The following is a 258,346-nucleotide window of genomic DNA, read 5'->3' as shown; positions in this document are numbered from 1 at the left end:
TTGATCCTCCTATATCCTTTTGGTTCTACCAAGATGATCGATGCTCTTCGGCAATTTGACACCCCTCCTAAAAATACAATTCTCCGTCCGATTCTGTAAATTTATGTAAGTATTCAAAATTTCATTGTAAATCTTGTGGTCTTTCTTTCTGTAACTCGTGATATGATACATCATTAATTATAACATACTCAATCATCAAGATGCTCCCTATATACAAAGTAGATTAACGCCATATATGCATCTAGCACGTGGATGATGACGAATGAGTGACGGTAAACTTGAACACGAGACGTTCTGATTCTAATACTATGGTAAATTTTTATTTCTCATGTATCTTATCATTTCACATAAGTTACAATTTTATTACTATCTTACCACTAAAATACTTTTGTACAAGTAAGCACCGGCAAGAATCTCTTGGACTGTGTATTTTTGGTTGAGTTTGAGAAAATTTTGTTTGAATTTGGTATTAAAATAATATTTGATTGGATAATTTGTGAGAAAATAAATGTATTTTTTTCGAAAAACGCAAAATTCAAATAGTAAAATTTGAAAAAATTTGATTAAAGAAACAAAGACCATTGTGGTTGGGCTTTCTAGTGTTCTTTTTATTTGGTATTCCGTCCTTAGAGTTCACATTTTTATTGCATAACCGCGCTACCAGATACTACGAGTCCTATGTACCATGCATCTAACCAGCTTGCGTGTCTATTCCAGGTCGTATATCGTCATAAATGGGAGCTTGAAGTAGGAGTCCCGAAAGAGGAATCAACAACAAAAAATAGAATCACATCGAAAAAGATAATAGAATATGTGCAGAAAGAAAAAAAGTACAAAAGAATAATAAATAGGAGCACACCGTAGAAAAAGAAAAAAAATACAAAAAACTAATAAACTGAGCACACCACTGAAAGATTTTAAATATTGTAAATTTGTAAAAATCTTCTTAAATACTTTCATTTAAAAATAAAATTTTATTAACCGATTTAAGAAAAATTAAATATAAAAATAAAAGTGAGACGGAGTGAAATAATATACTGATTTGAAATAAATTGTGGCATGATTTTTATTTTTTTATTGTTGGGTTCTTACAAATGAAACAATTATTTACCGTTGATAAACGGTTGAAATTGTTTGAATTATTCTGAGGTAAAATAGTTGAGATTGTTTGGTTTGACTTGTATCATAATAATTTGAGTATTTTAAGTTTGTAAAAAAAAAATAATATTATCTTTGTCCGGTTCTAAGGTTTTATTTACTCTTTGTGTTGATCTTTGAATAATAATTATTATATCAAAATGTAGTACAAATTAAGAAAAAATTGTAAAAATATTTTCACTATTGTCTCATAATATTGATAGAAATATATTTGTACAAAAAAATTATACAAATATCAAATTGTACTCGTAATAATAAATGTATTTTTGTAAATTTTTCTCGCCATATATTGTATTTTGTGTATTTGGTTGAGGATTTGAAGTTTGTGTTTATGGTTTGAATAATAAAAGAATAATAAAAGATTTGAAGTTAAATAATTGTATAATGTGATATAAATATATGTTAACTTAATATTTTGAATATAAAATTAATATTTAGTATAATATAAAAAATAAATAATAGGTATTTAATTCAATATTTTTAAAATGAAAAAAATTAGTGAATAATAAAATTCGGAGTAAAATCCCCAACAAAACACTTTTGATTCAGTTTTATTTTATTTTATTTTATTTTATTTTTCTAGCAATTACCCAATTTTTGATAAATATATATTTATAAAATATTATATTTAAATTACTATTCAAAATCAAATTCAAAGTTGATTTGGTTTTTATTTAAGTTTAGAATTTTGCATTGAATTTTAATTTAAATAATATTTTAAATGTGATATTTTTATAATATAAAATAATATATTTTGATAGAAAATTGCACCAGTAAATAATGTTGAAATGATAACGAATTAAACACATCCAAATACCAAAAAATTAAAGGTATGTTTCTTTTTGTCAGATTTGACCAAAATTATTGTGCAGTTACTATGCACATGCACAGCAGTTTAGGGCGCAAGACCAAGATAATTTTTGGTTCCCAGGATACAGGTAACTGACATATTGATTTTTTAAAAAAAAATTAAAAAAATGGCTTGCAAAGTTTTGCCTCTGTTTACCTATAAGTTTTTGAAATTTAATTTAATTACTAATTAAAAAAAATTAGTTATTTGATAAAATATTTTGTGAGAAAATAATAAGTATTATAATATTTGTTAAAAAAATTAACATTGATTAATAGTGCCAAAAATTCAAAAGTATCTATGTAGACAAAATTTATTATAACTTTCAGTATCTGTAATTCAGTTTACCAATGTTTGTTTTCTTCATTGTATATTTCAGTTTACCAATGTTTGTTTTCTTCATTGTGGACATGTGTTTTAAAAGGACCAATATTCAAAGGGATTTTGATTATTTAGTAACACATTCACATTGATTCTCATGTTTTTCTTATTACATTTTTTTTTTCGAATTTCTACTATCATTATTGTTTGGTACAATGTGTTTTTTTTAGTTTGAACTTGTGAAATTGAAATGAATGATCTTTGTTTATTAAATGACAATAGTTCAATATAAAATATATTAATAATTTAAAAGAATCACTGATAGATGGTCATAATAAGTAATGTTCTTTTAACTTCAGTTAATCTTATTTTACTTATTATATATATATATGAATGTAAATTATAAATAAGATATATTTTTTAATAACATTTTTTTTAAAAAAATAAATAAATTCATAGGTATTTTTGTCAAACCAAATTGTTATTGTTATTATTATTATTATTGAAATTTGAAACTTTATCACTTGTTTTTAAACAAAAAGAAAAGATGATGTGATATGGTGTACATAGTTTTATATTTTAATACAAGACCACTTAAATTACTTGTAACATTTATTTTTAAGGTATAATTATATTAGAATTAGAATTAAATAAAAAGAAATTTGTAGTGTAAGAGAAGTCAAAAAGAAGGGATAATTTCGAGGGATAGATAATATGAGGAATAAACAATTGAGTGTAAATTAAAGTTCAAATTCCAAAGAGTAAGAAAGTATGGTAAGCTTGTCCTCTGTGTGTTTTATTTTTAATAAATTAAATAAAAATTTTAAAAATATTCTTTCTTAACTATTTTCAATCATTCATACATAAAATATCTCTAAAATTTATACTTAATTTTTTTTAACATAAGCTTTAATATGTAAGATTTTGATTCATTAATGTCTTTTGTCTTTCATAATAATAATAAATTGTATAAAAATTAGTATTTTTAATTAAATAAATAAATAAATGAACATAATTTTAAGAAAATATATTTATCTACACAAAATCAAATACAAAATTAAAATTATTTTAGATAAAAAAATATACTATCAATTTAATTAAAATATAATATTTATGAAATATTATTTCAAAAAGATTAAATTGCACAAAATTTACCTCTGGTTTCACCAAGTTGCGCCAAATCCCCCATACTTAAAAAACTGCGTCAAATTCCCTCGTGTTTTCATAAACTCTGCGTCAAACCCCCTCGACGCTCCTTATTTAACGGTATTTGACCTAAATGCGCTCAAACTGCGAATATATTTTAGAATCTCAATTTCTAAACCCCTAAAATTACAAATATATTTATTTTTCTTATATTTAGCCTCAAAATATAGTAAATATACTCAAAATTAGCTATTTTTCTTAGATTTTAAGAGTTTATTTTTACTGTTTTCTAAGCTAAATATAAGATAATTAAATATATTTGTAATTTTAGGGGTTTAGAAATTGAGATTTTAAAATTTATTAGCAGTTTAAGCACATTTAGGTCAAATACTGTTAAATAAGGAGCGTCGAGGAGGTTAAACGCAGAGTTTATGAAACCACGAGGGAGTTTGACACAGTTTTTTAAGTACGGAGAATTTCGCGAAATTTTGTGAAATTATAAGTAAATTTTGTGAAATTATAAGTAAATGCCTTTCAAAAAATATAAACAATTATATTAAAAATATATACAATATTTTAAATATAATAATAATTTTAAAAACACAAACAACTACACGCAATACTGTTTGAGCGGCTGCATGCTTGCCATTATCTACAAGTACTTCGTGTCTATTCTCTTTTATAATTAATTAAATATTCTCTATATTTAAATATTTATAAATAATACAATAAATATATTTACATATTTATTTTGAAGTTTTGATTTAATAGCATTTTGATTTGATATTTTATAATATTTTTTTTTTATTAAAAATCATATTAATTAAATAGTAGTGATTTGAGCTTGAAATTTAAATTAAATACACTAATTATTTTTTTTAGCCATATAAAAGCAATGTGAATTTCTCTATATTACAACAACATTTTATTATTCTAATATTGAATTAATGGTGAAGTTGTTCACCTAATTTATTTATGCATGGTAGAGTTTAAAATTATTCGGGCTCCGGTGCTAATAGGGCATGTTCGAAGTTGAAATTGAATATTTAGGATGAGTTATGAGTCTTAAAAATTTTAATTTGGCTGAATTCACAATGGATTATGAATTTGATAGAAAAAAAAAAAAACTCTGCTCCGTCTCAAATCTCATTAAATTAATGATTTAAAAAAAATAAGATTATACATGTATATAATTATGCATATTATTGTATTTATAATTTATACTTCTCGTTTTCATTATTGTTTATTTTTCAGTTTTCATAATTTTCAACGTGTTTATATTTCATCTTACAATTCTTTCACAGCTCAATCATCGATGTCAGCACTTGAAAATATACTATTGATATTGTTGGTTAAAATTGTTAAATTTAAATATTTGAAATTAGAAATTTTTATTATATTATATAAAATATCACATAAAAAATTATATACATTTTACTAAACAAGACGGGGTTTAAGACGGGGTGAGGTTGAGGTGAGCGGCGCGGATTTTAGGACTTAAGAGTTTCATACAGTAAATTTTGGTGACGGAAAAATCTATTCCGTTGTCATCCGTAAACCTGTCCATCCATTTCGTCGTAGAACTTGTCGCAAATTATGAAAGATTTTTAATTCTTTGTCTTGAAATTAGTTCAAATTCCAAACCAATTTTATGAGGTTTATCCATAATCTTTGTTAGCGTTTGATTGTCATATAACAATACATATCCACACATAAATTGGTCCTACATGAACTGTTTGAATAAATTATAGACATCAAAAGCCAACCAAACATGTCATAATTTACCTAATTTCAACTGTTGTTCAAATTTCACATAACATCAAACATATATATGGGACCCAAAAATGTTTCATTAATTTGATAGAAAATTGTCTTAACACATACATACATATACATGTATCGAAATTGACTTTATTGAAATAAAAGTATTTATATAAGTAAGTAGAAAAATATAATAGAACCGAAAAAAGTTCTAATAATAATAAAAAAAATATAAATATTTGATTTAGTGTTTGGTGAGATAATATAGATGTTTAAACAAAGTAAATTTAAAAAATAAATGTTTATTTAATCTTTTATGAGATAATATTGATATTTGATATAATATAGTTTTTAAAAAATTATTATTAATTAATAGTGTTAAAACTTTTGACAATATATATGTTAATGAAACAGTAAGTTTCATCGACTTGACACAAATCATTCTAATTTAACTAAAAGAGTTTGAATAGATCAATTTATATTATAGGTATTATAAATTGTCTAAATCAAGTCAAAATAAATTTGGATTGAAGGGATCTAATTTATCATTTTAGAATCATAAGTGAACTTAAATTAATTTTACAATTTCAAAATTGTGGTAAAAATAATTATCCAATGCCATACTTGCATATACGGCAATGGGTCTAGTTATAAAAAATTATATATTAAAATCAAAATAATTATTTAGTTTAATTAAAAATAAGATAATTATAAATTATAAATTTTAAAATATAATTAAATTGTGTAATTTATTTTAAAAGGGGAATGAAACATGATACATGAGACCGACTAAAACAGAAATATGAATCGGAGATGTGGAATGGAGGAAGTAACATAAAGAAATTTGGGGAAAATATTTAGAAGGTTTATTTCACATGAATTTTTTAAGATGTTGGAATGTTTTGAATTTTGTGTTTCGACGTTGGTTTGCTACTTCGTTGAGTCATATTGGAATTTCGCTGATCGGGGGCACAGTGTGGCGCTCGATATATAAACTATCTCTATAATCTATTTTGATTGTTGAACTTATTTTCGGGTAGAGTCAACTAGATTTGATTTGAGTTATTATAAGTACTTATGATAATGTAACATTATATGTGCCGTATTATGGAACCTTAACAATATATATATTTTTTCTACCGTGGATGTAACCAACGCTTCTTGTTGATGAATCACGTAATTATATTTGTCAATTCTTTTCGTTCTTGATTATATATACTTGTATTTTCTTTGAAATTAAGATACATATATAAAACATTGCCTTAGATGTAGATCTTTAGAACAAAGTTACAAATGTTTTTTTTATAAAAAAAATGATTTATGTTTTATCCAGGTTTTTTTTATGTTATCATAATTTATGTTATTATGGATTGAACAACGCAGTTTAATAAAATTTACCAAAAAAACTAGATATTTATAAAATAAGAAACCCTAAAGCCAATTGCAACAATTTTAAAGATCGAAAAAAGTAGAAAATTACTCTTTTGAAGCTCTAAACGATTTTGGATGACGAAGCATGACTTTGACTCTTTGGGCCATTTTGGATGAACAAAATGAATTTAGTCAATTTTTAATCACGAACAAAAAAATATGAACTCAACAAGAATAAATTAACAACGTTTGACAATAGTTACTTTCTTTAAAGTGATAGTAAAACATCGAAAATAGTAATCTTTTCATGACTATTGCAATCTATTGTAATTTGTATCATACATTTAATGCATTATCCAATCACAATTCTTATCATAGAAAAAAGAATTTTCTAATATTAAACAGTAAAAATTATATTTTCTAAACAGTAATGACCAAATTCTAATGTTCCATTGGGACCAACTTCATTGCATAAATATCACTTTCATTCTACAATTTGTTTGACATCAAATGACTTTAGGAAACATTTTTCTTTCTTGCATAAATATCACTTTCATCCTACAATTTATTCTGAATTATTATAAGATTTTCTTAGATATTTATGTACTATAGTATTGTAATTGTTCATCTGAATTGACATTATGACACAAACAAACATAGCTATAACTATATATCCATAATGTTTTCGCATGTAACACGCATCCAAATTCGTCATACTTAATTTAGCTTTATTGAGTTGAAATTTTATCATAAAGATTCATGGCTGAGAAAATGAATTGCATTCGAACAATATATTAAATTTTACTATTACATTAACTTTAAAATATTATAATTAATCAGCAGTGCAATAATTTATCGTTTAGACTAATACAGGTACATGTATAGCTAATTATAATTGTACTTAATAAAAACACATCACACATTCAAATTTTAAATGAGAGTAGATCATGAGTTTAATCAATCATTTTATAATTATATTATTGAACGGTATAAAAAAGTTGTTGAATTACATAAGAGCTCGTATTAATTACACACAAAACAAATTGAACCGTGCAATTTAATACTTGATCTTATTTGAATTTTAATATATATATATATATATACATCATGCATCCTTTTTCATAACTTTACTAATTCTTTACAGATCTTCCATAATTGTTAGATTGAAGAGTCTTGATTTTCACATCTTATGTTGAGAGTTTTTTAAAGCATTTTTCTTCATGTTCATGGATTGATCAATCATTTTGCAACAATTTATTCATTATTCACTCTTTTAAATTTAATTCATCCGTACATCAATCGCTACAATTTTAGCATTTCGACGTTACATTTTAATTATGGAGCATCCTTGATCTTAACCAGAGCAAAGATGTAGGGCTATCTCAAAGAATTGTTCTCGTCGTGAGCTTTGAGATGGTACGATGTCTTAGACATATTTCCATGCTAATACGTTGTCTCCACTAAATGATAAAATAGATCAATGACGACTTTTTGTGGAAATTATCTTAAAACTATGTTATTTCTAAGATCATGTAATGTTATGTTCTTTTAATAAAATTTTTATATTATATTATTAAGCAATTCATATATTTATAAATATATATATATATATATATATTTCATTCAAAATATCATATTTTATTTCATTTTTATTAAAAGCATTTCATTTTAAAAAACAATATGTGTGTTTCTTTGGGTTTGGATTGAAAATATTTGATTTAAATTTTAAATTTAAATAATATTTAGTTGATATAATATTTTATAAATATATATATATTTTAAATATATATATATAATTAAAATAGTAAAATTTGAAGAAAAAATACTCCCTCCGTCCCGCAGCAAGGTTGTCATTTAGTTTTTGCGTCATTATACTTGACATTAAAAATATTCTTATATTTGAATAATTTACTCTAAAAATGTCATTTACTGGTATTATAAGAAACTAATAAACATATTCTTGTCTTTTTTTTTTTTTTCTCAATTTGTACTATGTCTTGATATAATAACTAATATTCAAATATCAATATGCAAAAAGCCATTGCAACCTTGCAGCGGGACGAAGGAAGTATATATATATATTTTAAATCACAAAGAAACACGCTATAATATCCAAAAACACAAACACATCCCCTTAAAATAAATAATTTAATTTAGAATAATGAAAATCATTTAAGTTAATAATTGCATGTCTCGGATTTGTATTGCCAATCACTTCAGGTTTAAGTTAAAGATTGAAAACTCAACCCCTTTAATATGTTGTCTCAATTTTCAACTTCCATCTGTAAAAGTAAAAAGTTATATATATATATATATATAAAACCACCCACACTTACATATTCCTCCTAGAACTGAAAAAATGAAGATGTATAAAAAACAAAAAAAAAACAAAAAGAAAAGGTAAAAAGAAAAAAGTTCAAATGTATCAAGAAAAATAAAAAATTATAGCCACTTTCATGATTTTTTTTTTCCTTTTTTCCTAATAATATAGAAACTCGCTATTTTTTTTTTGAATATGTACGAACTATTGGACGAAACAAAAATGTCTACAAATCATGTTAATAGGGAAAATCACGTGAAATATGACAGATTCGACCAAGAAGACGTTAGCATGTTATGTTCATCAAAGCATTTTGATTAATTACATTGAGGTCATTTTTACTTATAGCTTAGGAATAAAATCAAAATAGACCCACAAATAGTTGGCATTGGAATTGGATGATAATACAAACATTAAATGAGGGATGGAATGGATAGATGAGAATTAGGTTTATAATTTTATTTTATTTTTTTTTATTTATTTTGGTCTCTTCAATTCATTCCATTATTATCATGACAAAGGTGGTCTTGACTAAGACATACACACTGGCATTTGTCCTCTTGAAAAAACTTAAGAATATATATATATATATTTATTTATTTATGGGGCTATAAAAGTTGGATGCAACTAATTATAATCCTTTTGGGGCAGGTAAATGTACTCATCACTACTACTACCATTCTTCATATCCTAACTAAATCAATGTACCAAAAATGTATTTTTCTTCATGTTTGATTTTATATATTTTTAGTTTAAATAATAATTTTGATGTGTTGTTTTATTAAAAAAAAAAATTATAAAAAAAAAAATCATAATATTTCAATTGTAAATAAAAAGGAAAAAAAAAATCAAATTTCAACGGAACGTAATAAATATTTTATACACTCCTCTATAACTTGTTATATTGCAATTTATGGCATTTTCGACCATTTTGTAATTGTACTCATTCTTGATTGTCATCAAGAAATTTACGAACAATAATATATATTTTACTTTGTTACAAAATATTAATATATAATATGAAATATTATTTTTTATATTAATGATATTATTTTTTATATTTCATATTAAAATATACTTTAAGTATATGTTATTCGAGTTAAAATGGTAGCTTAACTGCGAGTTGAACTTGCAAGACTTGAACTTAAATTCGAAATTGATTCAAATTTCATATATTTCAATACATAAATTAAATATACTTATTACTATACACAATTTATTATAATCAAATATTCATATTTCAGTCAACAAAGGTAAGTTTTGATGCAACAACTTATATACAAATATTTTACTTTTACAAATCTACATTAAGTAAATTTCTAAACTGAGGACGATAGTCTATAAATCGAGTTAGACAAATATATATATATATATATATATTTAAATTCAGCAAAAATATATATATATATATATCCATTGAAAATTTGCTCTCATTCAACTGCTAAAATTACGTCATTATTGGTTTTTTTTTAATTGTCTATTAAGTTTATATTTATTTTATTTATAGTAAATAATTTTATTATTTATATTTTAATAGTTAATAATTAATTTATTATTATTTTTTCTATTCATATTATCTCATCATATTTAACCAATTTTTTAATATATTTTTCCAAATATCTTTAATTTTTTTTTACCTACTCATTTTACGTTGAAATACTATTGTTTTGTAGTCTTAGCCTCTAAGTAAATTTAAGTAAGTTTGACTAATCGAACGAGTATAAGAAATATTTATTTTTAGCACGTAATTTTAAAAAATATTATATTTCAATTATAGTGAGTTATAGTTTTTATATGAAAAAACAAATATACCTTTATTAAAAAGGTGGGTTGTGATGGTATTTATTAAAATAGTATAAAAATAATGATATGTATAATGTGGGGTGGAGTCTACATTTATTTTTAAAAAATAATTATTGTATAATTGGAAAATTAAAAATAAAAATATGTATATTTTGTAAATTGATGGAAAAAATATATATTATGTGTGTCTAATGCAATTTTTTAAAAATCTTGTCATCCAAACACGCCCTAACGGTTTGTAATCGCTGTGTTCGTCCTCATGTCAACGTACAACACTTCGAAGCGAGAAGTACAAGGGTCGCTGGGCCCCCTTTATCTCCTTGGACCAATAAGAAGGGCTGAAACTGACGGTAGCATGTGGTGCGTCGTACTGGATCACTCCTCTTGACGCCGTTTTCAACGGACAAGACCGGACTAAGACCACCCGTACCGGAAGTGTCAACGCCGTTAACTGTCTCCTATTTTTAAACCTTAGTATTAGTCTAATTATTGCAAATATAAATTAATATTCAGATATTGTATTGAACCACAAGATTCAACAAAGTATAAGCATCTAAATTTTGGCTGCGGTGGGGGGGGGGGTGATGTTATAATTTATTTAATCAAATAAATTTATATAAATAATAATAACAAAATTATATATGAATTTAGATAATTTTGAGGGGACAAATTGTATATAAATACATAAAAATTAATATTTTGAATACTAAAAAAATCATAAAATAATTGACTTGGAGGGTCAATTGACCCCCAAGTCCTAACGTAGTTCCGTCCCAGTATATAAGTATTCAATATATTTACATATTACATTTCAATATTATTTAAAATAAATTCAACAAATGATCCCAAACGCTAAGCCAATTATTCATTTGTATATAAGTTGCTAGCCTGTCTTTGCCATAATTATTGGGTACTATTATACATTATTATTTTATTGGAAATTAAAAAACTAAAATAAAATGAAGAATTTAGAAAATTATTACACATGAAAACCTTGTACGGACACAATACTACGGTGAGTACATTAATTGGGTAATAGATTCCAACATATGTATTATTCACAAATAGGCCCCTAGCACATTTATTTCCACAATAACTAATTCTTACATTTTACTACCTCCATTTGACAAGTAATTGTTTACTTTTTATATAAAGTTTTAATATATAAATTTGATGATACTTTCTTCTTTCTTATCTAATACTCCATATGTCCTAATACAATAATTTTTGTTTATTATTTTTGTCCGTTCCAAAACAATAGTATCATTTCCATAAATACTCATATTACCATAAAACTATCATCATTTTTTTATTATTATTACACAAATGCCACTACTTTTTACACTAATACACTCATAAGGGCAAATAAGTCTTTTACTTGTATTTTTTACCGACTATCAATATAATATCAATATTTCTTAAATCTCGTGCCCAACTTAAATAAGATCATAATTTTGGGTTCGGAGAGAATATATTATTTTTATCATTTTTTTTTTTTGTCTCACTAATTTTGTTTTTTACTTTCTTCACAATCTAATTTATCATTTTTACTATATTTTGCTTGTTTCACCCATCATCATCATCATCATCATCATCATGCTAAAAATACTTATGTATTAATACCAAAAAAAATTAATTTTTACATAAATTATAACATACAGTTATGCATAATTTATACTATAGTATAAAGTTTAAATGAAAAAATATGTAAAAATTTTTATATACGCTAACCAACAAATACTATCATTTTAAATTTACTAACAAAGTAAAAATAGTATTTTCTCTATTTCAACTTAACGGATCTATTCTACTATTTTTGCATATCTTATTCAAAAATATCAATTTACTATTATAATAAAGTAATCCATATGTAGATACAAAAAAAATAATAATAATAATTTTTACAAATTTTTTTTTTCCTTTATATATAAATTTATATGAAATTATTGCTCTCACATTGTGAGTCGGGCATTATTATATATTCCCTCCGTCCATATATATATATATATATATTATGTATCGTTAATGAAAATTACTATTTTGCGTGATGATTGGTGTGTGGACTATATTTAGTAAATTAGAAAATTAATAAGTATATATATTGATTGTAGATGTGAAATTAGAATGTATAATTATAAACAAATGTAATTTTGATTGTTATATTTTAATTTTATAATTTCAATTTCTTCTTTATTATTTTTATTTTTTTTATTATATTAGAATAAAAATATTATGAATTATTAACAAAGAGTCACAGATAAATCATCTCTATTATAATAAGAACAAGAAGGTGGGCTAATTGTGTTTATTTATTTTAGATTTGATGTCGGTTTTCTTATTTAAACAATGATTTCAATGTTATATTTTATTAAAAAAAAATTATAACAAATATAAAAATACAATCGATTCATTTATTTGTACTCTTTCTAAAGTAAAATTTAATCATAATAAAAGATAATTTTTAATTATATCGTCGAAAGAAATTGATAGCAAAAAAAAAGAGGTGGATAAACTCAAATGGCTTCGGATAAATATTGTATTATGAGCAATATCCCGAAAATGTACTTAGTTTTACTTCTTTAAAAAAATGAATTTGATAAATTTCAATAGAGAACGACGAGCAATTTTGAATATGATATAAAAATACAAAGTTTTTTTACTTAAATTATAAATTATATATATTTTTAATTAGGATTTTGTATATCATTCTAATTGCATTAAACCAATAACAAAATTTCAAATATATTTTGTGTTAACTGGATTGAAGAAAAGATAAATCAATTTAAATAGAAATTTTGGATTAAAAAAAAAAAAAATCATGCTTATATTTTATTTATATATATATATTACTTTATTTTAATTTAACCCAACTAAGAATTTATACTTTTTAAGGGTCGTACATATATAGTAATGGACAAGTGAGTAGTGTTACTTGCAATACTATTGGAGGGGCCCATTTGCAAAATGGTCTGACTTAGTTATAGGGGACTGAAATATTCTGTATTTACAAACAAGTACAGTCTCACATGCATGGATTTGCCACCAATAATACATATACATATATATACATGTATAGGCTAGGGTGGGGGTGGCCACTCTTCATCAATGAGTGGGCCCAATGTTTTTTGGATTAATATTTTTTTTAAAATTGAATTTTGCAATTGGGCCCTACACATGTCCATAATTTGCATCACACCCTTGGTTGGAGGATAATTCAAGAATTTCTCAAATTTCAAGACTTTATTATTAAAAAAAATATAAAATAAAAAAATAAGGGACAAAATGGGCAATGTAAGTCAAATCCCCTTTTGATTTTATTTCTGTCGATATAAACATTCCCATATCTGATTGTCTCACTAACAGCTCTTCTTTCTTTAATATTTAAATATAAATATATTATTATTATTATTAAATTATTATTATTATATATCTATCACATACTTCCTAATCTAAGACTTAGGAATTAATTCGAAGGGGGCAACAAAGTTTTTTTTTAAAGAAAAAAAAGAAAATGAAAATTGAAGCAGGTATAATATGGCGGCACGAACTGGACTTCTCTGAAACTGACTGTAATTGACTGGTGGTCGGTAATGGCGGACGGCGGCGGCTGCGGCGGCGGGAGGCGGCGGATCACATGACGGTGCAGCTGGAGGTGTTCTCGTCACTGAACATTGTGTAGCTGTCGGGGATTGACAGGTATGGGTATGGCTGCGGCGGCGCTTGCGGTGGCAGTGGCTGATTTGGCATGTAGCTCACGGCGGCGGGCTGGCGGTTGTACATCATCGGCTGGAAGCGGTCGTTGCCGGCCGCCGCCGCAGGCGGCGGCAGCGGCGGCGGCTGGTGGTGGATCATCATTCCCGCCATTTGATTCTGGTAGAATTGGTTGGGGTTGGGGTTGGGGTTAGGGTTGGGGACCATGGGCTTATTGCCGCCAGGATAATAACCAGCGCCGCCGTGGACGGCGGCCGGAAAGTTGGGCATTGGGCCCATCGGCATATTCATGGGGCCCACATTGGGGGCAGCATTCATTGGCATCATGTTGGGCATGCCGTAGAATCCATCATTCATTCCACCTCCTTGACCAGTAATAAAGTTATTTGGATTAACCGCTGCCGGCGGCGGCGCCGGCGGTGCGCCGCCGCCGTTCTTGTTCGGAGCGCCGCCATTCCTTCCGGCCTTGCCTGGATTGTTATGCGGCGGCGGGGGGTGAGCAGCACCACCGCCTTTGTTGCCGTGATTATTTCCGGCGGCGGCGGCGGGGGGCTTCTTCATATTTCCGGCGTGAGGCGGAGGCGGCGGCGGCCCGCCGCCGCCGGGCTTCATCATCGGCGGCGCATTCATCATAATCGGCATCTGGCCGCCGTTCCCCCTGGCGGCGCCGGCGGGAGGCGGATTCATCCTATTCGCCGGCGGCGGCATCTGCAGGGTCTCGTCGTCGTCATCCTCGAAATCCTCGTCATCGATCTCGTCGTCATCTTCGTCATCAAATTCATCCTCGTAATCGTCGCTCTCCTCAGCCGCCGGAGGCAAATTGAATTTCACCGCCTTCTGCTGCGGCGGCGCGCCACGCGCCGCCGCCGCCGGCACCTTATTCCCATTCCCCACCACCGCCGGCGGCGGCAGCGGCGGCGGCATTTTCAGATCCTGCATACCCTTCATCTGCTGCTGCAATTGCCCCCCAATTCTCGGCTGCCCGTTGTTCCCTCCTCCACCGCCGCCGTTCTTCTGAACAATCTGTCCTCCGCCGCCGCCCTTATTGTTTCCGTTTCCATTCCCACGTTTCCCGGCGGCGGCGCCGTTCCCAATCTGCAGATTCCTGAACTGGTTGTTAACCGGATTGGGATTGGGGTTAGCCACCGGATTCGGGTTCGGGTTCGGAGCGGGTTTCGGCCCGCCCCAAATCTGAGCCCATTTTCCATGCTTGCCAAGCTTCTTGATAATCTCCTCAGGACCGACATTGCCAGAAACAGTCACCTTCCCAACCTCAGCATCAATGGTGGAAGTGTAAACCCCTGAACCCAAAATAAAAAATAAAAAATCCCCAAAATTCCAAATTAGGGTAAAATTCAATCAAACAGATTGACAGTAAATTAAATCACAATCGAATCATCATCATCATCAATCTGAAAAAAATAAAAAAAAATAAAAAGAAATTACCATCAATCTTCTGCAAGATCCTCTTAACTTTATGTTTGCAGCCTTCACAGTGGATATTGACTTTGAGAACACAAGTCTGCAAACACAAGCAATGCCACAATACACAGACAGGATGAAAAACAAAAGCCCAAAATAACTTTATTACACAAAATCAATCAAAACCCAAATTTCAAAATCAGTTCTTCATACATATAAAATTCCCCAGGGAATTCAATTCCACATCAAAATTAAGATCATCAAAACCCCACATTCATTACCTTGATCTTCAAGAACTCTTCTTTGCTCGACATTATCACAACCTTAAACTCAAACAATCAAAAGGGACAGATCTCAAATACAAGAAACACAAAATGCCCCAATCCCTCACCACCAAAATAAGACACCAAACCCCTCTTCTCAATTTAGAGAGAGAGAGAGAGAGCGAGCGGGAGATTTAGGACAGAAAGAGAGAGATAGAGGTAGAGAGAGAAAGATTAAAAAAAACAAAACAAAAACACCGAAGGGACAAAGTGCAGACTGAGAAAGAAAGTAGAGAGAGAGAGAGAGAAAGAGGAGAGAGAGAGGGTGTGACAGCTTCCTTGGTATTGAGGCTGTTTTTATTTAAAGACCAGATATGTGCTTCTCATCAAAGCATGGGATTTGTCTCAATTTTAGCGTAGCCCCAAACTCCATTATAGAGTGAGAAACCAAGAAAACAAGAAAAAAGAGAGAGAAACTAACAGAAACTGATTATTCCACCGCTGTAAAAAAAAAAAAAAAAAATTTAAAAAAAGAACCCAATTTTCTGCAATACGAATACCATCGAAGCCTCAAATTATTATAAATTATTTGTAGTTTTGCTGTTTTGTGATGGTGAAATTTTGGGGCCTCCCCTCCCACCCCTTATATAGCCCCCCAGAATTCCACGGCTCGGCTCGAGCCGACCTCGGCTCGGCTCACTTTAACCGCGGTCAAACCCGGACAAAATCTGATTAAATTTTCTACATTTATTGCGGCGAGTTGTTGTCAGATTTTCACACACTAGAAACCGGTTGGTGAATTCAATTTTTACTGTTTTTATTTTTATTGTAACAAAATATTCCATTTTTTTATTAAAATAATTATCGTAATTTCACCATTTTATTACAAATTTTCTAGTGTAATATAAAATCCCTATCATTGTAATAATTATATTATTATATGTTACAAACACAATATTTTCCATTTTTTGACATTGTAATTTTGTAATATGTTCTTGTAATATTGTAATATATTACAATATTACTTCATTGTAATATTATTTCCCTTTTTGTGAAAATTATTCAATGCTTGCCTTAAATTATAAGAAACCTTTTTTTAAAAAATAAAAATCTTTTTTTTTTTATTTTTTATTTTTAGAGTTGAATATTAATTAAAATTTGAAAATTTTGACAATGGACTAATCTAGAATGGATTTTTTTAGATGAGCCTTGTGGTAATGAGATAAAGAAATTTTTATTGCTGAGATATGACTAATTTAATACTAAATTTAATTTTGGAAAATTTAAAGGAAATTGGTTTCTGGTTCGAGGATATGAATGAGTTGATGAGTAAATAATCCACTTATAATTTGGGGAAACTTTATTAATTTTTTATTGCAATATTAACACTTGGATATTTAAAAATTAAATGGCACAAATTTTGGATAGAGGCTATCCAACTAAGTGAAAAAAAAAAAAATTATTCATGATAAATGAACTAATAATTGTTCGAAGAATTCAAAAAAAAAAAAGAAAAATTAAAATAAAATATTAAACACGAGGGTGATGAAGTAAAGAAGACTTAATTAAACAAATTTTAAATTATAGACACATACAAATTAATCTAATTTAAATAAATGAGAAATGACTTACTTATTGAATTAGTTCCCTTCTCAAAGACCATCTTCAAATATATTAATCCTTCCCTGCATAATAATAATAATAATAATAATAATAATAATAATAATAATAATAATAATAATAATAATAATAATTGTTGCAAAAATGGAATTAATTTTGCTAGAAAAAGAAAATAATCGATTTATTTCGATATGAGATCTCGAGGAAGACGAGGTAGCTCAACACTTTGCTATTATCGCCCTCCATAGAAAATGTAAGAATGGTCGAAATGTGAAATACGGACAGATATATATAGCGGAGAAAAAAAAGGCAATAAAAAAATAATAAATACGCCGCGTTGTATAAACGCAACCCCAAACGGTTACAAAAATATTATCTCAATGTAATTGAAGAATATTACAATAAATGCTAGCGATAAAATATTATTTAAATCGATTATACGAATTTTATTTTAATTGAAATTTTTAAAATTAAAACGTGACATGTATTACGTCATTGCATGAATCATGCGTACGTAAGCAAATAGTAATTTTTAAATTAATTCTTTTATTGAATAATGATTTAATAAGATGAAAATAATAAAAAAATTTCAAAATATAGGAAAAACGTGTTAGAGGATTTTTTTTCTATAAAATATTATCGAAATGTAATAAAAGAAAATACAATTTATAATGCAAGCGGTGAAATATATTTAAAATGATTATGCAAACGTTATTTAAATTAAAAATTAAACGTAACATATATTACGTCATTGCATGGATCATGCGTACGTAAGCAATTAGTAAATTTTGAATTAATTATTATATCAATTTACGATTTTGAAAATAAAGAAACGATTTATCTTTACACAAAATAGAAAAATTGTATGAAATATATTTTTCAATAAAATATTATCAAATATAATCGAAGAATATTACAATTAATGCAAGCGGTAAAATATTATTCAAATTAATTAAAAATATATATTATTTAAAAAAATGATTTATAATACGCCATTGCATGAATCATGCGTACGTAAGCTATTACCCGTTTTTAAATTAATTATTATCTCGATGAGCGATTTGCTGAAGTAAATATAAAGAAGCAAATTACTTCATCTTTTCACAAAATAAAATTAAAAAAAAAAACTTGTATGGATCGTTATTTTCTACAAAATAATATTGAGATATATCGAAGAATGATATAATTAACATGAACTATAAAAGATTATTTAAATTGATTATATAATTTTGTAATTTAAAATGAAAATTAATTGTGGCATATATTTTTCTTGAAATGTAATTGAGGAACATTAGTATTTATGCCAATGACCAAATATTTCTAAAATCAATTTTATGAATTTCATTTCAATTAAGGATAAAAATTAAATGTGACAAAATGATATGTTGATGCAAAAAAATTCATTGAAGAAATTAAAGTTACTTAGGTCTTGGAGAAATAACAAGATGAATGTAACGACTAATTCTCAAAAACGAAATATTCATCTTAGTCACTACAGTCGTATTTGTCCAATTATTACATTTGAGGGAATCAATGTTAAACTTATTGGATTCTTAAGAATTCGTAGGTAGATAATGATTTTTAAATTATTTATTTTATTTAACGACTTAATAAGATGAACATAATGAACCAAATTATCTGGTGACAAAATAGGAAAAAGAAAAATGTATAAATAATTTTTCTACATAATTCAATTGAAATGTAAGTGAAGATTATTACGAATAATGTGAGCGATTAAATATTTTTTAAATCAATTATATGAATTTTTCATTTTAAGAAGTAAATTAAATTTGAGATATATTCATTATATTCTTTAATACTATTTTTCAATTGTAATTTTTTTAAAATAATACTCATAAGCAATACAATATATTTTTCACAAAAATCAAAAAACCTTTCAAATTCGCATCAGGTAAAGTCAAAAAGTTAAATATTTAACTTAAAATAATATTATATTGTATATTTTTGAAATAATTACTCATATCATACATAAAAAAAAAAAAAAAAGCAATCTATCTAAAAAGATTGAGTGTACGAAGTTTTTTAAGTAGAACTATTCTCCATAAATATATTTAAGTTTTTTGTTTATATAGTTTTCAGTTAATTATAAACAAATAAATAAATTTTTATTTATTTGCATTATACTCCATCCGTCCAAATATAAAGTAAACATTTACTTTTGGCGCGATGTTTAAGAAATAATAGTATTTTAATTAGAAGGTGGTTAAAAATAGTAAATAATATTTTTGCCCTTACTTTTTGGTTTAAAAGTAACGATGTGATGTAAAGTAAGGGGTATTTTTGAAAAAAAAAAAAGAGTAATTTAATGAAATGTTTACTTTGTAATTGGACGTCCCAAAATAGAAATATGTATACTTTCTAACTTGACGGAGAAAGTATAAAATTATGATATTCATATTATATATATTTTTATTGAGATATAATGTTAAAAATATTTAAAATACCAAAAATATTATTCATATAAAAAATAATAAAATAATATCATAACTTATTATTAATAATTACTAATTTACACTATCTAAAATATCATGTCCTAACTAAATGAATAGGACTGAAGGGAATATTATTTATTATTTATTATTATAAGTAAAATATTGCCAATATTATAGCCATATATAACCTATAAATATATTAGACATAAAATATATTATTTTCATAATATTACTTATTCATATAGTATTATATTGTAGTATATTTTACGTTTGAGATGAAATTTATGTATATATATATGGATTATAAAATAATCCTTCCGTCCCAGATACCGTGTCTGCTATATCGTAGACACAGTATTTTAGGAGGAGTGTAATTAGTAGATAATTAAGAATGTATTAGTGAAAATAATTATCCTATAATATAAATAATTATAAATTAAGATTAACATAACTAATTAGTTTAATTAAAATTTAAAAAAAAAATAAAAATAAAAAATTTAAAATGAGATTAAAATGTGTAATTATTTTTCAAAAAAGGAAAGTAATATACTATGTGTGACGGACAGAAACGGCAACGTGGACACGGTATCTGGGACGGAGGGAGTAGTACTCTTTCATTTTTACATACCATGCGATATTTTTTATTTTGGTTTATTCTATATATTTTGTAATATTTTTATAATAGAAACTAACTAGTACATTTTATCTTATTACGTCATTCAAATAAAAAAAAAAATACAATTTCTTTTTTTGTCACATTACATAATCTCTATTTTATTCTACTCACCTAAATTTTTGTACTGGAATCAAAATATTGTTTCTTATATTGGACGAAAAAATTACTACTTTTATCCCTTAATAAAATATCTATTTTTTATTTTTTATTTTAACTAATTCAAATTAATGTATTTCTTTCAATTTTTTTTTTCAATTGTATTACATATTAATATTAATTTTTTTTAACAATTTACAATTATATTATATAAATTGCATTACCTCTATTTAACACATTACAAAACTACTACATAATACTATAGGGATATAATTATTATTATCTCCATTTATACTGTGTGGATATATAATATTAATATTAAAAAAAATTATAAAGAAAATATAAATAAGTATATATTTTTTTTTATAAAATATCATATTTGAATTATAGTTTAAACAAAAATACAAAATCATATATTAAACAAACCCAACGGGTGAGTTTGTTTATTATTTTGATTTGATATCTAATTTAAATAATATTTTAATATAATATGTTGTGATAGAAAATAATATATTTTTATTAAGAATCGTGTTGATTGAATAGTGTAGATTTGAATTTTGAAAAAAAAAAACAAACAAATATTTTATTCTTTTTGTATATTTTTATGCATTAATTTTTGTTTTTTAGATGAAATAATTACAGAGTGCTATTATATATGAAATTTTGATATTTTTAATTATGAAATACAATCATTTATATGAAATTTGATAGTATTTTTATAAGAATATAACTTTCAAACTATGGTCTTATTTAAATTATTACATTCAATTCTATTTCAATTAAATAAATATTTTTTAAAAAAAAACACTCAAAACAAATACAACAATTGAGAAATAAAATAAGAATTGTCTCGTTCTACTTTTAGTTCTTTCGTAAAATAAGAATTTTCAAATTTTGAAAAAATAAAATAAAATGACAATCAATCTAAAAAATACAATTCCAAATATATATATGTAATTTATGATTTGGGGAAAGGGGTGACGGGATTTTAATAAAATATAATTAATAAGTGATTAAAAAAATATATATTAGTAAAAATAATTATTGTATAATAAAAATAATGATAGATTAAAAATTATAAAATTTAAAATGTGATTAAAATATATAATTATATTTTTAAAAAAGAAAAGTACAAATTATATGAGACAGATAAAAATGAAAAATATGGATATTTTATGTGGGGACGAAGGGAGTATAATTCTTGATAATCTTTATGAGTTTATATATATTAGAGCCGGCAATGGGTCGATTCGTGTCGGGTTGAATACTTTAAACGGATTAAATTACTCAACCCTAACTCGACTCGTTTATTATCGTATCGGATTCGTGTTAATCCATTCATTATCGTGTCTGGTTTGGGTTGACTCGTGTTGACCCGTATACATAATTAAGTCTAATTTCTTGATTCAAATTAAATAATTTTTTGTTTTGTTGTCGTGTTATGTTAGTTTTTATTGGTTTGAGCGTAAATTAGGTTGAATTATTTCAAATTGAACTAAGTTTAAATTAATTTATGAAAAAATTATTAAATTATGATTATTTTTTATATATATAATAAATATATTAATCATTATTAATATATTATAATCGTGTTGTCACGTTGGATTCGAGTTGAGAGCCTCAACTATAATCCGATCCGTTTATTATCGTGTTGAATTTGTGTCAACCCATATATATAATCGAGTTGAAATCTTTGACCCAAATCTAATTATTTTGTATCAAATTATCGTATCGGGTCAGTTTTTGCCGGCTCATATATATATATATATATATATTCTTGGTTTGAAATTAAGACACACTTTGGGAGTGTGTGGGGCATTTTTATCTACGAAGGGAATATGGAAATCACAAGAAAAGAAATCCCAAACAACTTTTCTTTCCAACTATAATAATACATTTCCATTTTATTATTATTATTATTATTATTATTATTATTATTATTATTCCAAGATTTTACTAAATCAATGGACTATCATTTTCATTTTATTTATAATTAAATAAAAAAAAAATTGTTGTAATTCACCCCTTAAAAATTGTGGGCTATTTCCCTTTTAATTTAATTTGAATAAATAATTAAAGGGTTATTTGATTATGTTACTAATCATCATATTGATTAATTACATTTTTAATTTAATGATAAATCGATTAAAAGAAGACAATCATGTAATGTTTTAGAATTATCATTGACATATTTGATTGATAATTGTATGATTAATACTACACACAATACATTATTGTGATTAAAATAAAAATACTTTTTTGCTGATTATTAATATATATATATTGTCGGTATATATCATATATTGAAATCAACTATATTATGTACTATTACTATATATATTGTATTATTGGTAGTTTTATAATAAAAATTAACATATATATATATAGTTAAAATAAATTTAGAAGATATGTTTAAATATTTATACTCCATTCGTCTCAATACAATAATCTTTTTTACTATTTTTGTTCGTCCCAAAACAATCGTCTTATTTCCATAAATAATCATATCGCTATATAACTACTGTTACTCTTTCATTATTATTACACAATTGCTACTACTTTTTACACTAATATACTCACAAGGGCAAAAATGTCTTTTACCTATATTTTTTTTATCCACTATCAATATAATATCAATATTCTCTAAATTCTGTGTCCAACACAATTAAAACTATAGTTTCGGAACGAAGAAAATATGTAATATAAATATAATTTTTTAGAGAATAAAATTTTATATTATACAAATAAATAAATAAGTAATTAAGATAAACTAATTTTATATAAAAAAATGGAAGTTTTAAATGTAAATAAAATATTTGTTTATTAAAAATAGATAGATTTATGATGTTATACATTATGAAATTAATTAAATTAATTAATATTTATTAATTATATTTATAAATAAAAACCTATCAAATTGGAAAAAATATGTCATTTGAAATGTAACCGGGGGAGATGCAATTAGATGGAGAAAGTATTTGTATAGGGAAAAAAAAAAAATAATAATAAACAAAAATAAATAAATAATAAATAAAGCAGGTAAATGCGGCGGTTTGGCTTTGAATTGGGCTCACATGTGAATCCATATGCCGATTTTGCGTACGGACAATTTCATAAAATATATCTTGTCTAAAAGGGAAAAAAAAATTATTTTAACATTTTAATTTGTTCAAATAAATAAAAAAAGAAAATTAAAAAATGTAACTCTTACCTAAATACTTTATTTTTACTATCTAAAGCGTCGGAGGTTTGAATTTATGACTTTGAGATTACAAATTCACCCTCACATTATTAAATCATCCCATGTCTTTTTTATATTTATTTATCCGGATACAAATTTAAAAAAATATATTATTATATTGATTAATTGTAACATAATTTTCTTATATAAATTGAATGTGTTATGATATTTTTATAAATCAATATGATATTTAAAAATATAAATTAAAATTATTTATTATAAACGAATGAAGTATTTCTTATGATCCAATAGTCACACACATTTAGCAAGAAAAAAATATATACTTCCTCTCTCCCGTTGAAAGGTTACCATTTTCCATTTTTGTCCGTTTCAAAACAAGGTTACCATTTCCTAATTTAATGATTGTACTATTTACTTCACATAATAAATATCATTTCAATTTACAATATATTACACAAATGTCATTACTTTTATATTACACCATACTAATAGGGGTACTTTTGTCTTTTTACTACAATCCAATATAATACTAATATTAAAAAATCTACGTGCAAAAAGCAAACGCCACCCTTCCAACGGGACGGAGGGAGTATATAAATTATCTTTGTGTTCACTTATTTAAACTACCGCTTCCTTTGTCTCAATATAATAGTCTTGTTTACTATTTTTGTACGTCCCAAAACAATAGTCTTATTTTCATAAATAACCATATCACTATAAAATTACCCTTACTTTTTTATTATTATTACACAATTGATACTACTTTTTATACTAATCTATTCACAAGGGCAAAAAATTTTTTTACCCACTATCAATATAATATTAATATTCCTTAAATTCTGTGTCAAATACAACCCAAACTATAGTTTTGGGACTGTGAATATGATATGATGGTGTGGGATGAACTTATGACCGTTGAGATCATAGTTCATCTGTGACGATTTTTAATGTTAAATATAAATATGCAAAAAAGCTCACATATCTCACCACAAAAATATATAAAATAATGAGAACCTGATCAAGCACTTGGCTAGCAGGGAGGAGGTGGCAGCGTGCCGTCTCGAGTGTATTCACTTTATATGTTTTTGAATGTTTGCATTTTTTACTTTGGGTATGAATAATTGTATAAATGTGATTAAAACATAGTACTTTCACTGTCCATCTCTAAGGATTTCATTTATCTTTTGTTGCATTGTATTTAATATTAAAAATATTTTTATATTTGTATAATTTTTTGCACAAATGTCATTATAATAGTATTATAAAACACTAATAGAAGTATTATGGTCACTTTCTCTTAATTTCTATTATGTTTTTATTTAATAATTAATATTTAAATATTAACACAAAAAGTAAATGAGACTCTTATTATTGGATGAAAATAGTACATTATATTTTTTATATTCAATTTGTCATTCAATTGTGTGCTCAAATACCTGAGCACAAATATTAAGAAAAAATAATTAATAATAATTATTTTTTATCTTTTATAGTAAAAATATAAAATATAATATATATTTTTACTTAAAAAAAATAAGAATATTGTTTAATGATATTTTTTTTGAAAAAATAAATTTAAATTTAAATAATAAAGAAAATAATACTCACTCCGTCCCAAATATCGTGTCTGCTACACTGTAGACACGGTATTTTAACAGGGGTGTAATTAGTAGATAATTAAGAATATATCAGTGAAAATAATTATCCTATAATATAAATAATTATAAATTAAGATTAAGATAACTAATTAATTTAATTAAAATTAAAAAAATAAAATTTAAAAATTTAAAATGAGATTAAAGCGTGTAATCATTTTTCAAAAAAGGAAAGTGACATGGTATGTGGGACAGATAGAAACGGCAACGTGGATATGGTATCTGGGACGGAGGGAGTATTTATTTAAAATTATCTCAAAAACTATGAAATTTTTCCGTCACATTGAAAGGTTGTCATTTCTTTTTGCATCCGTCTCAAAACAATGTTATCATTTTCTAATTTAGTAATTGTACTATCAATCTAGCATAATAGACGTTCTTCCAATTTATAATATATTACACAAATGTCATTAATTTTATATTATACAATACTAACAAGGGTATTTCTATACTCCCTCTGTTCCAACACAATAATCTTGTTTGTTATTTTTGTCCGTCCCAAAACAATGGTCTCATTTCCATAAATACTCATGTCACCATAAAATTATCCCTATTTTTTCATTATTATTACACAAATGTCACTACTTTTTATATTATACATTCACAAGGGTAAAAAACAATTTTACTCATACTTTTTACCAACTATCAATATAATATAAATATTTCTTAAATTATGTGCCTAACCCAAATAAGACCATAGTTTTAGGACGGATGAAGTATTTTTTACTATAACTTAATATAATACTAATATTAAAAAATATATGTGCAAAAAGTAAACGATAATCTTTCACAGATGAAGTATATTGAATGAAACACAAAGCTATATATTTGGAGTCTAGGAAGAAAAATGTTATTCCCTCTGTCCCAATTAATTTGTTCATTTTAATTTAGACATAGAGTTTTACATATTATGTAATTATTAAATAATAAAAAAATGTATTAATAAAAATAATTAAATAATTTAATTAAAATAAAAAATTATAAATTATGAATTTTAATATGTAATTAAATTGTATAATTATATTTTAAAAAATAAATTATATAAAATAAATGAAAATAAAAATATGGGACAAAATAAGTTGGACGGAGATGGAATAAAAATTGGCATAACATAGTGATGTTGTAAGAATGGAAGGGAAGGGAAAATGCTAAAATATTTATAAATGTGATGACATGAGATGTAGCAGTGATTGTTGCAGAGAGGAATCTGCAGACACTCAATTCACAGACATTATTGGACTTTGCAGTGACTGCGTGTCTCTCTCTCTATGTGAGAGAGAGAGAGGAGTGAGAAACGCACAACAAACCAAAATCATCATAAAATAAAAATAGTATTCACTCTGTTTACAAATATTTTTTACAATATATATATATATTTTTTGGGTATGTCTTAAATACTTATCAATATTTTTAAAATAGAAAACAATTAATTATATTTAACGTCTATCTCACATTTTATTCTATCATATTATTCAAATAAAAAATAAAATATATATTATTTTTTTTTATCATATCACTTGATTTTTAAATTATCATATTTAATACTCCTTTCGTCTTGTCTGCTACACTGTAGACAATATTTTAGGAGGAGTGTAATTAGTAGATAATTAAGAATGTATTAGTGAAAATAATTATCCTATAATATAAATAATTATAAATTAAGATTAAGATAACTAATTAGTTTAATTAAAAAATTTAAAATGAAATTAAAGTGTGTAATTATTTTCCAAAACATGAAAGTGACATTGTATGTGGGACGGACAGAAACGGTAACATGATATCTAGGATCGAGGGAGTACTACCCACCTAAAAATTCTTACCTAAAACAAATATTGTATATTGTTTAGAACCTTTTCTTTTTTATATAAATTCAATTCTTTTTTATTTTGATCCGTTTTACATAAAAAAAAAAATAATAATAATAATAATTATACATTTTAATTATATTTTAAAATTTATAATATTTTAATTTAGTTAAACTATTTAGTTATTTTAATATTAATTTATAATTATTTTTATAATACAATAATTAGTATTTTTACTAATATATTTTTTAATTATGTATTAATTATACTTTATTTAAATTCTCGTATATACAGAAAACTGACAATTTATCTGAGACGAAGAGCTACGTGGATTTGATTAGGTACAAAAACTAAAAATAATACTACTAATATTTTAATAGTAAAATAAAATACTACTTTCGTCCCCTTTAAAATGAGTCATTTAATATTTTGTAATAATAGTATACAATTCATCTTCTTTTTTTTTTCTTTTTTTACGGTCTATCTATTTTAAATGAACGGTGGAGAATTATTTGTTCTACGAGCGAGCATAAGTGTTCCGTCTCGGGAATGCTCGCTCAAGACGATGGCGACGAAGACTTTACGATAGAGAGTGATTTTCGGGGGCGCCATGGATCCCAACTCCCGAGTGTACAAGTGACGAAGATTTGATGTAAGAAGTTGGATCCCGAGATTTTGTCAAGGTTCATCGGTCGTTGTCCGAGTGGTCCATTTCGTGTGTATGTGTGCTTATTTTATCTCGACTAGGGCTCGGAAAACATGGATTGTCCTCTCGTAATTCTAATAAGAACGAATAAAATGGTCCCCTATTGGCCTGAAAGAACAAAATTTTTATCTACATTTTCCGAGAGTCGGATTTTGTACTTTTTGTCGAAAACAAATATGATTTTTGAGTCGCAACTCGGCCAATTTATGGTCTTTGGAAACATTTTTTGAATGACCAAATAACACAATCTTTTTGTTTTCTTATGTATTTTATTTAATATTATGTCTGGATTCAAATTATCAAATCAAATAATTATTTCTAGAATCTTAAAAAAATAAAGTACATGCACATAACACAAAATGTTAATATTAATGGAAATAAATTAAACCAATATTAATAGATGTTACTTTCTAGCCATTTTTGTTGTTATTTTTCATTTAAAATGCCTATCTTAATTTTAAAATTATTATCTAACACATTAAAAAATATATATTTCCGAAACATGCAATCGCAAGTGTGTTTACTCGCGAGGTTTGGATTTTGAGCTTTGATTTTGAATAGTAAAATTTTGAATTAAAATAGTTGTTTAATGTGATATAAATATGTATTGATGTAATATTTTGAATATAAAATTAGATTTTAATGTAATAAAATAAATAAAAATTGTGTATTTGATTTGATATTTTTAGAACTAAAAGAAAATTAGAATAGTAAAATGAAAGATAAAATCTTCCAAATAAACACACATAATATTAAGATAAAATGGATATACAAAATCAAATAATTTGGTGAGCCAAGTATTTTTACTATATTTTAGGGTTTGTTTCTTTAGACAATTTTTTTTAAATTTTTATTATTTGAACTCTGCAATTTTAAAAAAAAAAATCATTATTTTAATATAAGATTGAAACCAAATTTTTTCAAATTCATGTTAGAAAATAAACATACGATCAAATATATTAGCGGAAGCGGAATTTAAACAAACCCCCAATCATTGCTAAAAATTAAATTTATTCTCAATACTCTCTTTTTCAAGCAAATGGTAGATTGAAACCGTGGGAAGATGGTGTTGCCAAACTCTGTATCTGGAACCCTAAGATGATGTTGCCAAACGATGGCTCTCAATTAGCTATGGTGTATTCTGATTTTCTAACACTTCTCACGTATATTTTGAATGTCATAGACTTAATGGGAGAAAAATGGGTCACAATTTAAGGTCAGTTTAATTATATAAAACTATTAAGATTAATATATAAGACATCAAAATTCTATCAATCTTACTTAATCTGCAAACAAGCGGATTGTCAAGCATGTAAAATTTTTTAAAAATTACGTAATAAACACAATTATTAAAATTAAAATAATTTCAAAAAAATTAAAATAACAAAATAGATAAATATATTTAAAATATTAAAGATATAATCTAATTAGAACATAAAAAATGATTTCATAAACCAATTCCAAAGGTTTATGTATGATTTAAAGCACAAAAGCACACATTTAAGGAATTCGATCAAACAAAGCTGCTGCATATGGGAGTTTGCCAATATCTCATCCAAGAGGGAACCAATCAACGATTTCGAGACTATTTCAATGGCTGATTCGATCCACAAATTAGGTCTGATTTCTCGACAAAATTTACAAAAACACAGAACGATAAGACATCTCAAAAAAAACATCTTACCTTAAATTCATCATCAACCAATTGGATTCAAAGAGCCCTCCGGAAGAGATGATTGACACAATCAAACGAATTACAGACGTTAAAATCGCATGAATGATTCATTCGGAAAGAAATTAGGGTTTTACAGAAATCCCCAATTTGGGGGAAAGATGACAGCGTAATTCTTACTGGATTAAAAGGTTTATAGGCCCGTTTAATATTTTTAAGAAATTTTGAGTTAATTTGAAAATAATAAATTTTTAAAATATTATACTTCATTGTCCCAAAAGTACAGTCTTAATAATAATAATATTATATTATCATTAGTGTAAAAAATAATGACAATTATGTAATAATAATGAAAAAGTAGGATAGTTTATGGTGATATGATTATTTATGGAAATGAAACTATTGTTTTAGGACGGACAAAAATGATAAATAAGATCATTGTATTGGGACAGAAAAAATATTATTTTTAATTAGTATTTTATATAAACAATAGTTTTTGTTAAAATTATTACACCAAATATTTATTTTTATAATATTGAATGATTATTTAAAAAATTTTATTATGTTCAAAAGCATGCCAAAATATCAGAATATTTCAATCAAACAAATTCACTTAGATGTTATATAAATATAAATATTTATTTAATATAATATTTTGAAAATTTATATTCTTTTTACTTATACTTTTAAATTACTTTTTTATATTATTCACCGATAGTTCATTATATATATATATATATATTACACCCTTAAAATGATATTTAATGTAATATCATTTTTTATTTGATATTTTAAATAAAAATATATATTAATCTTTTTAAAAAGAATTGTTGATGGTGCTAAAATAAAATTAAAAATATATAGTTTAATTTGGGTTCCTTTGTTAGTTGATTTGGAGTTAGGTTTAGAGATTTAAAATTGTGACATTTTAAATTAAAATAAATTTATGAATAATGTAAATAAATATTCGAATATCATTTTTTAACTAAAATTTTCAAATTGTTTAATATAAAAAAAAATAAAAATTAATACTTATTTTAATGATCTAAACAAACTCAAGGGGTTAGAGAGCCTAGGGAAGTAGAAATCAAGATTTGTTTACTTGTTTTCATTTTTCATAGTATTATTTAGATTAAAATTTATTTAAAAATTGAAATTTTCCATAATAATATATAAAATATATATACATATATATAGACAAAAAATCGATAATTGAAAAACTATTTATTCAGTGTTCGATCCTCGCTTAAATTCTTAACAACTTCAAAACATTTTTGCACGAAGATCAAATTACAACAAAACGACTCTGAAAAATCGATAACCAAATGCTAGAAAAGATAGCGATTACGAACCTCAACAAAAGTCGGGCCTCGACTTCTTACGAACCGTAATGCACCCTCTTTGATGATCCCTAAAAACTCTAATCTCCGAGCACTCTTTCAATTCCTCGAGACTGATATACTGTTGTTTAACCATTCTCGAAAAATCGCACCCCGTGTCATGAATCCAAATGTAAGGATGACACGTTTCGTCGTAATAATAAATTAGGCTCGAAATTCCGTCGCCCCCCTTGGCTTTTCCGGGCATATACGCTTTGTAAATTTTCTTGCCCTTGAGCCTTTTCGACGATCCGGGCTTCAAAGTGTGCGCCTTTTTAAGGATCGATCCGACTCTTACTTGAAGCTCGATTGGCCGGTCGCTAAAGTTCCAAATTCTCGTCCCGGGACCGGAGACTTTGGTGTGATCCTTGCAACCATTGAAGCATCTTGTAATTGAAATTAGGCTTAGGACAATCATTTTAGCGACAGCCGGTGGGTGAACCCTTTTTTTTTCTTGTAACGAAAAGAACATAAATGAAACTAACTTCTTGATGTCCTAAAGGGCACTTAAATAAAGAAGAGGGGAATGAGTATGGTTGTGTTCCTTTAATGTTTGGAGTCTGATAATAATAAAAATTTAAATTGAAACAGTATTTGATATGGTTGTGTGTTTAGATAGATTTATTTTTTTGTATGATATAGAAAATTGTGTCAAAATTATAAATATATTGTTTTAAATTGAATATATTGATTTTTTTTTAAAGAATATTTGAAGTTTTTTTTTTCTTTTTTTTTTTTTTACTATTGTAAAAATTATTTTTCGAAAATCACAATTGGAAAATAATATTGAGAGAACAGATCGATAGTTTTGAATAAAAAATATGTATTTAATTTGATAGTTTAACGAAGAAAAGATGATAAATAATACGCAACTAAAATCAGATCTAAGAATTTGGTGTCATGAAGGTGATGGAATAAATAATTCACACCACCAACTTTGGCTCCGTTAAATAAAGATTTTTGAAATTTTGACAAATTTTAAAAATAATGAAAAAATTAAAATGTTATATGATTCTGTAAAAATAAATAGATACTATTTAGTATAATTGTTTTTTTTTTTCAGAAATTACTATTTATAAATAATATTAAAATTTTCTTTAGAATATATAGGTTATTTATTTATTTATTTATTACAGGAAAAGGGAAATTAAGTGCAGTGGGCACCAAAGCACTCAAATACAAGCATATGATTTTGCTTCATGTATAATCATTGCATTGTTGTTGGCTCTCTCTTCACTTTTCTTGCAAGGCCTTGACCAAAATTAGGTCATGTTTGGAAGAGTTTTTGACTTTTATTTCTAAAAAAATATATATATATATATATATCGAAATGATTTATATACTGAAGATTTATCAATATATCAAAAATATTTAAAAAAACCGCATAAAACACCGTTGTACTAACATATACACAAAATATTACACTTTACTCTATAGAAAACCTATGAAATAATATTACGGTGTGTTTGTTCGGGGTGGTGTGGATTTTGAGTTGAGATTTTAATAGTAAAAATTTTAAATTTGAATAGTTGTATGATGTGATATAAATAGGTGTTGATGTGATGTTTTAAATATAAAATTGATTTTTAGTATAATATAAAAAATAAAAAATAGGTGTTTGATTTGATATTTTTGGGAGAAAAAAATAGGATGAACAGTGGATTTAAAATCCAATCCCCCAAACAAACACACCCTTAATGTCTTATATTATTCGGTCACAAAAAGTTAACAATTCAACATAATAGTATTTTTATATTACCATCACAATTTTTAATACTCTTTCTGTCCACTTTAAGGGCTACATTTACTTTTTTGCGTGATTGTAATTAACATTAAAAATATTTTTATATTTGTATAATTTTTTTATACAAATATTCTTCTATTAGTATTATAAGACATTAATGAAAGTATTTTTGCAATTTTTTCTCAATTTGCACTATATTTTGATATAATAATTAATATTCTAATATCGACACGTAAAAAGTAAATAAGACCCTTAAAGCCGGAACAGAGATGATACTTTTTTGGCACAATATCAAAACAATATACTTCCTCCGTCCTATTGAAAGGTTGTCATTTTCTATTTTTATCCGTCTAAAAACAAGGTTACAATTTTCTGATTTAGTAATTGTATTATCTATCTAATATAATAAATATTCTTCCAACTTACACTATATTACATAAATGTCATTACTTTTATATTAAACAATACTAGTACGGGTATATTCTTTTTTTTTACTACAATTTATTATAATATTAATATTAAAATATCTACGTATAAAAAATAAACGACAACTTTGTATTGGACGGAGGAATACCGTATTTTCGATAATTGTTTTCCGGGCCTACTCTTAACAGCTCGACCAATTTGGGCTTCGTTAATGTTAATGTGGTCCAAATCAGAGCCACCAAAGTTGTTGGTGGAAGCCGCAACAAATTAAAGTTAGTGGATTCGGGTGCGTCTGTAAAATACAACATTTCTGGTCTGCCAAGTTTCTCGCAATACAAAGTAAAAAAATTATACTCCCGAAAATGGTAAAATAGATACTTTGAGTTGAGATGGTGATAAATCTAGTAAGGGATGACCAGTGGTATGGGATGACTTATCATAGGTGGCCTCCAGGTCACTTATAGGACCTAGTTTGCAGGATCGATCGAAAGTTTACGTGGTGCGGATTTTCGGTAACGATTGCGGATTTTAACGTCATAAAAAAAAAAAAAAAAAAAAAAAAAGTAAAATAATAATAATAAAAAAATAAAATTACAAAAAGATGTCCAATCTTTTTGTAAACTGTGATGTTTCTTGCAATTCAAAATAAATAAATAAATAAAATTACAAAAAATGTCTGATTTATATATATATATATGTTTATATATATATGTTTTGAGTTCAAGTAGTTAAGAATTTGAGCTCAACTCTGCGTTCAATTGTTAAAAGAGCCAAGCTGAGATTTTTGTTAGAGCTCAATACAAATTGAACAGTGCTAATTTGATCGAGCTTATATCTGTGTTCGACTCGTTTAGTTTAACAAACAATTTATAGCTGTATTCTTCAATTAAAATTGTCGTGATCGATTAATCTCAACAGCAATTCTCGCAAATTTTCATCATCGATACCCGCCGGGTTCCTAATAAATTTTGTAGTCGAGCATTTTGAATTCAGCGAACTTTAGAACCGGCTAATTATAGATCGTCTTACCAAGCGCGCTATCTTCCCTTTACGTCGCAAGATTAAACGAATCTACATAACGAGAGTATTGAAACAATATATACACTTGAAAAAACCTATATAAAGTCGAGTCTCCGATTTTACGTCTGATTATTTTACTGTAAGAACAATAGTTCGACGCGAAGAAATTTATCATATATTTGGCTGTACAGAAAAATACCGAAAGCAAAGTGGCGAGCTTACACGTAAAATGAGCTATTTTTCGTGATTTGCGTCTCGATTGTTGTCGTCGATCTTGATTATCAGCGGATTTTCGAGATCTGTGGAGACCGGTAGCTGTTGGTCGAAAATATCGACGTTTTCATCCTCGTTTTCTGCCAACGCTTTATCTAAAGCAGCCTTTGCGACTCTCGTCACACAATACAGCAACAGCACTGCAAGCGTGAGTAGGCGCGACAAAGTCAGATAAAAACAATTCGAATCGAGAATCAGGTTCGCTATTTTAATTTCGAAATAACATTGTTACGAAGTCACTCGAAACTTACCCGACATGACGAAACCCAACACGATAAACGCCTGCATCAAAATAGCACACAAAAATTAACGACAAGAGAATTGTCACCGAGTAGCGACGAAGAGCTCAAACATGCATACCCATCGGGTTTTCGAGAAATCATGCCATCCGTGCGTTACGTCTGAAAGATCCTTCAAGGTTGTCCCGACGTAGACCAAGGCAAAGGTAATCGGCTAAGGAAAGAAGATCAAAAGGAGCAATATAAGCCCGGTACAATTTTCGAAAGCATTCTTTTTCACTCCAAAAATATCAAATCAAATACAAAATTTTTTATTTTTTATGTTACACTAAAAATCAATTGTACCTTTAAAACATCGCCATCAACGTCAGCCATTCAAATTCAAATTTTTTACTGTTCTAAACTCAAATCGAAACCTAAATCCCCAAACAAGCACACCTCAAAATCTTTGAAATCACAAACACGTAACATGCCATCGAACAGCTAGTCAAATTCAAGTTTTTACTATTTAAAACTCAAACCAAAACCCGAATCCCCAAACAAACACACCCTCGGAATCTTCAAAATCACAAAAAATACGTAAGGATGATTGAAGTTTCGTACCATCATGCCCAACCACGAGGCGAGCATGTATTGAGCTATAGGCACCGGAGTCACGGACAGGAGATAGTTCATCATGTTAAAGGGGAGTAAAGGAACGAGCCGGAGCAACAACACTATCTGCTCAAAGGTGAATTGTGGTAAGTTCGATTTTACATAAGCATAAAATGGATTTGAAATATCGCGCAGAAGATAAATAAGAAAAATATCCCAATCGAACTACCTATAAGCAACAGGCTCACATACCTTGAATCCTGATCTCCGAATTGCAATGGCAACCGCACGGAACTTCGGATAGTCTTTTAACTTGGATATAACGTATGACCTCCCGATCTGTTCATCGTTAGAAAATAAATGATAACAATAAATATTTGATGAAAGATATTTAATCTTAACGTATAAGTAAGAAACTTACCGTTCGCCCAACGAGGAATGCAGCTCCAGCACCTATAGTTGCACCAATTGAATCGGCGAAAAATCCAACAGGCAATCCGAAGAGATAGCCACCACCTAGCTGAAAATGACAAAAAAAAAAAAAAAAAAAAAAAAAATGACGAGATAAAGATATAACGTGCATGTTAAACTATCCACACTTTAGATCAACATAAATAAAATTTTTAAGATATCTTCATTTCTTAACAGGGTAATTAGTACTGCCGATGCTTTGATTTAGAACATTCGATGATTTGGAGTATCAAGATAATCGGAAACCAGATTTTGAATTTAAAATTGGAAATCAAAAAGGATGAAATTGCATCTAAAAACACGTTAATCCATACCGTCAATACTGAAGCTGGAACAGCCAACACCGTTAAAGGAATGTAAGCAATGGCTCTGCAAGATTTACAATCCATTAGAACTCGAAACAACATTCCAATTTTACTAGAACACGAGTACATTAATCAACCTAATCTACCATACATTGTATAGACATAGGGATTGTTCACTTGGTATGTGTTTTGAATTTTGTTATTTTTGAAGTGAAATAACGGCCAGATATGATGTTTTCAGAAATAAATTGGGAGACTAAATAGTAAAAAATTGGGGGAAAAAAATCGATCGAATATGACATTTATTATTTAGAGCAAAGCTTTCAATCATTTTACAATTTACACATATCTCGGAAACAAATATATTTAATCCTATAAAAAATCTTCAGTTTAAACCATACTAATTGAACAGAAAATCAAGGCCGAATCTCCAAAAATATGTTTCCACATGAAGATGTTCAATTAGGAAGTAAAAAATGAAAAGCAAACATAACAAAAATTTAAGACACTAAGGTCGAGAATAATCAAGAAAGGGATAAATTTCAACCTAATTTGAACTTCCAAAAACACGTCGACATAAAAATACCCAATCTTTATGCATAATCTAAGATTTACTTTTGCCAGTCCATCTTAATTTCAATTTTGCTTAAGGTTAAGGTCATATTTGCGCTTTCCGAACTTCTCATTGTATATATGTTTGGTTTTCATGTACTTTATTTTACATCTTGAAACACGGAAGCTTAACAGTGTCTAACATTAGGCACAGAAATAAAAATATAAAATAAAAAGATTGATTAGTATAAGCTCAAAAAACCACACTTACAGCACAAGAGGGCCCCAAGGACCAAGATCTTGCTCTATCCATACTAAGAAATCTTTGAGTATCTGCCGAAAACAAAGGTTTAGATTAAATAATCAAACAAACAGAAATCTTTTTCACTACCTTTATACCATAATGCAGCGCCGCAGCTATACAAGGATGCTTATATTACCCAAAACTACGATCATCCAACGAAAAATAACAAATGTTGTTTCCTTCCAATGCCTCTTTTTTGCTAAAAACTCACAAATTAGAAATACATTATCTAATTGTGTTTATGTTTTCATTTCGAACTTTCCAAACACCTCCGTTTACTCATGTTTTCAAACTTGTTTTCGCAATATCTACACTCACTAAAAAACATCGCATCCGAAATTTATATTTGTTGAACATATTATATCCAAAACCAATTCTCTCCTCAAAACATCACATCTTACACCTGATTACATCACATCAAACACATACTATTCAACCTTTTACTATTCCTAAACCAAACCAGAACACCAAAATGCTTCCAAAGCATATCTAAATGCAATTTTATCATTCGAACCACCACATCTAATACATGTTTATGTCGCATCAAACACGTGCTATGAAACCTTTTATTATTCCTAAACCAAACCAAAACACTCCCAAAACATACAGACGTGATTTTTCCATCCAAACCATCACATCAAACACCTATTTAAGTCGCATCTATTAACTTTTAACTAATCCTAAACCAAAACCAAAAATCCAAAATGCTTATCTAATTGCAACTTTTCCATTCAAACCACCATCTCCACCACAAAATTTTCAATACCCAAAGCAATCAGAAACCCGAAAACAAAACCAAAACACAATCCAATAAGTTTAATTGTTCCACAAAACACAGTCAAGAACCAATCAATATCACTCCAATTAAACCAAAATCAGCCATAAGCATAGTAAAACCACAAGTAGCCAAAGCAATAGCAGAAACAAATAAACAAAAATAAACTCAAATCAGTCCAATAAACCTCATCAAACCACCATAATGAAATCAAAAAAATTCCCAAATTACAAAACCTAATCTAACCTTTTCAACAGGCAGAGTAAAGCAAGCAAACACAATTCCCCCAATCAACACCATAAGCAAGATCACTTTCAGCAGAGAACCCCAACTGAATTTGAAAGCCATTTTCGCAGAATGCGGGAAGAAAAAGAAGATCTTTTTGCGCCAAGGCCTACACTCTTCGTCTTCTGGATCCTCTGGTAAAGCTTGCTTCAACGACAAGCGAGGCCTCAAATTTATTCCTCCTAAATTTGCCAGATTGAATTTTTCCGAGACGTATGTATAACAAAACCACCAGTTCCGAGGGAAATCCCCTTTTCAGAAGGAACAAAAAAAAAAGAAAAAAAATGTCGAAGATTTTAACCTAATCGATCGAAGGACAACAAATCCCCACAGACCGATCCTCCCCTACGTTCTGTAGAATTTGTCGAATTAAAACGCGGCGTAAATTATTAATTACCTCAATTGGGAATTTTTTTTCTTACTCTTCAATTTTCCCCCAAGCCTCTCTTGCAGCAGAAGTAATATATATATATAGATCAATGATTACTCTGCAGTGAATAGTGATTGCGGCTGTAAGATTTGTTTGTTTGGAGACGACGACACGACAGATGCGAAAATAAATGAAAATCAAGAAAAGCCCTAATCCAGCTTCTTCTCAAGCCACGCTTCATTTCCACATATTCTTGGCTCAAATGTTTCTCATTATCGTATTTTAATTAAAAGAACTATAAATAATTATCGTATTTCTGTTTGTTCCGCATTATTTCTTTCGCTATTTTTAATTATAATTAAATATTTTAATTTTATTTTAAAATTTATAATTTATAAATAATTTATTTTTAATTTATAATTATTTTTATTAAATCATAATTATTTTTACTTGGACTGAAAAAGTATTTAGTAGGGTGTCACAATACAAATATTTAATAAATTATTAACCGGTATTGTTTGTAACTATAGCATATAGCATGTTCAAATTATGCTGCAAAATCTTCGAATTATTAAAATAACCACTCATAGTAAACACATTATTACAATCTATATACAACCTCGATCATTTGAGGCACATTACGTTAAGCAACACATGACACAACATAAGATCGACGAAATATTGATGCCCAATTTTGCCATCCTTCCATCTCATCTTCCACGGCGCGCGACCGTAGTGAATGCCATCGTTGCACCGGTTGTCGTAGTGCCACGGGAACGTCATGTCGAACCCGTCCACAATTCTATCTACAATCCCATGTCGCTTCAGTTTGTCCATCAGTATCCCACTAAAAGCCTCCATTTTCTGAGGATTGTATCCGAGTCTTCGGGCTGGGCCCGCTGTAGCCACAGTCGTCCTATACACAACTTCGGGCCGGGCCACCCCTCGCCCCTCGACACTTTTCAATACTTCGGCCCAAAATGCAGCAGCGTAGTCAGATCCTTTGACGTAACTCGTAATGTTAGGCCAATAGTACCCGTCGTGCAAGCCCGAGTTCATAATGACCATGTCGGGGACAATGAGGCCCGAAAAGAACCCCTTGAGCAACCGTCGATACTTCACGTCCGTCAACGAATTCAACCCATGATAATTCCCCGTCAAGTTAGGATGCCCGTTGAAAACGCTCGTGAATCGCACCGTCTCGAAGGGGTTCTTTGGATTCGCGACGGTTCGATCGAACATTCGAGGCACAACGTTCATATCCGATATGCCGAGAATGAAGTGGAGGATGTTCCGGATCGTGTCGCAATGGTTCGAATCTCCCCACCAAAAAATCCACCGGTTTTTTAAACACCTCCACGCCTCGTCGCCGGAGAAAATCTTGAACGAACAATGCGCCGAATAGACCCACCCGTTGCTTTCCAACGCGCCTAATCGACCGTCACACCATGGATTCCGGCAAGGAAAGCTTGGCTCGTGGCATCGATATCTACCGTCGTCACTAATCGAGCACGTATCGTTTCTTGCAAGACGAGTCCATCGACCGGACCAAATGTCCTTCCGGTAGTCGAACTTACAACATTGTCTTAAAGACGGTGGCTCGGATGCGGACTCATGGAATTTGATTCGAAAAACCCGAAGAACTTTGTCCATGGATAATTTCTCAGGCGACGGCTTGAACCCTTCCCAATTCCCGAACAATAAGATTATCGTCAAGTTATATTCGCCGGGAAAATCGGGATGAACTTGAAGCGAAAACGTGTATGTTCCGTTGCCGGTGTCGTTAATCGGAGGTCGAGCCTTCCATATTTCACCCGAAAGATCAGTTTCGAAATAATCGCCTCCAGAACAAATGGGTTCGCCCGACTCGTCGATTGCTCGGAAAACGAAGCCATGGATGTCGCCGCTCGATAGCTCAATTTTTTTAATACCGTCAAGACCGGGAACTTCGATATCGACCGTTTTAAAAAACTTACAACTTTTGTTGCGCGAAGCTAACCACTTATCAACAATAGCGGATGAATAATTCGCCTCAAGCTCGGAGGAAATCCACGCCGTCGATGAATTTAAATCTTTCTTCATCGCCGTTTCTCGAGGAAATTCCAAATACGATTCGAAAGAACTACTTGGAAAGTAGAAGTCTTTCGAAGATCGATTTAAATCTCGGGAGGCATTGAGGTTGATATCAACGGGATTCTTTCGAAGAGTTAGGAAGTTTAGTCGATCGATCATCCAAGAAATGAAGATCCCGAAGAGCGCTCCGAGCATAACGAACTTGATGAACCATCGAACGAGAATAATCCATTTGATGTTCGACGTAGTTTTGTCGCGCATCGTAGACACAATCATTAGAACAAGATTATCGAAAACTCGATTGTAATGAGGCGAGTATTTGCATACTCGGGTGTTGATAGTCGAGAGGGGATGGTCGAACATTCGAAGACATTGTAAGAACTATATATATATATATATATATATAAAAGAATGTTCGAATTTGCACATGATTAAATTCAATTCATGGTTTGAAATCGAGATGGATGCAATGTAATGTATGTGGCAATAAATAGACTACTATTATAGTAGACAAAACATTCGGCATACAAAACATGTTGTGTCGACATTAAAGTGACTTCAAATCTAAATATGTTTTGATATTTGATTCTAAATAAAAATTTAAATTATATAAATAAAAAATAAAATATTTTAAATATTTGATTCTATCAATAATTTATTTAAAAAAATTAATCAATTATTTATTTATTTATTTCATTTAAAAAATTATTTAAGATACCTTGTATCTTTTTTTTTTATTGTATTAAATTTGCTTAATTGAGGTGTTTATTTAGAATAAACTATTGGACAAGGATGATTGTTTCGTACAAATTTTACATAAAACAAAAGGTGGACACAATAAATAAAATATATAGTGTTTTATGTATTTTACTAAAATAATAATTTATCTATTATTTACAGAGAAAGTATTTTAAATAAATAATAATTACAAAAATCTGAAAAAAATAAATAAAACAAAAACAAAAAGAACTGAACAATCGTTTTCCAAAAATAAAGAAACGGACAATCATTTTCCAAAATCTTGTTTTTTTTTTTTTGTTTTTTCGGAACAAGCCAAACACGTCCTTACCGCAACTTGTGAATCAAATCCCATTTTTATAAGTAACGGGGGAGTCACGTTGGGGGAGAAACCATCGTTGCATCATCGTCGGAAGACGACGACAACATTATGCATCTGATGAACGCGGTGGCGCTCGCGTCCATGGCCGCCGTCAGGAATGGTGGCGGTGGCGTGGACGGCTCTGCGGGCGCCGAGATCGAATTCGGCACGGTTTTGTGGTTCGCCTACGCTGGCTTTTCCTGCATATTGGTTCTGTTTGCGGGGATAATGTCGGGCCTCACGCTGGGATTAATGTCGCTAAGCCGTGTCGACCTCGAGATCCTCGAGCGCAGTGGCTCCTCGTCGGAAAAGAAACAAGCTGGTTCGCACGTTTTTTTTTTTTTTTTTTTTTTTTTTAATTTCGTTTCATGTGGAATTGTAGTTTGACTTGCAGATTGTTGATGTTTGATTGTTTATGCGATAATTTCTTTGTTTGGCTTCGCGTTCTGATCACAATGCGATGAAGATTTATATATATATATACTGGTATGTAATCGGATGTTTTGACAGGACCATGGATGTGAGATTTTTGTTTCATATATATATATATATGTATATATTATCTTGGTTAGAATTTGAAGCAGTTTGATGATAAAAAGGAGAAAATGAAATTTGCAAAGACCAAATTCACCTATTGCAATCAACATTACTAGCTTTGTTATAGCAGTTTACAATGCTCGAATTAGTAGTAATTGGGATTTGTAATTATCAGAATGTGTGTTTTAACTTATGCTACCGAAATTTGAGGAACAATTTTCTTTCCCTTGTGTCTTTTACGATTCTAATCTCAAATCAAAAGCATTCTTCTAAAGTTTCTCATTAGTCTTTGACAAGAAGAATTTTCTGTTTACCCATTGAGTTTGATGTTTTCAGCAAAAATACTTCCTGTGGTTCAGAAGCAGCATCAGCTTCTTGTGACATTGCTTTTGTGTAATGCTGCTGCCATGGAGGTTAATTCTGTTACTTCCATCTGACTTTTGAAATATGCATAAATGCACTGTGTGTAAATAACGATGAATTCACCGATAATCACTGTAAGTTCCACAATTTTGTCACTTTTGCATCTTGCAGGCACTTCCAATATATCTGGACAGAATTTTCAATCAATATGTTGCCATTATACTCTCTGTGACTTTCGTTTTATTTTTTGGGGAGGTACTTATTGAAGTCTTTGTTTGAAGTGTTTATCAGATATATACACAGTTAGTATTGCTCCGATTGTTACTTTTGTATTATGCAATATTGTCAGGTTATTCCTCAAGCCATATGCAGTAGATATGGACTTGCAGTAGGTGCAAATTTAGTTTGGCTTGTACAGATTCTGATGGTTATCTGCTACCCCGTTTCATACCCTATTGGAAAGGTAATATCAGTACATTCCCAAGGTAAAATCATGGCAAAGAAGCTCTGAGTTTTTATTTATTGTCTAGATCTGATCTGGTTTGATATTCAAGAGAAGTATATCAATGCTTATTTGTAGAAGTCATGAATTCTTAGATGGTTAAGTTTTTAAAACCAGATTCTCGACTTTGTTTTGGGACATGATGAAGCACTGTTTCGACGAGCGCAGCTGAAAGCCCTTGTCTCTATCCACAGCCAGGAGGTAATATTTTAAACTAATAAGAGAATGCCTTAGATGCAGTTACAATAGTGAACAATGAAACAAAATCAATGTATATTAGGTGACAGTACATACGTATAGTTTTATTTTTTTCCCAATTCTTTAATATGCAGGAAATGCCAGCATTGAAATTTTCCTTAAATGTCTTGAATGATTCATTGCATTTGTAGGCTGGCAAAGGCGGGGAACTCACTCGTGATGAGACAACAATTATCAGTGGGGCATTAGATTTGACTGAGAAGGTATGTGTGAGAATCTTTACGTGCATACTTGAGGATGCATTGGTTATGCTCTTTTTTGTGGAACTTAATTACGTCTTGTTGAATTGTTATTGAAGCTGATATCATATCTTGACTTAAACATTTCATGCTCTTTTCCCCCCCTTTTCTTTAACTCCAAATAGACAGCTGAAGAGGCCATGACACCAATTGAGTCCACATTCTCTTTGGATGTCAATTCAAAGTTGAACTGGTAAGAAATCCTAATTGGCTGATCCATGTTGAAATCCAATACTTCAATGTATATTTATTATTGTTAAATGCTGTAATTAGCAGTCACTTGGTAGATTCTTTCAAATTTATCTCCTCTACAATTAGATGAACTATGTAAGGTAGAATTGACATTAAAAGTGTGTCCTCTCAGGGAAGCAATGGGAAAAATATTGGCACGTGGACATAGCCGAGTTCCTGTCTACTCAGGGAACCCAAAGAACATTATTGGACTTCTATTGGTAGCCTTCTGGAAAGTGTACATTTCTTACCATGTATGTTTTTATGACACTTGAAACATTGTAATAATAGGTAAAGAGTCTTCTGACGGTGAGAGCAGAAACAGAGACTCCAGTGAGTTCAGTTTCCATTCGAAGGATTCCACGGTATAGAATTTATTTATTGATTTATTTATGGATCATATTCTTAAGCTGAAGTATTCATTTAAACAGTTTCTTCCCAGTGTCCCAGCAGACATGCCCCTGTATGACATACTCAACGAGTTTCAGAAAGGCAGCAGTCATATGGCAGCTGTGGTGAAGTCCAAAGGAAAACACAGAAGACCCCTGTCTATATCCGAGAAGCCCGTGGAAAGAAAATCTGAAAATGGAGATTCAGACATAACTGTTCCATTGCTGTCAAATATAGAAGAAACACTGGATACTGTTGTTGTTGATGTCGAAAGGACCCCAAGACATGCCACTAAAACACATAATGATGCAGTTGTTGATGGATTCGCCCCTTCAGCAGAAGAATCCGTAGATGGTGAAGTTATTGGTATTATCACCTTGGAAGATGTATTTGAAGAACTTTTGCAGGTGAGTTTGTTCAGCCCCTACTTTAGCTTTTCCATACCATGCTGATGGACTTCCATTCCAACCTTTTTCTGTCAATGCAGGAGGAAATCGTCGATGAAACAGATGAATTTGTTGATGTCCACAATAGGTATGCAAAATTGGACCTCCAAACTGCAACGTTTTGGTTACTGAAAATGTAATCACGTTACATGTTGTCATGATGCAGGATACGTGTGGCAGCAGCTGCTGCTGCTGCTTCATCAATAGCTCGTGCACCATCAAGTCGAAGGCTAAATTATGTCCATAAAGGAGTTGTAAGTAAACTTATCTACTGGTTCTTTTAGTAAATTTCTTCGAGAAAACTATTCTACTTCTTTATGTGTGCTGATCAAAATAACGTGCAATAAAATATCTTCAAAGAGATGCAGTAATAGAAGTACATGACAATAGCTTCCTGCCATTGTAGGAGTAGGACCTTATTTTATTTGGTCATTCATTTTTCTCTCCTGATTAATTGTTCAAACTTCATAAATGCTTTTCTTATATTCTTTCAGGGAGGCCCGAATAAATCAGGACAAACCCCCAGGAAATTCAACGAGGATGATTCTGCATTTAATAGGATTGTAAAGAATGAAGACATCCAGATTCTGCAGAGAAGTACTATAACTACGAGTAAGGAATGATGATTGAATGTTGTGCAGTTTTTCAGACCCACCTCTGATATATGTAAATTATTTTTGTTTCTGTTTTTACCCATTTTTTTTTTGGCTGCAATAAAGTAGAATCAGATTTTTCTGGAGAAGACTTTCTTGAGCCACCTTTGTTAGTTAGAAGCCTAAGTTATGTTCTACTTAAACTCATTTGTATTCAATATATACCATAACTCATTTGTTTCAATATATACCATAACTCATTTGTGATTGATTGCGTCGACAAGGCTGCAAATCTTGCATATCATTAAGCTTTTCTTTGTTTGTTTTCCCATTTTACATTTATGTCTGACTGCTTATTTGCTATTTCACTGCAATATTGAATTTCATATAACATAGCTTCCTAATGTCGAAACTCGTAAAGAAAAATGCATATATCAAAATCTTGTTTCAATCTACTCTCACTATTAATGTACACTCCAAACTACCCCAAAGCTAATACTACAGACAACTGGGTATGTATATATCGAACTACTTGCATATATATATATGTGTGTGTGCTCAAACCTTAGCCTTGATTTGCCAGACACTTTAGAGTTTCTGTCTATTAGGCCTTAAGCTGCAGTATACACACACACACCCTACATGCCCCAATCCCTCGATCTCCTTGTGCATGTGCAATGTGCTATTCCTTCTTCCTTTATCAGTCTTTAGAGCCCACCCCATCCAGCTTCCATCGTATGAGAATAATAGTGCACCTCCATACAATGTATAGGCGTGTCCTTTGCTCTTGAATGCAACTAGCAACCTTCTTCCATACCCGGAACTTCTGACCTCTTGTCAAGCCCATGTCACTAAACTGAAAGCTTTGGGTTTCAAGATACTGGCAAAACTTTTTAGGGTATATATATGGAGAGAGATTATATGATCAGTGGCAATTCTACACTGGGATCTTTCACTCGGAGTCTTAGTATCAAGAATTGACAAAGAAATGGACAATGTCTGTAAGCTAAATTATTGTAGAATGAATGTGCAATGGTGCAGAAAGATAGGATAGTGAAAGACTGGTATATATAGAGGTAATAAGAGTCTTGTTTGTATGAGTGCTGTATATGTAGTGGTTGAGAGATGTTGGGGACTCTGATGCCAACTTGCAAAAGGGCCCCATTGTCTGTACAAGATAGAATATGCATAGTCATTAGTTTTTGTCTCCCTGCATAATTCCATCGAAAAATGACTCGTCTGAATTTAATAAAACCTTATTCTTATTTCCTTGTCTCAACCTAAAGGATTAGCAATGTCCTCACTTTCATGGATAACTTAAATTTTTCTATACATGTTGGTGACATTTGTGATAATGTACAGTAGGGCTATTGCATATGCATTTATTGCTCATGTCTTGAAGAACCCTGTTAAAAAATACTAATAATAAAGGTCATCTGCAGTTCTATTTGTTAATAGAGGAATTGCTGACTTTTGGGTCGGGGAAAAGTTAAAATAGTATTCAATTCTATTCATGTGTTATTACACAAGGAGCATAAGGTGATTTCTACTCTGATGAATGATGATGTTCTTAATCACTCCAGAATCTCACCTGTTTCCCTTTTCTATTGCTTGTAACTTATTAGATTGTAAGATTTAAGTGACGGAAACATCTGCTCGGTATGGATAAATTCTCAAGAAACCTTAAAAAGAGGTAGAACCAGCTGAGTTTTATTCACATTAAGCTTGAACTATTGGCGTCATTTATGTAGATACATTTATGCATATTCTACCTGGATTCAAAAACATCTATACATCTTCAAATTTTGCTACATATACATTACATTCTATGCATGTAGATACATTTATGCCTAGTTTACTGCACAGCTTCGTCACTCGATCATCTTTCATGTTGCCCTGGCTGGATCACTGATCGGCTGTTGTGTTCAAAGTGCATGTATAGGGAAGAAGGGAGAAACCAGAATCGGAAGAACTTAACTAGATATCTAGTGCTGTCCTAAAACTCTCACTACCAAATTAACTTTCATTAGTATCCCCCAAAAAACTCACCAATAGTCACAACTCTTCTTGAGACTATATAATCATCTAGTCGAGAGTCTCCACCTATCTGACAAACCTGCAGGCTGTATATGAGAAAAGGGGGCTAATATATGAAGAAGAAGAGGAAGACCAAGGATCTCAAGACATCGATCAAAAGGTATATATACATGTATATATATATATATATATATATTTAACTTCAAGAATACTTGTCCCAGCAGATAAGCATAGTAATGCAAACTCTAATGATATACAGTCTTCCCCTCATCTGTTTCAGCATTCTTTTCCACTTTGTGAGTGTCTTCTTCATCGTGGTTTCAGATCACACACCACTCGTAGTTCTTAATCAGATTCGCTATTTATTGACTTTGTTGCAGCCAACTGTTGCAGGAAAATTGAAGTGCCTGAGTTTGGATCTACATGCAGGCTTTGATGAGGGCTGAGTTGTGGGGACATGTTGTGCCCTCACAATACACAGCCGTCACGTGCACTAACCCTATCTTAATCCACATTAAATCACTTAACTAATCAACAAGTTTCTTAGACACATTCATTTTCAGGTTCAGACTTCTATTGGCGACGAAACTATCTTGGGGTTCCTCCAGTACTTCATCCTCAGTTAACTGCAGCCTCAGGTTAGTTCAAAAATCTGATGAAAGGGCCCCTTCTATTTGGACCGTAGCTATAATCTTGAGGCCACAGTCATGGAAAGTTTTTGGATGCTTACAGTTTCCATTTTGTAATGATCATATGTGGCATAATATCACTCACACCATTTTATTCGTTTTCCTCTTTACCATTATAAAAAAACCATCAAATTCTGAAGATTCGGCACCCTAATGATGTCTTAATTATTCTTTACCTAAGTCTACATATATTCTTAGGTTGCTTAGTGTTGTCCATGTATGTCTATAACTATGCGTGCATGGCTAAAAGTCACACAATTATGCTTCCATTCATGCATTATCTACTTACTGTAGTTACGTAAAATATGAGATGATAATATTTTTTCAATTACATATTTTAAAAGTAGATATGTTATATACTGAATGATGTCTTGATTATTCCTTCCCTGAACTCTACGTACATTGCTAGGTTGCTTTGCATCATACATGTATGTGTATACACTACACACGCGTATGCATATATATATATACTTGTCAAAATCACCTATCGATTTCATATGCCAAAAATAGTGTTCTTGTGCCAAGAAAAAGAGTGGCAGAGGGAGTTTTCACAGTAAGATATCTTATCTTGAGTTAAAGCAAAAGAATCAAAGATAAGATCTTGATCAACAGAATGTGATCCAAGGTGGACCTTGTGATAAAAAAGAAACTTAAAAATTCCATCAGTGATAATACATCCAGCTAATATAAGCTCAAAATCTCCTGGTTGTGATAATTACCTGTGGCCCCTCTCTCTCTCTCTCTGAGAGAGAGAGATTGTTGAGGTAGGGAGAGTTTGGTTAGTGTCCAATAAGAAGAACACAAGTGGCTAGGCAGGCAACATTGGGACATAAGTATGGTGTTGTTTTCTACCATTGGAATGCTGTTTGAACTCAAGAAAAGACTTGGGGGGTAGGGGTAGAGGAGTGGTGGGGGGAGGGGAGGTGGGGGGGTCTGATTACCCTGTGGCATTTTGTTTACAAATAAAAGGGCTTTGGTAAAGTACAATAATGGGATCAAATAAAGTTGCTCTATCTCTAAATTAGGATGTGACTAACTGAAACACCTCATTCACAATATTCCTCTTTTGAGTAGCAATCAGTTCTAATTGGGTTATGAGATTGAAAATTGGTGGGGGTGCTTCTTACTGTTGTTGATATTGTTTCTTGTTTCCTTCTCTCTTTCTTTTCGATAAAGTATATGCTTTTATCTTGAATTATGATGATGATGATGATGCTTTGAGGAACAGATGGATTGCTGGAAACTACCGAGTAACTAGTAAACGATGTTTGTGGGACAGATCGACCTGTGTCTTGACTGGGAACACAGTTTCAAGAACCATCTTTGAAGGTTTGCCATTGATTGGCAAGTTTTTGCACAAGGTAAGAACTTTTCAAATTTGATCTACAAGAATTTGCAATCTTTTACCTTAAAATTTTTTGGCTAAATTGCAGAAAACTTACATGTGATTTTATGAAATTGCTTCAAATGTGCCAAATTCTCATCCCCTGTATTTCTAAAATTGTTGGTTTCATGAACTTTGCGTCTAACCCTTATTTAATGATATTTGACTTAAATGCCCCAAAACTGCGAATAAATTTTAGAATCTCAATTTCTAAATCCCTAAAATTACAAATATATTCATTTTTCTTATATTTAGTCTTAAAAAATAGTAAATATACTAAAAAAAATAGTTGTTTTTCTCATGTTTTAATAGTTTATTTTTACTATTTTTTAAGGGTAAATATAAGAAAAATAAATATGTTTGTAATTTTAGGGTTTAGAAATTGAGATTTTAAAATTTATTCGCAGTTTCGGCGCATTTAGGTCAAATACCATTAAATAAGAACCGTCGATGGAGTTAGATGCAGAGTTTATAAAATCACGAAAAAGTTTGCCTCTGTTTTAAAAAGATAGAAATTTGAAGCAATTTCATTAAACAACTAGCATACAATTTAGCCATAAAAAATTTAGTGGTCTTACGATTCTTTTATATATATATATATAAATATGAGTGTCTTTTTGGTTTATTTAGAATCAAGAATCAGTGATGATTGCAATTTTAATATTTTACCATGTTAGGCTACATTAAAAAAAAATTCCATAGTTTATCTCTAAAATCTTGATTTGCACAAAATAGAGAAGTCCCATAGCATACTAAAGATTGGGCCTTTACTGTGTTTTCTTGACTGACTATATATGATTTGGGATGGATTTATTAGGCTCATGAAAATCCCTCAACATCCCATGATAAGTCTTAAGTCTTTTCTAAACATATTCCCAATGTCTAGTTTAATATATATATATATATATATATATACATAGAGAGAGAGAGAGAGCTGTTTGGAATTTAATTTCAGTTTGAAATACAAATCTTCAATATATTATTAATAAGAGAACTATTTATTCTTTTTACTAAATATTATATTCAAATATTATTTAAATAAAAAAATCAAATAAATTATTTTGTTCAAATGATAATGATATTTATTGTTTATTTTGATACAAATTTAAAAATTCAGATGTCGCCCGATGAACAATAACTTCTTCAATAAATGCATTTTAAACAAATATAAATTTTCAAGTTTACAAAGGTTGCCTTTGTTTATAAAATTTAATCAAATTTTTATTATTCATCAATTTATTTTTTCAAAAATATCAGATAAAACACTTATTTCTCATATTATATTAAAAATTAATTCTATATTGAAAACATCAAATTAATACTTACATATTTGATAAAAATATAAATATATTATTTTTTTTAAAAAAAATACATGACAAATATAGAAAAGGAGAGAGCATAATATAATTATTAATGTTGTACAAACTTACTGAATGTAATGTTTCTTTTTTTTTTTTTTTTTTTTTTAAATTTGCTCTTAAGAGATTAAATAAGATATTAGATAGAACGATTACATTCTTTTATTTTAATTATTTGTACAATTGAAATTATTGTTAGAAAAAAATTAAAGCTAAATATTTAATTTTTTATTAAAAAAAAACATATTTAATAAGCACAAGGCTAAGTTTTTTTTATTTTATTTAAAAAAAAATCCAATAGGTCCACAGTTTCAACTTTGAATCGTCGATTGATAATCGCAATTCCAATCCCAAGCCTCTATCTGCCCCAAAGTTCATCTTCATCGATCACCATCGACGAACTGAGAGATCGAAACGATGTCGTGTTTGGCCTCCTGTTGCGCGTCCATGACGTGCGGACTCTGCACCTCGGTGACGTCCGGCATCGCGAACCGTTCTGCAAGAATTGGCTACTGCCTCTTGTTTGGTGCCTCGCTGATTGTGTCTTGGGTTCTCCGGGAAGTCGCTGCGCCTCTCCTCAAAAATTTCTCTTGTAAGTGATTCGACAAACAAACCTATTAGGGATTTGATTTCAAATTTTCGAGATTCGTGACCTTATAGGATGGATTTCTGTATAATTGGGGATTTAGGTTTTCAGGAGATTTTCTGAACTGGCCTTCGTTTTAATTACTTTTAACTTACTGTGCGAACCTGAACTTTATTTTCCTGTTCTTTGATGTCACTTATTTTGTGTATTATCTTGAAATTGAGTATGGAATATACTTGCTGCTTTAGTTAGTTGCTTTCTTGTATTGTATATTGTGGATTGATTTGAGTTCTTTTGTTTGAATTTTTTTTTATTGATTAACACGCACTGGTTCGATGTTTTGAATGAAAAATGTGTTTCGATATGACTTTTTAGGTCAATTTATGTTTCCCTTTCTTGACAAAGTAACAACTTTATTATTAAGCATCTCTTTTGTTTAGATACTCACCACAAACTATGGTTCCGATTAGATTGAAGTTTCAAAAGTTTTGGAAAATTTTGGGAAAGGTATAAGGTATTTGATGCCGTGTTTTTGGAAAAAATTACTGATGAAGTATTGCAGAAAGTTCAAAAAATGTTTATGTAAACAGAGCCTATATGTTTTTTAGAAATTGGGCTTGTGTTTTTTGTATTTTATTTGAGGATTTTGCTGTTAAAAATATGGCTTTGTTTAGTCATGTCGAATCCGCTAGCCGCTTGCACGATTGATAATCATATGTTAATGTCGAAGCATTGTTTGATTGTTTAGTTTGGTGTGATCATTAATTTTTCCGGCTTTGATTGCGTAGGATCGATTGTAAATTTTGGTGGTGTGATTCGATAGAATGTGGAATGGAAATGATGGATTGTTGAGGGATAGTTTTCGGCTCATTGACCCGGACAAGATTAGTGTTAGTGGAGCCGTATATGCGCGAATTTTTATGCAATTATATGATGATCATAGCTTGAGGATGTCATGTTCTTTTCGAACTTGATTAGTGTTTAATTGAACTTGTTGAATGTGATTCAATTTTTGGTGAATGAAAATTGATCTTCATTGGATCCGCTCTACAGGGATAAATACTGAGGAAAACCTAACGGATGAGTGGTTTCAGATGCAAGCAGTTCTTCGTGTCAGCTTGGCGAATTTCGTGTTCTTTGGAGTACTTGCTCTAATAATGATTGGAGTCAAGGATCAAAACGACAGGCGGGATTCATGGCACCATGGCGGATGGATGGTTAAAATAATTGTTTGGATTTTGCTCATTGTCCTCATGTTTTTCCTTCCAAACGTTGTTGTTGATGTATACGGTCAGTGTTCTTCCCCTTAGTACTTTTAGCAGTTATATCTGTCATATGTGAAAAAAATTGCCGAGAATCATCATTCATGCTCATTGAGTCTCTGGTAAATCAATTTATGCTTATGGAAAAACTTATGTTGAGGTTTCTTGCGCCGTCTAATGTCATATTTCGTGTATGTTGAAAACTGATAATTTTTTTTTTTTTTTTTTCTGTTCATAATGTTGTTTTGATATTATGCTGCGTAGGATTTGTTTCGAAATTCGGTGCTGGTCTATTCTTGTTGGTCCAAGTTCTAATTTTATTAGATGCGACACACTCATTGAACGATTCCTTGGTTGCTAAAGACGAGCAGAAATGGTGAGTTCCCGAGTATCATGTCCCTGTTTTTTCTTCAAGGCAATTAACCACTTAATCTCAATGTCTGTGGTACTTTCAGGTATGTTTTGCTGCTCGTTGTGTCTGTGGTTTGCTATCTTGCGACATACGGCTTCTCCATAGTTTTATTCCTCTGGTTTAATCCATCCGGGCAAGACTGTGGCCTCAACGTCTTTTTCATCGTGATGACGATGATTCTTGCTTTCTCCTTCGCCATTATTGCATTGCATCCCAAGGTAAGTTTTATTTACGGTCAAGACCTTCTTTTTGATTGTGTTATCATCTAGAAACTTGGCTCTGCTTAGACATAAGTTTTTTAGTTTTAGAAAATTTTGAAAATAGTAAAAAATTGTATTGGATGCTGAACATTTGTGAAAATAAAAAGGCATTTCATGCGATGCTTTTTAAAAAAATTACGGTGAACGAATAGTGTCAATTTTTTTTCTTAACTGGCAATTTGAACAGGTCAATGGCAGCCTCCTGCCGGCATCCGTGATTTCCGTTTACTGTGCTTACGTCTGCTACACGGGTCTTTCTAGCGAGCCTCGGGGCTACGCTTGCAACGGCCTCCACAAGTCGACTGCCATCTCCACCAGCACTCTCATCCTCGGAATGCTCACGACTGTCCTATCCATTTTGTACTCCGCCCTCCGCGCCGGATCATCGACAACATTTTTATCTCCTCCCTCTTCTCCTCGAGCAGGTACTGTAAACTTTCTTATAATCCACTTGTTGTTTGAAAAGTTTGCACCATATTCTTTCGTGATTTAGAAGTTATGTTTTATAAAATATTGTTAAGAATTTCTTAGAAATTGCATGATGTTCTCTCGTGTTTTCGAAAATATTGCAAAAATCTCGTATAAAAGGAATTTTGTGCTATGTTTTTTAAATATTTGGAGTCTTCATATAGTTTCTGAACTCTCCATTTGTATTCTGGAGAGTTTGCACTATACTCTTTCATGATTTAGAAATTGTACGGAATTTTTTTAAATTTACATAAGTCACTGTCGTGTTTTAAAAATTTTGCACAGAATCCATAAAAATGAAATCTTGGTTGCAAAAATATGAGTAAGAACAATAGCGTTGGGCAAAATAATCGAATCGAACTGAACCGAATCGGATTTTTGGTTAACCGAGTAAATTCTGTTTGAATATAAATACTGCATGTTTGGTATTTGTTTTGTTCGATTTGGTTTCGGTTTTTAATATTTTATTCGGTTCGGTTTTGCTTCGGATATTTAAAATATTTGCAAATAGTTTTATTTAATTAGAATTTTAATTATGTTTTAATATATTTTTTCTTAATTTCGGTTCAGTTCGAGTTATTTACAAATATTGCAAATATTTTCGGTTAATCAAAATTTTTGATTCGGATACGATTTGCGATTTCGGGTATTTGTTCGGTTTATATATCAAGTACATGCACATTTGCAAATAATCGAACTGTGTCCTCCCTTACAAAACAATACAGACCTTTGAACCTACAAATAGGTTATAAACAATTTTGCCGAATATCTTCGGTATTATTCTCTCTCACTTGTTCGCTCGCTACACGAGCTAGCTTATCGTGAAATATTTGGTCGCAGGCGACAAGAAACCGCTTCTGGAGTCGGCCGATATGGAATCGGGGAATGGCAAGAAAGACGCGACAGCGCAACCGGTGAGCTACTCGTACTCGTTCTTCCACCTGATATTTACGCTGGCGAGCATGTACTCGGCGATGCTCCTGTCGGGATGGACGAGCTCGTCCGAAACGCCCCACCTTATCGATGTCGGCTGGACGTCCGTCTGGGTTCGTATGTGCACCGAATGGGTCACGGCCGGGCTCTACATTTGGTCCCTCGTCGCGCCTCTTATCCTCCCGGATCGTGAATTTTATTGATCGTCCGGGGTCGTCGCTGCGTACCACTTGTAATAAAGCCACGTGTCTTAACGAGCCGAACAGGTCGTGGGGAACGTATGTTTATATCTGCTTGGTTATGTCTGAATGACGTTCGTCGATGTTTGTATCTAATAGGTTTAGTATTTGGCTAAGTTTATCCTTCTTGTGTATGTCTTTGGAGAATTGATTTATAACTTTCATATGTGGCTAGAAATGGAGTGTTTAGGCTATGTGTTTTATTTAAATAATTTTTTATATAAAAATAATAATACTCTATTTTACTTTATGCGTTACTGTATTTAATATAAAAAAATATTTTTATATTTGTACAAATACTAATAAAAGTATTTTTGTAATTTTTTTTTAATTTGTACATTTTGTAAGATTTAACATATTTTTATTTGAAATATTAAATAGTAGAAAAAAAATTAAAATACATCTCCTTTGAATTAAAAAAGCCTTAATTTATTCACTATAGATAATTTAGTAAATTTTAATTTCATCATAAAAAAATAACAAACGGGATCAAATATAGACTAAACACATGTAAATTTTGTTTCCAATTAAAATTAAAGATATTTTTAAATATTTTAAAATTAATATTATATTAAAGTACAATTATTGTATAATTATATTTTGTAAAAACCAAAAAATTATGAGTAGGATCTATGTTTTTTTTTTTTTTTTAAAAAAAGAAAAGATTATAAGTAAGCTGTGTTTTAATATATACCGTAATTTAAATCTAATTATTTATAGAGAATAATACGTGACTGTAGTAAAAATACTTTAAAATCAAATTTACCAAAAATTAAAATAAAATAAAATATAGATGTCAAATACTTTCACTTTAATTTCTTCAATTACTTTATAAATGCTATTTTAATCGCACGAATACCGTTCCTAAAAAAAATTAATATTTATACCATTTTTTATTCAATGTAAAAAAACAGTATCTATTTAAACGCTTCGTATCATTTATTAGTAATATATTTTTAAATTATTAAATAAAAAAAACATATTTTTTTTTAAAAAAATATTTAGTCAAATTCTATTTTAATTCAAATTTTTAATACGAAATCCAAATACAAACATTAAATAAGACAAAAAATCTTCTTCAGTTACTCACAGCTGAATTATCCAAAACGCAGTAAATGAACAAAATTCTGTAATTTACTCATTAATTAGCAAAGATTTTTGTACTTGCACTAACGTGCGCACTACCACAGTCTGCCGCCACGCTAACATGCGCACCTCCGCGTCGCCACCTGAAATACCTTCTCCCCTCTGAAAAAATCTCACTCCTCCGGCCACTTTCTCTCACTAACATGCGCCATCTCCTCCTCCGGTCCACCATCGCCATGGCTCCTTCCTCCTCCCTCAGAAAACCCTCTTCCTCCTCCTCCGCCGCCGCCGCCCACCACCACCAGAGTTCACCGAGCTTCCCTTCCTCCGCCTGCAGACACTCCCCCTCCGCCACGCTCGACATCCTCATCTTCATCCTCGTTCTCTGCTCCGGAACTTTCCTAATCGTCTCCTATTTCTCGTACCTCTTCCAATCCCTAACCCTAATTTTGCCCCCTTTCTCAACTGTAATCTCACACCTCCATTACCATCTAATTTCCAACCCTGAATCGCAGCTGATTTTCTTCTCCTCATTCGTTGTCCTCTTCGCAACTTTCGTAGTTTCCTTTGAGATCTGCTGCGGCCATAGATCGCGAAGGTGTGGGAAGAAAGACTGCAAAGGATTGAAGAAGGAGATGGAGTTCGATTTGCAGCTGCAGGGGGAGGATTTGCTGCGAATTGGGAATGGGAATAAGTCTGTTCGGGATGTGAATGAGCTGCCATGGAAGGGGGGAACTGAGGACAATCCAGATTACGAATGTCTGCGCGCTGAATTGAGGAAGATGGCTCCTCCTAATGGCCGCGCCGTGCTGCTGTTTCGGGACAAATGCGGCTGCCCGATTTCGAAGCTCGAAGGTTGGGGCCCCAAGCGGAGTCGCCGCCACAAGAAGTGAGTGTACTTTTGGTTCAATTTTGTCGGAATTTGTAGTTTATCGAATTCGCTAACTGGTTGCATTATCGATGATCGCATTTTGATGTCGAAGCATTGCTTGGTTGTTTAGTTTGTTATGATCGTTTGATTTTATATGGCTTTGATAATGTAGGATTATTTGTAGTTTTGGTTCGATTTCGTTGCTTGATTGCCATAATTTGTAGGTTATTTGTGCTGCCGAATCCGCTAGCCTTGATCGATGATCGTATTTTAATGTCGAAGCATTGCTTGGTTGCTTAGTTTGTTGCGATCGTTTGATTTTTTATGGCTTTGATAGTGTAGGATTGATTGTAGTTTTGGTTTAATTTTGCTGCTTGATTGCCATAATTTGTAGTTTATTTGCGCTGTCGAATCCGCCAGCCATGATCGATGATGGTCGTATTTTAATGTCGAAGCATTGCTTGGTTGTTTAGTATGTTGTGACTGTTTAATTTTTATGGCTTTGATAATGTAGGATTGATTGTTGTATCGGTTCTATTCTGAGGCTTGATTGCCGGAATTGTAGTTTATCTAATTCACTAGCCGCTTGCACGATTGATGATCTTAAATTAATGTCATAGCATTGTTTGATTGTTTAGTTTGGTGTGATTGTTTAATTTTTATGGCTTTGATAATGTAGGATTTTTGTAGTTTTGGTTCAATTTTTTTTTTTTTTTTTTTTTTTTTTTTTTTTTTTTTATGACGTGGGAATCCGCAACCGCTACCCAAAAGTGCACACTGGGTAAACTCTCGGCCAAACCTAATATCCTACAAACCAGGCCCGACAGGAAAGTCACACTAGGCGAACCATGTGTGGCAGGTGACCTGAGGCGTCGGGGGTTTGGTTCAATTTTGATTCTTGATTGCCATTATTTGTAGTTTATTTGCGCTATCGAATCTGCTAGCCATGATCGAATTAGTATTATTGTCGAAACATTGTTTGATTGTTTGGTTTGGTGTGTTCGTTTGATTTTTATGGCTTTGATAATGTAGGATTGATTGTAGTTTTGGTTCAATTTGATTGCCGTAAAATTGTAGTTTATTTGCACTATCGGATTTGCTTGCCGTTTGCATGATTGATGATCATATATAAATGTTGAAGCATTGCTAGATTGGTTAGTTTGTTGTGATCATATAATTTTTAAGGCTTTGATTATGTAGTTTTGGTTCAATTTCGATGCTTGATTTCCGGACTTGTAGTTTATCAAATTTGCTAGCCGATTGCACGATTATTGATGATCGTAAGCATTGCTAGGTTGTTTAGCTTGTTGTGATCGTTTAATTTTTATGGCTTTGATGATTTGATTGTAGTTTTGGTTAAAATTTGATTCTTGATTGCTGTAATTGTTGTTTATTTGCACCGAATCCGCTAGCCGGTTGCACTTTTGATGATCGAATTAGTATTAATGTTAGAAGCATTATTAAATTGTTTAGTTTGGCGTGATTTTTAATTTTTCCGGATTTGATGATGTCGGATCGATTGTAGACTTTGGTGGTGTTATTCGATAGAATGTGGAATCGAAATGATGGATAGTTGTCGGTTTTCTTACAAGATTAGTGTAGTGGAGTCTTATATGTGCGAATTTATGCTATCCTAAGATGATCCTTGTTTATGATGATGTAGACAGTCTTTAGTTTCATTGTAATAAATGTTAATTTGATTCATCGACTCATTATTTCAAAAAAAAAAAATCTTTCTCGGTAACATAGGGAATTTTTGATTCGTTATATTCATTTTAAATTTAATAGTCTTAAAGATTATTGTCGATAGGCGAAAGAGCAATGTTATTTTTGTTTCTCTTTTCTTTGTCTTGTATTCTTACAATCTTTATCACTCGAGGATTTCCCATATGTCCTGATTTCGTATTCGTTGTCTATTTCCTAATTTGTTTCGATAATCGTAGTAGACTTAGGGACATTACGCTTTCAGGCCATTCTTGTTGTACACTAATCATACTATGTTTTTACATATATATATATATATATGTGCTTCTTGGTACTAATTTTCATCCCATTGTAATAAAATTTCATTTATATTTCTGTCGCATATTTGCAACCCTATTGTCTCTCGATTCAAACTACATTTTCACTCGTCTAATGTTATTGCAGGACTCTAGCTATTACCGGCGGAGGTGATCATCGCTGACGATGGTAAATTTCGTGATTTGTTTCATGTTCTACGCTATTATGCCGGACCGGACATTATTTCCTTATTTCTTTTGGCAAAAGTGCTCATAATCCACGTGTTATTTGAAAAGTCTGCTCTTATAATTTAGAAATCGCACGATTTTTCCTTGTATTTTAGAAAAATATTGCACATAATTCCTTTTTCCTTGCGCAATTTTTAGGAATTCTGTGCAATATTTTCTAAAACACAAGAAAGTCCGAACAATTTCTAAATTATAAACAAGCATGGTGCAGACTTCTAAATCACATGTATTATAAGTAGTTTTGTCGTTCTTTTTTTTTTTCTTTTTAAAAAATATATATGATTCTGGTATATTATTTTACCATTCGAGTGTCGTTGCTCGCCCCTGCGCGAGCGAAAACACTAACAAGAACATTACTGGAGAAGATTTATCTCCAGATGTATACCGAATTCAGTTGGGATTAATTGGAGAGGAATAATGATATTGATATATAGCATGCTCTATCTTGAATGCATATGCTGTTTTCTTTAAATCAAGAGTTGTTTTCTATCCTCTAGATCGATCGATCGATGTGTTTTGGCGACATATCGAACACGGGATTTTGATTTTTTTACGTTTCGGATGTATGAATACGATACAACGCACGAGCTATGTCGAACATATATATGTTGAAACTTATCAAGAATTTAACCAAGGATCTACCGTGTTGTAATAATTGAGATAAGAAAATAAAAGCAAAATAAATCTAACTTTATTTCTCAGTATAGTCGGATTCAGATCTGCAAATTGATAAAGGGTTTTGTGTTCTTCAAGCCTAGCACAATCCCTCTTGAGAAAATCGCTAGAGTTTCTGCTGTTACTTCCACGATGAGATATGGAAAGTAATGATTGTTGCTTCTAGACTTGAATCACAACCCTATTTATATATGTTATTATTAATTGGCCTCATCACCCAATTAATAAGTTACGGGTTTCTGGAGACTCACATTTACTAAACACATTTAAGCCTATAGATTATTTAATATAGGTTTAATCTGACTGATAACCCAAATAATTATATTTAACCCACAATTATTAGATTTTTAATCCAATAATATATATATTTATGTATGTTCGGTTCGAGTGAGTATATCTGTCGAAACCCAATAGATAGTGAACTATGTTTGAGGGGGAAAGTTTCAGACAAAATTCCGATGGAAACCCGTAGCGATAGTAAAACTAATTTTGAGCATATAAGTAACATATTATTTTTATGTCCGCTATGATTATATAGGTTGTCTTTTAAATATTCGATAAATTTATCTATAATATATTTATAATAAATAATTTTATTACCTCTATAATAAGAAGTAATAATGTATGTCAATGCCTTGTATTATTTTTCTAATTAAGTTTCTATAGTATTTCATTTTACTTTTTACTTATATGTTATACTATATGAGTGCTAAATTTTAAATGATTATATTATTATACATAGGATTATTTATATAATCATAATTAAACATTATTAGAATAAATTATATTATCTCCGTCCGATTCTAAAAGTCTTAATTACTTTGACAAAAATACTTTTATCAGTATTTTATAATACTATTATAATATATTTATGCAAAATATTATACAAAAATATAAAGATATTTTTAATGTTAATTACAATGATACGTAAATAAGATTAGGTGGGAGGAGAGTACTATATAAATAAAAAATAAAAAATTAAAAGATCAAATTATATTTTAAAGTAAAATAAATACACAGTTCAAATAAATATTTAAAAATATATATTATGATATTTATGTAAAATGATTATAAATGTTTTAAAAGTTAGATAATTTAAAAATTTATTAAGTGAGATTAAATAATAGTAGAGAAGAGATTGTACGATTAATTTTACTAAATAAATCAGAGTCGAATAAAATAATATTATACATCGTAATCTCTATTATTTGTATTAAAATATCTAAATAAAATGACATAATTAATCCAAATAATGTAATATATTCTATTCACTTGCATACAATATAATTCAAAAAAAAAAAAAAAACCAACGATGGCACACATGTATTTTTAGGAGTTCTGAGTCCAAATTATATATCATTGGGCTTACAGGTCTGATCTGAATGTGCTGTTCTTTTGATTTCTTGAAGGTTTTTCTCATCTTCTTCCCAGTAACGAAGATCACTTCAAAAATTGCAACCCCTAATTGCTCCGCAACTTCACAAATTCTCGCCACTGACACCCCCAAATGATCATTGCTCTGCGCCGCGAAATCTCGTCGGCTCTCAATTCCCGTCTCCGCTCAATCAAATGGCTCTGCACAGTTTCCCCACCGCTGTCCATCAATTCCGACGACAGACGCCATTCTTTGGAATACTCAATCGTTTCTGCTCTCAAATCCGTTTCTTCTTCATCATCGCCTTCGTTGTTCATCCACGGACTGCAGCTGCAATGCCACATCCTCAAATCGGGGCTCGATTCCAACATCTTCGTCAGGAACAGCTTGATCACCATGTACTCGAAGACAGGACGATTATCCAGCGCGAAATCGATGTTTGATAGCGAACGGAAGTTCGATTTGGTCTCCTGCAACATAATGCTCGGAGGTTACGTCAAATCTGGCTGTTTGAATGATGCCTATGAACTATTCGACAGAATGCCTATGAAGAACTGCGTGTCCTACACTACAATCATGATGTGTTTAGCTAAGAACGAGTTCTATGTCGAAACCGTTAGCCTTTTTAAGGAGATGATGTCGTCGGGAGTGTTTCCCGGCGCAGTTACGGTGACGATTGTTATCTCGGCTTACGCGCATCTCGACGGTGTCCGAAATCGCGCTAAGTTATTACATAGTTTCGCGATGAAGCTCGGGGTTGCTAAAGCTGTGTTCGTTTCGACAAACTTGATTCATCTTTACTGCGTGGATTCGTGTCTCGGTGACGCTCGAGTAATTTTTGACGATATGAACGCGAAGAACGTCGTTACGTGGAATGCGATGTTGAATGGTTACATTAAGGCGGGGCGGATCGACTCGGCGAGAGAATTGTTCGATTCAATGCCTGAGAAGGATGTTGTTTCTTGGGGGACGATGATTAACGGATACATTCAGGTCGGGAGGTTGTCGGAGGGGTTGGAAATCTATGGCGTCATGAGACGATTTGGTATGAATTCTAACGAAGTTATGATCGTCGACATGGTTTCCGCTTGTGGCCAAGTTTCGAACTTTTCCGGGGGGCGGCAATTTCATTCGCTAGCGTTAAAGACAGGGTTCAATCATTTCGACTTCGTGCAATCAACGTTGGTTCATTTTTACGCGGCATGTGGGGAAGTTGAATTCGCTCGGCGCCAGTTCGACGAAGGGAATAAAAATCACGTCGCATGTTGGAATGCTCTTATCGCGGGATTCATTCGAAACGGAAGGATTGACGACGCTAAATTTCTGTTCGACGAGATGCCGGAACGGGATGTTTTCTCGTGGAGCACGATGATCGCCGGTTATTCTCAGATCGGGCCGCCGAACGCAGCTCTCGAGCTCTTCTATAAAATGATCGATGACGGAATCGAGCCGAACGAAATCACGATGGTCAGCGTGCTCTCCGCGATTTCGAGTCTAGGGTCATTGACGGAAGGGAGACGCGCGCACGACTACATTGTTCGCAACTCGATATCGATCAACGACTACTTGAGCGCCGCGATCGTCGACATGTACGCGAAATGCGGGAGCATCGATTCCGCGTTGGAAGTTTTTAATCAGATTCGGGATACCGCAACAGACGTCTCTCCTTGGAACGCAATCATCTGCGGGCTGGCGATGCACGGGCACGCGGCAATGTCGTTACGAATCTTCTACGACTTACAGCGACGAAGCGTAAAGCCTAACGGAATCACGTTCATCGGAGTCTTGACGGCATGCTGCCACGCGGGGCTCGTCGAAGAAGGCGAGCGATATTTCGACAGCATGAAACGCGTGTATCGGTTGGAGCCGAACATCAAACACTACGGCTGTATGGTCGATCTTTTGGGTCGAGCCGGGCGGCTGAAAGAAGCGGAAGAAATGGTGAACGGGTTGCCCGTGAAACCTGATGCCGTGATTTGGGGTGCGCTTTTGGCGGCGTGCAAAATGCACGACGACGCGGATATCGGCGAACGAGCCGCCGAGAATTTAGCGAAGGTCGAGCCGTTACACGGCCCAAGCCGAGTTCTGTTGTCGAACATCTACGCCGATGCCGGCCGGTGGACGGAGGCTTTTCTTGTTCGGGATGCGATGCAAAGGCGAAGACTTTCTCGATCACCAGGTTACAGTGGCATTGTGTAACATTCTTTTTTTCCTCCAAAAATATCAAATTAAAAAATTATATATATTTTTATATTATACATTACATCGAGAGTCGTATTATTTCCGACTCCATCGAAAATATTGTTGTTTCCGACTCTAATTCAGTTGAAAACATTGTTTCTGACTGCACAGTGGATGATTGTGGCAACATTATTTTCGATTTCTATTTGCAAACTCAGTGATTTTGCTAAACCACTTGAGTTTGAAGAGATATTGAAATATTTCACATATTCAGTAGTTTGACTTAGTTTTATCAGAAAATTTATTTATATCACATCAAACAACTATTCAAATTTAACGATCGTTTCTTTGATAACCTTAAGTTTTGCCTTCCTCCATTGTTGTCTTCCTTAGCTAGTCTGCATTCTAATCGTCGTCATATATATATATATATATATATATATAACTACACATTCTATACATACACTCATAGCTGATTTGATCTAAAACGCTAATCTTGAGATGAATTACAGAAGCTGAGTTTCCACAACTAGCTGCGCAGCCGAGCCCATGGCGGCGACGCCGCCGCCGGCGAGCAGCGCGAGCGCCAGCTCGTCCTCGTTCCACCGCCGCAGTCCGCCGGAGAGTCGTCTCAACAAATCGATGTTCAGCTCGAGAACCCACGTCGGCGTGAATCGAACCATCAAGCTCAGGAACCCGGAGACGTACGCATGCCAGGTAGTCGGGTCGCAGCCGAGCGAAATCTTCCCGTCGAGAGCGCTCGCCAAGAACTCCATATGGTACCCGAGAATCTTCGGCCGTCGCTTCGAAGCTGCGGTCGACGACGAAGATGCGTCGACGCCCCAAATAAAAGCCCCACAAAACGCCGCTAAGTACGCCAGCGCGTGCCCTCTCAGCATCGGCAGCGTCCCGCCTCTGTCGCCATCCCGTTTCGAGCGGTGAATTGACATGAACCACGACGGGAGCATCTCCTTAATCAACGACTGCACCAGCCCGAGCCCACCGGTGAGGACGATCACCGAAGCTCCAAACGACGCCGCGAGTTTCACCTTCGTTAGAGCTGCGGCGAGCGATGCGTGACGGTGTTTCATCCCGCTTTTCGACAGCCTCGACTCGAACTTCGGCCGCTCGCTCGACAACGCTCCCTGCGCGACCTCTTCGACGGTTTGCATCAGCAATGATATTATCTCCTCTCTCAAGAACATAATGTCCCTAATCGATCGGTAAACTCGCAGGTACAGAATCCCCGGCGCCACGGGCGAGATCCCGCCATTGAAATGCGATCCGAACCCATGACCCAGAAGCGCTCCGACGCCACCGTTGCTCGATATGCAGGCGACGTTCGTTCCGAGCGCGGCGCTAAAGCAAGTCCTCAGAAGCTGCACGACGGCGTCGTTGCTGTGAAGGAAAACAGTACGGGACGCCGAGAAGACGAGAAAATCGCTCCATCGCTTCGCCTTTTGCGTCCACAGCGACGCGACGATCGGCATGCACGGCCACGGGCACCCGGCTGCGAGCGATTCCAACGCCGGGCCGGCGAGATCGAGAAACCGTTGCGACGCATTGTCGAGCTTGTACGTAATCGTGAGGCTCACAAACGCCGCCAACGGCAACGGCAACGATGCCGGCGAACTCCCTCCTGCGCATAAACCCACCGTGAAACGACATTAATCAAGAAAAGAACGGTAGACGTCGTAAAAAGATCGAAAGCGAACCTGCAGCAAGACTCGGCACATCGACGCCGGTCGTCGCCAAGATCTTCTTTATCTGTTCTTCGACGTTCGAGAGATTCGCCGCTGGGCTCGGCCAGTCGGTTCCGTTCATGTACACCGACTTCCACACGCCCCGGGTGACTTCAGCCGAGAAATAACTCACGATTGTCGCCAGTGTCGCCGGGAGATAATCCGCCAAATCTTTCAGCCCTATCGAAAACAACAAAACCACGATGCGATAGAAATTCGAAGAAATCGATCGGAAGAACAAAATTTACGTCGACTGACCGGTGCAAAGTTCGCGCGGCGACAATCTCCCGTGAGCGCAAGCAGTTAACGCAGCGTCGGCGACAAACGGGACGGCTTCGAGGATGTCCCAAGCCGGCAACTTGGGTCTTAGGTAACCGTCGTCGCTTACAGCTCCCGACGAGCTACTACTTCCCGACGTAACGGTAATAACCGATTGGCTTACTCGATTGATTTTTCTAAACATCATGTTAAGCAGGGTGTCGACGGTATGATGCACCGGCGACCCGTTTACGAGTCCGGTGAGAGGCGAAGCGATACAGGCTAGATGCTGTCGATACCACACTTTGAGCTTCGGGAACGAGTCGACGAATATCGGTTTCGACGACATCGAACTTGCAACCTGGGCGAGCCTCCTTCGATTCGGGTCTTTCAGCGAAATCCCCGACGAAACGAGATGAGAATTACGAACGAGCAAAAGGTACTCAGGAGTGAGCTGCGATCCCACCGGAGGTACGTCGCCGACGCCATATTCGATCGGAGGATGATTAAATCTCCATAATTTCAAAAGAAGCGCGAAAGCGTTCGAAAACACGGCGTGCACTGAAATTTCTTCTCCAGTCGTCATTGTCCAGGAAATGTTCGGAACGCATGACCCGAAGACCTCGCACAACGTCATTAACGAGCTCGCGAGCTCCGGAACCTGTCAAAGAACGACGTTTTGAGTAAAATTACCGGCGATTGATGAAAATCGAGGATAACAAAGAACGTACCAAACCGTGGAGGGAGAAGATTTGGACACAATCAACGGGCGAAATTCCGACGAGGAGAACGTTGAGCATCGGAGCGTAGCTTATCAAATAGCTTTCGTTCGATAAATCGTTCGCCGGAATTGGCGGCGACAGCAATCTGGTTATGAAATAAAGAGTGTGTTCCTGCAGAGTGGAGAGATATCGATCATTTGAAATTTCTTGGATCTATTCGAAAAAAGTTTTCGATGAAATTTAGGATCGTTACCTGAATGTTCCAGCCGTGAAGGAGAGAAGCGCCGCAGAGAATTGTCGCGGGAGGTATTCTTTCTTCCTCGGGTCCTTCGACTGCAATCTTAAAGACTTTCTCAATCTCTGCAAAGCTTCGATTAAATTCATGATCTCGAATTTAGTTGTTTTTTTCTCGACAGAAGATCGGCATAAGTGAAAGCAACGGTTAACCGGAGAAAAGATCGCGGCTTATGAACACAAATCGAATGCAATCTTACGCCAAATAAACAGGCATTCGACCTGTTTTGCTCGCGCATTGTACTTTAGAAAACATTGCACAAAATCCTCCCGAAATCACATGAAGCTCCCTCATAGTTTAAATGATCTTGTACAATATTTTCTAAAACGCGATGAAGTTTCATGCAGTTTTCTAAATCATGAAGAAGAATGATGCAAAATTTTCGCATAATAGATGTGTTATAAGTAATTTTGTTGAAATGTAGTTACGATCTGAACAAAAGCGCCTTTAATAAAAAGTGAAATCGCATACCACGAAGCCGGAGTCGAGACTAAAGCGTCGATCAGCGTCGGAGTTAGAGCTGCGCCGTTCATGAACGACGACCAGCCGGGGACTTGGCTCGGGACATTATGAGGCAGCTGGTTGATGCGGCCATCAACATAACCGGGCCAGAAATACGCCGACGTGTCCAATAGGTTCCTTGCGATGCAAGCCTCGACGATTAAATGGTACAGACTTCCGGCTACAGAGTAAGATCAGAAACAAGTTACATGGCGAAATCGAGATCGAAACGATATTAATTTCGAAAGTCGAGGTGGGGTATCGATTTACAGCAGGTAATTGGCATATCCGTCGCGGTGATGCACTCGAACTGCCCGCCTCCGACATTGAAACCCGATACGAACATCATGGCTTTCGTCGCAGCTCGATTGGCAGCGGGAACGACTGAGCGAGGCGGTGCCAGCAACGTCTGATAATCGCGAAGATTTTGGAGGCTAAAGATCAAATCTTTACGCCTTTTCCGGAGCGATCGATCGTTCTCCGAGTCGAATTCGTTTGCACCGTTGGATTCCTCTTCCTCTATAAGATCGCCGATCACTAGAGTCGTGATTGACATCAACATGCTCATTCGAGTGTCGAGGCGCGGCACCGGTCCCTCGATCGGATCTCGCTCCTGATTTCGGACAAAAGTCGACATTTTTCTTACAATGCGATCGACGAAATTAAAAAAGATCGATAAGGACACGGAAAGTATTCTCACCCTTTGAACGAGGCGTAGCGACGACATCCATAGCCCGAGAAAGACTTCGTGCCACGACGTCGCATTAATCGCTTGAAGAGACTTCACTAAGCCTGCGACGAAAACGTCGAAACGTAAAAGTTACAATCGCTGCGGCGAATTTAACGAATCTTCGAAGTCTACCGGTGATGATTTCGACGGCGCTTGTCGCGCTAACTTGCGCGCCGTCCATTGCGTCTTCGAGCAGCATGTCGAGAGGTAGCCAAAGCGTCGATCGACTCGTGCCGACGCAGAGTGCGGCGGAGCTTACGAGAGGCCCGGATTGCGACACCCGATCGAACTTCGATTGCAAATCGATCTTCCGACGCTTCGATATCAACTCCGCAAGCGCCTCCGGTGACGTCGATTTCGAGTTCCTCAAAGACGGCGACTTTTCGACGAGAATCCGCAGGCGATCGATGAAGCTTTCCCATTGTTTGGACCTGTCGAAGACGTAATCGATTCAAAATCGAGTTGCGTCGACAAAAAAAGGTAAGAAATTTAAAAAAGGGGCGGCGACCGGACATGGTTTTGCGGGCGAGGTAAAGAATTCCGGCGGCGACTTTGTCCTGTAAGAATTGCGACAATAAGTCTACGGCGATGGAAGTATTGGCAGCCTGCATTTTCTCGCCGTATTGTTTTCTTGTCTCGTCGAAGACATTGTCGTCTTCTTCGAATTTGACGGGCCATTTAGGGTCGACGCCATCGCCGGAGAGTCCTTCATCGTCGAGTATGGCGTCGAGCAGCTGCCAAATGATGGAGAAGACATACATAACCAGCTTTGCTCCAGCCTCATTACATTCTATGTTGAATTTTTGGGACAATTGGAGAACTTGATCTAAAGCATCCATGGTTCTGCAAGAAAGGATTTTGTAAGAAACATGAACACAGATCAATGGTAGATAAAGATTGTGTTCTATTGTTTAAATAGTAGTTTGGATTTGAAAACATTTATGTAATAAAGTTCATATTTTTTTTATTTTTTTTTAATGTATGTTTTGAAAAATTTTGGTTTGAGTTTAGTATTAAAATAATGTGGGATGTGATATTTTGTAAGAGTAAAATGTGTATTTTTTTTCAAGGAACGCATGATTCAAATAGTAAAAATATGAGGTTTGGAGTTAAAAGAAACAAACCTATATATTGTTGTTGTTTTTTTTTTTTTTTTTTTTTTCAAATTTTTACCTATTAGCAATTTTCATTTTTTACCTTCAGTGTATTATAATTTGAAAAGAAAATTTATATTACCAACTCTATATCGAGCTCGATTAATATGGCACTATGAGAATATTGTTGTGACTTGAAGCTACATTTGAGAACAAATGCATATCTTATTATATTTCAAGTTAAATTAATGATTTCATTATTATGTAATATCAGCTATAAATTTTCAACACATCCATATTTATACAATTTAAATAAAAATTAAATCAAGTTATAAACTTGTAAATATGGGTAATTAACATTTAAAAAAAAAAAAAACTGAGTTACTGGTTATTTAAATAAACTACTAGCTTATCAAATGATGGATTTTCAAATTAATTTATCGGTTTTTTATATCATAGAATACTCTATTGTAATTATAAAAGTCTTATACCTAATACTATTTTTCTAATTTAATCTTTGTCAAAACTTGTATTAAAATATATATTTTTTTTTTAATCTTTGTAGTTAAAAACTTTTAGAGCCCTTTTTCCGAATGAAATGTATACTTTTATAAAAAATAGCTATAATTGTATAGTAAGAAAATAAAATCAAATTGAAAAATTAGAGTAAGAGTGTCGGAAAACTAACTTGTAATAGTTTGGCAATTGAATATACTCTTTCAATGAGAAAGCATGTCGTTTTAGAAGCTCCATGTAAAGTCTATACGCCGCCGGGAACGATCGCCGTCGGGGCATTATCCTATTTCATTTAATAAAATAAAATAAAATAAAAATATGCTCACTTTAAATAACATAACATAAGTAAATATTCACATTAAAATCCGTATCAAAAAGTATAAACAACATTTCTTAAGACGAAGAAATATGAGATTTTACAATGTAGCTGATCTTGATTGGGCATTTCATTGTAATAACAAAGCATTAATTTTTTTATTATTATATTTTTTTATGACATAAAAATCGCAATGGTTACCCAAAAATGCGAACAAAGCATTAATTTTCTCCAAACCACGTATTGTCTTTCTAATTACTATTCCATTCTTACAATTACTTATAAAAATAGTTAATTTTTTATGGCAAAATATCTCATTCAAACCATTATTTGAATCAAACCTAAAGCTAGGTAACTATTAGAATACAATTGAGCAAATGCAAGAGTGTTTCTTTCGAATTTTTTTATTTTTTTTCTCTCCAATTTTTACCATTTGTATTTTTAGTTTCCTGAAAATATATGTGTTTAATTATAAATATCATATCAAATATTATTTAAATTAAAAATACAAACCTTTCAAAACAATCCGGCCACCCACTTACCTACATTTAACTAGGCTTTCGATTATTTGCAAAGATATAATATTTTTGTCCAGCTATAAGGGTCTCATTTATTTTTTGCGTATTGATATTTGAATATTATTATTATATAAAAATATAAGATAAATTAAGAAAAAATTGCAAAGATATTTTCATTTGTGTCTTATAATACTAATACAAAGATATTTGTACAAAAAATTATACAAATATAAGAATATTTTTAATATTAAGCACAATGACGTAAAATGTAAATGTGACCTATAGAGGCGGACGGATGAAACACTATTTTTTTATTTTTTTGATAAAATAACATTTGGCTTTGATTCTTTAGTCTTTTTTTTTTTAATTACTATTATTATTTTAATTTTTACTATATAGACTATATTATTTTTTAAGAAAATAAGCATTTTTTTTTCTTAAAAAATATTATACTCCATCAAGCATTTATTTAAATAAAATCACAAACCAAATCTTCTCAATTCAAATACAGCCCTTTATCTAAAATACGCATTTAAATTATACCTAAAGCACTGTAATAAACCAAAATACAAAATGTGTGTGTGTGTTTTTTTTTATCATTTTAAATTAAAATTAATATTATTTATTCGACATAATTTTAAATAAAAACTACTCTATTTTATTCACAAAACACCAAATAAAAATAATATTTAAATAAAAATTACTTAATTTCAAATAACATTCAAACTAATTCAATATTATACCAAAGTAAACAAATCTTCGAAGAGATTAAAATAAAATAAAAAAGTATAGAGAGACTTAGAGAGAGAGAGAGGGGAAAGATTGATTACTTGGTGGAGAGGAGGGCAAGAACAAGGAGGGGTGGGACAATCTTGAGAGCCATAGCTTTCTCCAAGAACTTCCAAGAAATTGGATCATTAATGTTGTCCCAACAAATGTGGGATACCAAATGATGACCCAATTCAAGACATGGCAAAGAAATCCCAAGAGAAGTGAGGTTGGAGGACACTTGAATTGCCCACAAAAATGGATCACTCCCTTCTTTTTCACCCACTTTAATCTTCCCCAAAACACTTCCCCAAATGTTCTTGTTCTTGTTCTTCTTCTCCACCTCCATTAATCAATTAAGATCACACCCCACTAATTACAACCTTACCTTAATTAAGGGTTTCTTGGTTTCTTCGATCTTCATAGGACAATCAAGAAGATGATGATGATCATCATGTTCTTGTCTTAAGAAACTCTCATTCATCTATTTGGTGTGTTTTGGGATTTTGCAAAAGAAATGAGCATTTGGGTTTGTTTTTATATACACCAATGAAGTGATGAAAACACCAAAAAAGTAGGGTAAGGAAAGTTTTTTATGTCTTTCCTTTTTCTTGATTTTGGTTAATAAATAGGGTTGGAGTTTCACTGTCAAAGAAATAAATAAAATGAGAGTGACACCCACACTCTTTTTAAAGTTTGGATTTTTTTATAATTTTGGGGTTTTGATGAAAACTTTCAACTAAAATGGAATTTTAATTATGTGAGTAAATAAGTTTATGATTTAATAATTTTTCTATAATATATTAATTGAAAATTATATTTAATTTACTTATTTTAAAAAGAATAAAAAGTGATAAATGTTATGAGATCAAAATCAAACTTAGAAGCAACACACTTTTTTCTAGAGGTTTATGTGCTTTGAGTGGATTTTTACCTAAGTTTTGATTTTTTATTAAAAAATAATTTAAAATATAAAATCAAACATTTATTTTTATTTTTATGTTATATTAAAATTTAATTAAATTTTTATATATTTATATTAAATTAAATAATTATTTTAATTTTAAGTTCTACTATTCTCTCAAAAGTGTTTTTACCCTTAATTAATCAATTTCTTCTCATTGGATAATGCATATGAAAGTTTTTTTTTTTTTAATTTAATATTTGATTTACATTATAGATATGTTTATTCAAATGGCCAAGAAACTTTTTTTTTTTTTAAGTAACTATTTTAATCACTCTCCAATATCTTCAAACAAATAAGTTATCTTCTTTAATATCATTTGACCAAAACAAAATTCACTTACACAAGTTATGGATTTCCCAACATGGTTAGACTGGCAAAGATCAATTTTCTATTGAAAATAAAAAAATAAAAAGGTTAAAAGTCATTTTTCCATTAAAGCTCCTCACCAAAAATTATAAAAATAAATAAATAAATAAATAAATAAATAAATAAAAACATAAATGTAAATAATTGAGGCTACAAATCAAGGTAACACAAATAAGTCATAAATAAATGCTATTGTTACTATGTTGATTATATTTAATCACCACATTATTGACACACAAATAATATATAATAAAAATATATTATACACAATTAACCGTCATAAATATGTGTTTATATAATAAAAATACAATATATATATATATATATGAATTGATATAATATAACATTAGTTTATATGTTATTGAAATATTTTTATACATTTGATTGGATTAATCACCACTACAAAAAAAAAATAGTATATTTGTAACGGAATTTCGTTCCTAATGTTCACGTTGCTAACGTAATTTCGTTCCTAATGTTTACGTTGCTAACGTAATTTCGTCTCTAATATCATTAGCACTACAAAAAAATAATATAATTATAACGGAATTCCGTCCCTAATGTTCACGTAGCTAACGTAATTTCATTCTTAATTCCGTCTCTAATGTCATTAGTAACGAAAAAAGTAGATTTAGAGACAAAAAAATTTTGTTACAAAAATAATTTTTTCTTGTAGTATAGTAACGAAAAAAAATAAATTTAGGAACAAAGAAAAACTTCGTTACAAAATTGATGAGTTCTTGTAGAGCGCTGTAAAGTTAATTAGGCATCCTAACAATAGTGGTAAATAAAATTGGGTAAATGAATAGTGAAAAATAAAAAATAAAAATAAAAATAAAAATAAAAACTATATATATATATATATATATGTATGAATAGGGAGATGAATCATTGTCCATTTATCCAAAGTCAAGAAAGATAACTAAAGCACACTCAAATATGGGTGGGTGCACTTGATGCACCAATTCCCCACTCCCACCCCACCCCACCAACTATTATATCAACCTTCAATTTTATTTGATGTATTTTTTGTGAAAATAAATACATTTTTGGTTTTATAATATTTTTTTAAAAATATTGTTTATAAATAATATAATCTCATTTTTTATATATATATATATATATATACTAAACCCAAGTTTGTTTGAGTTGAAATTGTATAACAATTGTTTGAATTTATGAAATAATAATTTGAAAGTTATGTTTTTTTAAAAAAATAAAATAATACTATGATTTTATTAAAGACAGTGAATTAAAAAATTTTGATTGAAAAAGATAAAAGCATAAATCAAACACAACCATATATATTCTTTATCCTTTGAAAAGATGTTTGTATATATATGATTGATTAGGCATGAAAATTTAAAAAATAAATAAATAGAGATTTTTTAATGTTTATAAATACTTATTTATTGGAAAGATATAAAAATATGAGATTATAGGTGATCATTTTAAGAAATTTTAGAGAAATAGAATAAATGAAAAAAAAATAAAAATTAAATAATATACTATTAACTTGCAATTGAAGTTGCAGGATGAATGATTTGTTTACTTTTAATTTGAGTTTAAATTTAATATTTTATAAGGTAAAATAATACTACTATATTTTTACAAGTGCTATTTTCACTATTTTTTATTGTTTTATTAAAAAAAATATATATATATATTTTTTTTATTAAAGTAATCAAACAGTAAGATCAAAATATTTTTAAATTAATAAAATTTAAATATATCATTAGACATAAAATTAATTTATAAATAAAGTATAAATGGCAAAAAAAACAAAATTATTTTATATATTTTCATTAACTAATAAGATATTACTAAGTCATTCAAAATTTATTCACTTTCTTATTTTTATCGTCATCTAAATTTATTTTTATTTTATTTTTTAGTAAAAAATATCATTTTTTCTATTTTTTTATCCTAAAAAATAAAAAATTTTATTTTTCTTAAAATTCGTATGTGAGCACATAATGAGACGAGGGATCTAATATTTTTTTCTATTTACTACAAAAGACGAGTCAAACCCTTTTGATTGGGTCGGAAGGAATAATAATAATTTTAATTTTTTTAAAAAAATTAAAATAAAAATCGATTATATTATGAAAATATATCTTAAATTGTTGTTATGCGTGGATAGAAGTGTGTGTAATAATTATAGAAGGTATGATAGTGAGTGGTTAGGAGTAGGTGGAGATGCAGACATTTGCCCTTTAATTTCTTATCATTATTTCTTTCTTTTTTAAATAAAATAACATAAATTGAACAACATTTATATATAAATTCAATATTTATTGATAATATATATATATATATATTTTTAATATGACATACAATTTCTATTATAAAATAAGACATCAAATATCTAACTTTAACTAAATGGAGCTTTCATATAAATATCGATTTGGTTACTATGATTTTTTCAAATAGCATCGATCGAAAGTTCAGATAACATATAATTTATATCAATGTAACATAAATACAATACAAAAATGACTAGCGCGAGACATATTCGCATAGAACATATGACATTATTATGATATTTTTCAAATAGGATATATAAAAAAGTTCACAAAGTACCAATCAAGAATTTAGAAAATACCAATAAAATTTATTTTGTGCATCGTGTATATATATATATATAATACTCCCTCCGTTCCAAACATTCTGCAATATTTTTTTTTTGTTTGTTCCAAACTCACCGCAACATTTCCAAAGTTAGAAATAATTAATAATATTTATATATATATTAATATACACTTCGTTTTATCCCATCACATCACTCAAATAAAAATAAAAAACAAATAATCATTTCTCTCTCCAATTACATTATTTAATATCCAAATTATCTCAAATTACCATACTTAATACTCCTCACCTAAATTCTCGTGCCAAATACAAATATTGCACGGTGATTGGGACGGAGTGAGTATTTATTTATGATATGCTTTGGTTATACACAAAGAGAAGTTGGTGGGTAAGAGCATGGGTGACATAATGTCATGCTCATCCCTAATTATTATAATTCCACCTTAAAAGTAGCATTTGTTTATTTTTGCAACAAAATTTAATCAATCTATCTATGTGGTGCTACTTTTTATATACAAATATTATTATTTTTTAAATTTAATTAATAATATTAATTATATATATTTTATAATATTTGTAATATATATATATATATATTTGGTAAAATCCATATTATATTTATTGAAAAAGAAAGAACTATTATATCATTAAATTTTATATTTGAAGTGAGAGCGAGAGTATACGAGCTGTTTGTAACTTTTAATTGGTATTATTCATTAGTGTTAATTTTTAAATATATACATATATATTAAATATTTTTTCTCTTACAATTTTTGAAGTATTTCAAAAAAATTAATTTATATTTAAATAGACAGAGATCACTCAAATATGTGAAGTAGAGTGGATGGGTCTATTTTTATCTACAACAATCAAACATCTCTCCCTCTTTCTTAATTTATACCATCTTGATTTATTTAATTTTTTTTTTCTTTTTTGAAGTTAAATAGAAAAAATATTATTAAAAAAAAAATTATGTAATAAATAGTGTATGATAGAATATTAGTTAAAATGCCTTTTAAAATAAATTGTAAAATGAAATCTGGACCGTTGATCCAAGGCACGAAATTGGGCAAGTAGACTTATCAAGAAAGGGATGTATATTATTCATTAAATTAAATTATTTTATTTTATTTTATTTTATTTTATTTTATTTTATATTATATGAAGAACAAGTAAAGTTAGGTAACATGTTATAATGTTTTGGTAATCTGCATACAACTAACTAACTACTGGTCCTAAGTTGGTGAGACTTGATTGGATTTCAAGCACCAATCAAAAAAAATTCAGAAAAAAAAAATATATATATATATATATAATTTTATTTATTTTATTTTATTACGAATTAAAAATAAATAAATTTCAAGAAATAATAAAACATATAGTATTATTTATTTCAAATATTGTATCTAATGCAAAAAAATGTGTATATTTAAAATATATCTAAATGCAATTTTTATTATAATAAGTATTATATTATATAATAAATGCATTTTATTATTCAATTTTTACTTCCTACACTTATATATACATATATATTTCATATGTAATAATAATTGCTGACATGCACGCCACTAATGTCCAAGAAAAAAATCACAGAGAATGTTATGGGCTCATATCTCGATAAAGAAATAAATTGGTTTTAGATATAGTACTCTCTAGGCTTATATTTATTTATTTATTTTTTTTTTTTTTATACTTCTTCTGTCCTAATAAACACAAAGTAAACAATTATTTTTGTCCCGCTATTTAAGAAATAATAGTAGTGAGTAATTAAAAGTAATGTAATAATATTTTTATCATTGGCGTAAAAGTAATGATGTAATGTAAAGTAGAAGTATTTGTGAAAAATAGTGAGGTATTTAATGAAATGTTTACTTTGTAATTAGACGTTCCAAAATAAAAATGTGTATACTTTCTAACTTGACGGATGGAGTATTTGAATATTAATTATTATATTATAATATATTATAAATTTAAAAAAATGATAAAAATATTTTTATTAGTGTCTTATAATACTAATGTAATAATATTTGCAAAAAAAATATATACCGCAAAAAGTAAATGTAACACTTAAAAACTAAGAAAATTTATTATTCTCCAACAATTTCTTTAGTTACCTTTTGTTGTAAGAGCAAATGGTTAATAATAATAATAATAATAATAATAATAAAAAAGTAGCCTCCGGACATTCGTTTTGATTCTAACTATGTTTTATATAAGAATACGCACATTTTTTATTTTATTTTATTTTTATAACGTGAAAATCAGCGGTTAATTTTAAATATATTGACAGTAAATCAGTAACCAAACTTAGTAGATAGTATAAGAATTAGACTACTAAAACAAATGATATTAAATAAATCATATGTAGTAAACAAAACATAAAAATGTCAAAAAAATATATTGATTATATAAAAAATACTAATATTTAGTTTGAATTGTTAATTTTTTTTAATGAATAAAATATATAGTATATATATTTTTTATTTTTTAATAATATTTATGGAGAATCTTCCAATAAAAAATACTATGTAAACAAACTCAATGACTCTCAAATATAAAGCAGCTTTACAAAATATATGTATAAATTTATTTGTTTGAATTTGATAACATTGAAAACTAAATTATTTTTAATTAATTACTTTTAATTATCTATTATATATATAGATAAATTGGGATAATTACATTCATGTGTGAGTAAAAAATAAATAAAAATCACATATTTATCTCACATCATTTTTTATTAATTAACATATTTCTAAATTAATAAAATTTTCATCTTGTTTTGTATACGTATATTTATTCTAAAAATAATATTTTATTCGTCTCATTGAAATGTTATCAATTTTTATTTTTATATATTCCAAAATAAGGTTATTATTTCCTAATTTAGTAATTGTTATTACTAACAATAATAAATAACCTTTCAACTTACAATATATTACACAAATGTTATTACTTTTATATTACACTATACTAATAAGGGTATTTTTGCATTTTCTACTGCAATTCAATATAATACTAATATTCAAAAATTTAAATACAAAAAGCAAATATCACTCTTCCAATTGGACGGAAGAAGTATATCAGTTATTATACATGCAAACAATAATTAAATATAAATTTTATTATTGGATTATGACAAAAATTATTTAACATTAAATATATATATATATATATTCATGTTCAAAATGTAAGATTCAAAATTAAATACTCCTTCCGTCCCATATAATATGGGTGTATTACCGTAGACACGAGAATTTAAGTAAAATATAATTAGTAAGTAATTAGGAAGTGTCTTAGTAAAAATAATTATTATTTAGTAAAAACAATTATAGATTAACATTAAGATAACAAAATAGTTTAATTAAGATTTTAAAAAAAAATTAAATTTTAAAATATAATTAAAATGTATTATTAATTTTCCAAAAAAATAAAGGATAAATTATATGAGACGGACGAAAATAGAAAATAGGGACAAATTATGTGGGACGGAGGGAATATATAATATGAAATTAATATATCTATGTTTCAAAAAAAATATATATAACAATTGATATAATATTTAATAGGTAGGCCCAAATATATGAAATTTGATATTTTAGAGCCCATTATGAGCCCAATATTATCTTCTAGTTGTATTGAGCATATGTAAAGCCATTAATATTATGGCTTGAGCAAAAATAATTAGATATTTTTATTTGGAAAAACAATAAATAAATAAATATATGAATATAATATTTTATTAAATTAAATAAATATTTAATAATATTATTATATTCAAAATTTTATTGTTTATAAAAAATATTTAAATTAATAATTATTTTTATTTTATTTTTATATTATACTTAAAAATTAATTTTATATTTAAAATATTAGTATATCAATATTTATTTATGTCATATTAAATAATTATTTTAATTTTAAGTTATACTATTCAAAACTCACATCTAAATTCAAATCAAACAAACAAATTATTGTATTCTTTTGTGGGTTTTACAATATACTTTTACTATTCAAATTCTTTTTTTCTTCAAAAGATATCAAATCAAACAATTATTTTTCGTTTTTTTTATATTATACTATAAATTTATACTCCCTCCATCCCATGTAACATGGGTGTATTACTGTAGACACGAGAATTTAGGTAAAGTATAATTAGTAAATAATTAAGAAGTATATTAGTAAAAATAATTATAGATTAAGATTAAGATAAGGAAATAGTTTAATTAAAATTAAGAAAATTATAAAATTTAAAATTTAAAATGCGATTAAAGTGCATAATTATATTTTCAAAAATAGAAAAGACAAGTTATATGCGACGGACGAAAATAGAAAATATGGACAAATCATATGGGACGGAGGGAGTATTAAATTCAATACATCACATCAACCTCTATTTATATCACATCAACGTCTATTTATATCACATCAACTAACCATTTAAACTTAACTTTTTACTATTAAAAAGTTCAAACTCAAAAACTAAAAGCCACGAACAAACCGAAACGTTTTGTTTGTTTTCTATTTTTAGTTTGAATTAGCCAAACTTCTTTTCTAAAAATGTAATTTTAATTTTAAAATTAGTCTAGTTAGTGAATGACAAAAGCATTATTATTAGTTCATATTATTATTATTTTATTTTATTTCAATAAAAAAATTTTTGAAATATACAAATTCAAACTTAATTCTTTAAAATATAATAAATGTAAATTTCTATTCATACTTCTTTCTAAAGTAGCTATAAATAATTGGTTATATTCTTATTCAATGCCATCTAATGCTTATCCGATGTCTAAATTGTATATATTTTTATTTCCATTAAATTTAATAAGATATTTTAGATATTCATACTAGATTTTAGAGTCTTGTAATTTCCAGATTTCTGTAAATTAATTTTAACAATAAAATAAAATAAAATAATAATAATAATGTGATTGTTATTTCGAGTTGGCTGCCAGGTCAGATGTAGCTAATATAATGTTGTCAGGAAATATAGAGACAGCACATTGTATCTGGCGTATTGCCAAAATATTTTTTTTATTTTACTCCCACTATCGTAGATACAAAAATTTAAGTAAAATATGATTAATAAAAATAATTATAGATCAAAATTAAAATAACTAAATAATTTAATTAAGGTTAAAAGAAAAAAATTTAATTTTAAAATATAATTAAAATGTATAATCAATTTTTCAAAAAAAAAATGACAAATTACGTGGGACTGATAAAAATAAAAAATATAGACAAATTATATGAAACGGAGGGAGTAATTTATAGTGTAAAACATTGTATCTGAACTTTAATTAATACTCTTTCTCACTCTGACCATTAACAATTTATCAATTTTTTTTTATTTTGGTTTGTACTATAACAAACTATCAATTTTTTTTTAGTAACTGTACTTTCTATTAACGTTAAAAATATCATTACAATTTGCAATATATTACACAAATATCATGATTTTGATATCATACAATACTAATAAGATTATTTTAGTTTTTTTATACTTTATTCATATTATCTATTCATTTTTCTATTTTGGTATGTCTCGTAACAAAGTATTCATTTTTTTTTTTTTTTAGCAATTGTACTTTCTACTAACATTAACAATACCCTTACAACTTACAATATATTACACAAATGTCATTGTCTTTATATCACACAATACTTATTTTAGTCTTTTCTACTTTATTCATACCATCTATCCATTTTTTTTATCCTTCTTATAATAAAATATTCGTTTCTTTTTTTAGTAATTATATTTTATACTATTATTAAAAATATCATTACAATTTACAATATATTACACAAATGTTATTATCTTTATATCACACATTACTAACAAAATTATTCTAATCTTCTCTATTTTATTATTCCTAAAACTCTATGCAAAAAGCAAACAGATAGATAGATAAGTGGTCGAGGGAGTATACAAGTTTATTTAGTTGTAATTTGAAATTAAATATTAAATTATATTTATGTTGAAAAATTTTCAACATAAAAAACACAGTGTGTTGAGTAGAATTCTTATTTTAGTTAAATTTCAAGTGTAAACATGTATAAGCAATTTAAATATAATTCTCTTTCTCACGTATCTATATATTCATTTATTTTTTGTACAGAATTTTAGAAATATTAGTGTTATATTGAGATAAAGTAGAAATAAAGATAAAAAGACTAAATTAACCCTATTAATATTATATGATATAAAGATAATGACATTTGTGTAATATATTGCAAATTGGAAAGGTACGTGTAATGTTAGGTAAATAGAACGATTACTAAAAATAAAAAAATAGAAAAATACTTTATTATGAGACGGATAAAAATAAATAAATAAATAAATTGTTAAAGAAGATATGAAATATATTGATTATATAAATAAAATATAATATTTATATAAAAAGAAATGATAGAAAGTGCACATGTATCTATCAAGCACATGCATGTGCAAAATGATGCCCACTCTAATTTGTGGTGCCTATTTATTGGATTTTCTTTCACCAATTATTATTTTTAATTTAATATTTCAATTTTCAGGTCCACTATATTTTTTTAATTACAAATAATTGCAAAAGTTAATAGGAGTATATCAAAAGTTCTACTTTTTTTTTTTTCCGAGTTTTTTTAGTATGACTATATAAGTTTATATAAATATATATTCCTTCCGTCTCATGTAATATGAGTGTATTAATATAGACACGGAAATTTAGGTAAAGTATAATTAGTAAGTAATTAAGAAGTGTATTAGTAAAAATAATTATTATTTAGTAAAAATAATTATAGATTAAGATGAAGATAAGTAAATAGTTTAATTAAAATTAAAAAAAAATTATCAAATTTAAAATTTAAAATGCGATTAAAGTGCATAATTATATTTTCAAAAATAGAAAAGACAAGTTATATGAAACAGATGAAAATAGATTATAGGGACAAATTATGTGGGAAGGAGAGAGTATTATTTTTAGTTGATACTATCTCAACTAATTAAACATTATTTTAAATAACATATTTTGAATTAATGTTTAATATAAAAAATATATATATATTTGATATAATATTTTAATATAAAATAATGTTTATGTAATATTTTTAATAAAATTATTATATAATATACAAATAAATATTAAAATGTATAATATATAATATAAACTTTAAATGAGATATGTCATTAATGAAAATATTTTACTATAAATCTATAATACAAAATTAAAAAGATTGCACCATTGTTGTTAACAAGGATTAAAAATAATTGAGCTGGCATGCAATATTATAAAAGTGTATAATATTTATATAAATAAGTCGTAAGGATTTGTTTGTTGGCTTTCAAAAGTGATTGTTCATAACAAAATATCTATTTTTCTATTTTGATTTATTACATAACAAAATATTTATTTCTTTTTTTTACTAACTGTATTGTCTATATAATATTACAAATATCCTTACAACTTACAATATATTACACAAATGTCATTACTTTTATATTATATATACTAATAAAGTTATTTTAGTCATTACTACTTTATTCATACTATATTCCAACATAATACTAATATTATGTTACAAATTTAGTATTATATTAATTTGATCACTTGACACAGACAATGAAATATTATTTGATTGTAATATAGAAATATATTTTAATATATATATATATATATTTAATTAAAAATATTTTTTAAATATATTTTGAAGCTTCTACAAATTATACTTAAATAAAATATACTAATAAATATAGATGTAATTTTGAAAAAATAAAATAAAAATTTATATAACACAAATACATAAAAAGAGTACAAAATATTATTCGCTATAGTACTTTTATAAGTCTATATATTTTACAATAAAATATTTAAAATTATAAATACTAAACAAATATCAATCGATATTACTCCCTTCGTTTCAATACAATACTTTTGTTTATCATTTTTGTTTGTTTCAAAACAATAGTCTTATTTTCATAAATAATCATATCACCATAAAATTACTCATACTTTTTTATTTTTATTACACAATTGTCACTATTTTTTACACTAATACACTCACAAAGGCAAAAAAGTCTTTTATCAATACTTTTTACCAATTACCAATATAATATCAATATTCTTTAAATCTCGTGTCGAACCCAATTAAGACTATAGTTTGGGACGGATGGAGCATATTTGAAGTAATAACCAACCATAACCAAAGATTTTATAAATAATGCCAAATTAAGATTAAAAAATATGCATAATAACATAGCAACACTTAGGTTTATGTGTTAATTGGGTCAAATCAATATGATATTGATTTGATGTTATTAGCATAAATTAATAAGATGGACAATACAATTTTAACAGCACACGATAATACATGTATAACACATATTCTGATGTCGCGTTATATAATTTTATATTACACAATATATTATTATATTTAACAGAATAAATATATATATATATATATAACACAATACAATGTATCAATTGAAGTTGAGAGATGTATATAAATTAATTTTATTATTGAAATATTAGTAATATAAAAGTGATTTTATCATAATACATTGTGAATCATCTAGCAAAATATATAGAACATGTTTTATTTCAAAGATTAATATTGATTTTATTTTAATTTTTCATAATTATATTGCATAGTGAGTAGCACATGCAATATTAGTTACATATAGCACATATTTTTTTAATAGATATATAATTCAAAAATTGCAAGTTTAAATAGTTTTAGTCTATAATTACTATATTAATTTTTATCATTTTTGGTTGCTCCTAATCAATATATTCATTTATTAATCTAATAAAATCATATAAAATATTTTTGTATTTCACTTTTAATTACAAACTTTTTTTTTTTACAACAGTCCTTTTGTTTTTGTTTTTTGTTTTTTGTTTTTTTTTAATGACGTGAAAATCTGCAATCGCTACCCGAAATTGCACACTGGGTAAATCCTCGGTCGAATTTATTACTCTGCAAACTAGACTCGATAAACAAATAACACTAGTCGAACTAGGTAACCTGAGACGTCCAGGAGGATTGAACCCATTTTGTTTTCATAGGAAATATATATAGTTTATTGTCTACTAAAGTTAAGAAATCAATCAATAAATGAAATAAAATAAAATAAAATAAATTTTTAACAAAATTTAATGTTGAAAGGAATGGACAGCAAAATTTTGACCAAAATGACAAACATTAAAAAATTATTAATAGGAAAATGGATAATGTGTTTTATATTCAAATGGACATGAAATGCATTTATTTAAAATATTGAAATATATTATCAGCATTTCCAAAATTTTGGAAGCATATATTGCAAAAATATAAAATAATAATAATAATAATAATAATAATTTGAGACTGATGGTTATGTTTAGTTCTTTTTATTTTTTCAAAATTTTTATTATATAATTCTTTCATATATATATATATATAGAAATATATTGGTATTGTTTATTTTTATAAAATATTACTTTCAACTTACTCCATCCGTCTCGGATATTTTGTTTGCGTTACTGAGAATTTAAGAGTGGTATAATTAATAAATAATTTAAAATATATTAGTTAAAATAATTATCGTATAATAAAAATAATTATAAATTAAGATTAAGATAATTAATTAATATAATTAAAATTAAAAAAATTAAAAATAATTTTTTTTTAAATAAAATTAAAGTGTATAATTATTTTTCAAAAAATGAAAGTAACAAAATAAGTTGGACATACAAAAATAAAAGGGTTGACATGAGAAGTGGGACCGAGCGAATACTATTCATATAATATATATATATATATATATAATATCACAAAATAATCAATATTCCACATTAATTATACAGGAAATTTTTACAACCTACTAATAAATGCTATGAGCTTGTCTGTTCGGATCTGTATGGATGCTATTTGAAATTATAAATTATTGAATTGAATATATAAATATGAAATATTTTAAAAAGTAAATGTAGTATTTGAATGAAATATTTTATTTTATTTTTTTAATTTAGTAATTTGGTAGATATGATAATTAGTATGAAATCAGATACAAACATTAAAACAAAAACCTTTTTTTTTTTTTTTTTATTAAGTATTGATTTAGATAAAATAATTTGATATAATATTTTTTTAAAAAAAAATTGTTAGTAATATAAAAAAAAATTGTCAATTGTCAATAATACTTTCTCCACCGGTCAGTAGATATATATTTTTTTATTTATTAAATAAATAAAGAATATTGTATTTTCATGTAATTGTTAATATTAAAATAAAAATAAAAACTAATGAATAAAAATAATGTATCTTTGTAGAGAATTAATGCATGAAAACAAGTATTTTTTGTAAAGACTTAAATACTAGTAATATTTTTATATTTACAAATTTAAAATTTTAATATTTTATTAAAAATAATACAACCTTTATATACATTTCTATTTTAATGATTTTTTTTTTCGTAATATTGTTTAAAATATAGTACTTACTACAAAAGTAAATCAATATATTAAGAGTTAACATATTAAAATGACAATGGATAAAGACGTAAAATATATATTTTTATAGAAAATTGTAAAAATTAAATAATACTAATAAAATTAGAGTTAAAAAAAAAGGGCAAAATGAACAAATTATATATTTGTCATGTAAATTAGCATAATGATATCTCTATATAAATAAGTGTTTATTTGTGGGGGTTTTGATTTTGGATTTTAATTTTGAATAATAAAATTTTGAATTGAAATAATTATTTGATATAATTTTTGAATATAAATTAAAATTTAATGTAATATAATAAATAATATATATTTAATTTGATATTAAAAAAATTAAAATAATAAAATAAAAATAAAAATAAAAAATTGCACAAATAAATACACTCACATAATATGTAATGCATTGAAGTCCACAGTAGCTACAACGGAGAATACATATTTTGTGTTTATTATTTAAAAATATTAAATAAATATTAAATGCACAAAAATAAAATTAAAATATTAAATAAATAATACTTTATTCGTCTCATATTTAATTATAGTATTAGAAATATTAGTATTATATTGGATTATAGTAGGAATAAAGTACAAATAACTAAAATAATCTTATCAAATAATGATATTTGATATTTGTGTAATATATTGTAAATTGTAAAGGTATTTGTAATGTTAGGTAAATAGTAAGGTTACTTAAAAAAAATATGGATACTTTGTTATGAAATAGAGGAAGTATAATTTATTTTATTTATTATTATTTTTTAGTCTCAATTAAATTATCTCGTTATAAATTAAAATTAAAATAACTAAATAATTTAACTAAAAAAATTATAAATTATAAATTTTAATATAAAATTAAAAAATATATAATTATATTTTAAATAAATAATAAATTATATGAAACATACTAAAATAAAACGAGAAGACAAATTAGATTAAAACGACGGAATATTATTTAATTTAAAGTTTCTTTTTACAGTGTTAAAAAATGGGATATGCATAGCCATACACATATATGGTTTTCCTCTTCTTCCAATATCTCTCTTTCTCTCTCTACACCTCCGCTTTTTCTCTCTCTAAAGGCCCCAGTTGATGTTACAGAGACGCGCTGATTCTCGTCAATCATCGCTTTGCATAGTTCTTTCCTCACCACAATTTTCGTGGCTATTTTGGAGCTAGAGATCATCGCCGAGCATATAGGAAAGCTCCTCTCCGTTATCGTTTTCCACCTGTAAAAATTTTCACGACTCTCTATTGCACATCTGCCAGTAACGATTTCTGTTCCCAGCTCAGTTATCGACAGCTCGGTTGGATCAATTGCTTTCGTTTGTCGTCAAATTTGAAATTTCTTCGTATTGAATTTTCTTCGCTTTTTTGAGATTCGAAATTTACATATATATAATATTAGTGGTTCGTAAAGTCGGTATTCGATCGAAATCTCGCCTCGATTGGATGGTTTCTGGATAAAGTATGCAGCCTGATCAGAGAAAAAAGGTACTGAATTTTTTTGCTTTTGAGCTGGCAATTGATTCGAAACAGTTTCTATCCAAAGTGTGGCGTTCAGTTCATATGAGCATAGTGTGTTTTCACAAGTTTAGGTTAACTTATCGATCCGCCATATATTTGCTAGCTTTTTGTTTAGATTTGAGACATGGATAGAACATTAACTTCTAGAGCTCTTTGGATTGGGATTTGTTAAGGTTAGATTGTTGAAGAATTTTAGATTTCTTCTTAGATTGTGACTCTGTTTTCGACATTGTTAGTTGAAATTTACTGAGGATTGAAGATTACTTCTCTGTTTATGTGTAATGCTTTGAATGGGGATTTTTTTATGGTTAATTGAACTGTTTTAGAACATTTTGTGAATCTGTCTTCGACATTGCTCGACTGCAGGCCGGTGTCGATGTAGATTTCTTCACCGAATACGGGGAAGGATGCAGGTTTAGAATCGAGGAAGTTATCGGCAAGGGTAGCTATGGTGTTGTTTGCTCGGCATACGACACACATCTTGGAGAAAAAGTTGCTATAAAAAAGATAAACGACATCTTCGAACATGTCTCAGATGCGACACGAATCCTCCGTGAAATTAAGCTTCTTAGGCTGCTTCGCCATCCGGACATTGTGGAAATCAAACATATTTTGTTGCCTCCTTCGAGGAGGGAATTCAAGGACATATATGTGGTGTTCGAGCTGATGGAATCAGATCTTCATCAGGTCATTAAAGCGAATGATGATCTGACTCCCGAACATTATCAGTTCTTTCTTTATCAGCTTCTCCGAGGATTGAAATATATACATACAGGTCGGGACAATGCTTCGATTGAATTACGTTACGCCTATTTCCATCTGCATAAACATCTTATAGTAATTCTTCGTTTTGTGCTTTTCTTTTATGCAGCTAATGTTTTCCACCGTGACTTGAAGCCGAAAAACATCTTGGCTAACGCCGACTGTAAGTTAAAGATATGCGACTTTGGACTTGCACGAGTGGCGTTCAACGATACGCCTACTGCAATATTTTGGACGGTACGGAGTTTTCCTAACCGTCTATCATCTGAATGATTAAGTTACTATTTGATATGATATTTTGTGATAGAAAAAAGTTATTTGATTTAATGTTTTTGTTATAGTTACTGTAGATGAATAGCGCCAAAAGTTATAAAATTGTCTGTGTAAACAAAGCACGAATCATAGAATCATTTTTATGTTTGGAACAACTTCAGGATTATGTCGCAACGAGGTGGTATAGAGCCCCGGAATTGTGTGGATCATTTTTCTCGAAGGTACGGCTTCTTCGAATGTTTATGACATTGGTTTTGCAATGCATTATAACTCTAATGAATATTTTTGTCGATATCTGATACAGTATACGCCAGCGATCGATATTTGGAGCATTGGCTGCATATTTGCGGAACTTCTGACCGGAAAACCTCTGTTCCCGGGGAAGAACGTCATTCACCAATTAGACCTCATGACCGATTTTCTGGGAACTCCGCCTCCCGAAACAATTGCACGGGTTTGTCCATTTTACGAACTATTATAGCTCGAAATAGTGTTCGAAGGCTGGTTGGCATTCGTGTTTTATTCGATTATTTCATGCGACAGATAAGAAATGAAAAAGCTCGACGATACTTAAGTAGCATGAGGAAAAAGAAACCGATCCCGTTGTCCTACAAATTTCCCAACTCCGATCCTCTTGCTCTCCGCTTATTAGAAAGGATGCTCGCTTTCGATCCCAAGGATCGACCGTCCGCCGAAGAGGTCCATTTTTGCCTTTTCGCTTAAAATCTTCGGGTGTGTTTGTTTGTTGGTTTTAGTTTTGGGTTTGGATTTTTAAATAGTAAAAAATTAAATTTGAATAATTTTTTGATGTGATATAAATAAAGGTTGACGTGATGTCTTTAAATGTAAATAAATTTATACTATAATATGAAAAAAGAAAAGTAATTGTTTGACGTATATTTTTTAAGGAAAAAAAAAATCTGAATAGTAAAAAGTTGTACTAAAACCAGATGCTCTTGTGATTCATTTCGTCTGAAAAGTTCTTGTTATGTTTGATTAGGCTCTTGCTGATCCGTACTTCCGAAACTTAGCTCGAGTCGAGCGAGAGCCATCCGCCCAACCGGTTACCAAAATGGAATTCGAATTCGAAAGGCGAAGAATTACGAAGGAAGATGTAAGAGAGTTGATATATCGCGAAATTCTCGAGTACCACCCGAAGATGTTGAAAGAATTCGTTGAGGGAGCCGAGCCTACAGGCTTTATGTATCCAAGGTATTCCCTCGTCACTTATATCTCGGATTTAAGTATTTCGTTTTAGCCCGGGACTTATATTCGACTCCAAACTTTTACCATTGCAGCGCGGTCGACAAATTTAAAAAGCAGTTCGCGCAGCTTGAGGAGCATTACGGAAAAGAGACGGCTGCGCCACCCGAAAGACAACATTCGTCGTCTCTGCCGAGGTAAAACTGAAACCCATTTACATTATAGCTTCGGCGGAATATAGTTTCGGGTACTCGAAAAGATTCGATCGTTACAATTAAGATATCGTTTAGGTGCAGGCCCTGCGTTTTGTATCCAGATAACGTAAAATCGAATACGACTGGTGTCGCCGACGGCCTTTCAAAGTTTTCGATCAAAGAAGTCGAGAAACCACCTCTCGATCGATCTTCCGTTCATCCAATTCCAAGACCACCCGTTCCCATCCCCCAAAACATCCAAGGTACGCAAAGAATGTTCGATTTTTTTCGAATTGAGGACAAAAGTATCGATTTTTTTAAAGGTTAAAACGCCTCGGCAGGGATAGCTGCGAGGCCCGGGAAGGTTATAGGTTCGATTCTACGATACAACAACTGCGGAGCAGCTGCAGTGTCGACGGAACCCGTCGAACAGCAACGGAAAGTCGTCAGAAATCCCGGGATTCCCGCTAAATACATCGGTCCAAACGGGTCCTACTCGAGGAAGCATCCAGGCTGCAAGAACGAGAGCGGCGACGACGATACCGGAGGGTCGAACGGAATGCCACCGAAACCCGATCTTTTTATGTCCCGGAAAGTTGCCGCTCAGGCTGTTTCGGGAAGCCATTGGTATTGATCTCACGATCCAACGGCTACGGCTGATTGGGACGGGATTCAGTTCCCGATCCAATGGCTCATCTTCGTGCCGGCATTGCGTATAAATCTCCGGCGGTAAGTTTACTGGCGAGTCGAGATCGAGATCGATCGAGAGATTCCGAGGCGAAACAGGTAATTGATCGAATGAATTTGTGTTGTTGATCTTATTTGTACATTGTGTAACTTGAATAAGCGGAGTCCAAAAACTCTGAAGTTTTCGACTCCGCCCTTTTTTACGAGAAAATCTTTTTCCCGTAGTTTATAATTTTGGTTCGCTGTTTATCAACAGTAATTTTATTTATTTTTTTTTAAAGTAATTGCTAGCTACGGACCGTTGAGCTATGTGCGAACCTTAAGGTATGATTTATGTCTAGCATTTGTTTGAGACATCGGACGTTTCGGACGTTGTATTAAATATTAATAAGAGTAGGGGTGAGCAAAAAATCTGAAAATTCAATTCGAACAAAATCGAAATTTAAAATTTGGTTCGAATTTTTCAGATTGGTTCGGATTAAATTTTTGACAAATTTTGAATTTTTGGATCGGATCGGGATCGATATACTTAAAATTCGAACAAATCTGAAATCCGAAATATAATATTTTAATATTCCATCTGTCCGCCAATCTATTTATTTTGTCATTTTAATTTGTCCATTTACTTATCCATTTATTTTTATTTTTATTTTTTTTAAGTAAATGTATCTTCCACTAAAATATAAAATTACATCACCTTTTATATAATATTACACAAATGCCATCAAATAACACCACTTAATACCATAAATATTAAGGGGTATAATAATATTTATGTATATCAATTGTACCACGTAAACTGATACATAGGCTGTGGACGGAGGAGTATATTTTTTTATTATATATATTTAATATTTTATTAGAAAAATTCAAAATTATTAATTATATTTTAATATATTTAATTTATATATATATTATATATTTAATATTATAAAATAATACTAAAATATAAAAGAAACTTAAAATTTAAAAAAGAAATTAAAAATATTTAGAATTTCGGAGTTTTCAGTTTGGCTCGAATTTTTTAGTTTGGATTATGAATTTTCAGATTTCGGATTTCGATTATTTCAGTTCGATTTGGACTGATTTTTTCAAAAATTTTGAATTTTCGGATCAGTTCGGATTTTGCCAAATCCGAATGCTCACCCCAAATTGGTTTGTTTGTAGGATTTCCGATGTATTTAACTATTTATTTAAAAATATTAAATCAAATCAAATATAAATACAATTTTTTTTATATGATAGTCAAAATTAATTTATATTTTAAAGTATTATATTACTTCCTCTCCACATACCATGTTCATATTGCCGTTTCTATTCGTCCCACATTCCATGTCATTTTCATTTTTCGGAAAATGATTACACACTTTAATCTCATTTTAAACTTTTTAATTTATTTAAAAAATTTAATTAAACTAATTAGTTATCTTAATCTTAATTTATAATTATTTATATTATATATAATTATTTTCACTAATACATTCTTAATTATCTACTAGTTATATTCCTTCTAAAATACTGTATCTACGGTCCAGCAAACACTGTATATGAGACAGAGGAAGTAATTTTTATTTAAATCATATTAAATTAATATTTACACTTCAAATTCAAAATCTGCACAAACAAACATAAGGGAATTAGTGATACAATTGCTGCCCACAAACAAATAGTACCAAATCCTTATGTGAACAGGGGCGGAATATATTTTTTTAATGTATAAATAATTATATTTACACCATTGAATTGAATTAATATTTGTAATACTCCCCTCAGTGACTCAGTGTTTCAGACATATAAATTTATGAGATGTATAATTAGTAAATAATTAAAAATATATTTGTAAAAATAATAATTATATAATAAAATTAATTTTATATTAATATTAAGATAATTAATTAGACTAATTAAAATTAAAAGATTAAAAATTATAAAATAAAATGAGAATATATTATTTTTTTTTTAAAAAAAAATAACAAGATAAGTAAAACGAAAATCACGGGGACGAAGTAAGTAATATTTTTTATTAAATCATTAATAGCGGCTAATGTTTTAAATTTTAAAAATATAGTACACATATAATACATAATTTATTTATTTATATTTTTAAAAAGTAAAATAATTAAAGAGGGACACTTTAGCTACGCCAGATTGGACAATCAAGAATCAGTCCCATGATCTAACGGCCAAAAAAAAAAAAAAAATACTACGGGCTTTGTTTACACAACAAACTTTTACTCATTTGACACTATTTATTTTTAAAAAGACATCACGTCAAATACATTTTTTCTTTCACAAAATATAAAATCAAATATTCCCTCCATTCCAATACAATAGTCTTGTTTACTATTTTTGTCAGTTACAAAACAATAGTCTCATTTTCATAAATTGAACTATCCCTATTTTTTTATTATTATTACACAATTGCATCTATTTTTTTACACTAATATACTTACAAGCGCAAAAAAAAAATCATTTGTTCTTACTTTTTACCAACTACCAATATAATTTCAATATTTCTTAAACCCTGTAACCAGCACCGTAAGACTACACTTTTAGGACAGATGGAATACTAACTTTTTAGTTTTTTCCAAACTTCCAAATTTCCAAAAACTCATATCTAAACAAGCATACTTCAATTCATTGCAAATAATGAGTCAAACTCAACAATAGTGAATATTAATTATAGATCTAAATTATTATTATTATTATTATTATTATTATTATTGTAACAAATAGACTTGACATACAATTTGATCAATATTTATGTCCAAAATTCACCATGTTTCTTGAATTATTCAATTCAATATTTTTATTATATAATTCAATGTACACACATGAGACATACATACGTTATATATATATATATATTTAAAATACAATTTCAATAAAAAAAAAAAAGAAAAAAAATACAATTTCAATAAAATATAACCCAATCACCATTAACTTTAACAAAAAAAATTAATTAAGAATTAAAATTGAATTGAACACCGTCCGTACCACAAAATTCAACGTTGCCATAACATAATATCCAACAAGTACAAAAAGACAAGCGAAGCAATAAGCAGCGTGTAATCAATGCCCAGACAACCTTATTTGTGGCTGCTAACCGTTTCTTTATTCTAAATCAACACCCAAACATATGATGTCATCATATCCATTTTTTATTATATATATATTTTTTTTTTAAAAAAAAAAAAAAGAAAAAGAAAAAGAGGTTTGTTTTGTATTTTCGTGTCTGTTTATAAATTATTCCCTCGTCTCACATAATTTGTTCCTATTTTCTATTTTCGTTCGTCCCACATAATTTGTCCTTTCTATTTTTGGAAATATAATTATGCACTTTAATCGCATTTTAAATTTTAAATTTTATAATTTTCTTAATTTTAATTAAACTATTTACTTATCTTAATTTTAATCTATAATTATTTTTACTAATAAACTTCTTAATTACTTACTAATTATACTTTACCTAAATTCCCGTGTCTACAATAATACACTCATATTACATAGGACGAAGAGAGTACTAGAACAATATAATATAAATATATATATATATATTAAAATACTCACTCCGTTCACTAAAAACAATCCATTTGAATCTGGCACGAAGTTTAAAAAACATAAATATTTTATTAAAAAATGATAGATGGTTGGAGACAATTTTTTAAAAGTGAGTTAGAAATGAAAGTAAATGAAGAGAAATAATGTACTCTCTCCGTCCCATAACAAACTATCCATTTTTTCATTTTAGTCTGTCTCATAACAAATTATCCATTTCATTTTTTTTTTAGTAATTGTACTGTCTATCTAACATTACAAATTCTCTTACAATTTACAATATATTACGCAAATGTCATTACCTTTATATCAAGTTATTTTAATCATATCTACTTTATTTCTACTACATCCCAATATAATACTAATATTTCTAAAACCCCGTACAAAAAGCAAATGAATACATAGTGATGAGACAGAGGGACTAATAAAGTGAGTAGTATTTATTGTAAATAAGTATTAATGAAGAATAATAATTAAATGTTAGATTTGTTAATTTTGCCAAAATTAATAATGAAATAAATTTATCAAAGTTAAAAAAAAAAGGTGAGAATAAATTTGGCTGATAGAGTATTATATTTAAATATTAGTAAAAAAAATATTTTATTTAAAATATTATTATTATTATTATTATAAAATAAAAACACAGTATTAAGTTTCTTGCACCCAAAGAAAAAGGCATTGAAATTGAGATTGGAATTAGTAAGCAAAATGAATGTGCCTTTTGCTTCACACAATAATACATTCTTCTTCCATCCAAATCACCACCTAAATTTCCCCATTTTTTACACTTTATATATATATATATATATATAACATAAAAATTTAGAAAATATATAACTACTAAAAATAATTATTATACAATACAAATAATTATAAATTAAAACTAATTGGTCCAATTAAAATTTATAAATTAAAAAAAATTAAAATATAAATAAATTGTGTAATTTTTTTTACAAAAATTGATAGTGATATAAAGTGCAAGAGAACGACAATATGAACATAAGATGTAAGATGGAGGAAGTTATAGTTTGAAAGATTTGAGTTTTTATAATAAGAGTTTATAGTTTAATATGATACTCTCTCCGCCCCTTAACAATCTATTAATTTTTCAATTTTGGTCCGTCACATAACAAAGTATTTATTTATTTATTTATTTTTAAGTAATTGTACTATCTACCTAACATTACAAATACCCTTCTAATTATCAATATATTACACAAATTTCATTATATTTATATAATACAATACTAATAGGGTTAATTTAATCTTTTTACCTTTATTTTTACTTTATCCCAATATATGAATAGTATAACAAAATATAATTTTGAATTATGTAAACATATCACATTTTAAATCTGTTTTTTTACCCTTAAATTTTATTAAATGAATTCTGTTTTTTTTTTTATAAAATATAATTTATTTTATGAATTTAAATATAAACTCAAATAAAATCTTTCAAATCCAAATTTAAAATAAATTTTCTCAACCCAAAACAGAAGAAATGCTAATTTGAACTTGCGTTTTTTTTTTTTGTTTTTTTAATATTTATAAAATACACCCTTCGTCCCAAGATACCGTGTCTGCTACACTGTAGACACGGTATTTTAGGAGGGATGTAATGAGTAGATAATTAAGAATATATTAGTGAAAATAATTATCCTATAATATAAATAATTATAAATTAAGATTAAGATAACTAATTAGTTTAATTAAAATTTTAAAAAAAATTAAAAGTAAAAAGTTTAAAATGAGATTAAAGTGTGTAATCATTTTCAGAAAAAAAAAAAAGAAAATGACATGATATGTGAGACGGACAAAAACGACAACGTGGACACGTGGGATGAAGGGAGTATTATTTTAATATAACACATAAATTAATTCTTCTTAATCAAAACCCAATATATATAAATTATTATTTTTATTTTTATTTAATTTGAATTTATTTAAATAAAAAGTGAATCATTTTACAGGACACACCCTCCACGTTTGTTCAACGTCATAATTCATGAGTTAACGAGGAGGTTCGGTTGGGTTTATACTTTAAATTATTTAAATAAAAGAAATATTACAAATATATAATTTGATTTTACATTTCCCTATATAAATATAGTCGTGTTTCATTTAACAAAAATATATATATTTAAATTATTATTCAAACTAAAAATTAAATTTAATAAACAATAAAAATCTTAGTTTATAAAAAAATAATATTAAATTAAATATTATTTTCTTTAAGCAAACTATTTGCCAATTCATTTGGATATGAAACATAGACCCCAAATCATTGACTCTTATGTACTAATTAGTAATTAATCACAACATGCCCAAACGTGACACATACAACAATTTTCTAACATTTTTCTTTCACCAAATTTGGTTGATTTATTTTTTTTACTATTTTTTAAAAGTAGAAGACTTTTAAAACACTTGACCCACTTCTCTTTATTTAAAAACCAAAACCAAAAACTTTTCACTACAAAAATTTAAAATTAATGAAATAAAAAAGATTTTTTAAAAAAAAATATATAATACACCCTTCTATTTTAGTAAAAATACACAAAAAACTTTATATTTTATTTATTAAGTGAAACTCCTAATGTTAATTTAAAATTTGCACGAAACATCGTCCTTATCCAAACTATATTTGATTATAAATAAAGCCCTAAATTATGCAAATTTTATACTAATAAAAAAGTAATATATTAAATAATTTTTTATAATAAATAAATAATTGATCAATGATTTATTTTTATAGTTTTATAAAAATCAGATACTAATTTGTCTCCAAAAATTATATTTATTTATTAAAAAAATTATATAAGATATTTTAAGTTTTTTATTTGTATAAAAAAACTTGCGCATTATATTGTACATTTTAATAGACTAAAATAGTAGAGGATGTTATATATTTAAAAATAAATAAATAAATAAAACCTTAAAAACAAACTCCCGATAATATAACAAAAGCAAACGCAACTTTTGCCTTAACAGTTTTCTTTCGTGATTTCCTTAAACTTGTCCTCTAAGCTCACCTCTCTTCTTCCTTATATACACACACATACATATATATATATATATAATTTGCAAAAATTCAATCAAGAACAATTTGTGTCCAAATTATCCGATCCAATTTTGTTCGATTCCTACATTTATGATCCTCTAAATTTAATTTTTTGGGATCAAATGGATAGTGAGCCAAGTGTTCATCTCCAAATTTCCGACGCCGGAAGTCTAAGTCCGACGATATTCGAGCCCCAAATCTCAGGCGCTAGCGCCGGAAAAACGAGTCGCACCGTGTCGAAAACGCCGCCGTCGATTCGAGCCCCGGAAAAGAAGCTAACGCTCTTCGCCCTCCGTCTCGCCGTCCTCGAAAAGGCGGCTTCGGGAATCGGAACTCTCGGGTTCATATGGGCCACCGTCGTCCTCCTCGGCGGGTTCGCGATCACGCTCGACAAAACCGACTTTTGGATCATCGCCGTCATCTTGTTCGTCGAAGGGACGAGGATTTTCAGCCGTAGCCACGAGCTCGAATGGCAGCATCAAGCGACGTGGTCGATCGCTGACGTCGGGATTAGTAGCTTCCGCGCAATCAAGTCGAGCTCGAACGTTGTGATCAATGCCGTCAAGTCCGCTTGCCGGAACGGAGAGCGGCGTCGGGAGGTGTCGAGGGTGGAGGATCCCCGACAGAAATCGAGCTGGGGTAACCGACGAGTCGATACCCGGACGTGGACGAGCTCCGAAGTCCCATTTCTCCCTTACGCGAAATGGATGTTTTTATCGAGCAATGTTAGCAAGCTCTTGTATTGGCTCCAACTCCTGTCGGCGACGGCGTGCGTCGTTTTGTCGATGATGAAGCTCGTTCACCGCAACTACGGCGACATCGAGAAGGGCGATAACGATAAGAAGAATCGAAAATCGGCGCTCATCATTTTCTACTCGTTGGCCTTGGCCGAGGCGTTGTTGTTCTTGCTCGAGAAAGCGTATTGGGAATGGAAAGTTAGCGTTCGAAAAATGCTTGAATTGGTGAATGAAGAATGCGAGTTCGGGGAAACGGGTTTGATCTCGATCCGGAGATTCTTCTACGACGCGTATTCGAAGTGCGTAAACGGGAGCATCTTCGACGGGCTTAAAATGGACATGGTAGCGTTCGCGATGGAGCTGATGGACTCGAACTCTCCCGACGAGCAGCTGATCGGGGCGAGGATCATGAGGAAGTTTTCAACGAGCCCGCGATTCTCCGACGACACGTTACAGAAGATCGGAGTCAATTTACCGGCGATCGAGAGGCTCGTCGAAATGCTTAATTGGAAAGATCCAGAAGACGAAGAGATTCGATACTCGGCGGCGGAGATCTTGTCGAAACTCGCCGGGATACGGCAAAACTCGCTGCGGATCGCCGGAATTCCCGGGGCGATGGAGTCGATATCGTCGCTGCTACACGTCAGCCGGAGCCACAGCGGCGCCGGCGACGAGATTTTGGAGAAGACGATCGTTTTCGACAGCGATGGGTACGGCTCGTGGTCGTTCAATCATCTGGGCCTCCGGATTCTCAAGAAGCTCGCGCGCGACCACGACATTTGCGGCAAGATCGGGAACACGCGAGGTCTCCTTCCGAAGATCGTTGACTTCATACACGCCGAAGAGAGCCTTCTAAGGCACCCGTCGCCGACGCCGTCTCAAATCGTTACCGTAAAACGATCATTGCAGGTACTAAAGATGCTCGCCGGAACCTCCGGCGCTGCCGGAAAGCAGCTCCGGAAAGAGATATCGGAGATCATTTTTACGATCGGTTACATCCGCGATATCCTCAAGCACGGCGAGAAGCAGCCGGAGCTGCAGCTGCTCGGGATCGACGTTTTGACGTGTCTAGCGATCGAAGAAGACGGAACGGAGAGGATCGGTTGCACCGGCGGAGTTCTCCGAGTATTGTTCGAAATCTTTCTCGAAAATAAAGCGCCGGAAACTCCGTCACACGTCAGATCCGCCGCCGGAGAAGCTCTAGCCATGCTGGCCTTAGAAAGCAAGAACACGGCCCATCGAATCGCGAAGCTACGGATGAACGAAAAATTATCGACGTCTTTGGAATCTCCCCGCCTCCGCGTAAACGCAGCTCGGGTTCTGAGGAACGTTTGCGCCTACGGCGGCGACGATTGTTTCGACGAGTTTCGAGGGCTCATTGCCGCCGCGCCGGTGGTAAGTTTCTCGACTTTCGATTCGAGTTTCAGCTAATTTACCCAACCGGAATCGTTTGATTATATTTGTCGCCGTCGCGCAGATTCTCGACGCAGTAATGAATGAAGAGAACAAACTACAGGAAGTGATGACGGGAGCGGCAGCCGCGATTTTTCGATTCATGGACCCGAAAGAATCCGAGGCCGTGTTCGAGAAATCCGGGATTCGACGAGGTGACCTCGCCCGTCGCCTTGTCCTAACGCTGAAGCGATATTATTACCCGTCGGTGAAAGTCCCGAGCATGAGGAGGTATGCGATCGAGCTCGCGATTTGGATGATGAGAGACAACGTCGAAAATGTACGAATCTTTCGGAGCCTCGGGTTGGCGACGGAGCTCGAGTCCGTCGCGGAGACAACATCGGAGCTAGAGAGCTTCAATATCTTCTCCGGGACCGTAGGGCTTTGGCGACACAAGATTGGAATGCATTCGCTCGTCGAAACCGCGATACGGTTGCTCGAAGGATAGTGAAAACGCAATGAAGTCGATAAAAAGAAAAAACGACAATGTCGTAAAGTAATGTAATGTACATTCTTAATCGAATCGAACATTTTATCGATGTCTCGAACATCATAGAACCTCGCTATTCTTCTCCGTTCGATCGATTAGGATTCAAACGATCTTTATAAGAACCGTATACGTTACAAATATGGATGACAATGGATGACCTACCCGAACTCGAGCCATTTATTTGAGATCAAATTTAATTATTTGGGTATCAGATCGAATACAAATTAAGTATTGTATATCCATATCATGTTCGGGTTGGGTCTCGAGTCCAAGAATAACTCTACCCAGACCCGAATTCGATTAATATATTAATAATATATCAATTATATATAAATTAATTTCAAATAATATAAATTATATTAAAAATATATATTTTAGTTTAATTAATTAATTAATTATGTTATTATACTATTTTAATAAAATATATAAATTTTAATATATATCATGTCGGAATCTAATTTTAAAATAAAATTTAAGAATTGTAAAAACTTTTTCAGATTTATCGGATCTGTCGGATATTGTTTGAATGGTGTCTAATTCGAGTTTCAAGATTAATAAAAAAAAAAAGTCTTTGTCAAAAAAATAAGATCGAATCGCTGAATGTCAAATCGACGTAAGATTCTTGAACAATGCCGACTATACAAAAACTTTTATGCTATTCATCAACAATAGTTTTTTTAAAAAAAGATTTACATCATTTTTTCTTGTCAGTCTCATAAAATATAATATCAAATATTGAGTTTTTACTATTTTTAAATTTTTTCCAAAATTCAAAATTTTTAAAAACTTTTATATAAACAGAGTCTCTATTTTTGGATGTGAGGTAAAAAAGATGATAGATTCTCATATCCAACCAAGACTTTCCTTAAAAGAAAAAAAAAAACTAAAATAACTGTTTTTGGGACATCCTAAATCCATGTTCAAATGCTGAAAAATCTTCAATATTCAATACCAACAAGAAGAAGAGAATCGAAACAACATCGAATGAATTCGACAGAAAACATCGTCGTGTCAGAGTACAACGTGCCGATGCATTGCAACGCCTGCGAAAGAACGGTAGCGAAAACCATTTCCAAGATCAAAGGTTTGAATTCTTACACACCCTCCGATTCCATCGAGGTTGTAATAAACTAACCCTGTCGTGGATAGCGAGCAGGGGTCGAGAAGTTTGTCACGGACATGAACCATAACAAAGTGGTCGTGACAGGGAGGTTCGATCCGCAGAAAGTGCTAAAGAGGCTGAAGAAGAAGCGAGGGAAGAAAGTCGAACTTGTCGAGAAACAAGACGACGACGAAAAGGGCAAAAATGTAAATGGCGCGGATTCGTCGCTCGATAGATACTTTTACGGAGAGAGCGAAATGCACATGATGTTTAATGATGAGAATGCGAACGCTTGTTCAATAATGTGACCGATGGGTTAGGGAGTTTTTCGATCGGGTGAATGTACGGAACTTAATGCGTAAATACATCTGGTTTACCGTATGAAAGTTTTTACTTAGGTAAAAAACGACGTAGAGCAAAGGTGAAGGAGACGAAGTAGGAAATCAGATACCGATTTTTTCATTCAATACATTGTAAGGAAATTACTCTCTCTATCTCGAATCAATATATTTTTTTGTACGAAATTTTGTGATATTAGTATTTTATAAATATATATAAATCAATTGATTTTGTATGTATTAAAATAACAAATTGTTTCCAGACAAGTGTGAGTTGCCTTGCTGGATTAAATTTACAGCTTATTAAGCCACGAAATGCCCTCGAAAACTGTAAATTTTCACATTTAATAATAATTAATAATAATAATATTATTTTGAAATTTTTTATTTTTTAAATTTTAATTAATTTAATTAGTTGTCTTAATTTTATTATTTTTAATTATGTTATAATTATTTTTATTAATATATTCATAATTATTAATATATAACTGTACGCTAACATGCTTGGATAGGGCTAAAGTGTCACAGCGGTAAAAGAATTGGGGGTAGAAATGAAAAAAGTCTAAAGTAGAAGGGGCGATTAAAAAAACCTCTGTCTTCCCTATTCATTCTCGTTCATGGTATAGAAGAAATCACTCTTTCTGCCATTTTCATTCTCCTCTGCCTCGTCTTCAAGTAAGTGATTTCTCTGCATTCCTGTTTATCGATCGATGATGTTTCATATGCGAAATTATTGTCTGCTTACGATTATTGATAGATTCTGCAACAAATTTGTATTGAATCCGTAATTTGTGCAATTGGTATGGTGAGGGTTTCGATTCCCCCAAATTCATTCCTCCGTCGAAACCCTAAATCTGTCCAAATTCGAGTGCGAAGCTTTAGTCTTCAAGAAAAAACGCAGCAGCAAACTGATAACCACCTTGAATCTTCTTCTCATAGTCGAATCGTTGAGGAAAATAGCTCATTGATGAAAAATCCCCAAATTCAGAGCCCGAGGGTTTGTTCGATCGCGGGAGAAGTATCTAAATTCATCAGAACTCGTTCCAAATGGGAACCAACTCTTTCAACTGAGTTTCCTGATGTGAATTTTTCAGATCCTAATGTTTACAATGCAGTTTTGAGACAGGAGATTGATGCCTCCCTATCCTTCAGATTCTATTCATGGCTTCGATCCATCGACGTCGCCGAATTCGATTCCGATTTCTGCAACATTGTGTTTTCTAGGCTACTTGATGCCAATGCTGTCAATGCTGCTAGAGATTTTCTCAACAAAGCTAAGTTTGAGCCCGAGCCGCAGCATTTGGAAACATACATTCGATCCCTCTGTAAAAACAGTTTGATCGATGAAGCTCTTGTTGTGTTCGAATGGCTGAGAAGTATCGGTTATAATGTGTCGTTGGGAACATGGAATTCGGTGTTGTTGGATTCGGTGCGAAGCAAGAAAATCGACATTGTTTGGAAGTTGTATGGAGAAATGACGGAGAGTGGCGTTGTAGCTGATGTGAAGACGATCGGATGTTTGATTCGAGCGTTTTGTTTGGACAACAATCCCGGGAAAGGTTACAAGCTTTTCCGGCAGATCTTGGCGGCGGGGCACGTTCCGGAAAACGTTGTTTTCAAACACTTGGTATCTGCGCTTTGTCGGAATCGTAGTTATGGAAAAGTCCAAGCTGTTCTTCACGCAATGGTCGCGAAGAATCAAGCGCCCGACGTCTACACTTACCGAAAACTGATCGTCGGATTGTGCGACGGAGGAATGGTCGACGACGGTTTTCGTATCTTCAACGAATTGAGAACCCGAGGCTACTCTCTCGATATCGTCATGTACACGACGATGATTCGCGGTCTATGTCGAAACAAGAATCTCGGAGACGCAAGAAAGCTCTGGTCCGAGATGATCGACGGCGGAATCGCTCCGAACGACTACTCCTACAATGTTTTAATCGATGGGTTATTCAAGAACGGCGATATCGATGAAGCGGAGAAGCTTTATGGAGAAATGCTCGACGGGGGATGCGGTGGGACTGCCGTAACCTACACCACGATGATAAACGGGCTGTGCTCGAACGGGAAATTGGGGGAGGCTCGGAGGATGTTCGACAGCATGGACGAAAACGGCGTTGAGCGGGACTCCGTAACGTACAATGCGATGCTTAAGGGTTATTTTCGGGGACATAACGTAAGCGAGGAAGGCGTAAACTTTCTCAACGAGGTATTGAGTCGCGGGTTCCGGCCGACGACGGCGTCGATTGCGTTGGTGATCGAGAAACTTTGCGACGATGGTTTTGCAACAGAGGCGGAGAGGCTTTGGCTCGGGATGGAGGGTCGGGGGGGCTTCGAAATGCCGATTCGATCGATGGATTCAATTGCGGCAGGGCTGGGTAAGGAGGGGTTATTGCAAGAAGGTGTGAGATGGTTAGGACATATGATTTGTAAGGGAATTAGGCCTAAGATTGGAAGGTTCGAGGATGTTTTTGAAAGGATGTTCGAAGGTGGGAAGATTGGCGATGGTGAGTTTGTTTTGGGCTATGCTTTGAAGATGGGGTTTTGTTCTTTGGAAACTTTGGCTGCCATTGTTAGATGAATGAACGAGGCTCTGATCACACACAGGTTGTTTTACTTTTTTTTAAAAAATAAAATATCGATATTTAATGTGATAATTTAGAGAAAATTGATACTTTTGGGTCCGTGGAAGCCGTCACATTTTAATTATCTTTTTTTTTCGGATATTGCACCTCACATTAAAAATATTTTTATATTTATATATATTTTTTTTATTAATGACTTTCTATTAATATTATAATATTCTAATAGAATATTTTTGTAATTTTTTTTTAATTTGTAAAATATTTTGATATAATAATTAATATTTAAATATCAATAAAAAAATAAATGTGACCTTAAAAGCTGGACGAAGATAGTATTTGACTTAATATACTTTTCGCCTTATAAATGCTCTAAACTTTTCGATGGATTTTAATGCGAAGTTTTGATAGTATCTTTTTGTCTCTTTAATAAGAAAAAGAATTTGATTGACTTTAGTTAAAATAATTATTGTGTAATAAAAATAATTATAAATTAAAATTAAAATAATTAAATAATTTAATTAAAATTAAAAAATTATAAATTAAAAAATTTAAAATGTAATTAAAAGTATAATTTAAAAAAATATCAAATTATAAGAAATGAACAAAATAGAAAATATGAATATTTTATATGAAACTGTAGAGTATCATATTCAAGATTATTTGTTTGATTATTTCCTTTAAATTTTTTATTATAGTAAAAGTAAAAATAACCGTAATAAAAATAATATTTTTTAATATATTATAAAAAATAAAAATATGAAGTATATGGTAGACGGATCAGAAATATTATTTTTTAATATAATTTTTTTTTAAAAAAAAAAGTAAAATTGTATAGATGTTTGTTGTTGTCTTGGTAGTTTTTTTTTTTTTGGGTAATCTTGAGAACTCCCGGACCTCAAGTTCCGCCCGCACCACCCACCCGTTTATCCAAACGGGCCAACCCGAACCGACCCGGAATCCAACCACCGACAAAGCATCCAAATTGCAGTAGACGTTTCTCCCGAATCGATAAGAAACAAAGAGAGAAAATTTCACGAGAAGAATAGAATCAAATCAATCAATCCAGTGTCGCCTCGCCACCGAGATCTCGAAGATGTTTAGCTACACCAGGGTGAGTACCGGCGCCGACGCCGACGCCGATGTTGATGCCGTGGAAATGAAAGGCGGAGGAGAATTCGATATAGAATCGGGAGAGAAGCTTTACCCTGGAATTAGCCGCGGCGAGAATCAGCTCCGATGGGGATTCATTCGCAAGGTCTACGGAATACTGGCGGCGCAGATCCTTATGACCACCGCCGTCTCCGCCGCCACGGTTCTCTACGCTCCGATCAACGATCTCCTCCGTGGAAACTCCGCCTTGCTGCTTTTCCTCGTCTTCACTCCTTTTATATGTGAGTTTTTATCATTTTTGATTTTTTTTTTCCTGATTTTGTCGGTTAATCTTCGCGATTTCTGAGAATAATTCATAGATCCGGTGTTCTTCGAGTAAATAATCATAAACGCCTGTTCGTATTTCTTCACCTTCAAATTCGTCGATTCGTAGTGTCGTAGCAGATCTTCACTAATCCTACAATTCGTTAGATATCATCAATTGCTGCGTACATCTGCTTTGTGATTGCATATATCTTTTAGGGTTCCAAATGCTGCAAAATCCTTGTGTTCATGGTGATGGGTTTGAGGTTTGGTACAAAATTGAAATAGTGTATGATATGATACTGATATATGTAGGCCTTAGATGATAAGTAAAATTAATTTTTAGTAAAATAAAATATAAACAACAAGAGTTTGATTTGATATTTTATAGGAAAAAAATTCAGCAAATAGTAAAGTTTTGATTGGAAATCCACAAACAAACGGAGTTAGGGTTTAAGAGGGTGTGTTTGCTTGTGGATTTGATTTTCGGGTTATGATTTTTTGAATGGTACACGTTTGAATTTGTTATGATTTTTTGAATGGTACACGTTTGAATTTGAATAGTGGTTTGATGTGATATAAATAGACAGTGAATTGATATTTTGAATGTGTTTTTTAAGTATAATATAAAAAGTAACGCAATGCAGCCTTTGGGTTTTTTGCTATAGTGAAATGAGAATAGAGAAAACAGAAATGAATCCATTTGTTTTGGACATGAGAATTCAAAATTGAGAAACAAATTTATTTTTTTTCATTCTCTACTTTCCATTTGTAGAGAAATAGATAAATGAAAGAGAATTTAATTTGTCGTGATTAAAATGATACTAAGATTTTGTCTTATGCAGTTTTTTTTTTTGTATCTAAAACCTTCTTCCATTGTTTTTTCCCCAAAATGTCGTCGTCATCACATTGTCCGCAGCAAATAGAGGGTTCTGCAAATTGATAGAAGAGTTTCATGCCAAACCTTTTGTATTGATCTAACATATTTTTAAATTATTAATTTATGCATCATTTTGTATGCATACATGTTTTGTGTTCGTCTAAGGAAATGATAATTGAGTTCTATAATGCATTTTTCTGTCGTATTATCTTATTCTACCAAATAGAAGAACCAATTTTAAATTCCATACTGTGTATCAAACGTACCCTCAATGCTGCAAATCCTTAGGCTTTCAAATGCCTTCACATTGTTTGTTACTAACTGTCTTCCTTAGTGTTATGGCCTCTGTATGCCTACAAACAGAAGCACCCGTTGAACCTCGTCTTCCTTGGGCTGTTCACGTTGTCTTTGAGCCTAACGGTTGGCGTAACCTGCGCCAATACCGAAGGTAAGGACATAACATATAGTAATTATCTTTGTACATTGAAGGATGGATTTTGGTGGTTGCACAATTGATTATTACATGATACTTTTGTCTCTGCAGGATGGATTGTGCTTGAAGCCTTGATCTTGACATCGGCTGTAGTTTCAGCGCTCACGGGATACACTTTCTGGGCTTCTAAGAAAGGCAAGGATTTCAGCTTTCTAGGACCAATCTTGTTCACGAGCCTATTCGTCTTGGTTTTGACCGGCTTCATTCAGGTATTCTCATTATTTTTTTCCTCTAAGCACAATTTTTGGGATCCCTTAGGTGTGTTTGTTTGTGGGTTTGAGAGTTGGATTTTGGGTTTGAACAGTAGAACTTTGAATTAGAATAATTATTTGACTTGATATAAATAGGTGATGAGATGTTTTAAATGTAAAATTAATTTTTAGTGCAATACTGCTTCCGCCCCACTTGTCTAAAAGAAATAGGTAGTAGATTGAAAAAATAGTAAACCTTCCATCCCAATGCAAATGAGTCATTTGCGATCTTGTAGGAGAAATAATAATACTCCCTCAATCAAATAGAGCACCATTTGCTTTTTGCACGTAAATTTTTTAAATATTAGTATGATATTAGTTTGTAGTAAAAAAGACGAAAATATCCCTATTAGTATGGTGTGTTATAAAAGTGATGCCATTTGTGTAATACTAGTACCTTCCGTCTCAATACAATAGTCTTGTTTATCATTTTTGTGTGTTCCAAAACAATAGTCTTATTTTCATAAATAATCATATCACCATAAAACTATTCCTATTTTTTCATTATTATTACACAATTGCCACTAATTTTTACACTAATATACTCACAAGGGCAAAAAAGTCATTTATCCATACTTTTTACCAACCACCAATATAATATCAATATTTCTTAAATCCCGTGAGTTGGACTATACTTTTGGGACGGAGGGAATATATTATAAATTGTAAGGGTATTTATTACGTTAAGTAGGTAGGTAGGTAGTACAACTACTAAAAAATGGTACCCTTGTTTTGGGATGGACAAAAATAGAATATGGTATCCTTCTTATGGGACGGAGGGAGTAATATTTTATTGATTAGTAAAAGATTTTGACATTAGTCCTTTGCACTTTATGCATAAATTAATTGTATGTTTTAATTTATATAAAAGTTAAATAATATTTTGGTTTTAATGTGATTAATAAGAAATGAATGTTTTTTTAGTGGAACCGACAAAAATGGTAAATAAATATTTTCAGTTGGAATGGAACGAATATTATATTAGTGAGCGAGTTTGTCTAAGATGAAAAAGTCTAAAATACCCTTAGGAATTTAACAAGATCAAGAATAAAATGTGGGATGGTATTTGGATAAATAGAAGAAGTAAGAATGAAGATAGGTCGATATGGTGTGAGGACTACATATACTATAAATGGGATGTTTAGGTGGGACAACTTTAAATGGTAAGTGAGACTAGTCCGGTAGAATGCATGTAGTATAAATAATAAAAAATAAGTATTTGATTCGATATTTTTTATGGGAGAAAAATTAATGAGTAGTAAAGTTTAGGTTGAAAACTCACAAACAAATAGATCCCGATTTTCAGCATTCGATATTGAGTCCATTGTTGGTTTTTTGTTTGTGATGATGCCTCAGGCGTTCTTCCCGCTGGGGTCTACCACTTCTGCAATCTACAGCTCCATCGGCGCCATAATATTCTCCGGATATATAGTTTACGACACTGAGAATCTGATCAAGCGCTACACATACGACGACTATATCTGGGCTTCCGTCAACCTCTATCTGGACGTTCTCAATCTGTTCCTCACCATTCTTCGGATGCTGAAACAGGACAACTGAACTAATGCAAGTATGTATGTATGTATCTACTGCTTGAAATGTGTTTATTTTGTTTAGATAATCGTAGAGGATTAGTCGACTGGGAAGATAATTGTGTGGAAACGAAGAGTCGCGTGGAAAAATGAAGTGTTATGATTTATAACATACTTGTGCAAGTTTGGTTTACACAAATAAGTACTTGGAATGAAGAAGCAACAATTGATTGTGACAAAATCACTTGAGTTTTGAAGTTTTGAATGTATGCTCAAACTTGGTTTTTTTTTTTTTTTTTTTAAGATACGACTTTTGGAGGTGTTTCAGGGATTTTAGAAATAATAAAAAGATTTAATACGATGAATAGTGTTAAAAATTTCAAAAGTGTATGTACATACTATTTTTTTTTTGGCTTATTTGAATTAAATGGATATAAGCATTTCTGTGTCTTTTACTGTAGAAAAGATAAAGAAATGTATATAATAAGCATATGTTTTCTACATGATATTTTGTGAGAGAAAAAAAAAATATATTTTTTCTCGGAAAATAGAGTCTAAATAGTAAAATCTGATAAAATTTGGCTAAAGAAATATAGTGATAAAATTTGTTAAATATTTGATGTTAGATTTCATATGTAATTTAATACTGTATTATATTTTAATTTTGATATATATCATAGGTGCTCAACATCACTGATTTTGGCCCATTCAACTCTTATAAAAAGGCAAACAGGGCATGCTCGCGTAATACAATCCAACATAGCATATGTTCTTGTATCACATAACACCTTATAATTTTTATTTTATGCCTCAATTATGTGAGTGCTAATTTGGGTCATATTAATATAAATAAATATTAGTTTGAAGATATTTGTAATGTATAATAAAGTCTTATTTACTAAAAGAATATTAAATATTATGTGTTTAAAGAATTAAAATTAAAAAATATATATGTAGTTACATTTCAAGCTCATGGAGATGATATTATATAAAATCACAATAAATATGCATAAAATTAATCTCAATTTTATAAATTCAAAATCTAATATTATATATTTCATTTTCACCGTATGTGGGAATCCGCAGCCGCTGCCCGAAAACACGCACTGGGTAAACCCCCGGCCGAACCTAATACCTTGCAAATCAGGCCCGACCGGACAGTCACACTAGGCGAACCATATGTGACAGGTGACCTGGGGCGTCGGGGGTTCACTTCCAACCCCTACACCACCAAGCCATTATTTACAGGACTAATGCTCTTTTCTTTCTAGAGCTCAAAGTCATAAATTCTTCTTAATAGCAACTCTTGTATAAGTATATTATACTATATTATATAAAACAATTATTTACTTCATTTCAAACAATATTTCAATTCAAAATTTAACTATTCCAAAGCCAAATAGAAACCTTTAAGAAACACAACCTAGTGCTAACTCTAAAAATATACGGAATAATACAAAGTATAATCATGGTGAATATTAAACCATCAAATGATAATAAAGGGCATTAGTGATGACGGCACATCAACAAATGCCATACGACATACAATGTAACAACAAACGATACACAATTTATATTAATATAATACAAATGCATAAATCGATCGTACAACAAGATTGTTCATATAACACATACTATCATTAATCTTAGTGCTGAATTAAGGATGATATTAAGATCATCCATTAGTTAAAATTTACACAACAATATCCTCGGAGAAACAATTCCACGATTATGAATTGCTAAATTAGGGAAGAAACTTTCATAAAAAATGATTCGATATATTCAGTTAATCCTCGAACCCCACTTGATCCCGACCCTCAAAAACAAAGCAACTAAAAAAAGATCGAATTGCAAGGCAAGAAGTCATAGCAGCTGTATAATTCGACTAATGTAAACAGGCAGTCGCAACAATTAAAAATAATCATGCTGTTAACATTCGCAATCAAGTAGAAATATATATATATATGTATGTATGTATGTATGTATCTTGATTGTAAAGTACCTGTTTTTAGTCGTCATTTTAGTCGTCATCCTCAATGTCCCATGACAGAATTTCTTCATCTCCTGCATTGTTCGTCATCTTCCCACCTACCTTCCCTTCATCACTGCTGGGAATATCCTCAATTTGATCCCATCCGCCATCATCCTCGGATCGTTGGCTTGAAATAACCGAAATATCACTTCCAATCTTCCCATCCGATCCCTCTTTCTCGGTGCTTATTAATCTCGACTCATCTGCCACAATATCACTCTTTGATACACTAGCCTTCCCTTTCTCCCCAACATCATTCTTAATCGAATCATCTTCATTCTCTTGGCCATTTTCATCGTCATCTACATCCCAACTCAGCTCCTCCTCCTTGTCGCCGGAGAACGCACGCTTCACAATCCTTAACCTCGCCTCCTCAGCCTTAACCACCTCGTCGACTTTGTAGAAGTACCTACACCAAAATGTCTCATTGTCGACCTTTCGAGGGACGACCTCGTTGTAAATCTCCCTAATTACGCCATTTTCATTGTCCTCGATTAATTTGGTAATTTCATCCCTCATGTTCTCAACCCTAAACCTAGTTTTCCAATCACTGTAATCACTGTTTACAACTTCATTGCAATAAGTTCGAGCATCACATTGCAGAGAACGAATCATGGCTTCCAATCTATTATAAGGCTTAACGTAATAATCATCGCCGCTAGATTTCGAAACCCTATCTAGATCGCCGCCGCTACCACTCGCCGAATTACCATCACGAGGAGGATCAATCAAACGAATATTCGCGAAATTCAAATCCTTACCGATGATTTCGGAGACAGTAGAGCCGACGTCGTCAATCGCCTGACCTACCGCCTCGAGCGACTCCTGCGCGATGGCGGCGCCGGACTCGAGCCGGCCGGGGAGGTCGTGGACGGCGCGGGAGGCGGCTTCGCGGATGACGGATGTCTCCTTGGCGAAGCCGGAGCTGAACTCCTGGAAATCCTTGTAGTAATTGTCGAGCAAGGACTCGGATTTGGAGGCTAGGGTTCTGAAAATGGTGGATCCGAATTGCCATGAAGGGGCGGCGGCGGAGGAGGAGGAGGAAGAAGGAATCGAAGAATCTGGTGGAGACGGAGGTTGATCTGGATCGGAGAAGACGGAATTGAAGAAATCCATGCGATTGGAATCGGAATTGGAATTTGGGGATGAAATTGAGAGGTGATTTTGCGGAAGAGATTTGAGTTTGAGTTGGAGTTGGAGTTGCACTTTGTGCTACTTGTCGTCGTCGGTGGCAACCGCCAAGTCACGTCATGTCAAAATACAATCCATATGTAATTTCACACGTGTGCAGTCTCTATATGTAATGCCTCCTAAAAATAACAATAATAATAAAAAAAAATTAATAAATAAATTTCATTTTTAAAAAATTGTTCAAATAAAATAGATACGAGCCATAGTGATAATCACGATTCTACGTCATGTGAGGTTTGGTGGCTCCCGACTAGTGTTCTCTCTTCGTTTGTACCTATGAAAAGCTATATTGACAATATACAAAATACTCCATCCGTTCCATGGTAAGTACAAGTATTTTGGTAAAATATAATTAAAAATAATTATAAGAATAAAATTAAGACAAGTAAATAAGATTAAAAAAATTATAAAATTTAACATGTGATTAAAGTGGATAATTATATTAACAAAAAAAATGACTAGGTATGTGGGACGAACAAAAATAAAAAATAAAAACAAATCATGTGGGAAAGAGAAGTATAAATTATCAAAAAAATTTGAATGAATGAACGAAGTATAATAGGAGGTTCGAATAAACCGAATATACGACATCATTGTATCGATCTAAATAGCACATGTATTAGTTCAAATTATTTACTAAAGGACTATATTTTGTTTGCCGTCAGCACAGTGCTATCGAATAACAACGAGCACCGTAACCATTGTAACCATTTCATTTCCTAGTCATATATGACATTTTGATCCTTGGATGTATTAAAGAAGTTACTATATCAAATAGTACAACCTTAAACACTCACAAGTTTTCTTACGAAGATCTGTTACAAGTTAACATATGCGCGAGCAAAACTCAAACTCAACACGAGCGACAAAACAATAATACATCAACGACAACATACATGCTCCTTACCGCAACCCAATCAATGAACGAATATATGCAAGTAAGAAAAGGGGTAATTAAAAGACGGCATTTCAGGTAGTAATGCAGCTGAATTAGCTTTACATGAAGGCTTGAGGCAATAAAATCATCGTACCAGAATATAAAAGGTTGATGTGATGTACTAGGTTAGCTCCATTACAGTCGAAATGTTCCTAGGTTCCGAGGTTTGGAAGCCGGGATATTCTCTCTATTTCCTTGATTATCAGTTCCTTCTCTTCTTCAAATTGGTCGTCTTCGGAACCTGGAATGATAAAAAAAAAAAAAAAAAAAAAAAAAAACTGATAGTTTAGTAACACTGAAATGAAGAACACACCTGCTTCGAATGAAATTCACCTTTTCCGACAGATAGACTGTGCAGCAGTGCTAAAAGCTTTTCATGATTCTTCGCCAGAATAACTTTTATTTCACTCGGTTTGTTTGGATTGGCCACGAAAACCTGCAACTCATACGAGAAAATAAAGCCGCAAATGAATGATCTGATGCCGATAGATTCATGCAGAATCGTCATCCTCTTGAGTTTTACCTTGAAAATATGAAAAGCTGACATTTGGATGTTCTTGCTCGAATCCTATATAGAAAGATCATACGTAATAAAGATTCATGAAATGTTTTCATATTTTCAATTGACTTCTATTGTATCAAATTTAATGTCGGGCGCAACTTCAAAAAGATGTCTTGAATAAATTAATTTAGCCGCCATTCATTCAGAATATCCAAGAAGTTTGGAACACATTCGATTGATTAATAGTTCATGACATCATATAACTTTTCGCAAAATCCAAATTGGCCAATTCGTCCGCAAGCAGGTCAAACTCATGTAGGAATTAAAGCAGGATATTTAGATGCCGACTACCTCAAAGATTAAACATGAACCTAGACATTCATTATTCTTTATTCTTTATATATATATATATATATATAATTTTTCCTTTTTACCTAGCCGAACACACAATAACACTTTGAGAACCTTATCGATACAAGGAAGACAAAATTGAGTAGTACCTTCAGCAAAGTCATCATGACTTTTAAGTGGTGAACCTCTGCAATGTAGCGTTTCATAATATGGGCATTTGGAGATTCCAGAAGAAATTCCGAGAGAAGCTAAAGTTTATTGAAGATATATTGTTAATAATATACAATATACTTCAGAATGCGGCCAGCCTATCTTAATTACTAACCTTCAGAGACTGCCTTCTTGTCACATAATTTGTAGACGTCAAAAGTATTTCATACTGTTCAAAAAACTGGGAAAAAACAATTGTTGAGATTAGCATAATCGTCTGACAGTAGAATCGAACAAATTTTCACATACAACAACATGTAGGGTTCTTGTTGGAATAGCATCAAACTAAAAGAGTTTTAAACTACTTCAAGAAAATATTGAAAGAATCGGGTAAAAACCTCATTATAGTGAGCAGTCAGGAATTCAGAGACTGCATTTGGATGTTTGGTGAGCAGATCCTATAATATCAATTCCTCGACCCGGTCAATAATAGCAGCAAGTATTTTAAGATAACAGTGAAATCATAGCAGAGCGTTTAGAACGAGATCTAACCTTAAATGTAGAAAATGCATCAGATGCAATATCAAAATTAGGCAGCTCGATAAATTTGAAGAATAGCCCAAAGCTCGGAGACTCTAATAAGTATCTGCAATCACAGTACCAAATTATTCATGTTGAGCTACCACATACCGAGAAATAAAAAAAAATAAAAAAAGATTACTATTACATATATTTTCTGCAACATTCCACACATGTTTGAGAAAATATATGAACTTTGATTAGGATATAGAGAAGCAAAAGTAATGACATGTCTCTCTTACGTGGAAAGAGACGGCAATTTGATGCATTCCCTCAGTAGATGACCGCACGTCAGTGCAATATCCTTATTATCATAGCTGGTTGCAAAATAAGAAATACACCGACACAAATATATATATATATACATACATATTAGTTAACATTCTCACATAACCAGACATGTTCCAAAAATGCATCTAAATGACCATGATAACTGAATTTGCGCAAAAGAAGAAAAGAGAGTAGACACAAGTACAACATTATCAAAGAGAAGAAACAAATCAATTGAAGGTCAAGATTCGTTGCATCATTAAAGTGCTTTAATTGCATCACAAAAATAAAATTTTCATAATAAAAATGTGAGAGAGGTTCTTACCATGCCACAAGGAAGTCAAGCAACTCGAGATGGTTCTCCATATATTGCACGCAGCAAAATACCGAATTAACTTGTTGCTTCAGCAATATCGACCAACAGTGAACTATATTTTTCCTAGTCTGTGCGTAAATGTCATACATATAATCAAGCACTGCTCGAAAAAGTCACATCCTTATAATTATTTGGACTACTTACTTCCCATCCCAGAACCGGCAGCTGATGAAAGAGAAGAGCGATGACATCTTCATTACAAATTTCAAGTGTAAGTTGTGCAATTTGATCAGCACTCGGCTCAGTTTCACCATCCCCTAACAACATAATCTTCATTGCCGCTAAGTTCTTCTCAACTTCCTCTAAAGCCTGTAAGTTAGTAAGAAAGTATTACAAATACGATGAAAACAGTATCCAACTTTGTGTGCAAAAATTAGCTGTCCCTATGTCGACTTAGGACTCACAACTCCCTACTTAGTTGAATCAAGGCAATATAAACGAAAAAACGAACATCTTATTTCAGAACATTACACAAACACAATCAAATAAGTTATATCCTTCAAATGCATCACACACCACCTAAAGTCTTGTTTTTACTCTTCCATTAAAGAACAGATAAACGTAATGCACAAATTCAGTGTAAGAATCACTAAACAACTAAAGCATATCAAATGGTTAACTCTTGCAGATAAAAATACATCGTCGCAAATGTTCATCAAGCTGAAAACTCTGTTGTTAATCTCCAAAATGTTCAAAATACATTTGTTGTTCCACCTTCAATTGACTAAGAAATCGAGTGTTTCAATCGCCATGAACCTCATCAACATTTCAATAGACAGCATTCCATCACAGAAAAGCATCAATTACATCACAAAACAGCAAACGAGATTAATCATATTTCCGCCGAAACAATTCATCAGTAATTTCCAACAAAGCTAAAAAAGGAAAAGACAGAGACGAAATAGAATAAACCTTTTCTAGGGCTTTGACTTCAGCTACAGTTTTGGAATCCAGCGCCATGATACTATCCCTGATCGTCTTCACCAACTCCTGCGGAGTTTTAGGCCTTGATTGCTTGAAAAATGAAAAAGACATTGCAATACCTCGCTAAAAACGGCAAAATTTCGCCTGCTTATCAATGAATTCTATCCAATTCGGTGGGATCACAGAATTTCCGTAGAGTAGTGGTGGGGGTTTCGGGCAGGCAGATTTTTCAGAGATTAATTATGTCCCGAATGACTCTTGAACAGAAGATTTTCTGAGTAAACTCACCGTTGAAGTCACCTCTTTTCTAATCCTAAAAAATGCTTAAATCGATGAACCACGACTCTTCAGGATTTAGCTAAAATCGCATTTTGCTCCTATATATACTCCCTTCGTCGGTCAAAGCCAAAATTATGGTTTTTATTTTATTTTATTTTATTTATTACTCCATCCGTTCCACACACTATATTTACGTTGCCGTTTCTCTTCGTCCACCTACCATGTCACTTTTCTCTTTTAAAAAATAATTATACACTTTAATGTTATTTTAAACTTTTTAATTTTATTTTTTTAAATTTTAATTAAACTAATTAATTATCTTAATTTTAATTTATAATTATTTATATTATAAAATAATTATTTTCACTAATACATTCTTAATTATCTATTAATTACATTCCTCCTAAAATATCGTATGACACGATATGTGGGACGGAAATAGTATTTTCTTTTTATGCATTAAAATTTATACATAATCCATATTAATTCCATCCAATTATCTAACGACGATTTTATCATTTTTATTTTTAATAAATAATAATTACTCTCCCTGTCTCATGTTCATATTTCTATTTATCTTATATTGTCACTTTCATTTTAATTATATTTTTATTTATCTTAATTTTAAATTAATATTATATTTATTATATAATAATTATTTTTACTGATATATTTTTAATTATTTATTAATTATATTTCTCTTAAATTTTCTTGTTTAAAAAGAACAACCAACGAAAGGAGTATAATTTATCATGATACTTTACTTTATTTTTGTTAACTTTTTAATAAATTTTTAATAATATCTATTTTATATTAATATATTACTTTCTTGTTCCATTTGTGTTATTGTTTGTCCTAAAAAGATACTTTCTGAATAATATAATATAGATAAAGTATAACTAATAAATTATTAAAATATATTATTAAAAATAATTATAAATTAAAATTAAAATAATTAAATATTCTCTTCGTCTAATTTCTTTTGTCCTATGTGTATTTGTACGGTTTTTTAGGTGATTGCCTCATTGACAAATTTGCTTTTAATTGTATAGTTGAGATTAAAAGTAATACATGAATTAAGGGTAAAAATATAAAATTCGTGTTTAACAAAAAAAATAAAACAATAGTTATTGGACATCTCAAATAGGAAAGTAGGATATTAGTTCGTGGACGGAGGGAGTAGTTTAATTAAGATTTAAAATATTGTAATTTATGAAATTTTAAATCTAACTAAAATGTATAATCATATTTTCAAAAAAATGAGATGACAAATTACTTGGGACGACGAAAATAGAAAAAACGAAAAATTATTTGGGACAGATACTTATTATTTATAACAAAATAGAGTAACTCTTATCTAGGGGTAACAAAAATAAACATGGTCCGAGAGCCCGATCTGAGCACGGTACGAAAACATTGTATTTGGGCCTCCAAAAATAGGCCCGAAACTTTTTGGACCGTGCTTGGCATGACACGCTAATGAACCAGCATGGCCCGGTTTCAAACCGGGTCTTGCTCGGGTCGGTCTTTCCAAACCCGGTTTACAATCAGGCCAGCACTGTTTGTAATGGGGTCAAACTCTTATTTACTTTTCAATTTATACTATTGAGATATTTTAGATATTCAGTTTTAGATTTAGTAGATTTATATCTATATTTGATCTTATTTATATATTAGATTATTTAGATTTGAGTCTATCGAGTCTGTTTTGTATTGTCTATATATAAGCTATTTATTTTGATGATCAATAACACAATCTCTTTATTTTTCCCCCATAATTTCTAATATAGTATCAAAGTCTATTTTTCTCATGCCATAGATATAACCTACCAACCCGAGTTTCTCCGGGTACATTCAACCTGAATTGTACCCGGAGGTCTTGTGATTTTGAGTTCATGCATTTGCAAGTTGTCTTCTTGCAAATCTGTCTTGTCTCGTCTTTGATCTGTTATATATCCGCTGTTTGTCTGTTGCCTGTATGCAATATGAAATCTTCACTGCTTGTCTGTTGTCTGCGAGCGATCTGAAACGATTTGTCATATGTTCGTTGTCTGTATGTTGCTGCGTGCGATCTGTCATTTGTCGTTGCATATCTGTTTCTGCGTGCGATCTGCCATCTTTCGTTGCTTATTTGTTGCCAAAAATCTGTCTATAATCTGCCATCTGTCAGTTGTTTTTCTGTTGCCTACGTACGATATGATCTATCTGATGTTTGCAATTTGTCTGTTTTCGACTCCGGTAGTCATATGGTTTTCGACTCCGGTGGAGAGTCATCTCGTTTTCAGCTCCGGTGGAGCGTATCTCGTTTTTCGGCTCCGGTGGAGTAATCTCATTTTCGCCTTCGGTGGAGTTATGTGATTTTCGGCTTCTGTAGAGTCATGTGGTTTTTTGCTCCGGTGGAGTCATGTCGTTTTCGGTTCTGATGGAGTAATCTCGTTTTCGGCTCCAATAGAGTCCTGTCGTTTTAGGCTCCGGTGGAGTCATCTCGTTTTTTGCTCCGGTGAAGTCATGTCGTTTTTTGCTCTAGTTGAGTCATGTCGTTTTTTTGTTCTAGTGGAGTCATCTCGTTTTCGGCCATCTCGTTTTCGGCTCCGGTGGAGTTATGTAAGTTTCGGCTCTGGTGGAGTCATGTGGTTTTCAGCTCTAGTGGAGAGTCATCTCGTGTTCGGCTTCGGTGAAGTCATGTCGTTTTCGGCTTCGATGGAGTCATATCGTTTTCGACTTCGGTGGAGTCATGTCATTTTCGACTCCGGTGGAGAGTCATCTCGTTTTTTGCTCGGGTGGGTGGTGAGTTAACTGCTAATTTTATTTATGTTTTTTCTTTTTTTGCGTTTATATTCAAATTTCTTATCGAACTCAAGTTGGTTTCTGTTATACCACTTGAGTTTGAGGGAGGATGTTGAGATATTTTAGATATTCAGTTTTAGATATTTACATCTATATTTGATCTTATTCATAGATTATATTACTTAAATTTGAGTCTATCGAGTCTGTTTTGTATTGCCTATATATATAGACTCGTTATTTTGATGATAATAACACAATCTCTTTATTTTTCCTCCATAATTTCTAACATATACATTTCAATATTTTACTTATTTACATATATCACTAACATTTACACTTTCATTATATTCTAAATTTTCTTATCATTTCGTTTATTTACTTATATATTTTTAAAAATAAATTTATTTTATGTTTCAATCCATCGATATAATCATATATTCATTAAAATCTCGTATTCAATTCATATAAGCACATTTTTCGGATGAAGTATTAATTTTTTAATATAATACACATATATTTTTTTCGTTTCAATTCAAATGACTTTGAGATTTTGTAATAAATTAAATAATAATAATAATATGTTCACGATGATGAGAGAAGGAGTGTAAAATAATTTTGATATTTTTATATATAAATTAATTATATATGTAATAATATATTTATAAATTTATATAAAAAATAGAGGGTATTTTGATATTTGTGTGTTATTATTTTTTACAAAAGATATACATTTAAATATTACATAAAAAAATAATAAAAACATACATTTATTTTGAGACAATATAATATACTCCGTCCGTCTAATTTTTATTGTTCTAAAGTATATTTGTACATTTTTTAGGTGATATTTTTTTATAAATTGACAAATTTGCCCTTAACTGTATTGTAGAGATGACAAGTGAAAAATGAATGAAAGACAAAAATATAAAATTTTGTTCAAAAAAGAAAATAGGATAATAGTTGTTGGATACTAACATATTTTATTTTTTACCTTCCTCAAATTCATGTAAAATAATACTCCCTCCGTCTCATATACCGTGTCTGCTACACTGTAGATACGGTATTTTAGGAGAGAGATGTAATTAGTAGATAATTAATAATGTATTAGTGAAAATAATTATCTTATAATATAAATAATTATAAATTAATATTAAGATAACTAATTAATTTAATTAAAATTAAAAAAAAATAAATTAAAAAGTTAAAATAAGATTAAAGTGTGTAATCATTTAAAAAAAAAAAGTGATATGAAATGTAGGACGGACAGAAACTGCAACGTGGACATGGTATATGGGACGGAGGGAGTAATAATTTTCTTGCCCTGATGTCCGTCCATTAGTGTATAATTGTCCGAAATAAAAAAGTCCAGTAAAACTATACTATTATTTTTTAATTTATTTATAATGAGTTATTTTATTTATAATAAGTTATTTTATTTATCTATAATTTGATTATTCTATTTTAATTTATAAATAACTAAGGGTGTGTTTGTTTTATAAAATAATTTAAATGAATATTTTTCACTTAAAATATAAAAAATTGTATAAATAATATAAAATAAAGAATATATACAATGTAATAATTTTTACAGAAAAATGTGGGAGCCAAAAATAAAGAACACACCATAATTTATTATTCCTTTTATTTAACTGTGTCCACATTTTCATTGCCGTTCTACTTATTCAGTCACTTTTATTTTTTAAAAAAAATTATACACTTTAATTACATATTAATTTTTTTAAATTTTAATAAGACTAATGAATTATCTTATCTTAATATAAAATTATTCATATTATATAATAATTATTTTTAATATATTTTTATTAATTATATAATTCCTAAATTTTCGTAAACTTAATAATATTATTAATTTATTACTATTATTTTGTTTTATTTAATAATTATATAATAGTATAGCTGGGATGGAGAATAATATTATTAATTTATTACTATTATTTTGTTTTATTTATCTGATTATATTTTTATATCTCCTTAATAAATTCTTGCTAATATCCAACTTTTTACCTTCATTCATCATCAAAACCTACTCTTGCGATATATAGTAACTAAAATCGCATTTCCCTCTAATATATATATATAATTATTCATTCATCCCTATCTGTAGAACTGGAGCAAATCTGCTTTTGCCCTGATCGGGAAATTGGGTACACTGTCCATTTCTCTGCCGGCGATGTAATTTGGGGAAATCCTATTTACAGGACAATCTGAAGAGGAATTTGCAGGTAAGTGGATTGATAGCTGTGAATTCGAGGAAAATGAGGGGGGTTGATCGGATTAACGACGCTTTACCGGACGAATTGATAGTGGAGATTTTCCGGCACGTTGAGTCGAAGTCCGGCCGCGACGCATGCTCTCTGGCTTGCAAGCGGTGGCTCGGCCTCGAGCGTGTAAGCCGTGATACAATACGCATCGGTGCGTCTGCTTCGCCTGACAATCTTGTCAATCTGCTTGGCCGCCGCTTCCCTAACGTGCGATACATGTACATCGACGAACACCATTCCACATCATTGCCTGTGCCGTGTGTAAGTCGATCTTGATTTGGTTTCGCACTTGTTTTTTCGTTACAGTGAATATGTTGCTGTTGTTGTAGGGTTTGTTTGAATTTGTCGATTTTTTGGATATTTTGCTGGAATTTCTGCTTTAGTTGTGTTGATAGCTGATTGGTGAAGGTGGTGTTTACTTTCAGTGTGGTTGAAGTTTCCTTAGGCATTCATGTTGATAGCTTGGCCAGTTTAACTCATTTATTCCCCAATCTACTGATGAAAAGATTCATATATTGGTGTGCTACATAATCAGGGAAAACGACGGAGAAGTAGTGAGGCCTCTTCTTCAAAGAGCAGGTTTACTCATGTCTCTGATCGAAGTGTGCCTGGAGAGGACGGAGCGGGTTCATACTGTTTAACAGATTCTGGAATGGCTGCTGTTGGGGAGAGCTTTGCGAAACTGGAAAAGTTGAGCCTTATATGGTGCTCTACCATCACGGATGCAGGGCTAAGATCTTTTGCTGAGAAATGTAGAGCACTTAAATGTTTGGATCTACAGGTGAGTAGGTGACTGCTAATATTTGTTTTATTTAGGGTTTATTTCATATTAGGTTATCTGATACCATTCTTTCTCTACCGTACGCCCAATTAGATCAGTACACTATGCCCATATCTGCTAAACTAAAATCTAAGTCTGCTTTTGTTGTTTGTGCATGATTGAAATTGAGCAAAAGAGGGAAATAAACATATGAGTGACCACATAAGAAATTTTGGTATGGAAAGATTTGACTTCAATTGTTAAACTTTCTTCTTGTTTTTGTTCTTTAAGTTAAAACCAAATTATAAATAAATACAATTCATTGAAGTGGATGCAAGGCAGCCTACTTCCGTAAGGTAGGGTTTGGGTTTATGCCATCGATATGTAATTTATCTAACATCATGACCTAACACCAAGCAATTCTGTTTTTGACAGGCATGCTATATTGGAGATCGAGGTTTAGCTTCTGTTGGAGAATGCTGTAAATGTCTGGAGGATTTGAATTTGCGATATTGTGAAGCATTAAGTGACAGTGGACTTGTTCAACTGGTTATTGGGTGTGGGAGGGCTTTGAAATCACTTGGGATTGCTGCTTGTGCTAGGATTACTGATGTTGCATTTGAAGCAGTGGGATCTCACTGCAAAGCTCTTGAATCTCTGACTCTAGACTCAGAAGTCATCCATAACAAAGGTTTTCTTGCAATTGCTAAAGGATGTTCGGAGCTGAAAGTCCTGAAACTGCAATGCCTAAACATCACAGACGATGCTTTGGAAGCAGTTGGTGTTCACTGCTTATCACTGGAATCATTAGCCCTGTACAGCTTTCAGAAATTTACCGACAGGTTATACAGTTCTCTCAGGATCTCTTACTTTTTCTTTTTCTTTTTTGTTAATTGTGCATTTAGACTGTATTATAAGATCTTAGTGTTTATTGTGGTAAAGAAACAATGTATTTTATTCCAATCAATAGAAAATGGACCAATAATACAATAATAAATTTCTCGATATTATGCTGTATTGTTGATCAGCTATTCCAAGCTGTAAGGAGTATGCTTAATTTTCAATCTTTATTATTGTTGAATCATTCCTAATTGATTTTAAGTGTTGGTATTGCTTGGAATATGAATGATATAATCTGGGTTTTAAAATCACGGCTAAGGTTGTGGGTCTTAATCATATTTGTTCCAGCTTAGTTGTGTTTTCATTTCTCTTGAATTATCAAGTTCAACTCCACACTTTTAATTTTCTTTTGTGTCTGCAACTGAAAATAACACAAGTAAATAAAATGGAGATGGAATATTCATTTCTTACTTATAGTCTTTTCTGAATACATCTGCAGAAGTCTGCATGCGATTGGGAAAGGATGTAGAAAGTTGAAGAGTCTTACATTGAGTGACTGTTACTTTCTGAGTAATAAGGGTATAGATGCCATAGCTTCTGGTTGCCCAGACCTCACTCATATTGAGGTAAATGGCTGCCACAAAATTGGAACTGATGGGCTCATATCTATTGGAAAATTTTGCACGTAAGTGTTGGCCTCTACCTTGTGGCTGCTTTAGCATTTTTGTTTATCTTGATTTGTCATCTCCATAATATTGACTTCTTAATTCTTTTGTCATCCTGATGCTTGTGTCTGGATTATGCCTACAGGAAACTTTCTGAATTAACACTGCTGTACTGTCAGAGAATCGATAGGAATGGACTTAGTGAAGTTGGTAAAGGGTGCAAGCTCTTGCAAACTCTTCATTTGGTGGATTGTGCGGGCATTGGGGACGACTCCATGTGTAGTATAGCCAAAGGATGTGTGAACTTGAGGAAGCTCCATCTTCGCCGATGTTACGGGGTTCATTTTTATGTCCCTTACCATTTTAGCATATCTATGAAAAAATTTAACTCACACAAATTATCTAGTAATTACACAAATTGCCCATCTCTAAATGATATATTGTTTAGTTGTGTGATGGTTGTTATAAACTGGATCTTATTGCCTTTTTCTTGACAACTGAATGGTAAAAGATATCATCGTATGTTGTTAAGTGCATGTTGTGGGGGACTTAGTCCTTTATTTTTACATTTGTCCTAATACGATTTTCATGCTCATTAATAGGTGGGAAATAAAGGGATAGTTGCCGTTGGTCAGAACTGTAAATTTCTCACTGAACTCAGCCTACGATTCTGCGACAGGTTAGCAGCTTCTCTATTTCATCACTTCAAATAATATAACCCATAAGCCAACTTAGTATTATCTTCCATCAAAATTTATGGGGCTGCATTTCAATGTCTTCGGCTGTAAAGTAGTTTTATGAAATCTTTCTCTTGTGCTATTTAGGATTATGTATGTGGAAATGATTGTTGAGTAGTTTTGTGTGCTATACATTTTACTTATTCATTTGCTCGGCTTTTCACATACTTTCTTTCGTATGTTCCGACTATGCTGTGCAGTTACTTTCTCACGTCTCTACCTCCTGGTGAGTACTAAAAAATATTTTCTTTTCATTTTTGTACGGTGAATTCTTACCCTAATGTAAGACGGCTTTCTAATCCACATAAACACTTAGAGTGTGTTTGTTTGGTGGTTTGAATTTTGAGTTGGGATTTGAATAGTAAAAATTTTGAATTGTAATAGTTGTATGATGTGATATAAATAGGCATTAGTGTGATGTTTTGAATGTAAAATTAATGTTTAGTATAATATAAAAAATAAAAAATAAGTGTTAATTTGATGTTTTTCGAGAAAAAAAATTTTGATGAATAGTAAGATCAATTCGGATTTTTTATATTGGAAAATGAATATCTGTCCAAGAGACACTTTTCTGTCCGAGTTGACGATCTCTTTACATAATTCTACTCTCCCATCGCTAAACCATTTTCTTTTCTATTTTTTCCTGTTCAGACAACTTCAATAAAAAATTTCATTTCTCTATGATCACCAGGATAGGAGATGAGGCATTGATTGCAATTGGCCGAGGCTGCTCCTTACATCACCTGAACGTAAGCGGTTGCCTCCTAGTCGGCGATGCCGGAATTCTCGCCATCGCCCGAGGCCACCCGAACCTCAGTTACCTTGACGTTAGCGTTCTTCAGGTGAGGCTGACTCCAAACCCCACCTCCCAAATCCATTCGACACCCTTTTTTTTTTTTTTTTTTTTAACATATTTAATATGCTCGTGTGTTAGAACCTAGGAGACAATGCCTTGGTCGAGGTGGGCGAGTGCTGCCCGCTTCTAAAAGACATTGTGGTATCACATTGTCGACGGATAACAGACCGGGGCATCAGCCACCTCTCAAGAAACTGCAAATTGCTGGAATCGTGCCAGATGGTTTATTGCCCGGGTATTACTGAAGCTGGAGTGGCTACAATGGCGACGAGCTGTGCCAGGATGAAGAAGCTTCTCGTCGAGAAGTGGAAGGTCAGCGAACGGACGAAACGACGCTCAGGTTCGATCATTAATTACCTCTGCCTTGACCTTTGAAAAAATTTATTAGCCAAGTTTGGAAATGAAGATATGCATATGCAGAGTAGGGCGTGTTTGTAATTTGTCTGTTTTTGTTTTTGTGGGAAAATTATATGTTGTTTGTTCCTTTTTTTGGAAGACTGATTTGTGTTGTTTTTATTGTGTTATGTTGTTTGTGTGACAAATGTTGGGATCTTTATTTTATTTTATTTTAGTTTAAGACGTGTTATTGAAGTGTGTTAAATTTGTTATTCTCATCTCTATGTGTTATTTGTAATATGGTTATTATTGTTGGTAAATATACTCGACAATTGTTGTTATAATGTGGTGTAAGTTTATATTTTATATTTGTCTTTGTACAAAGATTAGTCGAACTAGTCTCTAGATATTACATGGATTATTATCGTTTCATATATTGTATTTGTATTATACTCCCTCCGTCATGCAAATCTGTGCTCATTTGACTCATTTGACCGGGTACGAGTTTTAAAAAAAATGAGTAATAATTGTTAATTTTTTTTTATAGTAAAAAATCGTACAAAAATGAAATGATTTTTTACTTAAAAAGAAAATGAAAATATTTTTCGATGACAACCTAAAAAGGAAAATGAACATAGATTTGAACGGCGGATGAAGATTTGTGTTAGTTGTCAGGAAAGAACAATTCAAATTTGGTGTTTGAATCATAGAGTTTATAATATATACTCCTTTCGTTTCATATCAAAATATTTTTTTTTATCATATTTTCATATTCCAAAGTATTAATTTTTTATTTTAGTACAAATTATCGTAAATATATTATTATACATACAATTATTTTACACACGGTATTATTTCTTTTGTTCACCTTTATTTATTTATTTTTTTATCCATTTGCGGACGAATAGGGGTGGCAAATCAGACTGGATCTATTTTCTTAATGTTGGGCCAGCCCGACAATATTTTGAATTGGATGGGCATGGCCCAGTTTCTACGAATTTCCAACCTTAAAAAGCTTATTTTATGCATATTTGAGGAGATGAAAATGGTCAAATATAAATTTTATATTTATCTTTTTAGTAAGTTTGATTGTATTACATATTATAAATATCTTAAATTTATTTTTATTTATATTAATATTATTACGTTAAATTAAAACATAGGACAAAAAAAAAAATTTACGGCAAAAGGTATAAGTTCAATGAAATATTATTTCCTTCGTCCACTTAAAAATTTATATTTTTGACCATTTTCATCTCTTCAAATATGTATATTATTTTTTTTTAGTAATTTTGATCATAATACATATTATAAATATCATCAAATTTAAATATTTATTTACATATATACCACTCATGCATTCAATATAATAACATTAATTATCATTTAAATATTACTTTATTCTTATCGAGTTAGGATTAAATTTTGGACTGGTATTTATTTATTTATTTGCTAGTTTTACATGTTACCCAAAATAAAAACAACCATAAATTATAATTTAATAAATTTATTATTAGTTTGAAACATAATTTGAATACTCAACTACCAGTACTATTTTATTGAATTTAATAATTAATTAACTATAAACTGAACTGTTTTTTGTAACTAAACAAAATAATTATATATTATTTCGTTATTAATTAATTTCTCATTGAATTTGCAATCCCTTTCTCTCTCTCTCTCTTTCGAATCAATCAATCGCACAAAGGACCAAATTCTCTGAAGAATCAAGTAGAAATCCAGTGCAAAATCAAGTGGGAATACTAGAAATGTCGAGCGGATGCAACATCAGAGCTCTCTGGATTCTCAACAATCAAGACGTTGTAATTTTCTCGAGGTATTTTTTCATGTTGTCTTTTTCATTTTTTCGGTGATTGATCGATGTCAGTTGATTTTGCGTAATTCTTCGGGCAAAAATGTCAGGAAGTTTCCGGTGGTGGAGAAGCGGTGGCGCGCGTCTTGTCAGAAGGAAAGCGATGATAGTTTCAAATATAATCGGCTGCCTAATGATTCGGAGTTGGCTGCTGCTTTCACCGACCGTAAAAAGAGGTTGAAGTTCGAATCTTGTGCTTAGTCCAAATTTTTGTTTGTTTTGATTTTTCTAGAACGCTTTTTTTCATAGTTAAGGTTGTGTTTAGATGTATTGGAAGTATTTTGGAGTTTTGAAGTGCTCTGTTAATATTAAAGGTTGGAAAAAAATAAATTGAAAAATAGGCATTTGATGGTATGTAAACAGTGTCGATGTGATACTTTGTGTAAGGCCTCCATTTAGATAGAAGTTTGGAAAATTTTGGAGATTTGAAAAAAAATCGAAATAGTAAGAAATTACGCATATGATGTGATTGCGCGAGAAGAGAAGAGAAGTGTTTGATGTGATATATGTTGAAAAATATTAACTTTAATGAATCGTGTCAAAAGTTTCAAAAGAATGATATTTTGTGTAAGATGCTTTATTTAGATAGAAGGTTTGGAAGTTCTTGAGTTTTGAAATTTTTTGGAAATAAGTATTCAATGTGATGTTATGCGAAAAGAAAAGTGTATGGTATGATCATTTTTTAAAAATTTACAGTTAAATGAAAAATGTTAAAAGTCTAAAAAATGTTTGTGTAACCAGACCTTTGATATTGGACTATTTTAATAAAAAAAATAGATAGTTGGTATGATTTGTTTCTGAAAATGTATTGTTGAATAGGTTTAAATGTGAACTTATGGTCCAGTTTTTTGTTTCCTGATGATTCAGTAATTCTCTCAGATATGGATACTACTAATAGGGCAAGTGATGGGACATTCATATTCACAGTTTTGTATAAATGATGCATATATTACATACACTCTGGGCTCAAAATGATACTGTAACTATGGGTTACGAAGATGCTCTACAGACGTATCAAGTTGATTGATAATGTTTGCCTAATTATGCTAGCTTTGATACTCCATGGTATTAATTTGAAGGTACATAAGAAATATAGTAGAGTTGGAAATCTGTGGATTCTTCTTTTTTTTATGTTGTGTATTTAATTGGGGGACCAAATAAAGCGCCGGTAAAAAGCACTCCCGTTTGGTTTCATAGTTGATAAGATTCAAGGGTTGATTTTTAATGTATGATAATAGATTGAGCTTAAAGTACTTTCTGTTGTTTTATGTATTTGTCTCATCTTCTATTTCTCGAGTATGCAACTGTGATTGAATTTTATCGGTTGTTTGGCTTGTTTGATCTATGGCAATCATGCGAAATGCTTACAAACTCTCATAGTTATGAGGCTGTAACTTGTTGACTTAAAAATGTAGGGAGGGGTCTGCTCGTGGATTTGGTCTTCGTGTAAGCCAATCTGTTAAAGGATCAGATTCCTGGGTAGATGATCCAATTACTCGTCATGTAATTAGCCTGCGCATTATTAATGAAGAGAAAGGAGTGAATGATCTCTTGTGGCCATTGGTCTTACACTTGAAGGGTCCATATACCATCTTTGTATTGCCTTTAGTGGAACCTCATCATCTGAAATCCTATTCGAGCATGTGCCATAGATCAGATTGTGGAAGTGCTATTGGAGCAGATGAGAGCATTTCATCCCTCCTCCTTGATCTCCCATGCATCACAGGGTATGGTAAGTTGTACTTATACATGTTTGCGAAACATTTCTGTTTCCTACAGTATGGTAAGTTGTACTTGCACATTCTTCTGTCGTTATCCTTGGATTTCAGATCTCTATTTTGTTTAACCTTGTATATCTACATTATATAAAACTTAGATTTAGATTAGATACTCATTGAAAGATTTAGATAAATTACATTGATATATGTTTATTAGCATAGAATGAAATTCTTATCATTTGGCTTAGTTTGATACCTTATATGATTCGTGTTTCCAAACTCATCATACAGCTGAGATTTCTTGAACAGTTAATCTTGCTCCGACATATCTAAACTCTTAGGGAATGTGATGCAGTAAGTCTATTGAGAGTATACTTATCTCTAAAGATGTCTCCTAAGTCCAAACAATAAGCCGTCTTTTACTTCATTGCAAATGGGCATGGACATTATGTGTGGTGGGTGGTGGGGCCATGGGTTTGGATACGGTGTAATAGACTTAGTGGAAAATGGTTGTGAGTGTACCATATGGAAGGAAAGAAATAGGCGGGCTTTTGATGGGCGGAGAAATAATTATTCGATGCAATAAGATAACCTATCAGGCAAATGGCACTCTGTTGTATGTATCGCTTTCATAAATGCTCTATTTTGTGCCCTCTTGACGTCTTTAAGTAAACTTATTTACCTTCCCCAACCCCTCGCCCCTGGGAATAAATAAATATCTTGGCCAGTGATTGCATACAGTGTATAAATATCTTCATTTGAGATACATGTGTTGTTTTTTTATTGTTCACTATCAAAGTTTATTGCACTGTAGCTTGTTTCTTATTCAATTATGTTATCTCAAGCCTATTACTAGAAAAATCCTTACCCTTGTTGAATTTCCGTGGATTAGGTCATTTATTGTGGCACATACAATTGGAGATGTTATTGTTGGAGAAGCAATGGAGCCGGAAGTTTTTGTTGCCGCTTCCCCGTCAGTTGGAGGGTTACTGGATTCTCTCACAGGAAGTATAGGAATTACTGGAATCTCAGCTCGAGCAAAGCCTGTTGTGGCACCTGTTGCGGCATCAACAGGGTCTGGCATGGCTGCTAGTGGAGCTGTAATGTCTGATGCTCCAAAAATGGGTTCAAGGTCCTTGGAAAAGGATGCACTTCGAACTTTCGTCAACAATGCAATGCCATTTGGTTAGTAATCTTTGTTATGGTTGATTTTTTTTTTTTTTGGTGTGAATGTCGTATGCCGTAGCCTTTCATTTCTTTTAAACCTCTCTTGGGTGTAGGAACTCCGCTTGATATGAGCTACACAAATTTTTCTGCCATCAAAACTACTGGATTTTCCTCAGCCGATGTGCCTCCTGCAGAGCGCCGGCAACCAGCATGGAAGCCTCATCTCTACAGGGGGAAGCAAAGGATTTTATTGACGATTCATGACACTGTCCATGCTGCAATGTATGATCGAGAGGAGATTCCAGACAGCGTAACAATTTCTGGTAAGGTCAACTGTAGAGCAGAATTGGAAGGATTACCTGACGTTTCTTTCCCATTGACGGGGTTGGACACCGGCCACATTGAGTCATTGTCTTTCCACCCGTGTGCGCAAGTTCCCGAGCATGGTGGTGATAGACAAGCTATTACCTTTTCGCCACCGCTGGGGAGTTTTGTATTAATGAGGTATCAGGCACTTTGTTCTGTTGGACCTCCAGTAAAAGGGTTTTACCAGCTGTCGATGGTCTCGGAAAATGAAGGCGCATTTTTGATTAAGTTGAGCCTCGTTGAAGGTTATAAAGTTCCTTTATCAATGGAGTTTTGTACACTGACCATGCCTTTCCCAAGAAGAAGGGTAATTTCTTTTGATGGGACACCTTCCATGGGAACAGTATCGAATACTGATCACTCACTAGAGTGGAAGATAATCACAAACGCCCGTACTGTTTCTGGGAAAACTATTGAAGCAACTTTTCCGGGGACAATTAAATTTGCGCCATGGCAAGCTCCAAAAAGACCTGGTTCTGGATTAATGCTCGAAAGTATGGCTGATGAAGATAGTGATTCAGAAACCGAATCTTCTGGTAGCATGGTTAATGTTGAGGATTACCTAATGGAGAAAATGAATAAGGATCTTAAAGCGGTCGATCTAGACGAGCCTTTTTGCTGGCAGGCATACAATTTTGCGAAGGTATTATGTATCGACCATGTTTTATTTTGCTTTTAACACTTTTTTTTCTGTATTTCATGCTCATAAAAATTTGTAGCTCCATAGGAAATCGGTGCAACAGTGCCAAAGAGTCTTTGAGATATAATTTGGTTTTCTACGACGATTCTTGATCGCTTCTGTTCAGCTTCTTTAGTGTTTTCCCTCTCATTTATGTTCTCTCATGTTAGTGTTAACTCCTATGGTTTCAGGTTTCTTTCAAAATGATAGGCCCTTCATTATCAGGAATGTCCATCGACCCCAAATCTGTAAGTCTTTTTTTCTTTGTTTAAATCAATGTCCATCTGACAGTCCTCTCATTCTATATTTTATAAGGGCTATTCTTCCAGCTTGTTATCCGGTACACCTAATTTGAATAAAACTTTCTCGATGAATTGAAAACCTAAAGCTGTATTATAAATATGACGTAATTCGCGACATCTGGGTACCATTCTAGTAATCTATTTCAATTTGTGTTTCTCATTTTATTATTTCGTCTAGTTTTCCTCTTTTACCCTGGATATTTATGTCGAATGGATGTTTGTAGGTAAGTATCTTTCCTGCAGTCAGGGCGCCAGTGGAAATTTCGGCTCAGGTATAGTCATTTTGAGACAACTCATTCTCCTACCGTCGTAATTAATAGAATCACGGTGACTTACTAATGCATATTTACTTAGTGCTTAGTTTTATCCGACATTAGTGCTTGTCGATTCACCTGTTTTTTTATACGCCACAGGTCACTTCCGGGGACTATATTTTGTGGAATACACTCGGAAAATGCCCTGTTGCCGCCACACCTTAGGGTGTATAAGATATAAAGGGAATGCTCGTCGCACTTCACTTCTGCCTACAAAGTAGGTACGTTCTTTAAAAAAAGTTTCTCGCATTGAACGTACATTTTTTGTGCTGCTAGTGCTGATACATCGATACACATTACGCTACTAAGATTAGTTTGATTATTTTGAAATCAACCTGTTGAGTAATTTACATGAGTCTATCTGATATATGCGACTGCGTCGTGATTTCCTATTAATGCTCGGGTTTTCATTTTTCAACTTATGCGATTAACTTAGAAACTCATATGCGCGTAGCTTGTTTGGATAGAAACAAAAAAAGATTTAAGGCGAAATAGGAGTATGTATATATGTATTTGTATACATATATATATGTATATGCGCGTGCGTGTATACAAAGTAGACAGTCGCATTCTGTGATTAGGAGACCGAAGAACTTAAGAACTATACTATGTCGTAAATCCTAGCCCAAATATCCCATCATATCCCCTTATCCCATGGCACCGATTAGGCGATGACATTGTCTCTACTTTTTCATCGAAGTTTTATTCACTTTTATTCCTCTAGAATTTCATTCCCAACCCTCCGAACAACATCGATCCAAATGATCCCTACTTTTGCTATCAAAAAATACCTACGTTGACGTATGTATATGTATATCTGTATCTATATCTTGATCATAGTATATCCTACTTATCTGAAAAACTCCTTCATCCCCATCCCAGCCTATCGACACCATGTCCGCTACCAAAATCCCGACCTGTCATTCTTCTAGCGCGACTCTAGACGAACGATATAGATCATAGGGTGCCCATAGATAATCGACCGTACACGGTCTCCTCGAATCCAACCTCAGCCATGGCTTCCCCTTTCCGCTCCAATGTAGGAGGCTGATCGGGCCCGGGTGGAGACTCCGGCACCTCCCTTCGAGGTTGTCCCCGCCCAAGCCGTGCTGGTTCCACCTGTGATCGACTTCCTTGATGTTGCCGGCGAAAACGAGCAGCATCGGCGGCAACGAACCCAGGTGATAAATCCTCTTCTGCTTCTGTACTGCCATCCATTCCTCCACCTTCTGTGTGTACCCTCCTTTTCTCCACTCGTCGATGTCGACGACCATAACCCCCGTGTTGAAATAGCACGGCCGACGACCCTCGAACGTTCTGGCCAGGTTGACGTCCGACCAGAACGCGTCGGTGAAGTAGTTGGTGAAGTTGGCGTGGCAGTACTCGGGAGCGGCGAGCACCCTGTCGCCCAAATCGACCTTCCACAGCTTGGCGATGTCGTCGACGACGATGATGTCGGAGTCCATGTAGATGACGCGGCTGACGTCGTGGGGGAGGATGTCGGACATGTAGATTCGGGCGTAGTTGAGGGGCTGGTCGAGGGCCTGCCGGATCGACTTGGAAATCTTGTCCTGAACCCGGCTCGGGTCAAATTCATACATCTTGAACGTGAGGTACGGGAACGTCGATTTGATCAGCGAGTTCATCTCCGGGTCAAGATGGATGGTGAGGAAATGGAACGAGACATTCTCCGGGCACGTCGAGTGCTGCAAGACCGACAGAACCGCGGCCATCGTGCCGCGGATGTAGTTGACATCAAGGGGCATGACGATGTGGATTATGTCTTCCGGGTCCGACGACGAGCATGCGTCCCCGTTCCGAAATGCCGGGGCCTCGTGGAAGGCCGGGATTGTGTCGACAGCAGCGGCGGCGGTCGGGTTTTGGACGGCGTGGAGGCGGATGGCGGTGGCGGTGGTGGTGGGGTGGCGGAGGAGGAGGGACAGGAGGCCAAGGAGGGGGAAAAGACAAGACAAGGAACTCCACAAGGCCATCCTGTCTAAACCTAAGAGGTTATGTTAAGTTTTTTGTTTTATTTTTATTAAAGAAGAGGTTTTTTTTTTTTGGGAGAAAAAAAAGATGTCATATAATAAGCAATTAAGAGGTGGGAAGAAAAAAAAATGGAGTTGAGACAAGGAGGGTGTCTTAATATAAGTGATATTTTGAAGGAAGAAAATTTTTTAAGGGTTCCTAGATTTTAGAGGCACCCCACAAATTTAGGGCTTATTTTTTTTTTTTAAAGTCAACATTTTGTCAATGGATAAAGCGATGGATACTAAATTTGGGACGAGTTATTTTTTTTTATTTATTTATTTTTTTTGTGGTATGTAGTTGTTATATACATGATTTATTAATAGTAAGAAAAATGTATATTTTTTTTAGAGATGTCTTTCGACTTGATATATGATGTAATATATATTTGATTAAAAATAATATTTGAATGTATTCTGAATGTTATAAAACTTATTTCATCCATTCACTTCCTCGTCTCCAAATTCCAGCAAGAATCGAAGCTCTATCAACTACGAAATCGACCGACGACGATTCAATACCGACTCCACCAACGGACTAGCAGCGGCTCTCAACAGCACCAGCAGTCCAAACTCCAACCCGACATCCAGCACGCTTTGAACAGATCCAAACCTCCGATCGATTTCCTTAGGGCTCGAGTTCGATCAAACTCAAAAAGAAAAAAAAAAACTTTTAATTTTGCAATCGGTAAATCACTTAGGGCTCAGATACCACTGGGCCGATCCGGTGGGCGGGATTAAGGAGTAAGTCAACTTATTTTATTTTTCGAGGAATTCGTTGGAATTAGGACTCCGCTAGCATTCCCTAGTATACATTTCTAATTTAGATTGTCCAATTATAAATATCATTTGAGTAACTACTGATCTTTTTTTTTTTCTACAAATAACTCTAATTTATCATTACATTTTATTTATTATATCAAAAAGTAATGGTAAAATTGTTTTTACACTATTTTTAGCTATTCATTACTGTTGTGCCAAAATTCCCAACAGTTACCATTAAAATCCTGCTATTTTTTAAATTCGTACCAAAAGTACATATATACTTTCAAAGTGGACGAGAACGTAGCATTTAATTTTTATTTGTTTTAGAGGTTTTGATTGATTTTTAATATTTATCAAATAAGACATAAAAAAATACCAAATTATAAATCTATTTTTTATATTATATTTAAAATTAATTTATATTTAATATATCACATTTATATTAATTTAAATCGCATCAAACAATTCCCAAAGCCCAAACAATAATATATATTTAAATCAAACCAAACAATTTCCGAGGCCCAAACAATCACACGACTAGGTTATAGATATTTGGGCCTATCGTTGGGCTTCCTTTACTTATCAAACAGGCAGGCCTAATTAATCAAACAGCCCATCAAAATTAATAACAGTATATAAATTATATTTCCTCCGTCCCATAATTATATATCCATTTGCTTTTTACACGAAATTTTAGAAATATTAGTATTATATTGACATATAGTAGGAATAAAGTAGAAATGACGAAAATGACCTTATTAGTATTGTGTGATATAAATGTAATGATATTTGTGTAATATATTGAAAGTTGTAAGGGTATTTGTAATATTAGGTAGATTATACATTTACTAAAAAGAAAATAGATATTTTTTTATGGGACAGACCAAAATGGAAAAATAGATACTTTGTTATGGGACGGAGGAAATGGTAAAAATTTTACCTTACCATATTCCTCCTTTTCCAAAATACAAAAACTTTACAACACAATTTGTTATATATATATATATATATTAATAATGTGTAATTCGCATTCACTACTCTTAAGTGTGTTTTGGATAAGCCTCTGCCTCTAGTTCAACTTAATAACATGTAAATTAAGTTCGACAAAACAAGTCATACTAAACGAACTATGTGTGGCAGAAAAAACTTGAAGGTGTCGGAAATTTAAATTTTTTTTAGTGGTATGTAATATGTAAGAGGGTATTTACTAAAATGTTGTAAAAATTGAACAAACTCAACTCAATAAAAGTAAATCTTAATTAATTTTATTTTATTAAAAAAAAAAAAGAAAGGTTAATTAAGCCTATAATTGAAAGCTAAGTGAGGATTGGTCAGAATAAGAATCATAAGATTGTAATGACTGCTCCCATTTGTGTGTATATATATAAATAAAATAAATATATTAATTATTTATAAATATGTCTATGCATGCACAAACATTCAAGACCTTAATCATATTGTTTGTCACATAAATTAATAATTATAGTATATATATATATATATAATTATTGTATATAGAGAGTATGTTGATAATGTAGCTGGCAAGTGTGGATGAGACAATGAGTTATTTTAAATAAAAAATAAAATAAAAAATTGCAACTTATGGGCATAAAATAATATATATATATATATATATTTAATTAATTAGTATTGGCATTGTCATGCATGCACCCTTCAAAGTTAATATATATATATATATAGTTAGGGTATTGATTAAAGTTAATTAGCAATGCCTTGATCAGTTCTAATCAGTATATGATAATATTTTATACGTTATATATTACTCATTTCATTCTACTTCTCATGTCCATTTTTCCATTTTTGTTCGTTCCACTTATTTTATCACTTTCTTTTTTTGAAAAAGAATTATACACTAATACATTTTTAATTTTAATTATACTAATCGATTACCTTAATCTATAAATATTTTTTTATTATACAATAATTATTTTCACTAATATATTTTTAATTATTTACTAATTATAAACTCTTCCTAAATTTTCTCGTGTCTACAGTAAAGTGGACAAAATATCCGAGACGGAGGGGGTACAATTTATCTTATCATACGGTGTACTATATAAATACAATATCAACTTACAATATATATTGATTTAATTCCAACTAGCACTACAAAGTAATTGTTTATATACTGATTAATTCTAATCAATACCATAATCGACCCATATATATATATATATATATAAATATAGATATACACAGTGACGAAACCAGCAGTAAAAGTTCGGGGGGCAAAATCGATTTTTTTTATTGATTCAATGTTGTTTTTTTTATTCATAGTACACCGTGGAAAAAGATAAAAAGATTTGGAAATTTTAAATGTTTTAGAAAAAATTCCAATAAAATTACATAAAATTTAATATTTTTTTACTATAAAAAAATAAAATTTAAAGACTAAAAGTATAAATTAACTATAGATAAAAATTTTATGATTTTTTATATTATAAAATAAAAAATTAGAAAAGACAAATTAGTATAAAATACATAATTTTATTTTTTTACATTAAAAAATACATATATTTTGAGGGTTGGGGTCAGTTGACCCTCTTAACCCCATGTAGTTCCGCGCCTGCATATACTTTAATAGAATATATAATTTCTTGCTACGAGTCCTACTCGTGGAGACCTGGTTGAATTGGGAGAAGCGAATTCGGCCTCGGAATCGGTCCAATGCGATCAATATACTTGTAAAGTTAGCATTGTTGATTTATTTTAGTTCACAAAATTTTGCTTTAATAGAGTTCTTTTATGTTATTTAATATTGCAATTTTTAAATAATTCAATATGTGATAAACTAATGGTAAGTTTTGGTTTGTGTATAAACAGTGGTTGTATGGGATTGTTAGTGGGAAAAGATATTATACTCCCTCTGTCCGGCTCTAAGGGTCTCATTTACCTTTTGCGTTATTGTATTTAATATTAAAAATATTTTTATAATATTTGTATAATTTTTTGCATAAATATCATGATAATAGTATTATAAGACACTAATAGAAGTATTTTTGTCATTTTCTTTTGATTTGTCCTACGCTTTCATATAATAATTAATACTCCTTCCATCCCACATTGGGTGTATTGGTCACCGTAGACACAAGAATTTAGGATAAATATAATTAGTAGATAATTAAGAATGTATTAGTGAAAATAATTAATCTATAATATAAATTATTATAAATTAAGATTAAGATAACTAATTAGTTTAATTAAAATTAAAAAATTAAATTAGAAAATTTAAAATGAGATTAAGATGGATAATTATTTTCTAAAAAAGAAAAGTGACATAAGATGTGGGACAGACAGAAACGACAACATGAACAATTGGACATGGTAAACGGGACGAAGAGAGTATTAAAAATTTAACATGTAAAAATAAATGAGACCCTTAAAGCCGGACATGATATTATTTAATAAAAAATTATGAAAAATAAAAAAGAAAGAAAGAAAAGAAACTAGAAAATCAAAATCTTTAAAGAGCAAAGTTTGTATATATATATATATATATTTATATTGCAAGAAATATGTTGGAACAAGGGCATTAAATATGAAGCACGAGTATATCATTGAGATTTAGAGTGAGAGAGAAAGAAGGAGAGAGAGAGAGAGAGATGGGTAGGAGGAGAGGGGACATGATGGCCACCATGTTTACACACAAGCCTAGCTCATGAAAACCCTTTTCTTAGTAAAGTTGTAACTCTCATAAATATATATATATATATATCTAGAGAGAGAGAGAGAGAGAGAGAGAGAGAGATATGTGTATGTATATATATATATATAAAAATTATAATCATATGTGTGCATGCAAGAATCCATAATATGATGTATGTATCTCTTGGAAGTTGCAACCCTAATTTATATAATAATGTTGTCTTCTATTTGTACAACTTCAAACCTTGTTTATATACATCATTTTTTATTTTATAATTATATATATATATATAGAGAGAGAGAGAGAGAGAGAGAGATCCATTTTAATATTTATGTTGCAAGTATCAATTACCACACCGTGTTTCTCTCATCATTCTCTTTCTCACTTTGGATTTGAAGAGTTTCTAGAAGTACAACCAGAAAATTGCATTCTTAAGTAGAAAATGTGATGCCTTTAGTGCGTGCGGTTTGGTATATAGAATGAAATTGCAGATAAATGAGAGTAAATAATGAAATTTAAGAGAAATAGAATTGAGTAGAGAATGAGAATTAATTCTTTTGTTTGGTAAAATAGAGAATTCAATTGAGAAATGTATAAAAAGAAATGCAGTTATACGAATGAATCAAACAAAAATAAATGATTAATTAGATAAAAAATGAGTTTTAACGAATGAGAATTCATTAGAAGTATTTTTGGTGACTTTCTTTTATCTTAAAAAAATTATAAATTATATACGATGTTTTATATTTTAGTATAATTTCTTAAAAAATCGTAAAACTTAAATACTTTAACAATAAATTTAATTTAATTTTTGTAAAATTAAAATAATATATTAAAAAATATATATAAAAATTAGATAGCTCAAAAAGATTTTAAAAAATTAAAAAAATATATATACCACTATATCATTTCTCTGCATATATGAGAGATATAAAATCCGAAAAATAAAAATTATTTATTTCTCTAACTAAAACAAATAAGAAAAATGAGATCATTTCCATTTCTGTGGCCGCATTTCTCTATATCAAACACACCTTTAGAGTCGGACAGAATTGAAGTAGATCAATTAAATTTATTCGTGGGTCAATTAAGAAACATGGCTACATTAATACGTCGTTGAATGAGATGCTATAATATTTTTAATTGTTTCTTAATCTAATTAATAGTAAACAAATAATATATACTTTTACATATAAATTGTTGAACAATAATAGAAACGTATAATTAAGCTGCATTACATTTTCCTAATACCCCACATAAATATATTCTCTCCCGTGATTTAAGAAATATTGATATTATATTGATAGTGAGTAAAAATTATAGGCAAAAAAACATTTTTGCCCTTGTGAGTGTATTAGCGTAAAATATAGTGGCAATTGTGTAATAATAATAAAAGAGTAAAGGTAGTTATATAGTGATATGATTATTTATGGAAATAAGACTATTGTTTTAAAACGGACAAAAATAGTAAACAAAACTATTGTATTGAGAAGAAAGGAGTATATATATATATATATATATGTTCGTATGTTCTTGGCAAGAAATTAAAGTTCTATTTCTATAGACTCTTTTGAAAGCTTTAAACTTTATTCATCATTTAAAAAATATATATATATATATGTATATATACTTATTTTAAATTGTACATTGCAAATCTATTTTTAATATAAAATATTATATTGAATGCCTATTTGCATATATAGTAAGCAAATTTGTGACCGCAATGTCACGGGTTCCAATCATATTGATATCTTCTTAGTCGATTCAGCATGTGACATAGGGTTTTTTATTTACAAACTAAAATAAAAATGGCCTATTTTCACTTAATTTTTTGCTATATTTATAACTATAAAACTTTCAAAAATCTTATTTAATTTAATTGTGTATATGTATATATAGAAGGAGAAACGTGGGAAAAATACGTTTATTTTGATATATATATATATAGATGCACACCAAAATAATGTTAATGTTGTACACCTTCCGTTCCACATAATTTGACTTTATTTTCTATTTTCGTTCGTTCCACATAATTTATAATTTCTATTTTTGGAAATATAAATATGCACTTTAATCACCTTTTAAATTTTAAATTTTATAATTTTTTTAATTTTAATTAAATTATTTACTTATTTTAATTTTAATTTATAATTATTTTTATTAATGTATTTTTTAATTACTTACTAATTATATTTTATTTAAATTTTCATATCTACGATAATATGTCCAAAATATCTGGGAGAGATGGAGGAATAAACTAAAGAGTGCATATGAATATATATAATTATTAGCACATAGGGACAGATGTGATTGGAAGAGACGAGGGAATATACGAATAATAATTATTACCATATTTTTAATAATGAATATTATTGTTGTCATCCAACAAAAGATCATACAAACTATACAATACATTAATTATAGTGTTGCCACTCTATAATCATTACTTCACTTCAAATAAAATCTACCATAAAAATATTAGAATTTGTTTGAAATGTTAATTTAATTTTTTTAAAAATAATATTTTATAAATGAAATAATTTTTTAAAACCATACTGAATAAATAATAATATTTTTTATTTGAAATAAGAAACAATACACACATTATTCTTGCTGGATTAAATTTAATCCTTATATATATATATATATACATGATGCATATATGATTTTTGCTTATGTTTATTTTCTTTACATTATTTGAAGTATTCAATATTTTAGATTTTTTATTTTATAAAAATATTGTACTGAATCTATGCCATTTTATTTTATTTTATTTTTTTCTGTAGATAAAAATTTACAAAGAAAGTCACATAATTATGGTGGATGAAAAAAAAAAAATACTCCATCCATTCCACATAATTTGTTCTTTTTTTTTTTCTATATGTCTCACATAATTTGTCATTTTTTTTTTGAAAATATGATTATACACTTTAATCACATTTTAAATTTTATAATTTTTTTAATTTTAATTAAACTATTTAATTATTTTAATCTTAATATATATATTATTTTTATTATACAATAATTACTTTTACTAATATATTTTTTAATTATTTACTAATTATACTTTACCTAAATTCTAATATCTACAGTAATAATTATGTATTTTCTGGGACGAAGGGAGTATAAAATAGATTTATAATATAAAATGACAATACATGCATAATATATCAGAATGATATATATATATTTTAATTAATTCTGATATCAACATAATATCCATATTAATATATATACATATTTAATTACCTCTCAATTAAATACACACTTAAGGCATGAAAGAATAATGATGTTGCAGGGTGGGATAATTTCATCCACTCCAAGAGATTCTCTATATATTAATATACATATATATATATATATATATATATTGAATAAAAGAACAAGAGTGAGATATGAAATTATTTATTCTCTTCTTTCAATACTATTTTTGAGTTATGATTCTTAAAAAATAATAAAAAATATAAGATACTTTTTATAAAATAATAAAGAAAAACTTTAAATCCTTTTGTTTGGGGATCGGAGTTACACTATTCATCAGATTTTTTTCCCCCAAAAACATCAAATCAAATACCTATTTTTTATTTTTTTATATTATACTAAAAATTAATTTTACATTCAAAATATCACATCAACACCTATTTATATCACATCATATAACTATTCAAATTCAAAAATTTTACTATTCAAATCTCAACTCAAAATCCAAACCCCCAAACAAACACACATATAATATTGCAAAACACAAATGATTCTTTTAAAAATTGGAGTACAAAATTGGGTCAAGAGATTATTAAAAATAGAGTGATAAAATATAGGGGTAAAAAAAATACTAGTATTTATTTTTCCATTTTAGTCCGTTTCATAACAAAGTATTCATTTTTTTTTAGTAAATGTACTATCTACCTAACATTACAAATACCCTTACAACTTACAATATATTACACAAATGTTATTACATTTATATCACACATACTAATAAGATTATTTTAGTCATTTCTACTTTATTATTACTATATCTCAATATAATACTAATATTTCTAAAATTACATGTAAAAAACAAATGAATATTTACTTACGGAACGAAAGGAGTATCTAAATTCAAACATGCAATTCAAATTAAATTAAAACTTAAAATGGTCTCTTATAAATTTTAAATTTTAGATAATTCACACTGATATAATAAAAATCAATGCCAATCTGAAATTCAAAAATATACTATATATTAGTATATTTTATTATTATCTATTTATAATATTTTAATAAAAATATAATATATATATATTAGTATATTTTATTATTATCTATTTATAATATTTTAATAAAAATATAATAATCATAATTATATATTAATATATCTCTGTATATAATAATTTAATAAAAACTATAAAAAAGAAATACAATTGTCAAAATTTTAGATTTTAAAAATATTTTACGCAATTTTAAAATTTTCAATTTGGTTCGAACCTGAGTTTTCAGATTTCAAAATTTTTGATTTGGTTCAAATTTTTAAAATTTGAATTTCGAAATTTTTGATTTGATTCGAAATTTATAAGCACCTGAAAACAGTGACGAAACTAGCATTTAAATCCCGGTGGACAAAATGTTATAATTTATTTAATATTTAGCTAATAAATTTAAATAAATAATAATGACGTAATTATATATGAATTTAGATAGTTTTAAATGGACAAATTATATATAAATACATAAAAATTAATATTTTTAACACTAAATAAATCATAAAAAAAATTTTGGCTTGGGAGGTCAATTGACCCCAAGCCTAATTGACCTCTCAAGCCCTATCGTAATTCGGTCCCTGCGGGAAAGTGACATGTCTTCAAATCAATGCAAAGATATATATATATATATATATTTTTGTAGTGGTAGAAATTAATTATTGCAAATAAATTTACGTGTGGGAAGAATTATTATTTGCCACGCCTCGAATTAATTAGTTTGAGAAATTAAATATTTTATCAAATATTATTATACTTAAATACATAAAATTAATGTTTGGAGTTTTATACGATATAGTTGATAATAAACTAATAATATACACAAGTAAGTTTCATTCTTATTTTTCTATTATATAATTTCAAATTATAATATTTAAAAATATTATATTTCTAAACTAATTTATTAAAAAATTAACAGCCATGTGCATTAAGTTTGTACTTTTTATTTTTTTACCATTAATTGTTTACTTATTTTATAAATATATTTTTTTTCATCCAAAATATTACGTTAAATAGCAAGTTCACTTAAAACTTGGTACTCCCTCCATCTCAGATACCATGTCCATGTTGTCGTTTTTGTCTGTCCACGTACCATGCCACTTTTCTTTTTTGAAAAATGATTTACATACTTTAATCTCATTTTAAATTTTTTAATTCAATTTTTTTAATTTTAATTAAATTAATTAGTTATCTTAATCTTAATTTATAATTATTTATATTATAAGATAATTATTTTTACTAATACATTTTTAATTATCTACTAATTACACCCCTCCTAAAATACCTTGTCTACAGTATATAATTTTACACCCCTCCTAAAATTACACGGTATCTGAAAAAGAGGGAGGATAATTTTATTAAAAATCATTAAGCATAACAGAAAAAAAATAAAAAATTAAAATTAAAATTAAAATTAAAAAGAACCTAACCCAGTGATGATTAAATAAATATATAGATATATTTAAGCATGCATGTGTGTGGGTCATTAATTAATTATATTAAAGTGCTACATGTACATTAGTGCATTTGAGACTCATTTTTAATCATAATAAATTTCCATATTGCCTTTAATTACTCATAAGAAAATTCAACGCCCGTTTAGATATAATATTTTTTTTGGGTTTGAATTTTTTATTTTAATTTGATTTAAATAGTATTTTAATTTTATATTGTATTATATTTTAAACATGTTTTTAATGTGACATCTTTGTAAGTATTCTTGTAGATTGAATAGTATTAAAAAGTATTTTTTTAAAAAGATATAGATAAAAGAAAAAAAAAAAAAAACCCTCAAAAAATTTTCAATTAAAGTGAATACAATGAATCCAATTATATATATATGTAGCAAGTCAAACCTAATTTGATTATTGAGATTTATTGTTCCAATTAATTAGAGGAAGAAGACAAACACAACCAAAACTTAAATTATTGTAATATATAGGTTCTTGAATAAAAAATTATATCATGACAAAATTTTATTTAATTTATTTGTATTCAATTTAGTCAAATTCCCTATCTTTCTCTAATATGTGTGTATATATATGATTATTTTAGGCACCACGCCTGATTCCTCTTGATTTCTCTTTTTAATTCAAATTTAATTTTCTATATATTTATGTGTTTCTAATAATGGGAAATTATATTTAAGAAAAAAAAAATTAAAAAATGAATCGATGAGTTTAGGACACGACAAACAATCTTTATGCACACTTGGTAAAGTGCAATGACTTCCCATAAAAGAGATTACTTGTCCCTTTCTATCCCGCAAATTACATGTATTAAGGATCTGTTTCTTTAGCAAAATTTTTCTAAATTTTTTTATTTGAATTTTGCATTTTTCGAAAAATATTTTTTTTTCTCTCATAAAACATCACATCAAACATTATTTTTATATCAAATTCAAATTAAATTTTTTTTCAAACTCGAAAGAAACACACCCTTACTAATTCACTAACACACACATATATATATATATATATCCATCCCCTCTTGGCTTTTAAGTTACTTCTTCCTCACCAAACTATTACACAAATATATATATATATACACATATATATATATGTACATATAATTTTATGGCAATAGTGGCTATTAAGGTGTTCATTAGAATTAATCAGCACTGTATTGATTAGCTTAATCAGTATATAATGTATTAACGAGTGTATTAATATATAGTATGATTGAATTATAGATAAAATTTGAGATTGTTGGCTATTGATTGTGTCGGATTGAGCTTGGATGTTTGATTAAGCATCATAAGATTTCTTGACGAACATTTTCTTGGTCGCTTGGCAAATTGATCGATTGAACTATGGTTGCTTGAAAGCCCGATATTTAAGCAAAACTTCGATTGAATATAGCTCTTTTACTTTGATTTTGATTTAGTATCTTAGATCATCTAAAATGATTAATTTTGTGACAATATGTGTCTTAATTAAGATATTGTAATAATTTTCGTACGAAAATACAAATAATAGACATATTTTGAAAAAAATATTAAATATTTGAACTAATAAGTATAAATTAACATTATATGTTATAGTCTGCGCAACATAGGCTACTATTGACCTTACATAAGAAAGATGTTAACCTAATACAAATATATACTATAAATTAGTAATACATGGTAATAGTTTACATGATCAATCAAAATTAGTACTTTATCAAATAATATATCATTAAATTATTTATTTGCTATTCAAATTTTCTCTAGTAATATTTGCTATTCAAATTTTCTCTAGTAATATATGGCCACATGAAAGTACATGTTTGTAGTAAAGTTTGGACACATATCAATGTTTATACACTACAAGAAAATATCATTTTTATAACGAGATTTTTTCGTCATTAAATTCACTTTGTTCGTTACTAATGATATTAGAGACGGAATTAAGGATGGAATTACGTTAACTACGTGATCTTTAGTGACGGAATTTCGTTACAAATATACTATTTTTTTGTAGTGATATATATATATATATATATACAGGGGCGGAGCTACACGGGGACCCGGAGGGTCCGCCGCCCCCCCAAACATGGCGACTGCCCCTAAAATTTCCTTGTTCGGAGCAGAGCTATGTGAAATCCGGAGGTCCATCCGACCTGCCCTTTGCCCCCCCGGTTTCAACCTCCTGGCTCCGCCACTATATATATATATATATAGTATTAGTATGTTTCTAAATTATTGTTTTGTGTTGGTATCACTTATTACAAGACACTTCTAACACCCTTTAATGTTGAATGTATTTAAATCGATGGATGATACTCCTATTGAAGATTTTTTTTTTCTTTTATCGTCAGCTAATCGAAATTTAATTTATTTAACAGTCACTCATCCTGATATTGTCTATATTGTCCACTTGGTTAGTTATTTCATAGTTGCACTTGACACCGCTTGGTACTACTATGATATTCCATGTATTCTCAGTTATGTCAAAGAAATATTGTTACATGAATTACATTTCTCAGCTCAACCTCTTTTAATTTTTTCTGATTAATTTGATACTATGTTAAATGACTATCTTATTTAAAATCTTACATTTATAAAGAAAATTGTATAATTGATTACATGTTGTAGTCTTCTAACACAATATATACAACCAATAAACATATCTGTTAGAATATGAAACTGAAATTCTCTATTTCAATCATAAAAGTATGTACATTTTTATGGTGATATGCAAATTGTCTAAATAAGGCAAGATCCTATAAATCTTTTAAATAATATAACTACCATAAATATAATATATTGCTTCTAAATATATTTTAACACTCCTCTTCAAATTCAATATATGATCGAACAAACTTGAATTTGTCAGAAGTGACCGAAAAAGATATAGTTGAGATCTTCCATGTACGTATTTGAATTCGCCAAGATTGACCGAAAGTGGTGTAGCCGTCCATTGGATCAAAGTCGGAAGCAGAACTCTCAACACCGTTAGAGTTGGAAACAGGATTCGCTCGCTTACAACGGAACTAGAGTCGAAAACAGGACTCGCTCACTCTATAGAGCTAGAGTTATAAGCAGGACCCGTTCGCACACAACGAAACTAGAATCGAAAATAGGACTCGCTCACTCTATAGAGCTAGAGTCGAAAACATGACTCACTCGCTCTCAATAGAGTTAGAGTCGAAAACATGACTCTCAACGGTATTAGAGTCGAAAGTAGACTATGTCAGTGAAGTAGTAGAGCGGAGACGACATGAAAATAACAGTATGATCCTGGATAGAAGCAAATACATTAATGAAATATAAAAATATATACGGGATATAACGAGTTATAGAGGTATCTGAAGAGAATTTGGCTCTGATACTATGAAACTGAAATTCTCTATTTTAATAATAAGAATACGTACATATTTATAGTGATGTGCAAATTGTCTAAATAAGGCAAGAATTCTATAAATCTCTTAAATAAGATAACCACCATAAATATTATATATTGCTTCTAAATATATTTTAACAATCTCTAATTCCGTAAGGAATGATCTAGTAATGTTAGGTGAATTTATAACCGTAAAGTTATGAATTTAAATTTTCGACATTGGTATGTCTTGCCTGTCACATATAATTTTATCTAATATGATCACTTGTCGGAGGTTTATCTAAATTACACTTGCAAGAATAGCGATTGGAGATTGCTATGTTGTAAAATATATACTACCTCCGTCCACCATCAATTTATCCGTTTATTTTTTGCATGTTAATTTTTTAATATTAATTGTTATATCAAAATATAGTACAAATTAAAGAAAAATGACAAAAATATTTGTATTGGTGTCTTATAATACTAATGTAATGACATTTGTACAAAAAATTATACAAATATAAGGATATTTTTAATGTTAAAAATAATAACGCTAAATACAAATGGATAAATTGGCGGTGGATGAAGGTAGTATATTATATTATTATTAACCAACATATGGAGAATAAAATAGAAGCATTCATTGATTGGAAGAAGTGAAATTTTACAGATGATGTGTCATGATGTAAGCGTCATGGACAATATTTGATTTGTGCATATTTATTATTATTATTATTATTATTATTATAAATAAATAATGGTTTGGCTTGGCTGTCTGCAGCAGGCACACTTACCGTTATAATGACCTCATCTGCTGCACGCCTATCCACCAAACACACACACACCCGTATGTGTATCTGTGGTTATTTATATACTACCTACGTACATATCATAATTCATATATATATATATATTTTATATCACGTATATATATGTGGTCAACTATGATATAAATAATTAATTGTATTTAGGGTTTTCTGTTTAAAAGGCAAATTTCCAAAAGGGTAAATAATGAAAATATGGATAAGGTGTATATATATATATATATATTGGTGTGTCTTTCTTTTTACATCATTCAATTCCAAATGTTCATTTCAAGAATTAATCAAATCAAAAAGGGCTTTTAGTTTATGAACTTGGATTTGGATAAGAGTGTGTAAATGACAATTTCAGTGCTGATTGTGTCAAATCAATTACTGATATTGTGTTTTAATAATACAATTCTGATAAGACAAGTCAAATTAAACGAATCATGACAAGTGGATCTGAATGCATCGAGATTTAAACTTATGATCTCACGGTCACGAGTTTACCAGACACTATGCTTACCGGAAATATTTTGTATACTTTGCATGTTTTGGTAATGATAACACAACAAAAAAATATTATATTTGTAATGAAATTTCATCTCTAAAGTTCACATAGCTAATATAATTTTATCCCTAATTTCGTCTCTAATGTCATTAGTAATAGAAAAAATGAATTTAAAGACGAAAAAATCTCGTAACAAAATTGATATTTTCTTGTAGCGTAACGATAACGGCATCGGTAATGGTAACGGTGATGGGTATTAATAATTGTTGGGTTTAGAATAGCACTTGAGAGGTGGCCATACAAGGCAAATAAGCCTGCTTCTCTTCCCAATTCTCATTATTACTCTCTCTCTAGATCCTTATAAAATTACAAGTACATATCATATTGATTTTTGGTTATTATAATTTTTTTTTTTTTTCTTTAACTTGAATTTCATTTTAGGTTTGAATAGCAATATAGATATGATAATTCATAAATATATATATATATATTACTATGGAAATTGTGTTGATTACATAGAAAAATACTTCATTCTTTTCAAAATTATAGTATGTTGTGATTGACATGAGATTTAAGAAATATTGATATTATATTGGTAGTGGGTATAGAGTACAGGTAAAAGATTTTTTTGTCCTTATAAGTGTATTAGTATAAAAAATAGTAGCAATTGTGTAATAATAATGAAAAAGTAAGAGCAGTTTTATAGTGATATGATTATTAATGGAAATGAGACTATTGTTTTGGGACGGACAAAAATGGTAAACAAGATTATTGTATTGGGACGGAGGGAGTAGTATATAGATGCTTTGCTCCAATGTTAATCTTCTAATAATAATAAATAATTAACTATACTTAATCTTTACATCATATTTTAGGGGCCAAGGGTGTATATATTTTAGTATTGAATTAAAGTTGTTTGATATTGATTGAAATAAAATTTGAAAAATGAAAAAATAATTTTTGTAGGGTTGGAATTAGTATTTGCGAGGAAAATGTTTCCTTGCAAAGCCGAAATTCGAAATTAAAATTCGAGATTCCATCCCTCGCAAACTATTTACAAATTATACAATCTTTTGGAACAGCGGACACTCTCAATCGAATTATTCAAATTTAAGTTCCTCGCAAATATTTTGTGAGAAATATCATTCCTCGCAAAAAAAAATAAAATAATTTTGTCGCCTATTCTTTACGAGTGACATTTAACAAGAGATCTTAAGGTGATTGCAGAGTAAAAAATTCACTTGTAAAACTTTTGGTTTTTATTTTTTATTTTTTATTTTTTATTTTTGTAGCATATAAAATATAGAAATATATATATATATATATATGTGCTTTTGGTCTTATAAGCAAGCTATTTATCATTCTAGTCATAAGTCATTTGAATATATATATATATATAAATAGTTTTATAAACCCTACACTTATCATAGAGAAAAGTGCATTTATTTACATTTGTTTTGCTATAAATGTGTAAAATATTTTTAATTTCATTTATGGTGTAAAATCTCATTATATTATATTAAATATGCACGAAATACTCTTTTCAATCACTGTCATTTCTCATAAATATGTGTTAAATTTCAAGTGCTATACAAATATTAAGTGAAATATCTTAAATATTATTCTTTGATTTAAAAGAAATTAATCAATTTTTTATTTCATAGTTTATAAAAATTAGTTAGGATATTTTTATTTTACGAAGTACTAACTATAAAATGAATGGTTGATTAATTATTTATTTATTTTATTTAAAGAATGATATTTAAGACATTACATTCAATTTATTTGCATAATATTTACATCATTAGACGTCATTTGAATACAAAGCATTAAAACAGTAAGGATTAAAATACAGGATTAATAACAAATTAAAAAATCATAAAAATCCAAATTAATTACTCCCTTCATCAAAATTATGCACTATTTCATTTTTAGTTATACCACTAAAATTATAAATAATTCATTTACAATAAATAATTTTATTCATTCATAATTTTATTATTTTTTTAATAAGTAGTAATCAAATTGTCACTATTTTTTATTTACTTTACTATTTTTTAATCAATTATTTAATAATTTTTTATAATATTTTTAATTTAATATTAAACATTACATATATATATATATAAAGATAGTACTCCCCGTCTCATATACCGTGTTTGCTATACTGTAGACACTTTATTTTAGGAGGGATGTAATTAGTAGATAATTAAAAATGTATTAGTAAAAATAATTATCTTATAATATAAATAATTATAAATTAAGATTAAGATAACTAATTAGTTTAATTAAAATTTAAAAAAAATTAAAAAGTTTAAAATGAGATTATCATTTTTCAAAAAAGAAAAACAAAATTGAATGACAGACACAACAATGAGGACATGTTATGTGTGACGGAGTGAGTAATATACATGGGATTTTGGTTTAAAAGGAAAAGCGGGATACCCGTGCTACGCACGGTGAAATCTAACGAAAAAAATTATAATCATATTTTATTATATACTTGGCATCTACCATCATCCACTAATTATCGGCCAAACACATCTCTGCAGACACTCAGCCACGACTGTTCGAACACAAAGATTTACATTATGTACTTGGAATAAAATACGCAATATAACTGAAATAATTTAATGTTAAAATAATATTTTAATTTATTATGAACAAAATCAATTAAAATATATAAAAAAGTTATACATATATATTTGGATTTGTTTAGAACTTGATTGATTATGAAAATAAAACTATTATTCATATACATATAACAATTTCTATTTTTTACAACTTAAAGAATAAAATCAATCTCTCATGACTTAATTACAATATTGTAACTCTTTATGATTAAAAAATAATAAAAATAACATATAATTTAATATAAATTATGATCAATTGCTAGTAAGAATTTAAATTATACTTAAATGTATAATAAAATAGTTAAACACCTGAAAACAAATCACTATGTGAAGAAATTAAATACAAAATGAAAAAGAATAACCATAGTCCAAAAAATAACCTCATAAAAATAAATCAACAAACTTAAACAAAATTTAGAAATAAAAGCGAGCGAATCATCCAACAAACAATTTAGAAAATAACTTTATGCAAAAATTCAAAAAAATATATAATTAATAAAAAATTTGTCTTCTATCATATAAAAAAATGGCTAAAAAATTATACAAAAATTCAAAAAAATATAATTAATAAAAATTAATATGAATCAAATAATAGCAAAATATAAGAACTTGAGAAAGAAGTGAAAATTAAATAAATAAAAAAAAAAAAAGAACAACACCTTGTAAAATTTATTGAAAAACTTAAATTAGAAAAATTTTGTCTAATCAAATATCAGGAAAATATAAGAATTTTGTAAAAATTAAATTAAAAAAAATTTAAAAAAAAAACACCAGTGTAAAATTTATTGAAAAATTTAAATTTATTCAAAAACTTCAAGAAAACGGAGAGCAATGACAAATTTATTCAAAAACTCAAATTCATTAAAAAATTTACTTTAAAAACTTACTTCAAGAAGACGGACTTCTGCTCCTCATGCTCCTGCTCTAGCAATCTTTTCCGTAGAAAATTTTTGTCTACCATTGAAAAAATAGGGCTAAAAAATTATTCAAAAATTTATTTGATAATTCATCAATGAAAATTTATTCAAAAATTCAAATTCATTCAAAAATTTATTTCAAGAAGACGGACTTCTGCTCCTGCTAGAAAAAAATTTTGTCTACCGTTAAAAAACAGGGCTAAAAAATTATACAAAAATTCAAAAAAATATAATTAATATAAATGAATATAATGAAATAACAGGAAAACAAAAGAACTTGAGAAAGAAGTAAAAGTTTCCGAATTCTGCTATAAATTAAATTTTAGAAAAAAACAACACCGTGTAAAACTTGCCTGAAGAATCTTCTTCTCGAGAATCTTTTCTAAAAATAAACCAGAGCTAAAAATATATACAAAAATTCAAAAATTATAATTAATAAAAATGAATATAAGAACTTGAGAAAGAAGTGAAAGAAGCCATAATTTAAATTTTAGAAAAAGAATAACATTCTGTAAAAACTTGCCTGAAGATCTTCTCCCCAAAAAAAATGAATATAAGAACTTGAGGAAGAAGTGAAAGAAGCCATAATTTAAATTTTAGAAAAAGAATAACATTCTGTAAAAACTTACCTGAATATCTTTTTCTCCCCTTGTGGTAATTTTTTTCTAATACAAAGAGATAAAATTTCAGATATAACTTCACTATAAAAACTTATAAAAACTACTCCTTGAAGAACTCACCCACTTAAAAATAAACTTCCTAACTGTATCTCATTTAAAAAAACTGTAAAAAAAAAAATTAAATTAAAAAACAAAAAAATTCTCAAAATTCTAACATTGCAGCATTTGAGAAATATTATAAAAAGTAAATCTGCAATGAGCTGTTATATATATATATATATACACGATACGGGAAGAGGCAGGCAGAAACTATAACCATCATATTGCACTCATTATGCCTCCAACGATAATCATTCCTTTTGGTTGCCTAACCCCGCATGCACCCCTACCCCCCACCCCCCACCCCTTTCTAAATAAATCTACCAAATCTCCAATTATTTTTAAAATATTATTTAGGGTGTATTGTGTTGTTTTTGGGTTTGCAAAATTAGATTTTGGATTTTGAATATAAAATTTTAAAATAAAATAATTATTTGATATGATATAAATAAATTTTAATTTTAAATTTTAAATTTAATATAAAAAATAATATTTAATTTACTGTTATAAAGGAGAAATATATAATAAAATTTAAGTTGACAAGACACAAATAAAACAAAGCTTAAGAGGTTGTTTTTTATTTAGGTTTTGAATCATATTTTATTATTTATAAAAAAAATAAAATATATCAAATTAAATATTTATATTTTATTTTTAAAATTACATTTAAAAATAACTTTAAGGGATGTTTGGTATAGAAAACTAAATTGATCTAGTTTAATTGAGATAGAAATTTTAAGATTAAAAAATAAATTTTTTATTTTTTATTTTTTTGTTCTCATAGGTAAGAAATAGAAAATAAATAAATAAATAAATAAATTTAGCATCATATCATAGCTTATCTATATATATTCAAAGTATAATAAAATAAATTTATAGAATTAATTAATGAACTCTCTGAAAGTCTTTCGAATAATAAATTTTCAAAAAATTAATTAAAAACATTTATTTAAAAAATGGGTACGGTCCTCACTCCACTATTATATATGCACACTCACACAAAAACACACACTACTGCAATACACACCACTTCTAAAACGGCGTCGTTTCGGTCGTCTTCAACCATAAATCAAAAATTTTCACAGCACAATTCCAAATTGGCTTAGCTTCCATTAATGGCGGTTTCCGGATTTGAAGGCTTCGAAAAGAGGCTTGAGCTGCAATTCTCAAGCAACGATCCGAAATTCACTCTCCGGCAAATCGACTTCTTCGCAGTAGAGAAAGTTCTGCACGCCGTCCAGTGCACGGTGGTCTCCGCCGTCGGCAACAAATTCTTCGACTCGTATGTCCTCTCGGAATCCAGCCTTTTCATTTATCCTTCTAAGATCATCATCAAGACCTGCGGAACCACACAGCTCCTGAAATCCGTCCGGCCGTTCGCCGATCTCGCCGCCGGCGCCGGCCTGAAACTGTCGCGGTGCAGGTACACCAGAGGCAGCTTCATTTTCCCCGACGCGCAGCCGTATCCTCACACGAGCTTCGAAGATGAAGTAAATTACCTGAATCAGAGCCTGCCGGAAAATTTCTCCGGAAAATCGGCGGTGATGGACACGTGGAACGTTTTCACGGCGAGTGATGGCGGCGCCGCCGCGGACGACGGTTTGTACACCGTCGAGATTTGTATGACTCAGCTGGACATTGCTTTGGCGCGAAAATTCTTCCGCCGGCGCGGCGACGGCAGGTCACCGGACGCGGCGGGGATGGAGATGACGGCGGCGACGGGGATCAGAGACGTTAATCGGAAAGCTTTAATTTGTGACTACGCTTTCGATCCGTGCGGTTACTCGATGAACGGACTTGACGGAAACCGTTACTCGACGGTGCACGTGACGCCGGAGGACGGGTTCAGCTACGCCAGCTTCGAGTGCGTCGCCGGCGGCCGGAAAAATGAGCTGGCAGAGATATTGCAGAAAGTGGTGAAAATTTTCCGGCCGGCGGAGCTCTCCGTCGCCACCACGTCGGCCGGCGGCTGCGACGCGTGGCTGGGAGTGGCGGAGGCGTTGAAGCCGATGGGGATGAGGTTGAGGAGGCGGGCGGCGGAAGAGTTTCCGGCGGCCGGTACGGTGGTTTTTCAGACGCTCACTACTCGCCGGAATTAGGCGGCGCCGGCGCCGGCGGGGAGTAGTGGGGAAGTGTAGAGGTTTTAATTAGGTGGAATTTTTATATTGTTTGTTATTTGTTAAAATTTTATTTTATTTTTTATTTTAATTAGGAAATTTTAAAAAATGGAAATCCAGTACATTTGGAGAATAGTGCACCATGCCATTTTTTCGTTATGTTTCGATTTACTTTTGTATTTTTTATTTTAAATTTTAAAAATATTCTATTTTATATTCAAAATAATTTAAAATACGAAATAAAAACACATTTAATCACACAAATTATTGGAACACACTTGGACATACTTTTTTTTTTCTTCACTATCAGCACTATACTGAATTTTAAAATTATAAAATTTATATTTGTTTTAATGAATATCATTAATGTCAACTTAAAATATAAAGAAAAAAAAATATTTTCATATAAAAAATTATTAATCAGCTACCATTTAAATATAATAATTTTTAAATTTACATAAAAGATAAATACTATATAAATATATATATATTTCGGGTGTATATGGTTATGATTGGCAATTGAATTGGAAGAAGGGAATCTAAGCTGACACAAACACAGGCATGCTTAATCCACAGTAAAAATTAAATGAAATAAAAAACATGAAGATCTTCATCCAGATTTTGTATTTGATTATTGTCTTTTATATATATATATATATATATATATTGTTTTATTGTTATTGTTATTACATCAAATTTGGGTTTTTTTTTTTTTTAAAAATAAAATTAATAAAATAAAATTTTGATGTTGCATGCATGCATGCATGCTTTGTATATTGTATTTGGACTTAAATGAGTTTGCATGCATGCACTAGTGGGGCCCACAAGTGTGCTTACATTTCAAATCATATTCAAGAATCTCCTCGTAAATAATTTATTTATTTTTTATAAACCCCACTTTCAATGAATTAAAATATTAAATATTTATATAATATACATTTGGACATGAAGCATGACGTAACTACTGATGTCTGCCCACAACAACATATATGATTTGTTTTTGATTTTATTATTATTATTATTTGAAATCTAAAACTATTTATTCTATACAATTTTTAATACGAATGTAAGTCGGTTGATTATAGGTATGTACGGATTTACTTAGGGGTTTGGGGTCCCAAATTATATATATATTTTTTAGTGTAAAAATAAAAAAGTTATACATTTTGCCAAAATATCCCCTCAACTAAAGATATTATTTATGTTCTTCCCTTTTTCTTTTTCTTTTTTTCATTTCTTTATCTCGATAACAACATGATGTTATGCCAAGAAGAATCGAAAATAACGGTATTGTATTAATAGAAGTAAACCGCCATCTACCTCTATGCCCGAGACTCGATCCGGATCCGATAAGAGTATACAATACACAACTCATACCCGACCTGATATTCTAATAATTGGATCCGATCCCAAATAAATAGGTCGGGTCTCGGGTCTACCCAGACCTATTGTATGATACCCCTAAAGTTGGACCGTTGCTTGGCCAACTCCTGTGTGTGGATGAGCCGGTATTAGGCCGTCTAAAGTTAAAATAGATAGAATAGACCATTCATGTCAACAATGTGCACATTTCTTTTCGAGAGCCCTGTTGAAAGAACTCTATAGTTAAACGTGTTTGTCATAAAGTAATTTGAAGATGGGTGAAGTCTCCCAAAATATGCGTGAGTGAGGACAGAACCGCGCTGGAAGGACTCGTGTTGACCTATGGGGTCATTCTATGATCCCGATACGTTCGGCTGTGTGGCCGGGGTGTCACACATAGCCATCCCTATCTTTTATTAGAAATATACTATTTTTTCTTACAAAATATCTTTTGCAAAAATTTTCCAAAATTACTATAAACAAAAAATTATTATTTTTACATACAATATGTATATGTTTTACTACATTTAACACATAACATGTTAGTTGAAAATACATATTTTCTTAGCTGCTATTTTCAATATTGTGATGGTTTTGGGCTTAGAGGCCCAACAACACTTAACCCGACCCGTCCATCCGAACTCGGATCCGGTACCCACGACCCGACCCGTCTATGCAAGGCTCAATCAAGGCGTTGGATCGGTGGCTTGAATCTGGACCGTTAGGTCTGATTACCAGTTTATTATATATATATATATGCATTGGTTCTTCTCTGAATCCGGTTCAGGCTCATTTTTACAACGCGTATTTCTCTCTTTAAAAGCCCTAACCTCCCGTCGGCGATTCCAATCGATCTTCCTTGCAATTTTTCCGGTGATCTTGTCCGGGAAGCTGAGGATTCGATGTGCGCGATGATGTTCGACCTGTTCTGAGGTTGTCCATCGGTTTGCTTTCTCGATTCTAGTATGATTTGTTGTTCTTGGTGAATATTGCTTGTCCGCGATGAAATTAGATTTAGAATGTTGAAGTTTCCTTAGATTGTGGTTTGATTCGCGTTGTTTGTGCCTTTCCGTGGATGTTGCTTGGGTTTGGGTCGTGGTTGAGTGTTTGTGTTGGTTTCGGTTGAAATATGGGTAGACTGGGTTCGAGTTCCTTTGATTTCGAAATATATAAATGATTCTTTAATTTTCTTTTTGATTTCACTCGATTATGTGAGAACATTGTGTTGTTAATCTTGACATTAGTAATAACAAATATATATATATTTTTTCAATTCTCAAATTTTCTATAAATAATTTTTTTTCTTATAAAATATAATAACCAAACTATTAAAATAAAAGGTTAATACAAAAAAAAAATAAAATCACAAACTACACTTTGAATTTTCATAATTGAAATTTGTTATTTTGATTGTAATTGGGCCAAAACGATGTAAATCTACTAGTTGAAGTACAATTCTAAATTATAGTCTAGCCCAATAAATCAGCCCAAACCGGGTTTATTTTCTACCATCACAACATGTATTCTTTTAAAAAATAAATATTTTTTTGGTCGGTCAAATTCATTATATTTTTCTTTTATATTAAATTTATCTCGTTACTAATTTTAACAAGTAAAATATTCAATAATATTTAACTGTTATCTTCCATTAAAAAAAAAACTTATTTATCATAATTATCATTAGTTTTATTAACTTTTCTCTCATTATTCTTTTTATTCCGTAATTAAATTTTAAAATATATCATCCATTAAATTTTTTACTTTTGTTACTTTGTCAATATAATATTTATTTTTTAATTCTAATCGTGCTCCAACGGAACTAATTTTTACAGAGGAAGTAATTACTGCATGAGTCCATAGTGTATTTATTTACTATTTTTAATTGTGCGATAATTAATATATTCACTTAACATGTTACTATAGTGCAATTATTTTTATATAATTTTACATTATGTATCACCTATAAAATATTTATATCTTTAAATTTAAATAAAATATAAATAAATAGATATATAGACAATGGTGCATGTAGCATATATGATTAAATATAACCACAATTTCGGTTTGTTTGGTTATGGTTTGAAATTAATTTAAAATAAGTTATTAATTTGATTTTTTTTGTTTAAAGGTTATTTTGATTTAATATTTTATGATAAAAAATAATATATTTTTATAAAAACTTGTACTTCCTTCGTTTCACATATTGTGTATGATCTGTTACATTGTAGACACGGTATTTTATGAGGGGTGTAATGAGTAGATAATTAAGAATGTATTAGTGAAAATAATTATTTGATAATATAAATAATTATAAATTAAGATTAAGATAACTAATTAATTTAATTAAAATTTAAAAAAATAATAAAATTAAAAAATTTAAAATGAGATTAAAGTGTCTAATCATTTTCCAAACAAGAAGAAACGGCAACATGGACCGTGGGACGAATGGAATACTAAATAAATATTATTGATTTGAATTTCGTCGAGATCTGTCCAACACTAGTGTTAATGGGGCTGATTAGGTCCAAAATATTATATACGTTGTAGGTTATTGATTTTAAGATTTTTAAACTTTGGTGAGTTACGAAATTGATTTAAAAATAAAAATAAAAAATCTTCTTTAAATGCAACTTGTCTTGAATCATTTTGAATTAATAATATTTAAAATGAAAATAATATATTTACATGATTATATAAATCATTAAAATTTGTAATATTATTTTTCTACTTTTTTTTATTGCCTTTGTTCTTATTTTTAATTTTTCACAATTTCAATTTTATAGTATCAGTCATTGTTGTACTAATATCACCACAATTGAAAACATATCATCACTTATGTGATTGATATTTTTTTAATTTAAAGTATTTAATATTTACATTATAACATTTTGTGTGTAGACACTAAAAATATATTTAAATTAAATTAAATATCATGTATTTCGAAAGAAAATAAAATTTCAATAAAAATAAATATATGGTATTTAATTATACAAATATATTAATTTTTGTACAATAAATATCAACTATTAATGCAAAAATTCGCTTAAAATGAAAGATATCGTACAAATATTACGTGCATAAATAGAGTCTTAATAAATTTGGCAACAAAATAAATTAATCTTGTCAATAAATGAAGTATATAAATTAATATCTTCCGAAGAAAAAAAGTAATTATATAAAAATCTTGGCGATAAAAGAAGGTGCACAATCAAATCCGTCAAGAATAGAAAACGGCATCCGATGGAAAATAAAAGATTATAAAATCTTCATGTTGGTCAATCAAGACACACCACGTGACATCGTTAAAAAATGAAGCCAAAGTCACCCCTCCCTTATAAATAGGAGTCATGGCCAGTTCATTTGAGACGTCGAAGTTACATCGAAGATTCAAGCAAATGGATAAGTCTCTAGAATCTCTATGTATTGTTCTTTATATTTTTCATATTCTTCGATGCGTTCTTTGTCGAAAGTTACTGATTTGGACAAATGATCCAATATTGATTGACGAATCGATAGAGTTAACGTTCTTCGTCGTATGTCCAAGCCGGAGGAAAGATCAAAGCTCCCAAAGCCGTTGAGGAATTCGTCAAAGTCAAGGGAAGGTCTCCAAAGTTCCTCTCAAAACTTTAAGATGTTCATCGCGTTCTTCACCAAAGCATCAACTCGACCATCTTCGATCCAAAAGTCAAAGGGACATGCCACCAAAAGCGTTATGGAACACAAAATCCACCTCTTTAAGGATCAAAGCTCCAAAAGCCGTTGAAGAATCCATTAAAACCAAGGAAGAGCATCCAAAATTCATCTCAAAGTTTTGAGGTGTTCATCTGTTCTTCATCAAAACATCAACTCGGCCCTCTTCGATCCAAAAGTCAAAGGGACACGTTGTCAAAAGTGCTATGGAGCACCAAATCTACCTCCTCAAATATCAAACCCGCCGATTGTCCAAAGAAGGCATCAAATCCAAAGCCGGCGATCAAATCGCCTACACGGAGACCAAAGTCCTACAAAAGACAGCAAAACCAAATAAAAAATCAAAGTTTCAGATCGTCCAAAGAAGACACTAAATCCAAAGCTAATGATCAATTTGTCAACATGGAGACCAAAGCCCTCTAAAAGGCGGCAAAGTCAAATCAAATATCAAAACCTCGGATGAAGACATAAATCCAAAGCCTATTATCAAATGCATGTAGTTTTTTTATTTTTAATATATAAAAATTATTTTATTATAAATTTAAGTGTAATTTAAATTCTTATTAGCAATTCATCATAATTTATATTAAGTTATATGTTATTTTTTATTTTTTATCGTAGAATTACAATTTTGTTATCAAAGTAAAGTATTATAATGAAGTTATGGGGAATTGATTTTATTTTTAAATTTGTAACAGAAATTGTTATATGTATATAAATAATAATTTTATTTTCATAATCAATCAAGTTTTAAAAACATCCAAATATATGTATAACTTATACTCCTCCGTCTATTGGAAGGGTGATATTTGCTTTTTGCACGTAGATTTTTGAATATTAGTATTATATTGGATTATAGTAAAAAAAGACAAAAATAACCCTATTAGTATGTTGTAATATAAAAGTAATGGCATTTGTGTAATATATTGTAAGTTGAAAGAGTATTTATTATGTTAGGTAGATAGTACAATTACTAAATTAGAAAATACTAACCTTGTTTTGGGACGAACGAAAATAGAAAATAGTAACCTTATTTTGGGACGGACGAAAATAGAAAATTATAACCTTTCAATGGAACGGGTGGAGTATATATTTTTTTAATTGATTTTGTTCATAATAAACTTTATTTTTACATTAAATTATTTTAGTTATGTTACATATTTTATTCCAAATATATAAGGTAAATTATAATTTATTTGTAAAATTATTTTTAAAATTTATTTTAAATGATAACTTTTTCTAAAAAAAATTTATTATAAAATATTTAATTACTAAATTTTATATAAAAAGTTTATTATTTTTAAATTTATTAAAATATTTGAAAATAGAAATAAAATTAATAAAAATTTCAATAATAATATATTTTAAAATGACCAACAAACTTTTGTTGATTGTACCGTGCATAACACGAGTATTTCCGCTAGTATTTATATAAAATAAGGCAAAAATTTTAGATTGAAGACTTATTAAAACAGTATGTTATAGTAATAGTATGTTTGTGGGTTTTGTAGTTGGCTTTCAACTTTGAAATAGTAAAATTTTAAGTTAAAATAATTATTTGACAATATAAATAAATATTTATATAATAGTTTGAATATAAAATTAAATGTTATGTAATATAAAAATAAAATTTAATCTAATGTACTTTTTATAAATATATATATATTTGAGTTGAAAACTATAAACAAAGTTTTAGAAACTAATGTAATAGAAAAGACAAAAGTGAAACTATGAAAAAACATGGGCTGCACAAAAATGACAGCCAAAAATGCACTAAATGCTTTTTGGAGACAATTAAGGTAAATGGTTTGACTAATTAGCCCTTTCATGGGGTTTTGAAATTTTGAATTTTAAATATATATACTAATATTTTAACATCATATGCTATTAATTTTAATTTTGGTACATTATTGTACAACAAAAAATAGAAAGTAAGCTCACAGTTAATATACTTTAATTTTTTTTCACAATATATATACTTAATTTGTCTCAATTTTATTTTTTTTTTACGTCTCATAACAAATATTCATTTTCTTTTTCAACAATTGTATTATCTAACTAAAATTACAAACATCCTTTCAATTTACAATATATTACACAAATGTCGTTACTTTTATCATAAAATACTAGGAGAGAGTATTAAATCTTCACTGCATTGAATAATACTCCCTCCGTCCAACCAGAAACTATACATATTTCTATTTTTGGACGTCCAATTACAAAGTAAATATTTTATTAAATACTTCACTTTTTCCACAAATACCTTTACTTTATATCACATCATTACTTTTACACCAAAAAAAACAAGGGCAAAAAAATGTCATTACACTACTCTTAACTACTCACTATAATTAAAATACTATTATTTCTTAAACATCGCGCTAAAAGTAAATGTATACTTTATATGTGGACGGAGAGAGTATCTTTTTTATCCATCAATTTTTATTTTTTTTGTTTGTCTGTTAAGTTTTTTTAATTATTAATTTTAGCAAAATCAAAATATTAATATTTATAAAAATTTATAATTTATTTTTGTTCGGAATCCTGAAAATTTTGAGATGCCTATATACATTTATTTTTTTGAATATCATCCATAAAAATATTTAGTTGGTAAGACTTTAGTATTTAAAAGTATAGCATAGTAGTTTTGAAATAATTCCAACTGTTAGAGTAGAAAGGAAATCAAAGTTGAAATGTTTTTAGAAATTTATCAATAGTATGAATGAGTGCATTTTTCATATAGTTAAATAAGTAAATTGTAGATTTTAATGACCCAAATATTTATTGATTTTACATTTAATCCACCAAAAGAAAAATATCTTACAACAAAAATATTCAATATATTTTTTCAACAAAATTAATATACACAATTATTATTTTTTATAATATTCACACAATTTTTTATACTTTATTTCAAAAAAAAAAAATTCAAATCAAAATACAAAACAAACAAATAGGGCAAATGAAACACCTATTATCGTCTCTTTATTCATCAAATTCACAACCACAAAAATACGAAAGGATTGTGTTATACTTATATACAAATAACACGTAATTTATGTTCAATTAGTATGACTTATAATTACAAATTTCATATAATTAGCTTTTTTTTTTCTTTTTTCTTTTTTTTTTGGATGATATGGGAACCCGCAATCGCTACCCGAAAGTGCACACTGGATAAATTCCCGGCCGAACCTAATACCCTGCAAACCAGGCCTAACGGGATAATTAGCTTTCATTTAGTACTATACGGTGGAAATAACTTAAAATATATTTAGACAGTTTCAAATTTATATACAAATAATATACTCCCTCCGTCCCATAACAAAGTATTTATTTTTTTATTTTAGTCTGTCCCGTAACAAAATATTCATTTCATTTTTTAGTAATTATACTATCTACTAACATTACAACTACCTTTACAACTTACAATATATTACACAAATATCATTACTTTTATATCACACATACTAATAAGGTTATTTTAGTCATTTTTTACTTTATTCCTACGTATATCTCAATACAATACTAATATTTTTAAAATTAAGTGAAAAAATAAATGAATATTTATTTATGGAACAGATGAAGTATTATTTTTTATTCAATTGGCTGGACAAATTGGTTAATTTAACACTATATGATAGTAAATATATATAATATTACTAAATCGCTCTTATAAAATCTAAACTATTAAATATACCATATAAGTACTCCAACGAAGTATATTAAATCAAATGAGATTATGTTTCATCCACATAAAGGACTGAAGGATAAATGTTGATATATCTAATAAAATTAACCATCACCAAAATTTTATCCACAAATAAATAAATAATAGTAATAATAATAATAATAACAATGAAAGTTTTTTTTTTTTTTAAAAAAAAATGTATGGAAGAAATAATCTCTTATGTTTAACTTTCTTTTAAATAAAGATATATATAATTTAATTTTTATCTTTTACAAATTATTTTATATTAATTATGTGTAAAGATATATATTTATCTATTCACATTATATAAATTTCTATATTCTTAAGAAAATTATACATTTATATCAAATACTAATTTTATTGTAAAATTTAGTTTCTATGAAATATATATTATATTCAATTTATAAATAATACTACTATAAATTGAACTTTCAATCTTATTTTAAACATGCAACTAAAGGCACTTAAAAAAGAATCGAATTTTAAGTAATATAAATATATATGAATACTATTTTTAAATATAAACCTAAAATTTAAATATAATATAAAAATAAATTTTAATTTAATATTTTTTGCTAAAAAGAAAAAATTAAATTTTTTAAAACAAACACAATATTATGATATATTTTATCTTGATTTGAGTTTGAAATTCTAATTTAAAATTTAATTTAAATAATATTTTCTAATGTATTACTAATAAAATTATAGTACAATATTACATCGTACAATCTCAACTTCCTTTTTCTCCCTTTGAAAAAAAAAAAAAAAAGAAATCCATAAATTCTAAGAAAAAAAAAAAAAAATCGTATTTGAAAGATGTGAAGGGGAAATGCCAAAAAGTTTCCATTTCGTTTACTTTGAAAAAAGGCTGTTTGAATTTGAACCAAATAATTACTCCATCTTGATTTCATTTTGTTTCTTCTCTTTGGCTTTGTTCTTTTCGCCGTTGTTCATATTCGATAGATCAATCGATTATAGTTTTTTAATCCGCCGATTCTACCCTATGTTTTGATCGGAAATCAATTTCTGATTATTCGATCAAACCCCAAACGAACTTCGTCCTCGCTGTTGCTGACGATTGGGGTTTGTAAATTGTAATCTCTCTTCCCGTTTTCTGTAGTTGAAATTAGGGTTTGATTTGGGGATTCCCAATTTCTCCCCCCTTTTCAATTTAGGAACCGCCTCCGGGGGGGGTTTCTTGTTCGAATTTCGACATGGGGAATCCGATTTGAGAGTTTCCTAGGTTTTAATTTCACGACAGACAATGTTGGTTTTGGGGCGGCAGCCATTGATGTGTTCTGAAATCATCGTGTGGATTCATTAGTTGTTTTTTTATTTTTCAGTCATTTGATGCCTAAGTTTCATTCAGGACTTCTGTCGAACAGTTGGTTTGCAGGTGCAGTTTCTCTACCCAAGTTTCTGAATTTCCGGTGGATTATGGGCTGTATTCACGGCAAATGTTGCCGGAAATATCCACATTCGTCGGACGGCGACAACAACGGCGAAAACTTGGGTCGAAACATTCAAATCCCTGCACCTTCTTCTTTAGAGGTAGTTGCTGTGCCTTCAAGCAACCTTAAATTATGCTATTCCTTGCTATCGCAGCGTGGCTATTACCCCGAAACCCCGAACAAGGAGAATCAGGACGCATATTGTATTAGGACAAACATTAGAGGCAATCCCGACGTGCATTTCTTCGGAGTTTTTGACGGCCACGGCATGTCGGGTGGGCAATGCTCAAATTTCGCCAAGGAAAGGCTAATCGAGATATTGTCCAACGACGCCTCGTTGTTGGATGATCCGATTAAAGCTTACAGCAACGCGTTCTTGGCGACGAATGAGGAGCTGCACAACAGCGGGATCGATGATTCGATGAGCGGGACTACCGCCATCACGGCATTGGTGATTGGGGACAAGCTTTATGTGGCGAATGTCGGGGATTCGCGCGCCGTTTTGGCTGTTAAGGAAGGAGGAGATGGCGTTGTCGTTGGTCGCGACTTGTCGTACGATCAAACGCCGTTTAGGAAAGATGAGTGTGAGAGGGTGAAGCTTTGTGGGGCGAGGGTGTTGAGCGTCGATCAAGTTGAAGGGCTGAAAGATCCCACGATTCAGTCGTGGGGGGATGAGGAGACCGAGGGGAGCGATCCGCCGCGATTGTGGTATCAGAATGGGATGTATCCGGGGACAGCGTTTACACGGAGCGTCGGGGATAGTATTGCGGAGAAAATTGGCGTTGTTGCCGATCCCGAGGTGTCCGTTGTGCAGCTTACGTCGGGACATCCCTTCTTTATCGTTGCTAGTGATGGTGTTTTCGAGTTCTTGTCCAGCCAAACTGTCGTGAGCATGGTATGTTTACGATTAAATTTTTGTGACGATATGATGTGCTATATTTTTGTTTTCTACGTTGCATGTTATTTCGAGTAGTGATGTGTTCTTTTGTTTATATGGTTATTGAAAATCCTCGGAAATATTTATACCTTCACGTTGAAAGATTCGGAAAATTCATTGTTTCGATGCATTTAGTAGTGAATTGTTGTTCTTTTGCTTTTATGGTTATTGAAAATCTAGGGAATAATTTTGAAAGATTTCGGAAAATGTAGGGTGTGCTTGTAGACGTGAAGCATAGAGAATTGTGTAGATAATATAAAAATAATGAGCACGTAGTATATTAAATTTTTTTTGGGAAATATGTTGAAATTTTTATGAAAAAGAAACAAACCCGTATTGGTTCGATGAATTTAGTAGCGAAGTGTTATGGTTATTGAAAATCTATTTATTAGCAAGGCATTCTTTTGCTTCTATGGTTATTGAAAATCTACGGAATAATTTATACCCTCGCCTTGAAGATTCGGAATTGTTCAACCACTTGAGCTACAATCTCTTTATTAGCGAAAGTTTTTTTTTTTTTTGTGGTTCAAGGGTTATTGAAAATCTACCGAATAATTTACACCATTGCCTTTAAAGATTGGGAAAAATTTATTGGTTCTAGCGAAGTGTCTTTTGGTTCTATGTTTATTGAAAAATGTATAAATTATAGCCGGGCCTTGAAAGATTTGGAAATGTTGGGGCGCTATGCGATGTTTTTTGTTCTTGTTTGCATACGTATTTGATCCTTCTTAGTTTGTTTGTTCGTTCTTAATGAAACCATGTTAGGACATACCCGAAAGTTGTAGTAAATGCTTTGCATATCATATTACCTATAATATGCCGTAATTTATGTTGTCTCAATTTGTGCGTCGCTGAGTGAACAATATGATTTGTACATAATTATTGAAAAACTATAGTTGCTTTCTAATCTTTTGTCGGCTATACTATTCGATGTTCTTGTAGTTTAATTTAAAGCGAGTGATTTCGATCCTCAATTCTTTTGTTTAAGGCTGAAATCCGGAGTTCTGCGAGAACCATGAATGATGTTCGAACTTATGTTGTCTGATATTCGTCGCTTATTCCATCGTGCAGGTTAACAAATACGCAGATCCTCGAGACGCCTGTTCTGCCATAGCTGCGGAGTCGTTCAAATTATGGTTGGAGAACGAAAATCGAACTGACGATATCACGCTCATCATTGTACAAATCAAAGACCTGAATAATGTATGACCCGATCGATCAGATGACTTCTTTAGTAGCTCGCCAAGTTTATCGTACGTAGCCTTGTTTATCATCATCGACTTTTTTTGGCGATGATTGTGATGTACATTTCGACTCGTTCCCACTTTTATGAAATATCGTTTCAATTAGTCGATTACTTCGCTTTCCATTTCTGTTTCGCATCATCGGTTGTCTGTTTATTACAGCGCAGTTAGAAGCATAAATCGAGAAATGGCACATAAACACGGCAGACTGGCCGAGTAAAAATCGATCAACTGTAAACGGTATCCGTCTCTAGATATATAGCGACAGCTTCGTATCAATTAGGTCTTGAATAATATTACACTTGTCAAGCAATTCGCTCAACTTATTCGCTTCTGTCGAAGATTTCGTATCGTCGACGTTTCCATTCTCTTCCGCGACTGCATTGTCGTCGTTTTCATTTGATATCGGGACAATAGCATCGCCGAATCGTAAATCTGCGTCATTTTTATCGTTATCAAAAACATCGATCGACTGCAGCGGAAAGACTTCGCTCTCCGTTAGATTCGACCTCAGTACCTGCGAATGGCACCCGACGTCGACTAATTCATCGAGTAACGGGCCGACAGTATATGGCGGCGAATACGCATAACCCATCGAGTCCAGTCTGTCCGACGAACGGCGACTCGGCACAGATAAACGGCGCTGCTGTAGCACATACGTCGACGACACTTCTGCATCGTTTAAATTCACTAACCGCCAGTTGAATATCCTCCGGAAAATCGGAACCCATCGCGGAACAACGTAATAGGCGCTGCCGTGAAGCTCGAGCCGGGTACACGTCTGAATCATTATTGTCGACTCTTTTTCTGCCAACGCTAACCCCATCATTCGACTCTCCTTCGCTAAATAGTTCACAAGGCAGTTCTCAACGCGCAACGTCTGGATCTCGATATCATCGTTGGTATTCAATCCTGTCGGCAGCCAAGATAAATTGTCTCCAAGAGGCGGGAGCACGGAATCGTTCAAAGCGCGCATCAACGCTTCGATTCTCGAAGCCGAGCTCCATCCAACGCTCGGCAAATAACACGATACAGCTCTGTACTCATCGCTCGACTGCTCGAGCATTTCAACTTCGGGACACGGCCAACCAGCGGGGTTAGCGTCGACGGCGGCAGAGATTTCTTTCATCGAATTATCCAAAGCTTCGTCGAAAGCTGAAATGCAGTCGTTAGGGCCAACTTGGTGAGCCGTAATCCCATCAAGAATCTCGAGGCTCGGATTCAAGTGCGAAAGAACCAATTTTCGCGTGTTCATCTCAATCAGATCGATTTGCGGCATCGACTCACTAGCTAGCCATTCGAGCCCTTCCCTGAGACGCTCGTCGCTGAAGAATCCGCCGATCTTTTTCCCGCTATCATCATCGTCCTTTACGAAAGCGAGGTTATACGCAATCACCCTCGATTCGTCAATGCCGTGAAGCCCTAAAGCTTTAGCAATTTTAGAGGCCTCCGACTCGGCCTTCCCCGACCCATCCAAGATTAAAAGAGGAAATCGCGATCCAGATGGCAGAGAAGCGACAAGATCATGGAGATGTTTCTTCTGGCGCTCTAACGGAACATCGTCGGATAAAAGGAATAGAATCGCACCGGTTCCTGTTATTGCCTCGTTGAGATCTTCGAGCGTAGCACTCTTGATAACTGAAAGACAACAGGTCAGGTCAACGCCGGAGAGGCTGGGAATCCAGCTCCTCCATATAGCAAGGCCGGGAGACGAAACCAGAAGATCGCATTCGGTATTGCTGTCAGATTTGGCAGGCATAAGCTTAGAATGAAACCATGATTGCGTCGCTTTGTTCTTCCCGACATTGTCTCCGTGTGGAATCTCCTCGGGAGAGAATACAACCACTTTCCAGCAAAGGCATTCGGCGTTGGGATTTTTTTCTCGAAGTTTAGCAGCTACCACATCGGAAGGATTCAACACCGCCGAGGATTTTTCTTGAATCTCGTATCGCTCACTCATGACATGATCGATGTCAATTGTACCGTAATTTCTCAATGGCTGTGGAGCATAAAGCAAACAACAAAATTTGAGTCTATGCATTGTAGAAATTGAAAATTAGCGGAAAGAGATCGTAAGATGCATTCAAAATTATCTTTCAAGATTAACAACTAAGACAAGTCATATGTAAACATCTAATAAATCACCATAAAACGAGCAATGTTATAAGCTGAACAATATCCTACAGAAACAGGATAATTCAAGAACAAAATTCGCCATCTAGCACCAAAAAGAAGTGCAAAGTCAATGAAATTTGTAGGATAAAATATTCAGTTAGCTCCCAAAATCCCAAAGTATTGAAGAATTTAGAAATGACTTCATAACTACAAGATCATATATAAAAATGCACAAGCTACAATCATGTTTTTCATCTAATATGATATTATCGATATTTTTCTTCATTAAAACCCAAGTATGAATCTGTATCATATATCCAAAGAAAGTAACGTAATTCAGTTGTTCGGGCACCATTTGTACGTGTTTGTAGACTGGACTACTCAACCAAGTACAAGGTTTATCATCTCTGTAGGGCCTTTATGATCCAAGCAAATTTCTGCTCGGAACTATAGGTGACTTTAGCAATATTTGTTTTAGCTTCAGCTACTAGTGCATCACGTATAATGTGTGGTTTCTATTTGCATATGGCGCTTGTCTATATTCCACCAGAGTAATGCAGAACTTTCTATAACTAAAGCTCTTAACTACGCCATAACAAGTGTTAGTGAACTTCAAGGGGCAATTTCAATGGTCCGAATTCCAAATCGAGTGCCGCAACAAGAATAGTCGTGTTTTGATATTTAGCATGACCAAAGTACACACTTTTTTGAAGTTCAGTTGATGCCTCTTAGAATTTCAACACATGATAATCAGGTAGAGAAGTCGAACGGTTTAATCACATATACTTATTCACAAAATAAATGCAAAATGTATTGGCAACTAAGCAGGAGTCTAAACAGCTATTTCAACACCTATAAGTAAGATTTACATTTACTGCATAATCAATTACAAGGAATCTTAGAATACTTACAGCTTCAAATTGCCACAACGGAGGGCCCATAGATAGCAGACTCCTAGCAGCATTTGCTGCTAGTTGTTTGTGCTCACGCAATTCTCTTTTCTTTGCTGTGCGTCGTTTCCATATCCTAAACAAAAGATCGAGTAAGGAAACATCCAACAAATAGCCAATATAACCTGTTAATAAAGGAAAAGAAAAGTATATCAACCTCAAGATCAATCTAAGCTTGGCTTCGGCGACTTCTTGGTCATAATAGCTTGTTGTCAGTTCCTCGGATTCATCTTCATCTCTGCTAATAGGCTCTTCTGAATCCTCCAATTCTTCGGTGGACATTGGCTGTGGTATTGGAGTGTGAACAGCAGAATCACGTGGTGTACCAAGTTTTGTTATTTCTTCAGCCATGTCGACTGAAATTGGAGATATTGGTTCTGAATATTGCTTGCTTGATCTACCAAAGGAATTCCTAAAAACAGATTCGAACATTGGCCTCTTTGGAGAGTCAACCCTCTTTTGAGTAATTTCTGCAGAAACATGGGGGAAATTTAGGGAAACTGGACTTGCTGCAGTCACTCGAGCATCATTCCCAACCAATTTTTCATCTGGTGTCACCAGAGCAACATGAGTTTTATTCTTGGACGGCTGGATGCTGGCTTTTGGGGATGAGATGGTGCCCAAATCGAGCATTTCTTCATCTTGAAGCTTGTTCATAGTCGTAGGGGCAGAGGATGTTATAGTTCTAGATATTGTTGGCTTGGGAACCTTCTTTTGCAGGAATCCAGGTGCTTCCTTAGCAGCACATGATTCGATTAGTGAAGGGAGTGACACATCAATGGATATTGTCTCCGACCTTTTTCTGTCAACGAGTTTCGACTTCTTGATAGGAAAATCAGTATCAGCATTGATAAATGCATTTTCTTTCACCATGTAAGGTTCTTCGAAATCCTTTACTGAGAAACCATGGTATTCCAGAAGTTCCCCCATTTCCTCTTCCTGATTTGAACAAGACAGTAGGGCAATTTAAAATAATTTCCGCATTTCAACAGCAAGAACAGACAAGATTATGTAAGAAATGTACCTGCATTCCAAGCCATCCAGCAACATGAGCAACAGGAATTCCCTGGTTCATCTGTAGACCGGAGTGTAGCGAAGAAAGAGCCTGGGTGCGTAACTGGTCAAAACATCAAACAGATAGCACAGTGTCAAAAATAATTCCTATGGACCACACACGATATTTAAGTCTCGGGGCCAAATGATGCAATCACTAACATCTGCAAAAACAAGGATATATTTTAAAATGCCTAGAAGAAAAGTACCATTAACCAACCAAAAGTGACCTGAGGAAACAAAAGAACTGTTGGAGATAGACTATAACAAATTGTGTTCAATAAAATATATTCGGATTTGTTAATAAAGATAATTACTCAAAAATAATGACAGAGCTAAGCCCATACCTTGGAAAAGTGAGCATGCATTAGACATGCTTGAAGATAACTAGATTTGTTGGCAAGCCGGAAGAATGATATAAAATTTCCTGTTCGGCACGCCCTGCACATGAAGTAAATATACTAAGGGATTAGAGAACAATCATAACTGGTGAAGAATTCGGAGCCCAAAAACATTGCACATAAGGGTCATATCACCTGGCAACAGCACGAGCAAATAATACTTCTCGCGTCTGCCTAATTTCTGGGGTCATCTTAGCCAGATCAAGCGACAGCTCTGCAGGTTCAACCTGGCATGATTTTCTTATTTGATAGCCAACATTGAAATTGGAGCTGTAGAACCGTTTTATTTTATAGTACTTACTTTATACCCAGGATGCTTGTCGAGCTTGAGAAGTGCATAGTAGCCTCTAAATTCCTGTTCTGATGGAACATGTACTCCTTTCTTTCTGTGATCATCGTAAAGCTGGAATAACTCGACAGAAGTTTTATTCATCTGCTCAATATTGAGATGTGCATCAAACCCCTCCGAGAATCCCTCTCCTTTTGTGTATTCACATAACTCATGCATTGCTATTATGTGCAGTCTTATCTGCAAGCATATAATGTCGGGAATATAAGTTAACTTCTTTAGATGTTTCAGTAAGAGTACCTAACACATAGGGAAGGACATATAGATAAATGATTACGGGGGGAGCAGGGGATTGACTGGTAACACTATGCATAAAAGCTTTCTGTACTCAATTCATAGGAAAAAAAAATATGGAAGAGGGAGAGAGAGAGAGAGAGTTTTGACTAAGTGGAACACAAACAAATATCAGTAAATTGCACCTACCAAGCTTAAGCAGTCATGGAGGAGCAACACAGGACAAAATAAATAAATAAAAAGAATTTACAAACATCACTGCTAAGGTAGTGATGAAACATTCTTACGTCATATCACATACAAACCAGTTGTGCTCAACATCATCAATACACGGCATAAGTGTTGGCATTTTAGAAACAATTAGCACCATATGTAATTTTTTGTCACATAAAACATCAGAGATAACATACCATTTGCTCCAGCATAGTGATGGCTTCTAGATTAAAAATGTGTTGCATCCTTAAATCCATGCGAATAGCCCGCATTCTATCCCACAAGAAGTTATACAATCCGAGGAATCTATCACCATATGGCTCACTCAGCAAATTCAGAAGATAGTCCATTGTCTTCTGTAAGATTGGCATTGGACGAATAAGTGTTGCTTCCCTCTCTGCAGTCCTGTTGTACTGGAGAACAATGAGGCAAGTCCATCAATATGCTCATGTTATTAATCTGAATATATTTCTTATTATCAGTGATTTGTACTAGCAAGGGCACAATCCAGAGATATGTACTTTTTTTACAGCAAGAATTTCACTGGTCATATTTCTATCCCCATCCACACGTTCATACTGATCAAGATCCCCTTTTCTCTCGCGTTCAGCTCTCTCAGACTCTGCAAATTATAAAATGAAATGGCAGTCTGATGGGAGATATGAAGTAGAAAGCTGAATACAAATGAGATGAAGTGGTGTTCTTTCATAAACAACACATGATATGGAAAGGCTTCGATCAATGAATAAACTAAAATCTGAAATAAATGTGGAGTCAAGGGCACAATGAAACCCGAGCATATAGTGGTTCACTTATTGGGTATACATCTCCATCCACACACCCTAAAAAGCAAACCCACGTATTGCATATACTCTTCAGACTAGCATTTCAACAATGATGAGAAAAGAAGTATGGCAGTGAAAGCATATCGAAACAACTATCATACCTTATTTAATATATGAGTGGACACTATGCAATTATGATTCAATCTCTTAACAGCTACAATAACCCTCAAACGAAGGACATGACATAAAGGCATAGATGACAAGGGTAATGGTAATACACACACCCTCAATAAAAATGGGAAAATATTTTTTGTAAAAACTTCTCATAAAGGCATTATGTTGACGGTTCTCTGTTGTACATCTTGTGAAATGAATAATATGCTCATTCATATGGATCATGAGGCATTTGAGCAGCACACAATGCAGATTATTCTTCAGTAGTTCAGTATCTATGTGATGACAAGTTGAAGTATGCACCTGGGCACATATCCGGACATAATCCAACAATAACACTTGACGATACCATGCCTTCATTGTCTGAGAGGAAATTACCACCAGAACGATCTCCCATCTCATCAGCAGTTGGGTCATCTGAGAACTTTTGTCTCTCATGCAAAGTTTGACTTCTTTTCGCTGGAATGTTTTGGTTTCTGACTGTGGAACTACTCTGCACAGGTTGGCTTAATTCATCCTTAAATCGGGCTAATCGCTTCGCTTTGGCAAGCAATTCTCTACAACGCATAAAGCAAGTCAATAAGAACTACATCATTACCATAGATATATAGATAATATTACCGCTCAGTCTCTTGTGCAGTATCCAAGCTTTCTTGAAAAACAGAGTCAGATGAAGATGAAAGTGGTAGTTTGGTTCTTTTGCCAGCGGGAAATTGCATGGATTTATCCACGGAAATGTCAATACTTTTTGTTTGTCCAGATATTGAGGATTGACTTTGACGTTGAAAATCAGAAGCCCTGGAAAAATCATTATCTCAATTTTATTGATATATGTTACTCCAAAAAAACATTAGCAAATGAAATTTTATCATTTCCTCATATTAAGAAACATTTATTTTATCATGGAAACTTAGGAACACACATTCTCAAGGCAAAAAGACCACTCTCAATTGCTTAATATCCAGAAAGGCAACTTCATGCATTGACCTTCCTTCAAAATGGAAAGGTAGTAATCTTTAGGTTATGCCAGGTCAAAGACTGATTACCGCTGAAATTCAGTGATAGTTATCCTTGGAACCTAGAAAAGCCTTAAGATGATATTTTGAAATGCCTACAGATAAAGCCAGGCAATGTAATTTGCTAACACTTAATATCAGTAAGATAAGGAAGCAAATACATACGTTTAGCAATAGAAATCAACTAAATTCCTGCCGGGCCATTATAGCAGGAACTGTGCTTTACCAACAGGAATCGATAACAATTACATAAGGAAATAATGGCATAATACCCACATTAGACTCAACTATACGAATGTGCATACGAAAGCAAATTTTCAACTCCAAGAATTCAGTTAACCATAAAGGAATTTCCAGCAATAAAATAGCTGAAAAATTGCAAGAGTTTGAAGAGATAAAGATGCCATGAGTTCCACTCATACCTTTTATTACCATTCAAATCAGTAGCAGGATTCTCCAGGAAACTTCCGCTGGTAGGTGAAAGTGTTGGAGACCTTGTTCGCTTTGTAATTGGAGAACTTGCATTATTAATCAAGACTAATTTTCCAGATTGATATTCGCCTCTTCTTGTAAAGACCGAATCCATGTTCTCTTGCACCAGAGGAGTACTGTTATCAGGGGACTGTGTCCGGCCACGCCACATGTGGGAAGAGGTAAAAGGTCTGCATAACAAGCACGCATACTTAGAAGACACTGATAGCGTAAATGTATCTAAAGAACATGCGAGAACACAAGCTCATGATTGAGAGCTCATTCTAAAATCATGTGTCTGGAGGTGTTTAATTCAGATTCAGAGAAGTAGAAATTCAACTTGAAACGAATCTCAAGCCCGCGGAACTGTTATCTTTAATAATAAACAATACTTTTCACAAATGGAAACTTAAAACATGCAACCGGCTAATTTGTCATACAACTAGCGTATAGCTATGACAAAATCATCTCAATTTACACCGAGGGGGAGACTAAGAGAGCAAAACCTCGAGAAACTATTGGTTGAAGTTATGACTTATGAGAGATCATAGTCCATAGAGCATTAAGATACCAGATCAGTACATTGTCGAGTGCCATTTGACAATCATAGAAAAAAAAAAAAAAAAAAGTGTCATGAACGAAGACCATTAAGGTACTTGTGGTATAATTAGGAAATGCAAATACCTTTCATCATTTAACCATCCTAAATGTAGACCACAGTATTCTATTAGTTGCTATTGGAACAAAATGGGTGTCCCCACTGCATTCAATAGTGCATTTTAATAGATACACTTGAGCAATAAAACACAGAAAAGACATTGCATCTATATGATACAGCAAGATATCATTAGCAATTGAACAGTTTCTCATACTATATATGAGATGCCTATCAACACTTACTTGTCAGAAGGTGTAGCAAAAGGGTTAGGCGCATTCTGCATAGGGATGCTTCTTTCAATGTCCAAAGAAGGGTTGGGTGTTGTCTCAGGGGCATCAAGGTCCTTATAGTCAATCAAAGGCCTAGAAGAAATGGCGAATATTAGAAGGAGAAATGTATTACTTTATCTAAACCCTTCAAAGATTATTGGCAGATATTTATATAAGTGTGTTGCGTGTTGGAATTTTGGGATTACAGATGACAAACAAGTAATTATTGCAAGCTAATCCATTTGCAAGATCTCAACTCACAAAAAACATGGGATAGCACACATAAATAGTTTTAAAGGTCAGTAACAGAGAGATCCCAATCCAATTATTTTCAAAACCATGATTACACCATAAAATCTAAGCTTGTTTCTAACATTTAAAATTTCATCCTAGTCGAAAATAATGCACAAGGCAATATCATGTGCAGAGACCAACAAAAAGCAAAAATCTAAGAGCCTAAGCTCAGCCCAACACTTAAATTTACAGTGATCACATAGTATATCGCTATGGTGCATCCTAAATAAATCGTGCTAACGAAATAGTTGTGATAATAACAATCTATCAACATGAGACTTCACAATTTATTCATTTTTGCCCTCCTTTCACCTTATGGTATAGTCTTTATTGGATACTCAGAACAAAGCAATATTATTGCAATGGCTGTACTCGAACACATAAAACCACCAAAATAATGTTCACATGCATAAATGAACATTATGGCAGCTGAAAAGAGGTACACCAAAAAATGTGAAGCAGAGCATGAATATACTTTTAGTAGCAGAGACAATTATGAAGTATATATAAGAAACAGGAACTAACAGATTACTATATGGATGTAAAATGATGTGTGGACTTTACAAAAATATCAAACTATGTAGTGCCCCCTGAATCATATTGCATGTAGGAGAATAAGAAAGAGCGATCAGAAGAATTCAACCACATCTATTAGTGTAACATACCCATCTCAATTGTACGGGTATGTTTAAGAGTTACAAAGCTACCAAAATAATTATCCTACGAGATGTAACACCAAATCATGAATCCTAATTGAACATACATATATACCCATTGTAAAATTTTATTAAAAATAAAAAATAAAAATACACAATACTCATACCTTTTGATGCCAGGAGGGGGGGAAATAGTTTTTTCTGGGGAAACTTTTCGGATAGAAGGGGGTGTTGGAGATCTAGTTTGATTGAAAACTGTCTGATCCATGTGATTAGGTCGAAACATTGGTCGAGCTGTATAAACTCCTTGACCTGGTGATGGTGTGCTGTAGCTAGATGGTCTTGGTTGAGCACCTCGTACAGGAGACAATGAAGGACGCCTGTATAACAAACCCATAAAAACAGACAGATTAAGCACCTGAAATCTATTAAAAACTCATCAGCAAGTAGATGCAGACAGACAATGCAACACTAATGTATCTAAGTCATACCTTGTTATTAATTATGCAGGGGTTAAAGCATGCAACATATTAAAATAAAAGAATATTCTTATATAATTTTCAGCAGAATGAATCAGATAAGATCAATGATTTATTCACCCAAATCCACCTATTGACAGTAACAATGTGTCAGATGGACAATAATCTCTAGGAAAAGGTTTTTTTTTTCTCCCTCTCTAGGAAAAGGCATGAAGCTTCTTTAATGAGTGCAGTACTATATGTAATAGAGAGCCATGTTTCAAAACACATTATCCAAACCCAACACGAATAAGCTGTACAGTCTTTTCACAGCCTGTATGGAGAGATTGTGACAGAGAAGGAAACGAGTATAGAAATAGAACACAACTCCTTCCTAGCAATATAGAATCTAAAAATCGTGAGCTGAGGCAAATAGACAACAAGGTGTCCCTGACTCATTCATGCTTGCACTCAAAAAGAGTAGAAAAGGGAAGACAGATTATCTATCTGCATGTAAATTAAAAAACATGTGCCCAAAACCAGATTTGGTAAATAGAATAGAATAGAGGCTGGGCAGCAGCAGGTTAAATATAGTCCAATTGAGAGTTCGCTTACTGCAGCATCCCTTCGGTTTGAGGATGTTGCCCTTGAACATGTTGATTCTTCGGATAGACAAGAGGAGGCTGGGCTCTGCCAGGATACAAAAAGAAGCTCTCATTACTTTAAGGAAATACTGATGTTCATCGAAAGGAAAACTTCACTCTCTATGTAGAGACAGCTTTAAAAGGCTTAGATGATGTTAATACAGACAGATTTACACTTTACGGTACATCCAATATAGAATAGGTAGTAAACAAAGAAACAAACTCTAGGTTCAATAACACAAAGAAACAAACCAGAAAATCTGAAATATATATATATATATATATAGTACCTAAATTCAATGAGAAAAGTTTCCTATGAACTTAATCCAAGAAAGTTCAAATTTGAAGCGAAGGACAATTGATAAATGAACATACCTCCTTCCACTCCTGTAGTTGTTTGAGATTGCATCAGGAGATCGAGAATAAGTTGAGTTGGCTGCTCTCGTATCTGGAACTTCTGCAGGGATACCATTTCTTGAATTGCTTGAAGTAACCCATGGCAAAAGATCAGGAGATCTTTGATGGGTTTGGGCACCATGCTCCTTATATGTGCTTATATTCATGACACCCCGGTTCAAAGTTTGGTCATTTCTACAAGCAAAAATTTAAATGATAAATTCATTATCCACAGTAAAAGATGCAAAGACCCCATATCCAAACTCAGTTATAACACCACACTTAGTGTTCATAATCATATTGTGATTATATTCAGATAACAAAATGATATCTTAAATTTGAATTGAGAAAATAACTCACTCTATATCCATATGTTTTGACATTTTGTTGTTCCTTGACAAAGGGATGCACCATTTACCGAATGCATTAGTAATAAATCATTGAATGCTGTACTTCAATCTTTTTCAGCTAATTGACAGATAAGATTTAAAAAACTCAATCCAAACCGAAAGAAAATAGCTTGCACTTGTGTATTGTGCCAATTCTTTGCCCTAACTACAGTATGAAATATGAAACTCCCTCCACTTCATGCCAAACAAAAATTACATATAAAAGAGGCCAAATAGAACATCAACTCCATAACAGTCTCTTGATCCTCCATAACCCACCCTATTCACAGAACGATTAAAGCATGCCATTGCATTCGATTTTTAACATAATTCTCAATCAAATAAAAGTTTTGAGGACTTGTGAAGCATAAGAATAGATTCATTCATTGATATCCTAATTGATGAAAATATCAAATAAATAGATTTGTTTTAGGTGAATCCTTCCCCTTTGCTTCACAGCCAAAAAATCAAGAAAGAACTTACTGCTCACTTCACTGAATCACTGAAAAGTGAATTACATAAGCAAGATTCAGATTAGAAGAAGATGCAGCAGACACATACCCCTGCGAGAGAGGACGCGGAGGAGAGGGCGACGGAGCGCGAGGAAAATTAGCGCTAGATAATTGAGGTCTGGGTCCTGTGTATGGACCTGAATCCTTCCCGAATCCGCCCTGGGACATTCTTTATCCTTAAATTTCAGGTCTTTGCGTTACATATAAGTTTTCTTGAGCTATGAAAATCAAGTAAAAGAACAAACACACACACGGAAAAGCTGTAGGCCTTCCTCCTGGATCCTTGGCGTCGAGTAAATTTTCAATCCTAGGGTTTTTTTGGGGGGGGAAAGGGTTTTTGAGCTTGTAGAGGATTGGCAGATGCCACTACGACAGAGTAGTTCTTGAATCTTGAGAGATGGACGAAATACAGAAATGGTACCGTAGTTTTCAAAAAAATATACAGATAAAAAAATTTAGAAAAATATATACATATATATAGTAAATAAAAAGAATATATATTTAATAATAACTTAAATGTAATTTTTATTAAAATGTATATATATATTTTATATAAAATACAGTAAAAAATAAAAAAGAGATAAAATTATAGACATAATTAAAATTAATTTTTAAAAAATTATCGAATTATAGAAATATTGCACATATTATACCAAAAAAAAAAGATATAAAAATATATGGATATTGTAGTATATCGTAAATGGTACTGAATATTTTTGGTAAGTTAACAGTATATAATTTTATATTTTCAATATATATAGAAATATATGGTGCAATAGTGTAGACAATTTTAATATTTTAATATTTGTTATATCACTATATTTTGATATATCATACATATATACCTATTTTTCAATAAAGTAGCGGCATGTATCTATCTTATCGAATTTTGAATATATCAAATTTTCGATATAATATTGATATATCTTTTAACAGGTTGAGAACTTTGATATTTTATAGTCAAAACATTTTTAGCATATTATATCAAATCATTTCTAATTAAAATGTATATATTTTTAATTTGGAATTAAAATGTGTATATATGAATCATAAGAATACGTACATATTTATACGGAATAAGATAAGAATACTATGAATTTCTTAAATAAGATAACTACCATAAATATAATATATTACTTTTAAATATATTTTAGCACCCCTCCTCAAACTCAAGATATGATCGAATAAATTTGAGTTTGTCATAAGTGATCGAAAAAAATATAGTCGAGATCTTCCACGTAAAAATCTGAATTTGCCAAGATTGACTGTCGTCGTCCACTGGATTAGAGTCAGAAGCAAAACTTTCAACACCGTTAGAGTTGAAAACAAGACTCGCTTGCTCATAACGGAATTAGAGTCGAAAACAAGACTCACTCACTCTATAGAGTTAGAGTTGAAAATAGGACTCGCTTGCTCACAACAGAGCCAGAGTCGGAAACAGAACTCGCGTGCTCACAACGTAGCTATAGTCAAAAACAGGACTCGCTCGCTCTCAATAGAGTTAGAGTCGAAAACAGGACTCTCAACGGTGTTAGAGTCGAAAGTAGACTCTGTCAGTGAACTAGTAGAGACGGAGACGACATGAAAATAATAGCATCATCGTGGATAGAAGCAAATACATCAATAAAATATAAAAATATATACGGGATATAATGGGTCATGGATGTACCCGGAGATAATTTGACTCTGATACCATTTGTAACGTGCCGAAAGCTGACACGCCGCGCACCAAGGCCCAAAGGCCTAAGCCAGCCGTCCCTTGTGCGCAACAAGCCTAAGTATACCGAATAATGCAGAATAAATAAGGCAAGACGCGTACCTATACCAAAACATATGTCGTTGATTAGTCGTACAGAACCGGGGCTCACACACATGGGACGGACTATGGGTGAGAACCTGGGCAGAAATATCAGTTCGTGACACTCTCCTCCACTCAAAGTCGCAAACGCTCTCATGCGACGCCATTTTAGTGCACCGACGTTGTTTCTTGCACGTTGGGCTTGCCTCCGGGCGTCACTCTATTGACCCTTTCGCGCGTACCCCGTTGTGCTCACCAACCGCCAGCGAGGTTTGCTGTAACCGACCCACAACTCGCTTGCTCCGCCGCTCATCTCCAACACCATCCGGAACACCCATATTGCGACTTCTCCATTTTTCGCCCAAGAATCGTCCTCGTGGTTCCGCTCTCACGAACAAAGCTTGAACATACTTCTTTTCAAGGAGCACTCCACCCTGTAATGTCCAGCCCGCTAGATATGCCCTTCCTTGTCGTGTCGCCCTCGGCATGCTCTCCTTGAAGAACTGTTCATCCGTCTCCACTGTCAAGGTCGACTCTGATACTATGTTAGAATATGTAATTGAAATTTTCTATTTCAATCATAAGAATACATACATATTTATAGTGATATGATTGTCTAAATAAAGCAATAATTCTATAAATCTTTAAAAAAAAGATAACTATCATAAATATAATATATTACTTCTAAATATATTTTAACATCTAAAAAAACTATAATATGTTTATGTAAAAATATACTCTATCTTGTCCATAAAATAATTTATTCATTTGAATGGAACACTAGTTTTAACTAATATATTATTATATTGGTCGATTATTTTATAAAATAAACTATGCCTAATCGATTTGATTAGCTAATTTTGACTAGTTGAAAATATGAAGAAAACATGATTCTTTTTCACAATAAAGAACACATGTAATTTTTATATTTTATATAAAACTACATACTTTTTATATATTATAATATATAAAAAAACATTTCATCAAACTAATAAAATGTAGATACAAATTTAGTTGGGTGTAATTTGAAATTGATTTAGAAAAGAATATTAACGTAATTTTTTAAAACATAAAATAATATATTTTTACTAAAAGCAGTATAAGAAAAATAATACTCCCATTGTCCCGACATATTTTGCAATATTTTTTATTTTGTCTATCCCATGTTTTATGTAATATTTTCAAAAGAATAATTAACTACACTTTCTCTCGTTACACTATTCAAATTAAACAAATAAATATATATTTCTTTTTAATCATATCACATGATTTCTAATTTATTTTATTTAATACTATTCATCTAAATTTTTATAACTAAAATCAAATGTTTAACCATATATAGACCGGGATTAGTATTAATTTAAATTAAAAATATTAAAAAAATTAAATTGCACAAAATTTACCTGTATTTTTACGAAATTACGTCAAATACTTGTACTTTTAAAACTGCACCAAATTCCTTAATGTTTTTCATATGCTATGCCTCTAATCTCATCATTATTTAACAGTGTTTGACTTAAATGTGCCCAAAGTGCGAACAAATTTTTGAATCTCAAATTTTAAATCCTATAAATATATTCTTTTTTTGTATTATTTTTTATGACAAAATACTTCAATTAGTTATTATGATAATAATATAATAACATTTATAAAAAAAAAAATTATACAAATATAAAAATATTTTTAGTGTCAAATACAATGTTGTAAAAGAGAAATGTAATTATTAAACGCGGACGGAAATAATATAATATTTTTTTAATTAAAAAATCAATAATTATATATACCATTTTATATGAAAAATTTATTACTTGTAAGATTTCACCCATAATTTTACTATTGTAACTTTTTTTTCTTAAAAAATATCAAATCAAACACCTAATTTTTATTTATTTTATTACACTAAAATCTAATTTTACATTCAAAATATCACATAAATATATATTTATATCACATCAAAAAATTATTACAATTCAAAATTTTACTATTCAAAATTAAAACTCAAAATCAAAATCTCACAAGTAAACACATAGTCGTTTCGTGCACCTAATGTTTTTAGATAAAATAACTTTTGGTATATGATATGAAAATTTGTATTAAAATATAAAATATATTATTTTAAGTTGATTATTTTATTTTATTTTATTTTTTACTTTTTGTAATAATTATTTAATTTTTTTATTTTTGACTTTTCGTATTAACTATTTAAAGTTTTTTTGAAATTTTAATTTTTGTATAAAATATTTTATATCTTTTATATTTATTTTTGAGAAATTGCAATTTAAAAGTAAAATTTAGAAAACATAGCCAGTATATTTTTTAAATAAAAATTCTATTTAGACAATTTTTAAAGTTTTTGGTATTGCATTTACATAATAATTTTTTAAAAATACATCATAATTTTTTTATTATTTTGAATTTTTTTCATAACTCAGGTGTTTTTATTTAAGGGTGTGTTTGTTTGAGGGATTTTGTGGGATTTTTACTATTTTCAAAAAATTTTTCCTCCAAAAATATCAAATCAAATATTTATTTTTTATTTTTTATATTATAGTAAAAACCAATTTTACATTAAAAAAATCACATTAATTTTTATTTATATCATATCATACAATTATTCAAATTCAGATTTTTTTACTAGATCCCAACCCAAAATCTAAACCCTCAAACAAACACACCTTTAGTAAATTTGTTTGAAAAAATATTTATATAAAAAAATTGTATAAATAATATAAATATAATATATTTTTTAAAAAATTAATAGAAAAACACACGTTTAGAATATATATATACTTTATAAGTTTAATAAAAATTAATTTAAATTTAAGTATAAAATTAATATTTGATAAAATATTTTATAAAAGTAAGATTATATTTTTAAATGAAACATATAATCAAAATAATAAAATAAAAAAATTCAATAAATAAAGGGTTTGTTTGTTTAGGGTGTGTTTGTTTGGGGATTTGTATTTTGAGCTTGGATTTGAATAGTAAAAATTTTGAATTTGAACAGTTGTATAATGTGATATAAATAGATGTTGATGTGCTAAATAGATGTTGATGTGCTGTTTTTAATGTAAAATTGATTTTTAGTATAATATTAAAAATAAAAAATAAGTATTTGATTTGATGTTTTTAGGAAAAAAATGAAATGAATAATATATTTAAAATCCAATCCTCAAAACAAACACACCAGTATTTTGAGATGAATTTTTTTTACATCAAATATTAAAAATTGTGTTAATAATATAATAAATAATATTTTATATCGAATGTTAGCTTTTTACGAGAAGATAAAATATATATACCGAAAATGGTTGGGGAAAAAACATGTTTGGACAAACAAACCCACTCTCAATCATTTCCGGCTAAACGGAACCAAAACTTAAATAAACGATAAAAGAACAAAAGTAAACAAATCAATTGTATCAGCTTTTTTAATTTCCATCGCAACTAAGGAATATTTGTTTTTATCCGCTATGAAATTACTCTTATAACCTTCCATGACTGCAAAGCTTTCCCTTCCTCCTCGTGCCGTAAATGCGTCTAAATTCATTGAATTGCACTACCTACTCGCGCCTACTTTCTTCCACTTCTCGTCACTCGCTCACTTCCACCGTCACAATCTTCGCACTATATGTACGCTCGGATGTCCTGTCGATCCGGTGGCAAAATTCGAAAAAACAAAGCAGTTAATGGCTTCGAAGCTTCAGAAATCGGAGGAGGAATGGCGAGCGGTGCTGACTCCAGAGCAGTTTCACATTCTCCGTGAGAAGGGCACCGAGTCGGTATCTTTTGATCTATATGCGTATATTATTTGATTTTAGGAATTTTTTGAGTTTTTTTTGGCGCTGTGTTGCTTTTGGCTGAATATAGGTGTTTGTTTATTTTATTTTATGCATCTTGATTGCTATTGGGTGAAGTTTTGTGAGAATCTGCTGAATTCAATCTGGTATTTAGTTTGACCTTATTTTTTTTTGCTGGAATGACAGTTTTGGGGATTGATGTATTGTATAGGCGTAGAGCTTTTATTTATTTATTTATTTATTTATGTATGACGTGGGAACCCTACAGAAAGTGGGTAAACCATCGGTTGAACCTAATATTTTGCAAACCAGGCCTCATGGAAAAGTTCTAGGCGAACTATATGAACTATGTGTGGCAGGACTCGAGGCTTGGGGTTTTGAACTAATGACTTCACGGTCAAAGGGACAACCCCTGCAGCCATCCCTTACGGGACAAGTTATTTGTGCTTTGAATATGCCAATAAGTGGATTGATTCAGCCTCCTTTGATTCTCTGTTTTTTTGCCTTTAATCGAATCAACTCTGGTATGAAAAATATATTTTGAAGCTCATTTGTCTGTGTTCATATAGAAGGAACTGTTGTAATGATCTCAAACAATACACAATTCCTTAGAAATGGAAAAATGGTTTGTTAAAAGATATATTTGGAATATATATATATATTATATTTATGGTATTTGATGTATTTAAGAGATTTTTAAGAATTCCAACTCATGATTTGTACTATTTTTTATAGTTGAAATAGAAAATTTTAGTTTTATAGTATTACAAATTTACAATATTTATCAAAGTTAAAAGTATTTTCGGGTACATCCATGATCCATTATATTTTGTATTTGTTGATATAATTTGTTGATGTATTTATTTTCACCACAGTGTTGTCGCCCTCTACCGGCAAACTTTTGTTTACGGCTCTAACTTCATTGAGTTTCTAACTCTTAACTTAGTTACGAGTCTGTTATGAGCGAGCCAGTCCCATTTTCAACTCTAACTACGTTGTGAGCAAACAAATCCTGTTTTTGGCTTTAACTCCATTAAGAGCGAGCAACTCCCATTTCCAACTCTATTTCAGTTGAGAAGGTTGCTTCTAACTGATAACCTGGATGATTCTGGCTACATAACTTTCGGTTTCTCTTGGCAAATTCAAGGTTATTCGATCTTATCTTGAGTTTGATGAAGAGTGTTAAAGATATATTTAGAATATATATATATATATATTATATTTATGGTGTTTGAAGATTTGTAGGATTTTTAATTTATTTAGATAATTTTATGCTATTATAAATATATAAGATTCTTTACCGTTGAAATAGAGAATTTCAATTTCATGTTTCAACAAATCATGCTTCACAATGTGATATTAATCTCTCAATTTGCACTATTTTGCTAGTTTGATTAGACTCTGCTCCGTATAAAATTCGCAAATTTTGTCACTAAATGTGTTATCTACTCAGGCGTAAAGGCACCGGGCACTACGACAAGTTCTATGACAACGGTGTGTACAACTGCGCCGGCTGTGGGACACCTCTCTACAAGTCCACAACCAAGTTCAACTCGGGCTGCGGCTGGCCTGCCTTCTTCGAAGGCCTACCAGGTGCCATCAACCGATCTGTAAGTATCCTATATATCATATCTTCATCATCCTCTGTTTTATGAACTCGTTGGATAAGTTCCCACCCGACCATTTGAGAATTTGTGCGCATTTGCAGCCGGACCCTGATGGCAGGAGGACTGAGATCACGTGCACTGCATGTGGGGGGCACTTGGGGCATGTGTTCAAAGGCGAGGGCCATCCGGTGCCTACGGATGAGAGGCATTGCGTCAACAGCGTGTCCATCAAGTTTGTGCCGGCATCGACCTAATCGGGTTTCTTCGACAGGTATGTGAAGATACCCCACTACATTGTCAAAAGGTTCTCCCTTATACGCTTCACTTGGATCGTTGGATATAATGAAATTTGTCGCTAAATTGGTCGGAAAAAATAAATGTTTTGAGATTTTATTGATTTCTTGATCATAGCGACAATTGGTCGGAAAAAATAAATGTTTTGAGATTTTATTGATTTCTTGATCATATATATGGTTGAAATGTTTCCTATTCTCCATTTTCTGAATCATTAGTCTTGCCCCTATCTACAAGGATGAATTTTCCATAAATTCTGCTATTATTTGAATCTATATATATATATATATATATATCTATGCATAGTAATAATCGTTTAATATGAGGAATAAAATTAAGGTTAAATTGCACAAAATTTATGTGGTTCAACAAAATTGCCTTAAATTTCTTTGTATTTCTAAAACTGCATCAATTTCTCTTATATTTTATAAACTCTGTATATGACTTAAATAAGCTCAAACTGTGAAAGAATTTTAGAATATTTTGAATATTTAAAATTACAAATATATTTATTTTTTAGATTATTAGTAGTTTGGTCCTTATTTAAGGATGTTTGATCAAGTTCAAATTGCTAATGAATTTCAGAATATTCATTTCTTAACTCTTAAAATTACAAATATATTTATTTTTTTATATTCTGAAATTCATTCGCAGTTTGGATGAGTGTAAGTCAAACACTATTAAATAAAGACACAGGGTTTATAAAACTATAAGGAATATTGAACGTAATTTTAGAAGTATAAGAATTTGACGCAATTTCATAAAATCACATATGAGTTTTGTACAATTTAGCTTAACATTAATAAGACCACTCTACTCACCCAATGCATATATATATATATATATATAAGAGCACTTTACTAAAAACAGAGTTATCTGTACAACTATTCATATATATATATGTTTAAGGATATATATATATATATGATTCACAAACAAATTGGTAACAAATTTAGATCTAACACAGGCATACAAATTACCGAAAACAACAAAAAGAAGAACCCTAGCTATAAGTAAGATCAATGGAGGTAGAAGTGAGGACACCAATAGAAGCCCCCAAATTGGCAAGCAATGAGATCAACGCGAATTCGCCGCGCCCAAACGGCCCGGCATTTAAACAAAATTCTAACCCTAACCACGGATAATACACCCTCCTTTTCGGGACGAACAAAGCCATGATCCATCCCAAAGGATACATAACTATGGATGCAATTACCATCACCATAATGCACTCGCCTACCTGCGTCAACAAACATTTATTGAGGTACAAAAGAGACAAGAACGACGCCGGACCCATAACCGCCACCCGAAATGTCCAAATCGGCTCCTCGTCATCCGCCGCCAAACTCGCCGTCGATCTTCGCCGGGAAACTCTTCTCCGGCGGGCATCGCACATATTTGATTCAATTGTTGGATTCAATTAGGGCAAATGAAATTGGGGAAGAACATTGTAGGTACGTATAATCTGCATGGATTGGCCAACGTCATCGCAGCCGTCCGTGCCTTACGTTGTGAAGCTCATCTGACCGTCCATTTTGTTTCGTACAGAAAATGTAGACGAAACACAGCCATGATATCTGATTTGGAATTAATTTAAAAAAATAAAAATAAGGCAATTATGGTACATGTATAAATGCGTAAATTAAATTGTTAAATATTAAATTAAATTATATATATATATATATATATATATACAATTGAGTCAATTGAGGGATAATAGAGGAGGAAGAACTAACACTACTCTCCTTGTGTCCTGAATTCTGCCACGCGTCGTTATATCCTTGAGTAACATTACGGTATATTCCAGACCAGGAGTTGAGGTCCCACTGCAAATTTCTAGTTTGGCAATTTTATTTTTTTTAATTTATATTTTATTTATCCGCATAAATTAGAAATTTAAAATTGAGTATTTTATTAAAAAAGTAATAAAAGTAAAAAATAATTGAGAATATTTTTAAAGAATAAATTAGAAATTCAGAAAAATGAGAGAAAATATAATAATGAAAAATAAATTTAACGGATAAATTAAAAAATATTAAAAAGTACAGAAAAACTATTAAATAATGATTAAATAATGAGTGTATTCACTTGAAATTTTTATTAGTAACATGATTTTTTAATATGATATAATAAAAAAATAATATATGCACAGCACCCACACAATAAATAATAATTCTAGGACTACAATATATATATATATATTTTAATATATATTACTAATATATTTTTCATTCCTAATAAGACATAGTGACATACATCTAGAACTACAAATTGAATGCTTTCATGTTTCAATTTATTTTGATATTATTTTATTTTAAAGTATCTTAAAGTATTTAAAAGTTTTTATTTTATCAATATAATCAATAAAATATCAGAAGTAAAAGTTTTAAAATAAAATTATCAAAATTATATCATTTAAAAATTGTAAAAAATAGTATCTATTATTAATTAAAATATAATGTTACAATAAGAAGATAATATTGAAGTTTTGGGTATTCTACATGTATATGTATATATCATAAATTTTTAAGGCAAAATTGCCTCCAACGTGGTTTCGAAATTCAGCGTAAATTTCCCCTCTACTTTAAAAATTGTATGGTAACCCCTTATATTTAAAAAATTGTTGCATGAAATCCCACCACCGTGAAACTTTCTTCCATGTGATAAGAAGATGATTTCCTATCTATATGTTTTGTATGGCAGGGGTTTTTATGCAATTTTTTAAAGTAAAATGAGGATTTATGTTGAGTTTATGAAACCACTTTGTGGTTTCATGCAATATTTTTTAAAGTATAAGGGGGTACCATGCAATTTTTAAAGTAGAAGAGGAATTTACACTAAGTTTCGAAACCACAAGGGAATTATGGACAATTTTGCCAATTTTTTATTATTGTTGTACATACGTTTAAATAATAGAAATATAACTAACGGGCTCTAAAATCAAGCAACATTTCGAGAAGAATTGATTTTTGTGTCGTATAGAAAATTATGTCAAAAATATAATATATATTTTTAAATTTGCATTGTATTTTGATATAATAATTAATATCAAAGATAACATACAAAAATTAAATAAGACCTTAAAGTCAGACGAAAATAGTATTATTTTGAATTAAATATTTTACTTTTTATAACGGTATTCACTTTTTTCTTTTTACTTTTGTAAAAAGATTTGTGTTTTATTATTATTTTTTAGAAATAGCAATTGAAAAATAGTGCCGGGATAACATAGTGATTGTATATGGAGTATTTAATAATGTAGAATGAATTCATTATCGTAAAGTTATAAATTTAAATTTTCAATTTTGTGTATATATACATTCACTAGTGTGTTGACCAGTGCGTTGCACGAATTTTATAAATTATTTAATTTATATAGTATAAATAATTTATTATAAAAAAAAATATCAAAAAATAAAAATATAGTTCAAATCAGTCAATCATTATTATAAAAATTATATAAACATATTCTCTTTAATATTTTGATTTTCTTTTTTTTCAATCATTATTATAAAAATTATATAAACATATTCTCTTTAATATTTTGATTTTCTTTTTTTTCACGAATTAACAATTAATGTATAATAAACTAATAATATTTAATTGATGACAATAATATTTTTTATTTATTTATTTTCTCTAAGACCACTCATCTTGTCTCATTTTGATAGCATAAAATAATTGAAATTTATGAAGACAAAAATAAAAGTTTGTGTTGTCATAAAAAACTTTATTAACCAATTTAATAATAACAAAAAAGAATTTTCGAAATTTCAATTAATAGCAATATATGTATATTTAAAAATGTCAATGTCAAATGATATACTTCACAAGAAGTAGTAACTAAGCTCCAGATGAAGTTAATGGAAGCTGAGGACCACTCGTTCGAACTCCACATACGTAATATCAATGAACACTCCATTGCAATCATCTTCCCCCATTTCGGGGCGTCAAACTCATACCTCATTTCAATTTCTATCCCACACTCTGGCCGCCGATCACTGGCAGCTAGCTAGCTACCCGTGTTCGGATTCAAAGGTGATCAAAGATATTCCAATTTTGTGTTCCATTTTCTGATTTATGGCCAAATTCTGCATTTTTAGATTAGCTCCTGCCATGTCTGATCATCACCACAAGTATATTGATAATTCTATTGCCTTTTTCGATTCTGCTCATAACCTGTTCGATGAAATTCCTCTGTGCGTGTTTAGGTGAACTTCTTTGAATATGTCTTCTGTGTGGAAAGATATGGTGATAAGGTCGACAGCAAACGATGTCTGCACAACGAGATTGATACTCAAGGAGAAGTTTTCCGATCAAATTGGGATTTTGAGAGCTCAGCCACTCTGCACCCGACGTGGCTCCACTGTCTGCCGTGGATCAAGAATTAGGGCTCATAGAAGAATGGAGGCACAGGCTATACTGAGCCCTGTATCGGACCCCACCCCAGCTACTGATAAGAAGGTCAGAAACCTGCTTTGATTTTAGCTTTCTTTATATAGAAAAAGGGTTATGTCATGTTTCATAGTTGTGATCGAACACTGTTGCGGCATTAAATAGTTTCTTATGATTTCTTTGTCGGTTATAAATACAATTAATTTAGTTCTATGTGTTTGAATTTTCCACAACAGGATAGGAAAGTGATCTCAAATTAGATGTGTTTATAGGTCATGTATAGTTAATTTAATGTTAAATCTTTTGATTCACTGCCCTATGTATGGTTGACAGTATATAGTTATATATAAAACATTAGTTAATTCTCCTCCCTCAATATTTTACACTCTCCATTCCACTGTGAAGTGTACAATGGTTTTGAAAAATTTGTATATAATGCTACGTTTGTAATTTAAATAAAAGTTAAGTGTATTTTTATATTACTATACGACCACTTTTATCATAATAAAAAATACTCCCTCCGTCCGTCCGGGCTATCATATCCACGCAAAAATTTAGGAGAGATATAATTAATAAATAATTAAAAATGTATTATTGAAAATAATTATAGTATAATTAAAATAATTATATATTAAGATTAAGATAACTGATTAATCTAATTAAAATTTTAAAAATTATAAATTAAAAAATTTAAAATAAGATTAAAGTGTATATATATATATATTTTCTAAAAAGTGACAAAATAAGTGGGATGAACGAAAATAATATAAATTAGTTTAGGACAAACAAAATTGACAAAATGTATATATTTGACTATGTTGGCCGGAGTCTTTTCTTTTATAAAATTCTTGAAATTTAGAGTGTGTTTGGTTTGTGTTTGTGTTTAAATAGTGGTTGAATGAGATGTTTCGCGAAAAAAAAAAAAAAAAAAAAAAAAAATTTTTTATATGAGATGGTAGATTGCATATAGCATATAAATCTTTAAGGCTTAGCCATTACGCGCATATATATATATATTTATCACAACTCTATTTTTTAATTAATTTAGCATGTTGTTCTTAACTTTTTGTAAATAAAAACCAGCCCAATCTTGACAAGTAATGACGTGGTTAATCCTGCTAAAATTGTATTTTCAGGATTGTTTACTTTCCTTGATTAATTATGTTTTTTTGTGCAAACTGTTGTTAAATTGTAGAACTATCATTTTTATTCTGCTATTTTTTAATCAGTTTAATATATATACACACACAAAAGATAAACATCTAGATTTTGTCAGCTTGCTCTGCATCACTGATCCAGCCATCTCCAGCTATCCACGTGGCAGTAGTAATAAGCACTTAGTGTCTTTCAGTGAACCATTTTTGTCATCTTCATAGTCTACACCTTTACATGAAAAACAAATGTCTGCTCTGACCTAAGTCTCTAGAATGCTTAAATTGAACTTACACTGCCAGGGGTCTTTTGATTTTCCTCCATTTGAGTGTCCATGAAGGTAGAATGTGCTTGAAATTTCACTTGTTTATTTCTTGATGAAGTTAAAAAGCTTGTGATTGTGATTTCAATGTTTTGCTTTGCTTTATAGTTTATTTGGTGGTGTTAATTAGTTTTTGTTTTCATTTGTAAAGAGGGTGTTCACTTTTGGCAAGGGAAGGACTGAGGGGAACAAAGGCATGAAATCCTTGGTAAGTTTGTTAACTGTTAGATATCTAAATGTGTTTAAATCCTTTTTATTTTTTTTATGTTTATTAACTTTTAACTATGGCCGGAGATACTATATAACAAATATAACAACATACAATACATCATTTGTGTTCAACATAATACAACTTCTTAACATACAAATGAAGCACATGATAATTGTGCACACGATACATACTGCTATTACACAATGCATACTACTATTGATTTTAACACATAAATATGTCCATACAACACATCTTATAAATAGGGATATTTGTGATGAAACAATGTGTTGTCTGCCTATTTATGATGTGTTGACCAGAAGAATCAGCACCATGCGGATATGCCCTACAGTAACCTCTTCCTTGAAGATATGGTTTCCATTACTCTCCATGGCCTGCTAATCTTATTCTTTCCAAAAATTGCAATTATCGAAATAGGAAAGTTATCGTGTGTCTGCCTCATTAGTTATGCTAAATATCTCTTCCTTTTATACCAGTTGGGAGGGAAGGGAGCCAATCTTGCTGAAATGGCTAGCATTGGCTTATCAGTGCCGCCTGGATTCACCATTTCCACAGAGGCCTGTCAAGAATATCAACAAAATGGCAAGCACCTACCGCAAGGACTGTGGGAAGAAATACTAGAAGGTTTAAAAATAGTGGAGACTGACATGGGAGCTTTTCTTGGTGATCCATCCAAGCCCCTCCTCCTTTCTGTTAGATCTGGAGCTGCTGTAAGTATACGTGATCTGACAACAAGAATTCTAGTTTGAGAAGTGGGCAGGATTTGGTTCCGTTTGTGAGTTGAAATTGTGTTTAAGAATTAATATCATAATCTAGCATTGTTTTGAGGTCTATTTTAAAAACTGGCAATTTTGTTCTTCTTTTGATCTTATATTAGTTAAACTATGTGGTTTAATGTAGATTTCTATGCCTGGCATGATGGACACTGTGTTAAATCTCGGACTGAACGATGAAGTCGCAGCTGGTTTGGCTTCAAAAAGTGGAGAGCGGTTTGCCTATGACTCGTACAGACGCTTCCTGGACATGTTTGGAGATGTCGTGAGTTTCTATTTCATAATGTCATTAACATATGTAGGCAAAGCAATGGTAGATGGATAGATATTTCCTCATTACAAAAAAGGGTGGTTTTTTAAGCTGCCAATGCTGGTTTTTTTCTTGAAGGTGTTGGGTATTTCACACTCAAAGTTCGAAGAAAAACTAGAGAAGATGAAACAAAGGAAAGGCATAAAGCTTGATATGGAGCTAACAGCTTCTGATCTGAAAGAGCTGGTTGAAGAGTACAAGGATGTCTATGTTCAAGTTATCGGTGAAAAGTTCCCATCAGGTCTGCAAAATCCTCAAACAAATTGTGTTTTAGTGTGGAATTTTTGTATTTAACTTGTATATGGTGCCTTCTGATTTCCTCGTGGTTATGATAGATCCAAAAAAGCAGCTGGAATTGGCAATTAAAGCAGTCTTTGACTCATGGGACAGTCCGCGTGCCAAAAAGTATCGTAGCATTAACAACATAACTGGTTTGAAGGGAACTGCAGTAAACATTCAGTCCATGGTGTTTGGAAATATGGGGAACACTTCGGGAACGGGTGTACTTTTTACAAGGAACCCTAGCACTGGAGAAAAGAAGCTCTATGGAGAGTTTCTAATTAATGCCCAGGTCTGGATCACAATGGTGATTCTAAAAGTTACAAACTATAAAATTTCATGCTCCATTTCATTTGTTATTTGTCTGTATCGGCTGATCCGTGCTTGCCCATAGGGAGAAGATGTTGTTGCTGGAATCAGAACACCAGAAGATTTGGACACCATGAAGAAGTGTATGCCCAAAGCTTACAAGGAGCTTGTCGAAAACTGTGAAATATTAGAAGCTCATTACAAAGATATGATGGTAAAAATGTTTTCCATTTACATTGAAATTTTTTGAGCTTTGGAAAATTTGAAAGTAGTAAAAAGAATGAGCATATAATGTGATGATCTGTGATAAAGAACCTATTTGATTTGATGTTTCTAAAAAAAATTACTATTGACGAATAGTTTGTCAAAACATTCAAATGTATCTACGTAAACGGAGCCATGGTTTTTCATAGAACTATTTTAATGCACCATTGCCACCATATATAGGACATCGAATTTACTGTACAAGAAGAAAGGTTATGGATGCTGCAATGTAGAGCCGGAAAGCGTACTGGCAAAGGCGCTGTGAAGATTGCCGTAGACATGGTAAATGAAGGGCTCATTAATTCCCACACTGCAGTTAAGATGGTGGAGCCTCAGCATCTCGACCAACTTCTTCATCCGCAGGTACATTAACTTCTTCATTTGCCGGTACATAACTAAAATTTGATATCTGTCGCTTTACGTGCTCTTTTTCTTTTAGTTTGAGGATCCATCTTCCTACAAAGACTCTGTCATAGCCAAGGGCTTGCCTGCATCACCTGGTGCAGCAGTCGGACAAGTTGTGTTCGATGCTGACAATGCCGAAGCATGGCATGCTCAAGGAAAGAGTTGCATCCTGGTATGGCAATTTACATTCTCGTTTTCGGATTTGAATCAATGATGTTTACTTTTGCTTCTTGTAACATAATCAAACTGAATTTTATTTTATTTTTTTATTGTTATGTAACTAAAGGTAAGGACTGAAACAAGTCCGGAGGATGTCGGCGGAATGCACGCTGCTGTTGGAATTTTGACTGCTAGAGGCGGCATGACTTCTCATGCAGCTGTGGTCGCTCGTGGATGGGGGAAGTGTTGTGTTTCCGGTTGCTCGGAGATACGTGTAAACGACTCTGAGAAGGTTGCGCTGCAGATACAGTGTAAGCGATAGGCATTTTTTTTAAAGAGTATTTACCCTCTCCGAATGCAGGTGGTCGTGATCGGAGAAAAAGTCATACAAGAAGGAGACTGGATCTCACTCAACGGCTCGACAGGCGAAGTGATCCTTGGCAAACAACCGCTGGTTCCCCCGGCTATGACCGGAGAATTGGAGATCTTCATGTCTTGGGCCGACAACATTAGACGAATCAAGGTGGTTTCATAATTCTTTCTAGACGTCGATTTGAAGTGATGCACCTGCTAGAGTAACATAGGGTGTTCTTTTGAGAGTTCGGATTTTGTGTTTAGTATTTAAATGGTAAAATTTTTGAACTGAAATAATTATATGACGTAATATAAATAGGTGTTGATTTGATATTTTAAATATGAAATTGATTTTTAAGTTTAATATAGAAAATGAAAAATAGAGGTTTGATTTGACATTTTAATGAATAGTAGAATTTTGAGTAAAAATCCTCAAAAGAACACACCCTTTAAGTTTCGGGGCTTTGATAGGTTATGGCGAATGCTGACACGCCGGATGATGCATTGGCGGCTCGGAAGAATGGAGCGCAAGGAATTGGATTGTGTCGGACAGAGCACATGGTATGTTTTCTGCCTTCTTTTTTTTTTATGCGTCGTCTGCCATTACTTTGGAGCTTCGGAATCACTTAGGCTACATTTCTTTCAGTTCTTTGCTTCGGATGAGAGGATTAAGGCGGTGAGGAAGATGATAATGGCGGTGACGACCGAGCAGAGGAAGGCAGCTCTAGACTTGTTATTACCTTATCAGCGATCCGATTTTGAGGGAATTTTTCGCGCCATGGATGGTATTTCTCGTCTCTTCTTTACATTTTTAGGCATAAGAAAGATGAACTCAAAGCCAATGCAATGAATCTGTGCATTTTTTCAGGTCTTCCGGTGACAATCCGGCTCTTAGATCCTCCGCTGCATGAATTCCTTCCGGAAGGTGAAATTGACGAGATTGTTGAAGGGCTAACCGCTGATACAGGCATGAGCGCAGACGAAGTTCATTCGAGGATTGAAAAGCTGTCGGAAGTTAATCCCATGCTTGGATTCCGAGGATGCCGGTATGTATAATGTATTGTTACCGTGTTGATTCTACGAGTAGTTAAGCAAGACTCATATTCGATCGAATTTGGCAGGCTTGGAATATCGTACCCTGAGCTGACGGAAATGCAGGTTCGCGCAATATTCCAGGCGGCGATCTCTTTGACGAACCAGGGCATTAAAGTCTTTCCCGAAATTATGGTTCCTCTCATCGGAACACCCGAGGCAAGGCGTCGTCCTATAGCTACATCTTATGTTTAAAATTTAGTATCTAATGCAAAAATGGCGTTAATGTTTTTGAGTTGTCGACGGCAGGAATTGAGTCATCAGGTGAGCTTGGTTCGCGGAGTTGCTAAGAAAGTGTTTTCTGAGTGGGGCACAACACTCACCTACAAAGTCGGGACGATGATAGAAATTCCGAGAGCTGCGCTAGTTGCAGACGAGGTTTGTATATAAATATATATGTCTTGCTATTATTGTTCTTTGTATGAGTCTTTTTTGTGGCTCGTTTTGGAAGATCGCCAAGGAAGCCGAGTTTTTCTCCTTCGGGACAAACGATCTCACGCAAATGACATTCGGATATAGCAGAGACGACGTAGGCAAATTCCTTCCGATATACCTGTCTCAAGGCATTCTTCAAAATGATCCATTCGAGGTTTGCGAATGCTTTAATCTTATAAAACTCAAATCTTTTTTAAACATTCTTCGACAAATCGATAACCACATGTTAAGAGCAGGTACTCGATCAGAGAGGCGTAGGTCAGCTCATCAAGATGGCGACGGAAAGTGGCCGTGCAGCTAGACCAAGCCTCAAGGTCAGTTTGCCGAATCATAAATTTTACGCTACGTTATAAATAGTATCGTTGTAAAGTTAGTTTCCGTTTGTTCGGGTAATATAAAACAACAAATGGCAGGTGGGTATCTGCGGAGAGCACGGTGGGGAGCCTTCGTCCGTCGCTTTCTTCGCCAAAGCTGGTCTCGACTACGTCTCATGTTCCCCTTTCAGGTAAACAATGGCATCGATGTTTTCTGTCTTCGAGAAATAGTTCATAAATACGACGAATTTTAAGTCGATTCGACGAATTTTTCAGGGTGCCTATTGCAAGACTTGCTGCAGCTCAAGTTGCTGTCTGAGCCCCTTGTGTATGTCTGTATATAACCACCTCAGTATTCGAAAAAAAAAGGATCGAAATTGTCATCTCGTGTGAAGAAGACGACGACGATCTTATGTACTGTTCGTATAAAAACAACTCCGGCGACACAGCGCTTGTATATCGATTAATTATCATGTGTATTAAAGAAATCGATTGGAGAAATCTTCGATACACCGGGTTTGGTTAAACTGATAACCGAACCCAGCAACTGATTATTCGCTTATATACACAAGTTATATCGTAGTTTTCTAGTTTTCGATACGCACAATTTACACACACCCTTATGCTATATAGTCGAATTTGATTAGTCGGAGGTTCCAGTCGGAGGGTGCCCGATGCCGCGTCGGGTGTTGGGAAACAGGACGAACACGATCCCGGAAACCGTCCCGATGACCGGCGGCAGAGCCATCAGCAGGGCCCTCTGCGTCGACTTGAAGTCCGGGTAGAAGCACTCGACTACGTCGGGATGCAAAAGCGCTATGACGGAGAATACGGAGAGTGCCAAGATCGCGTGCACAAAGTCCCCGAAACGGAGCCTACGCGACGACAGGTCTTTCGAATCCGAGCCGGGCCAGAGACCCTTTGTCGTAACGAAGCCGTAGCGAATATCCCCCTGGCTATCGACGTAGCTATCGGTGAACGACGAGACGAAGCACGATAGGCCACAGGCGATGGCGAGGAGACCCGACAAGTATTTGTGGACGACGTGGCATTCTCCGTTGTTGGTTACGACGGGGACGACATATTGGAAGAGGAAGACGGTACCGGCAGGGAGGAGATGGACGAGGTTGCCGGAGCCGGCGAGGGCTAATTGCGATATTGTTTTGGGCCTTTTAGATAGGGTCGATGACGACGACAATAGCGTCGTAGAATTTGATGACATTTTTATTTTATTTTATTTTATTTTTTCGTTTTGGGTTCGGATGCGGCCTTGTTGTAAGAAGGCGGGACTTGTATTTATAGTTGTGCTTTTGAATTTGTTATGAACAATCGATATATTCGCTATTTTTCGGTAGAATTAAAGTTTAACGGAAATAGAAAAATGATCATTAGTTAGTTAAACACAACTTTTTATTTAAATAGCTATTGTCGTTGTAATGAAGGTCACGATTATTACAAATCGTAAATTGATTTAAGAAGGTTTGCAATTAGAAGAGACAACAAGAAATTGGAATTTCCATATAAAGAATATTGCAATTTATTTGTTTTTCCCTAAAGTCATTGTAATGAGTTACTTTCTTCACATTTCTTTCAGAATTTGGCTAAATTTATTAGACATGTTCTTTGAAAACTTGTGTCGAATTAATTCACTGCATTTGCATGTAAATTTGCACGTAACCTTACTAATTTGAATATTTAATGTAAATATAAATATATGTAATTGTTCATTTTTATTGAATATATGTATTTGTAAGTATTCTTCCGCCTCACTTACAGTGTCATATTTTTATATATACTTTCATTTTTCTAAAAGAAAATTATATCCTTTAATCTTATTTTTAATTTTAATCAGACTAATGAGTTACTCCGTCAATCTCACCTACCACGTCCATATTGTCATTTGTATCCGTCTCACATTTCATATCACTTTTATTTTTTGAAAAATGATTACATCTTAATTTATAATTATTTTATTTTTACTAATATATTTTTAATTATCTACTAATTATACTTATCTTAAATTTCAGTGTCTACACGGACATCCAATGTGGGACGGAGGGAGTAATTTTTAAATTTATAATTATTTTTATTAATAAATTCTTAATTATTCACTAATTATACTCTTCCTAAATTCTAAATTCATGTCTTTACTGTAAATTGGACACCATAGCTGGAACAAATGAACTAATATTTTGGAAAAAGGTATTGTATTTGCCTTAAAAAAATACAGCTCTCTTGCTAAAAAAAACAAAAACAAAAAGAATCTGGCTATTTTAATATTATATATATATTATTTAAAAGTCCTTAAAATTGTTTGATGTGATATAAATAAATATCAGTGTAATATTTTTAATATAAAATTATTTTATAATATTCCCAGTGTCCCTTAACTATGAATCCATTTGTTTTTTTGGCATGTAGAATTTTAAATATTTATATTATATTTAAAGAATTCGATGCTATAGAGAATCTCAAAGAAATACTATAATTTTATCGATCCAGACTAAGCAAATGCTGTGAGCCTCGACGGTAGAGGCAGTGATTGAGGCAACGGCGACATGGAGAAACTTGTTCCTGCGTAGTATGCACATTCATCAATCTGGGGCGCTGGCTTGGATCCTCTTTTACCTAGACCGATCGACTTATGGCGAAGAGACTTTACTTTAGAGTTTTCGCCATGCATCTTAGCTCTTAACGAATCCAACGATTTACCTCCCTTTGATTCAGGAGTTGTTCCGTAGACTTTCATCCTATAAATATCTTTCTTAGCTCCATCGTCGATTTCCTTCTTCTCCGGCTTTGCTGGCGTTTTCCGGCAGCATGGCTTCCAAGTCGCCGGAAAATTCCTCTTTGAAGTCTGAAAAATGTTCAATCTCTCACTCGATACATCCGCAGAATGCAAAACCTTCGTTCCCATCTTTCACTCCGACAAAGAAAACGCCTAATCGCACTACTCTTTCACCTAACTAATGTTTGTAACTAACGACTTCTGCATTCGCTTCAAAGGACTAAATAAATAGGGAAATTTTATGGGCCGGGCCGGGTAGGATTCTATTTGTCTTGAAAATCTCATTATCAAAGTAATCCTTGTATCGTTAAATTATCTGTTTTTTTTTTTTTTTTTTAAAAAAAAATTATCACTACTTTTTATATTTAAATTAAAAGATATTCATAAGCCCAAAAAAAAGAAAAAAAAAAAGAAAGATTAATTTTCTAAAATTATAAGTATTTATTGATTTAAAAATTGCTTGGTATTTGTAATGCTACATTCATCATTCATTTACTCTATATATTCTTGCATAACAGCATAAGGAAGTCGGTTAGAAGCATAAGTCTATTCTTTACATAACAAGCCTTAATCCACGAACTTGAGCTCTCGCCAGGGCGTTTTTGCCTTTTAGGATTTGAAATTTATCAAAGATTTGTATGATATATTCTGCATTTTCTTCTTCCGATGGGGATGGAGATTTTGCATTCTATGAACGTATTGGGTGAGAAACTGAAGGCTCCTCAAGCCTCTAAGAGGAGTTTTCCCATCTGTTCGAGTCATGGGAAGGCATCTGCCAAGTCGGGGAAGAAAAAAATCTACGGCGGCAGCGAAGAGTTTAGTGGAGCTAAGAAAGATGTTCACCGCATGCAACAAAGTCGATGGGAACAGCTCCTAAATCAGTGATCCTTTTAAAGAGAGGTGAATCGTTGGATACCTTAACAAATAAGATCTATTGCGAAAACTCTAAAGTATCCTAACCGTAAAGTCCTTCAACGAATTAATGGTTTTAGGTAAAAAAAAAAAAGGATCGAAGCCAGCGCCCGCAGATTGATGAATTAGCCTATGCCGAAAACTGTTTCTCCATATCGCCGTCGCCTTAATCACTGCATCTGCCTTCGCTACTTACGACCTTTGCGTATCGATTGATCGGATTATGGTATGTGAAGTCTATTTGGGGCTCTTGAGAATTCAAATTTCTTAAGATGCTATTTTTTTTCAAATTGGAGAAGGTCCTTTTTTAAGATATAGAGATTCTCATGAGCTGGAATTTGAAGGCGATCACTCCATTGGAGCAATTTCTAAGCTTGTATTGTCGTTAGTTTTGTAAACTATTTGTGTATAGTTCGATTTGGTGAACTTTCATAGTTTAGAGAAATGAAAATGAATTAATTTATTTTGATTGTATTGGGTGAGAATTGGAAGTTAGGAGATAATTTATTTTTTAGCTTTTTCTAGATTTACTTAGATAAATGAAAGTGAATTCAATATGTCAATGTCACTTTAAAAATAATCATTTATCTCAAATTCTTTTCATGTGTTATTAAAATCTTTTTTTATTAATTTTTTCTTCAAAATCATTTTTACTCGGTGTTGTAACCAAATATTTATTTCTCAATTTTGATTTGTCAAGAACAAATAGTGTGTTGATTCAAGTTGATTCGATTAGTGAGTTTAACTAACTGAATATATTAACTATTTGTGTTGAATTGTTTGATAGAATAACAATTTAATTTTAGCAAATTATACGTGTAAATTTGTAGTTATTGCACATAACTAGGGGTGGAAATAGGCCAGGCCAGGCTTTGGTTAAATAGGCTTGGCCTGTCTTAAAAAGATATGGCCTGAGCCTGGCCTACCAGCCTGAAAAAAAATATTTTTAAAGCCTGAGCCTAGCCTTTTTAAAAGCCTGGCCTGGCCTACGAGCCTGTTTAAAAGGCTACATAATAATTTATTATTATTATTATTATTATTTTTTTTGTAAATTTCGTACTATAAATAAAAAATAAAACAGATACAATTATTTATATTATATATAAAAAAATAAAAAATTCTGTTTTTTAATGACAAAAATAATCATTTTTATTGCCATATAAAAATACAATATATTATACTAATAATTTGCAAAAAAACGTATATTACAATTCATTCAAATATATATATAATTATTGGGAATAAGTCTTGCAAACTCTAGACAAAAGCTGATAGAAATTACTGCATAATGACATTAAAAAAAAAACAGTTTACATCAATCTATTGTCATTAAGCTGATTGTTCTAACAAAGAAATAAGCAACGCTAACTCAGAAGCAATATTAAAAAATTCGACAAAAATATTTAGAAATTAATAACATAGTTTTTCAAGTTCACGTCACCCACAGGCCACAAGCCACAAGAATTGCAAATTCCCCCAAAGTTTCTGAAACCATTAAATCTGTTCAAGTACAAAAGTTGATCAAATTAGTATTATATCTGAAATTTCTTCCTTCTATATATAAATTACGCAAAGCATCAAAAAATTATATTAGAACAAAAAGAAAAAAGGAATATCTTACTTACCAATACAATAAAAGTTTCAAAAGAAAAATAGCAAATAGATCAATAATATCTTCTGGACATTAGCATTTCCACTCCTGAAATCAAAATTTAAAATTTCAGCACCTGCAAACCTATCCAAATATCCAAAAAAAAATAAATAAATAATTGTAATATCAAAACAACCACCTGCAAACCTATCTAAATATTTCAAACAATACATCCTGCAACAAATTTCAGAAAATCAAAGTTGAATCCTCCCAAAATACATCATGCAACAACAATATCTTACTAAAAAAATCAGATTTTCAAACAATTAATCTGTATAAAAAATTTCAGAAAATATTATAAATTTAAAACGTACCGCAACCAAAGTATTAAAGAACTTCTTTAATCTATAAGCTTATCTCCTTCAAAGACTCATTCACCTTCAAATGAGAGAAATATTTTTATTAGAAAAAAATATATTGTGGGTGATGAATAAGATAAAGAAAAGACAGTTAATAATAAAATTTACCTTCTTTTTTTTCAAGTTGTATTTATGTCGAAGCCAATCTCCTCCACAAATTAGTGTCTCAATAGATTCTTCATTCAATCTTGAACGATATTCATCTATAATTCTACCTCCAGCACTAAATGTAGACTCTGAAGCTACCGTTGATATTGGAATCGCAAGTACATCAGCAGCCATCTTCGATAAAACTTTATATTTCATGCTGTTGTTCCTCCACCACTCCAAGGCACAAAATGAAGACATATTTCCATCAGGAATATAAACACTGTCCTCGAGATAGGCATCCAATTCAGATTTTGATACAGGAATTGCTTCTTTTGCTCTTACAAGACTCATAATTTGATCAAACCCAGTAACTATCGCAGATTCAGATTGGGTGGTGGCAGAGGAGATGTTAGCCATATTGCACTGACTTGAGGATGATTCTTCAACACTTAAGGCCACATAATCATTATATAGTTGTTGCAGTGAAGCACGCACTTTGTTCACATACTCGGCAGCAACTTCTTCAGACTTGTATATCATTGGAAAACATATTTCAACACCATGAAATTTAACTCTCGGATCCAATACATTTGCAACAGCCATCAATAGATTGCACTCACCCCAATATTTATCAAACTTTTCTTTCATTTGCGTTGCCATTTGTATCATAAAAAGATCATCATCCTTTGTCGCATCATCAATTACTTGCTTCACTTTCCAGACCTCTGAAAGATACAAGTTGGCAGTAGGATATTCACTTCCAGATATTAAATTGGTAGCTAAGTTGAAAACCTCTAAAAGTTTACAAACTTTCTCGACTTTCTCCCAATCTTCATTTGAAGGTGCAAATGTATAATGAGGTTCTCTTTCTTGGTATTCTGAGAAGACAATCTTGAATTTTAAAGCAGCGGCTAACATGTGATATGTAGAATTCCACCTTGTTGGACAATCAATTATCAACTTCCTTTCTTTTAGATGCTTTTTTTCAACTACTTCACCAAAACTCTTCAATCTTGAATCATTGAAGTTTACATACTTCACACTTTCACGAACATTATGGATGATATCTTTGATTCGACTAAGCCCATCTTGCACCAAAAGATTCAATATGTGTGCACAACATCTAACATGAAATAGAGCTCCATCGAGGACAAGCTTGGTGCTGCGTGATATGTATTCTTTTAGATACCTCAAGCACGAGTCATTATATGAAGCATTGTCAACTGATACTGAGAACACTTTATCTTCGATCCCCCAAGCCTTCAAACATTTGAAAATGGCATTGGCTACATCAATTCCTCGCCTTGGAGCAGGCACCTTGACAAAGCTTAAAATCCTTTTCTGAAGCTTCCACCCATAATCTATAAAATGACCAGTGATTACCATATATTCAATCACTTGATGACTGGATTTCCACATATCTGTTGTCAAGCTAATCTTGCTCACACTCTTTAATAATTCCTTCAATGCTTTTCTTTCTGCTTCATATATTGCTATGCAATCACTTCGTATCGTCTTACGAGAAACTTTCTGAAATTCAGGGTTCGCATACTGAAATGACCATATAAAAGCATCGTCTTCTACAATGCTAAAAGGATACTCATGTACCATAATAGAAGTGGCAATGACTTCCCTCATCTTTTCATTAGAAAATCTAAACCCCGGACTTATAAACGGATTACTTGAATTGGATGGCTTAAAAGGAATGACACATTGTTTCTTTTGTGAAGCCATTTGTACTGACCTCTGCAAACACCCTTCTGAATGTCTCTTTAGATGGCTTGTGCTCGCACCTCTTCCCCCAGTAGCAAATGCATTTTTACAGTATTTGCAAATAGCTTTCTTAACACCTTCAGCAACTTGAATTTCATCAAAGTCATTCCACACAATTGAAGTTTTTTTCTTTTTTTTCCTATTGGCACCTTCATTTGCTTGATTTGAATTCCTTTCGTCTTCATTTCTGTTATCATCCACAGGTTGGCTTGAAAGGGAATCCACTGATATACTATTGTGTGTATTAGATGGAAGATCAAAAATATTTGTTTCATCCATCGAAGCCATATCCTGCTTCAAAATAAATAAAAAAATTTATTTAATTAATGATATACATTATAAACGAAAATATCAGAAACTGTTCATTCTTGTAAATATATATCTTATATTTTTCTACAAAAATATAAAATTTTCATTTTAATCTAAATAATATAAAACACAAAAATAAAAATAACAAAACTATTTTAGAAAAATGACGTTATAAAAAAACAAAAAAAACGTCATAAAAAAATATATAAGATAAATAAAATATAACAAAAAAACAAAAAATATATATATTGAAATTCATATCTAAATAAAAATAACGAAAAAAAACATATAAAAACGATATTTACCTTATTTTTCCAAATTCCACCGGTAGCAATAAAAAAGAAGAGGCGATGAAGACAGAAGAAGGAAAAAGAAAAGTAGTGGGTCTCTGTGAAGAAGATTGCAAAACCCTGGACGGCGTGGAGGTCTGGCAACAGTTGCAGGCTTGCAGCGGTGGAAAAGGAATATGGACAGTTGTTGTTCAGTTTACAGCGGGATAATATTTGAATTATGATAAAAGAAACAAAAAAAGGAACATGTGTGCAGTAGTTGTTCATATTTGAAATTTTTTATTGGGATAAAAATTATTTTTATTTTTGTTTTTTTTTAATAAATTTATAATTAAAATTTTTTTTTTATATATCATTATTATATATAAAACTATTCTTATTTTATAATAATAAAAAATAATTTTATATAATAATAATATTATTATTAAACAGGCCGGCCTGTTTAGTAAATAGGCTTTTTCATAAGCCTAAGCCTATTCTGTATATATAAACAGGCTTTAACAAAAATCTGAACCTGGCCTTTCTAATAAATAGAACAGGCCAGGCCAGGCTTGATGTAGGCCAGGTCATAGGCCCCTGACAGGCCGCCTGGCCTATTTCCACCCCTACACATAACCTTAAGTATTTGAATATTTATTGTAAATATATATATTTAGTTGTGTTCTTTATGAGTGTAAGATATTTAAATTTTTTTATTATTAGTTATTGAAAATTATAAAATATTTAATTTATTTTTTCAATAAACTTATAACTTTTAGTAGATTTATTCTAATATATTTATTTTAAATAAAATGTTTATGTGATAAATGATATATATAAATAAATTGAAGTAACCTATGGCTATTACTTCAAAGTAACTAGTTATTCTGAAATAATGTTAGAAAAATATGTGTTCTCGATACATTTATATTTGGCTCAACTACAATGCCGTCGTCATGTTTTGTAGAAAAAAAAAAGTTATTTTTATTGATAAGTGTATAAAGCTAGTAATATTATTTGAATTTGAAATCACATCTAACTTACTGCAAAAATCAATTTTGTAAATAATTTCCAAATTTCTACGCTTCAAATGTAAATTATCACCAAAAGAATATGGACACCAAATATCTTTCGGAACTGACATAGTATAAATCGTAGAAATTACATAAACTAAATTTGTAGAGATCACATTCGAATCTTCGCATTTTCCGGATCTGCAAAAGTCATTGTCTTCTCCATGTTGGAAAAATATCAACGAAAAGAATTCGATGCGAGAGAATCTCAAACAACCTTACATACCACAATTTTATCAATCTAGATGAAGCAAAAGCTGTGAGTCTCGACGGAAGAGGCAGTGATTGAGGCAACGGAGACACGGAGAAACTTGTTCCGGCATAGTACACGTATTCATTGATCTGCGGCATTGGCTTGGATCCTCTTTTATCTAAAACCAACCGACTTATTGTGAAGAGATTTACTTTAGAGTTTTCGCCATGGATCTTAGCTGTTAACGAATCCAATGATTTACCTCTCTTCGACTCGGGAGCTGTTCCGTAGACTTTCCGCCGATAAATATCTTTCTTAGCTCCACCGTCGATTTCCTTCTTCTCCGGCTTAGCTGGCGTTTTCCTGCAGCATGGCTTCCAAGTCGCCGGAAAATTCCTCTTCGAAGTCTGAAAAATCTTCAATCTCTCATTCGATACATCCGCAGAATGCAAAACCTTCGATCCCATCTTTCACTCCGACAAAGAAAACTCCTAATCGCACTACTCTTTCACCTCACTAATGTTTCTAAGTAATCGACTTCTGCATTCGCTTGAAAGCATTAAATAAATAGGAAAAATTCATGGGCCGGGCCGGGCCGGGCCGGATTATACTTGTCTTAAAATAGTAATCTCATTATCTAAGTAATTATGTTACCGTAAAATAAGCCGGTCTCGACTACGACTCGTGTTCCCGTTTCAGGTAAACGACTGCATCGATGTTTTCTGTCTTCGAGAAATAGTTCGTAAATACGACAAAATTTTAAGTCGATTGGACGAATCTTTCAGGGTTCCTATTGCAAGACTTGCTGCAGCTCAAGTTGCTGTCTGAGAAGTAACAATGGCTACTTTGAGCCCCTTCTGTATGTCTGTATATAACCACCTCAGTATTCGAAAATAAAAAAAAGATCGAAATCATCATCTCGTGTGAAGAAGGCGACGACTATCTTATGTATTTAATTATCATGTGTATTAACGAGATCGATTGAAGAAATCTTCGATTTGCCGGGTTCGAAACTGAACCCGGCAACCGATTGTTCGCTTATATACACCACTTATATCAGTTTTAGTACACACAATTTACACACCCTTATGCTATATAGTCCAATTTGATTGGTCGGAGGGTGCCGGATGCCGCGTCGGGTGTTGGGAAACAGGACGAACACGAACCCGGAAACAATGACCGGCGGCATGGCCATCAAGAGGGCCTTCTGCTTCAACTTGAAGTCCGAGTAGAAGCAATCAACTACGTCGGGATGCAAAAGCGCTACGACGGCGAATACGGAGAGTGCCAAGATTGCGTGCGCGATGTCACCGAAACGGAGCCTACGCGACGACAGGTCTTTCGAATCCGAGCCGGGCCAGAGACCCTTTGTCGTAACGATGCCAATATCCCCCTGGCTGTTGACGTAGCTATCGGTGAACAACGAGACGAAGCACGATAGGCCGCAGGCGACGGCGAGGAGTTCCGACAAGTATTTGTGGACGACGTGGCATTCCCCGTTGCTGGTTAGGACGGGGAGGAGGTATTGGAAGAGGAAAACGGTGCCGCCGGAGGAGATGGACGAGGTCGCCGGAATTGCGATATTGTTTTAGGCCTTTTGGATCGGGTCTATGACGATGATCAGTGACGTGACGTGACGTGACGGAACTAGCCCCTAAGTTGAGTTTTGAGGGCAATATATAAATTTATTTATTTTTTTTTTTCTTCAATTTGGTGCAACAACTAGCCCCTAAGTTGAGTTTTGAGGGCAATATATAAATTTATTTATTTATTTTTTTCTTCTCTTTGGTGCAACTAGTCAATGTTAGGATAAATTATTTTTTAGTTTTGTAATTGGACACATTTGTTATTTTAGTTTTGTAAGTAGAGTACGTCGCAAACTAGACACGTGAATATATATTTTTTTTCATTTTTAATTTTTTTTATAATTTATATTATATTTATTTTAAATTTTATTTGTCTTTTTTAATTTTTTTTTATTTGATCCAATTGAAAAAAATTAAAATTAATTAAAAAAATAATAAAATTCACGTGTCCGCCAGGTGTCGCTGGCCTGGCGGACACGTAGCTTCTAGCGAGCCACGCAGACGTCTCCGACGCCGGAAGACTAAAACAACGAAAAATTTTCACTTAATTCCACTTACGAAACTAAAATTATATGGAAGTCCAATTATTGGACTAAAAAATAGTTTACCCTAAATTTTATTATTTTTTACTAACAATTTTGAGGGATGGGGTCAACTGTCTCCTAATCCCCATGTGGTTTCGTCCCTGATGGCGACAACGGCGTTGTAAAATTTGATGATATATATATTTTTTTCATTTTGGATTCCGGATGCAACTTTTTGGTAAGAAGGCGGGACTTATATTTGTAGTCGTGTTTTTAAATTTGTTGTGAACAATCGATATATTCGATATTTTTCGGTAGAATTGAAGTTTAACGGAATTAGAAAAATGATCATTAGTGAGTTAAACACAACTTTTTGTTTAAATAGCTATTGTCGTTGTAATGAAGCTCTCTATTGTTACAAATCGTAAATTGATTTAAGAAGGTTTGCAATTAGAAGAGACAACAAGAAATTGGAATTTCCAAATAAAGAATATTACAGTTTATTTATTTTTTTCCTAAAGTCATTGTAATGAGTTACTTTCTTCACATTTCTTTCAGAATTTGGCTAAATTTATTAGACATGTTCTTTGAAAACTTGTGTCGAATTAATTCACTGCATTTGCATGTAAATTTGCACGTAACCTTACGTATTTGAATATTTATTGTAAATATATATATATATATATGTAATTATTTATTTTTATTAAATATATGTATTTGTTAAGTACTCTTCCGTCTTACTTACAGTGTCATATTTTCATTTATGTTTGTTCAACTTATTTTGATACTTTCATTTTTTTTAAAAAAAATAAATTATACACTTTAATTTTATTTTAATATTTTTAATTTATATATATATTTTAAATTTTAATCAGACTAATAAGTTGTTATTTTAATTTATAATTATTTTTACTAATATATTTTTAATTATTTATTAATTATATTTTTCTTAAATTCTTATCTTTACGGTAAAGCGAACACCATAGTCGGAACAGATGAACTAATATTTTAGAAAATGGTAGTATCTTTTACTTGAAGAAACACAGCTCTCTTGCTAAAAAAACAATAACAAAAAGAATCCGACTATTTTAATTATATATATTTTATTAAAATAGTAAAAGTCCTTAATGCGTATTTGTTGGAAGTTTGTATTAAAATGATTGTTTGATGGTGATATAAACAAATATTGGTGTAATATTCATAATATAAAATGATTTTATAATATTTCCAGTGCCCTTTAATTATGAATCCATTTATTTTTTTGATACGTAGAATTTTAAATATTTATATATAAGTACAAATTAAGAGAAAAAATAACAACGGAAAGAATTCGATGCAAGAATCTCAAACAAATACTATAATTTTATCAATCCAGACTAAGCAAAAGCTGTGAGTCTCGACGGTAGAGGGAGTGATTCAGGCAACGGCGACATGGAGAAACTTGTTCCGGCGTAGCATGCGTATTCATTGATCTGCGAAGCTGGCTTGGATCCTCTTTTCCCTAAAACCGACCGACTTATGGTGAAGAGATTTACTTTAGAGTTTTCGCCATGGATCTTAGCTGTTACCGAATGCAACGATTTATCTCTCTTTGATTCAGGAGCTGTTCCGTAGACTTTCCGCCGGTAAATATCTTTCTTAGCTCCACCGTCGATTTCCTTCTTCTCCAGCTTAGCTGTCGTTTTCCTGCAGCATGGCTTCCAAGTCGCCGGAAAATTCCTCTTCGAAGTCTGAAAAATCTTCAATCTCTCATTCGGTACATCCGCAGAATGCAAAACCTTCGTTCCCATCTTTCACTCCGACAAAGAAAACTCCTAATCGCACTACTCTTTCACCTAACTTATGTTTCTAATTAATCGACTTCTGCATGCGCTTCAAAGGATTGAATAAATAGAAAAAATTCATGCGCCGGGCCGGGCCGGGCCAGATTCTACTTGTCTTGAAATAGTAATCATAAAATTATTTATTTAATATAACTACTTTGTATATTTAGATTAAAATATATCCGTACGCACAAAAAAGCACAAATAAAAAGCCAAACAAAATTAACTTCATTAACCAATTCTCAAGCTTTATCTATCGTAATTTAAAATTATTATTTGTTCTCTATCTTATTGCATATATTATTAACTATTATGATTCTTTTGATGTTATTTTTAATTAATATATATGTTGATTTATTCCGAATATATTCAATTATTAAAAATTTATATAGATTAATATTTAAAAGTTAAAATATAATATTATATAAAATTATTATTAGATAATAAAAATATGCATAGATAAATATTTTTTTATATATTGTTTTTATTTATTACATAATAAAAATATATAAAATTAAATAAATTTTTGTGTATTTATAAAATAGGAAAGATAATTGGTTGAAGGTGATTTATTATAGCTAGTGATAAATGAAATGATTTGAATATTAAAATACATACGAGGTGAATAAGAAAAATAGAAGAGATAATAATGTAAAGGTAATAACTATAATAAGAGATCAGCTAAGTTCTCCTCCTCTCCTCAAGTTTTCTCCTCTTCTTTCCTTTCAATTTTTGCAATGCGCAGTATCTTTTCAATTGAGCTCCAAAATCGTACTTTTCAAATTTTTCCAGGTCTCCCGCCGGACTTATTCAGACATGATAAGAAAGATCATTCTCGGACATTGCCAGTCGGACATTGCCAGCAGCCGCCGTTTATAATAAACCAGCCCGGCATTCGCCACTCCTGTCCCTTGGCTATAATCAACCAATCGGAACAATCCTCGGGGTATAACAGCAGAAGCCGGGCTATGCCAGAATGCCCATGGAGTTCTCCAATGGCTTTCAGCAAAATCGGCCGGCTCAGCACCAAACGCGACGTAGTGGGTCATGCCATCGCCGTCGAATTATATGAAAAGGAAGCTAAAAGTACCCAGGCATAAAATAAATGAAATTTTCCCCAAATTTATGAATTAGATCTTTCCGAGACTTGACTCTTCTTTGGAGTTGTACCAAAAGTTCAAGGAAGATCCGACCGTCTTCACATACTAAGAACTACAAGATCACCCTCTTATACCCACGTCCTAATCAGTAATGAACCAGCCCTAAAATTTAGGGGGAGCAAAATATCAATTCATTTATATATATATATTCATATAATATTGTCTTTTTCTATTAATTCCAATGCGAATAAACAAGAAGAAAGTGAAAAAAATAGCTAAAAATTAAATTTTTAGAAAAATATTTAAGAAAATTTAATAAAATTCAATAATTTATACTATAAAAATTAAAATTTAAAAATATAAATAAAAAAAACTACAAAAAATTTATTATTTTCTAAACTATAACATTAAAAAAAATTGGAAAATAGGGGGAAGGGGGCAAAATAATTAAAAAAAAATACATAATTTTATCATTTCTTACACTAAAAAAATTCTATATTTTAGGAGTTGGGGTCAAACCCCCTTAGCCCCTATGCTCCGTCTTTGGTCCTAATTGTCCTCTTCGTTCGAACCTCGCCCTTATAAGTAAAATTAGAAAGCGAAGTTTGCTGAAGTAGTGTATTTGTACTATTTCATGTAGCCACACGGGGGACATGGGAACGTAACAAAAGGGATCCATATAAGAAATTTCTACCTCTCTATTGATCTCTCTTTCTTTATCATCAATCGAGATTACGAGATCACAGTTCGTGACGATCCTGAACCAATATTTCATTGCGGCACCATCGCGGCGGTTGCATCTGGTCGTTTGTTGTGACGGAAAGGAGTGCAAAAATTGAAGGAGAGTGTATTGCATATTAAAAAATTAAAGGAAAGAATCGTCCAAGTCAAATGTCACATTATCTTCGTTAAATCCATATTAGCATTGTTCATTAGATTGTAACGACAGGATTAAAATCAATTAAAATTGTTTATATTAAAACTAAAATTAATAATTTTTTTTATATTAAAACTAAAATTGATTAATTATGACCAAAACTGATTTTTTTTTTCAAAAATATATATTCCTATTGTCTCCCCTCAAAAAAATCTTTGAAATTTATAGTAAATTAAAAATTAATTGTAAAATTTTATAATAGATTAAAAAATAATTATATTTTATTAATTAATATAAATGTATATAAGGAATTTTGCATTTTTTTATTAAATAAAAAATACTTTAATCATTCAAATTTATTGTATTTTTTTTTTTGGTTGTCACTGTGAAATTTACTCTAGGTTTTTTTAAATAAAAAAATATCATTTCTTTTTTTTTTTTTTTTTTATCTAAAAAAAATAAATTTTATATTTAATTTATTTTCTTAAAACCTTTTTAAAAATAGCATAACCCTAATAATAAAATTTGAACAAACGAAAACACCGCAGTTTTAATTTAAATTTTTTTTCTAGCCTCGCCTCGGCAGCTGGAACTTGGACCAGACCGGAACAATTGCAGCAAGCAAATCAAAACAAAATAAACCGCATAAACAAGGCAAATCTAAAATCAAAGATTGTACGGGTTTTAGATAAGGGATTCTGAAGGGTTTTGAAAATTTAAAAGTTAGGAAAATATAAAAAGTTAAAAAGCAAAAATCAATAAACTCATTTTATATTTTTGGTCCCATTCAAAAATAATTTTGATCCCATCATTGAAATTAATATATTGACGTGATGACGGTAACAAAAAGCTGATGTGGCATTCGATTTGGATCGAATACGGCCGTGTGCCCAGAAACACGCCCATGTTATAAAATACAAAATCCAACATATATAAACACGGTCGTGTTGTTTGAGACACACGCCCGTGTTTATTATCAATGCAATTGAATCAAAACTCCTCTGTACTGTGTGGATTTTTTTCTGTGTCACAGAATTGATGATGATATCTGTATGTGTTCACCCAATCTATAGGATTTACCAGCAATTTTGTACTAATTCAAAATTATATATACAAATCTATACATATACATACACGATTGATTGACCTGAAGGGCTTGAACGCTGCAGTAAGCGAAAAAGTATTTAAGAAATTTGAAGATTTTTTAAACTTCTGTGAGAGAGGTTTCTTTGGAAGAAGAGTGATTCCGAAGATGCCGGTGATGAAGTACAAAACAGCAGCGAGGCGATGACACTCCAATTGAAGGTGGAAAGAGTGAATAAAAAAAGTGTATGCATCGCGACGGCGACGGCAATCGTTGCCGCGTCGAGGGAATTCCACTTGCGGCTGCGGCGGAAGACATCCCGTCGCTGATTTACTGTGACATTAGATAGCGGATTCCGGTCTCCGGAGTTTGAACCCTTTCCGTCTGCTTCCGCAATCGACGGCGGCGTGTGATGAATTGGTGATTGCAATTTTTTTCAAGTAGAGGATTCCGCTTGATTTTGCAGTGGATGCTTGGTGAATTGAAAGCCTACGATTTTGCGTGATTGATTTTGTTCGGGGATTTCGGTTTTGAATTTAGGAAATACTTTGAGATCGCTGGCGGTAGCACCAAGAACATAGCCATTTCTGAATTTTTAGAATGGTGCTCGAATTGTTGTGGCATGGAAGGTGAACACACGAGCTTATTTCTGGGCTCACGCCCATGTTTCGATTCAAATCAGCTTTTATTACCGCTACATCAGCAAATTATAGAATCAAAATTAATAATTTATTTTTTTATAAGAGACATATTTTAATAATTAATTTTGAAAGAAACCAAAAATATAAAAAATAAGTTTAATTAAGACTATTATTGATTTTTGCTAAAAAAAAATAAAATAAAATATTTGATTTGATATTTTATTAAAAAAATTATATTTGATGGGATATTTTTTAAAAAATAAATATTGCTAGTTGTTTAAATAGAGTTCGCAACTTCCACACTCCAAATTATGTGTATTGGTTGGTCATTCACTCAACCAAACTCATCAAAATCGAATAATTTCATCACACTACCACCGTCAAATTGAACAAAAAAACACAAACAAGGCTTTATTAACATTAAAAACAAAAAACATAACTGTTACTACTATGATTCTTGCTAAAAGGATTTAATCTTTAGACTAAACACAAAATACTGAATGAAAACCATAAAAGAAATTTATCCCAAATTAACCCAAACCCTAATCCCCAATTTTCTACACCTCTAATGTAAATTACCACCAAACAATGCCCAACTTACCTATACATGAAATAGGTTACATAACTGACACAGTAAAACCCTAGAAATTACAGTTTGGAGCTATCACCTTCGACTCAGCTCTTGAACTTCTGGATCTGCAAAAATCGCCTTCTGTCTTGGAAAAAATATCGACGGAAGGAAATCGAGAAGATAGAGAATCTCAAGAGCCCCAAATCGACTTCACATACTATAATTGGATGATCAATCTAGACGAAGCAAGCGCCGTAAGTCTCTGGTTGCTGAATCGTCGACCGATCTGATTTTTTTGTTGCAGAACGACGGCACAGGCAGTGATTGAGGCGCCGGCGACACGGTAAAACCAGATCCGGCGTATTCATCGATTTTCTGTGGCGTAGAAATACAGATCTGACTCGCCGGCAACACGGTAAAACTAGATCCAGCGTATTCATCGATTTTCTGCGGCGGAGAAACACAGATCTGACTCGCAAGCGCTGGTTTGGATCCTTTTTTCTCGAAAACCGTCGATTCGTCAACCGATTTAGAGTTAGAAGACTTTACTTTAGAGTTTCTGCTGTTGAGCTTAGCTGTCAAGGTATCCAACGATTCACCTCTTTTCAAAATAATCACCGGCGCCGGAGCTGTACCGTCGACTTTCCGGCGGTGAACATCTTTCTTCTCTTCAACGCTGTTGATTTTTTTCTTCTCCGGCCTGGCAGACGTTTTCCGGTGACTCGAGTTGCCGCCTAGCTTTCGAGTCATGGTTACAGCCGCTGAAAAATTTCTTCTCGACGCCTGAGGAACTTTCAATCTCTCGTTCAACACATCTACAGGATGCAAAACCTCCGTTCCCATCTCTCGACTGCAACAAAATCACAGAAACACAGCCAAGCTGCTCAAAATCTCCCAATCCTTTGTTTCTTCTAATCTGAATTTTCGTTTATTTGCGAATCAAGCTTTGTTATATAAAGAGAAATAAGCTTCACGAAAAGGATGCTTCTGACCGACTTTCTGCTTTACGCGTTGCAGTTAAATAAATAGAAAAAAACCCTAATGGGCCGTGACGGGTCGGCTTGAATTCAGTCAAACTTTATGAATCTATTTTTTGGATTTGGTTAAAAAATACTTGATTTTGATTTGACGTTAAAATAATATTTTATTAAATATCTTATTAACAAAATATGGTAAAAGAAATATGTTATTATTATATAGAAGATAATTTATTTATTTAATAACAATTTTTTACTTTTTTTTCTGCCGACAATTTTTTATTTTAAGTAAATTTACTAAACTAAATATACTTATCTAATATAATGTAATTTAAACTAACCAATATTTTTTTTATTTTAAGTAAATTTATTAAATTAAATATACTTAACAAATATAAATACAATTTAATTAATTATGTAACATATGATATTTTTTCTTCTTTATAAAAATAATATTTAATTATTTAATAATAATGAATTGTGATATTATTTTATTTTTATACTTCTTCTGTTTCGGTGCAAGGTTGTCATTTACTTTTTGCACATAAATTTTTTAATATTAGTATTATAATGAGTTGTAGTAAAAAAACCAAAAATGCCCCTATTAGTAATGTGTAATATAAAAGTACTGGTATTTGTGGAATATAGTGTAAATTGGAATGATATTTATTATGTTATGTAGATAATACAATTACTAAATTAAGAAATAGTAATCTTATTTTATTTGGGGACGGATAAAAATAAAAAATGACATCATTTTAATGGGACGAGAATATATAATTAATAATATTGATAATTTTTAAAAAAAAATTAATATATATGGTCATAAAATTAGAATATGTATTAATTATTTTAAAAAATATATCGCAATAAAAATATATATCGTGTGAATATTATTTGTAAAGAATAATTTTCTATAATACAAGTAAATAAAAAATATTTTTATTTATTTATAATTACTATAAACTAATTTTATAAAAACGACAAACTTTAAATGTAAATAAAAATATTTATTTTTTTAGGAGAGTTATAAATAAAGGAGTTTGGAGTCGTGATGTATAATATTATATGTTATGTAGTTAATTAAGCTATGTTTATATTTATTAAGTATATTTTAATTTAACAAATTTTATCCAAAATAAATATGTCCATTGTTATGGTACAAATAAAAATAGAATATAAGGGAGTATCAGCGGACTATTCAAAACTCATTTGTTTCTATAAAATTAGTTTATATTAATTATAATTAAATAAACTTATTTTGCTTTCTTCTTCTATTATAGAAAGCTATTCTTTACAAAATAATATATTCATTATTGCGATACAATTTTAAAAATATTTAAATTTATATTATAATTTTTTTAATTATATATATTAAATTTTTAAAATTATCAATAATCTTGTTATATATAAAATATAAAAATAATATTATAATTTAATATTACTAACTAATTTATTTTAAAATTATTAATTTGTTTTCTATATTATGCAGTTTTATTATCATTTAAATATAAATAAATATTTAGAATATAATTAATAGACTTTTTTATTATATAAGAGTATCGATAAAGAATTAATTGAAAAATAAATTATACTTTTTTTTATAAAATATTATATTAAATAAAATTTATTTGTATTGCTATGATGTACTTCCTCTAGTAATTTGTGTATTATGATTTACTTCCTCTAGTAATTTGTGTATTCGATCTGTTTCATATAAATTTTTTAAAAAAATATAATTATATATTTTAATTAAAATTTAAATTTTATGATTTATTTTTTATTTTAATTAAATTTTTTAATCTATTTACTTTTAATTTATAATCATTTTTATTATATTATTAAAAAAAAAAAACCTTACCATTAAGAATATCCTTGCTTTCTAAAAAAAAAATAATCCTTATAAAACGTAACTTTATTTTCTTTTCGGTGGAAACCATAGCCGCCTTTATTGATTAGAAATAAACGGACGGCGTTTCGTGTCTCGTCGAGTTCGCTGCTTTTGTTGTTAACAGCGTTAGAAAGGACTAACGGCGGACGGTCAAGTTTGAGGGGAGTAGGTGGGCCCATAAAATGGGCAATTTTAATTTATTATTAATTTTTTTATTTTGACGAACGGATTTTAATAAAAATAAATAATAATTATTATTTTTTATTTTATATAAAAAATATAAAAATATAATAATTTCTTTACTAAGAAAAAAATATTTTATCGAAAATAAATATAAAAATTAAATGACAATATTATTATTAAATAAACTAAATATTCTGTACGTGAGTTGGATGGCCAAATGCTTGTCGGTCGATCTTCCAATAGTATCGCCCCACGTGTCTCCAACGTGGACACGCGTCAACGATATTGTAAGTATCATAATTATACTATATTATATCGTTTCCTTTTATTATATAATATATATATATTTATTTATTATGATGAAGATATAACTTATGGTAGTCAAAGCGAGTGGGCGAACAAACCCAATTTATTGTAACGCGATTATTATTACTTATTATTAATTTAATACAATAATAACGAAAATAAAATTAATTTTGGCTTAATTTAACATTTATTAATTCAATGTACAGTTATACACAATTATGTTGACACACAATCATTTATAATTCCGTATACAATTATACACAGTCAGGTTTAATTATACGGTCGTGTATATTTCTGTTTTGATCTATAATTTTAGTTTTTAAATTTAATATAGTTGATATTGTTGAAATAAAAAAAAATCAATAATAATTTTAATATAATTAAAATGTATCAATTTCAATTCAAATACTATAAAAATTTATTGAGCATGTTATTTTTGGAAAATTTTGCCTAAAATTTTACTATTTACCAAAATTTATTTTTTCACAAAATTTCAGTTACACAACTATTTTTTTTATATCATATTAAAAATTAATTTTACATTTCAATACAATTATACATGTCTATGTTAAAATTATACGTGTTGTTTACAGGTCAATTTACCACGTTAACTTGCTACATCTATGTCAGCAATTTTCATTAATTTTTTAATGACGAAACCAAAATTAATTGAAATTTTTTTATAATAAAACTAAAATTGATAAAAAAAATTTTATATTGACACCAATACTCCCTATGTCCCCCATATCTGTATATTTATTTACTTTTTGTACAGAATTTTAAGAATATTAGTATTATATTGGAATATTGTATAAATAAAGGTAAAAAAAGACTAAATTGTCCTTATTAGTATTGTATAATATAAAGGTAATAATATTTGTGTAATATATTGTAAATTAGAAGGGTATTTGTAATGTTAAGTAGATAGTACAGTTACTAAAAAAAAAATTAACACTTTTATTATAGAACGGATGAAAATAAAAAAATAAATAGATTGTCAAGGAGGAAGTAAATTTTAATTATATTTGAAACAAAAATAATTTTTTTTCTAAAATATTTATCTCAATTTAAAATATTACTATTATTTAAAAAATATTTAATTTTCATATCCCTATATAAGCAATGGCAGCCCATCATTCTCGGTCCTATATCTTCACAAATAAACAAAATCAAACCAACCATTCATTTTCTTCAATCTTATACCTTCGACAAACAATTGCTTTACGATTTTGGATGACGTGGAAATCCGCAATCGCTATCCGAAAGTGTACACTGAGTAAACTCTCGGCCAAATTTAATACCCTGCAAATCAGGTCTGACGAAAAAATCACAACTATATATATGGAATGAATAGTAGATTAAAAATTCAATCCACAAACAAACACACCCTAAATAACTGTTACTGGTTGGAAAACGTTCCCGCGGAAAGTATATATATACCAAAATTACAAAATTAATTATCAAATTAGTTCAAAGCAGCGAGAGGATATTATGTTAGCCAAGGAGGCGGCGAGCTTCGGCCTCTCCGACGAGCTGCTCGAGGTTTTGCCGGCGGATCCATTCGCGCAGCTCGATGTGGCTCGGAAGATCACTTCTATTGCTCTCTCTACACGCGTCGACGCTCTCGAGTCGGAGCTGTCGCTGTTCCACGACCAGCTCGCCGACAGAGACCACATCATTTCTGGATTGGAGTCGCAGCTCGAGTCGCTCGATGTTTCGCTCAATGAAGCGTCCGATAGGCTCGCCATTGAAGAGCAGGAGAAGGTATGATATTCGGAAGAAATTTTTGAGATTTTTTAGATATTAAAAGTTAAATTTGTTTATATATATATATATTAGTTTAAATTGAACTTGGTTGGTTTATATTACAATTTAGTTATATCCATCAAATTAGAAGCTGAATTGAGTCTGTTTATAGGTCCCAATTTCTCCCAATAGGTTCAACCTGGAATGTGTTTTCCGATTTTCAGATTCTGTTTGCTTCCTCTTGTGTTTGACTTAGTTTTCGGTGAGTTTGATTTTGATTACGTTCATGGCCGCTGTTTGTTCCGACTCTATTCGTCACCTGTTACTAATTTCCGACTGACTTAAGTGGATGATTTTGGCTATGATATCTTCAATTTTTCATTTCAATATTAAGTTGGTTTTACGACAATACAAGCGTATGGGATGACTTGATATTTTAGATATTTAGATTTAAATTTGATTACATATACTATTAGTTGAAATTATAATTAGTTTATATAAATCAGATTGTTGTAGTGAAATGCTCTTAATTCGTTGTCAAACATATAATTTTGAATTTTTCTACAAATTAACAGATCTATTCAATGTTTGTAATAGTGTAAACTTTTTGCGATTTGAATGGTAGGAAAACTTGGTGAGGGAGAATTCGCAGCTGAAGAATACAGTGGAGAAGCTGAATCGCGATGTTGCTAAGGTATTTTCATCCTTACTGTTACTACGGCATCCGCGCCTCAGATTTAATACTTAATCAGATTTATAAATTGCAAAACAGAGTAGAATTTCACGGAATTTAGGTTTTAAATCTGCAGTTGGAAGCCTTCAGGAAGACACTCATGCGATCGCTCGAAGATGATGAAGATAGCGTTGTAACTGAACGATTCAATTAGGTCTTACTACATTCTGATGATTTTGTTTTATTACCTTGCCATTTAACCATTTCCATCCCAATTTCTTGTTACTTCATAGGCAAAGGCAAATGCAAATTCTCCATACAAGGCTGCTGCTCAACACCTGCAAAGTAAGAACAGTAGTTTGTGTTATGGACTTTTCCTCCCCAATCCTCTAATTATCAATATAATTTCGTCCTTGGGAGCAAATCAGCAGCGGCACATGAAATATAGAAATAACACAAGTTTTTATTTAACACATCGTATAACTGTGTTGAATAAAAGCATGTGGTTGTGATGTATGAATTAATGTCAATTATAGATTGTGTTGTATTTGACTATGATATATATTGTCCGTCAGTTCATCTGTTGCATTTCAACACATGAAGTGCATTCATACAACACAACTGCGTGCTTTTATTCAGCACTTTATGTGTTATTATGCCCGTCTCTTTACCATGTGCTGTCGGAATTGTGACTATGTCATGTGTTGGTTTGTGTTAAATAAAAGGATTTAGTTGTTTTGTATGAATGAAGTTTATGTATCGAAATCAATTATAAATTGTATTGCTTTTAGCTACGACATGTGTTGTCCGTTTATGTGTTGCATTTCAGCACATAAAGTACATTCATACAACACAGCTACGTACTTTTATTTAACATGTATGTTGTCTCTCTTTACTATGTGCATATGTATTATGTGTTATTTGTTCCTATATTATGTATTGTGAATGACTATGTCATGTGCTATTAGTTCATATTATATTAACATAAAACGAACAATACATGTAATAGTCAAAGACATTACACTCTACAGTTGATTTCTTACAGCAGAGCTACACGCTTTTATTTAACGGTTTATATGCTATTATATTCATTGCATTGAAATTTTAAAATCAGCACGCCTTAATCCTTTCATGTCTCTACCGCACCAGATTATACAATAGATGAATAATTCCATAAATTTTATGCTATTCAAATTCTTTCAGACGATGATGTTGCTATTTCAACTAATCTCAATCCTTCGATGCAAAACCATGTTTCGGATGCTGGAGAAGCCCCGAGAGAAGGTGTGCCTTGTAAATCTCTTGTTTTTTTGGTAAAGAATCATCAAAAACGCCCCAAGTTAGCTGCCTTCTGACTGTATTTTTGTGTCCTGAAACAGCGAGGCCTCCGCAAGTATCTCACGGGCTTTTGATGGCATATCAAACTCTCACCCCGCAGGCTTCGCCTCCTCGTACACCTTCAAGCTTGTCCACATCTGTGTCGCCCTCTATGACACCCCGACCGTTGTCTCCTAGGAGACACTCAATTTCAATCTCGGCTGCAAGAAGCTTTCCCGACAACAAGTCATCGCTGTATTCCTCCATGCCTTCAATGGCAGGTTCAGAGTCGGGATTGCAGCCAGGTTAGATGTCGACAATTAATCTTCCTTAATAGACTAAGTGTTACAGAAATATCATAAGATCCGAAAAGAAACAATATGAAACTTAAGAGAATTTGATTACCCAATTCGATATAAACTGATCTAGTCTGGGCTGCTAAGCCAAGAATTTACTATAGTATATAATCAATGGATTACGTCAATTTTATATATGTTGTACTTTCTAGTGCTTTTTGATCGTAATCTCTTGATTCATAGTATAGTAATTTCCAGTTTGGCAGCAATGAGTTGAGATCGAATTGGGTAATCAAATTCTATTGAATTTTATGTTGTTTTCTTTCGGATCTTGTGATATTTCCGTAACAAAAAAGAATTGAAATAAAGATATGAGATCCTCTAATTACACAAGTTCCCTGCTTGACAGCTAACTATCAGTCCCTCTATTATCCTACTGAAACATGTTGTATACATACGATCTTCGCGATATTGCGTATTGTAATCCATTATAATGATAATTCCATTCTTATAGCAGGGAAAACCCGTGTCGACGGCAAGGAATTCTTTCGTCAAGTCAGGTACTGATTCTAAGCTACCACGGGCAATGCTGCGTTACATTTGATCGAATTATTCATCCAAATGTTTGTTCCCTTGTTTTCTTCCTCAGAACTCGTCTATCCTACGAGCAATTCGGCGCTTTCCTAGCAAATGTGAAGGAACTTAATTCTCTCAAGCAAACAAAAGAGGTATGTACTCATCAATATATCCTCATCATCTTCTTCTTCTTCTTGTAACGTAATTCCACAGTGTAATATTGTCCGCTTTGGTCATACATTTGTGGATTTATTTTTGACTCCCAAAAGGCCTTATATAATAAGGAGTTGGATGTTATCTTATAACTAATGATATTTTTCCTTTATTTGTTGCGGACTTGAGGTTGTTCCTTTTTTTCCAGACACTTCTTGTACTCATCAACTTGTCTTTGCATTGTTTTCCGATTTTAGGAGACCCTACGGAAGGCTGACGACATATTCGGCACCGAGAACCGAGATCTTTACGCCATTTTTGAAGGCTTAATCTTGCGCAATGTCCAGTGAGAGACAAAGTATGTATGCATTATTACACATCTATAGGCTCTTCTGGTGCAGTTTAGTGTAAACTATTATCTGTATTTGGTCCTCATCAGATTGCGAAGTTTATTTGACAATCTATTAAGCTTTGTACTATGTTTCTAAGTCCATTTCATTATTATGAATTTAGTACTCCCTTGTCCTATAAATTTAGAATATTTGTGTTGGACACAAATATTTAAAAAAATAAATATTTTATTAAAAAATTAATAAAAGTAAAAAGATAATTAATGGTATTTTTAGAAATTTAATTATAAATTAAAGAAAAAAAATTAATAAAAATAGTTACATTTGTTCTATGTAAATAAATGTTAATTGAGAATAATAGTTAAATATATTCATTGACTTGCTAAAATTAGTAATGGAAATAATTTGATTTGTGAAAACAAACTAACATATTTTTTTAAAAAAATAAATAAATAAATTTATAACACGCTCGTGTTATAGTTAATATGCCCGTGTTCACTTGCCACATCAGCTTCCTTCCTTTATCCACTTAAGCCAATTCCGTCAGAGATAAAAAATGATAATTTTTATTTTTATATATATAAGACTAATTTTGGTAATTATATTTTAATAAGACCAGAAAAAAAAAAAAAAAATAGATTTGATTGTGACCAACTTTACTCTAATTTTTATCACATTTTTGTACCATTAAATCTATTAATTTTATTTTTTAAAAAAATGTAACATGTAATCTTAATTTCTACTAATTTAAAACAATATATAGAACAATAATTTTTATAATAAATAAATAAAAATAAAAAATAACACAGAGATACACGCACTCAAATTATTACTGAGCGTGACTATTCCACTAAAATTTATTAATACACAAATCAAATTACATTGGTCTGTAATTGATCCATCGTATACTATACTGTGTAATATTTTCGCATGGAATTTCATAAATAAAGAGCCGATTTTTAAGCATGGCGATGCCGATGCTGCATTTATTGTGGACGGACGATTTTCCGATGCATGCAAGCCATTGGAATACATGCACTCCCGCCGCTCCATTTCTCCTCATTCTGCTCTCTTTCTCTCTCTCCATTTTCTCATTCTGAATCGCAATTTTCATATCAGCATTGGTTCCTTAGGCATCTGATTTTTGCTGGCTTTAAGGAACCATGGAGAAGAACGACGATCACGAACCTTCCGCTGCCCCTCCCAGGTAATTTATCTCATTTTGCTTTCCTGAATTCCTGAAATTGTATCGTAGGATTAATTTTCTGCAATTAATTTCGTGGTTGGAATTTGGAATGAATTTGTGGGAATCAGCGTTCGATTGATGTAGATTTGTTTTGTCTTTTGAGTTTGCGTTGAATTTTAATTCCCAGATGTGTTTTCCTCCACCAGTTGCTCTGATTTTTGACAAATTAGGTTTTTATGAATTTGCCCTAATTTGGGGGTTTCAGGGAAAGTGAGAATGCAGACAAGGTTAATGATGAAAATCCTGAACAGTATATTATTGTTGGGCAGAGAATGCTTCCAAGCACCTCAATTTCCCTTTCTTCTGAAGGTAAAATTAAATTCTCAAAAATCTCAATTTAGATACAAGTTTTTGGAGTTTTGGAAAATATTGGGAATAATAAAAGGTTAGTATTCAATACGATGTTATGTGAAAAGAAAATAATATTTGATATGATATTTTTAAAAAAAATTACTTTAGATGAAGAGCAAGTTTAGATAGAAGTCTTCCAAGTTTTGGATATTTTGTAAAGTTTTGGAATAGTAAAAGGTTTTGCATTTTCTAAGATCTTTTGCCAGACAAAAAAGATATACTTCCTCTGTCTCAAAAGAATAGTTTTATTTGGGTTCGTCATGGAATTTATTGAAAGTTGGTATAAAGTAAAATGTAAAAGATTAAAATATTCTTGGGAGTATATTTGTGTAAAAAGTAATGATATTTGTATAGTAATAATAAAAAAGATAGAGTAGTTTTACAGTAATATGATTATTTATGGAAATAGAACTGTTGTTTTGGGACATATCTAAATGGAAAAAAATAACTATGATTTTAGAACGGATAGAGTATGATTTTTTTAAATAGAACGAGTTATAGCAAACATGGCTGCTCCTAAAATCTGCACTGTCGGATTGCTCTTTCAGATTTCAAGAATTTAGAAATAGATGTGGATACTGTTAAAAAATCTGTGCCAAGGGAAGGAGACGGCCAAGACAAGGCAGAGTCGAAAGCAGAGAACTCGTCATTGGATGCAGAAGCTAAAGCAAATGGAAAGGTTCAATGGAAAGGATTCCTTCGAAAGCTGAAAAAGGGGCCTGCAGTGCCATTTCACCCAACCTTACCTCACCTTCCTTCAATAAAGAAGCTTTCGAAAAGAATGACCGAGAAGGGTACACAGAGCTTGCCAATACTTCCTCCTAACGTGGAGGCCGAGCTGTATTATTGCTTTCAGAATTCTTGGACCAATTTCAGTCTCACAGAACTCGAAGAAGCGACCAACAACTTCAGCCACGGTACGCGATTTCCTTAATTAAACAAACTTCTTATGTTTTTCATATTGGGAGGGGTTAGGGATTAATATTAGCCTAACGAGCACATATAATATATACAGTTGGTACATACTTTAACTAACACAATGCATGTTGTTTTAGTTAAAAAGCACGTGTTCGTCTCCGCCATTATATCGATTATATTATTGATTATATAGACGTCTGCCTGTTCAAATTCGATCCATTCTTATCAAGTTAATATTTTTAAATTGGTTGCATACGTCAAAATAAATATTTTTACCATCAATTCTAATCAAAATTATAAAAATATACTCTTTCCGTCCCAACTCAAAGTATTATTATTATTATTATTATTATTATTATTATTATTATTATTATTATTATTATTATCATCATCGTATTCCTCCGTCCAGCTCAAAAATATCATTTTTCTTTTTTTTAGTAAAAGTAATCATAAACTAATACCAAAATACCCCTAACTTTTATTTAAATTACAAATATACCATTACACATATGCATAAAGTCAAAGAGCAAAAATGTTAAAATTTTATTGTGATTGTATTATATCACTGGCTTATGATATACGTATTGTCTGCACATATTAAATGTGTTGTTAATGTAAGTATTCAGCACCGTAACAACAGCTTTTTTGATATTTGACAAATGAAGATTATTAGGTATAAACTTTAAGATTATGTCTAATTTTTCGTTCATTCTTGTTATGTTCGGCTAGAAAACCTGATCGGGCAAGGTGGATATTCGGAGGTTTACAAGGGACATTTAGCAGATGGTCAATTAGTAGCTGTCAAAAAACTGATTAGGGGAACCACAGAGGAAATGACAGCGGATTACTTGTCCGAGCTCGGCATTTTAGTACACGTCAACCATCCAAACATTTCTAGCGTCATCGGCTATGGGGTCGAAGGAGGGCTGCACTTAGTTCTTCCTTTGTCCGCCAACGGGAGCTTGTCATCGTTGCTTAAAAGTTTGTCTTTCGAATGTTTTGTCCTAAATAAGTGATTCGACATTTTCCACAAGAATCATAGTTTTCTCTTGGCTTTTTTGCTGCTCAGGCAGGAAGGAGAAATTGACATGGCAGCACCGATACGATATTGCCGTAGGCATCGCCTCGGGTCTTTCGTATCTTCACGAGGGATGTCAAAGAAGAATCATTCATAGAGACATCAAAGCTGCAAATATATTACTCACCGAGGAAATTGAACCTAAGGTAAGGATCAGAGAAAATTGCAAAAATTATCTCCAGGTATACCCATTATCACTTTTATCTTGTATTTATCTCTCTGGCAAAATACATCCTACATGTTTGCAAAAGTCACTATTTCTGTCATTTGGCCGCGCGTGACGTTCACACCAGTAAACATGTGAAATATATTCTACCTGCAAGATAAATATAGGACAAAAGTGATAATGGGGGTATGCATGGGGATATTTTTTGCAATTTTTCCGGTAAGGATCAACACACTACACATACTTACAATAGCATTGATGGATTTTTATTTTGCGTAGTTTGGCGCGTAAATTTGCATTATGCGTTGCAGATTTCAGATTTCGGGCTCGCGAAATGGCTTCCCGATCAGTGGACTCACATAACAGTCTCGCAAGTTGAAGGCACATTCGGGTATGAGTTCTTGATAGTGTTCATTAATTTTTACTTGGAGTTTGTTTATGGCGAACCTTCACTTCTCACTCGGTTTGCATTCTTGGTTGCGCCAGCTATCTCCCTCCCGAGTTTTTCATGCACGGCATAGTTGATGAAAACACTGATGTGTATGCATACGGCGTGCTTTTGTTAGAGATCATTAGCGGCCGCCCAGCAATAGATGAATTGAATAATAGCGTTGTGATGTGGGTAAGTTAGCTTCTATCTCAGCGACGATCTTATGAAGATAGTTAGAGTGCTGATTAGTCCTAATCAGCACATAAAAATACAGACAGTGCATGATTTCAAAACACACGGCATGCGTCACCTGTGTTTTGAAACCATATGCTGACAGTTTATACTTTAGGGCGTGCTTTATTAACATATCTCATATATATTGTCTGAACTATTATCGTGTAATGTAAATTCACACGATGCATTTATATTATTCTCTCCATCCGGTATGTATTTATTCGTTCACTTTTTGCATTCTAATAAAAATAGATGGATGAATAGACAATTATATCCCCAAAATTTTAATATTATTTTAGATAAAATTGCTTATAACTCACTTATGGTTTAAAAAGTTTGTAACATACATTTAAAAACTGCATCTCATATTTTAAAAATGTTGCACAAAATCCTCTAAAATTCCATGAAACTCTATTGTGTTTTTTTTTTTTTTTTGCACAAAGTCCCCTAAAAAGGTGATTTTGTGCAATGTTTTTGAAAACATAAAGCAATTTTTAAATCATGAGTGAGAATTGTGCAAATTCTCCAAACTATGTGTGGGTTATAAGTATTTTTGTCATTATTTTATATGTAAGCTGATGGAATTGTTGTAATAGAACTTTAAAATATAAGGTTTCTTTTTTTTTGTTTTACAATTACTAAAAAACGGATAAATTAATTTCGGACGGATCAAAATAACAAAATGAATGGATTGCTTCCGGATGTAGGGAATATATTAATATAAACCATATCTTGTTGCTTAATATTCTATGTGCTACTTGTATACATTTGGTGTACTCTCGGCACTATGTTGAAAGTGTTGATTCAGCACTGGAACCGCAACCATATATGTATAGTTGTTATCTCAATCTTCATGTTCTGAAACTCAGAAATTTTGCAGGCCAAACCTCTATTGCTAAACAGGAACATCACAGAATTAGTTGATCCGGTACTTGACAATAACTTCGACTGGGACGAGCTGAATCGAATGGTAATTGTCGCGTCGTTATGCATTCATCACGACTCGACCGAAAGGCCTCAAATGAGCCAGGTTACACATATCCCCTGCCTCCTCATAAACCTGAAATCTATTATTAAAAATGCTGTGATCTTATCTTGGAATTATTATAGTCGAACGAATGAACAAAACTCTTTTCTCAAATACAGGCTCTGAGAATGTTGAAAGGCGACGAAAGCATAGTAACAGGCAACAAGAAATTCCAGAAAAGGCCTGCCCTGAAGAGGACACAGCCATTGGAGGCGAGTTCCGAAGAAGAAGAAGAAAGCAACTCAGCAAAGAGTTCCGACGATAGTATTCGGAAAACCGAGGCAGAAAACCAGTCCGGCGACATAGAAAGCTCAGAAACAACATTGTAGAGGGTGTGTACAGACAGTCTTCTTGATTTTACCTAAGTTGCTATAACCATGGTTGTTACAAACTTCTATTTTTTTATTTTTTCTGTAGTTTAAACTGAAGAAATATGTTTGTTTGCGTAGATAGTTATACGCTGCAGTTTTCTTCATTTTTATTTTGCTTTTGTAGTTTTTGTCGTCCATAAATATATGTTACATGGCCGTTGTTATTATTCTTTATTATTATTATTTTGTTGACAGTGACAACCCTGCTATTCTTGCACCTGGTAAATTCTGGTCCTTAATTGGGAATAATTATATCAATATTTTTTTTATTTATCCGACTAAATTTTTATATGATCTACTTATAATAAAAAAAAATAATAATAAATTTGTCTATTTATAGTTTTACTACCTCTATTTTAGCAAATAATAATTAATTTATCACTATTTTTTATCCTAATTAATTATTAACCCTTCAATATAAATTTCATACAATACTTCATCTTATTTTTTTTAATTTATCCCACTTTTATATTAAATACTATTACCTTCATCCTACTTAAATTGTTTCATTTTTGTTGTGAAATGAGTTTTAAGTATTGTGTAATTAGTAAGTAATTAAAAAGTGTATCAGTAAAAATAATTTTGATTTAATAAAAGTAATTATTGATTGAGATTAAAATATATGTTTAATTAAAATAAAAAAAATTATAAATTAAAGAATTCTAAAATGTGATTAAAGTGTTATATTTTCAAAAAAAAAAAAAGAAAATGACAAATTATGTAAGACGGACGAAAATGAAAATAATGAACAATTTAAGTCGGACGGAGAGAGTATTATTATTTTTTAATTTTTGTGTTCGAGTGGCATAAATAGTCGGAACGGATGGAGTATTTTTTATAATTACGTTATACTAAGACAAATAATCGGTGTCCTATGTAGTTTTTTGCTAGTAGGGTTCTAGGCTTCAATTTGGGGATTTCGCATATTTTAATTTAATACAAAAGACTTCACATCATAAATAAAATACGAAATATTTATGCATTTATATTGAAACAAAAGAGAATAATACGCAATTATCCGTAATTTAATTATGGGACTGCAAGCTGTTATGGATACTATTGCTGCCTAAAATGGAGCAATTAAGATACGAAAAATAAGCAGCAATCACCATTGATCAAATTAAATATTATTTAGTCTGATAAAGTTACACAAATTAAATAGATAAGCCAGCATTACACTCACATGCAACTTTTAATCAATTATTCTAAAAGACACGTGTATGGCTGGTAAGAAAATTTTACATAATACCGTATGCCTTACAAATATTTTTATAATAAATCAAAAGTTGGTATACTGAAATTATCAATATACCCAAGATGTGTAAAAATATCAAAATTAACATAAAATGTCAATATTATCACTAACACATCGATATACATTAGTATATATCGATATATACCAAATTATATACACTGGTGTCTCTAATACCATGTCGGATGTTGAACGACCGTCTCACCTAAAAGCTTGAACTGTTAGGAAAATACAATCATTAATCATATATCTCCAAACGGGAGTCTCCAACAAATTTTTTATTAGGTTTGGTCGTTACTTGTTAGCATCATATTTTGTGAAGGTTTTGATTTTGCTTGTTTTCATAATTATGTAGCTTTTCTCACCACACCTACCCCTTTGATTCATTGTATTTCACACTGTTGTTTGTGTGTCTGTCTTAAAATATATTATTTTTTTTTCTTTTTTTTAAGGGTCTTAAAATAATAGTTTCTTAAACAAGCATAGACACTTTGTGTTTTATTTTGTAAAATGATTTGAAAAAAATATTTTATTTTTTTTTATGTGAAATATAGGAAAGTTGGTAGATAAAACAATTTCTGAAGCAAGTTCATCTTCAAACCACCGATCATCCCTTACTGGACAAAAAATAATTAGAATTGAATTAAAAAAAAAAAAAAAAAATGCCAAATGTGAACACCTTAATCAACACAAGTGTGTGTGCCTGCAGTGTGATTCTTGCACAGCCCATCAAACTGACAGGAAGATTTTTGGATGAACATTGAGAAAAAAAAAAAAAACAAGATTATTACTGGCAGTGACATTATATATATACATAAAATATGGCATTATATTAGGCAAATGTAAGTAGACAGGAAAAATAAAATTATGTGGGATGATAAAAGGTTGTAAGAGAATTAAGAAATGGTAAATTGACAGCACATCTCTACACAGTTTGGATCTTCTCTATGATTTGTCTTTGTCGATCTCCTACACATTCATTTCATCGAATCCTTTTCTACTTATATATCCCTTCTTTTTTTGTACACTTCATTCTTCAACCTCTGCTAATCCCAAGTCTCCAATTTCTCGTCATTTTTATGGATTCAACTGAGCTGCAGAGGCATTTTCTTGATTACATTTCTACGTTGTTTCGCGAGGTAATGTGCAAGAAATTTTAGTTTTTGCTTTATCGATGTCGAAGGGGGAGGTTATAGTGCTAAAATGATGTTATTCAGCACCATAACCGTGGCCAGATTGATTAAGTTGCTCGTAGTACCATTTGGTAGGATGTGATATATATATATAGAAGTACAACACATGAAATATAAATAAAACAGCACCAGATTTATACTAATATATTATAAATGTAATTAATAATATATAACAATAGTCCACACAACATATAAATTATGTTCATATGACATACATGTAAATATAAATTGTCGACACATTGTAATAATGTACAAAACATATAGCTAATCCTAGTCAGCATCCTAACTATTTCTGATGATAAAATATTTTTTTTCCTCTCATTTAATGTTGTTTAATTTTTTTTTGAAGGGATTCTTGGATGGTCAATTCGGACAATTGCAGCTACTTCAAGATGAGAGCAACCCCGATTTTGTAATCGAAGTTGTGTCCCTTTTCTTCGACGATTCTGAAAGAATTCTCAATGGTCTCACCACAACATTGTAAGGATCTCCAAACTCTTCATATTTTCTTACATCTGTGTTTTTGTGTCAATTCTACCTGTGCCATGTTTGTTTCAATAAATTGGGATTTTGGTTTAATTAGTTGCAATCTTTTTAGGGAACAACAAAATGTCGACTTCAAGAAGATCGACGCCTATGTGCACCAACTCAAAGGCAGCAGCTCCAGGTAAGAAGAGGTCTCTTTTAGTTGGTTATTGATTGCATGAAATATAAATCAAAAGAACAATATTTATATGGCTAATTGCATAAAACTACCTATGATTTCACAAAATTGCGTCAAGTTCCCGTACTTTTAAAATTGCATCACATTCACTTATGATTTTCTAAACTCTGCGTCTAATTTTCTCGACGGTCCTTATTTAACAGTATTTGACCTAAACGAGCTCAAATTACAAATGAATTTCAGAATCTCAATTTCTAAATTCTTAGATTACAAATATATTCATTATTCTTGTATTTAGCTTCAAACAACAATAAATATACTAAAAAAACAGTTGTTTTTAGAATTTCCTTTTTACTGTTCTTTGGAGGTAAATATGAGATGAATCCATATTTGTAATTTTTGGGATTTAGAAATTGAGATTCTGAAATTCATTCGCAGTTTAGGCGAGTGTAGGTTAAACACCATTAAATAAGGACCGGTGAGTGGGTTAGATGTAAAGTTTATAAAACTACGAGGAAATTTGACACAATTTTAGAAGTACGAGGATTTGATCTCAATTTCATGAAATCACATAAATTTTATGCAATTTAGTCTATTTATATTAATATAATACAAATATAATATATGAGTCAATTGTACTTATAATAATTCAAATATAACATGTATCATTAATATCAATACAAAAGAAATGTTCATACATCACACACACACCCGTATATATATAAACTATCAGTGACATAGTAACAATCTACACAACAATGTTGTAATAATTAAGGCATGTCCCGACAGTCCATATGTTATGTACTGATTAGACAAATTGGCATTCTAACCGTTCCTATTATAAAAGCTTCGGCTTAAACAAAATAGAAGTTTAGGTTTTAATAACATCCGACGTATTGTCCCTAAACAGCATCGGGGCACAAAGAGTCAGAAATGCCTGCATTGCTTTCAGAAACATATGTGAAGCACAAAAAGTCGAAGCGTAAGTGGCTAAAATCGCCTCATTACAACATATGAGTATGAGATATATGTAAGAATAATCTTTTTCAGAAATTAGTAATGTTCAATGTTGTAGATGCCTCGAATGCTTAGAACAAGTCCGGCAAGAGTACCTGCTAATTAAGACCAAACTCCGGGCTTTATTACAGGTTTTTATACATACATAAATACATATATGTGCGCGCACAAGCGCCTATATATGGAGTTTTATTACATTTTTTGTCGTCGATTTTTCAGTTGGAGGAGAAGATAATTGCTGCTGGTGGAATCATCCCTATGATCACTGATTTCTCATGAAACAAATTCTCAGGCTTTTCCTGCAATAATAATTGATCTGTTTATTTTCTCATTTTTTTAGGATCATTTTGCTAATATTGAGGTTCTTCTTTCATGTGAAACGACTTATGGTTCTTATTGTTATAACAAGACGATGAGTGTATTTGTTTATTATTTTTAATTTGAAATATTTTTTATGTTAAACATATGAAAGCATTTGAGTTGATAAAATATACTCCGTCCGTCCCATATCTATATATCTATTTGATTTTTGCACGAATTTTTAGAAATATTAGTATTACATTTGAGATAAAGTAAAAATAAAAATAAAAAGACTAAATTAACCATATTAGTATTAGTATGGTATGTTAGTAGATAGCATTACTATAAAAAAAAAAAAAAAAAAATAGAACAAAAGGACGTACCAAAATAAAAAAATGAATAAATTATTAAAAAACGAAGGGAGTATATTATAATTAGATTTGATGGACTGAAGAAGTATTTTTATCTTTTTTTTTATCGAAATACAAAGAAAAAGGCAAAAATAAAACTAAACTATGCACATAATATTTTTTTCACTGAATGTCTTAAAAATAATAGCAACAAGTTCGAGCCAAACCTTAGATCAGATGTCTCAACACCAAGCTCCAATAAGTGTGACTATAAAATGACGGAATTTATGTAGGGTGTGTTTGTTTGGGAGTTTGAATTTTGAATTGGGATTTGAATAGTAAAAATTTTGAATTTGAATAGTTGTATGATGTGATATAAATAGGTGCTGATATGATATTTTGAATGTAAAATTGATTTTTAAGTATAATATAAAAAATGAAAAATAGGTGTTTGATTTGATAATTTTAGAGAAAAAAATTGGATGAATAGTGTAAATCCAATCCAATCCCTTAAACAAACACACCCGTAATGTGTAGTTCAAGTTAAAGTCAACGAAGCACTTTACACCCAACCCCTCGAGCGGCTATTGAACTGTGATTGTAAAACGACAGAGCTGATCTGTTGAACTACCTTTCTGTAGACTATAGGATGTGTTTTTTATTTACAGAACTTTACAAAAATTTACTATTCACACAAAAAAAAAATTTCTTAAAAATATTAAATTAAACATATATTTTTTATTTTTTACTACATTAAAATTTAATTTTACATTTAAAACATCACATTAACGCGCTTTATTTATGTCAATTCATACATCTATTTCAATTTAAAAATTTTACTATTCAAATTTCAAATACAAAATTAGACTTGCCCAAACGGTTCAAACCGCCGGTTTCGATTTGTCAAAATGTCAAATCAAAACCAAACCTTTTGAATGACGGTTTCAGTTATAGTTTGAAAGTTTCGATTACAATTTCAAACCGACGATTTCGGTTTAAAAACTGCGGTTTCGGTTTGAACCACTGGTTTATATGTTATGACGAACTAGGGTTAATGATCGAATAACAAACAGAAAACGTAAAGAAGACACAGATCTACTACGTAGTTCACCAAAAACAAGTTGGCTACCTCCACGAACAGAAACGGAGAACATGTTTTATTGCAGGATTTGAGTCGTTTGGCCCCATGGCTTGGCCAGATGGCAGCCCGTTAACATGGGAATACATGCTTATTTATAACATAAGTCTATGTCAATAATATCTAATCATATATCTAAATCTAGAGTATAATATCTAATATCCAAATGAGATATGATACCTAATATAATACCTAATATCCAAATCATTTCCCTAAATTCAAGGCATATCAACATATTATATATATATATATATTCATTTTTTATATTTTGGCAAAAACACCCCTCATATTTTTTTCAAAAAAATTAATATATCATATACCTTCATTATTTTCTATTATTTATACAATTTTCTATGCCTCAAATTAAAAATATATATATTCCTTCAAAAGACAAACGCACCTTTTTTATTTTCTAATTTTTCAAATTTAATTTTTATTCAAAAATAATTTATTTCGATTTTAATTTTATTTAAATATATTTATTATGTAAAAATAATATAAATAATAATTAATTAAACTGTTAAAAAAAAAATAGTTAAAACAATAAATTTAACAAATAATTAAATTAAATTTTAAATTAAATAAACTATAAAAATATTGTTGTATGACAGTATTTATAATATTAAGATGATTTAATTATATAATAAAAAGTTATAATTTTAAATATAAATAAAATAATAATTATATATTTTTTCCTTATGTATTTTTATTAATATTAATACTATTTTTATGATAGTTTAATAATTTCTAAAAATTTGAATTATAAATATATTATTTCTATTAAATATACAGCATTCCTCATATATATTAGTTCTCTTTTTTCTTCTTCCCTCTCACTTTTCTTTCTTCCTTCTTCTTCTTCCCCCTTTTCATTCTGATTTGTATTTGTTTAAATTAAGCCTATTATTTGCATCTGTTTATTGGGCCGTGTGTTAAGAAACACGCTTTTGTATTGGGCCCATTAAAGCCCAATAAGATTTGCACTAATGGTCTTGTGAAATATGTGAATGGTCGATCCAAATCTGTTATCAGTGCTGAATCGATGAATTGAGCTCAGTAAAAGGGGATTTCATCGCCGCAGCACCGCCGTCTTTGGTACTGATTCCCACCGCCGGTGTAACCATTGCCGCCTGTGCCTTTTCATCCTCTCGAGAGCTCGAGCACGTAGGTACATGGCTTATACACCTTATTTCTTGTCTCGATTTCCCTGCTGCAATTTTGTATCAGTGTAATCTTCTGTAGTATCTTTTAACGTTCGATTGATTATTCGGAGAGGCGTGTCTAAGATGTTCGGGAATTGAATTGAATTGAATTTTATATTTTATTTGAATCCTTAGATTAATCCCCAATTTTCGACTTACCTTTTCCGAGCGGGCATTTGTCTGATTATCATTTCGATTGTAGCTGCTGTAGGCTTTGAGAATTGTAGTTTTGTGAATTCCATATTATGCCTCTGGTTAATTAGTTAGGTCAAATTTGGGGATGTCGCTGTTGGTTGATGTCTGATAAATATGCTATTCACTTCAGTGAAGTCTGGTTCAAGATTGAAGGGTATGTTCTTGGTATTTTATGTTTTTGTTTTGTTTTTTTTTTAAGTATGTTTATTATATAACATCACAGTTTTCATTAAAAAAAAAATGCATACAATAACGATTTTTACCTAAAAAAATTTAAAGACAAACCAGAAAAGAACAAATCATGATAAGTGATAATACTATTAGTTTTGGATTTGAACTTACTAGAATGGAAGATTCTGTTTACTTGTGGGATTTTTATCCTGATTTTACTATTTCGATTTTTTTTTCTTTCCAAAAACATCAAATCAAACCCCTATGATTTATTTATTATATTATACAAAAATTTCATTTTACATTCAAAACATCAAAGCAATATATATTTATATCACATCAAATAACTATTTTAGTTCAAAATTTTACTAATCAAAATCAAAACCCAAAATCAAAATCTTACAAGTAAATACACTCGATGTATTTACATGTGTTTTGTGAATGTTTTCAGTATTTTGATTTGATTAGTTTTCTTTGAAAAAAGTAATAATGGTTGGATCATAGATGTGTTTGTTTAAAGTTTTAGTTTGAAACGGATTATGTACAAGTTTAACCGACAATAAAAATAAAATATAAAAAATGGCGTAATTTTGGCTCACGGAGAGAGTATTTTATTTTCCTCTTGTGCAGTGTTTCCATTAGTGAAGAATGGGCGAGAAGAAGAAAGCAGGCGCTATGTTAGTGAAGCTTGTATCGGCAGCAGGGACGGGCTTCTTCTATGTGGTAAAAAAAACCAAGAGGCTCCAAAGCGATAACATCAAGCTCAAGTTTCGCAAATACGACCCTCGAGTGAATCGTCATGTTTTGTTCACCGAGGCAAAGATGAAGTGACCTCAAAGCTCCGACTCCCAAGTACGCGTGTGTGTGTTTCATTGTCGATTTTATATAGTTTTGCTGCTGAAAATGGAGCTCATGCGATGTTTTTGTGGTTTTCGAATCGAATCTTTGGTGCCTTTTTTGGGTATGAATGTTATGTTATTTGCATAGTTGGACATTTGCCAATAAGCTGATTATTGGATTTGTTGTTTGCTGAGAATGGTTTTTGGTTCAGTTTAAGATTATGCTTCAATAGTTGAGCAAAACACAATCTGTTTTTTTTTTTTTTTAGTTTGATTTTATTTTTTATTTTTAATTTTAGTTTTGATTTTAAGAATAGTTTGGATGTGATAATTTTGTTCCAGAAAATAATTTATTTTTATATATGCTGCATACTAAGAAAATTGAAATCAAATTTAAGTGAATGGCGATCAAATTGTTCATCTATTGAAGTTCATTTAGTAGTCTAAAGTGATATAAAGATAGTGTTATGTGAGAAAATACATTGAAAATTATATGACATTTCTATAAAATTTATAGAAATGTTATTAATTAAAAATAATAGTAATAGAAATTTAAAAATAAATTGCGATTTGAATTTGATTCTAATAAATAAATAACTATTAATTAAACTAGCATGATAGCATCTATTCGACTAGATTGATTCATTAGTTTTTTTATGATTTTTTTTATTTCGTATTTTAAAGTAAAAATAAACGCCACAGGTGTGTGTTTTTCTTTGTTTTTAATTCGATAAAATTTGGTTTGAATTTAGTATTGAAATAATATTTTATGGAAAGTTTTATTAGAAAAAATATATATATTCGTAGTAAAATATAAAATTTAAATAGTAAATTTTGGAAAGAAAAAATGTGACAAAAGAAATATACCTGATTTATGGTTCGGCTCCATTGCACCATCATGTGCTAGCATCACATTCATATATATATATATATAACTACATACAACACATCAAATATAATAATACAATCGACAATGAAAAATATGAGATGATACGTTAAAGAGTAATATTTTATTTTTATTTTAAAAATAGAATATATATATATATATATTTCTTCATCTATTTTATTTAAAGTGTGAAAAAAATACAATTAATAACTAACTAATAAAGTATATTAATTAAAATAATTATATGTTATGATTCTAATAACTAAATAATTTAATTAAAATTTTAAAATTATATACAATAAAATTTAAAATATAATTAAAATATATTATTATTAAAAAAATTGAACAAATCATATATAAATGAAAAAGAAACACTTATAGGGAGGAAATGAGGATATCTTTTTATATAATGTTAATTAAAATTATACTTATTTTATTTGTCAGGTTCATATTGCGATTTTTGTTCGCTCATATGTCATATTATTTTTTTAAGAAAATAATTACAAATTTTAATTTTATTTTAAATTTTTTAATTTAAAATTTTTTAGATTTTAATTAAACTAATTATCATCTTAATCTTAAACTAAACTAAGTATATTGGATGAAGAAGAATCTAAACACACCCACCGTCACTTTTCACCGACGATGACGATCTACCTCTGCCTAAAACTATTCGCTGCGACACTGAGGCGTCGGATACGAACCAGACAGAGACCCAAGCAGCTATGAAAGCGACAATGGAGTTATGTTATCTACGTCGGTGGGGCCCAGTTCACGCACCTGCAGTGCGCCTACCCTTCAATTTCCCACTTATACAAGACAATAAAAAGCCCCACCCCTTCTCTACGTATTATTGCTTCTACGTTACGCCCAATTTCCATTTCCCCCTTTCTTCTTCTTCGTTTCTTCTCAATCTTCATCGACGATGGAAAACGCTAAATCAACTCAAGTTTCTCGTGATCCAGACGCAGCAGCCATGGAAGCACCTCCACCGGAAGCGCCACAGGTTAGTTAGCATTTATTTCCTGCAGAATTGGATCCTTTATTTAATTTGTTGCTGAGAATTGAAGAGATGTGACTTATAAACAGCATTTATATTCGTTTGCTACTGTTAAATTTTATATGAATTTTCGATCGAGGTTTTCCGCCATTGTTATGTACTAGTGAACATTTTGTGTATATAGTCACTTTTTCTGCTGTTTAATTAAGATTAATGAATGATGTTCGTAGAAGCATTTAGAGGAATGTTGATGGACAAGTTTGCATTTACTTTCACTCATTTGTTCATCTTTGAAGATGAACATTGATGGATATTAGGTGTGTTTGATTTTTTTTTGTTGATGTTTGTACTCTTTTGGATTTCAAAATTTTAGTGAACTTTGGCGTTTGGATCAGTTGTTGACACTCTTTTCGGATTGAAAATTGTATAATATTCCTTTAGTTCCTCCTATGGTGTCGCATTTTCGTTTCCGCAATTAATTATTTTACTAATATAATTTTAGTTATTTATTAATCGTACATCTCCTAAATTTTTGTGTCTTTGAGTATCTGTGACACGGTAGATGGAAGGAGTAAAAGTGAGGCTCGGTATAGATAGAAAGTTTTGGAAAATATCGGGAATAGTAAACAAAATAGTGAATTTGATACATATTTTGATAGATAAAATATATAATATATTTGATGTGATATTTTATTGAAAAATTAACTATTAGACGAAAAATTAAGAAACTTTTCGAAAATATCGGAAATAATAAAAAATTGCGGATTTAAATGTGAGATGGAAAAAAAATATATTTGATCGTGATATTTTATTGAAAAATTTATTGTTGATGAAAATTGAAATTTATATACTATGTTTTGATGTTGTCAGCAACGGTAAATTGGATGCTTAGATTTGTTGTCGAATTTATTTTGGGATTCGAAGAACTTGGTCAAATAGACGTTGTTAGAAGTTTCGAAAAACTTTGACATTTGATATGATATTTCGTTAGATGAAAATAATATTTGATGCCATATTATTTTTTTGAAAAAGTTACTGTATCGATGAATAGTATAAAAAGTTGTAAAAATTCTATGTAGAACTAAGACTTAGGCATTGATATTGTGATCTGCATTGCACAAAGTGTGCATCTGACGGCAGGGAATCGGAAAATGCATTTGCAAGTTCAGGGCCGAGTGCTCGACGATTGGATTTGTCCCTTCAAATACCTCCGAGGCCTACGGCCATTTTAGGAAGCCATCTCCGATCGCCGGGATTTTTAAAGGCATTGAGCTTCAAAAAGAGGACTGCTGCTGCCGACAGTGAAAGAAGTTCTCTTCTTTGTTCGGATGCTAAGGTGACTCTCGAAAGCCCTCCGGTTTTGAACTTGATATGGAATAGGTGTGCTTCACTTCCCGTGACGCCAGCCTCGAACTTGTCCCCTCAAGTTGCTCAGCCGGCGTCTGCCAGGACACATAGTGAAAAGCAACGGGTACACTTCTCATCGATCATCTTTGATTTCTTTGAGTTTTCTTTTGAGAGTAGTTTGATTTGATAATTTGGATTTAATGGTGGATTTTAAAGTAAGAGGTTTGAATTATCTCTTCTTTGAAATACGCCCTCGTCCCGTGTACGATGACTCCTTTAGTTAGAACACAGATAATAAAATTTGATGTAATACAAATAAGTAAAAATATATATTTATTTATTTATATTTAACTTAAAAATTAATTTTATAAAAAAAAATAGGAGTGTTAAAAATAGATAAAAAAATATTTATTTATTAAAGAGAAAGACAAAAATAATAGATAAAAAAATATTTATTTATTAAAGAGAAAGACAAAAATAAAGGGGTTTTGAGTGGTTTACTTTTAAAATGTTAAAAAATTTAATTAAACTAATTTATATTTGTTAATTATGTTTAAGATAAATAAATTTACATACAAAGTGGTATCTTTTATGAGAGTGACAAAAAAAGAAAAAATGTTATTTGTGACGGGTCGGAGATAGTACTTCATAATTAAAATATGTTTAACTGTAGGAAGTATATGAAATGAGCTTGAAATTGGTACCTAATTTGGAAATTTGAAATCTACGAAATTAATGAATTTGATGGAGTCATTTGAAATATGTTTAATACAAATCAATCCCTCAAACCAATTGGGGAGGTTAATTGTATCGAATCCTCTCTTAATCAACAATTCCGAATCATTTATAGTAAACATCTTTTTAGTATAGAGAGTAAAAAGTTTATCTAAAGATCATTCTATGAATGAAATAAATCGCAGGCGAGCGCGGCTCAAAGTAGTGTTTCGAGGTCGCTCTCTGTGCCCGGAAGGAACTATTTCATTGTGCGATCGACATCTTTTGCCTCCAATGAGAATCATGGCCAAGATTCTGAAATAGGTATGTTTCAAATTTTGACTAACTTATAGTCTCAATGCTTCTTATGCCCCTATTGCTGTTGGTAGAGTTGTTATTCGAGTAGAGTCGAGTATCTAACTTTCAAAGTAGCCAATTTGAAACTTGACCTCATTAGAAATATTTTGTAGTCAAGCTTGAGCTTATATACATTAAAAATATAATGAAATTTTAATAAAAATGGTAAAAAGTATACTCCCTCCCTCAGAAATGTATGCATTCATTTACTTAAGAATATTGATATTTTCGTGAATAATATATACTGTGTAACAGTGTATTGATTTAAATGAATTTTTTTTAAACTCTAATTACGATCGATAGAAAATGCTATGATTGTAATTTTAAATGAAATGTAAAGTTTTATCAATGTGTGACGACTACAATTACCAAATTAGGAAACAAATACATTGTGGACAACCTAAAATTGTGAAAATGAATAATTATACCCGAGGGAGTAGGTAGCTTTGGTTCATGTTTATGTTTTGTGTTTAGATAGCGGTCTGCTGTGATGTTTTATAAAAGAAAATATATATATATCATGTGGATTGTATAGTACAAAGTGAAAGCTTATATATTCTAAAATACATGTGATGTTAGATATTTTAGCTTAATGAAAAAATAGGTTTATCATCTTACTATGTTTCGTCAAACCGAGTTAAAGACTCGATCTTAAGCTCGACTTGTTTTTATGATTAACTAGCCAAGCTTTCTAGTAGCTCAACTAGCAAAACCGCTCTTGTTTTCGGCTCGACTAAGTAGTGTTTGAACCGGCTATCTTGCTTGTGGCAAGTTAGGTGAAATAACTTCTGTCCCGGCCCCCGTCCACGAGGATCACGAGATTCCTGAGGAGGAAGCAATCTGTCGAATTTGTATGGATACATGTGAAGAGAGGAACACACTAAAGATGGAATGCTCTTGTAAAGGAGCCCTAAGGTTAGTGCACGAAGATTGTGCCGTAAAATGGTTTAGTATCCGGCGCAGTCGACTATGTGAAGTCTGTGGGAAAGAAGTCTCAAACTTACCGGTCACTTTGCTTCGAGTGGAAACTCGAAACTTTACGGAACAGAACCACCAGAGGTCAAACAGGTGGCATCTTCGATCCCAGCATGATGTTCTTTTCGTGCGCGCATTGATATATATATATATATATAGGTTTGCGGTGACTGCCCCTAATGGGTTTTTACGATATTTTTTTTCATCATATTTTATCGCAGCCCATGGCAAGATTTTGTCGTGCTCGTGTTGATCAGCACGATATGCTACTTCTTCTTCATCGAGCAGCTATTGGTAAGATTTTACGCGATGAAATTCATGAATATGTTGGGTTTTTGTGTATATATATAGTGTGTTGTCGTTGCAGATCGAGGATATGAAAAATCAAGCCCTTATAATTGCTGCGCCGTTTTCTTTCACATTAGGTGTTTTGGGAGCGATGCTTGCGGTCATTTTAGGTATACATATATATATATATATACATACACATGATTAGTCGAGAAAGTTTAAAGCAATTTACTCTTGGAAATAATACGAATTCATTCATTTGCAGCTCTACGAGAGTACATATGGAGTTATGCGGCACTTGAGTTTGTACTTGTGACTTCGATTCTCTATGTTTTCTACAATATGGTGAGATAAATTCCTTGATTATCAATAGTTCTTCGTATTTTTTTTTAAAACCCACACACACATCTGTGATCGAATCCGTGACCTTACCTCGTACCGGGAATTTCAACCACTAGACATGTAAAACAAACGAATAGTTCGCGAGCTTGGCTCGGTTCAGTTCGTTAAAAGCTTGTTTGTTAAACTAAATGAGCCGAATACGAACATAAATTTTAACTCGTTATGTTTACGAACGAACGCTCATTAATTAGGTCACCTACAAGGTCTTGGCCAACAATTCTTCTTGTTGTCTACAAAACAACGAGACACATCTAATGCTAATGCTCACTCTAGAAATTTGTGCTTTAGTTAATAATCTCCTCGCGCAAGACCTTAGTTTTTACTTGATTCGATCTAATTGTATTCCTTTTGGTTTTGTAGGTTCGCTTAGCGCCTGTATATGCTATCTTGATTTCATCGGTGTTGGGATTGGGACTCGCCGGTTTGATTAACACGGCGTATTTGAAATTGTACTATTGGTGCACTCGAGAGTCTCAAGCTTCGAGCCCCGTATAGTTCAGTTCAACCTAGAGAGATTGGGACAAGAATACTTGGTCCGGTTTTAGGTACACGGTCGTTCGGGTATGTTTGGTTTTGTATTTAAATCGTAGCTAAATATGATCTTTGTGAAAGAAAATGATATATTATAAAAAAAATTGTAAAGAGTATATAATAAAAAAAATAATCGAAAGAAGAACTAAGCTTTTGTTTTACAACTCTATATAGATGTCAAAGTATTTTATGGCTGGCTATATAGTAAAAAGTTTAGCGTACATAGTGTTTTATGAAAAAAAATATATTCCTTCCATTTTATGAGTTAACTCAAGTATTTATTTCCAATTAAATACATTGAATCGAGACAGGAGTATGTGGTGGTGTATTTTAATAAGTGTTTAATTCTTTATTGAAAATTGTTATAAAAGGTTGAATTGAATACAATTAATATTTTTTTTATTAATAAATATGAATATATTTATTTTTAAAAATATAAAAATAGAAATAAAAAATCATAAGTATACTTTACCTTAAAATATATTTGAAAATAAAAATCGATAATAAATTGCAAGGAGAACAAACTGAGAGAATTATGAATATGCGGACTGGTTATTACTATCAAGGCATAATAGCGTGGGTGGGTGGGTTGGGATCACCGCCCCCTACGCCCTTCATGCCCCCTCGACCCGCCCATAAAGGACATATATTACAATATATGATATTTTTTTTATTAAAAACAGAAATAGGAATAATCTTCTATAACAATAGAAAAAAAATGAAATGTTAATAAAAACTTGAATGACAAAAGAAATTATTATTTTTACATATTTTCTCAAAATTATAAATTTATTTTCTATTTCAGTATTTCGATATGAAAATTATAGAAATTATAAGATATAAATTTTGATATACAGTCATTCCACCATAAGCAAAGAATAGTTGATAAAACTTTGGATAGAACATAAAACATTAATAGATCAAACACAAACTGGTTCAGAGACAAAAACCAGCATCTTAGAGCAACTGGCTAAATCAATGCATCCATTCTAGAAAGGAAGGGGAAAGAAAAAAGTCATAATCAATCACACAAAGCCAAACGAAAGATATGTTCGAAAAAACTTATCGGTACTAGTCGAGGGGAGGCCGCAGCTTCAACACTTCTTCTCCATGAGCTTCTCGATGAGTTCGGCTGCTTCTTTAACAGTGGTGATGCTCTGGGCGCTGTCCTCCTCCACAGAAATATCGAACTCCTCTTCAAGTCCCATCACAATCTCAACCTAATTTGGTCGCAATGTAATTGTCAGTCAAATATTTTCAAGAAAAACGATCAAAATAACCAATCCCTTATTTTTACAAGACTCTCATTTGTGGAATCAGAATAGGGTAAAAGTTGAAAGTATCCATGAAAGTTTGTGGCGCAATTCATTACAAGCGTACAAAGAATTGTCCCTCTACATATCAATATTGCGTTTGGTGATATTAATATAGAATGACCGACTAATCAAGCAAAGCTAGGACATTCTTCATCAAACTTAAAAATATCAATGAACAAATGACATGTTGTCTTATTATTCACCAGCTCGATTGCTTCTGTTTGTTAAGAAGAGATCGTTAAAAGTGGATTATTGTATTCTAACCGTACCAAAAGTATAAATTGACCAAATATACAATCAGCATATATCTATATAGAATGCATTAAATTGAAGAATAACATTAGACGATATGACAAAGTATGTGAAAACACTAATTATAGCAAGAAAAAAGAACATTACCGTATCAAGAGAATCAGCACCAAGTGCAGAAAATTTGGACTCTCCATTGACATCACGATCCTCAGGAAGAGCAAGTTGTTTCCTCACAATTTCACAGACCTTGTCAATAGTCTCTGGTTTAGCCTATTCAGTAGAACAATCACACTTAATCAGTAATATCATCAACATCGATAAATCTGCAACGAAACAAAGTTACATTGCCAGAACTTCACTTAATGTAGATAACAAAATACTGAAAAACTGAATTTCGAGCTAAGAAAACATATTCATAACAAACAGAATACATACTGCGCAGGCCACTTGGTAACGAAGTGTTGGCAACTTATATGATGGGAATGTCTTCCCACCAAATGAAAGTGAAGCCTTCCTCATATTCGAAACCTGCCAAAAATACAATTACATGACACTAGAACCACAGGAACGCAATTGATTAAACCACATTGAGGATCTAAAACAACATGAAACACAACTAAATGCGCTGTGCAGTTATATATATATATATATATATAGTAGTTTAGACAAGTTAAAATATTCTACAACAAACTACACATTTAGGCATATTTTTTACGGAAAAACAGTTAAAAGTATAATAGAACACATGGTCAAAGTATACAAGCAAATTGAAAATGAAAGCGAATAATCTGGAGATTATCGTAACTTCATTCCAACAGTAGATCGGAAAATCAAAGCTCAAAGATCCTATAACCAAATCAAAAGAGCTGGATTCCGAAGATAATTTCAATCATTAACCGCTCCGCAGCTGTCACAAGCGAAGAACAAAGTAATACGGCGAACAAAACAAATCTCCAATATAAATAAGAACTTCACGACTAAGACATCAGGTAGTACTAAAAGCCAAAAGCTCAACATCTGGAAATGGAAATCAGATAGCGACTACGACTAAAGGTCACAGATCAAAACAAAACAAACATCAAGCATCAGCCAAAAAACAGTAAATCAAAATAAATCGACGAAGAGTAGAGCTCGGTCTTACCTGGTCTTGCTTGAACGAGCAAGTGACAGCGGAGAATGAAAGAGATGATGCAGTAAAAGACGCCATTGGCAATCAAATCGACGAAATGAGCAGAGAGATTAGATCTGAGAATCGCTAGAAGGGCAGTGAAGACGGTGGCGGAGAATACAAAGAGTGTGATGCTCGTGCAGCGATTTGCGTGCTTGCTCTGCAGATGCCCTGCCGTTATATATATATAGCACAGTTTAGCTTCCTCGCTTGTATCGACACAGGTGGGCCGTTAGATGAGAATTTAGTGGGCTTTTGGGCCGTTGGATTAGAAATTTGACATACGGTGGTTTGTTAACAATTTTATGATGATAGGATTAATAAAAAAATACCATACATATATACACATTTATATATCTAGTATAAAATATTAATTTTCCTCATTCAATTTTTCTTTTTTTCACTTTACTCAAATACGAAAACTAAAATATAGTTAACTTATTTTTAACACTATAATTCGATGAATAATTTATTCAATTTATTTAATTTTGAAAGATCTAACGCCGAACTCATTCATACATAAGTTGTCCAAAATTTGTCCAACTTCTAGGTATCACACCTATTCTAAAGTACTATTTTGTAGTTTTATAGTAAAGTAGATATTAATAATATTTTGTATTTAATATTTTTGGCATTTGATTTTATAAATAAATTAATTTGAGGGTAATAGTATATTTATAATTTAAATAAAAATTAAGGATATTTGATATTAATGTGATTATTTTTATTAAAATAAAAAATACATATTTTTTTAAAGAGACGTACGAAAATAATAAAAAAAGTATTTTGAGTTAAAACTATTAATATAAATTGTGTTTGGATGGTATAAAATAATCAAATGAATATTTTAAGCATACAAATCAAATTATATACCACTTCATATATGATATGTTGATATGAGCCAAAACATACTTTAATGGATATATAGTATCATTTTAGCTGATTTATACATAAAATAAAAATATTTTAAAAAATATATAAAAAATTTAATGAGATGAGTGAAAATTTTAAATTAGAATTAATATAAAATACTCAACATATTTGAAAAAAAAAACAAATATATATTTGATTTTTTAGTTTTTAATGTAAATTTTAATTTGAAGAATGATTTAGATACATATTTATGTAGTAATATATCTTTATTAAAAATTTATGCAAATTGCATAATAGAATATCAAGACCAAACACAATTTAAAAAAAAAAAACTTTTGTAGATCAAATGGTGAGACATTCCTCACTTGAAGACTAAGTTTTGAATTTGATTTTAAATGTGTGTTCGAGTTCAGTGAAATACTCATCGGATGCATGAGTAAATCTATGTGGGGGTAAATGAAAAAAAAAATATAAATGGAGTTTATGTTTATATTTTTTTACCAAATTCCAAGTAAACATAGTTTATCATTATTGTTTTTTACAATTTTTTTTTTTTTATTTTGCATAGTTTTGATTGTTTTTCCTAGATTTGCCTTTACTTTTTGTTCACATGATTTTTTAAAATTATAAAAATGGTAAAAACTAAAGAAACTAATGTATGAAAAGTTTTATATAGATAGGAGTAACTTACATTACTTATTTTTCTAAATATATATCTATTGGCATGTATAATATAAAATAGAAAAGGGTAAATTATATAACACTCTATTGTGTTTTAGTTAAAATATACAAAACATCTTGTTTTTTATTTATTGTGTGAAATCCCCTCGTGTTAATATAAAATTTGCACGAAACATCCTTATTGTTCAAAATCGATATTCTGTTATAAATAAAGACCTAAATTATGCAAGTTTTATAAAATAAAAAATAAAAAATATCTTAAATAATTTTTTTGAATAAAATAAATAAATAAATAATTGATCAATAATTTATTTTTTTATAATTTTTGTAAAAATCAGATAACAATTTGTCTTAAAGAAAGTATAAAATGAAGAATTATTTATTTATTTATTTATTTATTCAAAAAAATTATTTAACATATTTTACATTTTAGAACCGAACGTCAATTTTAGACAATGAAGGTGTTTCATGCAAACTTTACATTAACACAAGGAGTTTCATATAATAAATAAAAATACATTGTGTTTTGTGCATTTTTACTAAAATATAATAAGTGTTATATAATTTACCCAATATAAAAATAGTAAAAGACCAATATACTATCTAACACATAATTGAAAAATATAAAGTAAAATGAAAGAATGAGTTGAATGGGAAGTCGAATAGATAAAGTTCCATTTAGCAAAATAAGGATGTCAATGTATCTATATAATTTTCAAAGGTAAAACAATTTATAATGAAAGAGTGAGTTGAATAGGAAGTCGAATAGACTTCATATGTGTATATTTTAGGGTTTAGGGTTATGACTCTCCACTCAACATGCATTATACATTTAGGGTGTATTTGTTTGAGGGATTTTGTGGAATTTTTATTATTTTCAAAAAAAAAAAAATTTTAAAAATATTAAATTAAACATTTATTTTTTATTTTTTATATTATACTAAAAATTAATTTTACATTCAAAACATTACATCAAATCCTTATTTATATCACATCATACAACTATTCAAACTCAAAATTTTTACTATTCAAATCTCAATCCAAAATCCAAAATCCAAATCCTCAAACAAACACACCCTAGTGTTAATAGAATTTTTTCGAACTTTTTATCTGTACATCTCGATCGGAAAATAATCAAGAGAAAAAGAAAGAATCGAAAATGGATCGATCTATCCGATTCGCGAACTTAATTACCGACTGAGTCCGACACTCAATTTGAGTTTTCAACTAAATTGGACACACAATTTATGTAATATGAACAAATCATATTTTATAAGTCAGTTAATCTATTCTTTGAAAATAGGCTAAACGTTTTAATTACTTCTTGACTTGTGACTCATATACACATATCGTGATCCTCGTACAACTATTTTTTTTTTTTTATAATTATTATTTTTTAAAAAATATAAAATGAAAGACTAAAATGCAAGATTCCAAACACGGCCTTGGATTCAAAGCAGGTGCACCTGTGGACCAACCGCATCCTAACCGACCTTTAGGTACAACCGTTCCACTGCCTACCCCGTTCACTAATTTCCATTCTCTACGCGACAATTTTAAGTGGGCCCCACCTCCCACATCGTACTATACCTTATGGACAAATTTACCCCTAATGATGAAATCCATTTTTTCGAGATTCCAACATTTTTAACACTTGCTACAATTGGGTACTTAGAAAGGTTTTTAAAGTCATTATTGTTTTATAGTAATTAATTAGCTAGTAATGAGCTGTAATTGAATTGGAATTTAGATGACGCTCCTGCTGGCGTCGCTGCATTGTTTAGTTGTACCTTGATTTCAACGGTCTTTTCTGATTTTTTATTTTTAGGATGTTTTTGTTTGTGTTTTTTAATATTTAACACTAAAGTCATCTTAATTTTAATTTTGGTATAGTAATTTTATTTTAATCGTAACTTTATTTTTCACTATATTTTTTAAATATTTATTTTTTTATATTATTTTAAATAATTTTTTATTTTTATAATTTATAATTAAAAGATAAATTTTAAAATTAAAAGATTTTTAAATGTATATATATAAAAAGCAAAGCCATTTATAGTGCAACACTAAAATTGACGTTGCACTGTAGCAACGCCAATAAATCAACTCGGCGCTGGTTTCGTCCGTCCGCTCTAAAATTACAATTATATTTGAATATTAATTATTATATAAAAATATAATATAAATTAAGGAAAAAAATAAAAATATTTTTATTAATATTTAATATTATTATAATTAATAGACATAAAAAACTATTTAATTAATAATATTTTTTTATATTAAATACAATTTTAAAAAAATAATTATTTGAGTTGATATTTTTTTAAAAAATAAATTAAATAATAAAAATGTGTAGTAAAACCATTTTAATTATTTTTAATTTTTAAATTATTTTTATTTTATTTTATCGCACTTAATAATTTCTCGAAATTGTCGACGCTTAAAACCGAATATATTGCCATTTCCGTCACAGTAAACAAAAGTCTCTGATCTTTCTAGCAGATTCCCTTTTGATCTGAGTTTCCACCTCAACGAGTTCCGCGTGTTCCGGCATTTCGAAGTGGAGCTCTATCTGCAGGGAGGGATTGCGGTCTGAATTGTCGCGAATCATCTCACTTTCGGTGAGTTTTCTTCCGATGTGCTTCTGCGCGTGTTTTGGTGTGAGCAACTGTTTTGGAAAAGTTAATCGGTGTGATGTGGTTGCGGATTTTTCATTTTTAGTTTTTGCATCGTTCGGTTGCTGCAATGATTTTGCTGAGGCATGGCTTTTTCTCTAAATTGTTCGAATCTAATGAGATTTTAATTGTCATAGAATCGACAAAGCAGTAGCTGCCGTGTGCACTGTGCTTAAGAGTGACTAGATCGTGCTTTCTTTTCAAACTTAGTGGGTGATAAGTGGGGTTAGGACGTATTTTGTCGATTACCTTGTGATAGTTTCAGCATTCGTTGAAGTTCTTACTTTATATGCGGTGATCAGATGCGTTTTGATTAACTGAACAAATGTTGCAAATTGTGCTGTTGTCGAATATCTTTTAGCTGATTTATGATGCGTCAAATTAAATTGTCATTTTCAACGTACTTTGAATTGGATTCCTTTCCAGTGTTATAGAGGTACAGAAGGCTGTAAATATTTATTGAATCATACAAGAGTAGGGAATGAATAAAATGTATATGCTTTTAGTAATTATATGACATTCTTTTCATGCTATATTTCAGGCGTAAGGAGTTATGAATACTCAGCTAGTCGAAATTCACCCTCAAGAACTCAAATTTGTATGTAAGTGTATTATACAGGCCTACCTACATCTTTGTTTTTGCTATTGGCTTGAGTTGCAGCGCCAAGCAGGTGTCTTTTATTATTGATATTATTTAGGAAGAATGGAACTGGAGCGCATACTGTTTAAATCCAATGTCAACTATCTAATACTTCTGTTTTGAAATGCAAAGTGCTTATCATCTCTTTGCTGTGATATTATGGCCAATGAAGGAATATATACTGTGACAATGTACGTTGCTTGCTTTAGAGTACCAGAATGTATTTGTGGTATTCAATAGGGGAATAGACTTCTTTGTACGATTCATAATCTAGTAGTAATTGATTCACTTGGGCATATTACTATGGAGGGTCGGATAGGATTATGTAATCCCAGTGTCTTGATTAATTTATGGGTCTTAAATAGTCCAAACTTATCTTGATATGAACACAGCCTTTATATATAAATGGTGTATCTAGTTTTTAATGGTCCTTATCGGGTGGTTTCGGTTTTGAAAGTTTACTCTTACAATGACATTCATAGCCAAATGTCACCTCCTGCATCAGCTATACATGGGGTAAATTCATAAAGTTATTCTCTCTTTGTCTGGTATATATAGAGCAGTCGAGCTAGGTGACTGTGATATACAAGACATTGCTTTTTTCTTTCTTTCTTTTTTATTTATTAATTTATTTTTTCCTTCACTTCTCTCTCTCTGAGTGTCTGAATAGTTTTCAGTATGACCATATTTTTGTTGTGCTTGACTTATTTACAATTTGCTTATTGGCTCTAACAATTTTTTCTTGTGGCCATTCTTCTATCGACTTGGCTTCTCTAGTTGAGGTGAAAAAACAGAGTACATGTGTTGTTCGCCTCACCAATCTCAGTGACGAGTATGTAGCTTTTAAGGTGGTTTTCAATCCTATATTTTCCACCACCTATTTCTAATTCTGGAAAGTTTTATTACCCGCCAGTATGATTTGTAACCTTCACTAAAATAGTTTCACTTTTGATGTATTTATAGTTAGTTCTGTTAAGAAAGATCAGTTAACTTACAGTATGAATACATTTTCAGGTAAAGACAACCTCTCCAAAGAAGTACTGTGTGAGACCTAATGTAGGCATAATCAAGCCCAAATCAACATGTGATTTTGTAGGTATGCTGTTTCCTTGATTTCTACTTATTTAGTAGCATACATCTTGCTGTGGTAGGTGGTAAGAGGACTGTATCTCTAAGCATCTGGCAATGTTAATTGATTTTAGCGAATTACAATGATCTCATCGCAAAAACCACTGTTAAATTTATATATCAATGGTTCTTTATATGGAATTGTTTATGTGCCCTTCTTAGATTTTATTATCAAAATTAACAGATATTTGTTCTCTATACAGTCACCATGCAAGCACAGAAGTTAGCTCCCTCGGATATGCATTGCAAGGATAAATTTCTAATTCAGAGCACCATGGCACCATTTGGAACGACAGAAGATCAAATTACACCTGCCATGGTAAATTTGGACTGATTATCTTTGATTGTTTCATTCCCTTTTGTACGTTAAAACCTGTTTGCAGAAATTAATAAGATTCACATCCGGTTTTTCCCCATCTCGTCCGGTAGTTTGCAAAAGATACTCACAAGTATATGGAAGAGACCAAACTCAGAGTTGTTCTTGCAACCGCTCCAAATTCTCCAGCAAAGCCATCATCGGATGTAGTTTTAAAGCAGGAAGCATCATCTTACGAGACTGTTTCACCAAATGGATTGCACTCACCAGTTTTGACACCTGTCAACGGATTTAGCAAGCAAGGACAATCAGATGAGATTTCAAATCCAAAAGACGAAATCGAGAATGGAGTTGAAAATAATCTTCCTACTGATCTTGTAAGAAAATTTCTTATCCCGCTTTCGCCCCCTTAAGAATCTGATATGATACCCATGCTAATTATATTGGATACTATCACTTTCAGTTGTTTTTTAGCTTAGTTCTTTACCATAAAGAGTTGGATATAAAATTACCTCAGGTCAAATTTCTTGCATAATATCCAAAACTTCCACCCGATATTTTTAAGTGGTTTTATGGATCTATATTTGTGTAGCGAAGAATACTCGTGAGGATCAAACGATTAGTTTATTACACCATTATATGAACTTTATGATTCATAAGTGTTCCTTTCAGCCTAAAAAAGTGGTTGTCGCACATATTGACCTTACCATCATGATATTATATTTCTGTTGATTTGTTCAGGTAACTAATAAAGTGGAGGCTGTAAAAACCGAGAAAATCACGCCAGAGTCGAGATCATTCAAATTCAATATTGTGGATGATATGATGTCTGTCTCTGAGAAGTACCCGGTGAAACAAGAGGTGTTTGTCCCGGAGAAGGATGAAGATTCCAAAAAGACCAAAGATTCAGAAGAAATCGGATTTAAACTGACACAAGAAATTGAGGAATTGAGATCGAAGATTAGTTCCATGGGTACCAAGCTAGCCGAGGTTAGTATTGCCATAATTACGACCATGAATGCGAATTTTTAAGTATAGCATATTTATTATAGGTCTAAATAATCGACATTTGAATCAACAGGCACAGAAAATGATTGAAAAGCTAAACAAAGAAAAGAGCATTGCAACTCATGAAAAGGAAACAGTAATGCAACAGTTGGTGGGTGATTTCTTGCACTTCCTTTTTCCAGTTTACTTTTTTTACAATAAAAACAAAATATTTTTTCCGCACCATACTTTAGAAACTTACAAGGCTCCCTCATATTTTAAAAAATATTGCACATAATTCTATGGAAATTGCATGAACGAGAACGGTGTAAACTTTTCAAAATACAAGTGGGATTATAAGCAATTTTGCCTAACATAAAAATTTATTATTTGTTATTACTTCTGTTACATTTCCTTGTCATGATACGAATCATCGATGCTGAAAAATATGTATTCGCAGGCAATGTTGAAAACAAGGAGTGGCGGCACCGGCACCGGCACGGTAGCTAGAAAAGTCCATATTGGTTTCCCGCCACTGTTTGTGTGCATGGTTGCACTGATTAGCTTAATGCTTGGGTTGATCGTTCGAGTTTAACGAATCTCGATGCAATAGTTTCAGACACGAACAGCAGGTATGATTCTCAGCTGGTTTAATACAAAGCAATTGCATGTAGCTAACTAGCTTTGGTAAAAAAATGAAAAAAAACAACTTGAATGTATAAAAAGAACTGAGTTTATTGAATAAACTGGGGTATTAGACTGCTATACTTACGCTGATTTGGATTTATGTGTAAACAATCTTCGTTAGAACCAACAGTCATAATTGACACAATTGTTTGATACTCGACACCATTTTTTAAAGGGTGAGAAAAATCAATGTGTGTGTTTTGATTTGGACATTACTTGTTCGGGTGTGGTTCGGTTTGAATTTTTATTTAAAATAGTTTTTTGATGAGATGTTTGAGAAAAAATATTGTGTTTTCTAAATCATTCCCAAGCATAAATTGCATCTCAACTAGTCTATTGAGTCGGCTTTGCCTTTTATGGTGTTTTGTAGTGTGTGTGTGCATAAGATAAGATAGCATTATGGATTTGATTTTGTCACGAACTAAATTCAATTTGTCATGTTAAATTGTACCCCTAAGCAATTTAATCCTTCTACTAAGGTTGGCTTCCAACTTAGCTATGATCCACAAAAGGCATAAGAATTTAAACACAGAAACTCATTGTAAATGAAACTTATAAATATACAAATGAAGATGGAACTGTGGAAGCTTTTTTAATAAATCAGGCTAAAGTTTGGTGAAAAACAAATTTTAGTAAGTTTCATAGATTCCATATTATGATAAAACTAAAAAATAAAATACATATATTATATAAATTTATAATTATCCCCCTAAAAATTAGATGAACAAAATCATAATGTCAACTAACAAAATTACATTATTTCTATTATACAATAACCCTGATAAATTTCATATATTATTCAAACTCAAATTCAATCCCAAAACAAAGTTTCAAAATCAAACTTCAAAGAAAACAAAACCGTATACAACACCATCAAACAAGTTTCTACCACCTCCGAAATCACAGCTTACAAAAACCATTGCACACCCAGACGGCGTGTATTTTGACCCAAATCCAACCATACATACAAAATATACACATATATAAAATGTTGTGCGTGTGTGTGTATGTATACATAAATACGTACATACATATATATATAGACATATACGATATACCTCCCTCCTATGCCTTTCACTCTACAGCATATACATACATCTCAATGCTTGTCTTCCTCGGGCCACGACTGTTGCGCGTTTTGCTCGGTCGGGGAGCCGGGGGCAAACGGAACGAAGCCGCGGCCGCCGAACATCGGGCGCATGAAAGCGTCGTCGAATTTTCTCCAGTAGTAGTGGACGGTACGAGTGGGTCGTGTGAGGAGCATGCGCAGGCTGCTGGGGCGCGCTATGCTCTGCCCGGCTTCGTTGGGCTCCAATGGCGGGAATAGTTCCGATACTGAATCTTGGGTTTCGCCGAGCAGTGGCACCGTCGAGTTTGTGACGAAGGAGTCGCAGGAAGTCATGCTGCCTCCGTGCTTCGGCAGTAAGTATTTTATCAGCGGTTTGGTCATCAACCCGAACAACTGCATCAATCGCCACCAAGTAAGTATCGTCGTAAAAATACATGTTCATACTTTTAGGTGCATATTTTAATATAGATAGATAGATAATAAGTTTGTCTCATAATAAGGATACCATATTCTAAAGACACCCTAAAAAGAATACATTAGTAAAGAAGCATCTTACCACAGTGCTGAACAGCACAATCGTAATAGTACTGGTAATCATGATAGCATTGCCACGTTTTTTAGTGTGCCCTAAGCTCGTAAACTGCACGATTCAAGTAAAGTGTGGTGAATATTTTAGTCCATAGCATGGAGTAGCTGCGTGCCTTAACCGTAGAACTTACGCCAAAATCATACATATATATATATATGTATGTATATGTATATATTACCTGGTTGTAAGCAAGAGCCATGGAAACCGCACCTCGCATAAGACCAGCCCACCATATCGTAATCTAGAAATTATTTATTCATAAAATCACGATATAAGCAGCATGAAGAAAATGTAGAAATATGAAAGGTAAGAAGTCATACTTGCTGCTTAAAGCTAATCTTCTCATGCCGAGACTTCTTCGTTAAATTGGACAACAACGATAGAGGGAAGATAAATGCAGCTCTGCTCACCAAAATCAGTCCCAATACAATTGCACTGACAGATACCGACGTCATTGGGCTGAAAAAAAAATTAAAAAAAAATAGAAAGATTAGTTTTTTATGTCAAATTTAATTTTACTATTTAACCTGCACAATTTTCAATAAAAATATATTATTTCGTCTTACAAAATATCACATCAAAATACTATTTCAAACAATTTTCAAATCAAAAGCGAACAGACCCAAAATAATCGTCTCATAAGAAGCTTTAAGTTTGATTGGAGCTCAAGAAACATAGGCGCGACTTACCTATCGCTAACAAAACTCCATTTCTCAATGTCCAAGGCATCCATACCAACATATAGAAATATGAATGTCTCGGCAACAAACGACATTGTTGCAAAAGTGTGTCTGCATTGCAGGATAATCATTAGTAAGTAAAAAAGGTAAAGTAACATTCCGATAATAGAAAGACAAGCATATGTATGTTGTTTGCGTGTGGGTTAGATTGGGATATGAGATCATTACTTAGTGGTGATTCTTGATTTCTCGGTAACGTTATGCCAGGTGTAATGCGACATCACAATTCCACAGAAGAACACGGTGAGAATGCCACTCAAGTAGAATAACTGCAAGGCATGTGATGATTCAGGAAGGAAAAGATTAACATCTGGAACACAATATATAGGTCGAAAAATAAGAGAATGTCAAGTTCAAATGTTCTTTTAAAGGACAACGAAGAAACTTACTTCAGCCAACATGTATGAAAGGTAAGCCAAGAGCATCATTATAGCAACTTCCCGATCAGTGGAATGCCTGCAATTCATTGCAGAATAGCCAAGAAATTGTTATATATGAATATATATATATATATATACATTCATTAATCCCAACTCCTAGCTCCTAGTGCTATTTAATACTCTCTCCGTTATGCAAATGTGTGCTCGTTTGATCGGGCACGGGTTTTAATAAAAGTGAGTAATAATTGTTAATTTTTTCTTTTAAAGTAAAAAAAAGTACAAAAGTGATGAGAACCAAAAAAAAAAAGTGAGCATAGATTTGAATGACGAAGGGAATGTCAGTACAACAATGCAAAAATTAGTGAATGTCAACTCAAAATATTTTTCAAAAAAATATTAATCTCTCCGTCATCCAAATCTATACTAATTTTTTTTTTCTAAATTGTCATTAAAAAATATTCTCATTTTCTTTATAGTAAATCATTGCATTATTTTTTACATTTTTTTACTATAAAAGACTAACAATAGTTACCTATTTTTATTAAAATTTGTGCCCAAACATTTGAAGCACAGATTTCAACAACAAAGGGAGTACTAATTATTTTGCGACAAAGTAAGAATTTAATTCAAGGAATATGGTGCTGTGTAATGGAAAAAGGCACAAGTGAGATGATTGTCACCAACCTGCCAAAATAGAGCTTCTTAATGACGTATGCGCTAAGCAGTCCAGTCTAGAGTAAAAGATATGTTCATAATGTCAAAATGCAACTCAAAAGCTCACATACTAATTTCCAATGAGAGAGACTATATATATACACTTACCGCAACTCCCAACGCAGTGCTTGTTATAAATAAATAGAAGAAGCTTCCAATAAGCTGCAAACCCGCGGTGGTACTTAGATGAGAAAGGTCAAAGTTCTTGACTGCATTGAAAAGCACCACGGATGTTGCGTCATTCACAA

General features: G+C 31.3%; 36 protein-coding genes, 1 long non-coding RNA gene and 1 pseudogene across 60 annotated transcripts in view; 21 read left to right on the top strand and 17 right to left on the bottom strand.

The window, feature by feature from the left end:
• Window positions 1–14,022: 14,022 nt before the first annotated feature.
• LOC127247446 (heavy metal-associated isoprenylated plant protein 32) lies at window positions 14,023–16,540 on the bottom strand. The gene is made up of 3 exons (XM_051269279.1): window positions 16,145–16,540; window positions 15,888–15,963; window positions 14,023–15,742 (listed from the first exon to the last, which is right to left on the bottom strand). Exons 1-3 carry the CDS (start codon window positions 16,175–16,177, stop codon window positions 14,361–14,363), a joined length of 1,491 nt encoding a protein of 496 aa, XP_051125236.1. The 5' UTR covers window positions 16,178–16,540; the 3' UTR covers window positions 14,023–14,360.
• Window positions 16,541–29,797: 13,257 nt separating this feature from the next.
• Window positions 29,798–31,911, bottom strand: LOC127249988 (uncharacterized). The gene is made up of 2 exons (XM_051273119.1): window positions 31,364–31,911; window positions 29,798–29,959 (listed from the first exon to the last, which is right to left on the bottom strand). Exon 1 carries the CDS (start codon window positions 31,860–31,862, stop codon window positions 31,365–31,367), a length of 498 nt encoding a protein of 165 aa, XP_051129076.1. The 5' UTR covers window positions 31,863–31,911; the 3' UTR covers window positions 29,798–29,959; window position 31,364.
• Window positions 31,912–34,647: 2,736 nt separating this feature from the next.
• LOC127250882 (uncharacterized) lies at window positions 34,648–39,005 on the bottom strand. Of its 3 annotated transcripts, none has more exons than XM_051274349.1 (10): window positions 38,776–39,005; window positions 38,340–38,629; window positions 37,286–37,347; window positions 36,472–36,526; window positions 36,108–36,206; window positions 35,939–36,025; window positions 35,696–35,812; window positions 35,214–35,306; window positions 35,105–35,135; window positions 34,648–34,993 (listed from the first exon to the last, which is right to left on the bottom strand). In XM_051274349.1, exons 2-10 carry the CDS (start codon window positions 38,439–38,441, stop codon window positions 34,815–34,817), a joined length of 825 nt encoding a protein of 274 aa, XP_051130306.1. In that variant the 5' UTR covers window positions 38,442–38,629; window positions 38,776–39,005; the 3' UTR covers window positions 34,648–34,814. The 3 variants fall into 3 exon arrangements, with proteins under 3 accessions (XP_051130306.1, XP_051130315.1, XP_051130298.1); XM_051274358.1 differs by having other exon boundaries at window positions 38,340–38,560; XM_051274341.1 differs by having other exon boundaries at window positions 38,340–39,005.
• Window positions 39,006–39,372: 367 nt separating this feature from the next.
• Window positions 39,373–41,184, bottom strand: LOC127248014 (uncharacterized). Its single transcript, XM_051270144.1, has one exon. The coding sequence runs from the start codon at window positions 41,182–41,184 to the stop codon at window positions 39,373–39,375; it is 1,812 nt and encodes a 603-aa protein (XP_051126101.1).
• Window positions 41,185–41,933: 749 nt separating this feature from the next.
• Window positions 41,934–45,763, top strand: LOC127251064 (DUF21 domain-containing protein At4g14240-like). Of its 3 annotated transcripts, XM_051274634.1 has the most exons (14): window positions 42,172–42,242; window positions 42,387–42,406; window positions 42,794–42,870; window positions 42,992–43,075; window positions 43,170–43,283; window positions 43,440–43,523; window positions 43,712–43,783; window positions 43,945–44,012; window positions 44,184–44,271; window positions 44,342–44,415; window positions 44,493–44,847; window positions 44,928–44,974; window positions 45,053–45,140; window positions 45,381–45,763. In XM_051274634.1, the coding sequence occupies exons 3-14, from the start codon at window positions 42,865–42,867 to the stop codon at window positions 45,507–45,509; spliced, it is 1,209 nt and encodes a 402-aa protein (XP_051130591.1). In that variant the 5' UTR covers window positions 42,172–42,242; window positions 42,387–42,406; window positions 42,794–42,864; the 3' UTR covers window positions 45,510–45,763. The 3 variants fall into 3 exon arrangements, with proteins under 3 accessions (XP_051130583.1, XP_051130598.1, XP_051130591.1); XM_051274626.1 differs by lacking the exon at window positions 42,387–42,406 and having other exon boundaries at window positions 41,934–42,242; XM_051274641.1 differs by lacking the exons at window positions 42,387–42,406; window positions 44,928–44,974; window positions 45,053–45,140; window positions 45,381–45,763 and having other exon boundaries at window positions 41,934–42,242; window positions 44,482–44,707.
• Window positions 45,764–49,426: 3,663 nt separating this feature from the next.
• On the top strand, window positions 49,427–55,357 carry LOC127250016 (uncharacterized). The gene is made up of 7 exons (XM_051273160.1): window positions 49,427–49,566; window positions 51,249–51,539; window positions 52,587–52,823; window positions 53,060–53,171; window positions 53,251–53,425; window positions 53,655–53,892; window positions 54,776–55,357. The coding sequence occupies exons 2-7, from the start codon at window positions 51,365–51,367 to the stop codon at window positions 55,069–55,071; spliced, it is 1,233 nt and encodes a 410-aa protein (XP_051129117.1). The 5' UTR covers window positions 49,427–49,566; window positions 51,249–51,364; the 3' UTR covers window positions 55,072–55,357.
• An 879-nt stretch (window positions 55,358–56,236) lies between these two features.
• Window positions 56,237–59,742, top strand: LOC127247426 (uncharacterized protein At5g19025). Its single transcript, XM_051269257.1, has 2 exons — window positions 56,237–57,082; window positions 59,213–59,742. Exons 1-2 carry the CDS (start codon window positions 56,397–56,399, stop codon window positions 59,247–59,249), a joined length of 723 nt encoding a protein of 240 aa, XP_051125214.1. The 5' UTR covers window positions 56,237–56,396; the 3' UTR covers window positions 59,250–59,742.
• A 1,625-nt stretch (window positions 59,743–61,367) lies between these two features.
• LOC127249003 (pentatricopeptide repeat-containing protein At5g19020, mitochondrial) lies at window positions 61,368–63,734 on the top strand. The gene has a single exon (XM_051271596.1). It carries the CDS (start codon window positions 61,496–61,498, stop codon window positions 63,560–63,562), a length of 2,067 nt encoding a protein of 688 aa, XP_051127553.1. The 5' UTR covers window positions 61,368–61,495; the 3' UTR covers window positions 63,563–63,734.
• An 86-nt stretch (window positions 63,735–63,820) lies between these two features.
• On the bottom strand, window positions 63,821–71,602 carry LOC127248990 (mediator of RNA polymerase II transcription subunit 33A-like). Of its 2 annotated transcripts, XM_051271574.1 has the most exons (12): window positions 71,067–71,602; window positions 69,575–69,685; window positions 68,306–68,635; window positions 67,925–68,223; window positions 67,763–67,854; window positions 67,333–67,675; window positions 67,033–67,243; window positions 66,520–66,634; window positions 66,276–66,437; window positions 65,545–66,205; window positions 65,260–65,466; window positions 63,821–65,183 (listed from the first exon to the last, which is right to left on the bottom strand). In XM_051271574.1, exons 1-12 carry the CDS (start codon window positions 71,351–71,353, stop codon window positions 64,051–64,053), a joined length of 3,951 nt encoding a protein of 1,316 aa, XP_051127531.1. In that variant the 5' UTR covers window positions 71,354–71,602; the 3' UTR covers window positions 63,821–64,050. The 2 variants fall into 2 exon arrangements, with proteins under 2 accessions (XP_051127531.1, XP_051127540.1); XM_051271583.1 differs by lacking the exon at window positions 69,575–69,685.
• Window positions 71,603–86,431: 14,829 nt separating this feature from the next.
• On the top strand, window positions 86,432–90,355 carry LOC127249701 (mitogen-activated protein kinase 15-like). Of its 4 annotated transcripts, none has more exons than XM_051272661.1 (10): window positions 86,432–86,898; window positions 87,298–87,706; window positions 87,803–87,930; window positions 88,128–88,187; window positions 88,271–88,420; window positions 88,510–88,665; window positions 88,967–89,178; window positions 89,265–89,366; window positions 89,466–89,626; window positions 89,711–90,355. In XM_051272661.1, the coding sequence occupies exons 1-10, from the start codon at window positions 86,875–86,877 to the stop codon at window positions 89,995–89,997; spliced, it is 1,689 nt and encodes a 562-aa protein (XP_051128618.1). In that variant the 5' UTR covers window positions 86,432–86,874; the 3' UTR covers window positions 89,998–90,355. The 4 variants fall into 4 exon arrangements, with proteins under 4 accessions (XP_051128618.1, XP_051128608.1, XP_051128600.1 ...); XM_051272651.1 differs by having other exon boundaries at window positions 86,434–86,898; window positions 89,460–89,626; XM_051272643.1 differs by having other exon boundaries at window positions 86,435–86,898; window positions 89,705–90,355.
• Window positions 90,356–96,607: 6,252 nt separating this feature from the next.
• On the top strand, window positions 96,608–99,509 carry LOC127247515 (uncharacterized). The gene is made up of 2 exons (XM_051269377.1): window positions 96,608–98,801; window positions 98,884–99,509. The coding sequence occupies exons 1-2, from the start codon at window positions 96,792–96,794 to the stop codon at window positions 99,304–99,306; spliced, it is 2,433 nt and encodes an 810-aa protein (XP_051125334.1). The 5' UTR covers window positions 96,608–96,791; the 3' UTR covers window positions 99,307–99,509.
• Window positions 99,510–100,332: 823 nt separating this feature from the next.
• On the top strand, window positions 100,333–100,758 carry LOC127248006 (heavy metal-associated isoprenylated plant protein 19-like). The gene is made up of 2 exons (XM_051270131.1): window positions 100,333–100,432; window positions 100,505–100,758. The coding sequence occupies exons 1-2, from the start codon at window positions 100,333–100,335 to the stop codon at window positions 100,756–100,758; spliced, it is 354 nt and encodes a 117-aa protein (XP_051126088.1).
• A 649-nt stretch (window positions 100,759–101,407) lies between these two features.
• On the top strand, window positions 101,408–103,509 carry LOC127251141 (pentatricopeptide repeat-containing protein At5g18950). Its single transcript, XM_051274743.1, has one exon. The coding sequence runs from the start codon at window positions 101,591–101,593 to the stop codon at window positions 103,370–103,372; it is 1,782 nt and encodes a 593-aa protein (XP_051130700.1). The 5' UTR covers window positions 101,408–101,590; the 3' UTR covers window positions 103,373–103,509.
• Window positions 103,510–104,377: 868 nt separating this feature from the next.
• Window positions 104,378–108,115, top strand: LOC127247917 (BI1-like protein). The gene is made up of 4 exons (XM_051270007.1): window positions 104,378–104,767; window positions 106,004–106,117; window positions 106,214–106,371; window positions 107,770–108,115. The coding sequence occupies exons 1-4, from the start codon at window positions 104,470–104,472 to the stop codon at window positions 107,971–107,973; spliced, it is 774 nt and encodes a 257-aa protein (XP_051125964.1). The 5' UTR covers window positions 104,378–104,469; the 3' UTR covers window positions 107,974–108,115.
• LOC127247925 (uncharacterized) lies at window positions 104,569–106,059 on the bottom strand. The gene is made up of 2 exons (XR_007837947.1): window positions 105,936–106,059; window positions 104,569–104,943 (listed from the first exon to the last, which is right to left on the bottom strand). It is a non-coding gene; the product is annotated as an uncharacterized LOC127247925 (long non-coding RNA).
• A 678-nt stretch (window positions 108,116–108,793) lies between the features above and the next one.
• Window positions 108,794–111,301, bottom strand: LOC127247899 (uncharacterized). Its single transcript, XM_051269985.1, has one exon. The coding sequence runs from the start codon at window positions 111,091–111,093 to the stop codon at window positions 109,966–109,968; it is 1,128 nt and encodes a 375-aa protein (XP_051125942.1). The 5' UTR covers window positions 111,094–111,301; the 3' UTR covers window positions 108,794–109,965.
• A 387-nt stretch (window positions 111,302–111,688) lies between these two features.
• LOC127247908 (uncharacterized) lies at window positions 111,689–115,575 on the bottom strand. The gene is made up of 11 exons (XM_051269997.1): window positions 115,246–115,575; window positions 114,478–114,642; window positions 114,283–114,401; window positions 113,930–114,004; window positions 113,661–113,754; window positions 113,507–113,566; window positions 113,284–113,349; window positions 113,108–113,206; window positions 112,629–112,673; window positions 112,439–112,541; window positions 111,689–112,346 (listed from the first exon to the last, which is right to left on the bottom strand). Exons 1-11 carry the CDS (start codon window positions 115,366–115,368, stop codon window positions 112,258–112,260), a joined length of 1,038 nt encoding a protein of 345 aa, XP_051125954.1. The 5' UTR covers window positions 115,369–115,575; the 3' UTR covers window positions 111,689–112,257.
• Window positions 115,576–120,394: 4,819 nt separating this feature from the next.
• LOC127249908 (F-box/LRR-repeat protein 4) lies at window positions 120,395–125,077 on the top strand. Of its 2 annotated transcripts, XM_051272985.1 has the most exons (9): window positions 120,395–120,566; window positions 120,649–120,866; window positions 121,141–121,386; window positions 121,801–122,207; window positions 122,705–122,890; window positions 123,016–123,208; window positions 123,473–123,549; window positions 124,299–124,449; window positions 124,542–125,077. In XM_051272985.1, exons 2-9 carry the CDS (start codon window positions 120,822–120,824, stop codon window positions 124,836–124,838), a joined length of 1,602 nt encoding a protein of 533 aa, XP_051128942.1. In that variant the 5' UTR covers window positions 120,395–120,566; window positions 120,649–120,821; the 3' UTR covers window positions 124,839–125,077. The 2 variants fall into 2 exon arrangements, with proteins under 2 accessions (XP_051128942.1, XP_051128932.1); XM_051272975.1 differs by having other exon boundaries at window positions 120,395–120,866.
• Window positions 125,078–126,456: 1,379 nt separating this feature from the next.
• LOC127249224 (AP-5 complex subunit mu) lies at window positions 126,457–134,054 on the top strand. 4 transcript variants are annotated; one of them, XR_007838258.1, is made up of 9 exons: window positions 126,457–126,636; window positions 126,723–126,848; window positions 128,088–128,399; window positions 129,283–129,575; window positions 129,671–130,566; window positions 130,794–130,850; window positions 131,129–131,176; window positions 131,318–131,439; window positions 133,717–134,054. XR_007838258.1 is itself a non-coding variant. In XM_051271937.1 (8 exons), exons 1-8 carry the CDS (start codon window positions 126,569–126,571, stop codon window positions 131,381–131,383), a joined length of 1,866 nt encoding a protein of 621 aa, XP_051127894.1. In that variant the 5' UTR covers window positions 126,457–126,568; the 3' UTR covers window positions 131,384–133,691. The 4 variants fall into 4 exon arrangements, 1 of the variants encoding a protein (XP_051127894.1); XR_007838256.1 differs by lacking the exon at window positions 133,717–134,054 and adding an exon at window positions 132,101–133,689; XR_007838259.1 differs by lacking the exon at window positions 133,717–134,054 and adding an exon at window positions 132,262–132,806.
• On the bottom strand, window positions 132,139–133,209 carry LOC127249240 (probable galacturonosyltransferase-like 4). Its single transcript, XM_051271959.1, has one exon. The coding sequence runs from the start codon at window positions 133,207–133,209 to the stop codon at window positions 132,139–132,141; it is 1,071 nt and encodes a 356-aa protein (XP_051127916.1).
• A 19,284-nt stretch (window positions 134,055–153,338) lies between the features above and the next one.
• On the top strand, window positions 153,339–154,564 carry LOC127248483 (S-adenosylmethionine decarboxylase proenzyme 4-like). The gene has a single exon (XM_051270844.1). It carries the CDS (start codon window positions 153,422–153,424, stop codon window positions 154,403–154,405), a length of 984 nt encoding a protein of 327 aa, XP_051126801.1. The 5' UTR covers window positions 153,339–153,421; the 3' UTR covers window positions 154,406–154,564.
• Window positions 154,565–164,000: 9,436 nt separating this feature from the next.
• On the top strand, window positions 164,001–166,924 carry LOC127248454 (probable protein phosphatase 2C 35). The gene is made up of 2 exons (XM_051270799.1): window positions 164,001–165,533; window positions 166,647–166,924. The coding sequence occupies exons 1-2, from the start codon at window positions 164,538–164,540 to the stop codon at window positions 166,782–166,784; spliced, it is 1,134 nt and encodes a 377-aa protein (XP_051126756.1). The 5' UTR covers window positions 164,001–164,537; the 3' UTR covers window positions 166,785–166,924.
• Window positions 166,925–167,028: 104 nt separating this feature from the next.
• LOC127248432 (SAC3 family protein B) lies at window positions 167,029–179,272 on the bottom strand. Its single transcript, XM_051270767.1, has 17 exons — window positions 178,906–179,272; window positions 177,935–178,150; window positions 177,531–177,605; window positions 176,625–176,837; window positions 175,481–175,600; window positions 174,532–174,771; window positions 173,715–173,891; window positions 173,397–173,650; window positions 172,656–172,756; window positions 172,332–172,547; window positions 171,640–171,867; window positions 171,474–171,565; window positions 171,285–171,378; window positions 170,909–171,001; window positions 170,042–170,823; window positions 169,846–169,960; window positions 167,029–168,818 (listed from the first exon to the last, which is right to left on the bottom strand). The coding sequence occupies exons 1-17, from the start codon at window positions 179,022–179,024 to the stop codon at window positions 167,070–167,072; spliced, it is 4,884 nt and encodes a 1,627-aa protein (XP_051126724.1). The 5' UTR covers window positions 179,025–179,272; the 3' UTR covers window positions 167,029–167,069.
• A 4,867-nt stretch (window positions 179,273–184,139) lies between these two features.
• LOC127248525 (peptide methionine sulfoxide reductase B5-like) lies at window positions 184,140–186,558 on the top strand. Its single transcript, XM_051270891.1, has 3 exons — window positions 184,140–184,435; window positions 185,911–186,067; window positions 186,166–186,558. Exons 1-3 carry the CDS (start codon window positions 184,155–184,157, stop codon window positions 186,316–186,318), a joined length of 591 nt encoding a protein of 196 aa, XP_051126848.1. The 5' UTR covers window positions 184,140–184,154; the 3' UTR covers window positions 186,319–186,558.
• Window positions 186,559–190,230: 3,672 nt separating this feature from the next.
• On the top strand, window positions 190,231–197,732 carry LOC127248442 (pyruvate, phosphate dikinase, chloroplastic). 2 transcript variants are annotated; one of them, XM_051270777.1, is made up of 21 exons: window positions 190,231–190,396; window positions 190,570–190,822; window positions 192,379–192,435; window positions 192,933–193,166; window positions 193,357–193,494; window positions 193,618–193,780; window positions 193,875–194,110; window positions 194,213–194,341; window positions 194,575–194,754; window positions 194,831–194,968; window positions 195,083–195,247; window positions 195,317–195,478; window positions 195,781–195,870; window positions 195,956–196,094; window positions 196,178–196,355; window positions 196,431–196,560; window positions 196,651–196,779; window positions 196,853–196,990; window positions 197,073–197,150; window positions 197,250–197,341; window positions 197,427–197,732. In XM_051270777.1, the coding sequence occupies exons 2-21, from the start codon at window positions 190,586–190,588 to the stop codon at window positions 197,467–197,469; spliced, it is 2,856 nt and encodes a 951-aa protein (XP_051126734.1). In that variant the 5' UTR covers window positions 190,231–190,396; window positions 190,570–190,585; the 3' UTR covers window positions 197,470–197,732. The 2 variants fall into 2 exon arrangements, with proteins under 2 accessions (XP_051126734.1, XP_051126744.1); XM_051270787.1 differs by lacking the exons at window positions 190,231–190,396; window positions 190,570–190,822 and adding an exon at window positions 192,183–192,245.
• A 43-nt stretch (window positions 197,733–197,775) lies between these two features.
• LOC127247997 (protein DMP2-like) lies at window positions 197,776–198,372 on the bottom strand (annotated as a pseudogene).
• A 3,792-nt stretch (window positions 198,373–202,164) lies between these two features.
• On the bottom strand, window positions 202,165–203,924 carry LOC127248490 (zinc finger BED domain-containing protein RICESLEEPER 1-like). Of its 5 annotated transcripts, XR_007838116.1 has the most exons (4): window positions 202,969–203,924; window positions 202,816–202,879; window positions 202,476–202,549; window positions 202,165–202,350 (listed from the first exon to the last, which is right to left on the bottom strand). XR_007838116.1 is itself a non-coding variant. In XM_051270862.1 (3 exons), the coding sequence occupies exons 1-2, from the start codon at window positions 203,866–203,868 to the stop codon at window positions 202,847–202,849; spliced, it is 933 nt and encodes a 310-aa protein (XP_051126819.1). In that variant the 5' UTR covers window positions 203,869–203,924; the 3' UTR covers window positions 202,165–202,350; window positions 202,816–202,846. The 5 variants fall into 5 exon arrangements, 4 of the variants coding, with proteins under 4 accessions (XP_051126819.1, XP_051126827.1, XP_051126822.1 ...); XM_051270862.1 differs by lacking the exon at window positions 202,476–202,549; XM_051270870.1 differs by lacking the exons at window positions 202,165–202,350; window positions 202,476–202,549 and adding an exon at window positions 202,573–202,585.
• Window positions 203,925–204,028: 104 nt separating this feature from the next.
• Window positions 204,029–205,011, bottom strand: LOC127247988 (zinc finger BED domain-containing protein DAYSLEEPER-like). The gene is made up of 2 exons (XM_051270111.1): window positions 204,140–205,011; window positions 204,029–204,038 (listed from the first exon to the last, which is right to left on the bottom strand). The coding sequence occupies exons 1-2, from the start codon at window positions 205,009–205,011 to the stop codon at window positions 204,029–204,031; spliced, it is 882 nt and encodes a 293-aa protein (XP_051126068.1).
• A 2,540-nt stretch (window positions 205,012–207,551) lies between these two features.
• On the bottom strand, window positions 207,552–208,149 carry LOC127247977 (protein DMP2-like; the record flags this gene model as incomplete). The annotated part of the gene is made up of 1 exon (XM_051270099.1): window positions 207,552–208,149. A coding segment is annotated over one exon (531 nt), but the record flags the coding sequence as incomplete, so codon positions are not given.
• Window positions 208,150–214,587: 6,438 nt separating this feature from the next.
• On the bottom strand, window positions 214,588–215,765 carry LOC127248515 (uncharacterized). The gene has a single exon (XM_051270881.1). It carries the CDS (start codon window positions 215,614–215,616, stop codon window positions 215,005–215,007), a length of 612 nt encoding a protein of 203 aa, XP_051126838.1. The 5' UTR covers window positions 215,617–215,765; the 3' UTR covers window positions 214,588–215,004.
• A 3,745-nt stretch (window positions 215,766–219,510) lies between these two features.
• Window positions 219,511–223,403, top strand: LOC127248462 (uncharacterized protein At4g15545-like). Of its 4 annotated transcripts, none has more exons than XM_051270809.1 (9): window positions 219,511–219,894; window positions 220,502–220,570; window positions 220,671–220,742; window positions 220,843–220,894; window positions 221,753–221,833; window positions 221,929–222,171; window positions 222,677–222,722; window positions 222,812–222,890; window positions 223,149–223,403. In XM_051270809.1, the coding sequence occupies exons 1-9, from the start codon at window positions 219,622–219,624 to the stop codon at window positions 223,239–223,241; spliced, it is 1,008 nt and encodes a 335-aa protein (XP_051126766.1). In that variant the 5' UTR covers window positions 219,511–219,621; the 3' UTR covers window positions 223,242–223,403. The 4 variants fall into 4 exon arrangements, with proteins under 4 accessions (XP_051126766.1, XP_051126775.1, XP_051126782.1 ...); XM_051270818.1 differs by having other exon boundaries at window positions 219,512–219,894; window positions 222,680–222,722; XM_051270825.1 differs by having other exon boundaries at window positions 219,513–219,894; window positions 220,686–220,742.
• Window positions 223,404–224,164: 761 nt separating this feature from the next.
• Window positions 224,165–229,192, top strand: LOC127250187 (receptor-like cytosolic serine/threonine-protein kinase RBK2). Its single transcript, XM_051273349.1, has 9 exons — window positions 224,165–224,448; window positions 224,693–224,796; window positions 225,387–225,755; window positions 226,486–226,737; window positions 226,826–226,980; window positions 227,312–227,391; window positions 227,487–227,622; window positions 228,545–228,694; window positions 228,811–229,192. Exons 1-9 carry the CDS (start codon window positions 224,405–224,407, stop codon window positions 229,018–229,020), a joined length of 1,500 nt encoding a protein of 499 aa, XP_051129306.1. The 5' UTR covers window positions 224,165–224,404; the 3' UTR covers window positions 229,021–229,192.
• Window positions 229,193–231,393: 2,201 nt separating this feature from the next.
• LOC127250501 (histidine-containing phosphotransfer protein 1-like) lies at window positions 231,394–233,467 on the top strand. Its single transcript, XM_051273819.1, has 6 exons — window positions 231,394–231,453; window positions 231,857–231,987; window positions 232,106–232,174; window positions 233,082–233,153; window positions 233,247–233,319; window positions 233,408–233,467. The coding sequence occupies exons 1-6, from the start codon at window positions 231,394–231,396 to the stop codon at window positions 233,465–233,467; spliced, it is 465 nt and encodes a 154-aa protein (XP_051129776.1).
• A 2,528-nt stretch (window positions 233,468–235,995) lies between these two features.
• On the top strand, window positions 235,996–237,605 carry LOC127249633 (uncharacterized). Of its 2 annotated transcripts, none has more exons than XM_051272552.1 (2): window positions 235,996–236,140; window positions 237,175–237,605. In XM_051272552.1, exon 2 carries the CDS (start codon window positions 237,193–237,195, stop codon window positions 237,373–237,375), a length of 183 nt encoding a protein of 60 aa, XP_051128509.1. In that variant the 5' UTR covers window positions 235,996–236,140; window positions 237,175–237,192; the 3' UTR covers window positions 237,376–237,605. The 2 variants fall into 2 exon arrangements, with proteins under 2 accessions (XP_051128509.1, XP_051128503.1); XM_051272546.1 differs by having other exon boundaries at window positions 235,996–236,144; window positions 237,175–237,580.
• Window positions 237,606–238,940: 1,335 nt separating this feature from the next.
• LOC127249616 (uncharacterized) lies at window positions 238,941–244,136 on the top strand. The gene is made up of 8 exons (XM_051272521.1): window positions 238,941–239,275; window positions 240,393–240,740; window positions 241,537–241,654; window positions 242,464–242,755; window positions 242,884–242,956; window positions 243,030–243,120; window positions 243,216–243,295; window positions 243,713–244,136. The coding sequence occupies exons 1-8, from the start codon at window positions 239,195–239,197 to the stop codon at window positions 243,845–243,847; spliced, it is 1,218 nt and encodes a 405-aa protein (XP_051128478.1). The 5' UTR covers window positions 238,941–239,194; the 3' UTR covers window positions 243,848–244,136.
• A 626-nt stretch (window positions 244,137–244,762) lies between these two features.
• Window positions 244,763–246,785, bottom strand: LOC127249623 (acyl carrier protein 1, chloroplastic-like). The gene is made up of 4 exons (XM_051272534.1): window positions 246,593–246,785; window positions 245,887–245,979; window positions 245,599–245,721; window positions 244,763–245,103 (listed from the first exon to the last, which is right to left on the bottom strand). The coding sequence occupies exons 1-4, from the start codon at window positions 246,656–246,658 to the stop codon at window positions 244,978–244,980; spliced, it is 408 nt and encodes a 135-aa protein (XP_051128491.1). The 5' UTR covers window positions 246,659–246,785; the 3' UTR covers window positions 244,763–244,977.
• Window positions 246,786–250,648: 3,863 nt separating this feature from the next.
• Window positions 250,649–254,763, top strand: LOC127248733 (vesicle-associated protein 2-2-like). Of its 3 annotated transcripts, none has more exons than XM_051271255.1 (9): window positions 250,649–250,794; window positions 251,390–251,446; window positions 252,266–252,336; window positions 252,503–252,584; window positions 252,820–252,935; window positions 253,046–253,309; window positions 253,674–253,922; window positions 254,014–254,091; window positions 254,380–254,763. In XM_051271255.1, the coding sequence occupies exons 5-9, from the start codon at window positions 252,825–252,827 to the stop codon at window positions 254,512–254,514; spliced, it is 837 nt and encodes a 278-aa protein (XP_051127212.1). In that variant the 5' UTR covers window positions 250,649–250,794; window positions 251,390–251,446; window positions 252,266–252,336; window positions 252,503–252,584; window positions 252,820–252,824; the 3' UTR covers window positions 254,515–254,763. The 3 variants fall into 3 exon arrangements, with proteins under 3 accessions (XP_051127212.1, XP_051127206.1, XP_051127221.1); XM_051271249.1 differs by having other exon boundaries at window positions 251,390–251,450; XM_051271264.1 differs by lacking the exon at window positions 252,266–252,336 and having other exon boundaries at window positions 251,390–251,450.
• A 622-nt stretch (window positions 254,764–255,385) lies between these two features.
• Window positions 255,386–258,346, bottom strand: part of LOC127248724 (sodium/hydrogen exchanger 1-like) — a 5,962-nt gene continuing 3,001 nt past the window's right edge. Inside the window, exons 7-15 of the mRNA XM_051271238.1 lie at window positions 258,207–258,346; window positions 258,069–258,115; window positions 257,394–257,460; window positions 257,173–257,273; window positions 256,954–257,055; window positions 256,585–256,723; window positions 256,443–256,505; window positions 256,232–256,315; window positions 255,386–256,068 (exon numbers count right to left, since the gene is read on the bottom strand). The exon at window positions 258,207–258,346 is cut by the window's right edge and continues 55 nt beyond it. Of these exons, the coding sequence (XP_051127195.1) occupies window positions 255,706–256,068; window positions 256,232–256,315; window positions 256,443–256,505; window positions 256,585–256,723; window positions 256,954–257,055; window positions 257,173–257,273; window positions 257,394–257,460; window positions 258,069–258,115; window positions 258,207–258,346 (1,106 nt within the window). The 3' untranslated portion in view covers window positions 255,386–255,705. The remainder of the gene's footprint in view (window positions 256,069–256,231; window positions 256,316–256,442; window positions 256,506–256,584; window positions 256,724–256,953; window positions 257,056–257,172; window positions 257,274–257,393; window positions 257,461–258,068; window positions 258,116–258,206) is intronic.

Source organism: Andrographis paniculata, unplaced genomic scaffold, assembly GCF_009805555.1.
Source record: "Andrographis paniculata isolate CXL003 unplaced genomic scaffold, ASM980555v1 Contig11END, whole genome shotgun sequence".
Lineage (NCBI taxonomy): Eukaryota > Viridiplantae > Streptophyta > Magnoliopsida > Lamiales > Acanthaceae > Andrographis > Andrographis paniculata.
The sequence above is the reverse complement of the archived record's forward strand: the minus strand, read 5'-3'. Positions and strand labels throughout refer to the sequence as shown.

Bases quoted from the DNA above. Each gene is read 5' to 3' on its own strand.
- LOC127247899 (XM_051269985.1), bottom strand. From the start codon at position 111,093: ATGGATTTCTTCAATTCCGTCTTCTCCGATCCAGATCAACCTCCGTCT.
- LOC127248432 (XM_051270767.1), bottom strand. From the start codon at position 179,024: ATGTCCCAGGGCGGATTCGGGAAGGATTCAGGTCCATACACAGGACCC. The intron at 174,772-175,480 runs GTAAGTGTTGAT...CTTGTTATGCAG, and splicing joins TTTGCTACACCTTCTGACAA to ACCTTTTACCTCTTCCCACA. The intron at 168,819-169,845 runs GTAAGTATTCTA...TATGCTCCACAG, and splicing joins CGTTGTGGCAATTTGAAGCT to CCATTGAGAAATTACGGTAC.
- LOC127249988 (XM_051273119.1), bottom strand. From the start codon at position 31,862: ATGTTCTTTTCGTTACAAGAAAAAAAAAGGGTTCACCCACCGGCTGTC.
- LOC127248454 (XM_051270799.1), top strand. From the start codon at position 164,538: ATGCCTAAGTTTCATTCAGGACTTCTGTCGAACAGTTGGTTTGCAGGT. The intron at 165,534-166,646 runs GTATGTTTACGA...TCCATCGTGCAG, and splicing joins GCCAAACTGTCGTGAGCATG to GTTAACAAATACGCAGATCC.
- LOC127249240 (XM_051271959.1), bottom strand. From the start codon at position 133,209: ATGGCCTTGTGGAGTTCCTTGTCTTGTCTTTTCCCCCTCCTTGGCCTC.
- LOC127250882 (XM_051274341.1), bottom strand. From the start codon at position 38,441: ATGGCTTTCAAATTCAGTTGGGGTTCTCTGCTGAAAGTGATCTTGCTT. The intron at 35,307-35,695 runs GTACGAAACTTC...TTCTTTCCTTAG, and splicing joins CCTCGTGGTTGGGCATGATG to CCGATTACCTTTGCCTTGGT. The intron at 34,994-35,104 runs GTAAGTTTCGAG...TCACGCTTGCAG, and splicing joins GTTGGGTTTCGTCATGTCGG to TGCTGTTGCTGTATTGTGTG.
- LOC127247988 (XM_051270111.1), bottom strand. From the start codon at position 205,011: ATGGCTTCGATGGATGAAACAAATATTTTTGATCTTCCATCTAATACA.
- LOC127251064 (XM_051274626.1), top strand. From the start codon at position 41,990: ATGCATCTGATGAACGCGGTGGCGCTCGCGTCCATGGCCGCCGTCAGG. The intron at 42,243-42,793 runs GTTCGCACGTTT...TGATGTTTTCAG, and splicing joins GTCGGAAAAGAAACAAGCTG to CAAAAATACTTCCTGTGGTT. The intron at 44,013-44,183 runs GTAAGAAATCCT...GTGTCCTCTCAG, and splicing joins GTCAATTCAAAGTTGAACTG to GGAAGCAATGGGAAAAATAT.
- LOC127250016 (XM_051273160.1), top strand. From the start codon at position 51,365: ATGTCGTGTTTGGCCTCCTGTTGCGCGTCCATGACGTGCGGACTCTGC. The intron at 53,172-53,250 runs GTGAGTTCCCGA...TGGTACTTTCAG, and splicing joins GCTAAAGACGAGCAGAAATG to GTATGTTTTGCTGCTCGTTG. The intron at 53,893-54,775 runs GTACTGTAAACT...ATTTGGTCGCAG, and splicing joins TCCCTCTTCTCCTCGAGCAG to GCGACAAGAAACCGCTTCTG.
- LOC127248490 (XM_051270862.1), bottom strand. From the start codon at position 203,868: ATGTTAGCCGCTGCTTTAAAATTCAAGATTGTCTTCTCAGAATACCAA. The intron at 202,880-202,968 runs GTAAATTTTATT...TCTCATTTGAAG, and splicing joins ACAACTTGAAAAAAAAGAAG to GTGAATGAGTCTTTGAAGGA.
- LOC127248483 (XM_051270844.1), top strand. From the start codon at position 153,422: ATGGCGGTTTCCGGATTTGAAGGCTTCGAAAAGAGGCTTGAGCTGCAA.
- LOC127248990 (XM_051271574.1), bottom strand. From the start codon at position 71,353: ATGGAGGTGGAGAAGAAGAACAAGAACAAGAACATTTGGGGAAGTGTT. The intron at 68,224-68,305 runs GTCCGGTCGCCG...CGTCTTCGACAG, and splicing joins TACCTCGCCCGCAAAACCAT to GTCCAAACAATGGGAAAGCT. The intron at 65,184-65,259 runs GTTCGCTTTCGA...GTTTATGCGCAG, and splicing joins TGTGCCGAGTCTTGCTGCAG to GAGGGAGTTCGCCGGCATCG.
- LOC127250501 (XM_051273819.1), top strand. From the start codon at position 231,394: ATGGATTCAACTGAGCTGCAGAGGCATTTTCTTGATTACATTTCTACG. The intron at 232,175-233,081 runs GTAAGAAGAGGT...GTCCCTAAACAG, and splicing joins CTCAAAGGCAGCAGCTCCAG to CATCGGGGCACAAAGAGTCA. The intron at 233,154-233,246 runs GTAAGTGGCTAA...TCAATGTTGTAG, and splicing joins GAAGCACAAAAAGTCGAAGC to ATGCCTCGAATGCTTAGAAC.
- LOC127247426 (XM_051269257.1), top strand. From the start codon at position 56,397: ATGCGCCATCTCCTCCTCCGGTCCACCATCGCCATGGCTCCTTCCTCC. The intron at 57,083-59,212 runs GTGAGTGTACTT...ATGTTATTGCAG, and splicing joins CGGAGTCGCCGCCACAAGAA to GACTCTAGCTATTACCGGCG.
- LOC127248525 (XM_051270891.1), top strand. From the start codon at position 184,155: ATGACTGCAAAGCTTTCCCTTCCTCCTCGTGCCGTAAATGCGTCTAAA. The intron at 184,436-185,910 runs GTCGGTATCTTT...TTATCTACTCAG, and splicing joins CTCCGTGAGAAGGGCACCGA to GCGTAAAGGCACCGGGCACT. The intron at 186,068-186,165 runs GTAAGTATCCTA...GCGCATTTGCAG, and splicing joins CAGGTGCCATCAACCGATCT to CCGGACCCTGATGGCAGGAG.
- LOC127248014 (XM_051270144.1), bottom strand. From the start codon at position 41,184: ATGTTCGACCATCCCCTCTCGACTATCAACACCCGAGTATGCAAATAC.
- LOC127249701 (XM_051272636.1), top strand. From the start codon at position 86,875: ATGCAGCCTGATCAGAGAAAAAAG. The intron at 87,707-87,802 runs GTCGGGACAATG...TCTTTTATGCAG, and splicing joins ATTGAAATATATACATACAG to CTAATGTTTTCCACCGTGAC. The intron at 87,931-88,127 runs GTACGGAGTTTT...GAACAACTTCAG, and splicing joins CTACTGCAATATTTTGGACG to GATTATGTCGCAACGAGGTG.
- LOC127248515 (XM_051270881.1), bottom strand. From the start codon at position 215,616: ATGGGAACGGAGGTTTTGCATCCTGTAGATGTGTTGAACGAGAGATTG.
- LOC127247446 (XM_051269279.1), bottom strand. From the start codon at position 16,177: ATGTCGAGCAAAGAAGAGTTCTTGAAGATCAAG. The intron at 15,964-16,144 runs GTAATGAATGTG...TTGTGTTTGCAG, and splicing joins AAGAGTTCTTGAAGATCAAG to ACTTGTGTTCTCAAAGTCAA. The intron at 15,743-15,887 runs GTAATTTCTTTT...TTTTGGGTTCAG, and splicing joins GATCTTGCAGAAGATTGATG to GGGTTTACACTTCCACCATT.
- LOC127249908 (XM_051272975.1), top strand. From the start codon at position 120,600: ATGAGGGGGGTTGATCGGATTAACGACGCTTTACCGGACGAATTGATA. The intron at 120,867-121,140 runs GTAAGTCGATCT...CTACATAATCAG, and splicing joins CATCATTGCCTGTGCCGTGT to GGAAAACGACGGAGAAGTAG. The intron at 122,208-122,704 runs GTTATACAGTTC...ATACATCTGCAG, and splicing joins TTTCAGAAATTTACCGACAG to AAGTCTGCATGCGATTGGGA.
- LOC127247515 (XM_051269377.1), top strand. From the start codon at position 96,792: ATGGATAGTGAGCCAAGTGTTCATCTCCAAATTTCCGACGCCGGAAGT. The intron at 98,802-98,883 runs GTAAGTTTCTCG...GCCGTCGCGCAG, and splicing joins TCATTGCCGCCGCGCCGGTG to ATTCTCGACGCAGTAATGAA.
- LOC127247917 (XM_051270007.1), top strand. From the start codon at position 104,470: ATGTTTAGCTACACCAGGGTGAGTACCGGCGCCGACGCCGACGCCGAT. The intron at 104,768-106,003 runs GTGAGTTTTTAT...TGTCTTCCTTAG, and splicing joins CGTCTTCACTCCTTTTATAT to TGTTATGGCCTCTGTATGCC. The intron at 106,118-106,213 runs GTAAGGACATAA...TTGTCTCTGCAG, and splicing joins AACCTGCGCCAATACCGAAG to GATGGATTGTGCTTGAAGCC.
- LOC127249623 (XM_051272534.1), bottom strand. From the start codon at position 246,658: ATGGCGTCTTTTACTGCATCATCTCTTTCATTCTCCGCTGTCACTTGC. The intron at 245,722-245,886 runs GTATGTATTCTG...TCTACTGAATAG, and splicing joins GTTACCAAGTGGCCTGCGCA to GCTAAACCAGAGACTATTGA. The intron at 245,104-245,598 runs GTAATGTTCTTT...CGACCAAATTAG, and splicing joins GTGCTGATTCTCTTGATACG to GTTGAGATTGTGATGGGACT.
- LOC127249224 (XM_051271937.1), top strand. From the start codon at position 126,569: ATGTCGAGCGGATGCAACATCAGAGCTCTCTGGATTCTCAACAATCAA. The intron at 126,637-126,722 runs GTATTTTTTCAT...CAAAAATGTCAG, and splicing joins GACGTTGTAATTTTCTCGAG to GAAGTTTCCGGTGGTGGAGA. The intron at 130,851-131,128 runs GTAAGTCTTTTT...GGATGTTTGTAG, and splicing joins TGTCCATCGACCCCAAATCT to GTAAGTATCTTTCCTGCAGT.
- LOC127249003 (XM_051271596.1), top strand. From the start codon at position 61,496: ATGATCATTGCTCTGCGCCGCGAAATCTCGTCGGCTCTCAATTCCCGT.
- LOC127251141 (XM_051274743.1), top strand. From the start codon at position 101,591: ATGGTGAGGGTTTCGATTCCCCCAAATTCATTCCTCCGTCGAAACCCT.
- LOC127248462 (XM_051270809.1), top strand. From the start codon at position 219,622: ATGTTAGCCAAGGAGGCGGCGAGCTTCGGCCTCTCCGACGAGCTGCTC. The intron at 220,895-221,752 runs GTAAGAACAGTA...AAATTCTTTCAG, and splicing joins TGCTGCTCAACACCTGCAAA to ACGATGATGTTGCTATTTCA. The intron at 221,834-221,928 runs GTGTGCCTTGTA...GTCCTGAAACAG, and splicing joins TGGAGAAGCCCCGAGAGAAG to CGAGGCCTCCGCAAGTATCT.
- LOC127249616 (XM_051272521.1), top strand. From the start codon at position 239,195: ATGGAAAACGCTAAATCAACTCAAGTTTCTCGTGATCCAGACGCAGCA. The intron at 239,276-240,392 runs GTTAGTTAGCAT...CATTGCACAAAG, and splicing joins CTCCACCGGAAGCGCCACAG to TGTGCATCTGACGGCAGGGA. The intron at 240,741-241,536 runs GTACACTTCTCA...AATAAATCGCAG, and splicing joins CACATAGTGAAAAGCAACGG to GCGAGCGCGGCTCAAAGTAG.
- LOC127250187 (XM_051273349.1), top strand. From the start codon at position 224,405: ATGGAGAAGAACGACGATCACGAACCTTCCGCTGCCCCTCCCAG. The intron at 226,981-227,311 runs GTAAGGATCAGA...TATGCGTTGCAG, and splicing joins CCGAGGAAATTGAACCTAAG to ATTTCAGATTTCGGGCTCGC. The intron at 228,695-228,810 runs GTTACACATATC...TCTCAAATACAG, and splicing joins AAAGGCCTCAAATGAGCCAG to GCTCTGAGAATGTTGAAAGG.
- LOC127248006 (XM_051270131.1), top strand. From the start codon at position 100,333: ATGAATTCGACAGAAAACATCGTCGTGTCAGAGTACAACGTGCCGATG. The intron at 100,433-100,504 runs GTTTGAATTCTT...GATAGCGAGCAG, and splicing joins AACCATTTCCAAGATCAAAG to GGGTCGAGAAGTTTGTCACG.
- LOC127247908 (XM_051269997.1), bottom strand. From the start codon at position 115,368: ATGTCTTTTTCATTTTTCAAGCAATCAAGGCCTAAAACTCCGCAGGAG. The intron at 113,207-113,283 runs GTTAGTAATTAA...AATAAACTTTAG, and splicing joins CAAGAAGGCAGTCTCTGAAG to CTTCTCTCGGAATTTCTTCT. The intron at 112,347-112,438 runs GTGAATTTCATT...TTATCATTCCAG, and splicing joins CAGTCTATCTGTCGGAAAAG to GTTCCGAAGACGACCAATTT.
- LOC127248442 (XM_051270777.1), top strand. From the start codon at position 190,586: ATGTCTTCTGTGTGGAAAGATATGGTGATAAGGTCGACAGCAAACGAT. The intron at 194,111-194,212 runs GTCTGGATCACA...GCTTGCCCATAG, and splicing joins AGTTTCTAATTAATGCCCAG to GGAGAAGATGTTGTTGCTGG. The intron at 196,095-196,177 runs GTATTTCTCGTC...GCATTTTTTCAG, and splicing joins AATTTTTCGCGCCATGGATG to GTCTTCCGGTGACAATCCGG.
- LOC127248733 (XM_051271249.1), top strand. From the start codon at position 251,402: ATGAATACTCAGCTAGTCGAAATTCACCCTCAAGAACTCAAATTTGTA. The intron at 252,585-252,819 runs GTATGCTGTTTC...TTCTCTATACAG, and splicing joins ATCAACATGTGATTTTGTAG to TCACCATGCAAGCACAGAAG. The intron at 252,936-253,045 runs GTAAATTTGGAC...CTCGTCCGGTAG, and splicing joins ATCAAATTACACCTGCCATG to TTTGCAAAAGATACTCACAA.
- LOC127249633 (XM_051272552.1), top strand. From the start codon at position 237,193: ATGGGCGAGAAGAAGAAAGCAGGCGCTATGTTAGTGAAGCTTGTATCG.